The sequence below is a fragment of the Triticum urartu genome, chromosome 4A, assembly GCF_056163025.1.
Source record: "Triticum urartu cultivar PI428250 chromosome 4A, HENAU_Tu73, whole genome shotgun sequence".
In the NCBI taxonomy this organism is placed as follows: domain Eukaryota; kingdom Viridiplantae; phylum Streptophyta; class Magnoliopsida; order Poales; family Poaceae; genus Triticum; species Triticum urartu.
This window is the reverse complement of record NC_141876.1, coordinates 275,675,450-275,963,807: the sequence shown is the minus strand read 5'-3', so window position 1 is coordinate 275,963,807 and position 288,358 is coordinate 275,675,450.

The window sequence follows — 288,358 nt, the reverse complement described above, 5'->3', positions numbered from 1 at the left end:
TTATAAGCAAATTCAATATGAGGCAAGCATTCTTCCCACATTTTCTTGTTATTCTTCAAAACAGCCCTAAGCATAGTAGACAATGTTCTATTGACTACTTCAGTTTGTCCATCAGTTTGGGGGTGACAAGTAGTACTAAAAAGCAGCTTAGTCCCCAACTTAGCCCATAAACATCTCCAAAAGTGGCTAAGAAATTTAGTATCACGATCTGAAACAATAGTATTTGGCACACCATGTAAGCGAATAATTTCACGAAAGAACAAATCAGCAACATTAACAGCATCATCGCTTTTATGACATGGTATAAAGTGTGCCATTTTCGAGAACCTATCCACGACAACAAATATGCTATCCCTCCCCTTCTTTGTTCGAGGTAAACCTAAAAAAAAGTCCATAGATATATCCTCCCAAGGAACACTAGGTACAGGCAAAGGCATATATAAACCATGAGGATTGAGTCGTGACTTAGCTCTTTGACATGTAGTGCAGCGAGCAACAAAACGCTCAACATCCCGTCTCATCTTTGGCCAAAAGAAATGTGTAGCAAGCTCCGTCTTCTTGACGCCAAAGTGTCCCATTAATCCTCCTCCATGCGCCTCCTGCAATAACAAAAGACGAACGGAGCTAGCTGGAATGCATAGCTTGTTAGCACGAAACACAAATCCATCGTTAAGAACGAACTTGTTCCAAGTTCTCCCTTCCTTACAATTCTGCAATACATCTTTAAATTCAGCATCATTAACATATTGATCCTTGATGGTCTCCAAACCAAATATTTTAAAGTCAAGTTGTGAAAGCATAGTATAACGACGAGACAAGGCATCAGCAATAACATTTTCTTTACCCTTCTTGTGTTTAATGACATAAGGGAAAGTCTCAATGAATTCAACCCATTTAGCATGTCTACGGTTCAGTTTTGCTTGACTTTTAATGTGTTTCAAAGATTCATGATCAGAATGTATAAAAAATTCCTTGGGCCATAAATAATGTTGCCATGTTTCTAAGGTCCGAACAAGAGCATATAATTCTTTATCATAAGTAGAATAGTTCAGACTAGGCCCACTCAATTTTTCAGAAAAGTATGCAACAGGTTTTCCATCTTGTAATAACACACCTCCTAATCCAATTCCACTAGCATCACACTCAAGCTCAAAAGTCTTATTGAAATTAGGAAGTTGGAGTAAAGGAGCATGTGTTAACTTATCTTTCAATACCGTGAAGGCTTCTTCCTGTGCGGTACCCCAAACAAAAGGTACATCCTTCTTTGTAAGCTCGTTGAGAGGTGCAACAATGGTGCTGAAATCTCTCACAAAACGCCTATAGAAACCAGCGAGGCCAAGGAAACTCCTCACTTGTGTGACCGTTTTGGGCTGTGGCCAACTCTCAATAGCTTCAATCTTGGCTTTATCAACTTCAATTCCCTGTGGAGTAACAACATAGCCAAGAAAAGATACTCGGTCGGTGCAAAAGGTGCACTTTCCAAGGTTACCAAACAAACGTGCATCACGTAGAGCAATAAAAACAGCACGTAAATGTTCCAAATGGTCCTCCAAAGATTTGCTATAAATCAATATGTCATCAAAGTAAACTACCACAAATCGTCCAATGAAGGCACGTAAAACTTCGTTCATTAACCTCATGAAAGTACTAGGTGCATTAGTTAACCCAAAAGGCATGACTAACCACTCATATAATCCAAACTTAGTTTTAAATGCTGTTTTCCATTCATCTCCCAATTTCATACGAATTTGATGGTAACCACTACGCAAATCAACTTTGGAGAATATTGTAGAGCCACTCAATTCATCAAGCATATCATATAGCCTAGGAATAGGATGACGATAACGAATAGTAATATTATTAATGCCTCTACAATCAACGCACATACGCGACGTACCATCCTTTTTCGGCACTAAAATGATAGGAACAACACAAGGACTAAGGGATTCGCGTATATAACCTTTGTCGAGCAGTTCTTGTACTTGACGCATAATCTCCTTCGTCTCCTCTGGATTGGTACGGTATGGTGCAAGGTTGGGTAATGATGCACCGGGAATTAAGTCAATTTGATGCTCAATCCCGCGAATAGGTGGTAATCCCGGTGGCACGTCTTGTGGAAAGACGTCGGCGAACTCCTGCAAAATGTTAGTGACAGCAGGAGGCAAAGAGGAAGGCGCGTCCTCGAATGAAAATAATGCCTCTTTGCACACAAAAGCATAGCAAACAGATTTGCTAAAATCTAGATCATCAATATCAGATTTGGTGGCAAGTAAACATGCACTTTTCAATTTAATTTCAGAAGCAACACTAGATTGTTTATTATTATTAGGCTGCATTTGTTGCTCAAATTCTTTTGCCACAATCTGATTTTCACTCTTAGTTTTCTCCTGTTTTGCTTTATTAGCTCTATTAATATCATCTTTCAAAATGGAATCAGGAGTCATAGGAAGCAAAGTAATATTTTTATCCTTATGAACAAGAGTATACTGATTGTTTCTACCATGGTGAATAGAATTTTTATCAAATTGCCATGGTCTACCAAGTAATAAGGAACATGCTTGCATAGGTACCACATCACAATCAACATAATCAGCATATGTAGAGATACTAAAATGCACACGAACAGTACGTGTTACCTTAACCTTGCCGCTGTTGTTGAACCATTGGATGTAGTAAGGATGTGGATGTGGTCTTGTGGTGAGAGATAGCTTCTCCACCATCTCGATGCTAGCCAAGTTGTTGCAACTCCCTCCATCTATGATCACGCGAACAGAACGTTCCTTCACAACTCCCTTTGTATGGAACAAATTATGCCTCTGATTTTGCTCAGCTTGTGTAACCTGCACACTCAAAACACGTTGAGCAACTAAACATTCATACCTGTCAGCATCTTCAGGAGCCATGTATTGCGTCTCATGATCAGAATCGTCTCCACCGTGTTCGTCACGTGTAATAAGAGCCAAAGTCTCCTCATCATAGTCACTAGCGGACTCATACCCACCATCCTCAGTAACAATCATCACACGCTTAGATGGGCATTCTCTCGCATAATGACCTCCACCCTTGCAACGTCGACAAATAATATCATGTGTCTGCCCTGTTGATGCCATGGATGAAGAAGAGCTCTTTGCAGGCCCAGAAGGTGTGCTCTTGGAAGATAGTGGTGATTGTGCCTGCTTTATTGTATCACGGTTGGAGGTGGCAGCCGACGGAGGCGCCGGTGAAGCAGAACGTCTGGAAGTAGATGATGCACGTGGTGTCCATGAAGAAGGTCGACCTGCAGAAAAGTTAGTCCGCGCCAATGCCTGTCGATCCTGCACTTCATGTTCAGCTTTACAAGCAAGATGGAATAAACGAGTGATATTAGTATACTCCTTATACTCTAGAATCGTCTGAATCTCTCTATTTAATCCACCCATAAAACGTGCAAGCATAGCTTCATTCTCCTCAACAATACCACATCTAATCATGCCAGTTTGTAATTCCTGATAATATTCTTCTACAGAATTTTTTCCCTGTCTTAAGCGCTGCAATTTTTGAAGTAATTCACGTTGATAATATGGTGGAACCCAACGAGTACGCATAGCAGTTTTCAAAGCAGCCCAAGTAGCAGGACTGGGATATAATCTACAATGCTCAGACCACCAAACACATGCAAAACTAGTGAATGCACAAACAGCAGCAGGAACACGTCTCTCCTCGGGATATTGTAAACATGTAAATCGTTGTTCAGTTTCTAACTCCCAAGTAAGATATATATCAGGAACATATCTACCCTCAAATGGTGGAATATTCAATTTTAGTTTAGGGAGATGGTCATGATCTCGTACCTGAGGGTGAGCCCTACCATTGCCATTATTTGCATGTGGACGACCTGATGGTTGCTGTGCTGGTGGTGGCACGTAGTTCTGATTTTGATCAACCTCATCCTCGTAATCGCCAGCAAAATCATCCTCCTCCGCATCAGCAGCAGGAGCCACAGAAGTAGCAACAGCAGCACGAACAGTTTGGCCAGGTGCAAGAGGGAGACGGCTCGCTCGGCGGAGGGCTGTTTCACGATGTGTAGATAGTCGTCGTTGTTGTTGTTGTAGAGGTGCGTTAGGTGCAGCCGGTGGTGGTGGTGGAAGACGCGCGAGCAATTCATTAAACCTGTCATCGAGCTTTGTTTCGAACGTCTTCTCCATGTCATCTATCTTCTCCATGGCCTCTTCAAATCTGTTTAGCACATCCTGCACCTGTCCATTCATCATTTGCTGAAATTTATCATGCAACTCCTGATTCGTCATGTTCTCCCAGTCAGTCTCGTCGGCTTGTGATCCTGCCATGGTTAGCAACAATAGAAAACACACAAGAATATGATCCTACAGAATACTAACAAGAGGTGGTGGTGGCGGGTGTCACAAATCCGTCAAGCAAATCTCAAATTCTTACCAGTTCTTACCCAGCAGCAGGCGGTGATCGGCAACCGTTGTAGTCAAAACTCTCAAAAGCTTGGATAGAGCGATTGCCAGGGAGAGTCAAACGCACGACGTAGAGGTATGTGGAGCTGGGAAGGCTTATAGTATGGTAGCAAAAAGGGTCAGCAATAATCAATTCAGAGATGCAAAGTTGAATAAACGCTCAACGACGGTACTGTGCTGGTCCTAGGCTAGACCGTGCTAGAGACGTGAGCCTAGAACACTAACAAAATCACGGCGCTGCACGTAAATAAGGGAAAAGCACACTCTGGAACTTTTTTTTTTCGCTTTTTTTTGCGCTCCTCTTTTTTTTTGCGCTCCTCTTTTTTTTTTTGCGAAAAATTACTATAATGGCGAGTGTCTCAAAACTCTTCCCTCGTCAAACTGATAGGATGGGCACGAAAAAAAAATTTTCCACTTTTTTTTCGGAAATCAGGGCAGCGACGACGAAAAAGTGCGACAAAAAATCACTATGATGGCACGTGGCTCAAAAGACTCAGAAAAGCCTAAAAATAGGATAGGGAAAAAAAAATTTGCCCGAGAAAATTTTGGCCTAAAAACTGCCCGGGGGTCTCCTTGTAACTCCGTTCTTGATCCCCTTGCGCATGCCATCAACTCCATTCGTGTTCTTGCTCCAATGTTCATCCTTCTCCAAGCTAGGACCTTCATTTGTAAGCAAAACAAATGTATCCAATTTAGGCAGCATCATAATCTCATGAACATTAGAATCATTACCGTGAAACGAAAGTACCTGGTAATTTAATTGGCGTGCGCGAGCTCTAGTAATTGGTCCAGTATATGTAACAGTAGGGGCTGTGGGTGTAACAATGGTATTGATGTCCTCATCACAAAGTAAGATCCGCACCAGAGTGGTACGGTAATCCTGTTCTGGAAGTCATGTTACTTGACCATGACGAACCTAAGAACTATGAGGAAGCGGTGCTGAGCCTAGATTCCACAAAATGGCTTGAAGCCATGAAATCTGAGATGGCATCCATGTATGAGAACAAAGTATGGACTTTGGTTGACTTGCCCGATGATCGGCAGGCCATAGAGAATAAATGGATCTTCAAGAAGAAGATTGACGCTGACGGTAATGTTACTGTCTACAAAGGTCGACTTGTTGCGAAAGGTTTTCGACAAGTTCAAGGAGTTGACTACGATGAGACCTTCTCACCCGTAGTGATGCTTAAGTCCGTCCGAATCATGTTAGCAATTGCCGCATTTTATGATTATGAAATTTGGCAAATGGATGTCAAAACTGCATTCCTTAATGGATATCTTAAAGAAGGGTTGTATATGATGCAACCAGAAGGTTTTGTCGATCCATAAGGTGCTAACAAAGTGTGCAAGCTCCAGCGATCCATTTATGGACTGGTGCAAGCCTCTCAGAGTTGGAATATACGCTTTGATAGTGTGATCAAAGCATATGGTTTTATACAGACTTTTGGAGAAGCCTATATTTACAAGAAAGTGAGTGGGAGCTCTGTAGCATTTCTGATATTATATGTAGATGACATATTGTTAATCGGAAATGATACTGAATTTCTGAATAGCATAAAAGGATACTTGAATAAGAATTTTTCAATGAAAGACCTCGGTGAAGCTTCTTATATATTGGGCATCAAGATCTATAGGGATAGATCAAGACGCTTAATTGGACTTTCACAAAGCACATACCTTGATAACGTTTTGAAGAAGTTCAAAATGGATCAGGCAAAAAAAGGGTTCTTGCCTGTATTACAAGGTGTGAAGTTGAGTCAGATTCAATCCCCGACCACTGCAGAAGATAGAGAGAAAATGAAAGGTGTTCCCTATGCTTCAACCATATGCTCTATCATGTATGCAATGCTGTGTAACAGACCTGATGTGTGCCTTGCTATAAGTTTAGCAGGAGGTACCAAAGTAATCCAGGAGTGGATCACTGGACAGCGGTCAAGAACATCCTGAAATACCTGAAAAGGACTAAGCATATGTTTCTCGTATATGGAGGTGACAAAGAGCTCGTCGTAAACGATTACGTCAATGCAAGCTTTGACATTGATCCGGATGACTCTAAGTCACAGACTGGATATGTATTTTTATTAAATGGAGAGCTGTTAGTTGGTGCAATTTCAAGAAGAGCGTCGTGGCGGGATCTACGTGTGAAGCAGAATACATACCTGCTTCAGAAGTAGCAAATGAAGGAGTCTAGATGAAGGAGTTCATATCCGATCTAGGTGTCATACCTAGTGAATCGGGTCCAATGAAAATCTTTTGTGACAATACTAGAGCAATTGCCTTGGCAAAGGAATCCAGATTTCACAAGAGAACCAAACACATCAAGAGACACTTCAATTCCATCCGCGGTCAAGTCAAGGAGGGAGATATAGAGATTTGCAAGATACATACGGATTTGAATGTTGCAGACCTGTTGACTAAGCCTCTCTCACGAGCAAAACATGATCAACACCAAGACTCCATGGGTGTTAGAATCATTACAATGTAATCTAGATTATTGACTCTAGTGCAAATGGGAGACTGAAGGAAATATGCCCTAGAGGCAATAATAAAGTTGGTATTTATATTTCCTTATATCATGATAAATATTTATTATTCATGCTAGAATTGTATTAACCAGAAACTTAGTACATGTGTGAATACATAGACAAACAGAGTGTCACTCGTTTGCGTCTACTTGACTATCTTGTTGAATCTATGATGGTTATGTTTCCTAACCATAGACATGAGTTGTCATTTGATTAACGGGATCACATCATTAGAGAATGATGTGATTGACTTGACCCATCCGTTAGCTTAGCACGATGATCGTTTAGTTTGTTGCTATTGCTTTCTCCATAACTATACATGTTCCTGTGACTATGAGATCATGCAACTCCCGAATACCGGAGGAACACTTTGTGTGCTACCAAACGTCACAACGTAACTGGGTGATTATAAAGGTGCTCTACATGTGTCTCTGATGGTGTTTGTTGAGTTGGCATGGATCAAGATTAGGATTTGTCACTCCGATTGTCGGAGAGGTATCTCTGGGTCCTCTCGGTTATGTACATCACCATAAGCCTTGCAAGCAATGTAGCTCATGAGCTAGTTACGGGATGTAGCACTGCGGAACGAGTAAAGAGACTTGTCGGTAACGAGATTGAACTAGGTATTGAGATACCGACGATCGAATCTCGGGCAAGTAACATACCGATGACAAAGGGAACAACGTATACCGTTATGCGGTTTGACCGATAAAGATCTTCGTAGAATATGTAGGAGCCAATATGAGCAACCAGGTTCCGCTATTGGTTATTGATCGGAGACATGTCTCGGTCATGTCTACATAGTTCCCGAACCCGTAGGGTCCGCACGCTTAACGTTCGGTGACGATCGGTATTATGAGTTTATGCGTTTTGATGTACCGAAGATAGTTCGGAGTCCCGAATTTGATCACGGACATGACGAGGAGTCTCGAAATGGTCGAGACGTAAAGATCGATATATTGGATGCCTATATTTAGACAATGGAATGGTTCCGAGAGGTTCGGGCATTTTTCTGGAGTACCAGGAGGTTATCGGAACCCCACGGGGAGTATATGGGCCTTATTGGGCCTTAGTGGAATAGAGGAGAGGGAAGGGAAAAGAGGGAGGCACGCCCCGAAGCCCAATCCGAATTGGGAGGGGGGGCGGCCCCCCTTTCCTTCCTCCCTCTCTCCTCCTTCCTTCCTCTCCTACTCCTACTTGGAAGGGGGGAATCCTACTCCCGAAGAGAGTAGGACTCCCCTAGGGCGCGCCATAGAGAGGGTCGGCCCTACCCCTCCTCCACTCCTTTATATATGGGGGAGGGGGGCACCCCATAGACACACAAGTTGATCATTGATCTTTTAGCCGTGTGCGGTCGCCCCCTCCACCATAATCCACCTCGGTTATATCGTAGCGATGCTTAGGCGAAGCCCTATTCCGGTAGCAACACCATCATCGTCATCATGCAGTCATGCTGACGAATCTCTCCCTCGAAGCTCTTCTGGATCGTGAGTTCGCGGGACGTCACCGAGCCGAACGTGTGCAGATCATGGAGGTGACGTACCTTCAGTGCTAGATCGGTCGATCGTGAAGACGTATGACTACATCAACCGCGTTTTCATAACGCTTTCGCTTACGGTCTACGAGGGTACGTAGACGATACTCTCCCCTCTCGTTGCTATGCATCACCATGATCTTTCATGTGCGTAGGAAATTTTTTGAAATTACTTCGTTCCCCAACACTATGACTATGAGATTATGCAACTCCCGAATACCGGAGGAACACTTAGTGTGCTATCAAACGTCACAACGTAACTGGGTGACTATAAAGATGCTCTACAGGTGTCTCTAATGGTGTTTGTTGAGTTGGCATAGATCAAGATTAGGATAGGTGTCTCTGATGGTCTTTGTTGAGTTGGCATAGATCAAGATTAGGATTTGTCACTCCGAGTATCGGAGAGGTATCTCTGGGCCCTCTCGGTAATGTACATCACTATAAGCCTTGCAAGTAATATAACTAATGAGTTAGTTATGGGATGTAGCATTACAGAACGAGTAAAGAGACTTGTCGGTAATGATATATAACTAGGTATGATGATACTGACGATCGAATCTCGGGCAAGTAACATACCGATGACAAAGGGAACAACATATGTTGTTGTGCGGTTTGACCAATGAAGATCTTCGTAGATGTCACATCCACAATGCGGCTATATCTCCCACGTGTCGGAGCACGACTTAGAGGCATAACCGCATAGTAGGCATGTCGCAAGAGGGGTAATCTTTACACATCCCATGTACTGATTAAGAAAGGGATAAAGAGTTGGCTTACAATGCCACTTCACACAATATATAAATATAGCGTTACATCATCCTGAATACAATCAAGGTCCGACTACGGAAACAACATAAATAAAGACAACCCCAAATGCATAGATCCCCGATCGCCCCAACTGGGCTCCTCTACTGATCGTCCGGAAAAGACACATAGTAACATTCTGAATCCTCGTCGAACTCCCACTTGAGTTCGGTCGCGTCCCCTGCACTAGTATCATCGGCACTTGCATCTGGTTTTTGGAAGTAATCTATGAGTCACGGGGACTCAGCAATCTCACACCCTCGCGATCAAGACTATTTAAGCTTATGGGTAGGAAAAGGTAGTGAGGTGGATCTGCAACAATCACTAGCATATATGGTGGCTAACTTACGCAAATGAGAGCGAGAAGAGTAGCAAAGCACGGTCGAGAAACTATAATGATCAAGAAGTGATCCTGAAACTACTTACGTTCAAGCATAACACGAGACTGTGTTCTCTACCCGGACTCCGCCGAAAAGAGACCATCACGGCTACACACGCGGTTGATTCATTTTAATTAAATTAAGTGTCAAGTTTTCTACAACCAGATATTAACAAATTCCCATATGCCCATAACCGCGGGTACAGCTTTCGAAAGTTCAAAACCCTGCAGGGGTGTCGCAACTTAGCCCATCACAAGCTCTCATGGTCAACGAAGGATATTCCTTCTAGCGGGAAGATCCGATCAGTCTCAGAATCCCGGTTACAAGACATTTCGACAATGGTAAAATAAGACCAGCAAAGATGCCTGATGTGCCGACAAATCCCGATAGGAGTCGCACGTATCTCGTTCTCAGGGCACACCGGATAGGTCAAGCTACGAGTAAAACCAACCCTCAAGTTGCCCCGAGGTGGCCCCTCAGGTTGCCCGTTTCGGACCAACACTCAGAGGAGCACCGGCCCGAGGGGGTTTAAAATAAAGATGACCCTTGAGTCTACAGAACCCAAGGGAAGGTATATGGTGGTAGGTAGGCAAATGGTAAAACCAAGGTCGGGTCTTGCTGGAGGAGTTTTATTCAAAACGAACTGTCAAGGGGTTCCCATAACACCCAACCGCGTAAGGAACGCAAAATCAAGGAACATAACACCGGTATGATGGAAACTAGGGTGACAAGAGTGGAACAAAACACCAGGCATAAGGAAGAGCCTTCCACCCTTTCCCAAGTATATAGGTGCATTAAAGTAAACACGATATAATAATGATATCCCAACAATAAACATGTTCCAACATGGAATAAACTCCATCTTCACCTGCAACTAGCAACGCTATAAGAGGGGCTGAGCAAAGCGGTAACATAGCCAAGCAACGGTTTGCTAGGAAAAGGTGGGTTAGAGGCTTAACATGGAAATATGGAGGCATGATATAGCAAGTGGTAGCTATCACAGCATAGCAATAGAGCGAACACTAGCAAGCAAAGATACAAGTGATTTCGAGGGTATGGTCATCTTGCCTACAAAGTTCTTCGAGTAGACGAAAGCTTGATCCTCGCAAGCATACTCAACAGGTTCCTCGATCACGCACTCGTCTCCCGGCTCTACCCAAGGCAAGCACACAAGCAAAAGACCAACAATCAATCATGGTGCAATGCGCAAGCAACATGATGCAAAACATGGCATGATATGCGGGATGTTATATGCAATGCGTATGCATGCTCTGGAAGGAAAACATTGAACCAGGCCTCAACTTGGCAAACCAAGTGTGCCGCTGGAAAGATGAGTTGATTTCGATCGAAATCGATATAAAGATCACCGGAAACGGATGCACGGTTTGCAAATGGCAAGCAAAACAATAATGGCACAATTCTGCGATTAACAGCATGATGCCATCTAGAATGCAACAAGAAACTAAGCTATTGCACTCCAACGTAACAACAAAGCACATGGCAGTGATCTACTCAAGATGCTTGAAAAATGATGAACAGTGAGCTACGACTAAAACACATAAGAGTAGGTTCAAACAAGCATGGCAAAAGTGCAAAAGATATCAGCATCATAGACTTAGTGAAAATAATAACATGCCAGGAATTAACATCAGGTAACAATGTTTGGAGCAAGATAACAATATGCTAAAGGAACAGGACATAGCAACACAAGGCATGGCATGAATCTACTCAAAGCATAGAACAAAAGTCCCTTACTGACCATAAGCCAAAAGGGCACAGAAAATATGATGGCACTCATGTAAACATAGCGAGTTTCCTTAACAGATTCAGACTTAGCAGAAAACTGGACATGGTAAAAACAGAATTATGAAGGCCTCTTTGCGAGCTCGATTCACTCATCACAAGGCATTGCATGACAAGATAAGCATATAACCAGCAGGAAGACATGTTCAAGAAGCTAACCATGGCAAGAACAAGTTTATAGCATGCTTGGATCAACCACAACAACCATGGCAAAATTGATTAACATGTAAACAATCTGCCAGGAACATTTTATAGCGAAAGTAGAGCAAGATTGAGTCATGCTAGGGCACTCCATAAATGCAAACAGGGGCATGGACGGATAGAGCACAACCATATGTCCAAATCATCCTTACTGAACATACTCAAAAGAAGCATGGATCTCACTGTAGCAACATGAATACATGGCATAAAAATAGCAGCAGAGCAAAGACAGTGAAATTCTAAATCCCTGAAATCAACAATATTACGAGAGCTACTTTGCATGCTTGTGCTAGTCACCACATTGATCACAAAAATACATGGCATACACCCCTGTAAAGATGGAATGGCATAGCCCAAAACACCTGTAGAGCACATCTTCATATGCAGCACACAATAAATGTAGCAAAAATGACAAATGCCCATACTCTGCTAAGAAATAGGAACTAACATTTTATAGCACTCTTGCATCAACGATTTGGGCATCAAGATGGACTCAAACAAGCATGTCACAATTGAACAAAATGAAGAGCACATCCTGATGAACATTTTGATATATCATGCATGTAAAACGGAGCTACAGATGAGGAGTTATGGCATGTAGAACAGAGCTAGAAAATATAGAAGAAAAGGGACTTAGTGAAGAAAACGAAGTCAACCACAGATCTAGGGTTCGTCGGGTGCGCGGATCCCGAGGTTCGCCGGAGTAGCTGGCCGGAGATGCCGCGGTGGCCGGAGGTGATAGAGGCTAAGGTGTCCCGATGTTTCGATGAGATTGATAGAGGCTAAGGTGTCCCGATGTTTCGATGAGATGGTGGCTATCGTTTTCTGTGGGAGTCGACCTTGACGATCCGACTATGAACGTGCGAGACGTCGCGCCTTAGCAATCGCTAAACCAACTTCCGAGGGTTATTGACCACGCCGGAGCATGATCAACCTGACCACGAGGGTCTGTTTCCTGCGAGCAAACGAAGAACAAGCAAGAAACTGAGATTGCAATCGGGATATTGCGAATATAAGATGAAAGCTTTATTGATCAAGGTGGGGTTCTGTGACGTCTTGGTCTGGTCGTTGGACACAAACGAAGTACGCGAAGTTGCAGCTATGGCGAACTTTTAATCTAAACAAAACCCAAAGTCTAAACGACGCCCTAAGGGCTGTATATATGGAGGAAGAGGGGGGAATTTCGTGGCCCTTGAGGGTGGGGTCCGAAACCAACCCTAACTCTTATTTCCCCACACATACGGACTCTAAAAATAGCCTATACTTAAGTATTTCGAAATTACATGGGCCTGGCCCATTAATAAGGTGACGCAGCACCTAGAATAGCCTATGGACGAATATTATGAAGTGGCATCTTGTATATTTCGTCCAAGGCTTCATGCACTCCTTATGGCGGCTTCAAAGTCCTGAAATCATCACTTGTAACTCCGTTCTTGATCCCCTTGCGCATGCCATCAACTCCATGCGTGTTCTTGCTCCAATGTTCATCCTTCTCCAAGCTAGGCCCTTCATTTGTAAGCAAAACAAATGTATCCAATTTAGGCAGCATCATAATCTCATGAACATTAGAATCATACCAAGAAACGGAAGTACCTGGTAATTTAACAGGCGTGCGCGAGCTCTAGTAATTGGTTCAGTATATGTAACAGTAGGGGCTGTGGATGTAACAATGGTATTGATGTCCTCATCATCCTCCCCTTCTTGAAATGAAGTCGTCCTCGACGGAAGCGCATCTTCCTCACCCAAATAAGGCTTCAAATCTGCAATGTTAAAAGTGGGACTAACCCCAAAATCTACAGGTAGCTCAAGTTTATATGCATTATCATTTATTTTCTCTAACACCTTAAAAGGACCATCAGCACGTGGCATTAGCTTTGATTTGCGCAGATTAGGAAATCTATCTTTACGCAAATGTAACCAAACAAGATCTCCAGACGCAAACACAACATGTTTTCTACCCTTATCTCCAGCAAGTTTATATTTAGCATTCATACGCTCAATGTTTTCCTTAGTTAACTCATGCATTTTTAAAATCAATTCAGGACGTTCTTTAGCATCAAAATTAACCTTCTCTGAAGATGAAAGAGGCAACAAATCAATAGGTGCACGAGGTAGGAAACCATACACAATTTCAAAAGGGCACATCTTAGTAGTAGAATGCAATGAGCGATTATAAGAAAATTCAATATGAGGCAAGCATTCTTCCCACATTTTCTTGTTATTCTTCAAAACAGCCCTAAGCATAGTAGACAATGTTCTATTGACTACTTCAGTTTGTCCATCAGTTTGGGGGTGACAAGTAGTACTAAAAAGCAGCTTAGTCCCCAACTTAGCCCATAAACATCTCCAAAAGTGGCTAAGAAATTTAGTATCACGATCTGAAACAATAGTATTTGGCATACCATGTAAGCGAATAATTTCACGAAAGAACAAATCAGCAACATTAACAGCATCATCGCTTTTATGACATGGTATAAAGTGTGCCATTTTCGAGAACCTATCCACGACAACAAATATGCTATCCCTCCCCTTCTTTGTTCGAGGTAAACCTAAAACAAAGTCCATAGATATATCCTCCCAAGGAACACTAGGTATAGGCAAAGGCATATATAAACCATGAGGATTGAGTCGTGACTTAGCTCTTTGACATGTAGTGCAGCGAGCAACAAAACGCTCAACATCCCGTCTCATCATTGGCCAAAAGAAATGTGTAGCAAGTATATCCTCCGTCTTCTTGACGCCAAAGTGTCCCATTAATCCTCCTCCATGCGCCTCATGCGACTTTGACGACCCGACTACAAACGTGCACGACGATGCTGGAAGCACGGTCAGCCTGACCACGAAGGTCTATTCCTGCAAGCAATCGAAGAACGAGCAAGAATATGATAAAGCAATCTGAATATTGCAAATAAATATGAAGTATTGATAATGGTGGGGATCCGGAAGCGGTCTTGGTCTGGTCGTTGGACACAAACGAAGTACACGAAGTTGCAATGGCTAACTTTTAACTAAACAAATCCCAAGGAAAAAGCTACTAGATGGATCTACTTATATAGGAGCAAGGGGTGGCGGCCAAGGAGGTGGGAGGACGTCCCAAGGCAGCCTAAAACTAACCCTAGGTCGTACAAGGCTCATGGGCCCAAGTGGAGGTGATGCAACACCTTTGGGCTTGTAGTTTGACTCAGATTCTGCTGCAACGTCAGATTGTTTCGTCCGTAACTCAACGCTCCGGACGAATTTGAAGGTGAATCCAATTGGTTTGGAAAGAGCACGAAATCTAGTTTCCAACAAAAAAAGAATCACCCAATTCGGAGTCCGTATGAAAAAGTTGTTGGCGTTTTGAGTCAGGTATGTCTGTGCAGTCCGAATCTGAATCCAGAACGTGAGAGACTTGGACTCTATCTTCTCTTGGCCCAAAAGTGACGTGAGAGGACTTTTTGAACACAACCTAAACTTCTCCTTTTCCCTTATCTTCATATATGGATTGTACAAATGTCCCATACGCCTGCAATTAGACAAAACACAAAAGTGTGTGAAGTATTTTTGTTCTGGATAACATAAATAGATTATTGAATAGTTTGCATTAGAAATCACCTGACAAATATGCATGTATGCAATATTTTTGGTCGTATCCAAGGTATTCATGTCCTCATCAGGAAGATAAGAGGTAAAACTAAGTTGCTTCTTTGACAAAAGAGTGAAACCAAAGAATCTTGCGAGGTTGAGCAAATTGAAAGAAAGAATACAACGAAGATGAACGAAGTTGAAAGCACTCCGTTAGGAAAGAGGGACAAGGAAGAACAAATTCGGGCAGCACTCTGGTTGAAAAGTGATATGAAACTTGATAAGATGAAAAGAACTTGAGCAGATGGAACAACACTCCGGTTAAATGGATAAGCACGAAAAGAACACGATCCTCACCATTCGAGATGATGAGAGGAGAGAGCAACAACACAATGCCTCCGGAAGAAATGAAAGAATGGAATGGAATGAACGGAGGGAAACAAGATCTTGAGAGAGCACGCTTACAACATATTCTCGAATGGAGTTGTTGGATTATCAACAACGAAAGGATAAGCTTGATGTGGGCTTATGGAAGACAACTCAAAATTATGAGATGAAATTCTTCCACTAACGGAAACAATAGATTGGATTGATATGAACAAGGAGACGAGAAAACTTATTTCACCGGGAGGATAAATGAAGAACTTGGTTCATTTATACGCACCACAATAGCAACATTCCTTAGGGAAGGCTTTAGGTGAAATATAAACCAAGATAACTTCAAAGAAGAGATTGATGGATAGCAAAGGATCTCATGAACGAATTGAAAATGGTGGGTTTAAAATATGTCATTCCGGACAACTTGTGAATCATGAAACATGAAGGAAGCTGTCAAAATGACACAACACCCACTACAAAAAAATACACTTGCAAGATGATACGTGTTTGTCACAGTAGGTCGCTTTTTTTGTCATACCTGTGCTGTCGTAGAAGTGTTCCATGACATTACCAAAATTATCATCACGGAAGTGTCCACTTCCATGACGATAAATCACGCGTCACAGAAGTGCTTCCGTCAAGGGTGACCGACACGTGGCATCCACCGTAACGGAACGCTGTTGAGCTATCGGGTCGGGTTTTGGATCCGATAACCCGTTAACAGCCCTGACCAATGGGAAATTTCCACGTGTAAAATTCTTATTGGCCGGACGAAACACGTGTCAGCTCGTCAGTGGGTCAGATAGGCGCCTATGATATGTCGACACGTGGCACGGCCCAACAGTGGCCCATTTAGCTTACAAAGCCGACCCGTTTGACTTGGTCAAAAGTTAACGGGCTGGCCCATGAAAAGCCTGTTAACGGTCTCTTCGCAAATAGCCCATTTTACGGCCCGTTAACTCACGGCCCGTTAGGCCCTAAAGGAAATCGGCCCAACAACGTCATGTGGGCCGTCGAATATAATACCAGCCCATTTCACTTTCGGCCCATGTATGGCCCATGATGTCTTTCGGCCCATATGAGGCCTTCGTATCATTCGGCCCATTACAGGCCCACGGTGAGTCTAGCCCATAATGAACAGTAATTTTCTTTATACCCGTTAACGGCCCGTGATTTACATGGGCCGTTTCCAGCCCGTGTTAGCTTTCGGCCTATTGACGGCCCATACGCTCTTGGGCTCCTTTTCGGCCCTCGATTACTTCCGGCCCGTTACTGGCCTGTTCCACTAATGGGCCAAATTCGGCCCATGGCAAGAGTTGGCCCGTTACTGGCCTGTTACCCTAATGGGCCAAAATCGGCCCATGGCAAGAGTCGGCCCGTTTTTGGCCTGTTAACCCGTTGCCCCGTTTCCAGCCCGTCCTATATTCTGGCCCATTAACGACCCGTTATGCCTGTGACAGAATTAAGCCTTTGCTGTCCTACGGCCTGTTAACGGCATGTTACCGTGCTGGGCCGATACCAATTACGCCCGATTATGGCCCATGTAGACACATTTATCCGACGGCCCAAGGCCCACCGATTACAGGCCCATTTATCAATGGCCCGTAGGTGACCCATAGATCCTATGGCCCGTATATGGCCCATGGTAGTTGCGGCCACTAGCAAACCAGGGAAAAAGAAGACTAGGAAATAAATAAGGCCGAAACTAACGCTAGGCTATTAAGGCGATTGCATAGATTACATCCACTCGGCATCAAAGATCGCCACCAGTGCAAATATAGGGAACACCCTACACTATACAAAAATGGCTTGCTGTTTTCTTCAGGCGGTGGCTGCACGTTAAGAATACATTTTGTATCGCACCAAAACAAATTACAACTATATAACAAAAGGAAGGTTGGCATAAAACTTAACAGTCTAGCAGATAAATGCACCACCAGAAGTTCAAAAGCTCAGTTCATTTGACCTGACTGTTACGTTTTCATGCTGTATTGTCTGATGGAGCACCATAACCCTCGCCTTCATTTCCCCTAGGCTCTTGAACAACATAGCAAATGTCTGATAGTCTGGTTTCAAAACCATGCATATCTTGATGACATTGAGCAATGTTTCTCCTTATTTCACAAAGGGTCTCTGTTAGGGAATGGACTTGTGTCTGGAGCGCAGATACAACATTGCTTTGAGCTTGCATATCTTGATCATGAGGCAGTTTGGACGATATTGCCTTAACAACCATCCCAGTATTATGCAGGAACATGCTTTTGGCACTGTTAGTGGACAGGTACTGACCCACTGCAGCAAGAGCTGACATTGCGGTTATAGTTGCCTCGTCACCTTCAGAAGGTGGCGGTTCCACCATTTTTTCCATAGCTCGCTGAAAAGTTGAGGTTTTACATTAGTAGTACCAGAACAGAAGATATTAAGGAGGCAACAAAACCAAACAAAATAGCTTTGGTCTATATACAGAACTTATTCTCGTGAACCCATGTAAAATATTAGTTGTATTTTATTGCAAAGTACGTAATAAAACCAGGTTCCAAACATATGACCATGTACCATCGCTATTGTATTGTCTATTTCTTCACATTGTATTGAGGGCTAAGGATGAAGAGACGAAGTTTATAATACGGTAAGCATAGTATGACGTCATTCATATCACAAAACAACTGAGAACAGACAAACAGGCAATTGTAACATTGTGTGGGCAAGTCCAGCACGGAACTAGATTACGGGTCAAGATGAAAGGAGCATCACTCCTCTCTTTTAAACCTTGTAAGGTGCAATGATACGCTAAGACAATTGTCTATAAAATTGAAAAGAGTAATAGACATTGGCTGCAAACCATGCAGTTCAAGGCATAAGTCAGAGTAAGTAGTAGTTAAAAGGCATGAGGATTAAGGACTTACAACAGCGGCTTTGACTGGTGTAGTCATGCCCTTCTTCTTGCTGGTGTGACAGTCCTTGAAGATTTCCACAACATTTGGTTCAGGTACTTTTTGGTCCTTGCGGGCTTTCCTCTGCATTTGGAACAAGTCAATATAGTTCTGATAATATGGTACAACAAAAAGAGTGAAACAGCAGCTAATTACAAGAGCCTCGCAGTGTGCAATATAGCTACGAGATCCTGTCGTATGTTGGAATTTCACTTTCATACGGTTGGCCTTGTTCTTTGAACAGTTCACCTACAAGAAGATAGATTTGTATGGCACATGCGTAAATAGGACTTCAACATGTGATCTGATGACATATATATATAATGTACCTGATACTTCGGATCGGACCAGTGTTTAACGAGGCCTCTCCAGTCTTCATCGGATATATTTTCCACTGGAGATGTTTGGGCAAGTTCACTGTTAGCCTTGCCTTCAAAGTGAGTTTTCCTCAAGTTATACCGATACTGTCGCAGAGCAGACTTGAAAACATGGGTGCAAGCTTGTCTGGTTGCATCATCTTGGCTATCCAACTTGAACCTCATCTGTTGAAAATTATGGGAGTCTCATTATCAGCAACCTGGAAAGTATTGGACAGAGCAAGACGATATTACTAGTTTCCATACATAACCATACTTACAGATTGATAGAGGCAAAGGTGTCCCGATGTTTCGATGAGATGGTGGCTATCGTTTTCTGTGGGAGTCGACCTTGACGATCCGACTACGAACGTGCGAGACGTCGCGCCTTAGCAATCGCTAAACCAACTTCCGAGGGGTTATTGACCACGCCGGAGCACGATCAACCTGACCACGAGGGCCTGTTTCCTGCGAGCAAACGAAGAACAAGCAAGAAACTGAGATTGCAATCTGGATATTGCGAATATAAGATGAAAGCTTTATTGATCAAGGTGGGGTTCTGTGACGTCTTGGTCTGGTCGTTGGACACAAACGAAGTACGCGAAGTTGCAGCTATGGCGAACTTTTAATCTAAACAAAACCCCAGGAAAAAGCTACTAGATGGATCTACTTATATAGGAGCAAGGGGTGGCGGCCAAGGAGGTGGGAGGACGTCCCAAGGCAGCCTAAAACTAACCCTAGGTCGTACAAGGCTCATGGGCCCAAGTGGAGGTGATGCAACACCTTTGGGCTTGTTGTTTGACTCGGATTCTGCTGCAACGTCAGATTGTTTCGTCCGTAACTCAACGCTCCAGATGAATTTGAAGGTGAATCCAATTGGGTTGGAAAGAGCACGAAATCTAGTTTCCAGCAAAAAAAGAATCACCCAATTCGGAGTCCGTATGAAAAAGTTGTTGGCGTTTTGAGTCAGGTATGTCTGTGCAGTCCGAATCTGAATCCAGAACGTGAGAGACTTGGACTCTATCTTCTCTTGGCCCAAAAGTGACGTGAGAGGACTTTTTGAACACAACCTAAACTTCTCCTTTTCCCTTGTCTTCATATGTGGATTGTACAAATGTCCCATACACCTGCAATTAGACAAAACACAAAAGTGTGTGAAGTATTTTTGTTCTGGATAACATAAATAGATTATTGAATAGTTTGCATTAGAAATCACCTAACAAATATGCATGTATGCAATATTTTTGGTCGTATCCAAGGTAGTCATGTCCTCATCATCCTCCCCTTTTTGAAAATAAAGCCGTCCTCGGCATTGCTTAATCTGAAATGTGGCTAACAAAAGAGACAAGGTGTACATGTTGTATATGTATATGTCATCCATTTTAACTTCCCTTGATTTTTGCACATATGTCACATGTATACATGAGTAACTTTCATTGTTCATAAAATCTAAAGCCAAAAAATTATCACAGGAAGTAGAAGGCATGAAAATATTGAAACTCAGTTTGCACATATAAGTGAAGCTCTTATTCTCTTCAAAAGATTGGCAATGTTCATCATTAAACCATCCTAACTTCGATGAATAAACCTTACTTGCATCAAATTTACATGCTACAACATGCTTAAATAAGCAAACATGCAATAAGTCATTGGACACAGAATCATCATCAAGATTAGAGGTCATATCAAAATGATTAAACATTGGTTCTTTTGCATCAACAGTTAATTCAATGGGTGCACTCAAAATTGTTGATATTTCAGTTGTTTGATGACATGACGCATTCATGACAGTAACAAGAGTCTCTAAAATAGGTGGTGTGCTTAAATCAACAGGTAACTCAACACATGATGCATTCAAGTTAACTAGGCATGCTTCATTCTCATGTGAAGTTATATCATCAATACCTTTACTGTTACCTCGCAGAGATGTAGCTGATGTAGGTACGGACATTGACAATGTACCATACTCTTGAGATGATATTGCGCTCACAATCCGAGGTGGGGCTGCTCTATTAGGTGCAATAGTGGAGTAACCAACCGGCGATGGTGAGCATGAACTGGAATAGTAGTTGTTGTAGTCACCCAATGCATCCTCCTGTATCTGTCTCTCAAAGGTACAAGCACGGACATACATACCAGTAATGCAACGAGGAATATACCGAAATCTTGCCTGAATATCATGGTTCAAACCACCAAAAAATCTATTCATTGTATCATCCTCAGATTCTTCTATGTCACAATGATGCATATAAGATTTGAACTCTTGGTAGTAAGCATGAACATTGTTACTGCCTTGTTTTAATTGCTCCAATTTGCAACGCAATTCGCGACGATAGTAAGGAGGAAAAAATTGTTGTCTCATTACAACTTTCAAAACTTTCCAAGTTGTGGGTTGGTTATCAATGTTTTTCTTACAATGTACACTCCACCAAACAGAAGCAAAACCAGTAAATGCTCTAATGGTAGCTCGTACTCTCTCAAGTTCAGAAAAATCATGGTGACTAAAAACTTGTTCTACTTCAAGCTCCCAAGCTAGATAAATAGCAGGATTAAATCTACCCTCAAATGATGGTAAAGAGATAACCTGACCATATGCTTGTGTGTGTTGTCCCAACTCTCGTGATGGTGAAGATGTGTCCGTCGTCCAAGAACTTCTATCTCTGGAACCTGTCATGATTAGTAGACACAAGAACCAAAATTCGAGAATAATGTTGCTATGAACTACTAGGATGTGGTTGTAAAGTGCTCACAGTAAAGCAAATATCAATATCTTACAAGTTCTTACCATGCAGCAGGTGGTGAGAGGCAACTAGCGGTGTCAAATAACTCCGAAGATTGTGTAAAGCGATTGCCAGGGAAACATGCGTATACACGATGTAGAAATATGTGGAGCTGGGTTGGCCACTTATGACCAGAACTCGAAACTCTAAAAGACTAGACTCTAAGACCAGCAACTTGACACGACGATGCAACCGCAAATTCAACAAAGCAAAAACCCTAAAAAGATTATGCAAAGGCTCAGATTGGTTCGGATATGATGAACTAACCCTAATTTTTTTTGTGTGGCTTTTTCGTGGACTGTAGGTATGAAGAACAGACTCGATCTAATCTACGAAAAACTGTAAAATCTCACCGAGCAACCTGGAAATCTGATACCACTTGATAGAGGCAAAGGTGTCCCGATGTTTCGATGAGATGGTGGCTATCGTTTTCTGTGGGAGTCGACCGTGACGATCCGACTACGAACGTGCGAGACGTCGCGCCTTAGCAATCGCTAAACCAACTTCCGAGGGGTTATTGACCACGCCGGAGCACGATCAACCTGACCACGAGGGCCTGTTTCCTGCGAGCAAACGAAGAACAAGCAAGAAACTGAGATTGCAATCTGGATATTGCGAATATAAGATGAAAGCTTTATTGATCAAGGTGGGGTTCTGTGACGTCTTGGTCTGGTCGTTGGACACAAACGAAGTACGCGAAGTTGCAGCTATGGCGAACTTTTAATCTAAACAAAACCCCAGGAAAAAGCTACTAGATGGATCTACTTATATAGGAGCAAGGGGTGGCGGCCAAGGAGGTGGGAGGACGTCCCAAGGCAGCCTAAAACTAACCCTAGGTCGTACAAGGCTCATGGGCCCAAGTGGAGGTGATGCAACACCTTTGGGCTTGTTGTTTGACTCGGATTCTTCTGCAACGTCAGATTGTTTCGTCCGTAACTCAACGCTCCGGATGAATTTTAAGGTGAATCCAACTGGGTTGGAAAGAGCACGAAATCTAGTTTCCAGCAAAAAAAGAATCACCCAATTCGGAGTCCGTATGAAAAAGTTGTTGGCGTTTTGAGTCAGGTATGTCTGTGCAGTCCGAATCTGAATCCAGAACGTGAGAGACTTGGACTCTATCTTCTCTTGGCCCAAAAGTGATGTGAGAGGACTTTTTGAACACAACCTAAACTTCTCCTTTTCCCTTGTCTTCATATGTGGATTGTACAAATGTCCCATACACCTGCAATTAGACAAAACACAAAAGTGTGTGAAGTATTTTTGTTCTGGATAACATAAATAGATTATTGAATAGTTTGCATTAGAAATCACCTGACAAATATGCATGTATGCAATATTTTTGGTCGTATCCAAGGTAGTCATGTCCTCATCACAGATAAATGGTCGAGGAAGGTGTTGAACTGGGTTTCGTCTTTGTCATTCCTGTACTGAATCCATGTTGGGAGGATACGTATACGTACATGACACCTAACAGCAACCGCTGCCTCTGATACTAACTTGGCTGACTCTGTAGCATCACGTGGCCTTTTTAAACCTGCCTCAAAACGGATCTCCATTCTTCCTCCTCTAGATTTAGTTAACCTATCGAGCATTATCTCTGATGTTTGTTTCCTCTTGCGCCTAGGTGCTAGTCTAACAACAAACATAGGAAGTGTTAGTGTACATCAAACTGTGAGACTACATATAAAGAAGCATGCAACTGTAACTTGACTCCAGCAACTACATTCTTGCTGTTGAAGCTCACAAGGTTCATCTGATATTGCCAACTCGTCTTGTGTCAAGAGTGCTTGGGAAGTAATGTCAGGTGGCAAGGGAGCTTGGGAACGTGCTGCTAGCTCAGTTGACGCACTAGTACGTCGTGCAGCTGGTAGTATCGTGGTAGGTGTTGCAAGAACTAGGGCTGTCTCTGCTTGTTTGGTGGCAGCTATTTGTTTCTGTTTGTCTTTTTTTGCAACTCGTGTAGCATGGGATGCCGTGTTTGTAGAATTTTCTGCTGGTCTTTGACCTTCTATTGCACCATCAGTACCAGCAGAATCTGTAGGATTCATCTGCTTCTCATTCCCTACCATTCTGTGTTTCTTCCTCTTTCTCTGTGCCATGTTAAGTCAAGCCGATAAGAAAAACGAATAACAATTTAGTTCTTCAGAACAAATTGATGCGTGATGTAGACGAACTGAACTTTGATGTTAGACAACCACATGATAGGAGGATGTAATATGTATGAAAAACAGGACGGGAGAGATAACCAGAACTATGATGTGTAAACTAAGAAGAAGACATTTCACCAAATTAGAAGCAATGCAATGGAAGGTAGACACCATATGAAAGATGCTACAAATATCGCTCTGCCAAGTTAACAGTGTCTCATCATAAATGGCCTTTAAACAAATGTGAAGCAGTACAAGAAATAAATCATATGCAAGATGCAAACAACATCACACTACCATGTTAGAGGTCTCTCGTCATTAGTGCCATTGCATATTCACAGCATTGCATATTCACAGCTTATGATGTGTAAACTAAGGAGAAGGCATTTCAACAAATTAGAAGCAATGAAAGCTAGACACCATATGAAAGATGCAACGAATATCACTCTACCAAGTTAAAACTGTCTCGTCATAAGTGCCATTTCAACAAATTAGTAGTACAAGCTAGAAAAGAATGTGAGATGTAACCTATATCACACTGCAAAGTCAAACGTGTCTTATGATAAGTGATTGTTGCAGGTTACACAACAGTAGTAATATGATGTAAGAACATGGTGTGATAGACAGATATTGTATGTTCTAGAAACAGGAACATGTGTCTTACTCAAGTATAATGTGTAAAGTAAGCAGATGGAATTCAACAAAATTAGAAGCAATACAAGCTAGACATCACACATAACATGCAACCACATATAACAGTGCCAAGTTAGAGGGAGCACCGGTGATGCTGCACTAGGGGAGACGTGCTCATCATAAACACAGCTTTGTTGAGTGTCTATGCATGTGTTGTCTTGGAAATCATCTTGGGGGTGTGGAGGAGTAGAAACTGTAGAGGCCCTTCATTCGGAAGGAGCACCTTTATCCGCCGCCTTGCTAACTTCCTTCCGCTTTATTGATTTTGAATTGTCAAGTAAAACCGACAAGAAAAAGCAATAAAATTGTCTCTTCAGAACTCATTCATGCATGATACTGACAATCACTACTTTGATGTAAGGCAAACACATGATACCAGGATGGAATATGTACGAAAAATAGGACGGCATCGCATGTTCACAACTGTTTGTGTAAACTAAGCAGAAACCATTCCAGCAAATAAGAAGCAATGCAAGCTAGACACCACATGAGAGATGCAACCAATATGACTCTGCCAAGTTAAAAGCGTCCCATCATAAATGGAAGTTCAACAAATTAGAAGCAGCGCATGCTATAAATCATATGAAAGATGCAAGTAATATCGCACTGCATATACTAAAGGTGTCTCGTCATGTTGATTGATGCGGGATACAAAAAACAATAGTTTTATGTAAGGACATGCTTAATAGACAGATGTACTATGTACTAAATACAGGAAGGCATGTCACATTAACAGGTATAATGTATAAGCTAAGTAGACTAGCACATGCAGTTTAACCAGATTGGAAGAATTACAATCTAGACACCATATGCAACATGCAACCACATATCACGCTGCCAAGTTAGAGCAAGCACCTGCGATGCTAGTGTAGGGGAAATGCTGTAATCAACTACAGAGCTACGTTCACTATCTTCATGTAGCATTTCTGTTTCTTGAGAATCATGTCGAGAGGCTGACGCTGCGTTCTTTAAATGAGGAGTACTCCCCTTGCCTGCATGCCTCGTCATAAGTGATTGATGAGGGATACACAAGAACATTAGTTTGATGTAAGAACATGGTTAATACACAGATGCACTAGTATGTACCAAAAACAGAAAGGCATGTCATATACAAAGGTATAATGTGTAATCTAAGCAGATGCAATTTAACCAAATTGGAAGCAATACAAGCTAGACATCCAGCTGGAGTGGTGAGCATGATCATCTAGGACCTGAGAGCCTGGTGGGGGCGGGCTGCTTCGCCACCATCGCAGCTTTTTAGTTGGCTTCCAGGTGATGCCTATCTTTGTTGGGCTTGTCACTGGCTCGGCCAGTGCCCGGACTAGCTATTTGTCTTCTGGTGCTCACGGGATGGTGGTTCATGTAAAAAATATATTTCCTTATCTTATCGACTTCGGCCTTTCGAATACAAGTTAGACACCATATGGAACATGCAACCACATATGACACCGCGAAGTTAAAGCAAGCCCCTGAGATGGTGGTTCATTGCGAGCGAGGTCATCAACTCCAGAGCTACATTCCCGGTCTCCATCTGCTGACACTGCACCCATTAAAGCGTTGAAACGTGTCTTGCCTAGCCGCACAACAAGCTGGAGAGACTTATCTCTTTTCTTTTTGGCTTCTCTCATGGCAGCAGAGTCTGAAATACCCTTGCATAAAAACACAACAGTGAGAGTAAGGGTGAAGTGTGTGCAGAACTAGTGCACTATAAAAGTAGCAGATAGCAGGTGGCTGAAAAATAAATGACAGGAGACATATGATAGCTCTACAACATTGCATGGCAAACAAAATTAGATTCTACTCCGTATGATTTTGTAATATATGAGCACAGGAAATGCAGGTACTCCTCCAGCACACCACCACATGTGGTCATATCTAAGATAACAATCGACTGAAAATAAATAGGTTAGCCGATTTTTTTAATGAACCGTCCGATCTATAAGGAACGGGCAGATGGTCTTCGTCTACCTCCCGCCAATCACTGTTGATGATCTTTCTCGAACCGCCAGTGACCACCGGCCCAGACCCCTGCCTCTGCCGCCCCGCCCTCCCATCGACCTCACACCACCGCCGTGCTTGGCAGAGCCCCCAGGCCACCCGTTTAATCCCGACTGACCACCAAATCAGGCGCCAGTACCTCTAGGCCGCACACGCCCCTATGATAAACACCAAGGCGCTGCTTCCCCGGCGTAATAGGCGTACTAGTGCCTGTTACGCTGGGGAATGCTTCCGTTAATTGGGAATCAAGTGGCCAGAAATTGAAATTCAGGGGGGCGACGGACCTCTAGCTAAGGTGAAATAGTATATGAGGAGAAACCTTGTGCATCGCGAGTTACTAGGAACATCTAGTATCAAGAAGAAGTGGTCAACTAGTGTCTTCTTGATAGAGGCAAAGGTGTCCCGATGTTTCGATGAGATGGTGGCTATCGTTTTCTGTGGGAGTCGACCTTGATGATCCGACTACGAACGTGCGAGACGTCGCGCCTTAGCAATTGCTAAACCAACTTCCGAGGGGTTATTGACCACGCCGGAGCACGATAAACCTGACCACGAGGGCCTGTTTCCTGCGAGCAAACGAAGAACAAGCAAGAAACTGAGATTGCAATCTGGATATTGCGAATATAAGATGAAAGCTTTATTGATCAAGGTGGGGTTCTGTGACGTCTTGGTCTGGTCGTTGGACACAAACGAAGTACGCGAAGTTGCAGCTATGGCGAACTTTTAATCTAAACAAAACCCAAGGAAAAAGCTACTAGATGGATCTACTTATATAGGAGCAAGGGGTGGCGGCCAAGGAGGTGGGAGGACGTCCCAAGGCAGCCTAAAACTAACCCTAGGTCGTACAAGGCTCATGGGCCCAAGTGGAGGTGATGCAACACCTTTGGGCTTGTAGTTTGACTCGGATTCTGCTGCAACGTCAGATTGTTTCGTCTGTAACTCAACGCTCCGGATGAATTTGAAGGTGAATCCAATTGGGTTGGAAAGAGCACGAAATCTAGTTTCCAACAAAAAAAATCACCCAATTCGGAGTCCGTATGAAAAAGTTGTTGGCGTTTTGAGTCAGGTATGTCTGTGCAGTCCGAATCTGAATCCAAAACATGAGAGACTTGGACTCTATCTTCTCTTGGCCCAAAAGTGACGTGAGAGGACTTTTTGAACACAACCTAAACTTCTCCTTTTCCCTTGTCTTCATATGTGGATTGTACAAATGTCCCATACACCTGCAATTAGACAAAACACAAAAGTGTGTGAAGTATTTTTGTTCTGGATAACATAAATAGATTATTGAATAGTTTGCATTAGAAATCACCTGACAAATATGCATGTATGCAATATTTTTGGTCGTATCCAAGGTAGTCATGTCCTCATCATCCTCCCCTTTTTGAAAATAAAGCCGTCCTCGGCATTGCTTAATCTGAAATGTGGCTAACAAAAGAGACAAGGTGTACATGTTGTATATGTATATGTCATCCATTTTAACTTCCCTTGATTTTTGCACATATGTCACATGTATACATGAGTAACTTTCATTGTTCATAAAATCTAAAGCCAAAAAATTATCACAGGAAGTAGAAGGCATGAAAATACTGGAACTCAGTTTGCACATATAAGTGAAGCTCTTATTCTCTTCAAAAGATTGGCAATGTTCATCATTAAACCATCCTAACTTCGATGAATAAACCTTACTTGCATCAAATTTACATGCTACAACATGCTTAAATAAGCAAACATGCAATAAGTCATTGGACACAGAATCATCATCAAGATTAGTGGTCATATCAAAATGATTAAACATTGGTTCTTTTGCATCAACAGTTAATTCAATGGGTGCACTCAAAATTGTTGATATTTCAGTTGTTTGATGACATGACGCATTCATGACAGTAACAAGAGTCTCTAAAATAGGTGGTGTGCTCAAATCAACAGGTAACTCAACACATGATGCATTCAAGTTAACTAGGCATGCTTCATTCTCATGTGAAGTTATATCATCAATACCTTTACTGTTACCTCGCAAAGATGTAGCTGATGTAGGTACGGACGTTGACAATGTACCATATTCTTGAGATGATATTGCGCTCACAATCCGAGGTGGGGCTGCTCTAGTAGGTGCAATAGTGGAGTAACCAACCGCCGATGGTGAGCATGAACTGGAATAGTAGTTGTTGTAGTTACCCAATGCATCCTCCTGTATCTGTCTCTCAAAGGTACAAGCACGGACATACATACCAGTAATGCAACGAGGAATATACCGAAATCTTGCCTGAATATCATGGTTCAAACCACCAAAAAAAATATTCATTGTATCATCCTCAGATTCTTCTATGTCACAATGATGCATATAAGATTTGAACTCTTGGTAGTAAGCATGAACAGTGTTACTGCCTTGTTTTAATTGCTCCAATTTGCAACGCAATTCACGACGGTAGTAAGGAGGAAAAAATTGTTGTCTCATTACAGCTTTCAAAACTTTCCAAGTTGTGGGTTGGTTATCAATGTTTTTCTTACAATGTACACTCCACCAAACAGAAGCAAAACCAGTAAATGCTCTAATGGTAGCTCGTACTCTCTCAAGTTCAGAAAAATCATGGTGACTAAAAACTTGTTCTACTTCAAGCTCCCAAGCTAGATAAATAGCAGGATTAAATCTACCCTCAAATGATGGTAAAGAGATAACCTGACCATATGCTTGTGTGTGTTGTCCCAACTCTTGTGATGGTGAAGATGTGTCCGTCGTCCAAGAACTTCTATCTCTGGAACCTGTCATGATTAGTAGAAACAAGAACTAAAATTCGAGAATAATGTTGCTATGAACTACTAGGATGTGGTTGTAAAGTGCTCACAGTAAAGCAAATATCAATATCTTACAAGTTCTTACCATGCGGCAGGTGGTGACAGGCAACCAGCGGTGTCAAATAACTCCGAAGATTGTGTAAAGCGATTGCCAGGGGAACGTGCGTATACACGGTGTAGAAATATGTGGAGCTGGGTTGGCTATATATGGTAGCAAAAGATTAGCAATAATCAATTCAGAGATGCAATGTTGAATAAACGCTCAACGACGGTACTGTGCTGGTCCTAGGCTAGACCGAACTAGAGACGCGAGCCTAGAACACTAATGAGGTCACGTCGTAGCACAACCAGCATCAATGAAGGGTACTAAGTAGCTCTGGACAGCAAGATATAAGTGAAGATCACAACGGTAGTAAAGATAATGATGTGAAACAACAGCCAAGCAGGATATATCAACAACTTTGTCTCCAACTTTCCTCTGAAAAAGTTTGTGCCGATTTTTTTGTTTTTTTCTCTCTCTTGTTTTTCCTCACACTTTTTTTCTTTCTCTCCTTTTTTTTGACTTTTTTTTCTCTTTTTTTCTCTCGTTTTTTTTCTCTCTTTTTTTCTCCCTCTTTCCAAAACAAACTAGATAAGATGCAGATTGGATCAAGTGAAGATGTGAACGATCTCAACTATTATTATGACAATGAATGGTGGGTAGCACGTGGTGGAAATTGATGGATGGGTGGTGGACAGTGGAAGAGATAATGATGCAGCGGTGGCGTGACTAATGTGAACAGAACTCGAAACTCTAAACGAACTAGACACTAAGACCAGCAACTCGACACGACGATGCAACCGATAATTCAACTATGCAAGCAATGAAAAGAAAATTGCAAAGGCTCAGACTGGCTTGGACCAAGGATGAATAGATCTAACTCTTTTTTGTGGCTTTTTCTTGGACAATAGGTAAGAAAATAAATCTAATCTAGGAAAACTGGAAATTCTCACCGAGCAACCTGAAAACTGATACCACTTGATAGAGGCAAAGGTGTCCCGATGTTTCGATGAGATGGTGGTGATGAGGACATCAATACCATTGTTACACCCACAGCCCCTACTGTTACATATACTGGACCAATTACTAGAGCTCGCGCACGCCAATTAAATTACCAGGTACTTTCGTTTCTTGGTAATGATTCTAATGTTCATGAGATTATGATGCTGCCTAAATTGGATACATTTGTTTTGCTTTCAAATGAAGGGCCTAGCTTGGAGAAGGATGAACATTGGAGCAAGAACACGCATGGAGTTGATGGCATGCGCAAGGGGATCAAGAACGGAGTTACAAGTGATGATTTCAGGACTTTGAAGCCGCCATAAGGAGTGCATGAAGCCTTGGACGAAATATACAAGATGCCACTTCATAATATTCGTCCATAGGCTATTCTAGGTGCTGCGTCACCTTATTAATGGGCCAGGCCCATGTAATTTCGAAATACTTAAGTATAGGCTATTTTTAGAGTCCGTATGTGTGGGGAAACAAGAGTTAGGGTTGGTTTCGGACCCCACCCTCAAGGGCCACGAAATTCCCCTCTCTTCCTCCATATATACAGCCCTTAGGGCGTCGTTTAGACTTTGGGTTTTGTTTAGATTAAAAGTTCGCCATAGCTGCAACTTCTCGTACTTCGTTTGTGTCCAACGACCAGACCAAGATGTCACAGAACCCCACCTTGATCAATAAAGCTTTCATCTTATATTCGCAATATCCAGATTGCAATCTCAGTTTCTTGCTTGTTCTTCGTTTGCTCGCAGGAAACAGGCCCTTGTGGTCAGGTTGATCGTGCTCCGGCGTGGTCAATAACCCCTCGGAAGTTGGTTTAGCGATTGCTAAGGCGCGACGTCTCGCACGTTCGTAGTCGGATCGTCAAGGTCGACTCCCACAGAAAACGATAGCCACCATCTCATCGAAACATCGGGACACCTTTGCCTCTATCAAGTGGTATCAGATTTCCAGGTTGCTCGGTGAGATTTTTACAGTTTTTCGTAGATTAGATCGAGTCTGTTCTTCATACCTACAGTCCACGAAAAAGCCACAAAAAAAAATTAGGGTTAGTTCATCATATCCGAACCAATCTGAGCCTTTGCATAATCTTTTTAGGGTTTTTGCTTTGTTGAATTTGCGGTTGCATCGTCGTGTCAAGTTGCTGGTCTTAGAGTCTAGTCTTTTAGAGTTTCGAGTTCTGGACATCAGTTGTCACGCCGCCGCCGCACCATCATCATCGCCCATCTACCACTTTTGCTTATCCGCCACCGCTCTGAATCCTTATCCATATACCACTACCAATCCGTATCCATATACCACCATCAATCTCTATCCATATACCACCATCGCTACCATATACCACCACCGCTGCCATATACCACAACCATATATCCACCACCAATCCGAGTTCTTCTCATATTAGGTTTGTTCTTGAGATCAATCTCAATTCCGATTCGTGTTTCCTTGCCTGCGTAGGTCTCGGAAAAAAAAATAGTGATTGAGCCAAAATTTTAGGCCAAAATTTTCACGGGCAAAAAATTTTTTTCCCTATCCTATTTTTAGGCTTTTCTGAGTCTTTTGAGCCACGTGCCATCATAGTGATTTTTTGTCGCACTTTTTCGTCGTCGCTGCCCTGATTTCCGAAAAAAAAAGTGAAAAAAAAAATTTCGTGCCCATCCTATCAGTTTGACGAGGGAAGAGTTTTGAGACACTCGCCATTATAGTATTTTTTCGCAAAAAAAAAAGAGGAGCGCAAAAAAAAAACCCGAAAAAAAAAGTTCCAGAGTGTGCTTTTCCCTTATTTACGTGCAGCGCCGTGATTTTGTTAGTGTTCTAGGCTCGCGTCTCTAGCACGGTCTAGCCTAGGACCAGCACAGTACCGTCGTTGAGCGTTTATTCAACTTTGCATCTCTGAATTGATTATTGCTGACCCTTTTTGCTACCATACTATAAGCCTTCCCAGCTCCACATACCTCTACGTCGTGCGTTTGACTCTCCCTGGCAATCGCTCTATCCAAGCTTTTGAGAGTTTTGACTACAACGGTTGCCGATCACCGCGTGCTGCTGGGTAAGAACTGGTAAGAATTTGAGATTTGCTTGACGGATTTGTGACACCCGCCACCACCACCTCTTGTTAGTATTCTGTAGGATCATATTCTTGTGTGTTTTCTATTGTTGCTAACCATGGCAGGATCACAAGCCGACGAGACTGACTGGGAGAACATGACGAATCAGGAGTTGCATGATAAATTTCAGCAAATGATGAATGGACAGGTGCAGGATGTGCTAAACAGATTTGAAGAGGCCATGGAGAAGATTGATGACATGGAGAAGACGTTCGAAACAAAGCTCGATAACAGGTTTAATGAATTGCTCGCGCGTCTTCCACCACCACCACCGGCTGCACCTAACGCACCTCTACAACAACAACAACGACGACTACCTACACATCGTGAAACAGCCCTCCGCCGAGCGAGCCGTCTCCCTCTTGCACCTAGCCAAACTGTTGGTGCTGCTGTTGCTACTTCTGTGGCTCCTGCTGCTGATGCGGAGGAGGATGATTTTGCTGGCGATTACGAGGATGAGGTTGATCAAAATCAGAACTACTTGCCACCACCAGCACAGCAACCATCAGGTCGTCCACATGCAAATAATGGCAATGGTAGGGCTCACCCTCAGGTACGAGATCATGACCATCTCCCTAAACTAAAATTGAATATTCCACCATTTGAGGGTAGATATGTTCCTGATATATATCTTACTTGGGAGTTAGAAACTGAACAACGCTTTACATGTTTACAATATCCCGAGGAGAGACGTGTTCCTGCTGCTGTTTGTGCATTCACTAGTTTTGCATGTGTTTGGTGGTCTGAGCATTGTAGATTATATCCCATTCCTGCTACTTGGGCTGCTTTGAAAACTGCTATGCGTACTCGTTGGGTTCCACCATATTATCAACGTGAATTACTTCAAAAATTGCAGCGCTTAAGACAGGGAAAAAATTCTGTAGAAGAATATTATCAGGAATTACAAACTGGCATGATTAGATGTGGTATTGTTGAGGAGAATGAAGCTATGCTTGCACGTTTTATGGGTGGATTAAATAAAGAGATTCAGACGATTCTAGAGTATAAGGAGTATACTAATATCACTCGTTTATTCCATCTTGCTTGTAAAGCTGAACGTGAAGTGCAGGATCGACAGGCATTGGCGCGGACTAACTTTTCTGCAGGTCGACCTTCTTCATGGACACCACGTGCATCATCTACTTCCACACGTTCTGCTACACCGGCGCCTCCGTCGGCTGCCACCTCCAACCGTGATACAATAAAGCAGCCACAATCACCACTATCTGCCAAGAGCACACCTTCTGGGCCTGCAAAGAGCTCTTCTTCATCCATGGCATCAACAGGGCAAACACATGATATTATTTGTCGACGTTGCAAGGGTGGAGGTCATTATGCGAGAGAATGCCCATCTAAGCGTGTGATGATTGTTACTGAGGATGGTGGGTATGAGTCCGCTAGTGACTATGATGAGGAGACTTTGGCTCTTATTACACGTGACGAACTCGGTGGAGACGATTCTGATCATGAGACGCAATACATGGCTCCTGAAGATGCTGACAGGTATGACTGTTTAGTTGCTCAACGTGTTTTGAGTGTGCAGGTTACACAAGCTGAGCAAAATCAGAGGCATAATTTGTTCCATACAAAGGGAGTTGTGAAGGAACGTTCTGTCCGCGTGATCATAGATGGAGGGAGTTGCAACAACTTGGCTAGCATCGCGATGGTGGAGAAGCTATCTCTCACCACAAGACCACATCCACATCCTTACTACATCCAATGGTTCAACAACAGCGGCAAGGTTAAGGTAACACGTACTGTTCGTGTGCATTTTAGTATCTCTACATATGCTGATTATGTTGATTGTGATGTGGTACCGATGCAAGCATGTTCCTTATTACTTGGTAGACCATGGCAATTTGATAAAAATTCTATTCACCATGGTAGAAACAATCAGTATACTCTTGTTCATAAGGATAAAAATATTACTTTGCTTCCTATGACTCCTGATTCCATTTTGAAAGATGATATTAATAGAGCTAATAAAGCAAAACAGGAGAAAACTAAGAGTGAAAATCAGATTGTGGCAAAAGAATTTGAGCAACAAATGCAGCCTAATAATCATAAACAATCTAGTGTTGCTTCTGAAATTAAGTTGAAAAGTGCATGTTTACTTGCCACCAAATCTGATATTGACGATCTAGATTTTAGCAAATCTGTTTGCTATGCTTTTGTGTGCAAAGAGGCATTATTTTCATTCAAGGACGTGCCTTCCTCTTTGCCTCCTGCTGTCACTAACATTTTGCAGGAGTTCGCCGACGTCTTTCCACAAGACGTGCCACCGGGATTACCACCTATTCGCGGGATTGAGCATCAAATTGACTTAATTCCCGGTGCATCATTACCCAACCGTGCACCATACCGTACCAATCCAGAGGAGACGAAGGAGATTATGCGTCAAGTACAAGAACTGCTCGACAAAGGTTATATACGCGAATCCCTTAGTCCTTGTGCTGTTCCTATCATTTTAGTGCCGAAAAAGGATGGTACGTCGCGTATGTGCGTGGATTGTAGAGGCATTAATAATATTACTATTCGTTATCGTCATCCTATTCCTAGGCTAGATGATATGCTTGATGAATTGAGTGGCTCTACAATATTCTCCAAAGTTGATTTGCGTAGTGGTTACCATCAAATTCGTATGAAATTGGGAGATGAATGGAAAACAGCATTTAAAACTAAGTTTGGATTATATGAGTGGTTAGTCATGCCTTTTGGGTTAACTAATGCACCTAGTACTTTCATGAGGTTAATGAACGAAGTTTTACGTGCTTTCATTGGACGATTTGTGGTAGTTTACTTTGATGACATATTGATTTATAGCAAATCTTTGGAGGAACATTTGGAACATTTACGTGCTGTTTTTATTGCTCTACGTGATGCACGTTTGTTTGGTAACCTTGGAAAGTGCACCTTTTGCACCGACCGAGTATCTTTTCTTGGCTATGTTGTTACTCCACAGGGAATTGAAGTTGATAAAGCCAAGATTGAAGCTATTGAGAGTTGGCCGCAGCCCAAAACGGTCACACAAGTGAGGAGTTTCCTTGGCCTCGCTGGTTTCTATAGGCGTTTTGTGAGAGATTTCAGCACCATTGCTGCACCTCTCAACGAGCTTACAAAGAAGGATGTACCTTTTGTTTGGGGTACCGCACAGGAAGAAGCCTTCACGGTATTGAAAGGTAAGTTGACACATGCTCCTTTACTCCAACTTCCTAATTTCAATAAGACTTTTGAGCTTGAATGTGATGCTAGTGGAATTGGATTAGGAGGTGTGTTATTACAAGATGGGAAACCTGTTGCATACTTTTCTGAAAAATTGAGTGGGCCTAGTCTGAACTATTCTACTTATGATAAAGAATTATATGCTCTTGTTCGGACCTTAGAAACATGGCAACATTATTTATGGCCCAAGGAATTTGTTATACATTCTGATCATGAATCTTTGAAACACATTAAAAGTCAAGCAAAACTGAACCGTCGACATGCTAAATGGGTTGAATTCATTGAGACTTTCCCTTATGTGATTAAACACAAGAAGGGTAAAGAAAATGTTATTGCTGATGCCTTGTCTCGTCGTTATACTATGCTTTCACAACTTGACTTTAAAATATTTGGTTTGGAGACCATCAAGGATCAATATGTTAATGATGCTGAATTTAAAGATGTATTGCAGAATTGTAAGGAAGGGAGAACTTGGAACAAGTTCGTTCTTAATGATGGATTTGTGTTTCGTGCTAACAAGCTATGCATTCCAGCTAGCTCCGTTCGTCTTTTGTTGTTGCAGGAGGCGCATGGAGGAGGATTAATGGGACACTTTGGCGTCAAGAAGACGGAGGATATACTTGCTACACATTTCTTTTGGCCAAAGATGAGACGGGATGTTGAGCGTTTTGTTGCTCGCTGCACTACATGTCAAAGAGCTAAGTCACGACTCAATCCTCATGGTTTATATATGCCTTTGCCTGTACCTAGTGTTCCTTGGGAGGATATATCTATGGACTTTGTTTTAGGTTTACCTCGAACAAAGAAGGGGAGGGATAGCATATTTGTTGTCGTGGATAGGTTCTCGAAAATGGCACACTTTATACCATGTCATAAAAGCGATGATGCTGTTAATGTTGCTGATTTGTTCTTTCGTGAAATTATTCGCTTACATGGTGTGCCAAATACTATTGTTTCAGATCGTGATACTAAATTTCTTAGCCACTTTTGGAGATGTTTATGGGCTAAGTTGGGGACTAAGCTGCTTTTTAGTACTACTTGTCACCCCCAAACTGATGGACAAACTGAAGTAGTCAATAGAACATTGTCTACTATGCTTAGGGCTGTTTTGAAGAATAACAAGAAAATGTGGGAAGAATGCTTGCCTCATATTGAATTTGCTTATAATCGTTCATTGCATTCTACTACGAAGATGTGCCCTTTTGAAATTGTGTATGGTTTCCTACCTCGTGCACCTATTGATTTGTTGCCTCTTCCATCTTCGGAGAAGGTTAATTTTGATGCTAAAGAACGTTCTGAATTGATTTTAAAAATGCATGAGTTAACTAAGGAAAACATTGAGCGTATGAATGCTAAATATAAACTTGCTGGAGATAAGGGTAGAAAACATGTTGTGTTTGCACCTGGAGATCTTGTTTGGTTACATTTGCGTAAAGATAGATTTCCTAATCTGCGCAAATCAAAGCTAATGCCACGTGCTGATGGTCCTTTTAAGGTTTTAGAGAAAATAAATGATAATGCATATAAACTTGAGCTACCTGCAGATTTTGGGGTTAGTCCCACTTTTAATATTGCAGATTTGAAGCCTTATCTGGGTGAGGAAGATGAGCTTTCGTCGAGGACGACTTCATTTCAAGAAGGGGAGGATGATGAGGACATCAATACCATTGTTACACCCACAGCCCCTACTGTTACATATACTGGACCAATTACTAGAGCTCGCGCACGCCAATTAAATTACCAGGTACTTTCGTTTCTTGGTAATGATTCTAATGTTCATGAGATTATGATGCTGCCTAAATTGGATACATTTGTTTTGCTTTCAAATGAAGGGCCTAGCTTGGAGAAGGATGAACATTGGAGCAAGAACACGCATGAAGTTGATGGCATGCGCAAGGGGATCAAGAACGGAGTTACAAGTGATGATTTCAGGACTTTGAAGCCGCCATAAGGAGTGCATGAAGCCATGGACGAAATATACAAGATGCCACTTCATAATATTCGTCCATAGGCTATTCTAGGTGCTGCGTCACCTTATTAATGGGCCAGGCCCATGTAATTTCGAAATACTTAAGTATAGGCTATTTTTAGAGTCCGTATGTGTGGGGAAACAAGAGTTAGGGTTGGTTTCGGACCCCACCCTCAAGGGCCACGAAATTCCCCTCTCTTCCTCCATATATACAGCCCTTAGGGCGTCGTTTAGACTTTGGGTTTTGTTTAGATTAAAAGTTCGCCATAGCTGCAACTTCACGTACTTCGTTTGTGTCCAACGACCAGACCAAGACGTCACAGAACCCCACCTTGATCAATAAAGCTTTCATCTTATATTCGCAATATCCAGATTGCAATCTCAGTTACTTGCTTGTTCTTCGTTTGCTCGCAGGAAACAGGCCCTCGTGGTCAGGTTGATCGTGCTCCGGCGTGGTCAATAACCCCTCGGAAGTTGGTTTAGCGATTGCTAAGGCGCGACGTCTCGCACGATCGTAGTCGGATCGTCAAGGTCGACTCCCACAGAAAACGATAGCCACCATCTCATCAAAACATCGGGACACCTTTGCCTCTATCATGGACTTTTTTTTTAGGTTTACCTAGAACAAAGAAGGGGAGGGATAGCATATTTGTTGTCGTGGATAGGTTCTCGAAAATGGCACACTTTATACCATGTCATAAAAGCGATGATGCTGTTAATGTTGCTGATTTGTTCTTTCGTGAAATTATTCGCTTACATGGTGTGCCAAATACTATTGTTTCAGATCGTGATACTAAATTTCTTAGCCACTTTTGGAGATGTTTATGGGCTAAGTTGGGGACTAAGCTGCTTTTTAGTACTACTTGTCACCCCCAAACTGATGGACAAACTGAAGTAGTAAATAGAACATTGTCTACTATGCTTAGGGCTGTTTTGAAGAATAACAAGAAAATGTGGGAAGAATGCTTGCCTCATATTGAATTTGCTTATAATCGTTCATTGCATTCTACTACTAAGATGTGCCCTTTTGAAATTGTGTATGGTTTCCTACCTCGTGCACCTATTGATTTGTTGCCTCTTCCATCTTCGGAGAAGGTTAATTTTGATGCTAAAGAACGTTCTGAATTAATTTTAAAAATGCATGAGTTAACTAAGGAAAACATTGAGCGTGTGAATGCTAAATATAAACTTGCTGGAGATAAGGGTAGAAAACATGTTGTGTTTGCACCTGGAGATCTTGTTTGGTTACATTTGCGTAAAGATAGATTTCCTAATCTGCGCAAATCAAAGCTAATGCCACGTGCTGATGGTCCCTTTAAGGTTTTAGAGAAAATAAATGATAATGCATATAAACTTGAGCTACCTGCAGATTTTGGGGTTAGTCCCACTTTTAACATTGCAGATTTGAAGCCTTATTTGGGTGAGGAAGATGAGTTTCCGTCGAGGACGACTTCATTTCAAGAAGGGGAGGATGATGAGGACATCAATACCATTGTTACACCCACAGCCCCTACTGTTACATATACTGGACCAATTACTAGAGCTCGCGCACGCCAATTAAATTACCAGGTACTTTCGTTTCTTGGTAATGATTCTAATGTTCATGAGATTATGATGCTGTCTAAATTGGATACATTTGTTTTGCTTTCAAATGAAGGGCCTAGCTTGGAGAAGGATGAACATTGGAGCAAGAACACGCATGGAGTTGATGGCATGCGCAAGGGGATCAAGAATGGAGTTACAAGTGATGATTTCAGGACTTTGAAGCCGCCATAAGGAGTGCATGAAGCCATGGACGAAATATACAAGATGCCACTTCATAATATTCGTCCATAGGCTATTCTAGGTGCTGCGTCACCTTATTAATGGGCCAGGCCCATGTAATTTCGAAATACTTAAGTATAGGCTATTTTTAGAGTCCGTATGTGTGGGGAAACAAGAGTTAGGGTTGGTTTCGGACCCCACCCTCAAGGGCCACGAAATTCCCCTCTCTTCCTCCATATATACAGCCCATAGGGCGTCGTTTAGACTTTGGGTTTTGTTTAGATTAAAAGTTCGCCATAGCTGCAACTTCTCGTACTTCGTTTGTGTCCAACGACCAGACCAAGACGTCACAGAACCCCACCTTGATCAATAAAGCTTTCATCTTATATTCGCAATATCCAGATTGCAATCTCAGTTTCTTGCTTGTTCTTCGTTTGCTCGCAGGAAACAGGCCCTTGTGGTCAGGTTGATCGTGCTCCGGCGTGGTCAATAACCCCTCGGAAGTTGGTTTAGCGATTGCTAAGGCGCGACGTCTCGCACGTTCGTAGTCGGATCGTCAAGGTCGACTCCCACAGAAAACGATAGCCACCATCTCATCGAAACATCGGGACACCTTTGCCTCTATCAGGTGGCTATCGTTTTCTATGGGAGTCGACCTTGACGATCCGACTACGAACGTGCGAGACGTCGCGCCTTAGCAATTGCTAAACCAACTTCCGAGGGGTTATTGACCACGCCGGAGCACGATCAACCTGACCACGAGGGCCTGTTTCCTGCGAGCAAACGAAGAACAAGCAAGAAACTGAGATTGCAATCTGGATATTGCGAATATAAGATGAAAGCTTTATTGATAAAGGTGGGGTTCTGTGACGTCTTGGTCTGGTCATTGGACACAAACGAAGTACGCGAAGTTGCAGCTATGGCGAACTTTTAATCTAAACAAAACCAAGGAAAAAGCTACTAGATGGATCTACTTATATAGGAGCAAGGGGTGGCGGCCAAGGAGGTGGGAGGACGTCCCAAGGTAGCCTAAAACTAACCCTAGGTCGTACAAGGCTCATGGGCCCAAGTGGAGGTGATGCAACACCTTTGGGCTTGTAGTTTGACTCAGATTCTGCTACAACGTCAGATTGTTTCGTCCGTAACTCAACGCTCCGGATGAATGGTGAATCCAATTGGGTTGGAAAGAGCACGAAATCTAGTTTCCAACAAAAAAAAATCACCCAATTCGGAGTCCGTATGAAAAAGTTGTTGGCGTTTTGAGTCAGGTATGTCTGTGCAGTCCGAATCTGAATCCAAAACGTGAGAGACTTGGACTCTATCTTCTCTTGGCCCAAAAGTGACGTGAGAGGACTTTTTGAACACAACCTAAACTTCTCCTTTTCCCTTGTCTTCATATGTGGATTGTACAAATGTCCCATACACCTGCAATTAGACAAAACACAAAAGTGTGTGAAGTATTTTTGTTCTGGATAACATAAATAGATTATTGAATAGTTTGCATTAGAAATCACCTGACAAATATGCATGTATGCAATATTTTTGGTCGTATCCAAGGTAGTCATGTCCTCATCATCACATGCACGACGTTGCACCTTAGCAATCGCTAAACCAATCTCCTGAGGTTACTGACGATGCTGGAAGCACGGTCAGCCTGACCACGAAGGTCTATTCCTGCAAGCAATCGAAGAACGAGCAAGAATATGATAAAGCAATCTGAATATTGCAAATATATATGAAGTATTGATAATGGTGGGGATTCGGAAGCGGTCTTGGTCTGGTCGTTGGACACAAACGAAGTACACGAAGTTGCAATGGCTAACTTTTAACTAAACAAATCCCCAGGAAAAAGCTACTAGATGGATCTACTTATATAGGAGCAAGGGGTGGCGGCCAAGGAGGTGGGAGGACGTCCCAAGGCAGCCTAAAACTAACCCTAGGTCGTACAAGGCTCATGGGCCCAAGTGGAGGTGATGCAACACCTTTGGGCTTGTAGTTTGACTCGGATTCTGCTGCAACGTCAGATTGTTTCGTCCGTAACTCAACGCTCCGGATGAATTTGAAGGTGAATCCAATTGGGTTGGAAAGAGCACGAAATCTAGTTTCCAACAAAAAAAAATCACCCAATTCGGAGTCCGTATGAAAAAGTTGTTGGCGTTTTGAGTCAGGTATGTCTGTGCAGTCCGAATCTGAATCCAAAACGTGAGAGACTTGGACTCTATCTTCTCTTGGCCCAAAAGTGACGTGAGAGGACTTTTTGAACACAACCTAAACTTCTCCTTTTCCCTTGTCTTCATATGTGGATTGTACAAATGTCCCATACACCTGCAATTAGACAAAACACAAAAGTGTGTGAAGTATTTTTGTTCTGGATAACATAAATATATTATTGAATAGTTTGCATTAGAAATCACCTGACAAATATGCATGTATGCAATATTTTTGGTCGTATCCAAGGTAGTCATGTCCTCATCACTTCTGTGGGATGAATACCGTGCAAGCAAAGACGTAAGATTTGCACGAATAAAGGAAGAGGAGTACCTTTTTCGGTTGCCGGTGTGGTCACCCCCACATGTCGCGCCGATCTTCTTGTTTTTACCGGGGAAACCGATGTTCTGGAGGGTGCATGCTTGGACGAACTCATGGCCAAATTGTTGACTGTATTGCCGTGGCCGTATGTCGGCGGAGGGGAAGCACATCTGAGGCGGCGAAGGACGACGTAGCAGGAACAGCTCTGGTGCGGTGGAGGGTGGCGAAGTTGGAGCGGCAGCGGTGAGGCGCAGGACGTCGTGGTTGAACTGGCTCGGGTACGGATGGCTCGGCCTCGGCTTCAACTACTGGCCATGGAGGGCGTTGCGGTTGAGGTTGCGGTGGATGACGACGTCGAGGTATCACCTCCGGCGTGATGGAGGAGGGCGGCGGTTGATGGGTGGGATGGGGTGGCAGACGGAGGACGCCGGGGTTTCGCGGCTGGTGGAGAGGTAGTTTTGGCGCCCACGGAGTATGAATGGGGAATCAGACGGGTGGGGGGAACCATGTTTCGGTCTGGGACGCGCTTGTTTTTGGCTTTTTTGAACAGAAGATGGGACGCGCTTGTTTGAAATTTGGGGAAAGTACAAACTTTTCCCCCCTCTTAAATTTGGGACCTACTGCGGGTCGGGGGTAGGATGGTAATCCCAGGTGTCCCAAATAGTAGGCAGGAGCGATTTCGGCCGCGCGCATGTGTGCTTAGGCGCCATTGTGTATGAATGTTTTTCGGATGCGGTTGCGTGGCGTCTAGATGAAGCTACAAACCTACCCCTGTTTAGACCTTTGGACGTCGGGCCGGTAGGTTTCACGGGTTGGAGTTATTAGAAAAGTAATTTCCTTGTACTACCAAACATTGGTCTCACGTGGTTTCAGGCGAGTAGAGGCTCTTTTGGCGCTTCGTTCGAAATTTTGAAACACAAGCATTCACGTTTAGAGTACTCTTGAACTATGAGGATTGACCTAAATATACAACATTATATTTGACCTTGTATGTTTGAAAACCTCATTAAATTATCCGCTTCTTTTTGAAATTTTGACACTTGAAAATCCTATAACTATGATTATTTTGGAATGGAGGAGCTAAATTTGAACCTATTTTGTACACGACTACATATGCTATTATGTACAAAATTAGAGCAAAGATTGGTGCCCCCATAATTTAGGTATGGTTTACAAATGCCATGATATCAAATTCAAATAATTGAATGGACTTCATGTTGAATTCGATTTTTTAAACCACCTTAAGTTGAATTCAAATGTATGCTAGTTCATAGGTAGTAGCTATTTATAATGTCCATTGTGTAACTTTCGTATGTATAATGTGCTTTACACACACAACATGAACTATACTCACGTTTATATTCGATTGCTAAAGCGATGCATTGTCTGGAGTTCAAAATACTAACTATGTGGATCAATAGTGTCGAATAATAACATAGACATGCTCAAATTCGATAGAATCTAGATGTCTGATGGATCAATGACCTCTCCTTACGCGAATTGCAAATATCATGATCCCATCCTAATATTTGGATACAATTTATATCTTTAATCAATGTGTAGAGCAGTCTTTTACGTGTAGTTTCACTCTCCATCGGTGGTCTCTCACACATGCTCACACACTCTCTCCCGAGGTGTCTTTCCTGCACACATGCTCTAGATATAACCATCCCTCTCTCTCGTAACCATTTACAACTATTTTCACTAACTTTTATCACAAGCACTCTTCCTCTCGCAAACATACACACGCACAATCCTCATCGACCCTTTCTATATACATGGACCTGCCTACGTGTCTCATGTACACACATTATCTTTACGCCTGTCTCTCACGCATTGTCTCACACCTCTCTTCCTAATCGACGAGTATGATTCTAGCAGAGCATTCTGTAGGATGCCCCTTAAAGTTAGGTTGGATGAATAGTAATATCAGAGATAAAGGGGTTACCTTAGTCTGAGAACCTAGGGTTACAAATCCTAGCCGGCTTTGTCAGTGGACACAGAGTCCTTCATAATTCTGCTATCTTTGTCTTGTACGACTAGTCATCCATGTGTCTTCCTAAATGCGTCACGGGCCAACCAATGTGGCGCAGGACGGAACAGAACGAAGGGCCTCATCTTGACCCACCGGACCTCACGCGGTGACACACCCTCTGCCCCCACGTCTCATTATCTTCTCACACCCACAAATACCAACACAAACACCACACACATAGAAAATTTCTCCTGGTGCCTCTATTCCCTCCCCCCTTGCATATACACACTCAACGGAATGGAATCTCCTGTCGTGACGTCATATTCGTCTCTCTCTCTCTAGACCACTCTCATTTCTCGTGCTATCTCTCCCACGCCCCCCCGTCGGCCCCTCTATCCATGCCTCTCCCGAATACGTAATACACACACATACCTCTCTAGGCCCCGCCAAATGCATCAACTACACATTCACACATGTTACATCACGTACCCCATTGATCTAAAAAGCCCTCTCTTCACGTTTATTTCGCATACAACATTCCTTTTGAATAAAGTGTGGCCAAAAAAATATTTTAGAGTTTCTACATATATACAACATTACAAAGTTATGTGGAGGAGTACGAACGCTAATTTGCATTGCATGGTGCCCACAATGATATTTATTCCGAACTGTGAATTTGTATATTTTTATACTATATACAAAGTTAGTCATAATAAAGAGAAACGAAGAGCATCTCCCTCTCCATCGCGTACCCCCCCCTGTACGCCCCTTCACGTATGCATACAAAACTATCTCCAGGTCCTCTAAAAGTAAGCCCCCCCCCCCCAGAAAATTCAGGCATGTTTCATCTTTCTCTCGCGATATATGCAATGACGATCATTGTATTTGAAGCGAAAGCACGATACGTACATTGGACTTCAGAATCCACTCATTACGGTCACCATTTATGTTTAGTGGTTATTATGCAGTCTCGGGCTCACCGTACAACTCTGTATTTGCTCATGACATGACTAGTTGACCAGTTAAACGCTCCACGTGGCACCTCTAGTGTTTCATCACATTATCTCACTACCATTGTGCCCACCTGTCGACTTGTATCTACTCTACATCTACACTCTTATAAAATACATAAAATACACTCCTATAAAGAACAGAGTTGGTGATGATGGTGTGCCTACCATCCTGCAATATAGGCCGTCCGATTTATATCTGACGGATAGGAAAGAAACGATGGCAATTTTGCAAAAAGGTACCCACACACCTCTCCACATTTGCAAATAAGGCTTTCCCTCGTTCATCCTTTTCTCTCACAAGATAAACAAGTCATACAAATGCATCTTGATGTTACGTGTAACGCACGGGCATCTTGCTAGTAAGAATGAAAACAAACGACAAAAATATATTTGGACGGTGGTTCGAAGTCATGACCGCGGGCACAGCGGACAAGGTGGCCTTGTATTGGTATGCTGAGCCGTCTGTTTTAACACACATGAGCTGGTGTGGTGATTATACACACACACACGCATGCACACGAACTGCATCCACGGAACACTCACACAAACACATGCACCCACGCACGCACGCAACACTCACACGTACACACGCAGCCACGCACGCACGCAACTCTCACACGCACGCACGCAACACTCACATGCACACGCACACATGCATGCACACACCAGTACACCACACGACCAACACACTCTCATGCTCAAGTGCTCAACCTACACGTGCATGCGCACACATCAGGCCCTGACAGACACATACACAACCAGGTGATTCCCGCGCATGGGTTGGAGCCTTGTCGCGCCTGTGTAAATTTGTGTTTATCTGACCTTTTGCCTATGTGATCTGATAGGTGGGACCCACAACGAACGTGGTCAATTTAACTAGTCAACATGGCGCCACGCAGACTATTTGGCCAGTCAACAGAGTGCAATCCGATGCTGAGCTGTGAGCAAGTGACCGTATAATCACCGCAAAACGTATATAGTGACCGTAATCAGCTTATTCTGAAGTTCGGTGACCGTATTACGCTTTTCTCTCTGTAGGCCCTCCAAAACTACATCTCTACACGTTCTCGCATGTTACATCTAACAACTATGCAATACAGCACTACTACTACACTCTAACACAATAAATCATATGTGTTTTTAGTTTTACTAGATATCATATTGTTACTTATAATTATTCAGTTTGCATACATTAAAATTGCCTTTGAAATGTATGGCCAGTATCATCTACTGCGCGGGAAAAATCCCGCCCTTTCCTGTTTAATTGGGTTTGTATCGATGGATCGTGCGAAACAGCAAAACTATACTAGTACTATACAGTACAAGTGACAGTTCACTGGGCCGTCGTGTCGTCTACTCCTCCGTCGTAAGAGTGGAGCACTCGATTTCATAAATATTCTAGTCCCTTTTGCCGACATGTGGGACATCAAGCTACCGGGTCCACGTGCCATACCGGAATACAGTGCAGAGCAACCTGGGTGAAGCACCCTAGTCATGGTGCCGGCATAGTAATGAGCAATGAGGCGTCAAATCACAAAGCTGCACCTTTCGTGCAGTTAAATTGGAGGGACGAAGCAACTATCATTTCACTCGTTGCTGAATCCGCTTCTCCCTCATGTTCTTCAACTTAACCACGTGGTGCTTCTGCCGTTGTTCTACCTCATATGGGACGCGGATCGGCTTGGTAAAGCACTGACACGTGGGACCGCATGTTAGCAAACCGCCAGGACAACGTCCTCCGAAAATAAGAAGCCTAATCCTAGACTTACAAAGGGCTATCTAGCTGCTACGTATACTTTCCATCTAATCTATATATGCCCCCCTAATTTTCAGGTGGGGTGGGCCTAATCCTCTCCTTTAATCCAATCAAATAGTCCCACATTACATCAGTTCGTAACTTTACGTAAACCATTACGTAGATGTAGCATTGCTCAAATAAGAAATCTCCCCCGCCATCCGCGCGGCAAAATCACCTCCTTTTTACTAATCTCGATTCTATAGTTTTTTAGATCAATATAATTGAGATTTGTATAGATAGCACACAGGAGCAAAACCAAGTGGTACGGTTAAGGGCATCCACAATGTGTAGCCAAATGTGAAAATAGCTTTTGGCATCGTGGGAACCATTATGGACGGTGTTGCCAAAGAGAAAAATATGGAACCGAAGCTCCGTGATTGATTGATTGATTGAAGGAATAGAAAAATGCAAAGTCTCTCCTCTTTCTGCCATGCTTGGACGCATGTAGTACTACAGTATAGAGCACAGAGTCTACTCCCATGTCCCTTCTATCACAAATCACAAAGCAGTGAGGCATCAAATCACAAAAGCACGGATGAAGCAACCATCATTTCACTCTTCGCTGACTCCGCTTCTCCATCGTCTTCTTCGAGAAGCCATCTCACCGCATTACTAGTAGTACTAGTAAAGGACTTCCTCGATGCAAATGGTGTTCTCCGTCGAACGCACTTCGCCAAACCACCACAAAAAAAATATCGTCGACGTCACCGCAATGGGGAAGGAAGTCAAATATAGTTACTACCTCCATTTTTTTACACAAAGCTAGTATATCAAAATTACAATTTGGAAAGGACCACTAACACTAATCGAGGCAAAATTGATGCGGTTAGCAACCAAGGACATTAATATCCCCTGCATGCATGCGGAAGTGAGAAGGTTGGTTTGCATGGCGCTGCATTAATCAAGCGATGAGGAGTGAGATGGTTAGCTCTTTGGTCTTTGGAGAAGAAAATACGCATTAATTGACACGTGAAACGAGAATTTGTATCGATTAAATCCCGCGAAGGAAAACCCAGCCTTTCTTTTTTAACACTAGTACTCCTAATACGTACTAGAAAGAAACGGAGGGAGTACGTACTTATCCTGTTTGGGTCTAGGCCTTGCATTGCCAAACTTCGCCACACATTTTTGCCAAGCTTGCCTAAACTTTTCAAAATGAGAAGGAGGTACACTTGCGCATGGCTATCGCGGTCGCACCGCACCCTCACACGGTCGCTCCTGCACGCCGCGGTCGCACCGCACCCTCACACAGTCGCTCCTGCACGCCGCAAACCCAACCAAGGGAACACACCCTCACTAACATGTGATGTCGCATGTGAACACACCAAACTCAGCCATCCTATCACTGACACATAATTTTCGTTCATAGAGTATGTTTATCCAACCGCATGTTGGGGAGTATCCGTACGGCCCGTGCGGTGGTCTGTTGGGGAAGAAGAAGAGGTGAGGAAGAAGGAAAGAAGGGTTAGGAGACGTAGGATATTCATCCAACCGCCTGAAATGGTAGACTGGCCCAAGTCAGGCGACTTGCATAACAAATATATGTTTTTACATAGCAAAAGATCCATGAAAACAACAACATAAAGAAAAACTATCACTGCTCGCGGAAAGAGATGGCCTCGTCGTCTTTGGCTGCCGGCGCGAACCAGCCGTCGCTGCCGACGTGTGTCTCCGCACTGTGGTTGTCCTCAGCCTCCAGCTACTCGTTCAAGCGGAGCGTGCGGGCGCTCTGCACGGACGAGAGCACAGCCCGGTTCAAGTCGAGGATGTCTGGTTCCGCCTGCAGGAGGGCCTCGATGGCAGCGGCATCCGTGCGCTCTGCGTTGAGTCGAGCCACCCGGTTCAAGTCCAGGACGTCCGGTTCCGCCTGCAGGAGGGCGTCGATGAGAGCGGCATCCGTGCGCTCTGCGTCGAGTCGAGCCTCTGCCGCCCGGTTCAAGTCCAGGACGTCCGGTTCCGCCTGCAGGAGGGCCTTGATGGCAGCGGCATCCGCGCGCTCCACCTCAAGTTGAGCCTCCGCCGCCCGGTTCACATCCATGACATCCAGTTTCGCCTGCAGGAGAGCCTCGATGGCAGCGGCGTGCGCGCGCTCCGTGTCGAATTGAGCCTCTGCCTCCCGGTCCTCCTTTAGTATCGCCACGTTGAACCGCTGGTCCACCAGCACCATGCGGTACTCGGACGCCGGCACGAAGTCGATGTCCATCGTCTCATACCCATCGAGGGCCTTCTGCGCCGCAACCTCCACCATGAACATTGGATCGGCTTCCTCCTCCTCGTAGCTTGGCTCTAGAGAACTCGGGGATTGGCCCGCCGCAAAGCGAGCTTGGGAACGGAGGTCTGTGGCGCCGACCGCCACCGCGATTTCTGCGCGGCGCTCCGGCGTCACCATCTTGTAGTAAGTGATCTTGCGGCGCACCATGGCTTTCTGGTGAACTAGGGGACACTTGATGCGGGCTAGCGGATCGAAAGGTGGGGGAATGGCCTAGAGATTTGGTGTGGTTTTAGGGCAATGGCTGGCGTAGGCCGAGCAGCAAAGGTTCTGGTGTGAATAGTGGTTCCGGTGATGACCGGTCAATCGGTTTTGACTGTACATCGCTCTTGTCGCGTTCGCATTGCAGCCCGACACGCTAGAACCTCCACGTCGCCCACCAAATGGAACGTGCTTCGTCTTGCGTTTTCACTCGCTTGTGGGACCGCAGTTGAGAGCAAACCGACGTCCCTCCCCCTCCCCCGCCCGCGTCATTTATTATACCACCACTCCCTCCGTTTTATGCGGAGTAAATAAAAAAAGAGGGAGTATTACTACGGATGAGGATCCCCTGACGTGGCCGAACCCATTGAGTAACTGACATGCGGGGCCTAGCAAGCATGGGGTCCGCCAGTAAGTGACCGAAAGGGAGGGTAAGGTAGGGATACCTACGTCAGAGGATCCACTTCCACTATACTACTTTGACCAAATGTTAGAGTAATAATATACGACATGCAACTTACACAAATGTTAGAGTAATAATATATGACATGCAACTTACACAAAGCATACAGGGACTAATGCGTTTTTCAAGGCTAATTTTGACCAAATGTTAGAGTAATAATATATGACATGCAACTTACACAAAGCATACGGTCAAATTCGTATGTGAAAGGAGTTTCCAATGATATAATTTTCACATTATACATCTCATGTATTATTAATCTTGTCAATAGTCAAATTGCAAACCATCTCGAGTACAAATCTAGGAGTACGTACGAATCTAACAATATTGATTGGGCGTTGTTGAATGTTGATACCTTTTTTTATCAAAGTAGATATACTTTGACTACACATAAAACTTATATGTAAACTACTCCCTCCTTCCATCTGTATAGGGCCTAATGCGTTTTCGAGGCTAACTTTGACCAAAAGGTAGAGCAATAATATATGACATGCAACTTAAATAAAGCATACCATCAAATTTGTATGTGAAAGGGGCTTCCAATGATATAATTTTCGCATTATACATGTCATGTACTATTAATATTGTCAATAGTCAAAGGCGGTCTTGAAAAATGCGTTAGGCCCAATATAGATGGAAGGAGGGAGTAGAAAGGATAGGAGGGAGTATATTGTACGTTCAAAACGAAACGAACATTGAATACCCTTTATATATGATTTGCGGATGCTATGATCACCGGTTCAAAATTTTGAATCCGCCTTAGGTATCACGTGCCCCCACTCGTTCCCTCTCGATTTCATCTCGGGGTCCAGAGATCTATTGAAAGAGGACTAGGGTGGGTACATGCGAATGATACTCGGCGGAATGTTCAAATGAGGCATGCAGGAGGATGGACTCGACTGGAGGGCAACATGATCGATGGAGAAGAGCGTTGGAGAGGAATGAGAAATAAGCAAACGCCACATGATTATACTTGAACGGCTCAAATAAACAATAAGTTGTCTCGCTTGGCCTACATAGTGAAAGGCCTAATGCGCAACGCGGAGCACTAACGCTCGAATATGGCCGGGAAAACAGGGAAACAAACATGTGGGGCACACCTGTCGGGACGATGTAGCGTAGACTAGTTGATGAGGACATGACTACCTTGGATACGACCCAAAAATATTGCATACATGCATATTTGTCAGGTGATTTCTAATGCAAACTATTCAATAATCTATTTATGTTATCCAGAACAAAAATACTTCACACACTTTTGTGTTTTGTCTAATTGCAGGTGTATGGGACATTTGTACAATCCACATATGAAGACAAGGGAAAAGGAGAAGTTTAGGTTGTGTTCAAAAAGTCCTCTCACGTCACTTTTGGGCCAAGAGAAGATAGAGTCCAAGTCTCTCACGTTCTGGATTCAGATTCGGACTGCACAGACATACCTGACTCAAAACGCCAACAACTTTTTCATATGGACTCCGAATTGGGTGATTCTTTTTTTGTTGGAAACTAGATTTCGTGCTCTTTCCAACCCAATTGGATTCACCTTCAAATTCATCAGGAGCGTTGAGTTATGGACGAAACAACTGACGTTGCAGCAGAATCCGAGTCAAACTACAAGCCCAAAGGTGTTGCATCACCTCCACTTGGGCCCATGAGCCTTGTACGACCTAGGGTTAGTTTTAGGCTGCCTTGGGACGTCCTCCCACCTCCTTGGCCGCCACCCCTTGCTCCTATATAAGTAGATCCATCTAGTAGCTTTTTCCTGGGGATTTGTTTAGTTAAAAGTTAGCCATTGCAACTTCGTGTACTTTGTTTGTGTCCAACGACCAGACCAAGACCGCTTACGGATCCCCACCATTATCAATACTTCATATATATTTGCGATATTCAGATTGCTTTATCATATTCTTGCTCGTTCTTCGATTGCTTGCAGGAATAGACCTTCGTGGTCAGGCCGACCGTGCTTTCGGCATCGTCAGTAACCTCAGGAGATTGGTTTAGCGATTGCTAAGGCACAACGTCGTGCACGTTTGTAGTCGGATCGTAAAAGTCGTCTCCACCAAATCGATAGTTATCATCTCATCGAAAGATCGGGACACCCTCGCCTCTATCAAGTGGTATCAGTTTTCAGGTTGCTCGGTGAGAATTTCCAGTTTTTCTAGATTAGATTTATTTTCTTACCTATTGTCCAAGAAAAAGCCACAAAAAAGAGTTAGATCTATTCATCCTTGGTCCAAGCCAGTCTGAGCCTTTGCAATTTTCTTTTCATTGCTTGCATAGTTGAATTATCGGTTGCATCGTCCTGTCGAGTTGCTGGTCTTAGTGTCTAGTTCGTTTAGAGTTTCGAGTTCTGTTCACATTAGTCACGCCACCGCTGCATCATTATCTCTTCCGCTGTCCACCACCCATCCATCAATTTCCACCACGTGCTACCCACCATTCATTGTCATAATAATAGTTGAGATCGTTCACATCTTCACTTGATGAGGACATCAATACCATTGTTACACCCACAGCCCCTACTATTACATATACTGGACCAATTACTAGAGCTCGCGCACGCCAATTAAATTACCAGGTACTTTCGTTTCTTGGTAATGATTCTAATGTTCATGAGATTATGATGCTGCCTAAATTGGATACATTTGTTTTGCTTTCAAATGAAGGGCCTAGCTTGGAGAAGGATGAACATTGGAGCAAGAACACGCATGAAGTTGATGGCATGCGCAAGGGGATCAAGAACGGAGTTACAAGTGATGATTTCAGGACTTTGAAGCCGCCATAAGGAGTGCATGAAGCCATGGACGAAATATACAAGATGCCACTTCATAATATTCGTCCATAGGCTATTCTAGGTGCTGCGTCACCTTATTAATGGGCCAGGCCCATGTAATTTCGAAATACTTAAGTATAGGCTATTTTTAGAGTCCGTATGTGTGGGGAAACAAGAGTTAGGGTTGGTTTCGGACCCCACCCTCAAGGGCCACGAAATTCCCCTCTCTTCCTCCATATATACAGCCCTTAGGGCGTCGTTTAGACTTTGGGTTTTGTTTAGATTAAAAGTTCGCCATAGCTGCAACTTCACGTACTTCGTTTGTGTCCAACGACCAGACCAAGACGTCACAGAACCCCACCTTGATCAATAAAGCTTTCATCTTATATTCGCAATATCCAGATTGCAATCTCAGTTTCTTGCTTGTTCTTCGTTTGCTCGCAGGAAACAGGCCCTCGTGGTCAGGTTGATCGTGCTCCGGCGTGGTCAATAACCCCTCGGAAGTTGGTTTAGCGATTGCTAAGGCGCGACGTCTCGCACGATCGTAGTCGGATCGTCAAGGTCGACTCCCACAGAAAACGATAGCCACCATCTCATCGAAACATCGGGACACCTTTGCCTCTATCAAGTGGTATCAGATTTCCAGGTTGCTCGGTGAGATTTTACAGTTTTTCGTAGATTAGATCGAGTCTGTTCTTCATACCTACAGTCCACGAAAAAGCCACACAAAAAAAAATTAGGGTTAGTTCATCATATCCGAACCAATCTGAGCCTTTGCATAATCTTTTTAGGGTTTTTGCTTTGTTGAATTTGCGGTTGCATCGTCGTGTCAAGTTGCTGGTCTTAGAGTCTAGTCTTTTAGAGTTTCGAGTTCTGGTCACAAGTTGTCACGCCACCGCCGCACCATCATCATCGTCCATCTACCACTTTTGCTTATCCGCCACCGCTCTGAATCCACCATATATCCACCACCAATCCGAGTTCTTCTCATATTAGGTTTGTTCTTGAGATCAATCTCAATTCCGATTCGTGTTTCCTTGCCTGCGTAGGTCTCGGAAAAAAAAAACCATATGGCGATTACATTTCGTACAATAAAATTAAATGGCGATTACATTTCGTACAATAAAGCAACAACCATATGGCTCCTGCCAGTTGCTGATAACTGTGTTACAAAACATGATCATCTCATACAATAAAATTTAGCATCATGTCTTGACCATATCACATCACAACATGCCCTACAAAAAAAGTTAGACGTCCTCTTGATGAGGACATCAATACCATTGTTACACCCACAACCCCTACTGTTACATATACTGGACCAATTACTAGAGCTCGCGCACGCCAATTAAATTACCAGGTACTTTCGTTTCTTGGTAATGATTCTAATGTTCATGAGATTATGATGCTGCCTAAATTGGATACATTTGTTTTGCTTTCAAATGAAGGGCCTAGCTTGGAGAAGGATGAACATTGGAGCAAGAACACGCATGAAGTTGATGGCATGCGCAAGGGGATCAAGAACGGAGTTACAAGTGATGATTTCAGGACTTTGAAGCCGCCATAAGGAGTGCATGAAGCCATGGACGAAATATACAAGATGCCACTTCATAATATTCGTCCATAGGCTATTCTAGGTGCTGCGTCACCTTATTAATGGGCCAGGCCCATGTAATTTCGAAATACTTAAGTATAGGCTATTTTTAGAGTCCGTATGTGTGGGGAAACAAGAGTTAGGGTTGGTTTCGGACCCCACCCTCAAGGGCCACGAAATTCCCCTCTCTTCCTCCATATATACAGCCCTTAGGGTGTCGTTTAGACTTTGGGATTTGTTTAGTTAAAAGTTAGCCATTGCAACTTCGTGTACTTCGTTTGTGTCCAACGACCAGACCAAGACCGCTTACGGATCCCCACCATTATCAATACCTCATATATATTTGCAATATTCAGATTGCTTTATCATATTCTTGCTCGTTCTTCGATTGCTTGCAGGAATAGACCTTCGTGGTCAGGCTGACCGTGCTTCCGGCATCGTCAGTAACCTCGGGAGATTGGTTTAGCGATTGCTAAGGCGCAACGTCGTGCACGTTTGTAGTCGGATCGTCAAAGTCGTCTCCACCAAATCCATAGTTATCATCTCATCGAAAGATCGGGACCCTCGCCTCTATCAAGTGGTATCAGATTTCCAGGTTGCTCGGTGAGATTTTACAGTTTTTCGTAGATTAGATCGAGTCTGTTCTTCATACCTACAGTCCACGAAAAAGCCACAAAAAAAATTAGGGTTAGTTCATCATATCCGAACCAATCTGAGCCTTTGCATAATCTTTTTAGGGTTTTTGCTTTGTTGAATTTGCGGTTGCATCGTCGTGTCAAGTTGCTGGTCTTAGAGTCTAGTCTTTTAGAGTTTCGAGTTCTGGTCATAAGTTGTCACGCCGCCGCCGCACCATCATCATCGCCCATCTACCACTTTTGCTTATCCGCCACCGCTCTGAATCCTTATCCATATACCACTACCAATCCGTATCCATATAGCACCACCGCTACCATATACCACCACCGCTGCCATATACCACAACCATATATCCACCACCAATCCGAGTTCTTCTCATATTAGGTTTGTTCTTGAGATCAATCTCAATTCCGATTCGTGTTTCCTTGCCTGCGTAGGTCTCGGAAAAAAAAAGAGTCTGGAGACCCCCGGGCAGTTTTTAGGCCAAAATTTTCACGGGCAAAAATATTTTTTCCCTATCCTATTTTTAGGCTTTTCTGAGTCTTTTGAGCCACGTGCCATCATAGTCATTTTTTGTCGCACTTTTTCATCGTCGCTGCCCTGATTTCCGAAAAAAAAAGTGGAAAAAAAATTTTCGTTCCCATCCTATCAGTTTGACGAGGGAAGAGTTTTGAGACACTCGCCATTATAGTAATTTTTCGCAAAAAAAAAAGAGGAGCGCAAAAAAAAAGAGGAGCGCAAAAAAAAGCGAAAAAAAAGTTCCAGAGTGTGCTTTTCCCTTATTTACGTGCAGCGCCGTGATTTTGTTAGTGTTCTAGGCTCGCGTCTCTAGCACGGTCTAGCCTAGGACCAGCACAGTACCGTCGTTGAGCGTTTCTTCAACTTTGCATCTCTGAATTGATTATTGCTGACCCTTTTTGCTACCATACTATAAGCCTTCCCAGCTCCACATACATCTACGTCGTGCGTTTGACTCTCCCTGGCAATCGCTCTATCCAAGCTTTTGAGAGTTTTGACTACAACGGTTGCCGATCACCGCCTGCTGCTGGGTAAGAACTGGTAAGAATTTGAGATTTGCTTGACGGATTTGTGACACCCGCCACCACCACCTCTTGTTAGTATTCTGTAGGATCATATTCTTGTGTGTTTTCTATTGTTGCTAACCATGGCAGGATCACAAGCCGACGAGACTGACTAGGAGAACATGACGAATCAGGAGTTGCATGATAAATTTCAGCAAATGATGAATGGACAGGTGCAGGATGTGCTAAACAGATTTGAAGAGGCCATGGAGAAGATAGATGACATGGAGAAGACGTTCGAAACAAAGCTCGATAACAGGTTTAATGAATTGCTCGCGCGTCTTCCACCACCACCACCGGCTGCACCTAACGCACCTCTACAACAACAACGACGACGACTATCTACACATCGTGAAACAGCCCTCCGCCGAGCGAGCCGTCTCCCTCTTGCACCTGGCCAAACTGTTCGTGCTGCTGTTGCTACTTTTGTGGCTCCTGCTGCTGATGCGGAGGAGGATGATTTTGCTGGCGATTACGAGGATGAGGTTGATCAAAATCAGAACTACGTGCCACCACCAGCACAGCAACCATCAGGTCGTCCACATGCAAATAATGGCAATGGTAGGGCTCACCCTCAGGTACGAGATCATGACCATCTCCCTAAACTAAAATTGAATATTCCACCATTTGAGGGTAGATATGTTCCTGATATATATCTTACTTGGGAGTTAGAAACTGAACAACGATTTACATGTTTACAATATCCCGAGGAGAGACGTGTTCCTGCTGCTGTTTGTGCATTCACTAGTTTTGCATGTGTTTGGTGGTCTGAGCATTGTAGATTATATCCCAGTCCTGCTACTTGGGCTGCTTTGAAAACTGCTATGCGTACTCGTTGGGTTCCACCATATTATCAACGTGAATTACTTCAAAAATTGCAGCGCTTAAGACAGGGAAAAAATTCTGTAGAAGAATATTATCAGGAATTACAAACTGGCATGATTAGATGTGGTATTGTTGAGGAGAATGAAGCTATGCTTGCACGTTTTATGGGTGGATTAAATAGAGAGATTCAGACGATTCTAGAGTATAAGGAGTATACTAATATCACTCGTTTATTCCATCTTGCTTGTAAAGCTGAACGTGAAGTGCAGGATCGACAGGCATTGGCGCGGACTAACTTTTCTGCAGGTCGACCTTCTTCATGGACACCACGTGCATCATCTACTTCCACACGTTCTGCTTCACCGGCGCCTCCGTCGGCTGCCACCTCCAACCGTGATACAATGAAGCAGGCACAATCACCACTATCTGCCAAGAGCACACCTTCTGGGCCTGCAAAGAGCTCTTCTTCATCCATGGCATCAACAGGGCAAACACATGATATTATTTGTCGACGTTGCAAGGGTGGAGGTCATTATGCGAGAGAATGCCCATCTAAGCGTGTGATGATTGTTACTGAGGATGGTGGGTATGAGTCCGCTAGTGACTATGATGAGGAGACTTTGGCTCTTATTACACGTGACGAACACGGTGGAGACGATTCTGATCATGAGACGCAATACATGGCTCCTGAAGATGCTGACAGGTATGAATGTTTAGTTGCTCAACGTGTTTTGAGTGTGCAGGTTACACAAGCTGAGCAAAATCAGAGGCATAATTTGTTCCATACAAAGGGAGTTGTGAAGGAACGTTCTGTTCGCGTGATCATAGATGGAGGGAGTTGCAACAACTTGGCTAGCATCGAGATGGTGGAGAAGCTATCTCTCACCACAAGACCACATCCACATCCTTACTACATCCAATGGTTCAACAACAGCGGCAAGGTTAAGGTAACACGTACTGTTCGTGTGCATTTTAGTATCTCTACATATGCTGATTATGTTGATTGTGATGTGGTACCGATGCAAGCATGTTCCTTATTACTTGGTAGACCATGGCAATTTGATAAAAATTCTATTCACCATGGTAGAAACAATCAGTATACTCTTGTTCATAAGGATAAAAATATTACTTTGCTTCCTATGACTCCTGATTCCATTTTGAAAGATGATATTAATAGAGCTAATAAAGCAAAACAGGAGAAAACTAAGAGTGAAAATCAGATTGTGGCAAAAGAATTTGAGCAACAAATGCAGCCTAATAATAATAAACAATCTAGTGTTGCTTCTGAAATTAAATTGAAAAGTGCATGTTTACTTGCCACCAAATCTGATATTGATGATCTAGATTTTAGCAAATCTGTTTGCTATGCTTTTATGTGCAAAGAGGCATTATTTTCATACGAGGACGTGCCTTCCTCTTTGCCTCCTGCTGTCACTAACATTTTGCAGGAGTTCGCCGACGTCTTTCCACAAGACGTGCCACCGGGATTACCACCTATTCGCGGGATTGAGCATCAAATTGACTTAATTCCCGGTGCATCATTACCCAACCGTGCACCATACCGTACCAATCCAGAGGAGACGAAGGAGATTATGCGTCAAGTACAAGAACTGCTCGACAAAGGTTATATACGCGAATCCCTTAGTCCTTGTGCTGTTCCTATCATTTTAGTGCCGAAAAAGGATGGTACGTCGCGTATGTGCGTTGATTGTAGAGGCATTAATAATATTACTATTCGTTATCGTCATCCTATTCCTAGGCTAGATGATATGCTTGATGAATTGAGTGGCTCTACAATATTCTCCAAAGTTGATTTGCGTAGTGGTTACCATCAAATTCGTATGAAATTGGGAGATGAATGGAAAACAGCATTTAAAACTAAGTTTGGTTTATATGAGTGGTTAGTCATGCCTTTTGGGTTAACTAATGCACCTAGTACTTTCATGAGGTTAATGAACGAAGTTTTACGTGCTTTCATTGGACGATTTGTGGTAGTTTACTTTGATGACATATTGATTTATAGCAAATCTTTGGAGGAACATTTGGAACATTTACGTGCTGTTTTTATTGCTCTACGTGATGCACGTTTGTTTGGTAACCTTGGAAAGTGCACCTTTTGCACCGACCGAGTATCTTTTCTTGGCTATGTTGTTACTCCACAGGGAATTGAAGTTGATAAAGCCAAGATTGAAGCTACTGAGAGTTGGCCGCAGCCCAAAACGGTCACACAAGTGAGGAGTTTCCTTGGCCTCGCTGGTTTTTATAGGCGTTTTGTGAGAGATTTCAGCACCATTGCTGCACCTCTCAACGAGCTTACAAAGAAGGATGTACCTTTTGTTTGGGGTACCACACAGGAAGAAGCCTTCACGGTATTGAAAGATAAGTTGACACATGCTCCTTTACTCCAACTTCCTAATTTCAATAAGACTTTTGAGCTTGAATGTGATGCTAGTGGAATTGGATTAGGAGGTGTGTTATTACAAGATGGAAAACCTGTTGCATACTTTTCTGAAAAATTGAGTGGGCCTAGTCTGAACTATTCTACTTATGATAAAGAATTATATGCTCTTGTTCGGACCTTAGAAACATGGCAACATTATTTATGGCCCAAGGAATTTGTTATACATTCTGATCATGAATCTTTGAAACACATTAAAAGTCAAGCAAAACTGAACCGTCGACATGCTAAATGGGTTGAATTCATTGAGACTTTCCCTTATGTGATTAAACACAAGAAGGGTAAAGAAAATGTTATTGCTGATGCCTTGTCTCGTCGTTATACTATGCTTTCACAACTTGACTTTAAAATATTTGGTTTGGAGACCATCAAGGATCAATATGTTAATGATGCTGAATTTAAAGATGTATTGCAGAATTGTAAGGAAGGGAGAACTTGGAACAAGTTCGTTCTTAACGATGGATTTGTGTTTCGTGCTAACAAGCTATGCATTCCAGCTAGCTCCGTTCGTCTTTTGTTGTTGCAGGAGGCGCATGGAGGAGGATTAATGGGACACTTTGGCGTCAAGAAGACGGAGGATATACTTGCTACACATTTCTTTTGGCCAAAGATGAGACGGGATGTTGAGCGATTTGTTGCTCGCTGCACTACATGTCAAAGAGCTAAGTCACGACTCAATCCTCATGGTTTATATATGCCTTTGCCTGTACCTAGTGTTCCTTGGGAGGATATATCTATGGACTTTGTTTTAGGTTTACCTAGAACAAAGAAGGGGAGGGATAGCATATTTGTTGTCGTGGATAGGTTCTCGAAAATGGCACACTTTATACCATGTCATAAAAGCGATGATGCTGTTAATGTTGCTGATTTGTTCTTTCGTGAAATTATTCGCTTACATGGTGTGCCAAATACTATTGTTTCAGATCGTGATACTAAATTTCTTAGCCACTTTTGGAGATGTTTATGGGCTAAGTTGGGGACTAAGCTGCTTTTTAGTACTACTTGTCACCCCCAAACTGATGGACAAACTGAAGTAGTCAATAGAACATTGTCTACTATGCTTAGGGCTGTTTTGAAGAATAACAAGAAAATGTGGGAAGAATGCTTGCCTCATATTGAATTTGCTTATAATCGTTCATTGCATTCTACTACTAAGATGTGCCCTTTTGAAATTGTGTATGGTTTCCTACCTCGTGCACCTATTGATTTGTTGCCTCTTCCATCTTCGGAGAAGGTTAATTTTGATGCTAAAGAACATTCTGAATTGATTTTAAAAATGCATGAGTTAACTAAGGAAAACATTGAGCGTATGAATGCTAAATATAAACTTGCTGGAGATAAGGGTAGAAAACATGTTGTGTTTGCACCTGGAGATCTTGTTTGGTTACATTTGCGTAAAGATAGATTTCCTAATCTGCGCAAATCAAAGGTAATGCCACGTGCTGATGGTTCTTTTAAGGTTTTAGAGAAAATAAATGATAATGCATATAAACTTGAGCTACCTGCAGATTTTGGGGTTAGTCCCACTTTTAATATTACAGATTTGAAGCCTTATTTGGGTGAGGAAGATGAGCTTCCGTCGAGGACGACTTCATTTCAAGAAGGGGAGGATGATGAGGACATCAATACCATTGTTACACCCACAGCCCCTACTGTTACATATACTGGACCAATTACTAGAGCTCGCGCACGCCAATTAAATTACCAGGTACTTTCGTTTCTTGGTAATGATTCTAATGTTCATGAGATTATGATGCTGCCTAAATTGGATACATTTGTTTTGCTTTCAAATGAAGGGCCTAGCTTGGAGAAGGATGAACATTGGAGCAAGAACACGCATGAAGTTGATGGCATGCGCAAGGGGATCAAGAACGGAGTTACAAGTGATGATTTCAGGACTTTGAAGCCGCCATAAGGAGTGCATGAAGCCATGGACGAAATATACAAGATGCCACTTCATAATATTCGTCCATAGGCTATTCTAGGTGCTGCGTCACCTTATTAATGGGCCAGGCCCATGTAATTTCGAAATACTTAAGTATAGGCTATTTTTAGAGTCCGTATGTGTGGGGAAACAAGAGTTAGGGTTGGTTTCGGACCCCACCCTCAAGGGCCACGAAATTCCCCTCTCTTCCTCCATATATAGAGCCCTTAGGGCGTCGTTTAGACTTTGGGTTTTGTTTAGATTAAAAGTTCGCCATAGCTGCAACTTCACGTACTTCGTTTGTGTCCAACGACCAGACCAAGACGTCACAGAACCCCACCTTGATCAATAAAGCTTTCATCTTATATTCGCAATATCCAGATTGCAATCTCAGTTTCTTGCTTGTTCTTCGTTTGCTCGCAGGAAACAGGCCCTCGTGGTCAGGTTGATCGTGCTCCGGCGTGGTCAATAACCCCTCGGAAGTTGGTTTAGCGATTGCTAAGGCGCGACGTCTCGCACGATCGTAGTCGGATCGTCAAGGTCGACTCCCACAGAAAACGATAGCCACCATCTCATCGAAACATCGGGACACCTTTGCCTCTATCAAGTGGTATCAGATTTCCAGGTTGCTCGGTGAGATTTTACAGTTTTTCGTAGATTAGATCGAGTCTGTTCTTCATACCTACAGTCCACGAAAAAGCCACACAAAAAAAAATTAGGGTTAGTTCATCATATCCGAACCAATCTGAGCCTTTGCATAATCTTTTTAGGGTTTTTGCTTTGTTGAATTTGCGGTTGCATCATCGTGTCAAGTTGCTGGTCTTAGAGTCTAGTCTTTTAGAGTTTCGAGTTCTGGTCACAAGTTGTCACGCCACCGCCGCACCATCATCATCGTCCATCTACCACTTTTGCTTATCCGCCACCGCTCTGAATCCACCATATATCCACCACCAATCCGAGTTCTTCTCATATTAGGTTTGTTCTTGAGATCAATCTCAATTCCGATTCGTGTTTCCTTGCCTGCGTAGGTCTCGGAAAAAAAAAAGTCTGGAGACCCCCGGGCAGTTTTTAGGCCAAAATTTTCACGGGCAAAAATATTTTTTCCCTATCCTATTTTTAGGCTTTTCTGAGTCTTTTGAGCCACGTGCCATCATAGTGATTTTTTGTCGCACTTTTTCGTCGTCGCCGCCCTGATTTCCGAAAAAAAAAGTGAAAAAAAAATTTCGTGCCCATCCTATTATTTTGACGAGGGAAGAGTTTTGAGACACTCGCCATTATAGTAATTTTTCGCAAAAAAAAAAGAAAAAAAAGAGGAGCGCAAAAAAAAAAGAGGAGCGCAAAAAAAAAAAAAAGAGGAGCGAAAAAAAAAAGCAAAAAAAAAAAAAGTTCCAGAGTGTGCTTTTCCCTGATTTACGTGCAGCGCCGTGATTTTGTTAGTGTTCTAGGCTCGCGTCTCTAGCACGGTCTAGCCTAGGACCAGCACAGTACCGTTGTTGAGCGTTTATTCAACTTTGCATCTCTGAATTGATTATTGCTGACCCTTTTTGCTACCATACTATAAGCCTTCCCAGCTCCACATACCTCTACGTCGTGCGTTTGACTCTCCCTGGCAATCGCTCTATCCAAGCTTTTGAGAGTTTTGACTACAACGGTTGCCGATCACCGCCTGCTGCTGGGTAAGAACTGGTAAGAATTTGAGATTTGCTTGACGGATTTGTGACACCCGCCACCACCACCTCTTTGATCAAGGTGGGGTTCTGTGACGTCTTGGTCTGGTCGTTGGACACAAACGAAGTACGCGAAGTTGCAGCTATGGCGAACTTTTAATCTAAACAAAACCCAAGTCTAAACGACGCCCTAAGGGCTGTATATATGGAGGAAGAGAGGGGAATTTCGTGGCCCTTGAGGGTGGGGTCCGAAACCAACCCTAACTCTTGTTTCCCCACACATACGGACTCTAAAAATAGCCTATACTTAAGTATTTCGAAATTACATGGGCCTGGCCCATTAATAAGGTGACGCAGCACCTAGAATAGCCTATGGACGAATATTATGAAGTGGCATCTTGTATATTTCGTCCAAGGCTTCATGCACTCCTTATGGCGGCTTCAAAGTCCTGAAATCATCACTTGTAACTCCGTTCCTGATCCCCTTGCGCATGCCATCAACTTCATTCGTGTTCTTGCTCCAATGTTCATCCTTCTCCAAGCTAGGACCTTCATTTGTAAGCAAAACAAATGTATCCAATTTAGGCAGCATCATAATCTCATGAACATTAGAATCATTACCAAGAAACGAAAGTACCTGGTAATTTAATTGGCGTGCGCGAGCTCTAGTAATTGGTCCAGTATATGTAACAGTAGGGGCTGTGGGTGTAACAATGGTATTGATGTCCTCATCATCCTCCCCTTCTTGAAATGAAGTCGTCCTCGACGGAAGCTCATCTTCCTCACCCAAATAAGGCTTCAAATCTGCAATGTTAAAAGTGGGACTAACCCCAAAATCTGCAGGTAGCTCAAGTTTATATGCATTATCATTTATTTTCTCTAAAACCTTAAAAGGACCATCAGCACGTGGCATTAGCTTTGATTTGCGCAGATTAGGAAATCTATCTTTACGCAAATGTAACCAAACAAGATCTCCAGGTGCAAACACAACATGTTTTCTACCCTTATCTCCAGCAAGTTTATATTTAGCATTCATACGCTCAATGTTTTCCTTAGTTAACTCATGCATTTTTAAAATCAATTCAGAACGTTCTTTAGCATCAAAATTAACCTTCTCCAAAGATGGAAGAGGCAACAAATCAATAGGTGCACGAGGTAGGAAACCATACACAATTTCAAAAGGGCACATCTTAGTAGTAGAATGCAATGAACGATTATAAGCAAATTCAATATGAGGCAAGCATTCTTCCCACATTTTCTTGTTATTCTTCAAAACAGCCCTAAGCATAGTAGACAATGTTCTATTGACTACTTCAGTTTGTCCATCAGTTTGGGGGTGACAAGTAGTACTAAAAAGCAGCTTAGTCCCCAACTTAGCCCATAAACATCTCCAAAAGTGGCTAAGAAATTTAGTATCACGATCTGAAACAATAGTATTTGGCACACCATGTAAGCGAATAATTTCACGAAAGAACAAATCAGCAACATTAACAGCATCATCGCTTTTATGACATGGTATAAAGTGTGCCATTTTCGAGAACCTATCCACGACAACAAATATGCTATCCCTCCCCTTCTTTGTTCGAGGTAAACCTAAAACAAAGTCCATAGATATATCCTCCCAAGGAACACTAGGTACAGGCAAAGGCATATATAAACCATGAGGATTGAGTCGTGACTTAGCTCTTTGACATGTAGTGCAGCGAGCAACAAAACGCTCAACATCCCGTCTCATCTTTGGCCAAAAGAAATGTGTAGCAAGTATATCCTCCGTCTTCTTGACGCCAAAGTGTCCCATTAATCCTCCTCCATGCGCCTCCTGCAATAACAAAAGACGAACGGAGCTAGCTGGAATGCATAGCTTGTTAGCACGAAACACAAATCCATCGTTAAGAACGAACTTGTTCCAAGTTCTCCCTTCCTTACAATTCTGCAATACATCTTTAAATTCAGCATCATTAACATATTGATCCTTGATGGTCTCCAAACCAAATATTTTAAAGTCAAGTTGTGAAAGCATAGTATAACGACGAGACAAGGCATCAGCAATAACATTTTCTTTACCCTTCTTGTGTTTAATGACATAAGGGAAAGTCTCAATGAATTCAACCCATTTAGCATGTCTACGGTTCAGTTTGGCTTGACTTTTAATGTGTTTCAAAGATTCATGATCAGAATGTATAACAAATTCCTTGGGCCATAAATAATGTTGCCATGTTTCTAAGGTCCGAACAAGAGCATATAATTCTTTGTCATAAGTAGAATAGTTCAGACTAGGCCCACTCAATTTTTCAGAAAAGTATGCAACAGGTTTTCCATCTTGTAATAACACACCTCCTAATCCAATTCCACTAGCATCACATTCAAGCTCAAAAGTCTTATTGAAATTAGGAAGTTGGAGTAAAGGAGCATGTGTTAACTTATCTTTCAATACCGTGAAGGCTTCTTCCTGTGCGGTACCCCAAACAAAAGGTACATCCTTCTTTGTAAGCTCGTTGAGAGGTGCAGCAATGGTGCTGAAATCTCTCACAAAACGCCTATAGAAACCAGCGAGGCCAAGGAAACTCCTCACTTGTGTGACCGTTTTGGGCTGCGGCCAACTCTCAATAGCTTCAATCTTGGCTTTATCAACTTCAATTCCCTGTGGAGTAACAACATAGCCAAGAAAAGATACTCGGTCGGTGCAAAAGGTGCACTTTCCAAGGTTACCAAACAAACGTGCATCACGTAGAGCAATAAAAACAGCACGTAAATGTTCCAAATGGTCCTCCAAAGATTTGCTATAAATCAAAATGTCATCAAAGTAAACTACCACAAATCGTCCAATGAAGGCACGTAAAACTTCGTTCATTAACCTCATGAAAGTACTAGGTGCATTAGTTAACCCAAAAGGCATGACTAACCACTCATATAATCCAAACTTAGTTTTAAATGCTGTTTTCCATTCATCTCCCAATTTCATACGAATTTGATGGTAACCACTACGCAAATCAACTTTGGAGAATATTGTAGAGCCACTCAATTCATCAAGCATATCATCTAGCCTAGGAATAGGATGACGATAACGAATAGTAATATTATTAATGCCTCTACAATCAACGCACATACGCGACGTACCATCCTTTTTCGGCACTAAAATGATAGGAACAGCACAAGGACTAAGGGATTCGCGTATATAACCTTTGTCGAGCAGTTCTTGTACTTGACGCATAATCTCCTTCGTCTCCTCTGGATTGGTACGGTATGGTGCACGGTTGGGTAATGATGCACCGGGAATTAAGTCAATTTGATGCTCAATCCCGCGAATAGGTGGTAATCCCGGTGGCACGTCTTGTGGAAAGACGTCGGCGAACTCCTGCAAAATGTTAGTGACAGCAGGAGGCAAAGAGGAAGGCGCGTCCTCGAATGAAAATAATGCCTCTTTGCACACAAAAGCATAGCAAACAGATTTGCTAAAATCTAGATCATCAATATCAGATTTGGTGGCAAGTAAACATGCACTTTTTAATTTAATTTCAGAAGCAACACTAGATTGTTTATTATTATTAGGCTGCATTTGTTGCTCAAATTCTTTTGCCGCAATCTGATTTTCACTCTTAGTTTTCTCCTGTTTTGCTTTATTAGCTCTATTAATATCATCTTTCAAAATGGAATCAGGAGTCATAGGAAGCAAAGTAATATTTTTATCCTTATGAACAAGAGTATACTGATTGTTTCTACCATGGTGAATAGAATTTTTATCAAATTGCCATGGTCTACCAAGTAATAAGGAACATGCTTGCATAGGTACCACATCACAATCAACATAATCAGCATATGTAGAGATACTAAAATGCACACGAACAGTACGTGTTACCTTAACCTTGCCGCTGTTGTTGAACCATTGGATGTAGTAAGGATGTGGATGTGGTCTTGTGGTGAGAGATAGCTTCTCCACCATCTCGATGCTAGCCAAGTTGTTGCAACTCCCTCCATCTATGATCACGCGAACATAACGTTCCTTCACAACTCCCTTTGTATGGAACAAATTATGCCTCTGATTTTGCTCAGCTTGTGTAACCTGCACACTCAAAACACGTTGAGCAACTAAACATTCATACCTGTCAGCATCTTCAGGAGCCATGTATTGCGTCTCATGATCAGAATCGTCTCCACCGTGTTCGTCACGTGTAATAAGAGCCAAAGTCTCCTCATCATAGTCACTAGCGGACTCATACCCACCATCCTCAGTAACAATCATCACACGCTTAGATGGGCATTCTCTCGCATAATGACCTCCACCCTTGCAACGTCGACAAATAATATCATGTGTCTGCCCTGTTGATGCCATGGATGAAGAAGAGCTCTTTGCAGGCCCAGAAGGTGTGCTCTTGGCAGATAGTGGTGATTGTGCCTGCTTTATTGTATCACGGTTGGAGGTGGCAGCCGACGGAGGCGCCGGTGAAGCAGAACGTGTGGAAGTAGATGATGCACGTGGTGTCCATGAAGAAGGTCGACCTGCAGAAAAGTTAGTCCGCGCCAATGCCTGTCGATCCTGCACTTCACGTTCAGCTTTACAAGCAAGATGGAATAAACGAGTGATATTAGTATACTCCTTATACTCTAGAATCGTCTGAATCTCTCTATTTAATCCACCCATAAAACGTGCAAGCATAGCTTCATTCTCCTCAACAATACCACATCTAATCATGCCAGTTTGTAATTCCTGATAATATTCTTCTACAGAATTTTTTCCCTGTCTTAAGCGCTGCAATTTTTGAAGTAATTCACGTTGATAATATGGTGGAACCCAACGAGTACGCATAGCAGTTTTCAAAGCAGCCCAAGTAGCAGGAATGGGATATAATCTACAATGCTCAGACCACCAAACACATGCAAAACTAGTGAATGCACAAACAGCAGCAGGAACACGTCTCTCCTCGGGATATTGTAAACATGTAAATCGTTGTTCAGTTTCTAACTCCCAAGTAAGATATATATCAGGAACATATCTACCCTCAAATGGTGGAATATTCAATTTTAGTTTAGGGAGATGGTCATGATCTCGTACCTGAGGGTGAGCCCTACCATTGCCATTATTTGCATGTGGACGACCTGATGGTTGCTGTGCTGGTGGTGGCACGTAGTTCTGATTTTGATCAACCTCATCCTCGTAATCGCCAGCAAAATCACCCTCCTCCGCATCAGCAGCAGGAGCCACAGAAGTAGCAACAGCAGCACCAACAGTTTGGCCAGGTGCAAGAGGGAGACGGCTCGCTCGGCGGAGGGCTGTTTCACGATGTGTAGGTAGTCGTCGTTGTTGTTGTTGTAGAGGTGCGTTAGGTGCAGCCGGTGGTGGTGGTGGAAGACGCGCGAGCAATTCATTAAACCTGTCATCGAGCTTTGTTTCGAACGTCTTCTCCATGTCATCTATCTTCTCCATGGCCTCTTCAAATCTGTTTAGCACATCCTGCACCTGTCCATTCATCATTTGCTGAAATTTATCATGCAACTCCTGATTCGTCATGTTCTCCCAGTCAGTCTCGTCGGCTTGTGATCCTGCCATGGTTAGCAACAATAGAAAACACACAAGAATATGATCCTACAGAATACTAACAAGAGGTGGTGGTGGCGGGTGTCACAAATCCGTCAAGCAAATCTCAAATTCTTACCAGTTCTTACCCAGCAGCAGGCGGTGATCGGCAACCGTTGTAGTCAAAACTCTCAAAAGCTTGGATAGAGCGATTGCCAGGGAGAGTTAAACGCACGACGTAGAGGTATGTGGAGCTGGGAAGGCTTATAGTATGGTAGCAAAAAGGGTCAGCAATAATCAATTCAGAGATGCAAAGTTGAATAAACGCTCAACGACGGTACTGTGCTGGTCCTAAGCTAGACCGTGCTAGAGACGCGAGCCTAGAACACTAACAAAATCACGGCGCTGCACGTAAATAAGGGAAAAGCACACTCTGGAACTTTTTTTTTTCGCTTTTTTTTTTGCGCTCCTTTTTTTTTTGCGCTCCTCTTTTTTTTTTGCGCTCCTCTTTTTTTTTTTTTTTTTTTTTTGCGAAAAATTACTATAACGGCGAGTGTCTCAAAACTCTTCCCTCGTCAAACTGATAGTATGGGCACGAAAATTTTTTTTTCACTTTTTTTTTCGGAAATCAGGGCAGCGACGACGAAAAAGTGCGACAAAAAATCACTATGATGGCACGTGGCTCAAAAGACTCAGAAAAGCCTAAAAATAGGATAGGGAAAAAAAATTTTGCCCGAGAAAATTTTGGCCTAAAAACTGCCCGGGGGTCTCCAGACTCTTTTTTTTTTTCCGAGACCTACGCAGGCAAGGAAACACGAATCGGAATTGAGATTGACCTCAAGAACAAACCTAATATGAGAAGAACTCGGATTGGTGGTGGATATATGGTTGTGGTATATGGCAGCGGTGGTGGTATATGGTAGCGGTGGTGGTATATGAATACAGATTGGTGGTGGTATATGGATACGGATTGGTGGTGGTATATGGATATGGATTCAAAGCGGTGGCGGATAAGCAAAAGTGGTAGATGGGCGATGATGATGGTGCGGCGGCGGCGTGACAACTTATGACCAGAACTCGAAACTCTAAAAGACTAGACTCTAAGACCAGCAACTTGACACGACGATGCAACCGCAAATTCAACAAAGCAAAAACCCTAAAAAGATTATGCAAAGGCTCAGATTGGTTCGGATATGATGAACTAACCCTAATTTTTTTTGTGGCTTTTTCGTGGACTGTAGGTATGAAGAACAGACTCAATCTAATCTACGAAAAACTGTAAAATCTCACCGAGCAACCTGGAAATCTGATACCACTTGATAGAGGCAAAGGTGTCCCGATGTTTCGATGAGATGGTGGCTATCGTTTTCTGCGGGAGTCGACCTTGACGATCCGACTACGAACGTGCGAGACGTCGCGCCTTAGCAATCGCTAAACCAACTTCCGAGGGGTTATTGACCACGCCGGAGCACGATCAACCTGACCACGAGGGCCTGTTTCCTGCGAGCAAACGAAGAACAAGCAAGAAACTGAGATTGCAATCTGGATATTGCGAATATAAGATGAAAGCTTTATTGATCAAGGTGGGGTTCTGTGACGTCTTGGTCTGGTCGTTGGACACAAACGAAGTACGCGAAGTTGCAGCTATGGCGAACTTTTAATCTAAACAAAACCCAAGTCTAAACGACGCCCTAAGGGCTGTATATATGGAGGAAGAGAGGGGAATTTCGTGGCCCTTGAGGGTGGGGTCCGAAACCAACCCTAACTCTTGTTTCCCCACACATACGGACTCTAAAAATAGCCTATACTTAAGTATTTCGAAATTACATGGGCCTGGCCCATTAATAAGGTGACGCAGCACCTAGAATAGCCTATGGACGAATATTATGAAGTGGCATCTTGTATATTTCGTCCAAGGCTTCATGCACTCCTTATGGCGGCTTCAAAGTCCTGAAATCATCACTTGTAACTCCGTTCCTGATCCCCTTGCGCATGCCATCAACTTCATTCGTGTTCTTGCTCCAATGTTCATCCTTCTCCAAGCTAGGACCTTCATTTGTAAGCAAAACAAATGTATCCAATTTAGGCAGCATCATAATCTCATGAACATTAGAATCATTACCAAGAAACGAAAGTACCTGGTAATTTAATTGGCGTGCGCGAGCTCTAGTAATTGGTCCAGTATATGTAACAGTAGGGGCTGTGGGTGTAACAATGGTATTGATGTCCTCATCAAAAATCATCCTGCTCCGCATCAGCAGCAGGAGCCACAGAAGTAGAAACAGCAGCACCAACAGTTTGGCCAGGTGCAAGAGGGAGACGGCTCGCTCGGCGGAGGGCTGTTTCATGATGTGTAGGTAGTCGTCGTTATTGTTGTTGTAGAGGTGCGTTAGGTGCAGCCGGTGGTGGTGGTGGAAGACGCGCGAGCAATTCATTAAACCTGTCATCGAGCTTTGTTTCGAACGTCTTCTCCATGTCATTTATCTTCTCCATGGCCTCTTCAAATCTGTTTAGCACATCCTGCACCTGTCCATTCATCATTTGCTGAAATTTATCATGCAACTCCTGATTCGTCATGTTCTCCCAGTCAGTCTCGTCGGCTTGTGATCCTGCCATGGTTAGCAACAATAGAAAACACACAAGAATATGATCCTACAGAATACTAACAAGAGGTGGTGGTGGCGGGTGTCACAAATCCGTCAAGCAAATCTCAAATTCTTACCAGTTCTTACCCAGCAGCAGGCGGTGATCGGCAACCGTTGTAGTCAAAACTCTCAAAAGCTTGGATAGAGCGATTGCCAGGGAGAGTCAAACGCACGACGTAGAGGTTTGTGGAGCTGGGAAGGCTTATAGTATGGTAGCAAAAAGGGTCAGCAATAATCAATTCAGAGATGCAAAGTTGAATAAACGCTCAACGACGGTACTGTGCTGGTCCTAGGCTAGACCGTGCTAGAGACGCGAGCCTAGAACACTAACAAAATCACGGCGCTGCACGTAAATAAGGGAAAAGCACACTCTGGAACTTTTTTTTTCGCTTTTTTTTGCGCTCCTCTTTTTTTTTTGCGCTCCTCTTTTTTTTTGCGAAAAATTACTATAATGGCGAGTGTCTCAAAACTCTTCCCTCGTCAAACTGATAGGATGGGCACGAAAAAAAAATCACTTTTTTTTCGGAAATCAGGGCAGCGAGGACGAAAAAGTGCGACAAAAAATCACTATGATGGCACGTGGCTCAAAAGACTCAGAAAAGCCTAAAAATAGGATAGGGAAAAAAATATTTTTGCCCGTGAAAATTTTGGCCTAGAAACTGCCCGGGGGTCTATGGCAGCGGTGGTGGTATATGGTAGCGGTGGTGGTATATGGATAGAGATTAATGGTGGTATATGGATACGGATTGGTGGTGGTATATGGATATGGATTCAGAGCGGAGGCGGATAAGCAAAAGTGGTAGATGGGCGATGATGATGGTGCGGCGGCGGCGTGACAACTTATGACCAGAACTCGAAACTCTAAAAGACTAGACTCTAAGACCAGCAACTTGACACGACGATGCAGCCGCAAATTCAACAAAGCAAAAACCCTAAAAAGATTATGCAAAGGCTCAGATTGGTTCGGATATGATGAACTAACCCTAATTTTTTTGTGTGGCTTTTTCGTGGACTGTAGGTATGAAGAACAGACTCGATCTAATCTACGAAAAACTGTAAAATCTCACCGAGCAACCTGGAAATCTGATACCACTTGATAGAGGCAAAGGTGTCCCGATGTTTCGATGAGATGGTGGCTATCGTTTTCTGTGGGAGTCGACCTTGACGATCCGACTACGAACGTGCGAGACGTCGCGCCTTAGCAATCGCTAAACCAACTTCCGAGGGGTTATTGACCACGCCGGAGCACGATCAACCTGACCACGAGGGCCTGTTTCCTGCGAGCAAACGAAGAACCAGCAAGAAACTGAGATTGCAATCTGGATATTGCGAATATAAGATGAAAGCTTTATTGATCAAGGTGGGGTTCTGTGACGTCTTGGTCTGGTCGTTGGACACAAACGAAGTACGCGAAGTTGCAGCTATGGCGAACTTTTAATCTAAACAAAACCCAAAGTCTAAACGACGCCCTAAGGGCTGTATATATGGAGGAAGAGAGGGGAATTTCGTGGCCCTTGAGGGTGGGGTCCGAAACCAACCCTAACTCTTGTTTCCCCACACATACGGACTCTAAAAATAGCCTATACTTAAGTATTTCGAAATTACATGGGCCTGGCCCATTAATAAGGTGACGCAGCACCTAGAATAGCCTATGGACGAATATTATGATGTGGCATCTTGTATATTTCGTCCATGGCTTCATGCACTCCTTATGGCGGCTTCAAAGTCCTGAAATCATCACTTGTAACTCCGTTCTTGATCCCCTTACGCATGCCATCAACTTCATGCGTGTTCTTGCTCCAATGTTCATCCTTCTCCCAGCTAGGCCCTTCATTTGAAAGCAAAACAAATGTATCCAATTTAGGCAGCATCATAATCTCATGAACATTAGAATCATTACCAAGAAACGAAAGTACCTGGTAATTTAATTGGCGTGCGCGAGCTCTAGTAATTGGTCCAGTATATGTAACAGTAGGGGCTGTGGGTGTAACAATGGTATTGATGTCCTCATCACCACTGCCCACAGGGCACTGGACAACCACCTCATCATATGATATATACATGGTGGACACACCCAAAGAAGGCAATGGCGACAAGGTAGCGAAAGATGACCCCTCCAAGAAGCAACCCAAGCGACGACGTCAGCGGCGCCGCTCTAAATCCCGCCAAGGAAAAAGCGGTGATACCAGCACCAGAGATAATAGCACTCCGGACAGCGCCGAAGACAACAACAATCCCCTCCAGCAGGATTTAGAGCAGGAGGATGGAGAATCCAGCCCTCCTGAGAGAGGGGTAGATGGAGAGGCGGAGGACGATAATTACATGCCTCCCTCCAAAGACGAGGCAAGCCTCAACGATGACGAATTCATCGTGCCAGAGGATCCCGTCGAACAAGAGCGCTTTAAGCGCCGGCTTATAGCCACGACAAATAGCCTTAAGAAAAGCAGCAGCAGCAGCAGCTTCAAGCTGATCAAGATTTGCTAGCTGATAGATGGACTGAAGTCCTGGCGGCCGAGGAATATAAACTCGAACGCCCCTCCAAGAATTACCCAAAGTGCAGGTTGCTACCCCGACTGGAGGGGGAAGCACCGAAACCTACATCCCCGGCGTATGACGCGGCTGATCAGCCACCTCGTGGCCGCGACAGAGAGGCATTCCAACCAAAAGCTCAGCCCGCACCCCGACACCATTCAAATAAAAAGGCATGGGGAAATACGCCAGACCTACGAGACGTATTGGAGGACAAAGAAAAACATGCAAGATCGATCTACGGATCACTAGGGCGCGCCACTATGCGAGACGATAATCGTCACGCCGGATACAGTAAAAGTAAGTCCGGACGGGCCGAACACAGCGGGCAAGACTCATTTGAGCTGTGTCGCGATATAGCCCAGTATAGAGGCGCCGCACACCCCTTATGCTTCACAGACGAAGTAATGGATCATCAAATCCCAGAGGGTTTCAAACCCATAAATATAGAATCATACGACGGCACAACGGATCCTGCGGTATGGATCAAGGATTTCCTCTTGCACATCCACATGGCCCGCGGTGATGACCTACACGCCATCAAATACCTCCCACTCGAACTCAAAGGACCAGCTCGGCATTGCCTCAAGAGCTTGCCAGCAGAGTCCATTGGCTGTTGGGAAGATCTGGAAGCCGCATTCCTCGACAACTTTCAGGGCACTTATGTGCGACTACCAGATGCCGATGACTTGAGCCACATAATTCAGCAGCCTGAGGAATCGGCCAGGCAATTCTGGACACGGTTCCTAACAAAGAAAAATCAAATCGTCGACTGTCCGGATGCAGAGGCCCTAGCAGCTTTCAAGCACAACATCCGCGACGAATGGCTCGCCCGGCACCTTGGCCAGGAAAAGCCGAAATCTATGGCAGCCCTCATGACACTCATGACCAGCTTTTGTGCGGGAGAGGACAGCTGGTTGGCTCGCAGCAATAACATATCAAAGAACCATGGTACTTCGGATACCAAGGACGGCAACGGCAGGTCACGTCGCAACAAACATAAGCGCCGCATTAACAGCGACAATACCGAGGATACGACAATCAATGCCGGATTCAAAGGCTCTAAACCCGGTCAGCGGAAAAAGCCATTCAAAAGAAGCACTCCGGGCCCGTCCAGTTTGGACCGTATACTCGATCGCTCGTGTCAAATACACGGCACCCCCGACAAGCCAGCCAACCACACCAACAGGGATTGTTGGGTGTTCAAGCAGGCTGGCAAGTTAAATGCCGGAAACAAAGATAAGGGGTCACATAGCGATGACGAGGAGGAGCCCCGGCAGCCGATCACCGGAGGACAGAAGAGGTTCCCCCCACAAGTGCGGACGATGAACATGATATACGCAACCCACATCCCCAAGAGGGAGCGGAAGCGTGCGCTCAGGGACATATATGCGTTGGAGCCAGTCGCCCCAAAGCTCAACCCATGGTCCTCCTGTCCGATCACCTTCGATCGCGGGGACCACCCCACTAGTATTCGTCATGGCGGATTCGCCGCACCGGTCCTAGACCCAATCATCGACGGATTTCACCTCACTTGAGTCCTTATTGATGGCGGCAGCAGCCTGAACCTGCTTTATCAGGACACAATGCGCAAAATGGGTATAGACCCCTCAAGGATCAAACCCACAAAAACGACCTTTAAAGGCATCATACCAGGTGTAGAGGCCCATTGCACAGGCTCAGTCACACTGGAAGTGGTCTTCGGATCCCCGGTAACTTCCGAAGCAAAGAATTAATCTTCGATATAGTCCCGTTCCGCAATGGCTACCATGCACTGCTCGGGCGAATCGCATTTGCGAGATTCAATGCGGTACCGCACCATGCATATCTCAAGCTCAAGATGCCAGGACCTCGGGGGGTCATCACAGTCAATGGAAACACAGAGCGCTCTCTCCGCACGGAGGAGCAGACTGCGGCCCTCGCAGCAGAAGCGCAAAGCAGCCTGTGAAGGCAATCCACTAGTTCGGCGATTAAGGACCCGGACAACTTCAAGCGTGCCCGGAGTAATCGGCAACAGGACCGCCTGGCACGTTCCGAGCTCGCATAGCAATGCGGCCCCCACCCCGGTCCCAGCCAAACGGCGAAATCTGTGCCACGCGTACATAATTACGCATTAAAAATACGATGGGCACAGGTAGGGAGGGAGGCATGACTACGGCACGCTCCAAGATGCGGCTTAAACCGCACTAGGGGCTTCCCGCTTTGTTATTTTTCTCTTTCAGGACTTTAATCTCTGGAAACCCTGTCTGGCAGCATGATTGCCAAACACATGATGCAGCAACCAAGGAGGCAGAAAGCTACGTCACACCACGGAACTCCCGTGTGGATTACGATAACGAGTGAAATACTTGCTTTAATACTATTCCTCAGCTTGCCCTTGGAAGGGACATGTCAAATAGTCCTACTTTTTGCTTATCGCACTACTTGTATCATTCTGCTTTAATGCACCTTTTTGAATAAACAATGCATAGCATTAAGACTATTATTGCATTCTTCCTATATATATATGTGTTCATTCATGACATCTAGCACCCGTACACTCTGGTACGACCAATACGCTAGGGGCTTAAGCATACCCCATAATACGGCATGAGAAGTCCGAACACTTTCGACAGTGCGGCACCCCGAAGTTATAGCATTATATGCATCAGCTCCGAATCATGTCTTGGGTCAATAGTTGGGTTTGCCCGGCTCCCATGTTTTGGTACCTTACATTCCGCTATATCGGCTAAGGTAGCACTGGGAGAACTACTGCGATTGTGCCCCAGTTCTGCTGGGCTAAGCACCTCAGTAGAGAAAGCTAAAACTGACTGTCATGATAAGGCGAGAGACTGGTCGCTGTTCGAGAGGTTTCAAGTCCCTAAAGACTTATGCCGCTTAGAGCGAGGAGTCGGCCCTGTCCGGCTTAAGGCGTGTATAGTGCCCCGAATTCGTCCTTCCGAACACTAGGGGCTTCGCCGAAATTTAAAATTATAGAATTCTATTGCTAAGTGAGAGTGATAACGCATTATAGTCCGATTGCCTTGTTCGTTGTGCTGAGCACCTCCCTCGAAGGACCCAACAATGGGACAAACAGTGCTCAGGTATATCCCGAACACCCCAGCACTCGTGGCGTGGGGGCAGAAGCCGATGACTAGCCATCTCTCAGATTTGATAAACAGCCGAACAAAAGGTAATATTTTAAATTCAAACAAGCGTTGCGTAGCGCATATGAACAAGTTTTCATAATATAGGATTACTCGAGCAAGTTTATTCAAATATTACATCTTTCACACACTTGTCCGCTACAAGACGGGCACCCTTCAGGACACCCTCATAGTACATCTCAGGGTGGCGATGCTCCTTGCCCTGCGGCGGCCCTTCCTTCACCAGCTTCACGGCGTCCATCTTGGCCCAGTGCACCTTCCCACGGGCGAAAGCCCGGCGTGCACCTTCGATGCAGACGGACCGCTTGATGACTTCCAGCTGTGGGCAGGCATCCACAAGCCGCCTCACCAGGCCGAAGTAGCTGTTGGGAAGGGCGTCGCCAGGCCACATCCGGACTATAAAGCCCTTCATGGCTAGTTTGGCCGCCTTGTGCAGCTCGACCAGTTTCTTCAGCTAGTCGCTCAGAGGCATCGGGTGTTCGGTCCCAGTATACTGAGACCAGAACAGCTTCTGCATTGAGCTTCCCTGCTCGGCCTGGTAAAACTGTGCGGCATCCGACACGCTGCGGGGCAAATCTGCGAGTGCTCCTGGAGAGCTCCGGACACGGGTAAGTAACAAGTAATTTACTTTCACATGCTTGCTTTGCATATTGAATGCCTTACCCGCCGCTATCTTCTTCATCGCATCAATGTCCTGGAGGGCCTTTTGGGCTTCAGCCTAGGCACTCTTTGCACTCTCAAGGGCCGCGGAAAGCTCGGACTCTCGTGTCTTCAAGTCAAGCTCCAACGCCTCGTGCTTCATCACGAGAGCGTGGAGCTCTTGCTGCACCTCGCCCACATGTGCCTCTTGTTTTTCCCACTCAGTGCGCTCCTGGGCCACTTTGTTTTCGGCCTCGGATAGCGCTTGCTTCAGGGTTGCCACTTCGGTCGTGGCCCCTGGCAAATTAAAGATGATCCTGTCATTTTGCAATCACATCCTTTTTGTATATATACATATCTATAAACTAGGTATTACTTACCTTTGTTCTCCTCGAGCTGCCTCTTGGCAAGGCCGAGCTCTTTCTTGGACCCTTCGAGGTCCTGCTTCAGTACGGCGACCTCCGCAGTCAGTGCGGCAGAGGTCAGCAGCGAAGCCTGCATACGCATATAGACATACTTATATTAGACTCCTGCAGATATTAGTTGATCCTCTATTTTGATTTTCTTTTTGAACACCAAACAGAGCATCAGGGGCTACTATCTATACGGTAATATTTTTCCTATATTTCAAATACTTACCTCAAAGCTTGTTAGAAGGCTGGCACAGGCTTTAGTCAGTCCGCTCTTCGCGGACTGAACCTTCTGGATCACCGCACTCATAATAGTGCGGTGCTCTTCGTCGATGGAAGCACTGCTGAGCTGGCCGGGCGGGATCACTAGCTTCCGGTAATATGTGCTTGTCACTTCACTCGAGCCTTGAGAGAATCGTGCGAAGCGCTCCCAGCAGATTGCCCGGTGCCTCTGGATGGACAGAGGTCACCGGCACGGGCGACTTGCCCCTTTTGGAAGGAGGCCGCCTGCCCGAGTCCGGAACCACTAGAGGTTCCGGCGCAGTGTTTGGCTGAAGGCCGAACTCGGAGCCCTCGGAAGCCTTACTCCCTCTGCTCCCGGAGTCCGGAAGGTCGCCTTGAGGCACCTCCGGGACTGTCTCCCCTCGACCTAGTGCCTCTTGGGACAGTACCTCGGCATTGTCCGTAGGGCAAGGGGAGGTGGAGGTCGGAAGTGGATCGCTATCCATATCCGACGACTCCAAGGAGCCGTCTGACGAAGATACGTCGATACGGGCTTGGGGCGGTCTGCATAATCATATTCGGCGTTAGGAGAAGTAGTGCGACAAAGGTATGCTATGAGTTACTCTGGTATGCGAATACTTACGACTTTGCCAGGGGCTTGGCCCTGAGCAGCCACTCGTCTTCGTCTTCGGCGGCGGTGGTGGAGCAGTCCGGAAGGAGAGTCCTTCCCTTCTTGGACCCTTCGGCCCCCCTGGTTGGGGCGGCATTCCTTTTCTTGTCTCCCCCGGCTGGAGGGGGAGCCTCTTCATCTTCCTCCTCGTCTTCGTGGGAGGAGTGCGTTGCAGAGTCATCGGACGATGAGTCCGATACCACCTGGCGTCGGGAACTCTTTCGGGTTCCCTTGGCCTTATTCTTGGTCTTCTCCGGCACCTTGTAAGGAGTCGGAGTCAGCATCTCCGTCAGGAGAGCGTCCATAGTGTCTTCGGGCAGAGGGGCCGGACAGTTGATTTTCTCCGATGCCCCCACCCAGTCCTCTCAAAGTCATGGGAGCTCAGACCCCGCACGTGGTTAAGCTGTGGGAAGTAAAAATCCTACCAGATGTACAAAACTTACCGGATTCGTAGGGCGCTTCGCGCTTAGCCCGCGGTCCTCGGTGAGAGAGGGAGGGACCTCGGCACCCTTGAATAGCACCCTCCAGACGTCCTTGTGCGTTGTGTCGAAGAGCTCGCTCAGAGTCTGGTGCTGGGCCGGGTCGAACTCCCACAAGTTGAAATCTCGTTGTTGACACGGGAGGATCCGGCGGAAGAGCATGACCTGGACTATGTTGATAAGCTTGAGCTTCTTGCTTGCCATATTCCGGATACATTTCTGGAGTCCGTGCAGCTCCACCGATGAACCCCAGGATAGGCCCTTCTCTTTCCAAGAGGTGAGCCGCGTGGGGATTCCGGATCGAAACTCGGGGGCCACCACCCAGTTGGTGTCGCGCGGCTCGGTGATATAGAACCACGCCGATTGCCACCCCTTTATGGTCTCCACAAAGGAGCCTTCAAGCCATATAACATTGGGCATCTTGCCCACCATGGCTCCGCCGCATTCCGCTTGTTGGCCTCCCACCACCTTCGGCTTGATATTGAAGGTCTTCAGCCACAGGCCGAAGTGGGGCCGAATGCGGAGGAAAGCCTCACACACGACGATGAACGCTGAAATGTTGAGGATGAAGTTCAGGGCCAGATCATGAAATTCCAGCCCATAGTAGAACATAAGACCGCGGACGAATGGATGGAGGGGAATCCCCAGTCCGCAGAGGAAGTGGTGGAGGAAGACTACCCTCTCGTGAGGTTCTGGGGTAGGGACGATCTGCCCCGCAGCGGGCAGCCGATGAGCGATATTCGCGGCTAAGTATCCGGCTCCGCGCAGCTTTTTGATGTGTCCCTCCATGACGGAGGAAGCCATCCACTTGCTTCCCGCTCTGGACATGTTTGGAGAAGGTTGAGGGGAAGGATGTGGACTTGGGCGTTGGAGCTCGAGTGCGCAAGAATGGATGAGCAAGGAGGAAGAAGGCGTGGGTAGAAAAAGGATAAACCTTATCCCTTTATAAGGGCGGCCGAAACTATGCACCCCCACTAGCCTGGTAAAACTCGCTTATCCCCCAAGCGCCGTAATTGATGTCATGGTTGGGTAACCCATGCCCGTATTGATGAGAATCCCGTAATAAGGGGGACACGATCTCTGCTTTGACGAGACGTGTCAAGAGACTGCCTCACGTTATGTGCGGGGCTAGTTAAAGAAAAACAGTTCGAATAATCACCGAGCCATGGCATGATGTCATGTTGCCAAAACGTGTCAGCAGATCAGATTTGTGGAAATATTATTCTCTCTACGGTGGTATGTGGAACTTATTTTGCAAGGTCGGACACTATCCTTGTATTCAAACTCTTCTATGGTGTATCCAGAGGAGGAACCCGCCTTGCAATGCCGAAGACAACACTGCGCGCCGGACTCATCGTCATTGAAGCCTGGTTCAGGGGCTAATGAGGCAGTCCTAGCACTACAAGAAATATGTCAACTTATGACCTTCTATCAGTGACCCTCGAAGAATTGGTCATAAATTTATGACCATTTTAGACCAATTGGTCAAAAGCTGTCCAGGGGGCTCCAAACCCTAAACCATTGCGACCATTTTGGTCAGAAAGGTCGTAATTTCCATACACGAAATGGTCACAAAGCAAACAGTGCTAGTCCGCTGCCTTATTTCTAGTTGTTAATGACCAATATAGATGGTCATAGCCTTGTAGATTATGGTGGGTTGTGATGACTAGGTGCCATCTCATCAGTTTTGCCTATGTGTCATGTCCATGTGGCAGTTTTTGCCCTAGGTTGTGAAGCAACCTATATTTCTATCATTCCCAAAATTCCCAAAAAAATCTCATAAATTCTTTGGGGCATATCTTCATCAAATATGTAAAAATCCTTCCTTGCCTAGTTCAAAACTAATTCAACAATATTCATTTTCCTATTCTGTTCACAACAACACTTTATGAAGGAAGTGCTATTTATATATTCTTGATTGCCCTCTGAATTTTTGGGCACTCTTTCCTATCCAAATCATTACCGCATGACAAAATTCAGCTCCATTTGCCAAGCAAATCTTCTTCGACAAATTTCCATAGTTTTTGTCCACCTAGAAGCATTGTGAAGGAAGTACCTTTTTTGTATCTCTAAATGATATGAAATTTATACAGTTCCTTCATATGCCCAAATTATCACCCTCCTCCAAATTGTAGCTCAGTCAAATCATCTATGTGAGCCCAGGTTCAATTTATATTTTATGGCCAAATTGGCACGTTGCAAAGCAAGTGTTATATAGACCCCTCCTATTACCCTCAAACTTTTCGGGCACTCTTCCATACCCAAATCATTGCCACATGATAATATTCAGCTCAATTTTCCTAGTAAATCTTTCTCGGGAAATTTCCAAAGTTTCTACCTCGAGAGAAGCTTTGTGAAGTAAGTACTAGCTAGGCTTACCCAAATGATCTTAAAATTTACCAGCGCATGATCATACCTAAGTAACTTACCTACACCAATTTTGAGCTCATTTCATTCATCCAATCTCTCTCACTAGTTTTCCCAAGTTTCTGTCCATAGAAGAGCATTGTGAAGGAAGTACTACTTTGGCATGTCCAAATGGTATCAATTTTCTACAATGCTTTCCTATGCCCAAATAACCATCCTCCACACAATTTCATCTCACTCCATTCATTATTTTGAGCCCAGCTTCAACATTCATATTTTTGTCCAGCGTGGTACTTTGCAAAGCAAGTATCACCTAGGATCCTCCTTTTGATCTCAAAATTTGTGAAGACATTCTCCTTAGTAGATGATCATCCTCAGCCAAAACTCACACCCATTGGCCATGTTCATTTCCCGTACCGCTAATCAAACACTTGGCTGCTAATTCATGTTTGAGCATCGATCGGTCTCCTCGTGAGAATCTTATGTTGTAATTTTCTTCCTAGCACCAACCTGGGGAGTGCCCAACCCACTAGACATGCCTAGGCCGCCCAGAACACATGGCAACATTACGGTCACGCGGTGACCACGCGATGGGCATGCGAGTTTACGTGCTCTAGAGTTGGGGCCCTCGGCCACCGCCCAAATCTCGACGTATCGCGACCAAACCATGTATTTATGATTAAATAGGTCCTTATGTAACTAGAAATTATTTTTGGAAAAAATAAATAGCAAACTATGAGGCAGCTGCAGTTCAAATTTGACCCGCTTCCAACTAAATCGGCGGAAATTTGTCTTTTTCACGAGAGGTGGATCAAAAACTTTTACACCCAAACATTTTGTCAATTGTGCATTAAATATGGCCTAGTATTTTATAAAAATGATTTGGTCCAATTTTGCAACAATTATTTGGTAGTTCCTTCACAAAAAAACCACCTTTCGGGCACTCGAAAAATGGAAAATGGTTTTTTCATCCAACGAAAATGAAAACTTCCTTAGGCAACATTGTTTGCCATTCCAATATGCACCCTTGTGCACAATATGAGATCATTTGAACAAACTATGCCATGAATGTGGCCATGAGACTGATCATTTGGCTTGAAAGCCATTGATCTCCACACATGATAGCTCGTTTCTGAGAACACTTTTTTTAAAATAATTGCCGTATTACAAGTTTGTTATTTTTCCTAGGAACTTGGACACATATGATGACACAATGCGAAGGTTTCCCAATTTTTTGATTTTTTTTGAATTTTTTATGCCTGTTTCAAAATGCAGTCAAAACGGCGGGAATGACCGTTCCTAGCTAGTGGTTGAATCTTGGAATTTTTTTGGTGTTTCTCTGATTAAATAGGTCCTTATGTACCTAGAAATGATTTTTGGAAAAAATAAATAGCAAACTATGAGGCAGCTGCAGTTCAAATTTGACCCGCTTCCAACTAAATCGGCGGAAATTTGTCTTTTTCACGAGAGGTGGATCAAAAGCTTTTACACCCAACCATTTTGTCAATTGTGCATTAAATATGGCCTAGTATTTTATAAAAATGATTTGGTCCAATTTTGCAACAATTATTTGGTAGTCCTTCACAAAAAAACCTCCTTTCGGGCACTCGAAAAATGGAAAATGGTTTTTTCGTCCAACGAAAATGAAAACTTCCTTAGGCAACATTGTTTGCCATTACAATATGCACCCTTGTGCACAATATGAGATCATTTGAACAAACTATGCCATGAATGTGGCCATAAGACTGATCATTTGGCTTGAAAGCCATTGATCTCCACACATGATAGCTCGTTTCTGAGAACACTTTTTTAAAATAATTGCCGTATTACAAGTTTGTTATTTTTCCTAGGAACTTGGCCACATATGATGACACAATGCGAAGGTTTCCCAATTTTTTGATTTTTTTTGAATTTTTTATGCCTGTTTCAAAATGCAGTCAAAACGGCGGGAATGACCGTTCCTAGCTAGTGGTTGAATCTTGGATTTTTTTTGGTGTTTCTCTGATTAAATAGATACTTATGTACCTAGAAATGATTTTTGGAAAAAATAAATAGCAAACTATGAGGCAACTGCAGTTCAAATTTGACCCGCTTCCAACTGAATCGGCGGAAATTTGTCTTTTTCACGAGAGGTGGATCAAAAACTTTTACACCCAACCATTTTGTCAATTGTGCATTAAATATGGCATAGCATTTTAGAAAAATGATTTGGTCCAATTTCGCAACAATTATTTGGTAGGTTCTTCACAAAAAAACCCCTTTTGTACACTCGAAAAATGAAAAATGGGCACTTGAAAAACCTCCTCAATTATTGACGATAGGTGGATAGACAGCTATTGAGACACAAGCATTTGGTCAATTGTACCTAAAATATGATCTAATATTATTGAAAAATAGAGTGGTGCCATTTTGCAACAAATATTGGTAGGTGCTTCAAAAAATATATACCATTTTCGACACTCCAAAGGTTGAAAATGTTTTTTTGCAAATAAAACTCATTTTTGAGATCAATTTTTAAAGATATTTGTATTATTCCAGGTTTGTTATTTTTCTGAAAAACAAGTCTCACTTGTGACACGATGCTATTGTTCTTATTTTTTTTCTAATTCTATGAGGTTATAAAATAGGTGACATGATTTAGCATATTATTTAATTGATTACGACCAATTTAGATGGTTATAAAATCGTCAAAGTGTGTACTACATTGTGATTGGTGGAACCGTGTGTGGCACGGATCGATGAGATGGCAGACATCCTACCATCCATTGCTAGCAATCCAACGTCCATCCATCCGTCCATGCAAAGAAAGGAAAATACCCACCGCACCAAACCCTACCTCTCTCTCACCTCTCGTCCCTTCCTTCCGCCCGCCGCCTCCCTCTCTCTGTCCCCGATCCAGATCCAGATTCTCCCTCGTCGCCCTCCTCGCGTTCCTCCCCGCCTGGTGCTTCCTCTACCTCCTCCGCCCCACCGACGCCGCCCCGCTCAACGCCCTCTTCCGTGATGGTCTTGAGTTTACCCCACCCCCTCCGCTGGCGAGCCTCTCTGCTGCCCGCGCGCCCGCTCGCCGAAACCCTAGCCGCCGCCCCTCACCTTGGCCGACCCTCAGCCCGTCGATGGCGAGGAGCCCTCAGCCCGTCGCCTGCCTTTACCGACAAATCACGCGACCGCGTGCCCACCAAATCCCAAATCTCACCGTCTCCGCCCTCTCCCCGTCCCCTCCACCAAGATCACACCAACCACCTCGATGGCCGCCACCGCACCGCCGCACGCCGTGGCGCTCCTTGCCGCACTCGCCCTCGCCCTGCTCGCGCTCGCGCCCCCGGTGGTGGCCGAGATCCGGTCGATGGCAATCCGGGCCGACCCGCGCACTATGATCCCGTGCGGTGCGGGAGAGTGGCACGTCGGCGGAGAAACCTCGGCGACCAAACGACGGCGCAGGTAAGCTTTGCCCCGCTCGCATCTTCCCCCACTAGCCTGTGCTCCCTCCCGCCACCCCCACCCCATCCCCTCCCTCCTCCCTCTCCTCCATGTCGCCTCTCTCCTCTGAACCCCCTAGAACAGCAACGCCAAAAATCCTAACCCTTTCCCTCCCATTATCGCAGGTTCACTCCGGTCCGGCGTGGTGAATCTGCAGCGGCGGTCAGATCAAGGCAAGGTAACAGAAATACGTACCATCCATCTGTTGTGATTTTCTTTTGACTAGTAGATCCGCCCCTGCTCCGGGCGCACGCACACAAACTGTTCGACTACTAGATTCGTCTTAGCGTAAGTCAAGTTTCACCAAATGGTAGCGCAGGGATAGATGAGCACACGCCGCTGTTTCCGTCTGATGACGTGTTTGTTCCTTAGATGATGTGGTGCCCGCTGTTCTACTGCCGTGATGGCCAACAAATTTGGTGCATCTTTGCGTGGCATATATAATACCTACTCTGTTTCTTTGAAAGGGAAATTTCGCGGTTCACGGTTATTGAAGGAACTCGGTTGTTGGAGGAACGCTGTTAAATGAGCATTATTTTGTCTTATAATAGATTGATTTTCACTGTTTTGGTTAATCAAAGTCCCACAATCATATGTGATTTAATTGACTGAGATGTTGCAATAGACTTTGTTGCTAGCTATTTAAGATCACTTAAGATATTATATAAACATCATATTGTGATAGTGGTGGTCACTGTGTGCATGCAATTAACCAGGACGACGAGCGTGGCGACGAGTCCGACCAGGGCGTGCTGGCAGAGGAGGCCCAGGAGCTCACTGCCCCTGATGGCGAGGGCGTGCGTGACTTGGATGGTGGCCGCCAAGGCCAACGCCAGTGAGGATGTCGTCCCGGAGTTCATTGGGGGGCTCATCCCATTTGACAAGGCACGTGCCACTACAAGTGCGTCCCCATGGACGGCATGAGGTAATGTATCCTAGTTATAAAATCTCTTATGCCCTTGACTTAGCTTAACCCAGAATAGCAGCATCCTTGATGCGTACTGACCTTCACCTCATTCTTTCTCTCGCAGACTCGAAGGAGACCATATGCAAGGCACCTCCTCTTCGGCTGTGAGTGTGTCCAGGGGTCGTGGGTGCGGCTAATGCCTATGTCTGTGGCCGCACTTGACACCGCCCTCTCTTTAAGGGCACATATCATTTTTTATAACTCTGCTATCTTTTCCCAAGTCTTTATTATCTTGCCTAGCCTTGTACTGATATGTATTGTTTGATGTTAATTACCCAAGCTAGTGCATGATGTTAGGGATAACCTGAGAGCACTTGCCTAAGTTTATAAGATATGACATGTGTCAGTCCAAGCCTGCTGCTCTTTCAATGCTTTTGCTGCTGTACTGTGTTTCTCTAGTTGTTTGAATGTTTCTGCTTCTTTTGGACCTAATGATAAGGACCTTTCTTTTCTCCCGTGGGTTAAAACAATGGGAGTTTGCATGGAAGGTTCTCTCGCTGTATGTGAACAGCAGTATGATGTTACTTGGCAAATGTTTTTTCTATGACATGAGGGAAGAGCTACTATCATGTGCATGGAAGGTTTTCAAGTGAGCACTTGTTAGTTTGTTTAGTACTTATGTAGTATGGGAAATATGCATAGGTATGTCCATGTGATTTTTAAGCATGCTTACTGCCTACCTGATACAGAGTTCTATAACTGATGTTCTTTATTTGACAGTCTATAGTCTCTTATAGTTGAAAACTTGAATAGTTACATTATGTGTGCTGCTATGTCTCTTATAGTTTCAGAAAAACATTAATTTATCTGTCCTGTTCTATTAATCCTAAAGATGAATCTCATGCATATGTTGCTTAACCTGATTGGCTTGAGTATTGTTCCGAACGAATTATACTACAGATTCCCTTCACTGTTTTTCTTCTAGTTATCTCATAGGATTACTCATGAGGCACATCTATTCTCTCCATTTTTTAGAACAAAAATGTGATTAATTCAGCATGCTTATGAGTATCATGCTTCTGAATATCTCCAAGCTGGATATTTCCATTAAACATGTTTCTGAATACCTCCCATATATATTTCCGTTAGTCTGCTTAGTGCATCATTAAGATTATAAGCATCATTTTCATTGAATCCTGGTTACATATTTGTGTGTACTCAAGTTGAAAATGGGACTTGGAATAATATGCAAGTTTCATCTTTTCTATTGCAGCGAGTGGGTCGGTTATGCACTGGCAGCATCCTTGCTACTAGCGGTGGGTGCGATGGTCCGTGCCAAGCAGAGAAAGATAGGTGAGATATGCTCAGAGGTGATCATCGACAAGTCCTCGGACAAGATGACGATGGAGAGTATAGTGGAGGCACAACACATCATGAATAAGGTGCACGAGTACGTCAAGACGACGAACGTCGTGATCCTCAGGCTATGGTCCATTATTCTAGCCCGGTCACCAAAGGTATATATCATTGCACACTAGCCTTGATCATTGACCATCCTTTGTGTAATGTTGGGGTATCGTCCGTCACATATGGTTCTGGACTATAATGTTTTGTGTACTGTTCATTGTCCTGATCATTGTTTCAGTTAAATTCAGTCCAAATTCAGTCCAGGAGTACTCCAAATTTAGTCCAAACACAGTCCAGATATTGTTTTGGTTTCCTTGTACTCCAAATTCATTCCAAACACAGTCCAGGAGTATAAACAAGTTTACAGATTCAGTCCAATTTCACTTGTGCAGGAAATTCACCTGTGCGGCGGCGGCGGGGAAGGAGCAGCATCGGCAGCCCTGATAGAGGAAGCCATGTTGCCGTTTTGTTTGTTCCCAGCCTTGACTATGGTTGTCCAGCGAGTCCGGCATTTCGTCATTTTCTTGTAAAGCAGTATTGTATCACACTTGTAGAGCTCGTTACACATGTAGATCTTGTAAAGTACTGTATTACACATGGTCATATGTATTGGCAACGTGATCTGGTTGCTCTTATTTGAAGTATTATGTGTGCTTTTGTCTGCCAAGTTAAATACTAGTTCAAACATGAAGAATATGAGCCTGATAGATGGGACTCACTTACCAGACCCAAACCTGACAACTGGGACCCATCTGACTGGTGGACCCATTTAATAAAAAAAGGAAATTATAATTATTTAGACGAAAAGGCCAAGGCCCAATAATAAAAAAGGCTGCAATGTTGGGCCAGGCCCATGAAGTCGACCAAAAATTGATAGAAAAAAAATATAGAAAGGCTGAATTAATGGGCTAGGCCCATGTAGAAAACTGAATTGTACCGGGCTGAATCTTGTGCCACATCAGCTTGCCACGCTGGATGCCTACGTGGCCTGGGGAGGTTGCTAGTGACCAAAACGCCACAGTGGACTTATTTTGGTCATAAATGTTTGCGACCATTCCAGAAGAAAGGTCGCTATAGTCAGTTTACGACGCCCAGCTTTTGACCTTATGTTTTTGGTCACAAAAAGGTCATAAATGGAAATTTGTGACCTTTCAGTGACCAATAGTGGTGGTCATAAGTTGACATATTTCTTGTAGTGTAGATTAGGGGGTCTCCGGATAGCCGGACTATATCCTTTGGCCGGACTGTGGGACTATGAAGATACAAGATTGAAGACTTCGTCCCGTGTCCGGATAGGACTCTACTTGGCGTGGAAGGCAAGCTAGGCAGTACGGATATGGATATCTCCTCCTTTTTAATCGACCTTGTGTAACCCTAGCCCCCCCCCCCCCCCCCCCGTGTCTATATAAACCGGAGGGTTTTAGTCCGTAGGACAACAGAAAATCATACCATAGGCTAGCTTCTAGGGTTTAGCCTCTCCGATCTCGTGGTAGATCAACTCTTGTAATACTCATATCATCAAGAATAAATCAAGCAGGACGTAGGGTTTTACCTCCATCAAGAGGGCCCGAACCAGGGTAAAACATCATGTCCCCTGCCTCCTATTACCATTCGCCTTCGATGCACAGTTCGGGAACCCATACCCGAGATCCACTGGTTTTGACACCGACAGAAGCAATTTTACGCAATCTGGGATCATCATCGCTTCCTTATAGTTCGTAGGTTCGTGATGGTCTAGTAACATGACTTCCAGAACAGGATTACCGTAGCACTCTGGTGCGGAACATACTCTGGTTGACCTACGAGGTCCGGTAATAACTTGAATGAAGTTTCATGATCATCATCATTAACTTCCTCACTAATTGGTGTAGGCATCATTGGAGCTGACTTTTGCGATGAACTACTTTCCAATTCGAGAGAAGGTACAACTACCTCACTAAGTTCTACTATCCTCCCACTCACTTCTTTCGAGAGAAACTCCTTCTCTAGAAAGGATCCATTCTTAACAACAAATATCTTGCCTTCGGCTCTATGATAGAAGGTGTACCCAACAGTTTCTTTTGGGTAACCTATGAAGACGCACTTCTCCGATTTGGGTTGAGCTTATCAGACTGAAGCTTTTTCACATAAGCATCCACTACTGCAGGATGCTGCTCACGCGACACTACGATGAGAGACCCTTCGAGAAACTGTGTGCGATGCAATAGTCGCAAATGATGTTGTATGAAAACCGTCAGAAATGTGTAAAACGTTTGCGATGACGGATGCATCAAACATAGTTCAGGTTTTAGTTGCGTGTGCGATGATGGGCATACAGTTCAGTTCAATTAACTGTTTGCGATGAGGAGGAACAAAAGAAACGGGCAGCCAGATGAAGGTGTGTGCGATACACAGCATACGGTTCACTCGGATGAACTGTTTGTGAGTAGGAAACACAAAAGAAACGGTCAACCCGATCAAGGTGTGTGCAATGTACAGCATACGGTTCACTCAGATGAACTGTTTGTGATTAGGCAAGAGAACAGAAACGGTTCAATATAACAAGATGTGTGTGATACGCGGCAAACATGTCTGTAATCAGAAATGTGTGCGAAGACCGATAATAACGCACACGATTGCTTCTAATAAGACGTATGTGATATGCTCTGTCTACACAACATCTATTGGCCATGGTGGGACGGGCGGTCATCCAGATACTCCATAAGGATGTGAAGATGCATTCCTATCAGCAAGGACTAGCTGTTCCACCAGTAGCTCATGTAAGAAAACTATCAAGTTAAGTGTGCTCAGGCTGAAGCAGCCATTGGATGGGTGACTGGATGGGAAGTTGTGTCAATGACCAAAATGCCCCATTCCCTCAGCTAATTTAACCTCGAGGTCCTTGTTTTTTTTATTTTTTTATTTTTTAACACATGTTAAAGAAGGTCTACCGCATTACTTTTTGACAATGTGCGATACGTGGCATACAGTTGATCCATCCGACCTATGTCGGGACCCCGATTCTAAGTCACACTGATCTAGCCTGTAACACCTCATATCACTTTGCAGCCTCATGCATGGTATTCCCACGGGTGTCGCCTTACCATGGCCCGGGATCGTTTGCGCCTTTTGGCTCACGTATATGATAGTGTCGCTAGCATCCATATGACAGAGAGCCCGGGCCGACATGACTAGTCGTGAACCCAAAGTGGCACTAACTAACGGGGACATGCATACATGAATCAAAATCGAGCATGTCAGTGAGTAGCGTGCGAATCCGGGCTGTAGCACTGGGCTAACAAGACTCCGGGAACCCGGGATGTAGCAGGCAAGGCAGGACTCCGGATGTCACTGCGTGACATTTCCCCGAACGGACAGACACAGGAACGAAGTGAATCACATGCCGGCCAGTCAAGTGTTCCAGAGCAGTAGTGCTGGGCTAGCAGGACTACGGTGAACCAGGCTGTAGCAGACTACTATGGATCATGGAAGCACAAGACTACATTTCCCCATAAGAGAGGCTACCAAGGATAAAGAACTAGGTTGTCGGATCCCACACATACCAAGCATTTCAATCATACACACAATATGCTCGATATGTGTAAATACAACATGGCATCACAACAAGACTCTACGACTCAAAGTATTTATTCATTAGGCTCCGAGGAGTGAGATATTACAAACATGGGTCTCATGACCCATCATTCAGAGCATACAAATCAAAGCACATGCGGAAGCTTAACATGTCTGTGTACAGACTTCTACAAATGAAAAAGGCTGAGAAGCCTGACTATCTACCAGATCCTGCCGAGGGCACAAGATCGTAGCTGAGGTATCAAGCTAAACGTCGAAGTCCACACGGAACTACTAGCGAGACTAACGTCTCTCTGCAAAACATAAAATAGGCAAACGTGAGTACAAATGTACCCAGCAAGACTTACATCAGAACTAACTACATATGCATCGGTATCAACGAAGGGGGGTGGTGGAGTTTAACTGCAGCAAGCCAGCTTTGACTCGATGGCTATCTTAAACTACGGCTGCAAGTAACACTTTTGAGGTGGCGCACACGAGTCCACATATTCACCATATCAATACACCACTATGGATCCGCTCCCGTCTCCCTACGAGAAGGCCATCCATAGCACTCACGCTTATCTTGCGAGTTTTAGGGTATCCACTTTCACTTGTCTATGAACTGTATAGGCAACCAAGTAGTCCTTTACCGCGGACATGGCTATTCGAATAGATGATGTTAACCCTGCAGGGGTGTACTTCTTCACACACGCTCTCACCACTTACCACCGTTTACATGACATGTACTCGGCAACCTTCAACCGGAAGCCCAACGAGGGTGTTGGCCACGGCCTACCTAAACACTCAAGTCTCTAGTCCAGGTTTATCGCCTATCCAGGTTCCATCCGTGATGAGGACATCAATACCATTGTTACACCCACAGCCCCTACTGTTACATATACTGGACCAATTACTAGAGCTCGCGCACGCCAATTAAATTACCAGGTACTTTCGTTTCTTGGTAATGATTCTAATGTTCATGAGATTATGATGCTGCCTAAATTGGATACATTTGTTTTGCTTACAAATGAAGGGCCTAGCTTGGAGAAGGATGAACATTGGAGCAAGAACACGCATGGAGTTGATGGCATGCGCAAGGGGATCAAGAACGGAGTTACAAGTGATGATTTCAGGACTTTGAAGCCGCCATAAGGAGTGCATGAAGCCTTGGACGAAATATACAAGATGCCACTTCATAATATTCGTCCATAGGCTATTTTAGGTGCTGCGTCACCTTATTAATGGGCCAGGCCCATGTAATTTCGAAATACTTAAGTATAGGCTATTTTTAGAGTCCGTATGTGTGGGGAAACAAGAGTTAGGGTTGGTTTCGGACCCCACCCTCAAGGGCCACGAAATTCCCCCCTCTTCCTCCATATATACAGCCCTTAGGGCGTCGTTTAGATTTTGGGTTTTGTTTAGATTAAAAGTTCGCCATAGCTGCAACTTCGCGTACTTCGTTTGTGTCCAACGACCAGACCAAGACGTCACAGAACCCCACCTTGATCAATAAAGCTTTCGTCTTATATTCGCAATATCCAGATTGCAATCTCAGTTTCTTGCTTGTTCTTCATTTGCTCGCAGGAAACAGGCCCTCGTGGTCAGGTTGATCGTGCTTCGGCGTGGTCAATAACCCCTCGGAAGTTGGTTTAGCGATTGCTAAGGCGCGACGTCTCGCACGTTCGTAGTCGGATCGTCAAGGTCGACTCCCACAGAAAACGATAGCCTCCATCTCATCGAAACATCGGGACACCCTCGCCTCTATCAAGTGGTATCAGATTTCCAGGTTGCTCGGTGAGATTTTTACAGTTTTTCGTAGATTAGATCGAGTCTGTTCTTCATACCTACAGTCCACGAAAAAGCCACAAAAAAAGTAGGGTTAGTTCATCATATCCGAACCAATCTGAGCCTTTGCATAATCTTTTTAGGGTTTTTGCTTTGTTGAATTTGCGGTTGCATCGTCGTGTCAACTTGCTGGTCTTAGAGTCTAGTCTTTTAGAGTTTCGAGTTCTGGTCATAAGTTGTCACGCCGCCGCCGCACCATCATCATCGCCCATCAACCACCATTGCTTATCCGCCACCGTTCTGAATCCGTATCCATATACCACCACCAATCCGTATCCATATACCACCACCAATCTGTATCCATATACCACCACCAATCTGTAACCATATATCCACCACCAATCCGAGTTCTTCTCATATTAGGTTTGTTCTTGAGATCAATCTCAATTCCGATTCGTGTTTCCTTGCCTGCGTAGGTCTCAAAAAAAAAAAGAGTCTGGAGACCCCCGGGCAGTTTTTAGGCCAAAATTTTCACGGGCAAAAATATTTTTTTCCCTATCCTATTTTTAGGTTTTTCTGAGTCTTTTGAGCCACGTGCCATCATAGTGATTTTTTGTCGCACTTTTTCGTCGTCGCTGCCCTGATTTCCAAAAAAAAAGTGAAAAAAAAAATTTCGTGCCCATCCTATCAGTTTGACGAGGGAAGAGTTTTGAGACACTCGCCATTATAGTAATTTTTCGCAAAAAAAAAAGAGTGCAAAAAAAAAGAGGAGCGCAAAAAAAAGCGAAAAAAAAAGTTCCAGAGTGTGCTTTTCCCTTATTTACGTGCAGCGCCGTGATTTTGTTAGTGTTCTAGGCTCGCGTCTCTAGCACGGTCTAGCCTAGGACCAGCACAGTACCGTCGTTGAGCGTTTATTCAACTTTGCATCTCTGAATTGATTATTGCTGACCCTTTTTGCTACCATACTATAAGCCTTCCCAGCTCCACATACCTCTACCTCGTGCGTTTGACTCTCCCTGGCAATCGCTCTATTCAAGCTTTTGAGAGTTTTGACTACAACGGTTGCCGATCACCGCCTGCTGCTGGGTAAGAACTGGTAAGAATTTGAGATTGGCTTGACGGATTTGTGACACCCGCCACCACCACCTCTTGTTAGTATTCTGTAGGATCATATTCTTGTGTGTTTTCTATTGTTTCTAACCATGGCAGGATCACAAGCCGACGAGACTGACTGGGAGAACATGACGAATCAGGAGTTGCATGATAAATTTCAGCAAATGATGAATGGACAGGTGCAGGATGTGCTAAACAGATTTGAAGAGGCCATGGAGAAGATAGATGACATGGAGAAGACGTTCGAAACAAATCTCGATAACAGGTTTAATGAATTGCTCGCGTGTCTTCCACCACCACCACCGGCTGCACCTAACGCACCTCTACAACAACAACAACGACGACTACCTACACATCGTGAAACAGCCCTCCGCCGAGCAACCCGTCTCCCTCTTGCACCTGGCCAAACTGTTGGTGCTGCTGTTGCTACTTCTGTGGCTCCTGCTGCTGATGCGGAGGAGGATGATTTTGCTGGCGATTACGAGGATGAGGTTGATCAAAATCAGAACTACGTGCCACCACCAGCACAGCAACCATCAGGTCGTCCACATGCAAATAATGGCAATGGTAGGGCTCACCCTCAGGTACGAGATCATGACCATCTCCCTAAACTAAAATTGAATATTCCACCATTTGAGGGTAGATATGTTCCTGATATATATCTTACTTGGGAGTTAGAAACTGAACAACGATTTACATGTTTACAATATCCCGAGGAGAGACGTGTTCCTGCTGCTGTTTGTGCATTCACTAGTTTTGCATGTGTTTGGTGGTCTGAGCATTGTAGATTATATCCCATTCCTGCTACTTGGGCTGCTTTGAAAACTGCTATGCGTACTCGTTGGGTTCCACCATATTATCAACGTGAATTACTTCAAAAATTGCAGCGCTTAAGACAGGGAAAAAATTCTGTAGAAGAATATTATCAGGAATTACAAACTGGCATGATTAGATGTGGTATTGTTGAGGAGAATGAAGCTATGCTTGCACGTTTTATGGGTGGATTAAATAGAGAGATTCAGACGATTCTAGAGTATAAGGAGTATACTAATATCACTCGTTTATTCCATCTTGCTTGTAAAGCTGAACGTGAAGTGCAGGATCGACAGGCATTGGCGCGGACTAACTTTTCTGCAGGTCGACCTTCTTCATGGACACCACGTGCATCATCTACTTCCACACGTTCTGCTTCACCGGCGCCTCCGTCGGCTTCCACCTCCAACCGTGATACAGTAAAGCAGGCACAATCACCACTATCTGCCAAGAGCACACCTTCTGGGCCTGCAAAGAGCTCTTCTTCATCCATGGGATCAACAGGGGAAACACATGATATTATTTGTCGACGTTGCAAGGGTGGAGGTCATTATGCGAGAGCATGCCCATCTAAGCGTGTGATGATTGTTACTGAGGATGGTGGGTATGAGTCCGCTAGTGACTATGATGAGGAGACTTTGGCTCTTATTACACATGACGAACACGGTGGAGACGATTCTGATCATGAGACGCAATACATGGCTCCTGAAGATGCTGACAGGTATGAATGTTTAGTTGCTCAACGTGTTTTGAGTGTGCAGGTTACACAAGCTGAGCAAAATCAGAGGCATAATTTGTTCCATACAAAGGGAGTTGTGAAGGAACGTTCTGTTCGCGTGATCATAGATGGAGGGAGTTGCAACAACTTGGCTAGCATCGAGATGGTGGAGAAGCTATCTCTCACCACAAGACCACATCCACATCCTTACTACATCCAATGGTTCAACAACAGCGGCAAGGTTAAGGTAACACGTACTGTTCGTGTGCATTTTAGTATCTCTACATATGCTGATTATGTTGATTGTGATGTGGTACCTATGCAAGCATGTTCCTTATTACTTGGTAGACCATGGCAATTTGATAAAAATTCTATTCACCATGGTAGAAACAATCAGTATACTCTTGTTCATAAGGATAAAAATATTACTTTGCTTCCTATGACTCCTGATTCCATTTTGAAAGATGATATTAATAGAGCTAATAAAGCAAAACAGGAGAAAACTAAGAGTGAAAATCAGATTGTGGCAAAAGAATTTGAGCAACAAATGCAGCCTAATAATAATAAACAATCTAGTGTTGCTTCTGAAATTAAATTGAAAAGTGCATGTTTACTTGCCACCAAATCTGATATTGATGATCTAGATTTTAGCAAATCTATTTGCTATGCTTTTGTGTGCAAAGAGGCATTATTTTCATTCGAGGACGTGCCTTCCTCTTTGCCTCCTGCTGTCACTAACATTTTGCAGGAGTTCGCCGACGTCTTTCCACAAGACGTGCCACCGGGATTACCACCTATTCGCGGGATTGAGCATCAAATTGAGTTAATTCCCGGTGCATCATTACCCAACCGTGCACCATACCGTACCAATCCAGAGGAGACGAAGGAGATTATGCGTCAAGTACAAGAACTGCTCAACAAAGGGTATATACGCAAATCCCTTAGTCCTTGTGCTGTTCCTATCATTTTAGTGCCGAAAAAGGATGGTACGTCGCGTATGTGCGTTGATTGTAGAGGCATTAATAATATTACTATTCGTTATCGTCATCCTATTCCTAGGCTAGATGATATGCTTGATGAATTGAGTGGCTCTACAATATTCTCCAAAGTTGATTTGCGTAGTGGTTACCATCAAATTCGTATGAAATTGGGAGATGAATGGAAAACAGCATTTAAAACTAAGTTTGGATTATATGAGTGGTTAGTCATGCCTTTTGGGTTAACTAATGCACCTAGTACTTTCATGAGGTTAATGAACGAAGTTTTACGTGCCTTCATTGGACGATTTGTGGTAGTTTACTTTGATGACATATTGATTTATAGCAAATCTTTGGAGGAACATTTGGAACATTTACGTGCTGTTTTTATTGCTCTACGTGATGCACGTTTGTTTGGTAACCTTGGAAAGTGCACCTTTTGCACCGACCGAGTATCTTTTCTTGGCTACGTTGTTACTCCACAGGGAATTGAAGTTGATAAAGCCAAGATTGAAGCTATTGAGAGTTGGCCGCAGCCCAAAACGGTCACACAAGTGAGGAGTTTCCTTGGCCTCGTTGGTTTCTATAGGCGTTTTGTGAGAGATTTCAGCACCATTGCTGCACCTCTCAACGAGCTTACAAAGAAGGGTGTACCTTTTGTTTGGGGTACCGCACAGGAAGAAGCCTTCACGGTATTGAAAGATAAGTTGACACATGCTCCTTTACTCCAACTTCCTAATTTCAATAAGACTTTTGAGCTTGAATGTGATGCTAGTGGAATTGGATTAGGAGGTGTGTTATTACAAGATGGAAAACCTGTTGCATACTTTTCTGAAAAATTGAGTGGGCCTAGTCTGAACTATTCTACTTATGATAAAGAATTATATGCTCTTGTTCGGACCTTAGAAACATGGCAACATTATTTATGGCCCAAGGAATTTGTTATACATTCTGATCATGAATCTTTGAAACACATTAAAAGTCAAGCAAAACTGAACCGTAGACATGCTAAATGGGTTGAATTCATTGAGACTTTCCCTTATGTCATTAAACACAAGAAGGGTAAAGAAAATGTTATTGCTGATGCCTTGTCTCGTCGTTATACTATGCTTTCACAACTTGACTTTAAAATATTTGGTTTGGAGACCATCAAGGATCAATATGTTCATGATGCTGAATTTAAAGATGTATTGCAGAATTGTAAGGAAGGGAGAACTTGGAACAAGTTCGTTCTTAACGATGGATTTGTGTTTCGTGCTAACAAGCTATGCATTCCAGCTAGCTCCGTTCGTCTTTTGTTGTTGCAGGAGGCGCATGGAGGAGGATTAATGGGACACTTTGGCGTCAAGAAGACGGAGGATATACTTGCTACACATTTCTTTTGGCCAAAGATGAGACGGGATGTTGAGCGTTTTGTTGCTCGCTGCACTACATGTCAAAGAGCTAAGTCACGACTCAATCCTCATGGTTTATATATGCCTTTGCCTGTACCTAGTGTTCCTTGGGAGGATATATCTATGGACTTTGTTTTAGGTTTACCTCGAACAAAGAAGGGGAGGGATAGCATATTTGTTGTCGTGGATAGGTTCTCGAAAATGGCACACTTTATACCATGTCATAAAAGCGATGATGCTGTTAATGTTGCTGATTTGTTCTTTCGTGAAATTATTCGCTTACATGGTGTGCCAAATACTATTGTTTCAGATCGTGATACTAAATTTCTTAGCCACTTTTGGAGATGTTTATGGGCTAAGTTGGGGACTAAGCTGCTTTTTAGTACTACTTGTCACCCCCAAACTGATGGACAAACTGAAGTAGTCAATAGAACATTGTCTACTATGCTTAGGGCTGTTTTGAAGAATAACAAGAAAATGTGGGAAGAATGCTTGCCTCATATTGAATTTGCTTATAATCGTTCATTGCATTCTACTACTAAGATGTGCCCTTTTGAAATTGTGTATGGTTTCCTACCTCGTGCACCTATTGATTTGTTGCCTCTTCCATCTTCGGAGAAGGTTAATTTTGATGCTAAAGAACGTTCTGAATTGATTTTAAAAATGCATGAGTTAACTAAGGAAAACATTGAGCGTATGAATGCTAAATATAAACTTGCTGGAGATAAGGGTAGAAAACATGTTGTGTTTGCACCTGGAGATCTTGTTTGGTTACATTTGCGTAAAGATAGATTTCCTAATCTGCGCAAATCAAAGCTAATGCCACGTGCTGATGGTCCTTTTAAGGTTTTAGAGAAAATAAATGATAATGCATATAAACTTGAGCTACCTGCAGATTTTGGGGTTAGTCCCACTTTTAATATTGCAGATTTGAAGCCTTATTTGGGTGAGGAAGATGAGCTTCCGTCGAGGACGACTTCATTTCAAGAAGGGGAGGATGATGAGGACATCAATACCATTGTTACACCCACAGCCCCTACTGTTACATATACTGGACCAATTACTAGAGCTCGCGCACGCCAATTAAATTACCAGGTACTTTCGTTTCTTGGTAATGATTCTAATGTTCATGAGATTATGATGCTGCCTAAATTGGATACATTTGTTTTGCTTACAAATGAAGGGCCTAGCTTGGAGAAGGATGAACATTGGAGCAAGAACACGTATGGAGTTGATGGCATGCGCAAGGGGATCAAGAACGGAGTTACAAGTGATGATTTCAGGACTTTGAAGCCGCCATAAGGAGTGCATGAAGCCTTGGACGAAATATACAAGATGCCACTTCATAATATTCGTCCATAGGCTATTTTAGGTGCTGCGTCACCTTATTAATGGGCCAGGCCCATGTAATTTCGAAATACTTAAGTATAGGCTATTTTTAGAGTCCGTATGTGTGGGGAAACAAGAGTTAGGGTTGGTTTCGGACCCCACCCTCAAGGGCCACGAAATTCCCCTCTCTTCCTCCATATATACAGCCCTTAGGGCGTCGTTTAGATTTTGGGTTTTGTTTAGATTAAAAGTTCGCCATAGCTGCAACTTCGCATACTTCGTTTGTGTCCAACGACCAGACCAAGACGTCACAGAACCCCACCTTGATCAATAAAGCTTTCATCTTATATTCGCAATATCCAGATTGCAATCTCAGTTTCTTGCTTGTTCTTCGTTTGCTCGCAGGAAACAGGCCCTCGTGGTCAGGTTGATCGTGCTCCGGCGTGGTCAATAACCCCTCAGAAGTTGGTTTAGCGATTGCTAAGGCGCGACGTCTCGCACGTTCGTAGTCGGATCGTCAAGGTCGACTGCCACAGAAAACGATAGCCTCCATCTCATCGAAACATCGGGACACCCTCGCCTCTATCAATCCGTAGGGAGTCCGGCCGAGGTTTCCACATACGGCCCCGGACGATGTGTACAGGGTTCCGAGACACCAAACGGGCGACCGGCATGCCCGGCCACGGTGTATCTACCGCATCATAGCCCACCCCTAGGGTCAGCGCTACGCACGGCCGCCAACACATATCCTATAAACACCAGAAACTAGTTGCAACTCCTGGACAGAGAACTAGGGTGGTTAAGAAGCCGAGAGGGTCCATTGGTTTCAGGCCCAATGGGTGGTAGTAGCTGGGTCTTAAATCACACATACAGATCTCGGTGCTTAAGGACGGTTCCAATGAAACAACCCACCATGTACTCCTACATGGCCTCTCATCGATACCTTTACCAAATCGTGTTCAACACACTTAGCTCACACACAGTAGGACATGTACACAACTTTCCAATTCTTCCCCGATGAATCAGACCCGACTCAACTCTAAGCAGTAGCAGGCATGACAAACAAGCATGAATGAGTAGGCACATCAGGGCTCAAACAACTCCTACTCATGCTAGTGGGTATCATCTATTTACTGTGGCAATGACAAGTCATGCAGAGGAAAGGGGGTTCAACTACCGCAACATGTAACAGTTGAATCGTTGTTGTACTAATGCAGTAAAAGGGAGCAGGAGCGAGAGAGTGGGATTGTATCGGAATGAACAAGGGGGTTTTGCTTGCCTGGAACTTCTGAAGATAATATAATTCTTCATCGGTGTCATCGATCACGTCGTCGGAAACATCGTCGGCTGAGAGGGGACGGTTACCGGCAAACAGAGAAGGACACAATCAATGAAATGCAACAATATGATGCATGAATGTGACATGCCAATATGCTGTTGATTGGTCTAATGTAACTAGCAACAAGTTAAATGGAGTTGGTTTGAACACTAGGTTCAAATTCAAACTCCATATGTGCTTTCTTAAATGCCATTTAATTGAGTTGTACTAAACAGAGGATATAAGTGGCTCTAACATGCATGAGAATGCCATAAACAGATTCTTTGGATTTTTCTGATCATTTTTCATATATAATTTGTTTCATTTGGAGTTACGGTTGATTTTATATGATTTTTAGAAGTTTTGGGTATTTTCTGAAAATAATAAATCATTTCTGGTTTATTTCAAAATTCCAGAAAGTAATTACTGTGTCAGCCTGACGTCAGGGTGATGTCAGCAAGTCAACAGGCTGGTCCGTGTCAAACCTGACCAGTGGGGTCCACTAGTCAGTGACCCAGTGCATCCTAGGGTCAATGACAGGTGGGACCGGTCAACGTTGACTTGACCAAAGTCAAAGCTGACACGTGGGGTCCACCCAGATTAGCACTAACCTAAACAGGAAGTTAGACTAAACTAATTGGGCTCGGGGACCCACATGTCATGGACACATGCACTAACTAAACAAGATTAGCACCTAAGTTAATGGCGCCACGTCAGCTGCCGGCGTTTAACCGCCGACGACCACAGACCGCGGCGGTGCCCACGTCAGGTTTGCTCTACGGGCATCCATTTGATGCGCGGGAGGGCGCATTCGAAAGAGGGGAGCCAGCCGCCTCTGTTGGTGGCCATGGTTTGGGCGGGGGTGGACGCAGTCGGTGGCACCGAGCTTGGCTGCGGCGGCCGGAGCACGGGGTTGGTCGGGACGAGGCTGTAGGGCTTGGTAGGGGGTGCGGGTGGTGGCGTTGGCTTGCTGGGGAGCTGCTGAGCACGCTGGTGTGCTTTCGCGTGAGCTATAGCGTCTGAAACGACGACGACGACATGGTTGTGCGGCGGCAAGCTCTCGGGTCTGGCGGAAACAACGGCTAGAGCGGCCAAAAGGCATGGGAAGAAGAGGGGAACGGTTCAGCGGCTCACCGCGAGTCCAACGAGCGCGAGGGCGAGGCCGGAGACGCTCTGTGGGTGGCGAATCAAGCAACGGCGGCCGTCGATGCAGAGGCCGAAGATGGCGTTGAGGACGGCGTTGCAGGGCTTCCAACGTTGCGTAGCTCAGCGAGGAGGTCGAGGGCGACGCGGCGGAGCTTCTGGACTCATCGGCAGGGTGAGGTGTGGTCGGTGGCCGTGGTGGCAGCGAACAGCGGTGACGGGCGCGCTCGGGTGTGGCGCGGGAGAGAGCACAGGAGGGGGAGAAGCACGGGAGAGAGTAAGGGAGATCTAGGGGTGCGTGGCATCGCGAGGGAGGTCCAGTGATAGAGGCAAAGGTGTCCCGATGTTTCGATGAGATGGTGGCTATCGTTTTCTGTGGGAGTCGACCTTGACGATCCGACTACGAACGTGCGAGACGTCGCGCCTTAGCAATCGCTAAACCAACTTCCGAGGGGTTATTGACCACGCCGGAGCACGATCAACCTGACCACGAGGGCCTGTTTCCTGCGAGCAAACGAAGAACAAGCAAGAAACTGAGATTGCAATCTGGATATTGCGAATATAAGATGAAAGCTTTATTGATCAAGGTGGGGTTCTGTGACGTCATGGTCTGGTCGTTGGACACAAACGAAGTATGCGAAGTTGCAGCTATGGCGAACTTTTAATCTAAACAAAACCCAAAGTCTAAACGACGCCCTAAGGGCTGTATATATGGAGGAAGAGAGGGGAATTTCGTGGCCCTTGAGGGTGGGGTCCGAAACCAACCCTAACTCTTGTTTCCCCACACATACGGACTCTAAAAATAGCCTATACTTAAGTATTTCGAAATTACATGGGCCTGGCCCATTAATAAGGTGACGCAGCACCTAGAATAGCCTATGGACGAATATTATGAAGTGGCATCTTGTATATTTCGTCCATGGCTTCATGCACTCCTTATGGCGGCTTCAAAGTCCTGAAATCATGATAGAGGCAAAGGTGTCCCGATGTTTCGATGAGATGGTGGCTATCGTTTTCTGTGGGAGTCGGCCTTGACGATCCGACTACGAACGTGCGAGACGTCGCGCCTTAGCAATCGCTAAACCAACTTCCGAGGGGTTATTGACCACGCCGGAGCACGATCAACCTGACCACGAGGGCCTGTTTCCTGCGAGCAAACGAAGAACAAGCAAGAAGCTGAGATTGCAATCTGGATATTGCGAATATAAGATGAAAGCTTTATTGATCAAGGTGGGGTTCTGTGACGTCTTGGTCTGGTCGTTGGACACAAACGAAGTACGCGAAGTTGCAGCTATGGCGAACTTTTAATCTAAGCAAAACCCAAGTCTAAACGACGCCCTAAGGGCTGTATATATGGAGGAAGAGAGGGGAATTTCGTGGCCCTTGAGGGTGGGGTCCGAAACCAACCCTAACTCTTGTTTCCCCACACATACGGACTCTAAAAATAGCCTATACTTAAGTATTTCGAAATTACATGGGCCTGGCCCATTAATAAGGTGACGCAGCACCTAGAATAGACTATGGACGAATATTATGAAGTGGCATCTTGAATATTTCGTCCAAGGCTTCATGCACTCCTTATGGCGGCTTCAAAGTCCTGAAATCATCACTTGTAACTCCGTTCTTGATCCCCTTGCGCATGCCATCAACTCCATTCGTGTTCTTGCTCCAATGTTCATCCTTCTCCAAGCTAGGACCTTCATTTGTAAGCAAAACAAATGTATCCAATTTAGGCAGCATCATAATCTCATGAACATTAGAATCATTACCAAGAAACGAAAGTACCTGGTAATTTAATTGGCGTGCGCGAGCTCTAGTAATTGGTCCAGTATATGTAACAGTAGGGGCTGTGGGTGTAACAATGGTATTGATGTCCTCATCATCCTCCCCTTCTTGAAATGAAGTCGTCCTCGACGGAAGCTCATCTTCCTCACCCAAATAAGGCTTCAAATCTGCAATGTTAAAAGTGGGACTAACCCCAAAATCTGCAGGTAGCTCAAGTTTATATGCATTATCATTTATTTTCTCTAAAACCTTAAAAGGACCATCAGCACGTGGCATTAGCTTTGATTTGCGCAGATTAGGAAATCTATCTTTACGCAAATGTAACCAAACAAGATCTCCAGGTGCAAACACAACATGTTTTCTACCCTTATCTCCAGCAAGTTTATATTTAGCATTCATACGCTCAATGTTTTCCTTAGTTAACTCATGCATTTTTAAAATCAATTCAGAACGTTCTTTAGCATCAAAATTAACCTTCTCCGAAGATGGAAGAGGCAACAAATCAATAGGTGCACGAGGTAGGAAACCATACACAATTTCAAAAGGGCACATCTTAGTAGTAGAATGCAATGAACGATTATAAGCAAATTCAATATGAGGCAAGCATTCTTCCCACATTTTCTTGTTATTCTTCAAAACAGCCCTAAGCATAGTAGACAATGTTCTATTGACTACTTCAGTTTGTCCATCAGTTTGGGGGTGACAAGTAGTACTAAAAAGCAGCTTAGTCCCCAACTTAGCCCATAAACATCTCCAAAAGTGGCTAAGAAATTTAGTATCACGATCTGAAACAATAGTATTTGGCACACCATGTAAGCGAATAATTTCACGAAAGAACAAATCAGCAACATTAACAGCATCATCGCTTTTATGACATGGTATAAAGTGTGCCATTTTCGAGAACCTATCCACGACAACAAATATGCTATCCCTCCCCTTCTTTGTTCTAGGTAAACCTAAAACAAAGTCCATAGATATATCCTCCCAAGGAACACTAGGTACAGGCAAAGGCATATATAAACCATGAGGATTGAGTCGTGACTTAGCTCTTTGACATGTAGTGCAGCGAGCAACAAAACGCTCAACATCCCGTCTCATCTTTGGCCAAAAGAAATGTGTAGCAAGTATATCCTCCGTCTTCTTGACGCCAAAGTGTCCCATTAATCCTCCTCCATGCGCCTCCTGCAACAACAAAAGACGAACGGAGCTAGCTGGAATGCATAGCTTGTTAGCACGAAACACAAATCCATCGTTAAGAACGAACTTGTTCCAAGTTCTCCCTTCCTTACAATTCTGCAATACATCTTAAAATTCAGCATCATTAACATATTGATCCTTGGTGGTCTCCAAACCAAATATTTTAAAGTCAAGTTGTGAAAGCATAGTATAACGACGAGACAAGGCATCAGCAATAACATTTTCTTTACCCTTCTTGTGTTTAATCACATAAGGGAAAGTCTCAATGAATTCAACCCATTTAGCATGTCGACGGTTCAGTTTTGCTTGACTTTTAATGTGTTTCAAAGATTCATGATCAGAATGTATAACAAATTCCTTGGGCCATAAATAATGTTGCCATGTTTCTAAGGTCCGAACAAGAGCATATAATTCTTTATCATAAGTAGAATAGTTCAGACTAGGCCCACTCAATTTTTCAGAAAAGTATGCAACAGGTTTTCCATCTTGTAATAACACACCTCCTAATCCAATTCCACTAGCATCACATTCAAGCTCAAAAGTCTTATTGAAATTAGGAAGTTGGAGTAAAGGAGCATGTGTCAACTTATCTTTCAATACCGTGAAGGCTTCTTCCTGTGCGGTACCCCAAACAAAAGGTACATCCTTCTTTGTAAGCTCGTTGAGAGGTGCAGCAATGGTGCTGAAATCTCTCACAAAACGCCTATAAAAACCAGCGAGGCCAAGGAAACTCCTCACTTGTGTGACCGTTTTGGGCTGCGGCCAACTCTCAATAGCTTCAATCTTGGCTTTATCAACTTCAATTCCCTATGGAGTAACAACATAGCCAAGAAAAGATACTCGGCCAGTGCAAAAGGTGCACTTTCCAAGGTTACCAAACAAACGTGCATCACGTAGAGCAATAAAAATAGCACGTAAATGTTCCAAATGTTCCTCCAAAGATTTGCTATAAATCAATATGTCATCAAAGTAAACTACCACAAATCGTCCAATGAAAGCACGTAAAACTTCGTTCATTAACCTCATGAAAGTACTAGGTGCATTAGTTAACCCAAAAGGCATGACTAACCACTCATATAATCCAAACTTAGTTTTAAATGCTATTTTCCATTCATCTCCCAATTTCATACGAATTTGATGGTAACCACTACGCAAATCAACTTTGGAGAATATTGTAGAGCCACTCAATTCATCAAGCATATCATCTAGCCTAGGAATAGGATGACGATAACGAATAGTAATATTATTAATGCCTCTACAATCAACGCACATACGCGACGTACCATCCTTTTTCGGCACTAAAATGATAGGAACAGCACAAGGACTAAGGGATTCGCGTATATAACCTTTGTCGAGCAGTTCTTGTACTTGACGCATAATCTCCTTCGTCTCCTCTGGATTGGTACGGTATGGTGCACGGTTGGGTAATGATGCACCGGGAATTAAGTCAATTTGATGCTCAATCCCGCGAATAGGTGGTAATCCCAGTGGCACGTCTTGTGGAAAGACGTCGGCGAACTCCTGCAAAATGTTAGTGACAGCAGGAGGCAAAGAGGAAGGCACGTCCTCGAATGAAAATAATGCCTCTTTGCACACAAAAGCATAGCAAACAGATTTGCTAAAATCTAGATCATCAATATCAGATTTGGTGGCAAGTAAACATGCACTTTTCAATTTAATTTCAGAAGCAACACTAGATTGTTTATTATTATTAGGCTGCATTTGTTGCTCAAATTCTTTTGCCACAATCTGATTTTCACTCTTAGTTTTCTCCTGTTTTGCTTTATTAGCTCTATTAATATCATCTTTCAAAATGGAATCAGGAGTCATAGGAAGCAAAGTAATATTTTTATCCTTATGAACAAGAGTATACTGATTGTTTCTACCATGGTGAATAGAATTTTTATCAAATTGCCATGGTCTACCAAGTAATAAGGAACATGCTTGCATAGGTACCACATCACAATCAACATAATCAGCATATGTAGAGATACTAAAATGCACACGAACAGTACGTGTTACCTTAACCTTGCCGCTGTTGTTGAACCATTGGATGTAGTAAGGATGTGGATGTGGTCTTGTGGTGAGAGATAGCTTCTCCACCATCTCGATGCTAGCCAAGTTGTTGCAACTCCCTCCATCTATGATCACGCGAACAGAACGTTCCTTCACAACTCCCTTTGTATGGAACAAATTATGCCTCTGATTTTGCTCAGCTTGTGTAACCTGCACACTCAAAACACGTTGAGCAACTAAACATTCATACCTGTCAGCATCTTCAGGAGCCATGTATTGCGTCTCATGATCAGAATCGTCTCCACCGTGTTCGTCACGTGTAATAAGAGCCAAAGTCTCCTCATCATAGTCACTAGCGGACTCATACCCACCATCATCAGTAACAATCATCACACGCTTAGATGGGCATTCTCTCGCATAATGACCTCCACCCTTGCAACGTCGACAAATAATATCATGTGTCTGCCCTGTTGATGCCATGGATGAAGAAGAGCTCTTTGCAGGCCCAGAAGGTGTGCTCTTGGCAGATAGTGGTGATTGTGCCTGCTTTACTGTATCACGGTTGGAGGTGGCAGCCGACGGAGGCGCCGGTGAAGCAGAACGTGTGGAAGTAGATGATGCACGTGGTGTCCATGAAGAAGGTCGACCTGCAGAAAAGTTAGTCCGCGCCAATGCCTGTCGATCCTGCACTTCACGTTCAGCTTTACAAGCAAGATGGAATAAACGAGTGATATTAGTATACTCCTTATACTCTAGAATCGTCTGAATCTCTCTATTTAATCCACCCATAAAACGTGCAAGCATAGCTTCATTCTCCTCAACAATACCACATCTAATCATGCCAGTTTGTAATTCCTGATAATATTCTTCTACAGAATTTTTTCCCTGTCTTAAGCGCTGCAATTTTTGAAGTAATTCACGTTGATAATATGGTGGAACCCAACGAGTACGCATAGCAGTTTTCAAAGCAGCCCAAGTAGCAGGAATGGGATATAATCTACAATGCTCAGACCACCAAACACATGCAAAACTAGTGAATGCACAAACAGCAGCAGGAACACGTCTCTCCTCGGGATATTGTAAACATGTAAATCGTTGTTCAGTTTCTAACTCCCAAGTAAGATATATATCAGGAACATATCTACCCTCAAATGGTGGAATATTCAATTTTAGTTTAGGGAGATGGTCATGATCTCGTACCTGAGCGTGAGCCCTACCATTGCCATTATTTGCATGTGGACGACCTGATGGTTGCTGTGCTGGTGGTGGCACGTAGTTCTGATTTTGATCAACCTCATCCTCGTAATCGCCAGCAAAATCATCCTCCTCCGCATCAGCAGCAGGAGCCACAGAAGTAGCAACAGCAGCACCAACAGTTTGGCCAGGTGCAAGAGGGAGACGGGTTGCTCGGCGGAGGGCTGTTTCACGATGTGTAGGTAGTCATCGTTGTTGTTGTTGTAGAGGTGCGTTAGGTGCAGCCGGTGGTGGTGGTGGAAGACGCGCGAGCAATTCATTAAACCTGTCATCGAGCTTTGTTTCGAACGTCTTCTCCATGTCATCTATCTTCTCCATGGCCTCTTCAAATCTGTTTAGCACATCCTGCACCTGTCCATTCATCATTTGCTGAAATTTATCATGCAACTCCTGATTCGTCATGTTCTCCCAGTCAGTCTCGTCGGCTTGTGATCCTGCCATGGTTAGCAACAATAGAAAACACACAAGAATATGATCCTACAGAATACTAACAAGAGGTGGTGGTGGCGGGTGTCACAAATCCGTCAAGCAAATCTCAAATTCTTACCAGTTCTTACCCAGCAGCAGGCGGTGATCGGCAATCGTTGTAGTCAAAACTCTCAAAAGCTTGGATAGAGCGATTGCCAGGGAGAGTCAAACGCACGACGTAGAGGTATGTGGAGCTGGGAAGGCTTATAGTATGGTAGCAAAAAGGGTCAGCAATAATCAATTCAGAGATGCAAAGTTGAATAAACGCTCAACGACGGTACTGTGCTGGTCCTAGGCTAGACCGTGCTAGAGACGCGAGCCTAGAACACTAACAAAATCACGGCGCTGCACGTAAATAAGGGAAAAGCACACTCTGGAACTTTTTTTTTTGCTTTTTATTTTTTGCGCTCCTCTTTTTTTTTGCGCTCCTCTTTTTTTTTGCGAAAATTTACTATAATGGCGAGTGTCTCAAAACTCTTCCCTCGTCAAACTGATAGCATGGGCACGAAAAAAAAATTCACTTTTTTTTCGGAAATCAGGGCAGCGACGACGAAAAAGTGCGACAAAAAATCACTATGATGGCACGTGGCTCAAAAGACTCAGAAAAGCCTAAAAATAGGATAGGGAAAAAATATTTTTGCCCGTGAAAATTTTGGCCTAAAAACTGCCCGGGGGTCTCCAGACTTTTTTTTTCCGAGACCTACGCAGGCAAGGAAACACGAATTGGAATTGAGATTGATCTCAAGAACAAACCTAATATGAGAAGAACTCGGATTGGTGGTGGATATATGGTTGTGGTATATGGCAGCGGTGGTGGTATATGGTAGCGGTGGTGGTATATGGATAGAGATTGATGGTGGTATATGGATACGGATTGGTAGTGGTATATGGATAAGGATTCAGAGCGGTGGCGGATAAGCAAAAGTGGTAGATGGGCGATGATGATGGTGCGGCGGCGGCGTGACAACTTATGACCAGAACTCGAAACTCTAAAAGACTAGACTCTAAGACCAGCAACTTGACACGACGATGCAACCGCAAATTCAACAAAGCAAAAACCCTAAAAAGATTATGCAAAGGCTCAGATTGGTTCGGATATGATGAACTAACCCTAATTTTTTTTGTGTGGCTTTTTCGTGGACTGTAGGTATGAAGAACAGACTCGATCTAATCTACGAAAAACTGTAAAATCTCTCCGAGCAACCTGGAAATCTGATACCACTTGATAGAGGCAAAGGTGTCCCGATGTTTCGATGAGATGGTGGCTATCGTTTTCTGTGGGAGTCGACCTTGACGATCCGACTACGAACGTGCGAGACGTCGCGCCTTAGCAATCGCTAAACCAACTTCCGAGGGGTTATTGACCACGCCGGAGCACGATCAACCTGACCACGAGGGCCTGTTTCCTGCGAGCAAACGAAGAACAAGCAAGAAACTGAGATTGCAATCTGGATATTGCGAATATAAGATGAAAGCTTTATTGATCAAGGTGGGGTTCTGTGACGTCTTGGTCTGGTCGTTGGACACAAACGAAGTACGCGAAGTTGCAGCTATGGCGAACTTTTAATCTAAACAAAACCCAAAGTCTAAACGACGCCCTAAGGGCTGTATATATGGAGGAAGAGAGGGGAATTTCGTGGCCCTTGAGGGTGGGGTCCGAAACCAACCCTAACTCTTGTTTCCCCACACATACGGACTCTAAAAATAGCCTATACTTAAGTATTTCGAAATTACATGGGCCTGGCCCATTAATAAGGTGACGCAGCACCTAGAATAGCCTATGGACGAATATTATGAAGTGGCATCTTGTATATTTCGTCCATGGCTTCATGCACTCCTTATGGCGGCTTCAAAGTCCTGAAATCATCACTTGTAACTCCGTTCTTGATCCCCTTGCGCATGCCATCAACTTCATGCGTGTTCTTGCTCCAATGTTCATCCTTCTCCAAGCTAGGCCCTTCATTTGAAAGCAAAACAAATGTATCCAATTTAGGCAGCATCATAATCTCATGAACATTAGAATCATTACCAAGAAACAAAAGTACCTGGTAATTTAATTGGCGTGCGCGAGCTCTAGTAATTGGTCCAGTATATGTAACAGTAGGGGCTGTGGGTGTAACAATGGTATTGATGTCCTCATCATCCAAGGCGACGAGGGGGGGGGGGGGGGCGGCAAGCAGTAGGTGGCCGGGGCGCGTGTGCACGCACGGCAGCCACACGCCCTCCTGCCTACTGGCAGGAGGTGGAAGATGATAGGGAGGAGCCCCTGGTGGGCTGGGCTGGCTTTGCCCAGCTGGCTACTACAGTACCCGGCCAGGTGGGCTTTGCTAGGTAAGTTCCTTTCTTTTCTTAGCCAGGTGGGCTTAGCCAGGTGCCGCAGAGCAAGCTAGGCGCATCCGCGTCGATAGGCTGTGGCTCGCCGCACGACGAGACCGTTGAAGCACCACAAAGCGAGAGGCGCGGCGCGCCGCAGAGCAAGAGCGGATCAAGCGGCGCTTGCCTGCTGTCGACACGGTGTCGCAGCTGGGTACACGTGCTGTCAGTACCCCCATTCCTCGCCAGGAGTGGGCAGAGTCCCTTATGTCGTACTTGCACCAGAGGTCGGCCATGCCGTACTTGCACCGGACGCCCACCGCGCCGTTCGCATGGGTGCCGTCGTTCGCCTTGTCCGCGCCCATTGGATGCTAACACGCTGGTCCATAGGCTCGACCGCCTCCTTGGCCCAGGTGTCCACCTGGGCGTAGTAGGGGAACATGGCCGTCACATCCTCGAGCTGGTGATCTCTGATGAAATAGCCAACTTGGAGCTCCAAATCATGCTCCAGATGTACCGCGAGCGTGTTGACTGCTTGGACGAATGCCTGCACGAGTTCAGGCAGAGCCAAGAGCTACCCTAGGCAAGGGCTACTGGTCATGGTCTCATGGACGCATTTTATTTTGAAAAGTCATTTCGAGGGGGATAGGTATGTATTCACAACAGTCATAGTATTGCTCTGTTTATTTCTCTGTTTCAATGTGTGTACTCTGTTTTCCATTCTTATATGTTCGGTTTCAATGTGTGTATATACGCTTTCCATTCTGTATATGTGGATTATAACAGCTAGATTCAAATTAGTATACAAAAATACATAGAAAATGGAATTCGTAGTATATATATTAATTGTTCATTAGATCATCATAGAATATATATATATACATATATATATATATAAATATTAGCACATATACGTGATGATACTTAACTACTAGGTACAATGCATAAAATTGAAAACGATCAATACTAAAACTAATAATCTTTCCTGTGGCGGTATTCTGGCAGCCCCTCGCCAGAAGCTCCCTCGCGCGACGTCTTCCCAGTGCAGAGGCAGTACTCTTACTCATCCGCCTCGCAGCGCTTGACATACCGATCTGCCTCTTGCTGGCGGAAGCGCGCGGCCGATCTTGCCATTTTGTTGGGCGCCCGCCGGAGCTCCTCGTCGGTGGCACGCTAGAGCTTATCGTCCCACCTCCACGCAGCGATGAGGCGCCTAGCGCGTATGACCTTCCTCGCGAAGTACCCGTATTTGTACACCTCCTCGGCACGACGACGTGCTCGCCCCCAAAGCTCCGCCGCCTCCTTTTTCCAGGCGGCATCACGGGCTTCACAGGCCGCCTGTTACTTGGCTTCCTCCTCCGCCATCTCCTTCTTGAACACCACTTGCCTGGCTTTCTCAGCCGGCGGTAGCGACTTCCACGGACAAAGATTGTACTGGCCCCAAAACCAATCCAAAGTTGGGGGGTCCAACGCAACCTCGTCAGGCGGCGCATAGGGGTCCTCGTCGCTGCTACTCAAGTGAGTGTCCTCGGGGGGCGGCAACTCCTCGTCGGCGCCATGGCAGAGATTTGAGAGGGAGAGGGAGAGAGAAAGAGAGAGAGAGAGAGAGAGGGCGAGCTAGGGGAGGATGTAGATGAGAATGCAGGTGGGACGAAGTGAGCAAGGTAGTATTTATCAGCGGCCGGAATATAGATCGACGGGGACAGTACAAACGCCGGTCGCTGGAAATTATGACTACCGTAGTTTGAATTACACACGATTCCCGCATCAAAATCCGTGTGTGAACATAATAGCCAAAATTCATGTGTGAACATAATAGCTGACGGTTTCCAATGCAGAATTGTGACTGATTAATGATCCCTCCCATTCATATACCAAACCTCGAGCCGTGAGATAGATTGCCAGTCGTGTGGGGGCCGGTTGTCTTACCAGGTCTTTACATTTTCTTTTTTGAACACCAGATATTTACATCGTCTGATGATTTTTTAACTCAGACACAATTAAACAAAAATATGATTTTTTTAAACCGTTTTGGTTAGACATTGCATGTAGATGTAGTTCAAATTTGAATTACAGTCATTAAATAGTTAGAGAATCACTTAAATGTCTTTTAAATGTCAAATGACTCCCGAAAATTTCCAAATTTTCACATGACAGTTGTATTAGTGCACGTTAAACATAGGAAAAAATTTGAAGGCCGTAAGAGGAAGCTATCTCCCCTCCGTCAGCAAACATGCATTGTTCCCTCTCGGAACCACAAACCTTCTAGTGAGTTTCTTCGGTTTGTGACGAGCGTGTGTCCAAACTTTCGTCAAATAGGCCAATTTTTTTTACCACATCATCTTAGTGGCATGACATTACATCAAGCAAGGTTTCATGTTTTTCTGATAATTTTTTAATTTTTTGGAATTAAAATGCCATGGCATGCACTCCATCCATGTGCCCATGCCTTAACACCAATATGTTTGGAAATTCCTTCTAATTTACTGCACATGGAATTAACTCGCACACAAGTACACAAAAATATGATTTTTCAAACCGTTATGGTTAGGCGTTAAATGTAGATGTAGTTCAAATTTGAATTACGATCATTAAATGGTTAGAAAATCACTTAAATGTCTTTAAAAGGTCAAATGACCCCTGAAATTTACCAAATTTTCACATGACGGTTGCACGTTAAACGTAGGAAAAAATTTGAAGGCCTTAAGAGGAAGCTATCTCTCGTTTCGTCATCAAACATGCATTGTTCCCTCTTGGAACCACGAACCTTCTACCAAGTTGCTCCGGTTTGTGAGGGGCGTGTGTCCAAACGTTCGTCAAACATGCCAATTTCTTTACCAGATCATCTTGGTGGCATGACATTACATCAACCCAGGTTTCATGTGTTTCTGATCATTTTTCTATTTTTAATAAAAATGCCATGTCACTCCATGCATATGTATGGATGTGCCCATGTCGTGAGACCAATATATTTAAAAATTCCTTCTAATTTACTGCACATGGAATTATCTCGCACACAAGTACACATATATGATTTTTCAAATCATTTTGGTTAGGCGTTGCATGTAGATGTAGTTCAAATTTGAATTACGGTCATTAAATGGTTAGAAAATCATTTAATGTCTTTAAAAGGTCAAATGACCCCTGAAATTTACCAAATTTTCACATGACAGTTGTATTAGTGCACGTTAAACGTAGGAAAAAAATTGAAGGCCGTAAGAGCAAGCTATCTCCCGTTCGTCATCAAACATGCATTGTTCCCTCTCGGAACCATGAACCTTCTAGCGAGTTGCTCCGGTTTGTAAGGGGTGTGTGTCCAAACTTTCTTCACACATGCCAATTTCTTTACCACATCATCTTGGTGGGTGACATTAAATCAAGCAAGGTTTCATGTTTTTCTGATCATTTTTTAATTTTTTGGAATTAAAATCCCATGGCATGCACTCCATCCATGTGCCCATGCCTTGACACCAATATGTTTGGAAATTCCTTCTAATTTACTGCACATGGAATTAACTCGCACACAAGTACAAAAAATATGATTTTTCAAACCTTTATTGTTAGGCGTTGTATGTAGATGTAGTTCAAATTTGAATTACGGTCATTAAATGGTTAGAAAATCACTTAAAATGTCTTTAAAAGGTCAAATGACCCCTGAAATTTACCAAATTTTCACATGACAGTTGTATTAGTGCACGTTAAACGTAGGAAAAAAATGTGAAGGCCATAAGAGGAAGCTATCTCCCGTTCGTCCTCAAACATGCATTGTTCCCTCTCGGAACCATGAACCTTCTAGCGAGTTGCTCCGGTTTGTGAGGGGTGTGTGTACAAACGTTCGTCAAACATGCCAATTTCTTTACCACATCATCTTGGTGGCATGACATTGCATCAACCAAGGTTTCATGTGTTTCTGATCATTTTTCTATTTCTGAATTAAAATGTCATGTCACTCCATGCATACGTATGCATGTGTCCATGTCGTGAAACCAATATGTTTGAAAATTCTTTTCTAACTTACTGCACATGGAATTAACTCGCACAAGTACACATATATGATTTTTCAAACCGTTTTGGTTAGGCGTTGCATGTAGATGTAGTTCAAATTTGAATTACGGTCATTAAATGGCTAGAAAATCATTTAAATGTCTTAGAAGGTCAAATGACCCCTAAAATTTTCCAAAATTTGACATGATAGTTGTATTAGTACTACAAAATTTCTCGTTCATTTAAAACACCATCCGTTGGCACTTTATTCCAAATTATTCTTTCATAGCTAATAAAAATATCTACAACATAACACACAGTTGTTTTCTAGGAACCGTTTGCGATGAAAATATCTCGGTCTATTTAAGTCTCCCTCCTTAAGCTTCGTCGGCTCGTCTGCTCTTGTGTCGGCAACCCCCGAATCCACGAATCCCGATCCCCATTCCCGCACCCCCTTCTAGCAAAGATGACGACGTGGAAACACTTCGTGAAGGCCCGTACGATGGCCGCATCCCCCCCCCCCCCCCGAGCGCCGCCGCCTACGCCAAGAGCGTGGCCGCCTACTCCGAGAGTGCCACCGCATCCACATTGAGCGCGGCCGCTTCCACCGAGAGGGTGTCTGTGGCAGCCGACAGGGCAGCTGCAGCAGCTGAGATGGCTGCAGCTGCTGCTACGATGGCGGCTGCAAACGCCGAGAGCGCTTGAGCTGCCGTCCGTGCCGCTGATGTCGCCCTGGCCATCCACGGCAAGATCGAGGATGCACACGCCAAGATAATCCAGGCCACCTCGGACTCCAGCATGCAACCCATGCCTGAAAAGGCGGTGGCGGCCATGGAGCACCTGCTTCCTCATGAGGTCGCCGAGCGGGAGCTGGAGATGCAGGAGGCGGCGGAGATCGAGGAGCGCCGGGAGGAGGGGTTGCGCGTGGCCGAGGTCGAGATAGAGAAGAGTCTGTCCGTCAAGGAATCAGCGGTGGAGTACCAACGCGAGCTCTGGCACAGCCACTACTATGAGTACTACAACCTTGAGGGCAGCGCCGAGAATGAGGACGAGGACAAGGACGAGGACGCGGTCGACTTCAGCAGGGGTGACGCGGAGTCCACCAATGGCGGCATGTCGCCAAGACAAGTCATCGATGTCTCATCTCACACCGGCGATGCATAAGTCGGCGCGGCGGAGGATTTTCAATTATGCATACTTATGCTTTATTTTTAATGCTGGTCTTTTGTTAGAGCAATGTTTAGGTCAACTGGCTCTGTGTAATTACTAAAATTGCTCGATTCAGTAAGTGTGGTCTGTCTGCTGTATGCTCTTTTGTGTGCCCAAATTAGCAAGCGATGTTAAATTATGCAATGACGTACCCGGGGAAATTTCCACCAAAATTTGAATTATCAAACTCATCCCATGCACGTAAAGAAGAAGAATCCTCTGCTATGCACACAATTGTTCAAAGTGAATGGTCCCGCGGCACTGCGTGCGCTCAAAGTGAATGTGCCCATGCCTTGGGACCAAAATTTGAATTATCGAACTCATCCCATGCACGTAAAGCAGAAGAATCGTTTGCGATGCACACAATCGTTCAAAGTGAATGGTCCGGCGGCACCACGCGCAAAGTTTCCCTCCACATTTCCAAAATTTTGGCCTACCGCCAAAATATCTACCCCGCCCCCTTCCCCACCCCCTTTTCTCCCTGACCAGAACTCACATTTCTCCTGTTTCCTCCTTCCTTCCTTCCTTGCTAAGCTATAGCCGCTTCATCGCTCTCGCCGTCTCGCATCCTGCCGTTGGGGTCGCCATGGTCTTCTTCAAAGACATCTCCAGCGGTTCCTCCTTCGGCAACTACTCCTTCACCACCCGGGTATGCCTATCTTCTCTCTCTCGGGCTATGACTTGGAATGAAGGATTTTTACCCGGAGGTCAATTTGAGTCGTTTCTTCCTCTTGTAGCTCCCTAAGACCATCAGTGCCAACGAATGGAGCGGGGTGGCTGAAGATCTATCTGCTCGTTGTCACCATCAATCTCCATGAGTGAAGCTAGTTGCGTTTGTTTATGTGGACAGTGGGAGGAAGTTTCTGGCATGTGCAGAGAAGGTTAGACCATCTTTCGTTGTTACAAATCATTTGTTAGATGTGATTCAGACACTGTCACGGTCCCAACCCATTCATACCACACCTACAACCAAATGCATCCTAAGACAGTGTCACAGTTTGTACCTACTATCTTAAATTTTGCCATCTCATCAGCGGTGCCATTAGAAAATTATTTGGCACCGCTTCAGCAGTTTGTGCATCCAACTTTGGTCCACACATCCGAGCAGCCAAGCACTAAAATACTAAATATTTAAGGCACGAAGGAACTGGGCATCGGAGCAACTACGTGCTCCGGAGTCCGGGTCCCTGATTTTTTTCCGCTGCATCGGCTCGCCAGTGCAGGGCACCGGTGCGAGATGTAGGAATAGTTGTCTTTACCCCAGTTTTGGCATACATAGTGGACGGCCTTAGTGCTATTAGTTCAGTGTTACTAAATTTGTGCATGTACACACCTGTTAGTATCAATTTGCTGATGATGAGGACATGGCTACCACAGTTACACCCGTATCCCCTGTTGTTTTACCTCTTGGAACAGTTGCTAGAGCTCAGATACGCCAATTAAATTATCAGGTACTTTCGTTTCTTGGTAATGTTTCTAATGTTCATGAGAATATGATGCTGCCTAACTTAGATACATTTGTGCTACATGCAATTGAAGTGTCTAGCATGAACAAGAAGGTTGGACATTGGAGACATTGGAGCATGGTCAAGCACGGAGATGAAGGTGCGTGCGAACAGAACAAGAACGGAGGTTCAAGTGGAGATTTCCGGTCTTTGAAGCCGCCATAAGGAGTGCATGAAGCCTTGGACGAAATATACAAGATGCCACTTCATAATATTCGTCCATAGGCTATTCTAGGTGCCGCGTCACCTTATTAATGGGCCAGGCCCATGTAATTTCGAAATACTTAAGTATAGGCTATTTTTAGAGTCCATATGTGTGGGGAAACAAGAGTTAGGGTTGGTTTCGGACCCCACCCTCAAGGGCCACGAAATTCCCCCCTCTTCCTCCATATATACAGCCCTTAGGGCGTCGTTTAGACTTTGGGATTTGTTTAGTTAAAAGTTAGCCATTGCAACTTCGTGTACTTCGTTTGTGTCCAACGACCAGTCCAAGACCGCTTCCAGATCCCCACCATTATCAATACTTCATATTTATTTGCAATATTCAGATTGCTTTATCATATTCTTGCTCGTTCTTCGATTGCTTGCAGGAATAGACCTTCGTGGTCAGGCTGACCGTGCTTCCAGCATCGTCAGTAACCTCAGGAGATTGGTTTAGCGATTGCTAAGGCGCAACGTCGTGCACGTTTGTAGTCGGATCATGAAAGTCGTCTCTACCAAATCGATAGTTATCATCTCATCGAAAGATCGGGACCCTTGCCTCTATCAAGTGGTATCAGTTTTCAGGTTGCTCGGTGAGATTTACCAGTTTTTCATAGTTAGGTTGCATCTGTTCTTCATACCTAGAGTCCAAGAAAAAGCGACAAAAAAAAGAGAGTTAGATTAGTTCATCCGTATCCCAGACAGTCTGAGCCTTTCGCTATTATCACTTAGTTTTTGCATGGTTGAATTTTCGATTGCATCGTGTGTCGAGTGGCTGGTTTTAGTGTTAGTATTTTAGAGTTTCGAGTTCTAGTCACGTCTTATTCATACCGCATCCACGCACAACATCATACACTTCTTTGTCATCTTCCGCTGCCACCTGTAATTTTTCTCCGCATCATCATCGTGAGTTCATTGCCGCTGCCATCGTTTTGTCGTTGCATCCTTTCAAGTTAGAAGACGAAGAGAAAACTTTGAAGAAGGCAAGTGCTGATTGTTTCTGTTGGTTTGTTGAGCTGCTTTGCGTTGGTAAAAGAAAAAGGAGATTTCGTTGACAGATTTGCCAGAAGAATCAGCGCAACTTTGGTTGTTCAGCAAGAGTACTAGTTGGTCACGTTGGAGTTTGAAAAAAAAGGATAGAAAATTAAAAGAGAGGATATTGACCACTAGTACTAGTTCGTTGGAAAGTGCTCATCAGGAGGTTGAGACCCATACGAGATTGGCAAGTTTAAAAAAATGGTCTAGAAAAAAAAAACGAAGGATTTTCTTGGGACGTTGCCAAAAGAGAATAACGAAAATGGAGGTTGTTGGTGCAGCAGGAAAATAGGACAGAATAAAACGATTTCTCTTTTTCCAAGGTACTTCTATGTGTTGCCCACGGGGTTGTTTGGAGGTTTAAAAAATTATTATCTGATTCGAGAGAGAGCAGTCGTTCCTTGAACGTGGCGCTGGTCCGAAGAAAAAAAAACCCAGAGAGAATCTTTGCATGTCACGTGACCAGGTTGGATCCAGTGAAAGAAAAGGATAAAGAAGGAAACGAATTAGAGGCATTACCAACGTGATTTGGTGTCCTACAAGTTTGCAAGTTTATATTTGGGCGGAAGGGAAAGTTCCGTTCTGTTTTGTTTCGTTTGGCAAGTTGACTTGAGAATTAATGAGAAAAGGAAATAGTCCTACATACTAGTGCGTGGCTACTCTTACTAGTTTATTTGGAAAGAGAGAGAGAAAAACAAAAAAAGAGAGAGAGAAGCTCAGCGCAGCACATCTGGTCGGTTGGAGAAGCAAAGAAAAAGGCAGGTTTGGATCTCCAACGAAATTGAAAACAGTCATTTCTTTTGGAAGGAAGTGCAGATTAGATTTGATGGGCTGTTGCCTTTGAAAAAGAAAAGGATACAAGGAAGGACGTGTGGATTGTGTGCTACCACTTGGAAAGTAATACAAAAAAAAACAGATTTAGCACGTTTGGATATGGGTGTCCTAGTGTGGCACGCTTGATTTTTTTTAAGGAGGAGTTTCCTTACGGGAGTATTGAAGATCGCAGCAAAAAAAAGGGGGGGGGGGGCAATTCCGTGGAGATTTAAAAGGAAATAAGGAAAATCTGATTTGCCTTGCTCGTTTTGTGGAAGAAAAAAAAGGGAGAATTTAAAGAGTACGATTCTTGCCTTGTTTGGATTGTTTTCTTTGGAATACGTGAGCGTACAACTACCAATTTCGTTTTGGCTATTCTGGTGTGCCAAAAAAAAGTGGGGCATTTCCTTGTGGAGCCGCGTGACTAGTACTTGTACCTCTTCAAAAAAAAGACCAAGCGTTTGACTTCGTTCGGAAAATAACAACGCATAAGTTTTATGGGCTGCCTCATTGGTCTTTGTGTCACACACATTTTTGATTGCTGAATCTACAGTGCTTTTGGAGAGAGAATTTTTTTTTGGGTCGTTTGCTTTGGAGCGCATCATACTATTTGAATGCGATTTCCCTCACTTCATTATATTCTCCTCCGTCGCGGTGTGAATTTTCATCTGTGTCTTAGGCTCGCGTCTCTAGTACAGTCTAGCCTAGGACCAGCACTCGACCACTTTGAACGAATTTTCAGCTTGCATTAATTAACGTGGTTGTAGCATTTTTTTCCCACATATATAAAGCCAACCCAGCTCCACATATTTCTACACCATCTATCCATACGTTCACCTGGCAATCGCTTTACCCAACTTTTGGAGTTACTTGACATCGCTGGTTGCCGATCACCGCCTGCTGCATGGTAAGACATTGTAAGACATTGATATTTGCTTTACTGTGAGCGTTTTACTACCACATCCTAGTAGTTATAGGACATTATTTTTGGATTTTGTTTCTTGTTTCTACTAATCATGACAGGATCTAGAGTCAATCCATGGGCTTTGTCGATCGCGGGAGACGTGCCACCACCTATGCAAATTCCACAACGATCACGAGAGGTGCATAAACATCCAAATGCACATGATCAGGTTAATGTTTCTATACCATCATTTAATGGCCGTTTTAGACCTGCTTTATATATTGAATGGGAGTTCGACATAAATATTATATTTGCTTCCCATAATTTTGATGAATGTAAAAAAGTTAAGGTTGCGGTTGGTTCTTTCATTGGTTATGCTTTAGTTTGGTGGAGTGAATATTGTCGGTTACACCCTGATTATATACCTATTACTTGGGATGATTTGAAACTTGCCATGCGACATACATTCGTCCCCGCTTATTATACTCGTGACATGATTAAAAAGTTGCAACATTTAAAACAAGGTAGTGACACTGTAACAAAATATTATGATACTTTACAAACTACCTTGTTGCATTCCTCTTTAGAAGAAAGTGAAGAAGATTTTATGGATAGATTTTGGGGAGGATTAAACCGTGACATTCAGGAGATACTAATTCATGAAACATGTTATCCTATGGACCGTTTGTTTCGTCTTGCTTGCAAAGCTGAACAGGAGATAACAAGACGTGTTGCCCACAAGATAAACAAGCGGAAGGTGCAAATCCCACGAGTTGCGACGGTTGTTCCTTCCACCACTGCGTCTCCTATGGCAACAACATCCATTGTTGAGAGCACTACATCAGCTCCACCATGTGACGTGTCGCCACCTAGAGTGCCTACATCATCTTTGTTGATCATCAGAGGTAATGACAAAGGTACCGATCTTCCACCTCCACATGAGTATGATGAATTCCTTGTCAATTTAAATGAACCATGCGATGAGCTACCCACTACTTTGATCACACCAGCTATTTTAGAGGACTATGTTCATGATTTGACTTTGCCATGTGATCAAACAATTTTGAGTGAACCCATTGAATTAACTATTGATGCAAAGGAACCATGTGAATCAGTGAAACGATCAGATTTGGATCAAATACGTTTGAAAATAGTTGTGCCAATGTTTAATTATTTTGATATGACCTCTAATCTTGGTGATGGTTCATCAAGGTTGGGATGGTTTAATGATGAGCATTGCCAATCTTTTATTATGAATAAGAGCTTCACTTATATGTGCAAACTGAGTTGCAATATTTTCATGCCTTTGACTTCTTGTGATAATATATTGGCTTTATTTTTCACGACTTTTGAAGGGTGCTCTTGTATAACCGTGTCACATGTGCCACAACTGAGATCAGTTAAAATGGATGACATATACATATACAACGTGTACACCTTGTCTCTATTGTTAGCCATATTTCAGATTAAGCAACGCCGAGGACGGCTTTGTTTTCAAGAAGGGGAGGATGATGCGGACATGGCTACCACAGTTACACCCGTATCCCCTGTTGTTTTACCTCTTGGAACAGTTGCTAGAGCTCAGATACGCCAATTAAATTATCAGGTACTTTCATTTCTTGGTAATGTTTCTAATGTTCATGAGAATATGATGCTGCCTAACTTAGATACATTTGTGCTGCTTGCAATTGAAGTGTCTAGCATGAACAAGAAGGTTGGACATTGGAGACATTGGAGCATGGTCAAGCACGGAGATGAAGGTGCGTGCGAACAGAACAAGAACGGAGGTTCAAGTGGAGATCTCCGGTCTTTGAAGCCGCCATAAGGAGTGCATGAAGCCTTGGACGAAATATACAAGATGCCACTTCATAATATTCGTCCATAGGCTATTCTAGGTGCCGGTCACCTTATTAATGGGCCAGACCCATGTAATTTCGAAATACTTAAGTATAGGCTATTTTTAGAGTCCGTATGTGTGGGGAAACAAGAGTTAGGGTTGGTTTCGGACCCCACCCTCAAGGGCCACGAAATTCCCCCCTCTTCCTCCATATATACAGCCCTTAGGGCGTCGTTTAGACTTTGGGATTTGTTTAGTTAAAAGTTAGCCATTGCAACTTCGTGTACTTCGTTTGTGTCCAACGACCAGACCAAGACCGCTTCCGGATCCCCACCATTATCAATACTTCATATTTATTTGCAATATTCAGATTGCTTTATCATATTCTTGCTCGTTCTTCGATTGCTTGCAGGAATAGACCTTCATGGTCAGGCTGACCGTGCTTCCAGCATCGTCAGTAACCTCAGGAGATTGGTTTAGCGATTGCTAAGGCGCAACGTCGTGCACGTTTGTAGTCGGATCATCAAAGTCGTCTCCACCAAATCGATAGTTATCATCTCATTGAAAGATCGGGACCCTTGCCTCTATCAGCTGTCATCCAAACATTGTCGCTATGTTGTTGCAGTTATATTTACCTTCCTCATAAAATGTTCAATTTGTTATTTATTGTACATGAGTAAGAACTTGTAGCGTCGTGGTAGTTAATTATAGCTTCTGATGTTCCAGAATTTGGTTCTTGTCTCAGTACCAATTATTTCATTTGCACATTGATCTTTTTGAGAAGATATGTCATAATTAACATGTTTCTTCAGTTTTTCAAAATAAGAATTGGTGATTTTCTATGTTGCTATAAACCCATTTCCCCTACAATTGCTACTGATCTAGTTTTAAATATTATAGGATGAATGGAAGTGTTCTTACTTGGAGTGGGTTGATCAAGAGTGGCTACAATCTTTGAAGGTGTGCCTAACGAATCTCTGGAGCGTGTATGAGGAAGAGAACACACATAGGCTTAGAGAAAGTCTTTTCAACACTGAAGCATATTTCAAGATGCGGGATAAAAAGTTGAAGGTGGAGAATGAGCTCATATTTTTAAATCAGACTTTGCTAAGATGGTATTGGCAAAGGAGGAGGCACTTCTCCAGTTGGCCCGTGCAAAACGGGTTCTTACTGAACTGAAAGCAGAGGTGGATAAGACGAGCCTTGATGATCTCGATTAGGGAAATGATTATATTGTTCTTATGAAGTTGAACTAGCTATATGTTGTACTGTGCCATTTCATGTAACTACCGTACTATGATGTTATAATATATTTATGTGCCTGATATGAAATTGGCAAACAGTTGTTCGATATGAAATGTGAATTTGTGTAATACTGGAATTACTAATTGTAAACTAATAAACCTGCTAAATGTGTCATGGATCTTTGCAAACGGTTCTAGCAGTAAAAGCGCTTGCGATGGATAGCCCAATGTCACATAGTTTTCTTCATCAAATCATGTGTGATATAGTTGATAAAAGCAAATAGTTAACCAAGGAAGACCGTGTGTGATAGTTACACCTTTCAGACACGAACATACACATAAAATTGTGTGGGATGTACATCTGACTAGAAACGTTTTCCCTGGATTGACTATGTGGGATGTACATAAGAACGGAAACGTATTCCTTGGATTGACTGTGTGTGATATACATACGAATGGAAATGTTTTTTCTGGGATTCACCATGTGGGATGTACATACCTACAGAAATGATTTTCTAGGATTACCCTATGGTATGTACATACCTATGGAAATGATTTTCTCGGATTACCGTGTGGGATGTACATACCTACGGAAATGATTGGGTTTCGATGCCACGCCCGATCGCACACGGCCCCAGCCTGGGTCCCAGGAGGGCCTATCCCAGACGATTTCTGGGTTGTGTAGGAAGGACACCCTATCGCACACACTCACTAGGCGATGGTTCCAAATTCCATCGCGGAAAGCGGTTAGAAACCGTTTGTTTAGGACCGACGTGCACCAGTGATCGCAACCCCAAACTTTAAGAAATGACAACTTAGGTTTTTTGCCAAACCACAATTCATACGGTGTCGTCTCAATGGATTTATATGGTGCCCTATTTAACGTGAATGCAGCTGTCCCTAATGCATAACCCCAAAACAATAGTGGTAAATCGGTAAGAGACATCATAGATCGGACCATATCTAATGAAGTATGGTTACGACGTTCGGACACACCATTATGTTGTGGTGTTCTAGGTGGCATGAGTTGCGAAACTATTCCACATTGTTTTAAATGAAGACCAAACTCGTAACTCAAATATTCGCCTCCGCGATTAGATCGTAGAAACTTTATTTTCTTGTTATGATGATTTTGTACTTCACTCTGAAATTCTTTGAACTTTTCAAATGTTTCAGACTTATGTTTCATTAAGTAGATATACCCATATCTGCTCAAATCATCTGTGAAGGTCAGAAAATGACGATACCTGCTGCGAGCCTCAACACTCATCGTCCTGCATACATCAGTATGTATTATTTCCAATAAGTCAGTGGCTCACTCCATTTTTCCACAGAATGGAGTTTTAGTCATCTTGCCCATGAGGCATGGTTCGCAAGCATCAAGTGATTCTAAAAGCCCATTAGCATGGAGTTTCTTCATGCGCTTTACACCAATATGACCTAAATGGTGATGAGGACATCAATACCATTGTTACACCCACAGCCCCTACTGTTACATATACTAGACCAATTACTAGAGCTCGCGCACGCCAATTAAATTACCAGGTACTTTCGTTTCTTGGTAATGATTCTAATGTTCATGAGATTATGATGCTGCCTAAATTGGATACATTTGTTTTGCTTTCAAATGAAGGGCCTAGCTTGGAGAAGGATGAACATTGGAGTAAGAACACGCATGAAGTTGATGGCATGCGCAAGGGGATCAAGAACGGAGTTACAAGTGATGATTTCAGGACTTTGAAGCTGCCATAAGGAGTGCATGAAGCCATGGACGAAATATATAAGATGCCACTTCATAATATTCGTCCATAGGCTACTCTAGGTGCTGCGTCACCTTATTAATGGGCCAGGCCCATGTAATTTCGAAATACTTAAGTATAGGCTATTTTTAGAGTCCGTATGTGTGGGAAAACAAGAGTTAGAGTTGGTTTCGGACCCCACCCTCAAGGGCCACGAAATTCCCCTCTCTTCCTCCATATATACAGCCCTTAGGACGTCGTTTAGACTTTGGGTTTTGTTTAGATTAAAAGTTCGCCATAGCTGCAACTTCGCGTACTTCGTTTGTGTCCAACGACCAGACTAAGACGTCACAGAACCCCACCTTGATCAATAAAGCTTTCATCTTATATTCGCAATATCCAGATTGCAATCTCAGTTTCTTGCTTGTTCTTCGTTTGCTCGCAGGAAACAGGCCCTCGTGGTCAGGTTGATCGTGCTCCGGCGTGGTCAATAACCCCTCGGAAGTTGGTTTAGCGATTGCTAAGGCGCGACGTCTCGCACGTTCGTAGTCGGATCGCCAAGGTCGACTCCCACAGAAAACGATAGCCACCATCTCATCGAAACATCGGGACACCTTTGCCTCTATCAAGTGGTATCAGATTTCCAGGTTGCTCGGTGAGATTTTACAATTTTTCGTAGATTAGATCGAGTCTGTTCTTCATACCTACAGTCCACGAAAAAGCCACACAAAAAAAAATTAGGGTTAGTTCATCATATCCGAACCAATCTGAGCCTTTGCATAATCTTTTTAGGGTTTTTGCTTTGTTGAATTTGCGGTTGCATCGTCGTGTCAAGTTGCTGGTCTTAGAGTCTAGTCTTTTAGAGTTTCGAGTTCTGGTCATAAGTTGTCACGCCGCCGCCGCACCATCATCATCGCCCATCTACTACTTTTGCTTATCCGCCATCGCTCTGAATCCATATCGATATACCACCACCAATCCGTATCCATATACCACCACCAATCTGTATCCATATACCACCACCGCTACCATATACCACCACCGCTGCCATATACCACAACCATATATCCACCACCAATCCGAGTTCTTCTCATATTAGGTTTGTTCTTGAGATCAATCTCAATTCCGATGTGCTTTTCCCTTATTTACGTGCAGCGCCGTGATTTTGTTAGTGTTCTAGGCTCGCGTCTCTAGCACGGTCTAGCCTAGGACCAGCACAGTACCGTCGTTGAGCGTTTATTCAACTTTGCATCTCTGAATTGATTATTGCTGACCCTTTTTGCTACCATACTATAAGCCTTCCCAGCTCCACATACCTCTACGTCGTGCGTTTGACTCTCCCTGGCAATCGCTCTATCCAAGCTTTTGAGAGTTTTGACTACACCGGTTGCCGATCACCGCCTGCTGCTGGGTAAGAACTGGTAAGAATTTGAGATTTGCTTGACGGATTTGTGACACCCGCCACCACCACCTCTTGTTAGTATTCTGTAGGATCATATTCTTGTGTGTTTTCTATTGTTGCTAACCATGGAAGGATCACAAGCCGACGAGACTGACTGGGAGAACATGACGAATCAGGAGTTGCATGATAAATTTCAGCAAATGATGAATGGACAGGTGCAGGATGTGCTAAACAGATTTGAAGAGGCCATGGAGAAGATAGATGACATGGAGAAGACGTTCGAAACAAAGCTCGATAACAGGTTTAATGAATTGCTCGCGCGTCTTCCACCACCACCACCGGCTGCACCTAACGCACCTCTACAACAACAACAACGACGACTACCTACACATCGTGAAACAGCCCTCCGCCGAGCGAGCCGTCTCCCTCTTGCACCTGGCCAAACTGTTGGTGCTGCTGTTGCTACTTCTGTGGCTCCTGCTGCTGATGCGGAGGAGGATGATTTTGCTGGCGATTACGAGGATGAGGTTGATCAAAATCAGAACTACGTGCCACCACCAGCACAGCAACCATCAGGTCGTCCACATGCAAATAATGGCAATGGTAGGGCTCACCCTCAGGTACGAGATCATGACCATCTCCCTAAACTAAAATTGAATATTCCACCATTTGAGGGTAGATATGTTCCTGATATATATCTTACTTGGGAGTTAGAAACTGAACAACGATTTACATGTTTACAATATCCCGAGGAGAGACGTGTTCCTGCTGCTGTTTGTGCATTCACTAGTTTTGCATGTGTTTGGTGGTCTGAGCATTGTAGATTATATCCCATTCCTGCTACTTGGGCTGCTTTGAAAACTGCTATGCGTACTCGTTGGGTTCCACCATATTATCAACGTGAATTACTTCAAAAATTGCAGCGCTTAAGACAGGGAAAAAATTCTGTAGAAGAATATTATCAGGAATTACAAACTGGCATGATTAGATGTGGTATTGTTGAGGAGAATGAAGCTATGCTTGCACGTTTTATGGGTGGATTAAATAGAGAGATTCAGACGATTCTAGAGTATAAGGAGTATACTAATATCACTCGTTTATTCCATCTTGCTTGTAAAGCTGAACGTGAAGTGCAGGATCGACAGGCATTGGCGCGGACTAACTTTTCTGCAGGTCGACCTTCTTCATGGACACCACGTGCATCATCTACTTCCACACGTTCTGCTTCACCAGTGCTTCCGTCGGCTGCCACCTCCAACCGTGATACAATAAAGCAGGCACAATCACCACTATCTGCCAAGAGCACACCTTCTGGGCCTGCAAAGAGCTCTTCTTCATCCATGGCATCAACAGGGCAAACACATGATATTATTTGTCGACGTTGCAAGGGTGGAGGTCATTATGCGAGAGAATGCCCATCTAAGCGTGTGATGATTGTTACTGAGGATGGTGGGTATGAGTCCGCTAGTGACTACGATGAGGAGACTTTGGCTCTTCTTACACGTGACGAACACGGTGGAGACGATTCTGATCATGAGACGCAATACATGGCTCCTGAAGATGCTGACAGGTATGAATGTTTAGTTGCTCAACGTGTTTTGAGTGTGCAGGTTACACAAGCTGAGCAAAATCAGAGGCATAATTTGTTCCATACAAAGGGAGTTGTGAAGGAACGTTCTGTTCGCGTGATCATAGATGGAGGGAGTTGCAACAACTTGGCTAGCATCGAGATGGTGGAGAAGCTATCTCTCACCACAAGACCACATCCACATCCTTACTACATCCAATGGTTCAACAACAGCGGCAAGGTTAAGGTAACACGTACTGTTCGTGTGCATTTTAGTATCTCTACATATGCTGATTATGTTGATTGTGATGTGGTACCGATGCAAGCATGTTCCTTATTACTTGGTAGACCATGGCAATTTGATAAAAATTCTATTCACCATGGTAGAAACAATCAGTATACTCTTGTTCATAAGGATAAAAATATTACTTTGCTTCCTATGACTCCTAATTCCATTTTGAAAGATGATATTAATAGAGCTAATAAAGCAAAACAGGAGAAAACTAAGAGTGAAAATCAGATTGTGGCAAAAGAATTTGAGCAACAAATGCAGCCTAATAATAATAAACAATCTAGTGTTGCTTCTGAAATTAAATTGAAAAGTGCATGTTTACTTGCCACCAAATCTGATATTGATGATCTAGATTTTAGCAAATCTGTTTGCTATGCTTTTGTGTGCAAAGAGGCATTATTTTCATTCGAGGACGTGCCTTCCTCTTTGCCTCCTGCTGTCACTAACATTTTGCAGGAGTTCGCCGACGTCTTTCCACAAGACGTGCCACCGGGATTACCACCTATTCGCGGGATTGAGCATCAAATTGACTTAATTCCCGGTGCATCATTACCCAACCGGGCACCATACCGTACCAATCCAGAGGAGACGAAGGAGATTATGCGTCAAGTACAAGAACTGCTCGACAAAGGTTATATACGCGAATCCCTTAGTCCTTGTGTTGTTCCTATCATTTTAGTGCCGAAAAAGGATGGTACGTCGCGTATGTGCGTTGATTGTAGAGGCATTAATAATATTACTATTCGTTATCGTCATCCTATTCCTAGGCTAGATGATATGCTTGATGAATTGAGTGGCTCTACAATATTCTCCAAAGTTGATTTGCGTAGTGGTTACCATCAAATTCGTATGAAATTGGGAGATGAATGGAAAACAGCATTTAAAACTAAGTTTGGATTATATGAGTGGTTAGTCATGCCTTTTGGGTTAACTAATGCACCTAGTACTTTCATGAGGTTAATGAACGAAGTTTTACGTGCTTTCATTGGACGATTTGTGGTAGTTTACTTTGATGACATATTGATTTATAGCAAATCTTTGGAGGAACATTTGGAACATTTACGTGCTGTTTTTATTGCTCTACGTGATGCACGTTTGTTTGGTAACCTTGGAAAGTGCACCTTTTGCACCGACCGAGTATCTTTTCTTGGCTATGTTGTTACTCCACAGGGAATTGAAGTTGATAAAGCCAAGATTGAAGCTATTGAGAGTTGGCCGCAGCCCAAAACGGTCACACAAGTGAGGAGTTTCCTTGGCCTCGCTGGTTTCTATAGGCGTTTTGTGAGAGATTTCAGCACCATTGCTGCACCTCTCAACGAGCTTACAAAGAAGGATGTACCTTTTGTTTGGGGTACCGCACAGGAAGAAGCCTTCACGGTATTGAAAGATAAGTTGACACATGCTCCTTTACTCCAACTTCCTAATTTCAATAAGACTTTTGAGCTTGAATGTGATGCTAGTGGAATTGGATTAGGAGGCGTGTTATTACAAGATGGAAAACCTGTTGCATACTTTTCTGAAAAATTGAGTGGGCCTAGTCTGAACTATTCTACTTATGATAAAGAATTATATGCTCTTGTTCGGACCTTAGAAACATGGCAACATTATTTATGGCCCAAGGAATTTGTTATATATTCTGATCGTGAATCTTTGAAACACATTAAAAGTCAAGCAAAACTGAACCGTCGACATGCTAAATGGGTTGAATTCATTGAGACTTTCCCTTATGTGATTAAACACAAGAAGGGTAAAGAAAATGTTATTGCTGATGCCTTGTCTCGTCGTTATACTATGCTTTCACAACTTGACTTTAAAATATTTGGTTTGGAGACCATCAAGGATCAATATGTTAATGATGCTGAATTTAAAGATGTATTGCAGAATTGTAAGGAAGGGAGAACTTGGAACAAGTTCGTTCTTAACGATGGATTTGTGTTTCGTGCTAACAAGCTATGCATTCCAGCTAGCTCCGTTCGTCTTTTGTTGTTGCAGGAGGCGCATGGAGGAGGATTAATGGGACACTTTGGCGTCAAGAAGACGGAGGATATACTTGCTACACATTTCTTTTGGCCAAAGATGAGACGGGATGTTGAGCGTTTTGTTGCTCGCTGCACTACATGTCAAAGAGCTAAGTCACGACTCAATCCTCATGGTTTATATATGCCTTTGCCTGTACCTAGTGTTCCTTGGGAGGATATATCTATGGACTTTGTTTTAGGTTTACCTAGAACAAAGAAGGGGAGGGATAGCATATTTGTTGTCGTGGATAGGTTCTCAAAAATGGCACACTTTATACCATGTCATAAAAGCGATGATGCTGTTAATGTTGCTGATTTGTTCTTTCGTGAAATTATTCGCTTACATGGTGTGCCAAATACTATTGTTTCAGATCGTGATACTAAATTTCTTAGCCACTTTTGGAGATGTTTATGGGCTAAGTTGGGGACTAAGCTGCTTTTTAGTACTACTTGTCACCCCCAAACTGATGGACAAACTGAAGTAGTCAATAGAACATTGTCTACTATGCTTAGGGCTGTTTTGAAGAATAACAAGAAAATGTGGGAAGAATGCTTGCCTCATATTGAATTTGCTTATAATCGTTCATTGCATTCTACTACTAAGATGTGCCCTTTTGAAATTGTGTATGGTTTCCTACCTCGTGCACCTATTGATTTGTTGCCTCTTCCATCTTCAGAGAAGGTTAATTTTGATGCTAAAGAACGTTCTGAATTGATTTTAAAAATGCATGAGTTAACTAAGGAAAACATTGAGCGTATGAATGCTAAATATAAACTTGCTGGAGATAAGGGTAGAAAACATGTTGTGTTTGCACCTGGAGATCTTGTTTGGTTACATTTGCGTAAAGATAGATTTCCTAATCTGCGCAAATCAAAGCTAATGCCACGTGCTGATGGTCCTTTTAAGGTTTTAGAGAAAATAAATGATAATGCATATAAACTTGAGCTACCTGCAGATTTTGGGGTTAGTCCCACTTTTAATATTGCAGATTTGAAGCCTTATTTGGGTGAGGAAGATGAGCTTCCGTCGAGGACGACTTCATTTCAAGAAGGGGAGGATGATGAGGACATCAATACCATTGTTACACCCACAGCCCCTACTGTTACATATACTGGACCAATTACTAGAGCTCGCGCATGCCAATTAAATTACCAGGTACTTTCGTTTCTTGGTAATGATTCTAATGTTCATGAGATTATGATGCTGCCTAAATTGGATACATTTGTTTTGCTTTCAAATGAAGGGCCTAGCTTGGAGAAGGATGAACATTGGAGCAAGAACACGCATGAAGTTGATGGCATGCGCAAGGGGATCAAGAACGGAGTTACAAGTGATGATTTCAGGACTTTGAAGCCGCCATACGGAGTGCATGAAGCCATGGACGAAATATATAAGATGCCACTTCATAATATTCGTCCATAGGCTACTCTAGGTGCTGCGTCACCTTATTAATGGGCCAGGCCCATGTAATTTCGAAATACTTAAGTATAGGCTATTTTTAGAGTCCGTATGTGTGGGGAAACAAGAGTTAGAGTTGGTTTCGGACCCCACCCTCAAGGGCCACGAAATTCCCCTCTCTTCCTCCATATATACAGCCCTTAGGGCGTCGTTTAGACTTTGGGTTTTGTTTAGATTAAAAGTTCGCCATAGCTGCAACTTCGCGTACTTCGTTTGTGTCCAACGACCAGACTAAGACGTCACAGAACCCCACCTTGATCAATAAAGCTTTCATCTTATATTCGCAATATCCAGATTGCAATCTCAGTTTCTTGCTTGTTCTTCGTTTGCTCGCAGGAAACAGGCCCTCGTGGTCAGGTTGATCGTGCTCCGGCGTGGTCAATAACCCCTCGGAAGTTGGTTTAGCGATTGCTAAGGCGCGACGTCTCGCACGTTCGTAGTCGGATCGCCAAGGTCGACTCCCACAGAAAACGATAGCCACCATCTCATCGAAACATCGGGACACCTTTGCCTCTATCAAATGGCAGTGCCACAAATAAGTTGCCCTATCACTATTAACTTTGCATCTTTTGGCATCAATATTATGAATATGTGTATTACCACGATCGAGATTCAACAAGAATAGACCACTCATCAAGGGTGCGTGACCATAAAAGATATTACTCATATAAATAAAACAACAATTATTCTCTGATTTAAATGAATAACCGTCTCGGATCAAACAAGATCCAGATATAATGTTCATGCTCAACGCTAGCACCAAATAACAATTATTCAGCTCTAAAACTAATCCCGAAGGTAGATGTAGAGGTAGCGTGCCGACGGCGATTACATCAACCTTGGAACCATTTCCGACGTGCATCGTCACCTCGTCCTTAGCCAATCTTCGTTTAATCCGTAGCCCTTTTTTCGAGTTGCAAATATGAGCAACATAACCTGTGTCAAATACTCAGGCGCTATTACGAGCATTCGTAAGGTACACATCAATAACATGTATATCAAATATACCTTTCACTTTGCCATCCTTCTTATCCGCCAAATACTTGGGGCAGTTTCGCTTCCAGTAACCAGTCCCTTTGCAGTAGAAGCACTCAGTTTCAGGCTTAGGTCCAGACTTGGGCTTCTTCCCGGGAGCAACAAATTGCTTGCTATTCTTCTTGAACTTCCCCTTCTTTCCTTTGGCCTTTTTCTTGAAACCGGTGGTCTTGATAACCATCAACACTTGATGCTCCTTCTTGATTTCTACCTCTGCGGCCTTAAGCATTGCGAAGAGCTCAGGAATTGTCTTTTCCATCCCTTGCATATTATAGTTCATCATGAAGCCTTTGTAGCTTGGTGTCTGTGATTGAAGAACTCTATGAATGACACTATCATTCGGAAGATTAACTCCCAGCTGAGTCAACTGTTTATGGTACCCAAACATTCTGAGTATGTGTTCATTGACAGAACTGTTCTCCTCCATCTTGCAGTTATAGAACTTGTTGGACACTTCATATCTCTTAACTCGGGCATTTGCTTGAAATATTAACTTCAACTCCTGGAACATCTCATATGCTCCATGACGTTCAAAATGTCTTTGAAGTCTTGATTCTAAGCCTTAAATCATGGCACACTGAACTATCGAGCAGTCATCAGATTTAGCTTGCCAAACGTTCATAATGAGGATAATCCTCAAGTTACGGACCCAGTCCATGTAGTTGCTACAATCATCTTTCAACTTAGCTTTCAACTTAGCTTTCTCTAGGGACGCATTAAATTTCAAGGGAACGGTAGCACGGGTCATTAAAATTCAACATAGCTATGCAAAAATTATCAGGACTAAGTTCACGATAAATTTAAGTTCAATTAATCATATTACTTAAGAACTCCCACTTAGATAGACATCCCTCGAGTCACCCAAATGATCATGTGATCCATATCAACTAAACCATGTTCGATCATCACGTGAAATGGAGTAGTTTTCAATGGTGAACATCTCTATGTTGATCATATCTACTATATGATTCATGTTCGACCTTTCAGTCTCAGTGTTCCGAAGCCATGTCTGTACATGCTAGGTTCATCAAGTTTAACCTGACTATTCTGCACGTGCAAAACTGTCTTGCACCCATTGTATGTGAACGTAGAGCTTATCACAGCCGATCATCACGTGGTGTCTCGGCACGATGAACTGTCACAATGGTGCATACTCAGGGAGAACACTTATACCTTGAAATTTAGTGAGGGATCATCTTATAATGCTACCGCCGTACTAAGCAAAATAAGATGCATAAAAGATGAACATCACATGGAATCAAAATATGTGACATGATATGGCCATCATCATCGTGTGCCTTTGATCTTCATCTCCAAAGCGCCGTCATGATCTCCATTATCACCAACTTGACACCTTGATCTCCATCATAGTGTCGTTGTCGTTTCACCAACTATTGCTCCTATGACTATCGCTAACGCATAATGATAAAGTAAAGCAATTACATGGCGATTGCATTTCATACAATAAAGCGACAACCATAAAGCTCCTTCCAGTTGCCGTTAACTTATACAAAACATGATCATCTCATACAATAATGTATATCACATCATGTATTGACCATATCACATCACAACATGCCCTGCAAAAACAAGTTAGACATCCTCTACTTTGTTGTTGCAAGTTTTACGTGGTTGCTACGGGCTTCTAGTAAGAACTGTTCTTACCTACGCATCAAAACCACAACGATTTTTCATCAAGTGTGCTATTTTAACCTTCAACAAGCACCGGTCATAGTCAAATTCGATTCAACTAAAGCTGGAGAAACAGACACCCACCAGCCACCTTTATGCAAAACAAGTTGCATGTCTGTCGGTGGAACTGGTCTCATGAACATGGTCATGTAAGGTTGGTCCGGGCCGCTTCATCCAACAATACCACCAAATCAAAATAAGACATCGGTGGTAAGCAGTATGACTATGATCGCCCACAACTCTTTGTCTTCTACTCATGCATATCATCTATGCATAGACCTGGCTCGGATGCCACTGTTGGGGAACGTACCATGCAATTTCAAAAAAATTCCTACGATCACGCAAGATCTGTCTAGGAGATGCATAGCAACGAGAAGCGAAGAGTGTGTCCACATACCCTCGTAGACCGAAAGAGGAAGCGTTAGCTTAATGCGGTTGATGTAGTCGAACGTCTTCGTGATCCAACCGATCAAGCACCGAACGTACGTCACCTCTGAGTTCTGCACACGTTCAGCTCGATGATGTCCCTCGAACTCTTATCTAGCAAAGTTTCGAGGGAGAGTTTCATCGGCACGACGGCATGCTGATAGTGATGGTGATGTGATCCACGTAGGGCTTCACCTAAGCACTACGACAATATGACGGGAGGAGTAAACTGTGGAGGGGGCACCGCACACGGTTAAGAAACAACTATTGTGCTTTGGGTTGCCCCTTGCCCCCGTATATAAAGGAGGAGAGGGAGGAGGCCGGCCACAGGGGGCGCATCATGGGGGGGGGGACTGACTAGGACTCCTAGTCCTAGTCACCCCCTTCCTTTCTTTCGCAGGGGGAAAAGGGAAGGAGAGGGAGAGGAGGAAGGAAAGGGGGTGCGCCCCCTTCCCCCTGTCCAATTCGTACAGCCCATGGGGAGGCGCACGCCACCCTTTGTGGGCTCCCCTCTCCCTCCCCTATGGACCATGTTGGCGCATTACTTCCCCGGGGGGTTCCGGCAACCTCCCGGTACTCCGAAAAATACCCGAACCACTTCGAAACCATTCTGGCGTCCAAATACTATTGTCCAATATAATAATATTTACCTATCAACCATTTTGAGACTCCTCGTCATGTCCGTGAACTCATCCGGGACTCCGGGCAATCTTCGGTCACCAAAACACACAACTCATAATATCATCGAACGTTAGGCGTGCGGACCCTATCGGTTCAAGAACTATGTAGACAAGACCGAGACACATCTCCGGTCAATAACCAACAGTGGAACCTAGATGCTCATATTGATTCCTACATATTCTATGAAGATCTTTATCGGTCAAACCGCAATGACAACATACGTCATTCCCTTTGTCATCGGTATGTTACTTGCCCGAGATTCGATCGTCGGTATCATCATACCTAGTTCAATCTCGTTACAGGTAAGTCTCTTTACTCGTTCCGTAATGCATCATCATGCAACTAACTCATTAGTTACATTGCTTGCAAGGCTTATCATGATGTGCATTACCGAGAGGGCCTAGAGATACCTCTCTGATACTCGGAGTGACAAATCCTAATCTCGATCTATGCCAACCCAACAAACACCTTCGGAGACACCTGTAGAGCATCTTTATAATCACCCAGTTATGTTGTGATGTTTGATATCACACAAGGTGTTCCTCCGGTATTCGGGAGTTGCATAATCTCATAGTCAAAGGAATATGTATAAGTCATGAAGAAAGCAATAGCAATAAAACTTAACGATCATTATGCTAAGCTAATGGATGGGTCTTGTCCATCACATCATTCTCCTAATGATGTGATCCCGTTCACCAAATGACAACACATGTCTATGGTCAGGAAACTTAACCATCTTTGATTAACGAGCTAGTCAAGTAGAGGCATACTAGGGACACTTTGTTTTGTCTATGTATTCGCACATGTATCATGTTTCCGGTTAATACAATTCTAGCATGAAAAATAAACATTTATCATGATATAAGGAAATATAAATAACAACTTTATTATTGCCTCTAGGGCATGTTTCCTTCAATTGGAACTACGCCAAAAATCTCCGTGTCTACATTGCGTTTGCCTTTACAAACCTCTCCCTTTACCTTCATATGCAATGTTTTACATTCCACTGCTATACTCTTATAATTGCATGTGTAGGTTGATTGCTTGACTTGTGTTAAGTTGTTAAAATCTGCCAAGACTTAAAATTGGGAAAAGGCTAGCTATTATTTGGTCAAGTCGTCTAATCACCCCCCCTTCTAGACCTACATTCGATCCTACAAGTGGTATTAGAGCTTTGGTCTCGTTTTACCTTGATTTCCATAGCTTTGGTGATTATAGCCTTGGTTCCACAACCTAGGAGAGTATGGCGTCTAGTGATGGAAATTACCACCGTAGAGGTCCTTACTTTGATGGTACTAATTTTGCTAGTTGGAAGCATAAGATGAAAATGCATATTCTTGGACATAACCCATCGTTTAGGCTATTGTGTGTATTGGCTTGCAAGGTGGATTCTTCCATGGAAGGGAACCAAATCGTGAAGCAACCGCGGAAGAATTGAAGATGTTGCAATACAATGCTCAAGCTTGCGATATCCTCTACAACGGATTACGCCCTGAAGAAATCAACAAAATCAGTCGTCTTGCGAATGCAAAGGAAATTTGGGATACTTTGATTGATATGCACGAAGGTACCGAGTCCGCCAAGGAATCCAAATTGGATGTGCTTCAAAGTCAACTTGATAAGTTCAAAATGAAGGATGGTGAAGGTGTCGCTGAAATGTACTCTAGGCTTGCTCTCATCACAAATGAGATTACCGGCTTAGGAAGTGAAGAGATGACCGACAGATTCATCATCAAGAACATCCTAAGAGCCTTGGATGGAAAATATGATACCGTGTGCACATTGATCCAAATGATGCACAATTACAAAGATCTCAAGCCAACGGAAGTTATTGGTAGAATTGTTGCTCATGAGATGTCGCTCAAGGATAAAGAAGAACTTCACAACAAGTATAGTGGTGCTTACAAAGCTTCATGTGATGCTCCTACATCATCAAGTGAGAAACAAGTCTTCAATGAAGAATTGAGCCTAATGGTGAAGAACTTCAACAAGTTCTATAAGAGTAGAAGCAAAGAAAGAAGTTCCAAGTCAAGGTCCTACAGGGACAAAAGATCTTCTAGTCGTGATCGCAATTGCTACAATTGTGGAAGACCCGGACACTACTCAAGTGAGTGTACGACTCCCTACAAAAGAAGAGAAGACACACAAAAAAGGAGAAGCAAAAGAGAAGAATCACCACCAAGATAAAGAAGGAGTAGAGATAATCATTATGAACGAAGATCCTCTCGCAGAAGCAAGGATTCAGAAAGGAAGTGCAAGTCATCAAGGAGCTACACAAGAAGAAGACATTAAGCTCATGTTGGTGAATGGGTATCCGGTTCCGACTCCGACAACCACTCTAAGAGAATCTATCACTCCAACTCTGAATATACTCAAGATGAAGGTGTTGCCGGTCTCGCACTTCTGTCATCCAACTCCTAAGACATATTTGATTCACCAAATGAAGGGATTGGAAGATGCTTCATGGCTAAAGGCCCAAAGGTATCACACCCCGAGTATGTTGATTTCAATAGTAATGAAGATGATTTGCTAGGTGATGATGATTTACTTGTTGAAAACTCTAGTTATGAAAACAATGATAAACTTGCTATTAATCATGCTAATCAAGATAAAACGAATGACGATGATAAGAAGGAGATTGAGCGTCTAACTAAAGAATTAAACACTCTTAAGTTAGCTCATGAAACTACCTTAGAGGATCATCAAGAGCTTTTAAAGACTCATGAGAAGCTACGCTTTGAAAAGCTCAATCTAGAGCAAGAGCATGGGTTCTTAAAAGCAATCAATGATAATCTTCATAAGAGAAGTTCTTCTTATGTTGCCAAGCGTTTACTCTTGTCTACTTACATGCCACAAGTAAAATCTAGCAACAAGAGTAAGAAAGATTCTTCTTCTAGTGGTAACAACAATCATGCTAAATCCAATATTGTTGCTTCTAGTAGTTCTCTTGATTCCACTAATGATTCTCTTAGCCAAGTTATACTTGAGCAAGAAAATAGCTTATTGAAGGGAATTATAGAGAAAGGTATTTACAAGAGCCTTGCTGGAAGTAAGCAATTTGAGGAAATTGTATGCAAGCAAGGAAGGCACCGGAAGAATCAAGGTGTTGGTTGCGAACGCAAGTTCAATGCCAATGGATTTGAGTGGGAAGAAGATAAATACCCCAAGACAAAGTTTGTTCCTCAACAAGAGAAGTATGATCCCACTTCTTGCAAAGGAACACAAGCTTAAGATGATCTTCCATCACAAGACCACAAGCTAAAAGGCAAGGACAAGCTTCAAGAGGAGGTTGATGCATTTGAAGAAGCTCCTAAGGTGATGTGGAGCATCCCAAGATCATCCCCATGGACGCACCTACACCTCCAACGACACCACTTGGACCAATGACATGAGCCCGAGCCAAGGCTATCGAAGATAAGGTGAACTCACTCCTCTCCGAACTTCCACTTTCTATGCATGAGACATGGCTACTACCTAAGTCCGTGGTGTTGTGCATGATTAGGCACCAAGAGGACCCTCCCAAAGATGCGCATGAAGATGTACAAGTCCCCAAGTCCACGGATGAGGAGAGCAACTAGAAGGAGCCAAGAACATCTCCCAGGCCCCGGACATCCGGCCAAGACCCCGGACATCCGCCCCCTGGAGCATCATCCACTACAACAGCACAGCCGGCAGAAGCTACAGGCCTCGGACATCCGACCTCGACAGCCTGGACATCCGGCATCTCCCGAGCCCCCAGACATCTGGCCACCAGCCCAGAAATCCGGCCCCTCCGAAGCCGAGAGCAACAAATGCCACAACTTCAGCCCGGACATCCGGCCTCCCCAGCCCGGACATCCGGCCCGACCATCTCGGACATCCGGCCTCCCCTGTCTACACACAGTGAAGGGCCGAGGCCCATGTATGCCTTCTCCCCCTAGACTATATATACTCCACCTCGCCCGACTTTCTAGGGTTAGCAAAGGATTAGCTCATGTTTGTGTGAGAGCTTTGCTCATCCACTTGGTTACATTCTCCCCGGAGATTTGAGCCACCTACGGAGAAGATCCCCCAAGTGGATTCAAGACCCCTCTTTAGGGAAGAACATCAAGACCTCCTCACGGAGAAGACCGGTTGTCATGTATCGTCCCTAGTTGACCGTGGACCGTGTATCGTTCTATGTATCCAAGGATCTAGCACTTTTGTGACTTGTTCTTGTTAGTTCGAGTGTTCCTCCTGTGTTTCCCCTTTATGTTCTTCGTGTTCTTCATGGGATTCCGCTCCTTTCGTGAGAGATCGGGTGATTAGGGTTCTACCCTACATCATCTTGGTATCATGAGCCACATTGATCAAGATTTCGGAGCCTCCCCATTGTTTTTTCTAGCCTAATTTTGTAGATTCCGTCCTAAATTCGAAAATTGCCCCACAAAAATAGCCCCAAATTTTTTTGTCATTTGTTGGTGTGTTGAGATTTTGTTGGTTTGGATCCGTGGATTTGCTTTGTTTTGAGTGGAGCAAGCTTCCCATCCATTTCGCCCCAATTTCCATCCACAAATTCCTCCGAATTTCGCCCGGATTTGACCTCTCCACGCGGTGTTCATCCCGTTCGTCCCCGGATCCAGAGCCCGGACATCCGGCCCGACAAGCCCAGAATCCGGCCCCCGGACATCCGGCCTTCCACCCGGACATCCGACCCCTGGCAGCAACATCTCCATCCACCGCCCCGTTTTCCATCCATTTTTCACCAAATTTTGTTCCGGTGCCCACCATATACCACATATACTTCCGCATTCCTCCACCACTTCCACATAGCCCAACCATTTTGGACTTTTTCGCTCTCCGACACATTTTCTACTTTGAGGTTTGAGAATTTGAGTTGCGGTATCGTATCCTTTTGTGTTTCGGCTATCTAGGTACGGTTCAACATCAAGATCACCGCCGCTCATCTTCGCCACGGACGCATCCTACATCATCACCGCCGTCCTACATCGTCATCAACAACGACCACCTCGACTACACCTTGGTATTCGTGCCACCATTTTGACACCATACCGGAAGCAAGACCGGTAGCTCATCTTGGTATTGGACATATCACTCTTGCCATTACATTGATAGCCATCATAGCCTTACTCCTTTGCGTTGCTTACCCTTTGAGACTAGCCATTGAGTATTGTTGGCAACGAGACTTGTGCACATTAGTGATCATACTTCCCATAGCATACATACATCATTGTTGCATATATTAGTATCATCTCTTGTGTCACAAAGTTGTCATCGCATACACAATTGCTATCTTGGTTCGTCAAGCATCGCATACGAAAAGAGCTCCAACATCATAGAGCCAAACAAGCTTTTAAGCAAAGAGGAAATATAAGCAAAGAGCTTTTAAGCAAGAACCATAGCATCATACAACATTAAGATTGTCATACTCGATCATCGTGGATCACATCATAGCAACACCTTGCATAGAGCATACTTGGGATAGAAGTCATTGCATTTTTGCTAAGTAGGTTGTGCACAAGTTCTTGTATCCGCCTATTGTGCAATCGTGCTAGTGTCTCTCTAGTGTTGTGAAACAAGAGCATTTTTGTGGATTCCGCATTTTGGCTCACCCTTGGTTGCATGACCCCACTTATCTTTTTGCATGTTTTTCCGTGTACCTTATACTTGGTCTACTTGTTACATTGCATCTTGCGAATCTTTTCCAACATTATTGAAGCTCACTTACAATTGCATCAAATTTTGTGGTGTGAGAAACCGACAAGAGCTTTTACTTGTGTAGGTGTGAGAAACCGACAAGAGCTAGTACCAATTGTGCTATTTCCTTGCCCTACATTGGAGTGATCCTCGATCCACTTTCAACTTCGGTCAAGGTATATTTGGTATTCGTTCTTCTCTTTCTAACACTCACATTTTCTTGGAATGATGGATAGGCCAAGTACTTCTACCAACCCACTCTTCATGGAGCAAGACGACGACATGAACTCCTTCGTCACCAAGAGTCGCCACCTTGGTGCACAACATGCTTTGCATCAAGAGCAACAAACCATGAGTGAACGCATCGACAACCTTGCTGCCGACTTGCGACTTCCCGATCAACGTACACGGGACTACTTCGACAACAAGCTCGACGATCACAAGCAAGAGAATGACGCAAGGATGGACGAGATTCGCGCTTTGTTGCTCAAACGCTCTTCTTCCACTTCAAGAAGGAGACGTTCAAGCCGCCACTCCGACTTCACCCTCTTCGGCTGATAGAGGCAAAGGTGTCCCGATGTTTCGATGAGATGGTGGCTATCGTTTTCTGTGGGAGTCGACCTTGACAATCCGACTACGAACGTACGAGACGTCGCGCCTTAGCAATCGCTAAACCAACTTCCGAGGGGTTATTGACCACGCCGGAGCACGATCAACCTGACCACGAGGGCCTGTTTCCTGCGAGCAAACGAAGAACAAGCAAGAAACTGAGATTGCAATCTGGATATTGCGAATATAAGATGAAAGCTTTATTGATCAAGGTGGGGTTCTGTGACGTCTTGGTCTAGTCGTTGGACACAAACGAAGTACGCGAAGTTGCAGCTATGGCGAACTTTTAATCTAAACAAAACCCAAAGTCTAAACGACGCCCTAAGGGCTGTATATATGGAGGAAGAGAGGGGAATTTCGTGGCCCTTGAGGGTGGGGTCCGAAACCAACCCTAACTCTTGTTTCCCCACACATACGGACTCTAAAAATAGCCTATACTTAAGTATTTCGAAATTACATGGGCCTGGCCCATTAATAAGGTGACGCAGCACCTAGAATAGCCTATGGACGAATATTATGAAGTGGCATCTTGTATATTTCGTCCATGGCTTCATGCACTCCTTATGGCGGCTTCAAAGTCCTGAAATCATCACTTGTAACTCCGTTCTTGATCCCCTTGCGCATGCCATCAACTTCATGCGTGTTCTTGCTCCAATGTTCATCCTTCTCCAAGCTAGGCCCTTCATTTGAAAGCAAAACAAATGTATCCAATTTAGGCAGCATCATAATCTCATGAACATTAGAATCATTACCAAGAAACGAAAGTACCTGGTAATTTAATTGCCGTGCGCGAGCTCTAGTAATTGGTCCAGTATATGTAACAGTAGGGGCTGTGGGTGTAACAATGGTATTGATGTCCTCATCATCCTCCCCTTCTTGAAATGAAGTCGTCCTCGACGGAAGCTCATCTTCCTCACCCAAATAAGGCTTCAAATCTGCAATATTAAAAGTGGGACTAACCCCAAAATCTGCAGGTAGCTCAAGTTTATATGCATTATCATTTATTTTCTCTAAAACCTTAAAAGGACCATCAGCACGTGGCATTAGCTTTGATTTGCGTAGATTAGGAAATCTATCTTTACGCAAATGTAACCAAACAAGATCTCCAGGTGCAAACACAACATGTTTTCTACCCTTATCTCCAGCAAGTTTATATTTAGCATTCATACGCTCAATGTTTTCCTTAGTTAACTCATGCATTTTTAAAATCAATTCAGAACGTTCTTTAGCATCAAAATTAACCTTCTCCGAAGATGGAAGAGGCAACAAATCAATAGGTGCACGAGGTAGGAAACCATACACAATTTCAAAAGGGCACATCTTAGTAGTAGAATGCAAAGAACGATTATAAGCAAATTCAATATGAGGCAAGCATTCTTCCCACATTTTCTTGTTATTCTTCAAAACAGCCCTAAGCATAGTAGACAATGTTCTATTGACTACTTCAGTTTGTCCATCAGTTTGGGGGTGACAAGTAGTACTAAAAAGCAGCTTAGTCCCCAACTTAGCCCATAAACATCTCCAAAAGTGGCTAAGAAATTTAGTATCACGATCTGAAACAATAGTATTTGGCACACCATGTAAGCGAATAATTTCACGAAAGAACAAATCAGCAACATTAACAGCATCATCGCTTTTATGACATGGTATAAAGTGTGCCATTTTCGAGAACCTATCCACGACAACAAATATGCTATCCCTCCCCTTCTTTGTTCTAGGTAAACCTAAAACAAAGTCCATAGATATATCCTCCCAAGGAACACTAGGTACAGGCAAAGGCATATATAAACCATGAGGATTGAGTCGTGACTTAGCTCTTTGACATGTAGTGCAGCGAGCAACAAAACGCTCAACATCCCGTCTCATCTTTGGCCAAAAGAAATGTGTAGCAAGTATATCCTCCGTCTTCTTGACGCCAAAGTGTCCCATTAATCCTCCTCCATGCGCCTCCTGCAACAACAAAAGACGAACGGAGCTAGCTGGAATGCATAGCTTGTTAGCACGAAACACAAATCCATCGTTAAGAACGAACTTGTTCCAAGTTCTCCCTTCCTTACAATTCTGCAATACATCTTTAAATTCAGCATCATTAACATATTGATCCTTGATGGTCTCCAAACCAAATATTTTAAAGTCAAGTTGTGAAAGCATAGTATAACGACGAGACAAGGCATCAGCAATAACTTTTTCTTTACCCTTCTTGTGTTTAATGACATAAGGGAAAGTCTCAATGAATTCAACCCATTTAGCATGTCTACGGTTCAGTTTTGCTTGACTTTTAATGTGTTTCAAAGATTCATGATCAGAATGTATAACAAATTCCTTGGGCCATAAATAATGTTGCCATGTTTCTAAGGTCCGAACAAGAGCATATAATTCTTTATCATAAGTAGAATAGTTCAGACTAGGCCCACTCAATTTTTCAGAAAAGTATGCAACAGGTTTTCCATCTTGTAATAACACACCTCCTAATCCAATTCCACTAGCATCACATTCAAGCTCAAAAGTCTTATTGAAATTAGGAAGTTGGAGTAAAGGAGCATGTGTTAACTTATCTTTCAATACCGTGAAGGCTTCTTCCTGTGCGGTACCCCAAACAAAAGGTACATCCTTCTTTGTAAGCTCGTTGAGAGGTGCAGCAATGGTGCTGAAATCTCTCACAAAACGCCTATAGAAACCAGCGAGGCCAAGGAAACTCCTCACTTGTGTGACCGTTTTGGGCTGCGGCCAACTCTCAATAGCTTCAATCTTGGCTTTATCAACTTCAATTCCCTGTGGAGTAACAACATAGCCAAGAAAAGATACTCGGTCGGTGCAAAAGGTGCACTTTCCAAGGTTACCAAACAAACGTGCATCACGTAGAGCAATAAAAACAGCACGTAAATGTTCCAAATGGTCCTCCAAAGATTTGCTATAAATCAATATGTCATCAAAGTAAACTACCACAAATCGTCCAATGTAGGCACGTAAAACTTCGTTCATTAACCTCATGAAAGTACTAGGTGCATTAGTTAACCCAAAAGGCATGACTAACCACTCATATAATCCAAACTTAGTTTTAAATGCTGTTTTCCATTCATCTCCCAATTTCATACGAATTTGATGGTAACCACTACGCAAATCAACTTTGGAGAATATTGTAGAGCCACTCAATTCATCAAGCATATCATCTAGCCTAGGAATAGGATGACGATAACGAATAGTAATATTATTAATGCCTCTACAATCAACGCACATACGCGACGTACCATCCTTTTTCGGCACTAAAATGATAGGAACAGCACAAGGACTAAGGGATTCGCGTATATAACCTTTGTCGAGCAGTTCTTGTACTTGACGCATAATCTCCTTCGTCTCCTCTGGATTGGTACGGTATGGTGCACGGTTGGGTAATGATGCACCGGGAATTAAGTCAATTTGATGCTCAATCCCGCGAATAGGTGGTAATCCCGGTGGCACGTCTTGTGGAAAGACGTCGGCGAACTCCTGCAAAATGTTAGTGACAGCAGGAGGCAAAGAGGAAGGCGCGTCCTCGAATGAAAATAATGCCTCTTTGCACACAAAAGCATAGCAAACAGATTTGCTAAAATCTAGATCATCAATATCAGATTTGGTGGCAAGTAAACATGCACTTTTCAATTTAATTTCAGAAGCAACACTAGATTGTTTATTATTATTAGGCTGCATTTGTTGCTCAAATTCTTTTGCCACAATCTGATTTTCACTCTTAGTTTTCTCCTGTTTTGCTTTATTAGCTCTATTAATATCATCTTTCAAAATGGAATCAGGAGTCATAGGAAGCAAAGTAATATTTTTATCCTTATGAACAAGAGTATACTGATTGTTTCTACCATGGTGAATAGAATTTTTATCAAATTGCCATGGTCTACCAAGTAATAAGGAACATGCTTGCATAGGTACCACATCACAATCAACATAATCAGCATATGTAGAGATACTAAAATGCACACGAACAGTACGTGTTACCTTAACCTTGCCGCTGTTGTTGAACCATTGGATGTAGTAAGGATGTGGATGTGGTCTTGTGGTGAGAGATAGCTTCTCCACCATCTCGATGCTAGCCAAGTTGTTGCAACTCCCTCCATCTATGATCACGCGAACATAACGTTCCTTCACAACTCCCTTTGTATGGAACAAATTATGCCTCTGATTTTGCTCAGCTTGTGTAACCTGCACACTCAAAACACGTTGAGCAACTAAACATTCATACCTGTCAGCATCTTCAGGAGCCATGTATTGCGTCTCATGATCAGAATCGTCTCCACCGTGTTCGTCACGTGTAATAAGAGCCAAAGTCTCCTCATCATAGTCACTAGCGGACTCATACCCACCATCCTCAGTAACAATCATCACACGCTTAGATGGGCATTCTCTCGCATAATGACCTCCACCCTTGCAACGTCGACAAATAATATCATGTGTCTGCCCTGTTGATGCCATGGATGAAGAAGAGCTCTTTGCAGGCCCAGAAGGTGTGCTCTTGGCAGATAGTGGTGATTGTGCCTGCTTTATTGTATCACGGTTGGAGGTGGCAGCCGACGGAGGCGCCGGTGAAGCAGAACGTGTGGAAGTAGATGATGCACGTGGTGTCCATGAAGAAGGTCGACCTGCAGAAAAGTTAGTCCGCGCCAATGCCTGTCGATCCTGCACTTCACGTTCAGCTTTACAAGCAAGATGGAATAAACGAGTGATATTAGTATACTCCTTATACTCTAGAATCGTCTGAATCTCTCTATTTAATCCACCCATAAAACGTGCAAGCTTCATTCTCCTCAACAATACCACATCTAATCATGCCAGTTTGTAATTCCTGATAATATTCTTCTACAGAATTTTTTCCCTGTCTTAAGCGCTGCAATTTTTGAAGTAATTCACGTTGATAATATGGTGGAACCCAACGAGTACGCATAGCAGTTTTCAAAGCAGCCCAAGTAGCAGGAATGGGATATAATCTACAATGCTCAGACCACCAAACACATGCAAAACTAGTGAATGCACAAACAGCAGCAGGAACACGTCTCTCCTCGGGATATTGTAAACATGTAAATCGTTGTTCAGTTTCTAACTCCCAAGTAAGATATATATCAGGAACATATCTACCCTCAAATGGTGGAATATTCAATTTTAGTTTAGGGAGATGGTCATGATCTCGTACCTGAGGGTGAGCCCTACCATTGCCATTATTTGCATGTGGACGACCTGATGGTTGCTGTGCTGGTGGTGGCACGTAGTTCTGATTTTGATCAACCTCATCCTCGTAATCGCCAGCAAAATCATCCTCCTCCGCATCAGCAGCAGGAGCCACAGAAGTAGCAACAGCAGCACCAACAGTTTGGCCAGGTGCAAGAGGGAGACGGCTCGCTCGGCGGAGGGCTGTTTCACGATGTGTAGGTAGTCGTCGTTGTTGTTGTTGTAGAGGTGCGTTAGGTGCAGCCGGTGGTGGTGGTGGAAGACGCGCGAGCAATTCATTAAACCTGTCATCGAGCTTTGTTTCGAACGTCTTCTCCATGTCATCTATCTTCTCCATGGCCTCTTCAAATCTGTTTAGCACATCCTGCACCTGTCCATTCATCATTTGCTGAAATTTATCATGCAACTCCTGATTCGTCATGTTCTCCCAGTCAGTCTCGTCGGCTTGTGATCCTGCCATGGTTAGCAACAATAGAAAACATACAAGAATATGATCCTACAGAATACTAACAAGAGGTGGTGGTGGCGGGTGTCACAAATCCGTCAAGCAAATCTCAAATTCTTACCAGTTCTTACCCAGCAGCAGGCGGTGATCGGCAACCGTTGTAGTCAAAACTCTCAAAAGCTTGGATAGAGCGATTGCCAGGGAGAGTCAAACGCACGACGTAGAGGTATGTGGAGCTGGGAAGGCTTATAGTATGGTAGCAAAAAGGGTCAGCAATAATCAATTCAGAGATGCAAAGTTGAATAAACGCTTAACGACGGTACTGTGCTGGTCCTAGGCTAGACCGTGCTAGAGACGCGAGCCTAGAACACTAACAAAATCACGGCGCTGCACGTAAATAAGGGAAAAGCACACTCTGGAACTTTTTTTTTTCGCTTGTTTTTTTTTTGCGCTCCTCTTTTTTTTTGTGAAAAATTACTATAATGGCGAGTGTCTCAAAACTCTTCCCTCGTCAAACTGATAGGATGGGCACGAAAAAAAAAATTTCACTTTTTTTTCGGAAATCAGGGCAGCGACGACGAAAAAGTGCGACAAAAAATCACTATGATGGCACGTGGCTCAAAAGACTCAGAAAAGCCTAAAAATAGGATAGGGAAAAAAAATTTTGCCCGTGAAAATTTTGGCCTAAAAACTGCCCGGGGGTCTCCAGACTCTTTTTTTTTTCGAGACCTACGCAGGCAAGGAAACACGAATCGGAATTGAGATTCATCTCAAGAACAAACCTAATATGAGAAGAACTCAGATTGGTGGTGGATATATGGTTGTGGTATATGGCAGCGGTGGTGGTATATGGTAGCGGTGTTGGTATGTGGTATATGGATAAGGATTCAGAGCGGTGGCGGATAAGCAAAAGTGGTAGATGGGCGATGATGATGGTGCGGCGGCGGCGTGACAACTTATGACCAGAACTCGAAACTCTAAAAGACTAGACTCTAAGACCAGCAACTTGACACGACGATGCAACCGCAAATTCAACAAAGCAAAAACCCTAAAAAGATTATGCAAAGGCTCAGATTGGTTCGGATATGATGAACTAACCCTAATTTTTTTTGTGGCTTTTTCGTGGACTGTAGGTATGAAGAACAGACTCGATCTAATCTACGAAAAACTGTAAAATCTCACCGAGCAACCTGGAAATCTGATACCACTTGATAGAGGCAAAGGTGTCCCGATGTTTCGATGAGATGGTGGCTATCGTTTTCTGTGGGAGTCGACCTTGACGATCCGACTACGAACGTGCGAGACGTCGCGCCTTAGCAATCGCTAAACAACTTCCGAGGGGTTATTGACCACGCCGGAGCACGATCAACCTGACCACGAGGGCCTGTTTCCTGCGAGCAAACGAAGAACAAGCAAGAAGCTGAGATTGCAATCTGGATATTGCGAATATAAGATGAAAGCTTTATTGATCAAGGTGGGGTTCTGTGACGTCTTGGTCTGGTCGTTGGACACAAACGAAGTACGCGAAGTTGCAGCTATGGCGAACTTTTAATCTAAACAAAACCCAAGTCTAAACAACGCCCTAAGGGCTGTATATATGGAGGAAGAGAGGGGAATTTCGTGGCCCTTGAGGGTGGGGTCTGAAACCAACCCTAACTCTTGTTTCCCCACACATACGGACTCTAAAAATAGCCTATACTTAAGTATTTCGAAATTACATGGGCCTGGCCCATTAATAAGGTGACGCAGCACCTAGAATAGCCTATGGACGAATATTATGAAGTGGCATCTTGTATATTTCGTCCAAGGCTTCATGCACTCCTTATGGCGGCTTCAAAGTCCTGAAATCATCACTTGTAACTCCGTTCTTGATCCCCTTGCGCATGCCATCAACTCCATTCGTGTTCTTGCTCCAATGTTCATCCTTCTCCAAGCTAGGACCTTCATTTGTAAGCAAAACAAATGTATCCAATTTAGGCAGCATCATAATCTCATGAACATTAGAATCATTACCAAGAAACGAAAGTACCTGGTAATTTAATTGGCGTGCGCGAGCTCTAGTAATTGGTCCAGTATATGTAACAGTAGGGGCTGTGGGTGTAACAATGGTATTGATGTCCTCATCACTAACCCTAATTTTTTTTGTGTGGCTTTTTCGTGGACTGTAGGTATGAAGAACAGACTCGATCTAATCTACGAAAAACTGTAAAATCTCACCGAGCAACCTGCAAATCTGATACCACTTGATAGAGGCAAAGGTGTCCCGATGTTTCGATGAGATGGTGGCTATCGTTTTCTGCGGGAGTCGACCTTGACTTTCCGACTACGAACGTGCGAGACGTCGCGCCTTAGCAATTGCTAAACCAACTTCCGAGGGGTTATTGACCACGCCGGAGCACGATCAACCTGACAACGAGGGCCTGTTTCCTGCGAGCAAACGAAGAACAAGCAAGAAACTGAGATTGCAATCTGGATATTGCCAATATAAGATGAAAGCTTTATTGATCAAGGTGGGGTTCTGTGACGTCTTGGTCTGGTCGTTGGACACAAACGAAGTACGCGAAGTTGCAGCTATGGCGAACTTTTAATCTAAACAAAACCCAAAGTCTAAACGACGCCCTAAGGGCTGTATATATGGAGGAAGAGAGGGGAATTTCGTGGCCCTTGAGGGTGGGGTCCGAAACCAACCCTAACTCTTGTTTCCCCACACATACGGACTCTAAAAATAGCCTATACTTAAGTATTTCGAAATTACATGGGCCTGGCCCATTAATAAGGTGACGCAGCACCTAGAATAGCATATGGACGAATATTATGAAGTGGCATCTTGTATATTTCGTCCATGGCTTCATGCACTCCTTATGGCGGCTTCAAAGTCCTGAAATCATCACTTGTAACTCCGTTCTTGATCCCCTTGCGCATGCCATCAACTTCATGCGTGTTCTTGCTCCAATGTTCATCCTTCTCCAAGCTAGGCCCTTCATTTGAAAGCAAAACAAATGTATCCAATTTAGGCAGCATCATAATCTCATGAACATTAGAATCATTACCAAGAAACGAAAGTACCTGGTAATTTAACTGGCGTGCGCGAGCTCTAGTAATTGGTCCAGTATATGTAACAGTAGGGGCTGTGGGTGTAACAATGGTATTGATGTCCTCATCATCCTCCCCTTCTTGAAATGAAGTCGTCCTCGACGGAAGCTCATCTTCCTCACCCAAATAAGGCTTCAAATCTGCAATATTAAAAGTGGGACTAACCCCAAAATCTGCAGGTAGCTCAAGTTTATATGCATTATCATTTATTTTCTCTAAAACCTTAAAAGGACCATCAGCACGTGGCATTAGCTTTGATTTGCGCAGATTAGGAAATCTATCTTTACACAAATGTAACCAAACAAGATCTCCAGGTGCAAACACAACATGTTTTCTACCCTTATCTCCAGCAAGTTTATATTTAGCATTCATACGCTCAATGTTTTCCTTAGTTAACTCATGCATTTTTAAAATCAATTCAGAACGTTCTTTAGCATCAAAATTAACCTTCTCCGAAGATGGAAGAGGCAACAAATCAATAGGTGCACGAGGTAGGAAACCATACACAATTTCAAAAGGGCACATCTTAGTAGTAGAATGCAAAGAACGATTATAAGCAAATTCAATATGAGGCAAGCATTCTTCCCACATTTTCTTGTTATTCTTCAAAACAGCCCTAAGCATAGTAGACAATGTTCTATTGACTACTTCAGTTTGTCCATCAGTTTGGGGGTGACAAGTAGTACTAAAAAGCAGCTTAGTCCCCAACTTAGCCCATAAACATCTCCAAAAGTGGCTAAGAAATTTAGTATCACGATCTGAAACAATAGTATTTGGTACACCATGTAAGCGAATAATTTCACGAAAGAACAAATCAGCAACATTAACAGCATCATCGCTTTTATGACATGGTATAAAGTGTGCCATTTTCGAGAACCTATCCACGACAACAAATATGCTATCCCTCCCCTTCTTTGTTCTAGGTAAACCTAAAACAAAGTCCATAGATATATCCTCCCAAGGAACACTAGGTACAGGCAAAGGCATATATAAACCATGAGGATTGAGTCGTGACTTAGCTCTTTGACATGTAGTGCAGCGAGCAACAAAACGCTCAACATCCCGTCTCATCTTTGGCCAAAAGAAATGTGTAGCAAGTATATCCTCCGTCTTCTTGACGCCAAAGTGTCCCATTAATCCTCCTCCATGCGCCTCCTGCAACAACAAAAGACGAACGGAGCTAGCTGGAATGCATAGCTTGTTAGCACGAAACACAAATCCATCGTTAAGAACGAACTTGTTCCAAGTTCTCCCTTCCTTACAATTCTGCAATACATCTTTAAATTCAGCATCATTAACATATTGATCCTTGATGGTCTCCAAACCAAATATTTTAAAGTCAAGTTGTGAAAGCATAGTATAACGACGAGACAAGGCATCAGCAATAACATTTTCTTTACCCTTCTTGTGTTTAATCACATAAGGGAAAGTCTCAATGAATTCAACCCATTTAGCATGTCGACGGTTCAGTTTTGCTTGACTTTTAATGTGTTTCAAAGATTCACGATCAGAATGTATAACAAATTCCTTGGGCCATAAATAATGTTGCCATGTTTCTAAGGTCCGAACAAGAGCATATAATTCTTTATCATAAGTAGAATAGTTCAGACTAGGCCCACTCAATTTTTCAGAAAAGTATGCAACAGGTTTTCCATCTTGTAATAACACGCCTCCTAATCCAATTCCAGTAGCATCACATTCAAGCTCAAAAGTCTTATTGAAATTAGGAAGTTGGAGTAAAGGAGCATGTGTCAACTTATCTTTCAATACCGTGAAGGCTTCTTCCTGTGCGGTACCCCAAACAAAAGGTACATCCTTCTTTGTAAGCTCGTTGAGAGGTGCAGCAATGGTGCTGAAATCTCTCACAAAACGCCTATAGAAACCAGCGAGGCCAAGGAAACTCCTCACTTGTGTGACCGTTTTGGGCTGCGGCCAACTCTCAATAGCTTCAATCTTGGCTTTATCAACTTCAATTCCCTGTGGAGTAACAACATAGCCAAGAAAAGATACTCGGTCGGTGCAAAAGGTGCACTTTCCAAGGTTACCAAACAAACGTGCATCACGTAGAGCAATAAAAACAGCACGTAAATGTTCCAAATGTTCCTCCAAAGATTTGCTATAAATCAATATGTCATCAAAGTAAACTACCACAAATCGTCCAATGAAAGCACGTAAAACTTCGTTCATTAACCTCATGAAAGTACTAGGTGCATTAGTTAACCCAAAAGGCATGACTAACCACTCATATAATCCAAACTTAGTTTTAAATGCTGTTTTCGATTCATCTCCCAATTTCATACGAATTTGATGGTAACCACTACGCAAATCAACTTTGGAGAATATTGTAGAGCCACTCAATTCATCAAGCATATCATCTAGCCTAGGAATAGGATGACGATAACGAATAGTAATATTATTAATGCCTCTACAATCAACGCACATACGCGACGTACCATCCTTTTTCGGCACTAAAATGATAGGAACAGCACAAGGACTAAGGGATTCGCGTATATAACATTTGTCGAGCAGTTCTTGTACTTGACGCATAATCTCCTTCGTCTCCTCTTGATTGGTACGGTATGGTGCCCGGTTGGGTAATGATGCACCGGGAATTAAGTCAATTTGATGCTCAATCCCGCGAATAGGTGGTAATCCCGGTGGCACGTCTTGTGGAAAGACGTCGGCGAACTCCTGCAAAATGTTAGTGACAGCAGGAGGCAAAGAGGAAGGCACGTCCTCGAATGAAAATAATGCCTCTTTGCACACAAAAGCATAGCAAACAGATTTGCTAAAATCTAGATCATCAATATCAGATTTGGTGGCAAGTAAACATGCACTTTTCAATTTAATTTCAGAAGCAACACTAGATTGTTTATTATTATTAGGCTGCATTTGTTGCTCAAATTCTTTTGCCACAATCTGATTTTCACTCTTAGTTTTCTCCTGTTTTGCTTTATTAGCTCTATTAATATCATCTTTCAAAATGGAATCAGGAGTCATAGGAAGCAAAGTAATATTTTTATCCTTATGAACAAGAGTATACTGATTGTTTCTACCATGGTGAATAGAATTTTTATCAAATTGCCATGGTCTACCAAGTAATAAGGAACATGCTTGCATCGGTACCACATCACAATCAACATAATCAGCATATGTAGAGATACTAAAATGCACACGAACAGTACGTGTTACCTTAACCTTGCCGCTGTTGTTGAACCATTGGATGTAGTAAGGATGTGGATGTGGTCTTGTGGTGAGAGATAGCTTCTCCACCATCTCGATGCTAGCCAAGTTGTTGCAACTCCCTCCATCTATGATCACGCGAACAGAACGTTCCTTCACAACTCCCTTTGTATGGAACAAATTATGCCTCTGATTTTGCTCAGCTTGTGTAACCTGCACACTCAAAACACGTTGAGCAACTAAACATTCATACCTGTCAGCATCTTCAGGAGCCATGTATTGCGTCTCATGATCAGAATCGTCTCCACCGTGTTCGTCACGTGTAATAAGAGCCAAAGTCTCCTCATCATAGTCACTAGCGGACTCATACCCACCATCCTCAGTAACAATCATCACACGCTTAGATGGGCATTCTCTCGCATAATGACCTCCACCCTTGCAACGTCGACAAATAATATCATGTGTTTGCCCTGTTGATGCCATGGATGAAGAAGAGCTCTTTGCAGGCCCAGAAGGTGTGCTCTTGGCAGATAGTGGTGATTGTGCCTGCTTCATTGTATCACGGTTGGAGGTGGCAGCCGACGGAGGCGCCGGTGAAGCAGAACGTGTGGAAGTAGATGATGCACGTGGTGTCCATGAAGAAGGTCGACCTGCAGAAAAGTTAGTCCGCGCCAATGCCTGTCGATCCTGCACTTCACGTTCAGCTTTACAAGCAAGATGGAATAAACGAGTGATATTAGTATACTCCTTATACTCTAGAATCGTCTGAATCTCTCTATTTAATCCACCCATAAAACGTGCAAGCATAGCTTCATTCTCCTCAACAATACCACATCTAATCATGCCAGTTTGTAATTCCTGATAATATTCTTCTACAGAATTTTTTCCCTGTCTTAAGCGCTGCAATTTTTGAAGTAATTCACGTTGATAATATGGTGGAACCCAACGAGTACGCATAGCAGTTTTCAAAGCAGCCCAAGTAGCAGGAATGGGATATAATCTACAATGCTCAGACCACCAAACACATGCAAAACTAGTGAATGCACAAACAGCAGCAGGAACACGTCTCTCCTCGGGATATTGTAAACATGTAAATCGTTGTTCAGTTTCTAACTCCCAAGTAAGATATATATCAGGAACATATCTACCCTCAAATGGTGGAATATTCAATTTTAGTTTAGGGAGATGGTCATGATCTCGTACCTGAGGGTGAGCCCTACCATTGCCATTATTTGCATGTGGACGACCTGATGGTTGCTGTGCTGGTGGTGGCACGTAGTTCTGATTTTGATCAACCTCATCCTCGTAATCGCCAGCAAAATCATCCTCCTCCGCATCAGCAGCAGGAGCCACAGAAGTAGCAACAGCAGCACCAACAGTTTGGCCAGGTGCAAGAGGGAGACGGCTCGCTCGGCGGAGGGCTGTTTCACGATGTGTAGGTAGTCGTCGTTGTTGTTGTTGTAGAGGTGCGTTAGGTGCAGCCGGTGGTGGTGGTGGAAGACGCGCGAGCAATTCATTAAACCTGTCATCGAGCTTTGTTTCGAACGTCTTCTCCATGTCATCTATCTTCTCCATGGCCTCTTCAAATCTGTTTAGCACATCCTGCACCTGTCCATTCATCATTTGCTGAAATTTATCATGCAACTCCTGATTCGTCATGTTCTCCCAGTCAGTCTCGTCGGCTTGTGATCCTGCCATGGTTAGCAACAATAGAAAACACACAAGAATATGATCCTACAGAATACTAACAAGAGGTGGTGGTGGCGGGTGTCACAAATCCGTCAAGCAAATCTCAAATTCTTACCAGTTCTTACCCAGCAGCAGGCGGTGATCGGCAACCGTTGTAGTCAAAACTCTCAAAAGCTTGGATAGAGCGATTGCCAGGGAGAGTCAAACGCACGACGTAGAGGTATGTGGAGCTGGGAAGGCTTATAGTATGGTAGCAAAAAGGGTCAGCAATAATCAATTCAGAGATGCAAAGTTGAATAAACGCTCAACGACGTTACTGTGCTGGTCCTAGGCTAGACCGTGCTAGAGACGCGAGCCTAGAACACTAACAAAATCACGGCGCTGCACGTAAATAAGGGAAAAGCACACTCTAGAACTTTTTTTTTTCGCTTTTTTTTTGCGCTCCTCTTTTTTTTTGCGCTCCTTTTTTTTGCGAAAAATTAGTATAATGGCGAGTGTCTCAAAACTCTTCCCTCGTCAAACTGATAGGATGGGCACGAAAATTTTTTTTTCACTTTTTTTTTCCGGAAATCAGGGCAGCGACGACGAAAAAGTGCGACAAAAAATCACTATGATGGCACGTGGCTCAAAAGACTCAGAAAAGCCTAAAAATAGGATAGGGAAAAAATATTTTTGCCCGTGAAAATTTTGGCCTAAAAACTGCCCGGGGGTCTCCAGACTTTTTTTTTCCGAGACCTACGCAGGCAAGGAAACACGAATCGGAATTGAGATTGATCTCAAGAACAAACCTAATATGAGAAGAACTCGGATTGGTGGTGGATATATGGTTGTGGTATATGGCAGCGGTGGTGGTATATGGTAGCGGTGGTGGTATATGGATACAGATTGATGGTGGTATATGGATACGGATTGGTAGTGATATATGGATAAGGATTCAGAGCGGTGGCGGATAAGCAAAAGTGGTAGATGGGCGATGATGATGGTGCGGCGGCGGCGTGACAACTTATGACCAGAACTCGAAACTCTAAAAGACTAGACTCTAAGACCAGCAACTTGACACGACGGTGCAACCGCAAATTCAACAAAGCAAAAACCCTAAAAAGATTATGCAAAGGCTCAGATTGGTTCGGATATGATGAACTAACCCTAATTTTTTTTGTGTGGCTTTTTCGTGGACTGTAGGTATGAAGAACAGACTCGATCTAATCTACGAAAAATTGTAAAATCTCACCGAGCAACCTGCAAATCTGATACCACTTGATAGAGGCAAAGGTGTCCCGATGTTTCGATGAGATGGTGGCTATCGTTTTCTGTGGGAGTCGACCTTGACGATCCGACTACGAACGTGCGAGACGTCGCGCCTTAGCAATCGCTAAACCAACTTCCGAGGGGTTATTGACCACGCCGGAGCACGATCAACCTGACAACGAGGGCCTGTTTCCTGCGAGCAAACGAAGAACAAGCAAGAAACTGAGATTGCAATCTGGATATTGCCAATATAAGATGAAAGCTTTATTGATCAAGGTGGGGTTCTGTGACGTCTTGGTCTGGTCGTTGGACACAAACGAAGTACGCGAAGTTGCAGCTATGGCGAACTTTTAATCTAAACAAAACCCAAAGTCTAAACGACGCCCTAAGGGCTGTATATATGGAGGAAGAGAGGGGAATTTCGTGGCCCTTGAGGGTGGGGTCCGAAACCAACCCTAACTCTTGTTTCCCCACACATACGGACTCTAAAAATAGCCTATACTTAAGTATTTCGAAATTACATGGGCCTGGCCCATTAATAAGGTGACGCAGCACCTAGAATAGCATATGGACGAATATTATGAAGTGGCATCTTGTATATTTCGTCCATGGCTTCATGCACTCCTTATGGCGGCTTCAAAGTCCTGAAATCATCACTTGTAACTCCGTTCTTGATCCCCTTGCGCATGCCATCAACTTCATGCGTGTTCTTGCTCCAATGTTCATCCTTCTCCAAGCTAGGCCCTTCATTTGAAAGCAAAACAAATGTATCCAATTTAGGCAGCATCATAATCTCATGAACATTAGAATCATTACCAAGAAACGAAAGTACCTGGTAATTTAACTGGCGTGCGCGAGCTCTAGTAATTGGTCCAGTATATGTAACAGTAGGGGCTGTGGGTGTAACAATGGTATTGATGTCCTCATCATCCTCCCCTTCTTGAAATGAAGTCGTCCTCGACGGAAGCTCATCTTCCTCACCCAAATAAGGCTTCAATCTGCAATATTAAAAGTGGGACTAACCCCAAAATCTGTAGGTAGCTCAAGTTTATATGCATTATCATTTATTTTCTCTAAAACCTTAAAAGGACCATCAGCACGTGGCATTAGCTTTGATTTGCGCAGATTAGGAAATCTATCTTTACGCAAATGTAACCAAACAAGATCTCCAGGTGCAAACACAACATGTTTTCTACCCTTATCTCCAGCAAGTTTATATTTAGCATTCATACGCTCAATGTTTTCCTTAGTTAACTCATGCATTTTTAAAATCAATTCAGAACGTTCTTTAGCATCAAAATTAACCTTCTCCGAAGATGGAAGAGGCAACAAATCAATAGGTGCACGAGGTAGGAAACCATACACAATTTCAAAAGGGCACATCTTAGTAGTAGAATGCAAAGAACGATTATAAGCAAATTCAATATGAGGCAAGCATTCTTCCCACATTTTCTTGTTATTCTTCAAAACAGCCCTAAGCATAGTAGACAATGTTCTATTGACTACTTCAGTTTGTCCATCAGTTTGGGGGTGACAAGTAGTACTAAAAAGCAGCTTAGTCCCCAACTTAGCCCATAAACATCTCCAAAAGTGGCTAAGAAATTTAGTATCACGATCTGAAACAATAGTATTTGGTACACCATGTAAGCGAATAATTTCACGAAAGAACAAATCAGCAACATTAACAGCATCATCGCTTTTATGACATGGTATAAAGTGTGCCATTTTCGAGAACCTATCCACGACAACAAATATGCTATCCCTCCCCTTCTTTGTTCTAGGTAAACCTAAAACAAAGTCCATAGATATATCCTCCCAAGGAACACTAGGTACAGGCAAAGGCATATATAAACCATGAGGATTGAGTCGTGACTTAGCTCTTTGACATGTAGTGCAGCGAGCAACAAAACGCTCAACATCCCGTCTCATCTTTGGCCAAAAGAAATGTGTAGCAAGTATATCCTCCGTCTTCTTGACGCCAAAGTGTCCCATTAATCCTCCTCCATGCGCCTCCTGCAACAACAAAAGACGAACGGAGCTAGCTGGAATGCATAGCTTGTTAGCACGAAACACAAATCCATCGTTAAGAACGAACTTGTTCCAAGTTCTCCCTTCCTTACAATTCTGCAATACATCTTTAAATTCAGCATCATTAACATATTGATCCTTGATGGTCTCCAAACCAAATATTTTAAAGTCAAGTTGTGAAAGCATAGTATAACGACGAGACAAGGCATCAGCAATAACATTTTCTTTACCCTTCTTGTGTTTAATCACATAAGGGAAAGTCTCAATGAATTCAACCCATTTAGCATGTCGACGGTTCAGTTTTGCTTGACTTTTAATGTGTTTCAAAGATTCACGATCAGAATGTATAACAAATTCCTTGGGCCATAAACAATGTTGCCATGTTTCTAAGGTCCGAACAAGAGCATATAATTCTTTATCATAAGTAGAATAGTTCAGACTAGGCCCACTCAATTTTTCAGAAAAGTATGCAACAGGTTTTCCATCTTGTAATAACACGCCTCCTAATCCAATTCCAGTAGCATCACATTCAAGCTCAAAAGTCTTATTGAAATTAGGAAGTTGGAGTAAAGGAGCATGTGTCAACTTATCTTTCAATACCGTGAAGGCTTCTTCCTGTGCGGTACCCCAAACAAAAGGTACATCCTTCTTTGTAAGCTCGTTGAGAGGTGCAGCAATGGTGCTGAAATCTCTCACAAAACGCCTATAGAAACCAGCGAGGCCAAGGAAACTCCTCACTTGTGTGACCGTTTTGGGCTGCGGCCAACTCTCAATAGCTTCAATCTTGGCTTTATCAACTTCAATTCCCTGTGGAGTAACAACATAGCCAAGAAAAGATACTCGGTCGGTGCAAAAGGTGCACTTTCCAAGGTTACCAAACAAACGTGCATCACGTAGAGCAATAAAAACAGCACGTAAATGTTCCAAATGTTCCTCCAAAGATTTGCTATAAATCAATATGTCATCAAAGTAAACTACCACAAATCGTCCAATGAAAGCACGTAAAACTTCGTTCATTAACCTCATGAAAGTACTAGGTGCATTAGTTAACCCAAAAGGCATGACTAACCACTCATATAATCCAAACTTAGTTTTAAATGCTGTTTTCCATTCATCTCCCAATTTCATACGAATTTGATGGTAACCACTACGCAAATCAACTTTGGAGAATATTGTAGAGCCACTCAATTCATCAAGCATATCATCTAGCCTAGGAATAGGATGACGATAACGAATAGTAATATTATTAATGCCTCTACAATCAACGCACATACGCGACGTACCATCCTTTTTCGGCACTAAAATGATAGGAACAGCACAAGGACTAAGGGATTCGCGTATATAACATTTGTCGAGCAGTTCTTGTACTTGACGCATAATCTCCTTCGTCTCTTGATTGGTACGGTATGGTGCCCGGTTGGGTAATGATGCACCGGGAATTAAGTCAATTTGATGCTCAATCCCGCGAATAGGTGGTAATCCCGGTGGCACGTCTTGTGGAAAGACGTCGGCGAACTCCTGCAAAATGTTAGTGACAGCAGGAGGCAAAGAGGAAGGCACGTCCTCGAATGAAAATAATGCCTCTTTGCACACAAAAGCATAGCAAACAGATTTGCTAAAATCTAGATCATCAATATCAGATTTGGTGGCAAGTAAACATGCACTTTTCAATTTAATTTCAGAAGCAACACTAGATTGTTTATTATTATTAGGCTGCATTTGTTGCTCAAATTCTTTTGCCACAATCTGATTTTCACTCTTAGTTTTCTCCTGTTTTGCTTTATTAGCTCTATTAATATCATCTTTCAAAATGGAATCAGGAGTCATAGGAAGCAAAGTAATATTTTTATCCTTATGAACAAGAGTATACTGATTGTTTCTACCATGGTGAATAGAATTTTTATCAAATTGCCATGGTCTACCAAGTAATAAGGAACATGCTTGCATCGGTACCACATCACAATCAACATAATCAGCATATGTAGAGATACTAAAATGCACACGAACAGTACGTGTTACCTTAACCTTGCCGCTGTTGTTGAACCATTGGATGTAGTAAGGATGTGGATGTGGTCTTGTGGTGAGAGATAGCTTCTCCACCATCTCGATGCTAGCCAAGTTGTTGCAACTCCCTCCATCTATGATCACGCGAACAGAACGTTCCTTCACAACTCCCTTTGTATGGAACAAATTATGCCTCTGATTTTGCTCAGCTTGTGTAACCTGCACACTCAAAACACGTTGAGCAACTAAACATTCATACCTGTCAGCATCTTCAGGAGCCATGTATTGCGTCTCATGATCAGAATCGTCTCCACCGTGTTCGTCACGTGTAATAAGAGCCAAAGTCTCCTCATCATAGTCACTAGCGGACTCATACCCACCATCCCCAGTAACAATCATCACACGCTTAGATGGGCATTCTCTCGCATAATGACCTCCACCCTTGCAACGTCGACAAATAATATCATGTGTTTGCCCTGCTGATGCCATGGATGAAGAAGAGCTCTTTGCAGGCCCAGAAGGTGTGCTCTTGGCAGATAGTGGTGATTGTGCCTGCTTCATTGTATCACGGTTGGAGGTGGCAGCCGACGGAGGCGCCGGTGAAGCAGAACGTGTGGAAGTAGATGATGCACGTGGTGTCCATGAAGAAGGTCGACCTGCAGAAAAGTTAGTCCGCGCCAATGCCTGTCGATCCTGCACTTCACGTTCAGCTTTACAAGCAAGATGGAATAAACGAGTGATATTAGTATACTCCTTATACTCTAGAATCGTCTGAATCTCTCTATTTAATCCACCCATAAAACGTGCAAGCATAGCTTCATTCTCCTCAACAATACCACATCTAATCATGCCAGTTTGTAATTCCTGATAATATTCTTCTACAGAATTTTTTCCCTGTCTTAAGCGCTGCAATTTTTGAAGTAATTCACGTTGATAATATGGTGGAACCCAACGAGTACGCATAGCAGTTTTCAAAGCAGCCCAAGTAGCAGGAATGGGATATAATCTACAATGCTCAGACCACCAAACACATGCAAAACTAGTGAATGCACAAACAGCAGCAGGAACACGTCTCTCCTCGGGATATTGTAAACATGTAAATCGTTGTTCAGTTTCTAACTCCCAAGTAAGATATATATCAGGAACATATCTACCCTCAAATGGTGGAATATTCAATTTTAGTTTAGGGAGATGGTCATGATCTCGTACCTGAGGGTGAGCCCTACCATTGCCATTATTTGCATGTGGACGACCTGATGGTTGCTGTGCTGGTGGTGGCACGTAGTTCTGATTTTGATCAACCTCATCCTCGTAATCGCCAGCAAAATCATCCTCCTCCGCATCAGCAGCAGGAGCCACAGAAGTAGCAACAGCAGCACCAACAGTTTGGCCAGGTGCAAGAGGGAGACGGCTCGCTCGGCGGAGGGCTGTTTCACGATGTGTAGGTAGTCGTCGTTGTTGTTGTTGTAGAGGTGCGTTAGGTGCAGCCGGTGGTGGTGGTGGAAGACGCGCGAGCAATTCATTAAACCTGTTATCGAGCTTTGTTTCGAACGTCTTCTCCATGTCATCTATCTTCTCCATGGCCTCTTCAAATCTGTTTAGCACATCCTGCACCTGTCCATTCATCATTTGCTGAAATTTATCATGCAACTCCTGATTCGTCATGTTCTCCCAGTCAGTCTCGTCGGCTTGTGATCCTGCCATGGTTAGCAACAATAGAAAACACACAAGAATATGATCCTACAGAATACTAACAAGAGGTGGTGGTGGCGGGTGTCACAAATCCGTCAAGCAAATCTCAAATTCTTACCAGTTCTTACCCAGCAGCAGGCGGTGATCGGCAACCGTTGTAGTCAAAACTCTCAAAAGCTTGGATAGAGCGATTGCCAGGGAGAGTCAAACGCACGACGTAGAGGTATGTGGAGCTGGGAAGGCTTATAGTATGGTAGCAAAAAGGGTCAGCAATAATCAATTCAGAGATGCAAAGTTGAATAAACGCTCAACGACGTTACTGTGCTGGTCCTAGGCTAGACCGTGCTAGAGACGCGAGCCTAGAACACTAACAAAATCACGGCGCTGCACGTAAATAAGGGAAAAGCACACTCTAGAACTTTTTTTTTTCGCTTTTTTTTTGCGCTCCTCTTTTTTTTTGCGCTCCTTTTTTTGCGAAAAATTAGTATAATGGCGAGTGTCTCAAAACTCTTCCCTCGTCAAACTGATAGGATGGGCACGAAATTTTTTTTTTCACTTTTTTTTCCGGAAATCAGGGCAGCGACGACGAAAAAGTGCGACAAAAAATCACTATGATGGCACGTGGCTCAAAAGACTCAGAAAAGCCTAAAAATAGGATAGGGAAAAAATATTTTTGCCCGTGAAAATTTTGGCCTAAAAACTGCCCGGGGGTCTCCAGACTTTTTTTTTCCAAGACCTACGCAGGCAAGGAAACACGAATCGGAATTGAGATTGATCTCAAGAACAAACCTAATATGAGAAGAACTCGGATTGGTGGTGGATATATGGTTGTGGTATATGGCAGCGGTGGTGGTATATGGTAGCGGTGGTGGTATATGGATACAGATTGATGGTGGTATATGGATACGGATTGGTAGTGATATATGGATAAGGATTCAGAGCGGTGGCGGATAAGCAAAAGTGGTAGATGGGCGATGATGATGGTGCGGCGGCGGCGTGACAACTTATGACCAGAACTCGAAACTCTAAAAGACTAGACTCTAAGACCAGCAACTTGACACGACGGTGCAACCGCAAATTCAACAAAGCAAAAACCCTAAAAAGATTATGCAAAGGCTCAGATTGGTTCGGATATGATGAACTAACCCTAATTTTTTTTGTGTGGCTTTTTCGTGGACTGTAGGTATGAAGAACAGACTCGATCTAATCTACGAAAAATTGTAAAATCTCACCGAGCAACCTGCAAATGTGATACCACTTGATAGAGGCAAAGGTGTCCCGATGTTTCGATGAGATGGTGGCTATCGTTTTCTGTGGGAGTCGACCTTGACGATCCGACTACGAACGTGCGAGACGTCGCGCCTTAGCAATCGCTAAACCAACTTCCGAGGGGTTATTGACCACGCCGGAGCACGATCAACCTGACCACGAGGGCCTGTTTCCTGCGAGCAAACGAAGAACAAGCAAGAAACTGAGATTGCAATCTGGATATTGCGAATATAAGATGAAAGCTTTATTGATCAAGGTGGGGTTCTGTGACGTCTTGGTCTGGTCGTTGGACACAAACGAAGTACGCGAAGTTGCAGCTATGGCGAACTTTTAATCTAAACAAAACCCAAAGTCTAAACGACGCCCTAAGGGCTGTATATATGGAGGAAGAGAGGGGAATTTCGTGGCCCTTGAGGGTGGGGTCCGAAACCAACCCTAACTCTTGTTTCCCCACACATACGGACTCTAAAAATAGCCTATACTTAAGTATTTCGAAATTACATGGGCCTGGCCCATTAATAAGGTGACGCAGCACCTAGAATAGCCTATGGACGAATATTATGAAGTGGCATCTTGTATATTTCGTCCATGGCTTCATGCACTCCTTATGGCGGCTTCAAAGTCCTGAAATCATCACTTGTAACTCCGTTCTTGATCCCCTTGCGCATGCCATCAACTTCATGCGTGTTCTTGCTCCAATGTTCATCCTTCTCCAAGCTAGGCCCTTCATTTGAAAGCAAAACAAATGTATCCAATTTAGGCAGCATCATAATCTCATGAACATTAGAATCATTACCAAGAAACGAAAGTACCTGGTAATTTAATTGCCGTGCGCGAGCTCTAGTAATTGGTCCAGTATATGTAACAGTAGGGGCTGTGGGTGTAACAATGGTATTGATGTCCTCATCACCGGCTCAAGTACACCGACATCGAACACTCTTCGTCGTGCCGCACGCAACAAGCATCAAGCAAGCCTCAATCCTCTACGCGACACCGACTCGCAAGAGCACCGACAACATAAAATCCAAGAGGCCTTTTTGCTAGCATGAGAACAACAATGACAATGCCAACATGAAGAGGAAGAGCGAGTGCGTCTACACCAAAATGCTCAAGATGTCGAGGCACAACGTCAAGAACAACAACTCTGTGACGCTCAAGCACTTGCGGTGCAACAAGCTCTACGCGATTCAAGTCGAGCCGTAGCCGACCGAGACCTACAAGCCCGTGAAACAAGAGGAAGCACTTTGTGAAGAAATTCAAGAACGAAGATTTCAAGCTCGCGTGCATCGTCAAGTTCCTCCTTGAGCTCGACAAGCTCATCCACAAGCTTGCCAAGAACAACAAGTCAATCAGAGCATGAAGACAATGGAGATCCTCCACGACAAGAGCAACATGAGGATGACAACCCTCCATGCCAAGAGCACCATGAGTTCAACAATCATCAACATGGGCGTCTGATGAGGACATGAATACCTTGGATACGACCAAAAATATTGCATACATGCATATTTGTCAGGTGATTTCTAATGCAAACTATTCAATAATCTATTTATGTTATCCAGAACAAAAATACTTCACACACTTTTGTGTTTTGTCTAATTGCAGGTGTATGGGACATTTGTACAATCCACATATGAAGATAAGGGAAAAGGAGAAGTTTAGGTTGTGTTCAAAAAGTCCTCTCACGTCACTTTTGCACCAAGAGAAGATAGAGTCCAAGTCTCTCACGTTCTGGATTCAGATTCGGACTGCACAGACATACCTGACTCAAAACGCCAACAACTTTTTCATACGGACTCCGAATTGGGTGATTCTTTTTTTGTTGGAAACTAGATTTCGTGCTCCTTCCAACCCAATTGGATTCACCTTCAAATTCGTCCGGAGCGTTGAGTTACGGACGAAACAATCTGACGTTGCAGCAGAATCCGAGTCAAACTACAAGCCCAAAGGTGTTGCATCACCTCCACTTGGGCCCATGAGCCTTGTACGACCTAGGGTTAGTTTTAGGCTGCCTTGGGACGTCCTCCCACCTCCTTGGCCGCCACCCCTTGCTCCTATATAAGTAGATCCATCTAGTAGCTTTTTTCTTGGGTTTTATTTAGTTAAAAGTTAGCCATCGCTGCAACTTCGTGTACTTCGTTTGTGTCCAACGACCAGACCAAGACCGCTTATGAAACCCCACTTTTATCAATACTTCATCCATACTCGCAATATTCAGATTGCTTAATCATATTCTTGCTTGTTCTTCGATTGCTTGCAGGAATAGACCTTCGTGGTCAGGTTGATCGTGCTCCAGCGTGGTCAATAACCTCCTGGAGTTGGTTTAGCGATTGCTAAGGCGCAACGTCGTGCACGTTTGTAGTCGGATCGTCAAAGTCGTCTCCACAAAATCGATAGTTATCATCTCATCGAAAGATCGGGACCCTCGCCTCTATCAGCGTCATAATCCTCGGCCCCAACACAATGAAGAGCAACGCTATGGCAAACTCAAGTTCACCCTGCCCAAGTTCAACAGAAGCAACGATACCGAAGAGTACCTTTCATGGGCATTGAAAGTTGACAAGATCTCCCCTTTTCACAATTATGAAGAAGAGAAGCAGATCGCAATGACATCCCTTGAGTTCCAAGACTATGTCCTCATTTGGTGGGAACAAGTCATCGAGCGCCGTGAGGCAAGAGGTGAACCACCCATCACCACTTGGGCACAAATGAAGGATGTCATGAGAGCACGCTTCATACCTACGTACTACAACCGCGACCTCTTCAAGAAACGCCAACAACTCAAGCAAGGAACCAAGAGCGTTGAAGAGTACTACAAGGAGATGGAGATTGCAATGATAAGAGCCAATGTCACGAAAGATGATGAGCAAACAATGGCACGTTTCTTGAATGGACTCAATCATCCCATCAAGAAGATCGCCGAATTCCAACCATACTCAAATCTCATCGAGCTAGTGCACCAAGCTACCAAAGCGGAATGCCAAGTGCAAGATGATTTCAAGTATGCCAAGTTCTCATCCAAGTCCTATGGTTTCTCCAACAACCAAGCTTCAACGACTCCAACACCAACTACAAAGCCTTCTACTACCAACATCGACAAGTCGAGTTCAAAGAAAGCTTCGTCAACTACAAGTCATCCTACTACGAGCAACTTCAAGCCGAGAGCTTCATCATCATCAACTCCAACCGATGAGACCGTCAAGATGAGTTCCTTCAAGTGTTTCACTTGCGGAGGCCGAGGCCACAAGTCTTATGAGTGCACCAACAAGTGGACCATGATCCTCAACGACGACGGCACATACGACTCAATGAGTGAAGAAGAAATGGACGCCATCGAGCAAGTCGCCATGCACCGGCAAGTGAACGATGAAGAGGAACAAGTATTTTGCGACGAAGACTCAAGTCCCCCACTTGTTGTCTCCAAAGTCTTGACCCTCCAACATCACCAAGAAGAAGACCAAAGATGCCACATATTCCACACCAAGGCCGGCATCAATGACGATCCGTCAAGGTCATCATCGATGGAGGGTGTTGTCATAATCTCGCAAGTCAAGAACTTTGCTCCAAGCTCCAATTGCCCAAGACGAAGCATCCATATCCATACAAAGTGCAATGGCTTGGCGACTCCGGCACCATCCAAGTCGAGCACCGAGTACAAGTCTCCTTCAAAATTGGCGCCTACGAAGACACCTTGGAGTGCGGCGTCATTGCAATGACCGTTTGCCATCTCCTCCTTGGACCCCCATGGAAATTTGATAGAGGAGTTATCCACAATGGCCGCACAAACCACTGCATCTTCAAGATGAAGGGCAAGGAGTACGTCCTCCATACAATGTCGCCAAGTCAAGTGATCGCTGACAAGCAAGCCACCCATCATGGAGATCATAGTGAGAGAGCGAGCCACCAAAAGAGAGTGAGCGCCACAAGCCCAAATCAAGTGCCTCCACGATGAGCGAACAGAAGAACCTAGTTCTATTTGCCACCAAACGTGAGATAAGAGAAGTGTGTGAGAACCCATCTAGTGTGATACACTATGTCTTCTTGTGCAAGGACAACGCACCAAAAGCTAACACCTCTCACACTCTACCTTTAGTCTTGCCTTCTCTTTTGCAGGAATTTCAAGATGTTTTCCCCCGATGAGCTACCTTCGGGTCTACCTCCTCTATGAGGCATTGAGCACCGAATCGACCTCATCCCCAGAGCACCTCTTCCGAACAAAGCTCCATACCGCGTCAACCCCGAAGAAACCAAAGAAATACAAAGGAAAGTAAAGCATCTCATAGACCATGGACATGTGCGTGAAAGTTTGAGCCCTTATGCCGTTTCGGTCATCCTTGTGCCAAAACGAGACAGTAGTTTCGCATGTGCTCCGATTGTAGACCTATCAATGCTATCACCGTTCGATATAGGTATCCCATTCCATGCCTAGATGATATGCTTGATGAGCTTAGCGGTGCCACTATCTTTTCCAAAATTGATCTTAAGAGTGGTTACTATCAAATCCGCATACATGAGGGTGATGAATGGAAAACCGCTTTCAAAACCAAATTTGGCTTGTATGAGTGGTTAGTCATGCCTGTGGGTCTTTCGGAAGCACCGGGTACTTTTATGCGCCTTATGAATCATGTCTTTCACCCTTACATTGGTATATTTGTTGTGGTTTAGTTCGATGACATTCTTGTGTTTAGCAAATCTCTTGAAGAGCATGTCACCCATGTACGCACCATTTTGAAAAATCTTAGAAAAGAGCTCCTCTATGCTAATATGGAAAAATGCCTTTTTGGTGTTGATAAGCTCGTTTTCTTGGGTTTTGTTGTTTCCTCTAAGGGTTTTCATGTTGATGAGTCCAAGATCAATGCTATTAAGACTTGGCCACAACCAACCAACTTGCAACAAGTGCGTAGTTTTCTTGGCCTTGCGGGTTTCTATCGTCGCTTGGTGAAGGATTTTAGCACCATTGCTTCGCCTTTACATGCTTTGAGCAAGAATAATGCGCGTTTTGTTTGGGGACCATCCCAAGATACCACATTCAATGAGCTTAAGAATTTGCTTACTCATGCTCCCGTGCTTGCTTTACCCAACTTCGACAAGCCTTTTGAGATTCATTGTGATGCTAGTGGTAATGGCATAGGAGGTGTGTTGACGCAAGAGAAGCGCCCCATAGCTTATTTTAGTGAGAAACTTTCCGGAGCGCAACTCAATTATCCCATCTATGACACAAAGTTATATGCTTTAGTGCGAGTCTTGCATGAATGGGAATACTACTTTTGTCCCCGTGAGTTTATCATTCATACCGATCATGAAATTCTCAAGTATCTTAAGGTACAAACCAAGTTGAACAAGCGGCATGCTAAATGGACTGAATTTATTGAGTCTTTTCCTTATGTCATCAAGTACATCAAGGGTAAAGAAAATGTTGTAGCGGATGCTCTTTCCCGCATATGCATGCTTGTGACTCAACTTGAATTGGACGTCATTGGTTTTGAGTATATCAAAGACTTGTATCAGCATGACCCTACTTTTGCTACTCCTTATACCAAGTGTTTGATGCATACTTCTTGAAACGCTATTACATCAAGGATGGATATCTAATGAGAGCTAACAAACTTTGCATCCTCGAGTCTTCTCTTCGTTTGTTGCTTTTGCAGGAATATCATGGAGGAGGCTTAATGGGACACTTTAGACGAGACAAGACTTTCGCTACGCTCTTGAAGAACTACTTTTGGCCCAAGATGTTTCGTGATGTCAATCGCTTCACCAACCGATGCTCTACATGTCGCAAAGCTAAGTCCAAAGCTGAATCTCATGGCCTTTATATGCCTCTACCAATTCCATACCAACCATGGGAAGATATTAGCATGGACTTTGTGCTTGGTTTGCCTAGGACTCGAAATGGGAAAGATTCAATATTTGTCGTTGTGGACCGTTTCTCTAAAATGGCACATTTCATTCCTTGCAACAAGATAGACGATGCTTCACATGTTGCTAATCTCTTTTGTAGGGAAATATTGCGTCTACATGGAGTGCCAAAGGCAATTGTCTCGGACCGTGACGTCAAGTTCCTAAGCTTCTTTTGGAAGACCCTATGCACCAAGCTTGGAATCAAGCTACTCTTCTCCATGGCATACCATCCTCAAACCAACAGGAAAATGGAGGTGACCAACCGCACACTCTCTGCTCTACTGTCCTCATCAAGTACTCATCAAGAAGAACATCAAGGAGTGGGAGGAGTGCCTACCTATCGCCGAGTTCGCCTACAACCATGCAAGACACTCAACAACCGGCAAGTCCCCCTTCGAGGTCGTCTACGGATTCAACCCATTGTCACCATTGGACATTCTTCCTCTACCACTCCAAGAGCGCATCAATTTGGACGCAAGTGCATGAGCGACCCATCTCAAGAAGGTGCATGAAGATACAAGAAACACCATCGAGCGCCAAGTACAACGCCTTGCGACCAAGCTCAACGTCAACAAGCACCCTATGATATTCAACATTGGAGACCTCGTGTGGCTACACCTTCCCACGGACCGCTTTCCCCAAGAACGCAAGTCCAAACTTCGACCACGCGCGGATGGACCTTCAAGGTGCTTGCACGCTACAACAACAACGCATACAAGATCGACATCCCTCGCGACAAGTACTCCGTGAGCGACATCTTCAATATCAAAGATCTCTCGCCCTACCATGGTGATGAGGATTTCGATCCGAGGACGGATCTTCCCCAAGGAAGGGGAGATGATGCGGAGCATCCCAAGATCATCCCCATGGACGCACCTACACCTCCAACGACACCACTTGGACGAATGACACAAGCCCGAGCCAAGGCTATCGAAGATAAGGTGAACTCACTCCTCTCCGAACTTCCACTTTCTATGCATGAGACATGGCTACTACCTAAGTCAGTGGTGTTGTGCATGATTAGGCACCAAGAGGACCCTCCCAAAGATGCGCATGAAGATGTACAAGTCCCCAAGTCCATGGATGAGGAGAACCACTGGAAGGAGCCAAGAACATCTCCCAGGCCCCGGACCTCCGGCCAAGACCCCGGACATCCAGCCCCTGGAGCGTCATCCACTACAGCAGCACAGCCGGCAGAAGCTACAGGCCCCGGACATCCGGCCTCGACAGCCCGGACATCCGGCCTCTCCCGAGCCCCGGACATCCAGCCACCAACCCGAAAATCCGGCCCCTCCGAACCCAAGAGCAACAAATGCCACCACTTCAGCCCGAACATCCGGCCTCCCGATCCCGGACATCCTGCATCGCCTAAAAGCCCGGACATCCGGCCTCCCCTATCTGCGCAAAGTGAAGGGCCAAGGCCCCTGTATCCCTTCTCCCCCCTAGACTATATATACTCCACCTCGCCCGACTTTCTAGGGTTAGCAAAGGATTAGCTCATGTTTGTGTGAGAGCTTTGCTCATCCACTTGGTTACCTTCTCCCCGGAGATTCGAGCCTCCTACAGAGAAGATCCCCCAAGCGGATTCAAGACCCCTCTTTAGGGAAGAACATCAAGACCTCCTCACGGAGAAGACTGGTTACCGTGTATCGTCCCTAGTTGACCGTGGACCGTGTATCGTTCTATGTAGCCAAGGATCTATCACTTTTGTGACTTGTTCTTGTTAGTTTGAGTGTTCCTCCTGTGTTTCCCCTTTATGTTCTTCGTGTTCTTCGCGGGATTCCGCTCCTTTCGTGAAAGATCGGGCGATTAGGGTTCTACCCTACATCATCAGGCCTTGTTCAAGTGGGTTCCCAAGACTACATCAAGCTCTAGTTCATCAAGTATGACTATAACTCCAAGGATTCACATTAAGATGATGTGGATCCCGAAGAAGAAGAACTAGAAAGTTCTTGAGGGTGACTCCGCCAACATACTTCACTCATATTTATTTGGCAAGGACAAGTGCAATCAACTTTCACATCTTGCACAAGTTTAAGGAGTCACAAACCCTCTTGTTAGTAAGACAAGGGACAAGGTAACCTAATGCTATCATGGACAACTTCATGTGTGAATTTTACTCTTTGTCTATGGACATCCTTGTATGTTCCTTGTGGCACTAACCCATGTAGGTATTGAAATTGCAACTCACTCCAATGGATTGCTCCAAATGATCTACATCAACATTGAGCATCTACATCTTCAACACCTAGTAAAGTCATCATCGACAAAACCCAAGGTTAGTTCATCCCTCTTAGGGGGGATATCACATCTAGGGGGAGTTTTACTCTAAGAATTGAGCTAAAGCAGCTCTAATGGTGTGAACACAACAATGATTTATGTAAAAGTGGTAACCCCACTTGTGATTAAATGATGAGTATGACCTACGATCAAATGTTCTCATTTGACTCCTCAGTCAATATACTCATATATAGATGACCTAGTCATTGCCAATTGCTTAATAGATACTAGAATGTTTGTGCATGCATTGTCACATATTTTATTTGCTATCTTATTGTGTGAGCATGTTGATTGCATATTTTCTCATTCGAGGACATCCACTTGTTGCTTTGGTTGTTTGGCTTTATCTCTTTGCCAAATGGATGGACAAGAATGCATAAGAACTCCCTCTAGCTATCTATCCTTTTCTCATCTCAAACTCTATTCATGCTACACCCCAAAGTTTGAACAAGTCGAATTCGGACCCTCCGGGTGAGGAGCACTCGGAGTCACCGATCCCTCAAGGGCTTAACTTCCAAAACCTCTTAGTGCATTTCGGTCTGACCGATCCATTCCATTCGTTCATACCCAGTTCATTAAGTTGATATAGGTTTTAATCTCGGTGCAACCTATTTGAACCCTTCGATCACACCGAGTTGCGGCAACCGCTTGCGATTCTGCATCTCGGTGCCATCGAGTAGCTCCACTCGGTCAAACCAACAGTGTCTGGATATATATACCGGGGCTGAAAATTTGGAAATTTCTCCAAACCCTTCGCCCGCGCCTATCTAGCTCTGCCGACTCATGGTCTCTGAATCGTCTCCTCGTCACCTGTGACCTCCTACCGCTGGTGTCCTTCGCCGTCAATGGAAATCTTCCCCGCCATTGTCGCCATAGCGGGTTCATCACCAAGCTAGGGTATGAACTCGATCTTTGTGCTTTCTACACTCTGATTCCTAGCACAAAGACATACCATGATTCTTGCCACAATTGAAACCATCTTATCCAATTAAAACTTCCTTTAGATTAGATTTGATCCAAAAACTTAGGGTTAGGTTTCCGCCAAACTCATCTCAGACCGACCAATTTGAAAGATTTGGTCTCACCAATTTGGCCCAGGCCATTGCAGATGTACTAGTTGGTCTGACCGAAGTGTACGAATCGGTGTGACCATGTTTACTTTCTTACTGAAACCCTAGCATCTCAGAGTCACTGGAATGTGTCTCAGTCTAACCAATTTCACATGTTTAGACTCTAAAGCTGCTTCGGTGTCACCGAGTTTGTCTAATCGGTAGCGCCGAAATGATTTCTGCAGAAAACTAAAATTAAATTTTTGAGTCATTCTTTTTGCCAAAATAGTTGTACTTTGTGATGCTCATCTACTCTACCTATACCCATCTGTTCACAGGGTCAGTTTCTGCAATGTCAGACCAGAGTGACAACCAGAACAAGGAGCACCAAAACCTCAGTGAGGGCACTAGTCCCTCAAGCATCTCAGATGATGGAAGAAGAAGCACACCCAGCAATCTGCCTAAGGCTACTACTAGGCACGGGAAGAAGAGAACCTCATAATCTAAAGATCAAGATTATATTGCGGATGTGGAGGTCACTTCCAAGAAGAAGTTGATCAAGAAAGAGCAAGTTGTTGCTGCTACTGGCATTAAGCCAGGCATAAAGAAGAAGGCTCCTGCTTAGAGGAAGCCCATGTCCAAAGCCAGAGCCTCCACTCTTGAAACCACAAAGTCAACAGAAGAAGAGGCTGCTGGGGGCAAGAAGAGGAAGGGAAGGGTCAAGAAGACCATGGCTAGTGATTGGAAAACCTTCTATGATGGAGTCTGATGAGGATGAAGATGAGGATGAGGAAGAAGATGCTGCACCAGCTCCCAAAGCACAGAAGTTGATGGGAGGTGCAATCAAGTTTGGGGCTGCAACATCCAAGCCCAAGACTGCTCCAAAGTAATTTGCACCTAAGAGAAGTACTAGGATCATCTCTGCTGCAGTGAAGAACAAGGCCCCGGTGCCTGAGGTTTAGGAGGATGAAGAGGCTCAAGTGCTCAGAAAACTCAAGCCCAAGATATCTGATCATGATGACAACCATCCTATTTTTTGAAGGTTAGGACAATAGTAAAGGCTCCTACTGCATATATATTGAAGCAATAACAGTTACATGGTGGTATTTACAGGGGGTGGGTGTCGGTGTCAAAACCGGCGGATCTCAGGTAGGGGGTCCCGAACTGTGTGTCTAAGGTCGATGGTAACAGGAGACAGGGGACACGATGTTTACCCAGGTTCGGGCCCTCTCTATGGAGGTAATACCCTACGTCCTACTTGATTGATCTTGATGAATATGAGTATTACAAGAGTTGATCTACCACGAGATCGAGATGGCTAAACCCTAAAAGCCTAGCCCATATGACTATGGTAATGATTATCCGGGTATCTACAGACCTAGCCCTCCGGTTTATATAAGCACAAGAGGGATCTAGGGTTACACAAGGTCGGTTACAGAGAACGGAATATTCATATTTGGTCACCAAGCTTGCCTCCCACGCCAAGGAGAGTCCCATCCGGACACGGGTAGAGTCTTCGGTCTTCGTATCTTCACAGCCCATCAGTCCGGCCCATATCCAATAGGTCGGATGCCCGAGGACCCCTTAGTCCAGGACTCCCTTAGTAGCCCTCGAACCAGGCTTCAATGATGAGGTGTTCGGCATACAGATAGTCTTCGTCATTACAAGGCAGGTTCTTCCTCTTATGACTTTAAAGTGATGTATTCGGCTGTCCATTTAATGCCGCACCCCTCGGCTTCCGCGCCTTCCTGACTCCAGCTTCCATGTGTTGAATGAATACAAGAGGTCGGGGTATTTTTACATATAGCACCCTGACCATACCAGAAAGGTGCCTATTTAAAGAGAATAGATCTCAGATCCCCTCCAAATCCATGGAAGAGATCCTCAGAGCTTGCGGAGTAGAACCACCCCATCATGGCTAGCACTCCCAGCTCTTCCTCTCGTCCCCACAAATCCGAAAAGGGGAATTGGGAGAGATGCTCAGTTTCTCACACTCAGCTGGTGAAGCTGCAAACACAGGGCTTTCTTCCCCCCACGGATTTGGTCCCCGTACGAGCAGGGATAACGTCCTTCAATGGCGGGGCCCAAGCGGAGAACTTCCCCAATCCATCTAGGGGGAACGAGTATGCTTCATCCCCTTCCTGTTACGGGGTGTCGGATTTCTGATCCATCCCTTCCTCCGAGGTCTGCTGGAGTATTACGGCCTCCAACTGCATAGTCTCACCCCCGCCTCTATCCTTCATATTGTGGGTTATGTCGCTCTATGCGAGCTATTCCCGGGCTGCGAGGCCCATTTCGATTTATGGAGAAGACTGTTCTTCGTCATCCCTCGTAATCAAGGACGGTCAATGTTTGAAGCGGAGGAGCCGAGGTGTGGCGTATCGCCGGCACTGGATACCTGTCTGGCAGGCCGAACAAGGCTTCTGAAGAATGGCCTTCCGAATGGTTCTATATTGATGACGTCGCTCTCCCCAACCATGTCCGTATGGACCTTCCCAAGTTTTCAAGTGCTCTATTGAAGAAACGCCATAGCTGGCGTACTCGGAGCCTCGAGGAAGAGGATAGTGCAGAGATCAGTTTACTGCTGGGCAAGATTAAGATGCTTGCCCAGTCCGGATTGTCAATAGTCGAGGTAATGGTGATCTCCAGAGCGCGGGGGTCCAACCACTCCAATATAGAGGGCTACCCATGTGGCACTACAATGGGGAATACGACACCTCATCCTGCGGTCATAAGGCCCCGAAGACCCCCGCTGCTTTGGCCAAAATATTGGCCGAACTATATAAAGGGGAGAAAGAGGAGTTCGCCCTTCTCCAATATCGAGATTCCATGTATAATCCTCCTAGCTGGGTAAGCTTTTAACTCCACTATTTTACTGCTCTCCTTGAATTATTTTTGAAGGGCAGTATCCTATCCGCTTATAATAGGAATGGCGAAAAGCTGTCGAGGGGATCCATGAGCATGCCCCTCAGCCGGAGAATCGCAACTGGGATCTTGACCCCAGATATGAAGAAGACCCGGACATATTTGTGGAGCTCGAGGATGGAATATTCTATCAGATGAGCTATGACGGTACGGATGTACCCATCATCGCCGATTACCCCGGTCTGCTCCCCGCTTCACACGTAAGTAATCTGGAGATACCTTGTCGAAGAGAGTTTTCTCATTCTTCCTCACCCACCGCACTGTCCTGTGCTCAAAATGGGAGGCGTTCGACGCATCGTGTTGCCCAGGGGCATCTCCAAAGAGAGCGGGCCCCATGCCGGGCAGGCCTTCAAAGAGGAAGGCAAACAAAGATACGATCGAACCTTCATCGAAGAGGTATGGGTTCACAACTATGTTCTTTAGCAGTCGCGTCCAACTGTGACTCCTATGTTCATCTTGTATCAGAAAAAAGGCTGATGGACTGTGTCCGGAGACCCGGTCATTCGTACTCCCAATAGCCAGGATTTGGTCCCAGCCTAGGAGACGGGGCCTGATATGGGAGGGCCGCCGGACTGTCCTTCTGCTAAGGGCTCGGAAGATATGTCCGTCACCAACTCGGAAGTGGAGAGCGCCATGAATCATCGGCGCTGGAGGGCCGTTTTACGAAATCCCCGCTTCTCAAAAGAGGCGTTCGGCGCCTTCAGCTCGGCTGATGCATACATCCGGGCTGCTCGAGATGGGCTTAACAGAGCCACAGAGCAGCATTTAAAAGATGTGCAGGTAAGTTTACCTTGTCCGAATTTGCTAACCATGTGCCAGCAGCCCTCGAGACATGAAGAAGTTGGGACAAATGATTTATATATCGTTGTATAACCAGGTTCTTATGGAGAAGAACGACCTGCTAGCCCAAGAGCTAGAAAAGTGCCGGACACAGCTAACTGCTGCTACCACCGAACTGGAAAAGTTCAAGAAGGCGTCCTCTGGTAATATTTCCCTCCATCAAGAAACAATGATTATATGCCAGCTATGCAGATACTATTGCTTGTATCATAACAAGGTCGTTGGACCAATTGGAAGAGAGACTGAAGGCCGCTCAAACGGGCGAGAAAGATGCGAAAAGACTACATGTCGCAGGCGAGCGCGTTCTGACCCGAGTCAGAGAGGAGAAAAACAAACTCCAGGATTCCAACATCCAGCTGGGTGAGGAACTGAAAGATGTGCGGGCCCAACTGGCCGACTCCGTGAAGGAGAATAAAAGGCTTCGAAGTGGCATATTCAGTATGTGACCAAACTTACCTTATAATAGTTCGGAGATGAAAGGTACTAAAAAAGTTATGTTTGCAGGTGTGCTGATAGGCCGTACCGAAGAGGAGATGTCTGGATTGTCGGATGATCTGATGCGGGGGTTGTCGCAAATGCATGAGCAAGCTCGACAGGCAATGCAGAGTGTTGCTAAGGCCTTATGGCCATCCGCCTCCCCTCTAGGAAGTATGGAGGATCTTGTAGAGCTATTCAAGGGAGCGCGACGACGTATCCGATTATGGAAAATATTGGCCTGCCAGGAGGGTGCGCGAGAGGCTTGGGCCATGATGAAAACACGGTATACCAAGCTTGATCCGAATCACATGGCCCGGGTCGGACCTGTAGGGTCAGATGGGAAAGAAGTGCCCGTTAATTTGGTATATGACCAAGTACCAGTAGCTGCCAAATATTCCCAATAGGACTGTAAGTTAGATAGCCTGTTGGATGGTATAGAGGAGGAAATATATGAGTATAAGTGACTATGTACTTTCCTTGACATACATAAATTCTAGCTGAATTGTAAAACGATTGTCATGGCAGACCTTTTTGCTTCAACCTAGGGACCCGAAGGTGCGGAGTGTTTCTGAATACCCGTGCGGCCGAATAGACCATGGTATGCATGGAAACCAGGCGTAGGGGTCATAGTTGCGTGAATACAAAAGTTCTATCCGGCTAGTTATGTTATATTACATTAAAGTTGTAAGAAACATCTTCCAGAGAGAATAGTTTTGTTAGGGGTTCCTTTCCTTGGGTGTGCATGCGTTAATGTGCATGTCCGGACTGTGATTGAAAAATCGCAGTATGCGTGACTTCTGGGGGTTCACAATGGAGTGAATGCAAAAAAACATATTTAATCCACTGACCGAATATTCCCTTAAGAACGCTAGCTTTCGGCTTCACCCAGTCTGAGGTACACATCCGGATGACCCGGCAGTAACAATCGCAGAGGTGCTCCCTTTATGCGCTAGCCGAACTAACGGGAATGTAGGGCATAAGCAGAGGAGCCAGGCAACCCAGCTTGGCCAAAACATAAGTCATATCAATGCATATAATGGCGAAGAATAGGTACATATGGGAAAACGCATATTTAATGAGCTTGATGCTTGGAGAATAATAGCAAGCTTCTATACAAGAAGCTCCCAGGTATATAGACGTACATATTTGAAGATGTGTGCATCAGGGGTGCGCGGTCTAACCGCACGAAAGTTTTAAGGCTAAAGGAAAAAATGAAAAGAGAGAAAAGGTGAAGGAGGCAACAGGGGGAAGGGGACGAACAAAGAGTTCGGCTCTAGGCGTAGAACCTTCGGAGTCTGGCCGCGTTCCAGGGGTTCGGCTCCAGGCGATTGTCTGACGCATTACGCAGGCGGTACGCTCCTCCGGTGAGAACTTCGTCGATGATGAAGGGACCCTCCCACTTGGGCTTGAGTTTGTCCTTTTTCTTCTCCGGCAGGCGTAGAACAAGTTCGCCAACATTATAAGTCTTGGCCCGCACTTCTCTGCTTTGATACCTATGAGCCTGTTGTTGATAAAATGCGGGGCTTTTGCAACATCACGCTCTTCCTCCAGGACATCTAAGCTGTCCTGCCGATCCAGCTTGGCCTCTCTCTCTTCATACATGTGCACTCGAGGTGAGTCATGAATACTGTCGCAGGGTAACACTGCCTCTGCTCCGTACACCATGAAGAATGGCGTGTATCCGGTAGGGCGATTGGGCGTGGTCCACAGCCCCTAGAGTACGGAGTCGAGCTCCTCAACCCAGTGCTTGTCTGATTCTTTCAAAGACCGCACTAGTCTAGGCTTGATGCTGCTCATAATAAGACCATTGGCTCGTTCGACTTGACCGTTTGTCTGTGGATGATAGACAGAGGCGTAATCGAGCTTGATGCCCAGATTAGGGCACCAGGTTTTCACTTCATCGGCTGTGAAGTTGGAGCCATTATCAGTGATGATGCTGTGTGGAGTACCATAATGGTGTACGACGCCGGATATGAATTCTATCACCGGCCCGGACTCGGCCGTTTTAACTGGTTTGACCTCTATCCACTTAGTGAATTTATCCACCATCACCAGCAGATATTTTTTCTTATGGCTTCCTCATTTAAGGGGTCTGACCATATCTAGTCCCCAGACCGCAAAAGACCAAGTGATGGGGATTGTTTGTACGGCGGTGGGGGCATATGGCTTTAATTAGCGAAGGGTTGGCATCCGATGCAACGTTGGACAAGGTCATGTGCATCTGCTCGGGCCGCCGACCAATAAAACCCTGTACGGAAGGCCTTGCTAACAAGGGCCCGAGTTGCGACGTGGTGCCCGCCGAGGCCGGCGTGAATCTCAGCCAAGAGCTGCCGCCCCTCCTCCTCGAAGATACATCTTTGAAGGAATCCGGTAGCGCTTTTCTTATAGAGCCCTCCATCATGAACCTTGCAGGCCTTCGAATGCTGGACAATGCGGCGGGCCTCTTTCTGGTCCATGGGGCAATGACTGCCATAATGAGATGGGCCGACGGTGTTATTTCGGTGGCTGAGCCTCCGATGATATCGGTGTGTTCAGAATCTGGGGTTGTGTTCGGATCCGAACTGGCGTTGCCGCTTTCCCCTTGCCACACCACGGATGGCTTAAAAAGCCTTTCCAGAAAGATATTAGGTGGGACGGGGTCGCGCTTGGCGCCGATACGAGCAAGAATGCCTGCCGCTTGATTACTTACTCAGGCCACGTGATGGAACTCGAGCCCCTCGAACCGAGCCGACATTTTTAGAACGGGCATTACGATAAGCTGGCTTCTTCGGATCTTTGGCATCAAAAGTCTCCATTTATTTGAGATATTGCAAGGTTTGAGTCCCTGCGCACTTCCAGGCATTGTATGCCCATGAAGACAGCCATCCGGAGACCATGCAATAAGGCCTCGTATTCGGCTGCATTGTTGGACTCTGTGTATAGTATTTGGTGTATGTATTGAACGACGTCTCTAGTGGGGGACGTTAAAACGACGCCCGCTCCTAGCCCTACCAGCATTTTGGAGCCATCGAAGTACATAACCCAATTGGAATATGTGCCGTAGTCTTTAGGGAGTTCGGCCTTTGTCCATTCGGCGATGAAGTCAGCCAGTACTTGGGATTTAATAGCTTGACGTGGTTTGTATGTAATATCAAATGAAAGGAGCTCAATGGCCCTTTTGGCAATTCGGCCCGTGGCATCGCAGTTGTTTATTATGTCGTTGAGTGGTACTTCGGTAGCCACCGTGATCGAACACTCCTGGAAGTAGTGTCGTAGCTTTCGGGATGCCATGAAGACCGCGTATGCTATCTTTTAATAATGGGGGTACTGAGATTTGCATGGTGTGAGGACGTGGATACGTAGTATACTGGCTTCTGAAGTGGGAATTTGTGTCCGTCCTGTTCTCGTTCAACGACAAGCACGGCGCTCACCACTTGATGTGTTGCCGATATGTGCAGCAACATGGGTTCGCCGACGTTTGGCGCGGCCAGGATTGGGTTGCTCGCTCGAAGGGCTTTTATTTCTTCTAGTCCGGCTGTTGCCGCGTCCGTCCACTCGAAGTGATCGGTTCACTGTAGAAGGCAATAGAGTGGCAGTGCCTTTTCTACAAATCTGGAGATAAAACGGCTTAAAGCTGCCACGCAACCCGCGAGTTTTTGGACTTGCTTAAGGTCTGTTGGCATAGCCAATTGTGACAGAGCTCGGATTTTGGCTGGATTTGCTTCAATTCCTCTATTGGAAACGATGAAGCCCAACAGCTTTCCTGCGGGGACGCCAAAACACACTTTTCCGGATTGAGCTTAATGTCATGATAGAGGCTAAGGTGTCCCGATGTTTCGATGAGATGGTGGCTATCGTTTTCTGTGGGAGTCGACCTTGACGATCCGACTACGAACGTGCGAGACGTCGCGCCTTAGCAATCGCTAAACCAACTTCCGAGGGTTATTGACCACGCCGGAGCACGATCAACCTGACCACGAGGGTCTGTTTCCTGCGAGCAAACGAAGAACAAGCAAGAAACTGAGATTGCAATCGGGATATTGCGAATATAAGATGAAAGCTTTATTGATCAAGGTGGGGTTCTGTGACGTCTTGGTCTGGTCGTTGGACACAAACGAAGTACGCGAAGTTGCAGCTATGGCGAACTTTTAATCTAAACAAAACCCAAAGTCTAAACGACGCCCTAAGGGCTGTATATATGGAGGAAGAGGGGGGAATTTCGTGGCCCTTGAGGGTGGGGTCCGAAACCAACCCTAACTCTTGTTTCCCCACACATACGGACTCTAAAAATAGCCTATACTTAAGTATTTTGAAATTACATGGGCCTGGCCCATTAATAAGGTGACGCAGCACCTAGAATAGCCTATGGACGAATATTATGAAGTGGCATCTTGTATATTTCGTCCAAGGCTTCATGCACTCCTTATGGCGGCTTCAAAGTCCTGAAATCATCACTTGTAACTCCGTTCTTGATCCCCTTGCGCATGCCATCAACTCCATTCGTGTTCTTGCTCCAATGTTCATCCTTCTCCAAGCTAGGACCTTCATTTGTAAGCAAAACAAATGTATCCAATTTAGGCAGCATCATAATCTCATGAACATTAGAATCATTACCAAGAAACGAAGTACCTGGTAATTTAATTGGCGTGCGCGAGCTCTAGTAATTGGTCCAGTAGATGTAACAGTAGGGGCTGTGGGTGTAACAATGGTATTGATGTCCTCATCATCCTCCCCTTCTTGAAATGAAGTCGTCCTCGACGGAAGCTCATCATCCTCACCCAAATAAGGCTTCAAATCTGCAATATTAAAAGTGGGACTAACCCCAAAATCTGCAGGTAGCTCAAGTTTATATGCATTATCATTTATTTTCTCTAAAACCTTAAAAGGACCATCAGCACGTGGCATTAGCTTTGATTTGCGCAGATTAGGAAATCTATCTTTACGCAAATGTAACCAAACAAGATCTCCAGGTGCAAACACAACATGTTTTCTACCCTTATCTCCAGCAAGTTTATATTTAGCATTCATACGCTCAATGTTTTCCTTAGTTAACTCATGCATTTTTAAAATCAATTCAGAACATTCTTTAGCATCAAAATTAACCTTCTCTGAAGATGGAAGAGGCAACAAATCAACAGGTGCACGAGGTAGGAAACCATACACAATTTCGAAAGGGCACATCTTAGTAGTAGAATGCAATGAACGATTATAAGCAAATTCAATATGAGGCAAGCATTCTTCCCACATTTTCTTGTTATTCTTCAAAACAGCCCTAAGCATAGTAGACAATGTTCTATTGACTACTTCAGTTTGTCCATCAGTTTGGGGGTGACAAGTAGTACTAAAAAGCAGCTTAGTCCCCAACTTAGCCCATAAACATCTCCAAAAGTGGCTAAGAAATTTAGTATCACGATCTGAAACAATAGTATTTGGCACACCATGTAAGCGAATAATTTCACGAAAGAACAAATCAGCAACATTAACAGCATCATCGCTTTTATGACATGGTATAAAGTGTGCCATTTTCGAGAACCTATCCACGACAACAAATATGCTATCCCTCCCCTTCTTTGTTCAAGGTAAACCTAAAACAAAGTCCATAGATATATCCTCCCAAGGAACACTAGGTACAGGCAAAGGCATATATAAACCATGAGGATTGAGTCGTGACTTAGCTCTTTGACATGTAGTGCAGCGAGCAACAAAACGCTCAACATCCCGTCTCATCTTTGGCCAAAAGAAATGTGTAGCAAGTATATCCTCCGTCTTCTTGACGCCAAAGTGTCCCATTAATCCTCCTCCATGCGCCTCCTGCAACAACAAAAGACGAACGGAGCTAGCTGGAATGCATAGCTTGTTAGCACGAAACACAAATCCATCGTTAAGAACGAACTTGTTCCAAGTTCTCCCTTCCTTACAATTCTGCAATACATCTTTAAATTCAGCATCATGAACATATTGATCTTTGATGGTCTCCAAACCAAATATTTTAAAGTCAAGTTGTGAAAGCATAGTATAACGACGAGACAAGGCATCAGCAATAACATTTTCTTTACCCTTCTTGTGTTTAATGACATAAGGGAAAGTCTCAATGAATTCAACCCATTTAGCATGTCTACGGTTCAGTTTTGCTTGACTTTTAATGTGTTTCAAAGATTCATGATCAGAATGTATAACAAATTCCTTGGGCCATAAATAATGTTGCCATGTTTCTAAGGTCCGAACAAGAGCATATAATTCTTTATCATAAGTAGAATAGTTCAGACTAGGCCCACTCAATTTTTCAGAAAAGTATGCAACAGGTTTTCCATCTTGTAATAACACACCTCCTAATCTAATTCCACTAGCATCACATTCAAGCTTAAAAGTCTTATTTAAAATAGGAAGTTGGAGTAAAGGAGCATGTGTCAACTTATCCTTCAATACCGTTAAGGCTTCTTCCTGTGCGGTACCCCAAACAAAAGGCACATCCTTCTTTGTAAGCTCGTTGAGAGGTGCAGCAATGGTGCTGAAATCTCTCACAAAACGCCTATAGAAACCAGCGAGGCCAAGGAAACTCCTCACTTGTGTGACCGTTTTGGGCTGCGGCCAACTCTCAATAGCTTCAATCTTGGCTTTATCAACTTCAATTCCCTGTGGAGTAACAACATAGCCAAGAAAAGATACTCGGTCGGTGCAAAAGGTGCACTTTCCAAGGTTTCCAAACAAACGTGCATCACGTAGAGCAGTAAAAACAGCACGTAAATGTTCCAAATGTTCCTCCAAAGATTTGCTATAAATCAATATGTCATCAAAGTAAACTACCACAAATCGTCTAATGAAAGCACGTAAAACTTCGTTCATTAACCTCATGAAAGTACTAGGTGCATTAGTTAACCCAAAAGGCATGACTAACCACTCATATAATCCAAACTTAGTTTTAAATGCTGTTTTCCATTCATCACCCAATTTCATACGAATTTGATGGTATCCACTACGCAAATCAACTTTGGAGAATATTGTAGAGCCACTCAATTCATCAAGCATATCATCTAGCCTAGGAATAGGATGACGATAACGAATAGTAATATTATTAATGCCTCTACAATCAACGCACATACGCGACGTACCATCCTTTTTCGGCACTAAAATGATAGGAACAACACAAGGACTAAGGGATTCGCGTATATAACCTTTGTCGAGCAGTTCTTGTACTTGACGCATAATCTCCTTCGTCTCCTCTGGATTGGTACGGTATGGTGCACGGTTGGGTAGCGAAGCACCGGGAATTAAGTCAATTTGATGCTCAATCCCTCGAATAGGTGGTAATCCCGGTGGCACGTCTTGTGGAAAGACGTCAGCGAACTCCTGCAAAATGTTAGTGACAGTAGGGGGCAAAGAGGAAGGCACGTCCTCGAATGAAAATAATGCCTCTTTGCACACAAAAGCATAGCAAACAGATTTGCTGAAATCTAGCTCATCAATATCAGATTTGGTGGCAAGTAAACATGCACTTTTCAATTTAATTTGAGAAACAACAGTAGATGGTTTATTATTAGGCTTCATTTGGTGCTCAAATTCTTTTGCCACAATCTGATTTTCACTCTTATTTGTCTCCTGTTTTGCTTTATTAGCTCTATTAATATCATCTTTCAAAATGGAATCAGGAGTCATAGGAAGCAAAGTAATATTTTTATCGTTATGAACAAGAGTATACTGATTGTTTCTACCATGGTGTACAGAATTTTTATCAAATTGCCATGGTCTACCAAGTAATAAGGAACATGCTTGCATAGGTACCACATCCCAATCAACATAATCAGCATATGTAGAGATACTAAAATGCACACGAACAGTACGTGTTACCTTAACCTTGCCGCTGTTGTTTAACCTTAACGGCGCTGGACGTAAATAAGGGAAAAGCACACTCTGGAACTCTCTCTTTTTTTTTCGCTCTCTTTTTTTTGCGCTCCTTTTTTTTCTGCGCTCCTCTTTTTTTTTGCGCTCCTTTTTTTTCTGCGCTCCTCTTTTTTTGGCGAAAAATCACTATAATGGCGAGTGTCTCAAAACTCTTCCCTCGTCAAACTGATAGGATGGGCACGGAATTTTTTTTTCACTTTTTTTTCGGAAATCAGGGGAGCGACGACGAAAAAGTGCGACAAAAAATCACTATGATGGCACGTGGCTCAAAAGACTCAGAAAAGTCTAAAAATAGGATAGGGAAAAAAAATTGCCCGTGAAAATTTTGGCCTAAAAACAGCCCGGGGGTCTCCAGACTTTTTTTTTCCGAGACCTACGCAGGCAAGGAAACACGAATCGGAATTTAGATTGATCTCAAGAACAAACCTAATATGAGAAGAACTCGGATTGGTGGTGGATATATGGTTGTGGTATATGGCAGCGGTGGTGGTATATGGTAGCGGTGGTGGTATATGGATAGAGATTGATGGTGGTATATGGATACGGATTGGTAGTGGTATATGGATATGGATTCAGAGCGGTGGCGGATAAGCACAAGTGGTAGATGGGCGATGATGATGGTGCGGCGGCGGCGTGACAACTTATGACCAGAACTCGAAACTCTAAAAGACTAGACTCTAAGACCAGCAACTTGACACGACGATGCAACCGCAAATTCAACAAAGCAAAAACCCTAAAAAGATTATGCAAAGGCTCAGATTGGTTCGGATATGATGAACTAACCCTAATTTTTTTGTGTGGCTTTTTCGTGGACTGTAGGTATGAAGAACAGACTCGATCTAATCTACGAAAAACTGTAAAATCTCACCGAGCAACCTGGAAATCTGATACCACTTGATAGAGGCTAAGGTGTCCCGATGTTTTGATGAGATGGTGGCTATCGTTTTCTGTGGGAGTCGACCTTGACGATCCGACTACGAACGTGCGAGACGTCGCGCCTTAGCAATCGCTAAACCAACTTCCGAGGGTTATTGACCACGCCGGAGCACGATCAACCTGACCACGAGGGTCTGTTTCCTGCGAGCAAACGAAGAACAAGCAAGAAACTGAGATTGCAATCGGGATATTGCGAATATAAGATGAAAGCTTTATTGATCAAGGTGGGGTTCTGTGACGTCTTGGTATGGTCGTTGGAGACAAACGAAGTACGCGAAGTTGCAGCTATGGCGAACTTTTAATCTAAACAAAACCCAAAGTCTAAACGACGCCCTAAGGGCTGTATATATGGAGGAAGAGGGGGGAATTTCGTGGCCCTTGAGGGTGGGGTCCGAAACCAACCCTAACTCTTGTTTCCCCACACATACGGACTCTAAAAATAGCCTATACTTAAGTATTTCGAAATTACATGGGCCTGGCCCATTAATAAGGTGACGCAGCACCTAGAATAGCCTATGGACGAATATTATGAAGTGGCATCTTGTATATTTCGTCCAAGGCTTCATGCACTCCTTATGGCGGCTTCAAAGTCCTGAAATCATCACTTGTAACTCCGTTCTTGATCCCCTTGCGTATGCCATCAACTCCAGGCGTGTTCTTGCTCCAATGTTCATCCTTCTCCAAGCTAGGCCCTTCATTTGTAAGCAAAACAAATGTATCCAATTTAGGCAGCATCATAATCTCATGAACATTAGAATCATTACCAAGAAACGAAAGTACCTGGTAATTTAATTGGCGTGCGCGAGCTCTAGTAATTGGTCCAGTATATGTAACAGTAGGGGCTGTGGGTGTAACAATGGTATTGATGTCCTCATCATGTCATATGCGCAGAGGTTGTCAAATGTGAAACGTAGGTCGTCTATTAGTGTTTCGACGTGCCTTGTCTTGATTACGACGTCGTGCACATAGGCTTCAACTGTCCTTCCGATCTGTTTCTCCAGGTATGTTTGGATCATGCGTTGGTAGGTGGCGCCGGCGTTCTTAAGCCGGAAGGGCATGGTGTTGAAGCAGAATGGCCCATATGGGGTGATGAATGCTGTTGCAGCTTGAACGGACTCCTTCATTTTAATTTGATGGTATCTGGAATATGCGTCGAGGAAACACAGTGAGTCGTGTCCTGCGGTAGCGTCAATGATTTGATCGATGCGGGGGGAGGGGGAAGGGATCCTTAGGGCAAGCCTTATTGAGGTCTTTAAAATCGACGCACAAGCGCCAGGATTTATCCTTCTTTGGTACCATCACCAGGTTTGCCAGTCAGTCTGTATGTTTTATTTCTCTAATGAATCCGACCTCGATTACGTTGGCTAGCCCCTCTCCCATGGCTTGGCATTTGGGTTCGGAAAAGCGCCGCAATGTTTGTTTGACCGTTTTTTATCCCTTCAATATGCTGAGGCTATGTTCGGCCAGCTCATGTGGGATTCCTGGCATGTCAAAGGGGTGCCAGGTGAATATATCCCAATTTTCGCGAAGAAAATCCTGTTGCACGACGTCGATCGTTGGATCTAGCTGTGCCCTAATAGATGTTGTCTTCTTGGGGTCCGTTGTATGGACCTGGAATTTGACTATTTCTTCCGCTGGCTTGAAGGAGGTGGATTTGGGGCATTTGTCTAAGATTACATCGTCTCTGTCCACCGTGGAGCGCAGTGCGGTTAATTCTTTGGCCGCGAGGGCTTCAGATAATGCCTCAAGGGCCAGGGATGCGGTTTTATTCTCGGCGCGGAGTGCTATGTCTGGATCACTGGCGAGAGTGATTATGCTGTTGGGCCCGTGCATCATAAGCTTCATGTACCCGTAATTAGGTACAGCTTGGAAGCGTGTAAATGCCTCTCGCCCCAAGAGGGTGTGATATCCGCTGTTGAAAGGGGCCACTTGGAAGGTTATTTCTTTTGACCGGTAATTCTCCAGCGTGCCGAATACCACGTCGAGCACTATTTTTCCTGTACACCGTGCCTCCCGACTGGATATGATTCCTCGGAAGGTCGTGCTGCTTTGCTCGATGCGGCTCCTGTCTATTTCCATTTTGTGGAGTGTATCTTCATATGATAGAGGCTAAGGTGTCCCGATGTTTCGATGAGATGGTGGCTATCGTTTTCTGTGGGAGTCGACCTTGACGATCCGACTACGAACGTGCGAGACGTCGCGCCTTAGCAATCGCTAAACCAACTTCCGAGGGTTATTGACCACGCCGGAGCACGATCAACCTGACCACGAGGGTCTGTTTCCTGCGAGCAAACGAAGAACAAGCAAGAAACTGAGATTGCAATCGGGATATTGCGAATATAAGATGAAAGCGTTATTGATCAAGGTGGGGTTCTGTGACGTCTTGGTCTGGTCGTTGGACACAAACGAAGTACGCGAAGTTGCAGCTATGGCGAACTTTTAATCTAAACAAAACCCAAAGTCTAAACGACGCCCTAAGGGCTGTATATATGGAGGAAGAGGGGGGAATTTCGTGGCCCTTGAGGGTGGGGTCCGAAACCAACCCTAACTCTTGTTTCCCCACACATACGGACTCTAAAAATAGCCTATACTTAAGTATTTCGAAATTACATGGGCCTGGCCCATTAATAAGGTGACGCAGCACCTAGAATAGCCTATGGACGAATATTATGAAGTGGCATCTTGTATATTTCGTCCAAGGCTTCATGCACTCCTTATGGCGGCTTCAAAGTCCTGAAATCATCACTTGTAACTCCGTTCTTGATCCCCTTGCGTATGCCATCAACTCCAGGCGTGTTCTTGCTCCAATGTTCATCCTTCTCCAAGCTAGGCCCTTCATTTGTAAGCAAAACAAATGTATCCAATTTAGGCAGCATCATAATCTCATGAACATTAGAATCATTACCAAGAAACGAAAGTACCTGGTAATTTAATTGGCGTGCGCGAGCTCTAGTAATTGGTCCAGTATATGTAACAGTAGGGGCTGTGGGTGTAACAATGGTATTGATGTCCTCATCATGTCATATGCGCAGAGGTTGTCAAATGTGAGACGTAGGTCGTCTATTAGTGTTTCGACGTGCCTTGTCTTGATTACGACGTCGTCCACATAGGCTTCAACTGTCCTTCCGATCTGTTTCTCCAGGTATGTTTGGATCATGCGTTGGTAGGTGGCGCCGGCGTTCTTAAGCCGGAAGGGCATGGTGTTGAAGCAGAATGGCCCATATGGGGTGATGAATGCTGTTGCAGCTTGAACGGACTCCTTCATTTTAATTTGATGGTATCTGGAATATGCGTCGAGGAAACACAGTGAGTCGTGTCCTGCGGTAGCGTCAATGATTTGATCGATGCGGGGGGAGGGGGAAGGGATCCTTAGGGCAAGCCTTATTGAGGTCTTTAAAATCGACGCACAAGCGCCAGGATTTATCCTTCTTTGGTACCATCACCAGGTTTGCCAGTCAGTCTGTATGTTTTATTTCTCTAATGAATCCGACCTCGATTACGTTGGCTAGCCCCTCTCCCATGGCTTGGCATTTGGGTTCGGAAAAGCGCCGCAATGTTTGTTTGACCGTTTTTTATCCCTTCAATATGCTGAGGCTATGTTCGGCCAGCTCATGTGGGATTCCTGGCATGTCAAAGGGGTGCCAGGTGAATATATCCCAATTTTCACGAAGAAAATCCTGTTGCACGACGTCGATCGTTGGATCTAGCTGTGCCCTAATAGATGTTGTCTTCTTGGGGTCCGTTGTATGGACCTGGAATTTGACTATTTCTTCCGCTGGCTTGAAGGAGGTGGATTTGGGGCATTTGTCTAAGATTACATCGTCTCTGTCCACCGTGGAGCGCAGTGCGGTTAATTCTTTGGCCGCGAGGGCTTCAGATAATGCCTCAAGGGCCAGGGATGCGGTTTTATTCTCGGCGCGGAGTGCTATGTCTGGATCACTGGCGAGAGTGATTATGCTGTTGGGCCCGTGCATCATAAGCTTCATGTACCCGTAATTAGGTACAGCTTGGAAGCGTGTAAATGCCTCTCGCCCCAAGAGGGTGTGATATCCGCTGTTGAAAGGGGCCACTCGGAAGGTTATTTCTTTTGACCGGTAATTCTCCAGCGTGCCGAATACCACGTCGAGCACTATTTTTCCTGTACACCGTGCCTCCCGACTGGATATGATTCCTCGGAAGGTCGTGCTGCTTTGCTCGATGCGGCTCCTGTCTATTTCCATTTTGTGGAGTGTATCTTCATATGATAGAGGCTAAGGTGTCCCGATGTTTCGATGAGATGGTGGCTATCGTTTTCTGTGGGAGTCGACCTTGACGATCCGACTACGAACGTGCGAGACGTCGCGCCTTAGCAATCGCTAAACCAACTTCCGAGGGTTATTGACCACGCCGGAGCACGATCAACCTGACCACGAGGGTCTGTTTCCTGCGAGCAAACGAAGAACAAGCAAGAAACTGAGATTGCAATCGGGATATTGCGAATATAAGATGAAAGCGTTATTGATCAAGGTGGGGTTCTGTGACGTCTTGGTCTGGTCGTTGGACACAAACGAAGTACGCGAAGTTGCAGCTATGGCGAACTTTTAATCTAAACAAAACCCAAAGTCTAAACGACGCCCTAAGGGCTGTATATATGGAGGAAGAGGGGGGAATTTCGTGGCCCTTGAGGGTGGGGTCCGAAACCAACCCTAACTCTTGTTTCCCCACACATACGGACTCTAAAAATAGCCTATACTTAAGTATTTCGAAATTACATGGGCCTGGCCCATTAATAAGGTGACGCAGCACCTAGAATAGCCTATGGACGAATATTATGAAGTGGCATCTTGTATATTTCGTCCAAGGCTTCATGCACTCCTTATGGCGGCTTCAAAGTTTTGAAATCATCACTTGTAACTCCGTTCTTGATCCCCTTGCGTATGCAATCAACTCCAGGCGTGTTTTTGCTCCAATGTTCATCCTTCTCCAAGCTAGGCCCTTCATTTGTAAGCAAAACAAATGTATCCAATTTAGGCAGCATCATAATCTCATGAACATTAGAATCATTACCAAGAAACGAAAGTACCTGGTAATTTAATTGGCGTGCGCGAGCTCTAGTAATTGGTCCAGTATATGTAACAGTAGGGGCTGTGGGTGTAACAATGGTATTGATGTCCTCATCATCCTCCCCTTCTTGAAATGAAGTCGTCCTCGACGGAAGCTCATCTTCCTCACCCAAATAAGGCTTCAAATCTGCAATATTAAAAGTGGGACTAACCCCAAAATCTGCAGGTAGCTCAAGTTTATATGCATTATCATTTATTTTCTCTAAAACCTTAAAAGGACCATCAGCACGTGGCATTAGCTTTGATTTGCGCAGATTAGGAAATCTATCTTTACGCAAATGTAACCAAACAAGATCTCCAGGTGCAAACACAACATGTTTTCTACCCTTATCTCCAGCAAGTTTATATTTAGCATTCATACGCTCAATGTTTTCCTTAGTTAACTCATGCATTTTTAAAATCAATTCAGAACGTTCTTTAGCATCAAAATTAACCTTCTCCGAAGATGGAAGAGGCAACAAATCAATAGGTGCACGAGGTAGGAAACCATACACAATTTCAAAAGGGCACATCTTAGTAGTAGAATGCAATGAACGATTATAAGCAAATTCAATATGAGGCAAGCATTCTTCCCACATTTTCTTGTTATTCTTCAAAACAGCCCTAAGCATAGTAGACAATGTTCTATTGACTACTTCAGTTTGTCCATCAGTTTGGGGGTGACAAGTAGTACTAAAAAGCAGCTTAGTCCCCAACTTAGCCCATAAACATCTCCAAAAGTGGCTAAGAAATTTAGTATCACGATCTGAAACAATAGTATTTGGCACACCATGTAAGCGAATAATTTCACGAAAGAACAAATCAGCAACATTAACAGCATCATCGCTTTTATGACATGGTATAAAGTGTGCCATTTTCGAGAACCTATCCACGACAACAAATATGCTATCCCTCCCCTTCTTTGTTCTAGGTAAACCTAAAACAAAGTCCATAGATATATCCTCCCAAGGAACACTAGGTACAGGCAAAGGCATATATAAACCATGAGGATTGAGTCGTGACTTAGCTCTTTGACATGTAGTGCAGCGAGCAACAAAACGCTCAACATCCCGTCTCATCTTTGGCCAAAAGAAATGTGTAGCAAGTATATCCTCCGTCTTCTTGACGCCAAAGTGTCCCATTAATCCTCCTCCATGCGCCTCCTGCAACAACAAAAGACGAACGGAGCTAGCTGGAATGCATAGCTTGTTAGCACGAAACACAAATCCATCGTTAAGAACGAACTTGTTCCAAGTTCTCCCTTCCTTACAATTCTGCAATACATCTTTAAATTCAGCATCATGAACATATTGATCTTTGATGGTCTCCAAACCAAATATTTTAAAGTCAAGTTGTGAAAGCATAGTATAACGACGAGACAAGGCATCAGCAATAACATTTTCTTTACCCTTCTTGTGTTTAATGACATGAGGGAAAGTCTCAATGAATTCAACCCATTTAGCATGTCTACGGTTCAGTTTTGCTTGACTTTTAATGTGTTTCAAAGATTCATGATCAGAATGTATAACAAATTCCTTGGGCCATAAATAATGTTGCCATGTTTCTAAGGTCCGAACAAGAGCATATAATTCTTTATCATAAGTAGAATAGTTCAGACTAGGCCCACTCAAATTTTCAGAAAAGTATGCAACAGGTTTTCCATCTTGTAATAACACACCTCCTAATCCAATTCCACTAGCATCACATTCAAGCTCAAAAGTCTTATTGAAATTAGGAAGTTGGAGTAAAGGAGCATGTGTCAACTTATCTTTCAATACCGTGAAGGCTTCTTCCTGTGCGGTACCCCAAACAAAAGGCACATCCTTCTTTGTAAGCTCGTTGAGAGGTGCAGCAATGGTGCTGAAATCTCTCACAAAACGCCTATAGAAACCAGCGAGGCCAAGGAAACTCCTCACTTGTGTGACCGTTTTGGGCTGCGGCCAACTCTCAATAGCTTCAATCTTGGCTTTATCAACTTCAATTCCTTGTGGAGTAACAACATAGCCAAGAAAAGATACTCGGTCGGTGCAAAAGGTGCACTTTCCAAGGTTTCCAAACAAACGTGCATCACGTAGAGCAATAAAAACAGCACGTAAATGTTCCAAATGTTCCTCCAAAGATTTGCTATAAATCAATATGTCATCAAAGTAAACTACCACAAATCATCCAATGAAAGCACGTAAAACTTCGTTCATTAACCTCATGAAAGTACTAGGTGCATTAGTTAACCCAAAAGGCATGACTAACCACACATATAATCCAAACTTAGTTTTAAATGCTGTTTTCCATTCATCCCCCAATTTCATACGAATTTGATGGTATCCAGTACGCAAATCAACTTTGGAGAATATTGTAGAGACACTCAATTCATCAAGCATATCATCTAGCCTAGGAATAGGATGACGATAACGAATAGTAATATTATTAATGCCTCTACAATCAACGCACATACGCGACGTACCATCCTTTTTCGGCACTAAAATGATAGGAACAGCACAAGGACTAAGGGATTCGCGTATATAACCTTTGTCGAGCAGTTCTTGTACTTGACGCATAATCTCCTTCGTCTCCTCTGGAGTGGTACGGTATGGTGCACGGTTGGGTAGCGAAGCACCGGGAATTAAGTCAATTTGATGCTCAATCCCTCGAATAGGTGGTAATCCTAGTGGCACGTCTTGTGGAAAGACGTTAGCGAACTCCTGCAAAATGTTAGTGACAACAGGGGGCAAAGATAAAAACAGTCAGCCAAAATAATTAATTGGAATTCCAATTAATCATTGAAGAAATTAAAAAGGGATTAAATAAAAAAAATCCAAGTCTTAAATGAAAGGATCTGGTTGGAAGGCACGTCCTCGAATGAAAATAATGCCTCTTTGCACACAAAAGCATAGCAAACAGATTTGCTGAAATCTAGCTCATCAATATCAGATTTGGTGGCAAGTAAACATGCACTTTTCAATTTAATTTAAGAAACAACAGTAGATGGTTTATTATTAGGCTTCATTTGGTGCTCAAATTCTTTTGCCACAATCTGATTTTCACTCTTATTTGTCTCCTGTTTTGCTTTATTAGCTCTATTAATATCATCTTTCAAAATGGAATCAGGAGTCATAGGAAGCAAAGTAATATTTTTATCGTTATGAACAAGAGTATACTGATTGTTTCTACCATGGTGTACAGAATTTTTATCAAATTGCCATGGTCTACCAAGTAATAAGGAACATGCTTGCATAGGTACCACATCACAATCAACATAATCAGCATATGTAGAGATACTAAAATGCACACGAACAGTACGTGTTACCTTAACCTTGCCGCTGTTGTTGAACCATTGGATGTAGTAAGGATGTGGATGTGGTCTTGTGGTTAGAGATAGCTTCTCCACCATCTCCATGCTAGCCAAGTTATTGCAGCTCCGTCCATCTATGATCACGCGAACAGAACGTTCCTTCACAACTCCCTTTGTATGGAACAAATTATTTCTCTGATTTTGCTCAGCTTGTGTAACCTGCACACTCAAAACACGTTGAGCAACTAAACATTCATACCTGTCAGCATCTTCAGGAGCCATGTATTGCGTCTCATGATCAGAATCGTCTCCACCGTGTTCGTCACGTGTAATAAGAGCCAAAGTCTCCTCATCATAGTCACTAGCGGACTCACACCCACCATCCTCAGTAACAATCATCACACGCTTAGATGGGCATTCTCTCACATAATGACCTCCACCCTTGCAACGTCGACAAATAATATCATGTGTTTACCCTGTTGATGCCATGGATGAAGAAGAGCTCTTTGCAGGCCCAGAAGGTGTGCTCTTGGCAGATAGTGGTGATTGTGCCTGCTTTATTGTATCACGGTTGGAGGTGGCAGCCGACGGAGGCGCCGGTGTAGCAGAACGTGTGGAAGTAGATGATGCACGTGGTGTCCATGATGAAGGTCGACCTGCAGAAAAGTTAGTACGCGCCAATGCCTGTCGATCCTGCACTTCACGTTCAGCTTTACAAGCAAGATGGAATAAACGAGTGATATTAGTATACTCCTTATACTCTAGAATCGTCTGAATCTCTCTATTTAATCCACCCATAAAACGTGCAAGCATAGCTTCATTCTCCTCAACAATACCACATCTAATCATGCCAGTTTGTAATTCCTGATAATATTCTTCTACAGAATTTTTTCCCTGTCTTAAGCGCTGCAATTTTTGAAGTAATTCACGTTGATAATATGGTGGAACCCAACGAGTACGCATAGCAGTTTTCAAAGCAGCCCAAGTAGCAGGAATGGGATATAATCTACAATGCTCAGACCACCAAACACATGCAAAACTAGTGAATGCACAAACAGCAGCAGGAACACGTCTCTCCTCGGGATATTGTAAACATGTAAATCGTTGTTCAGTTTCTAACTACCAAGTAAGATATATATCAGGAACATATCTACCCTCAAATGGTGGAATATTCAATTTTAGTTTAGGGAGATGGTCATGATCTCGTACCTGAGGGTGAGCCCTACCATTGCCATTATTTGCATGTGGACGACCTGGTGGTTGCTGTGCTGTTGGTGGCACGTAGTTCTGATTTTGATCAACCTCATCCTCATAATCTCCCACATAAGCATCCTCCTCCACATCAGTAGTAGGAGCCACAGAAGTATCAACAGCAGCACCAGCAGTTTGGCCCGACTGAAGAGGGACACGGCTCGCTCGGCGGAGGGCTGTTTCCCGACGTGGAGGTAGTCGGTGTTGTTGCTGTTGTTGCAGAGGTGCGGCAGGAGCAGCCGGTGGTGGTGGTGGAAAACGCGACAGCAATTCAGCAAACTTGTTATCGAGCTTTGTTTCAAACGTCTTCTCCATGCCATCTATCTTCTCCATGGCCTCTTCAAATCTGTTTATCACATCTTGCACCTGTCCATTCATCATTTGCTGAAACGTATCATGAAGCTCCTTGTTCGTCAAGTTCTCCCAGTCAGTCTCGTCGGCTTGTGATCCTGGCATGGTTAGCAGCAATAGAAACACACAAGAATATGATCCTACAGACTACTAACAAGTGGTGGTGGTGGCGGGTGTCACAAATCCGTCAAGCAAATCTCAAATTCTTACCAGTTCTTACCCAGCAGCAGGCGGTGATCGGCAACCGTTGTAGTCAAAAACTCTCAAAAGCTTGGATAGAGCGATTGCCAGGGAGAGTCAAACGCACGACATAGATGTATGTGGAGCTGGGAAGGCTTATAGTATGGTAGCAAAAATGATAGAGGCAAAGGTGTCCCGATGTTTCGATGAGATGGTGGCTATCGTTTTCTATGGGAGTCGACCTTGACGATCCGACTACGAACGTGTGAGACGTCGCGCCTTAGCAATCGCTAAACCAACTTCCGAGGGGTTATTGACCACGCCGGAGCACGATCAACCTGACCACGAGGGCCTGTTTCCTGCGAGCAAACGAAGAACAAGCAAGAAACTGAGATTGCAACCTGGATATTGCGAATATAAGATGAAAGCTTTATTGATCAAGGTGGGGTTCTGTGACGTCTTGGTCTGGTCGTTGGACACAAACGAAGTACGCGAAGTTGCAGCTATGGCGAACTTTTAATCTAAACAAAACCCAAAATCTAAACGATGCCCTAAGGGTTGTATATATGGAGGAAGAGAGGGGAATTTCGTGGCCCTTGAGGGTGGGGTCCGAATCCAACCCTAACTCTTGTTTCCCCACACATACGGACTCTAAAAATAGCCTATACTTAAGTATTTCGAAATTACATGGGCCTGGCCCATTAATAAGGTGACGCAGCACCTAGAATAGCCTATGGACGAATATTATGAAGTGGCATCTTGTATATTTCGTCCATGGCTTCATGCATTCCTTATGGTGGCTTCAAAGTCCTGAAATCATCAGTTGTAACTCCGTTCTTGATCCCCTTGCGCATGCCATCAACTTCATGCGTGTTCTTGCTCCAATGTTCATCCTTCTCCAAGCTAGGCCCTTCATTTGAAAGCAAAACAAATGTATCCAATTTAGGCAGCATCATAATCTCATGAACATTAGAATCATTACCAAGAAACGAAAGTACCTGGTAATTTAATTGGCGTGCGCGAGCTCTAGTAATTGGTCCAGTATATGTAACAGTAGGGGCTGTGGGTGTAACAATGGTATTGATGTCCTCATCAAAAAAGGGTCAGCAATAATCAATTCAGAGATGCAAAGTTGAATAAACGCTCAACGACGATACTGTGCTGGTCCTAGGCTAGACCGTGCTAGAGACGCGAGCCTAGAACACTAACAAAATCACGGCGCTGCACGTAAATAAGGGAAAAGCACACTCTGGAACTCTCTCTTTTTTTTCGCTCTCTTTTTTTTGCGCTCCTTTTTTTGCGCTCCTTTTTTTTTCTGCGCTCCTCTTTTTTTTGCGCTCCTTTTTTTTTCTGCGCTCCTCTTTTTTTTTGGCGAAAAATCACTATAATGGCGAGTGTCTCAAAACTCTTCCCTCGTCAAACTGATAGGATGGGCACGGAATTTTTTTTTCACTTTTTTTTTCGGAAATCAGGGGAGCGACGACGAAAAAGTGCGACAAAAAATCACTATGATGGCACGTGGCTCAAAAGACTCAGAAAAGTCTAAAAATAGGATAGGGAAAAAAAATTTTGCCCGTGAAAATTTTGGCCTAAAAACTGCCCGGGGGTCTCCAGAAAATTTTGGCCTAAAAACTGCCCGTGAAATTTTTTTTTTCCGAGACCTACGCAGGCAAGGAAACACGAATCGGAATTTAGATTGATCTCAAGAACAAACCTAATATGAGAAGAACCCGGATTGGTGGTGGATATATGGTTGTGGTATATGGCAGCGGTGGTGGTATATGGTAGCGGTGGTGGTATATGGATAGAGATTGATGCTGGTATATGGATACGGATTGGTAGTGGTATATGGATATGGATTCAGAGCGGTAGCGGATAAGCACAAGTGCTAGATGGGCGATGATGATGGTGCGGCGGCGGCGTGACAACTTATGACCAGAACTCGAAACTCTAAAAGACTAGACTCTAAGACCAGCAACTTGACACGACGATGCAACCGCAAATTCAACAAAGCAAAAACCCTAAAAAGATTATGCAAAGGCTCAGATTGGTTCCGATATGATGAACTAACCCTAATTTTTTTTGTGTGGCTTTTTCGTGGACTGTAGGTATGAAGAACAGACTCGATCTAATCTACGAAAAACTGTAAAATCTCACCGAGCAACCTGGAAATCTGATACCACTTGATAGAGGCTAAGGTGTCCCGATGTTTCGATGAGATGGTGGCTATCGTTTTCTGTGGGAGTCGACCTTGACGATCCGACTACGAACGTGCGAGACGTCGCGCCTTAGCAATCGCTAAACCAACTTCCGAGGGTTATTGACCACGCCGGAGCACGATCAACCTGACCACGAGGGTCTGTTTCCTGCGAGCAAACGAAGAACAAGCAAGAAACTGAGATTGCAATCGGGATATTTCGAATATAAGATGAAAGCTTTATTGATCAAGGTGGGGTTCTGTGACGTCTTGGTCTGGTCATTGGACACAAACGAAGTACGCGAAGTTGCAGCTATGGCGAACTTTTAATCTAAACAAAACCCAAAGTCTAAACGACGCCCTAAGGGCTGTATATATGGAGGAAGAGGGGGGAATTTCGTAACCCTTGAGGGTGGGGTCCGAAACCAACCCTAACTCTTGTTTCCCCACACATACGGACTCTAAAAATAGCCAATACTTAAGTATTTCGAAATTACATGGGCCTGGCCCATTAATAAGGTGACGCAGCACCTAGAATAGCCTATGGACGAATATTATGAAGTGGCATCTTGTATATTTCGTCCAAGGCTTCATGCACTCCTTATGGCGGCTTCAAAGTCTTGAAATCATCACTTGTAACTCCGTTCTTGATCCCCTTGCGTATGCCATCAACTCCAGGCGTGTTCTTGCTCGAATGTTCATCCTTCTCCAAGCTAGGCCCTTCATTTGTAAGCAAAACAAATGTATCCAATTTAGGCAGCATCATAATCTCATGAACATTAGAATCATTACCAAGAAACGAAAGTACCTGGTAATTTAATTGGCGTGCGCGAGCTCTAGTAATTGGTCCAGTATATGTAACAGTAGGGGCTGTGGGTGTAACAATGGTATTATTGTCCTCATCATCATAGATGAGGTTTAGTCCGCTGTCGTCGTCCATAAGAACCTTGGTGAGCCGAAAGCCATCCAAGATTGGACTGAGGACCAAGGCGGCTAGTGCTCGGACTGTCCTGTATTTTGGTTCGTCACCGGCATTGAAAGTTATAGCCGTGTCATTCCAAGGGTTTATTGCAACTATTTGACAGACTTCGGCGAGTCCGCGGAGTGCCCTTTTGCGCCTATTGTTTGAGGAGAATGTCTCGAACACCGTCAGCACTTTGGGGCCGTCGTCTTCTGGGGTGTGTTGTTCTGGGGTATTCTTGGTGAGAATATCCTCGCCGCTCTTGGCCACTTGCCGGAGTATCCAACATGCTCTAAGACTATGTGTTGGTATGTTATACGGTGTTGCATGTATTTTGCATGGCCCACCGAGCCATCCTTCCAGAACGGTTCCACGCCTCGTACTGGACTTATATTTCTTTACTATTGGACTGGGCGTGTTACAAGGGCACGCCCTTTTCGCCTGAATGAGGGATTGAGTGGGGACCTCCCAACGGGCTGCTTGAGTTTTCCAGGCGCTTTCCATTGCGCTGTACTTTTGTACGATAGTTGCCAAGTCAGCGAACTGTAGTATGCGACGGCAGTTGATGGCGTTGAGGATTCCTTCGTCCATGCAATTGTTGCGGAATGCCGAGATCGCTTCCTCGTCGCGGCAATCTTTAATCTTGTCTTTGACAAGAAGGAATCTGGCCCAGAAGTGGTGGATAGTTTCCTGAGACTGCTGTTGTATGCTCATGATAGAGCTTATATTTGGGTGGGTGGGTGGATTTAAATCTGAACCCTGACCCAATTTTGGATCCGGAGTCTGAAGGACTTCCGGACATAACAGATCGGGCTCGGGGATATCCACTGATTTCTTAGGCCCGTTATCTGATTCTATGTACGGAGGGCAGGATGCATCTTCTCGCAGATGGGTGTTCGGCTCTTCGAAGCCGGAGATCCAAACGTAGTCCGTCCTTAGTATGGATGAAGAGCTGTCGTCTCACTCCTCGACTATCGCTATCTAGTGGGTGATCGGTGGAGATTTTATTTCTCTCTGATCTGGTTTAAGCCCAATTCGATCGTAGTCTGTGGCGACCCCTAGGGCGGCGATGCGATCTAGGAGCTCGTTTAAAGACGAAAGATCCGCTGGATCCATCTGCTTGGAGTGTTCGGAGTCAATACGAAGGGAATTTTCGATGACCCGAGAGGTCATCGTGGGCTCAACAACCGAACGGGCGGTCGTGGTAAAGCCGTCCAGCCGGAGGGTTTGACCTGGGGCCAGTGCTCCTCCGGTGGTGATATTGTCCTTGAGAACAAGGAGAGCCAACGATCCTGTCGTCGATGTCATAGTGGAACTCTCAATGAAAGCACCAATGTCGGTGTCAAAATCGGCGGATCTCGGGTAGGGGGGCCCGAACTGTGCGTCTAAGGTCGATGGTAACACGAGACAAGGGACACAATGTTTACCCAGGTTCGGGCCCTCTCTATGTAGGTAATAACCTACGTCCTACTTGATTGATCTTGATGAATATGAGTATTACAAGAGTTGACCTACCACGAGTCGAGATGGCTAAACCCTAAAAGCCTAGCCCATATGACTATGGTAATGATTATCCGGGTATCTACGGACCAAGCCCTCCGGTTTATATAAGCACATGAGGGATCTAGTGATAGAGGCAAAGGTGTCCCGATGTTTCGACGAGATGGTGGCTATCGTTTTCTGTGGGAGTCGACCTTGACGATCCGACTACGATCGTGCGAGACGTCGCGCCTTAGCAATCGCTAAACCAACTTCCGATGGGTTATTGACCACGCCGGAGCACGATCAACCTGACCACGAGGGCCTGTTTCCTGCGAGCAAACGAAGAACAAGCAAGAAACTGAGATTGCAATCTGGATATTGCGAATATAAGATGAAAGCTTTATTGATCAAGGTGGGGTTCTGTGACATCTTGGTCTGGTCGTTGGACACAAACGAAGTACGCGAAGTTGCAGCTATGGCGAACTTTTAATCTAAACAAAACCCAAAGTCTAAACGACGCCCTAAGGGCTGTATACATGGAGGAAGAGAGGGGAATTTCGTGGCCCTTGAGGGTGGGGTCCGAAACCAACCCTAACTCTTGTTTCCCCACACATACGGACTCTAAAAATAGCCTATACTTAAGTATTTCGAAATTACATGGGCCTGGCCCATTAATAAGGTGACGCAGCACCTAGAATAGCCTATGGACGAATATTATGAAGTGGCATCTTGTATATTTCGTCCATGGCTTCATGCACTCCTTATGGCGGCTTCAAAGTCCTGAAATCATCACTTGTAACTCCGTTCTTGATCCCCTTGCGCATGCCATCAACTTCATGCGTGTTCTTGCTCCAATGTTCATCCTTCTCCAAGCTAGGCCCTTCATTTGAAAGCAAAACAAATGTATCCAATTTAGGCAGCATCATAATCTCATGAACATTAGAATCATTACCAAGAAACGAAAGTACCTGGTAATTTAATTGGCGTGCGCGAGCTCTAGTAATTGGTCCAGTATATGTAACAGTAGGGGCTGTGGGTGTAACAATGGTATTGATGTCCTCATCATCCTCCCCTTCTTGAAATGAAGTCGTCCTCGACGGAAGCTCATCTTCCTCACCCAAATAAGGCTTCAAATCTGCAATATTAAAAGTGGGACTAACCCCAAAATCTGCAGGTAGCTCAAGTTTATATGCATTATCATTTATTTTCTCTAAAACCTTAAAAGGACCATCAGCACGTGGCATTAGCTTTGATTTGCGCAGATTAGGAAATCTATCTTTATGCAAATGTAACCAAACAAGATCTCCAGGTGCAAACACAACATGTTTTCTACCCTTATCTCCAGCAAGTTTATATTTAGCATTCATACGCTCAATGTTTTCCTTAGTTAACTCATGCATTTTTAAAATCAATTCAGAACGTTCTTTAGCATCAAAATTAACCTTCTCCGAAGATGGAAGAGGCAACAAATCAATAGGTGCACGAGGTAGGAAACCATACACAATTTCAAAAGGGCACATCTTAGTAGTAGAATGCAATGAACGATTATAAGCAAATTCAATATGAGGCAAGCATTCTTCCCACATTTTCTTGTTATTCTTCAAAACAGCCCTAAGCATAGTAGACAATGTTCTATTGACTACTTCAGTTTGTCCATCAGTTTGGGGGTGACAAGTAGTACTAAAAAGCAGCTTAGTCCCCAACTTAGCCCATAAACATCTCCAAAAGTGGCTAAGAAATTTAGTATCACGATCTGAAACAATAGTATTTGGCACACCATGTAAGCGAATAATTTCACGAAAGAACACATCAGCAACATTAACAGCATCATCGCTTTTATGACATGGTATAAAGTGTGCCATTTTCGAGAACCTATCCACGACAACAAATATGCTATCCCTCCCCTTCTTTGTTCTAGGTAAACCTAAAACAAAGTCCATAGATATATCCTCCCAAGGAACACTAGGTACAGGCAAAGGCATATATAAACCATGAGGATTGAGTCGTGACTTAGCTCTTTGACATGTAGTGCAGCGAGCAACAAAACGCTCAACATCCCGTCTCATCTTTGGCCAAAAGAAATGTGTAGCAAGTATATCCTCCGTCTTCTTGACGCCAAAGTGTCCCATTAATCCTCCTCCATGCGCCTCCTGCAATAACAAAAGACGAACGGAGCTAGCTGGAATGCATAGCTTGTTAGCACGAAACACAAATCCATCGTTAAGAACGAACTTGTTCCAAGTTCTCCCTTCCTTACAATTCTGCAATACATCTTTAAATTCAGCATCATTAACATATTGATCCTTGATGGTCTCCAAACCAAATATTTTAAAGTCAAGTTGTGAAAGCATAGTATAACGACGAGACAAGGCATCAGCAATAACATTTTCTTTACCCTTCTTGTGTTTAATCACATAAGGGAAAGTCTCAATGAATTCAACCCATTTAGCATGTCGACGGTTCAGTTTTGCTTGACTTTTAATGTGTTTCAAAGATTCATGATCAGAATGTATAACAAATTCCTTGGGCCATAAATAATGTTGCCATGTTTCTAAGGTCCGAACAAGAGCATATAATTCTTTATCATAAGTAGAATAGTTCAGACTAGGCCCACTCAATTTTTCAGAAAAGTATGCAACAGGTTTTCCATCTTGTAATAACACACCTCCTAATCCAATTCCACTAGCATCACATTCAAGCTCAAAAGTCTTATTGAAATTAGGAAGTTGGAGTAAAGGAGCATGTGTCAACTTATCTTTCAATACTGTGAAGGCTTCTTCCTGTGCGGTACCCCAAACAAAAGGTACATCCTTCTTTGTAAGCTCGTTGAGAGGTGCAGCAATGGTGCTGAAATCTCTCACAAAACGCCTATAGAAACCAGCGAGGCCAAGGAAACTCCTCACTTGTGTGACCGTTTTGGGCCGCGGCCAACTCTCAATAGCTTCAATCTTGGCTTTATCAACTTCAATTCCCTGTGGAGTAACAACATAGCCAAGAAAAGATACTCGGTCGGTGCAAAAGGTGCACTTTCCAAGGTTACCAAACAAACGTGCATCACGTAGAGCAATAAAAACAGCACGTAAATGTTCCAAATGTTCCTCGCTATAAATCAATATGTCATCAAAGTAAACTACCACAAATCGTCCAATGAAAGCACGTAAAACTTCGTTCATTAACCTCATGAAAGTACTAGGTGCATTAGTTAGCCCAAAAGGCATGACTAACCACTCATATAATCCAAACTTAGTTTTAAATGCTGTTTTCCATTCATCTCCCAATTTCATATGAATTTGATGGTAACCACTACGCAAATCAACTTTGGAGAATATTGTAGAGCCACTCAATTCATCAATCATATCATCTAGCCTAGGAATAGGATGACGATAACGAATAGTAATATTATTAATGCCTCTACAATCAACGCACATACGCGACGTACCATCCTTTTTCGGCACTAAAATGATAGGAACAGCACAAGGACTAAGGGATTCGCGTATATAACCTTTGTCGAGCAGTTCTTGTACTTGACGCATAATCTCCTTCGTCTCCTCTGGATTGGTACGGTATGGTGCCCGGTTGGGTAATGATGCACCGGGAATTAAGTCAATTTGATGCTCAATCCCGCGAATAGGTGGTAATCCCGGTGGCACATCTTGTGGAAAGACGTCGGCGAACTCCTGCAAAATGTTAGTGACAGCAGGAGGCAAAGAGGAAGGCACGTCCTCGAATGAAAATAATGCCTCTTTGCACACAAAAGCATAGCAAACAGATTTGCTAAAATCTAGATCATCAATATCAGATTTGGTGGCAAGTAAACATGCACTTTTCAATTTAATTTCAGAAGCAACACTAGATTGTTTATTATTATTAGGCTGCATTTGTTGCTCAAATTCTTTTGCCACAATCTGATTTTCACTCTTAGTTTTCTCCTGTTTTGCTTTATTAGCTCTATTAATATCATCTTTCAAAATGGAATCAGGAGTCATAGGAAGCAAAGTAATATTTTTTGATAGAGGCAAAGGTGTCCCGATGTTTCGATGAGATGGTGGCTATCGTTTTCTGCGGGAGTCGACCTTGACGATCCGACTACGAACGTGCGAGACGTCGCGCCTTAGCAATCGCTAAACCAACTTCCGAGGGGTTATTGACCACGCCGGAGCACGATCAACCTGACCACGAGGGCCTGTTTCCTGCGAGCAAACGAAGAACAAGCAAGAAACTGAGATTGCAATCTGGATATTGCGAATATAAGATGAAAGCTTTATTGATCAAGGTGGGGTTCTGTGACGTCTTGGTCTGGTCGTTGGACACAAACGAAGTACGCGAAGTTGCAGCTATGGCGAACTTTTAATCTAAACAAAACCCAAGTCTAAACGACGCCCTAAGGGTTGTATATATGGAGGAAGAGAGGGGAATTTCGTGGCCCTTGAGGGTGGGGTCCGAAACCAACCCTAACTCTTGTTTCCCCACACATACGGACTCTAAAAATAGCCTATACTTAAGTATTTCGAAATTACATGGGCCTGGCCCATTAATAAGGTGACGCAGCACCTAGAATAGCCTATGGACGAATATTATGAAGTGGCATCTTGTATAATTCGTCCATGGCTTCATGCACTCCTTATGGCGGCTTCAAAGTCCTGAAATCATCACTTGTAACTCCGTTCTTGATCCCCTTGCGCATGCCATCAACTTCATGCGTGTTCTTGCTCCAATGTTCATCCTTCTCCAAGCTAGGCCCTTCATTTGAAAGCAAAACAAATGTATCCAATTTAGGCAGCATCATAATCTCATGAACATTAGAATCATTACCAAGAAACGAAAGTACCTGGTAATTTAATTGGCGTGCGCGAGCTCTAGTAATTGGTCCAGTATATGTAACAGTAGGGGCTGTGGGTGTAACAATGGTATTGATGTCCTCATCATCCTCCCCTTCTTGAAATGAAGTCGTCCTCGACGGAAGCTCATCTTCCTCACCCAAATAAGGCTTCAAATCTGCAATATTAAAAGTGGAACTAACCCCAAAATTTGCAGGTAGCTCAAGTTTATATGCATTATCATTTATTTTCTCTAAAACCTTAAAAGGACCATCAGCACGTGGCATTAGCTTTGATTTGCGCAGATTAGGAAATCTATCTTTACGCAAATGTAACCAAACAAGATCTCCAGGTGCAAACACAACATGTTTTCTACCCTTATCTCCAGCAAGTTTATATTTAGCATTCATACGCTCAATGTTTTCCTTAGTTAACTCATGCATTTTTAAAATCAATTCAGAACGTTCTTTAGCATCAAAATTAACCTTCTCCGAAGATGGAAGAGGCAACAAATCAATAGGTGCACGAGGTAGGAAACCATACACAATTTCAAAAGGGCACATCTTAGTAGTAGAATGCAATGAACGATTATAAGCAAATTCAATATGAGGCAAGCATTCTTCCCACATTTTCTTGTTATTCTTCAAAACAGCCCTAAGCATAGTAGACAATGTTATATTGACTACTTCAGTTTGTCCATCAGTTTGGGGGTGACAAGTAGTACTAAAAAGCAGCTTAGTCCCCAACTTAGCCCATAAACATCTCCAAAAGTGGCTAAGAAATTTAGTATCACGATCTGAAACAATAGTATTTGGCACACCATGTAAGAGGATAATTTCACGAAAGAACAAATCAGCAACATTAACAGCATCATCGCTTTTATGACATGGTATAAAGTGTGCCATTTTCGAGAACCTATCCACGACAACAAATATGCTATCCCTCCCCTTCTTTGTTCTAGGTAAACCTAAAACAAAGTCCATAGATATATCCTCCCAAGGAACACTAGGTACAGGCAAAGGCATATATAAACCATGAGGATTGAGTCGTGACTTAGCTCTTTGACATGTAGTGCAGCGAGCAACAAAACGCTCAACATCCCGTCTCATCTTTGGCCAAAAGAAATGTGTAGCAAGTATATCCTCCGTCTTCTTGACGCCAAAGTGTCCCATTAATCCTCCTCCATGCGCCTCCTGCAACAACAAAAGACGAACGGAGCTAGCTGGAATGCATAGCTTGTTAGCACGAAACACAAATCCATCGTTAAGAACGAACTTGTTCCAAGTTCTCCCTTCCTTACAATTCTGCAATACATCTTTAAATTCAGCATCATTAACATATTGATCCTTGATGGTCTCCAAACCAAATATTTTAAAGTCAAGTTGTGAAAGCATAGTATAACGACGAGACAAGGCATCAGCAATAACATTTTCTTTACCCTTCTTGTGTTTAATGACATAAGGGAAAATCTCAATGAATTCAACCCATTTAGCATGTCTACGGTTCAGTTTGGCTTGACTTTTAATGTGTTTCAAAGATTCATGATCAGAATGTATAACAAATTCCTTGGGCCATAAATAATGTTGCCATGTTTCTAAGGTCCGAACAAGAGCATATAATTCTTTGTCATAAGTAGAATAGTTCAGACTAGGCCCACTCAATTTTTCAGAAAAGTATGCAACAGGTTTTCCATCTTGTAATAACACACCTCCTAATCCAATTCCACTAGCATCACATTCAAGCTCAAAAGTCTTATTGAAATTAGGAAGTTGGAGTAAAGGAGCATGTGTTAACTTATCTTTCAATACCGTGAAGGCTTCTTCCTGTGCGGTACCCCAAACAAAAGGTACATCCTTCTTTGTAAGCTCGTTGAGAGGTGCAGCAATGGTGCTGAAATCTCTCACAAAACGCCTATAGAAACCAGCGAGGCCAAGGAAACTCCTCACTTGTGTGACCGTTTTGGGCTGCGGCCAACTCTCAATAGCTTCAATCTTGGCTTTATCAACTTCAATTCCCTGTGGAGTAACAACATAGCCAAGAAAAGATACTCGGTCGGTGCAAAAGGTGCACTTTCCAAGGTTACCAAACAAACGTGCATCACGTAGAGCAATAAAAACAGCACGTAAATGTTCCAAATGGTCCTCCAAAGATTTGCTATAAATCAAAATGTCATCAAAGTAAACTACCACAAATCGTCCAATGAAGGCACGTAAAACTTCGTTCATTAACCTCATGAAAGTACTAGGTGCATTAGTTAACCCAAAAGGCATGACTAACCACTCATATAATCCAAACTTAGTTTTAAATGCTGTTTTCCATTCATCTCCCAATTTCATACGAATTTGATGGTAACCACTACGCAAATCAACTTTGGAGAATATTGTAGAGCCACTCAATTCATCAAGCATATCATCTAGCCTAGGAATAGGATGACGATAACGAATAGTAATATTATTAATGCCTCTACAATCAACGCACATACGCGACGTACCATCCTTTTTCGGCACTAAAATGATAGGAACAGCACAAGGACTAAGGGATTCGCGTATATAACCTTTGTCGAGCAGTTCTTGTACTTGACGCATAATCTCCTTCGTCTCCTCTGGATTGGTACGGTATGGTGCACGGTTGGGTAATGATGCACCGGGAATTAAGTCAATTTGATGCTCAATCCCGCGAATAGGTGGTAATCCCGGTGGCACGTCTTGTGGAAAGACGTCGGCGAACTCCTGCAAAATGTTAGTGACAGCAGGAGGCAAAGAGGAAGGCGCGTCCTCGAATGAAAATAATGCCTCTTTGCACACAAAAGCATAGCAAACAGATTTGCTAAAATCTAGATCATCAATATCAGATTTGGTGGCAAGTAAACATGCACTTTTTAATTTAATTTCAGAAGCAACACTAGATTGTTTATTATTATTAGGCTGCATTTGTTGCTCAAATTCTTTTGCCGCAATCTGATTTTCACTCTTAGTTTTCTCCTGTTTTGCTTTATTAGCTCTATTAATATCATCTTTCAAAATGGAATCAGGAGTCATAGGAAGCAAAGTAATATTTTTATCCTTATGAACAAGAGTATACTGATTGTTTCTACCATGGTGAATAGAATTTTTATCAAATTGCCATGGTCTACAAAGTAATAAGGAACATGCTTGCATAGGTACCACATCACAATCAACATAATCAGCATATGTAGAGATACTAAAATGCACACGAACAGTACGTGTTACCTTAACCTTGCCGCTGTTGTTGAACCATTGGATGTAGTAAGGATGTGGATGTGGTCTTGTGGTGAGAGATAGCTTCTCCACCATCTCGATGCTAGCCAAGTTGTTGCAACTCCCTCCATCTATGATCACGCGAACAGAACGTTCCTTCACAACTCCCTTTGTATGGAACAAATTATGCCTCTGATTTTGCTCAGCTTGTGTAACCTGCACACTCAAAACACGTTGAGCAACTAAACATTCATACCTGTCAGCATCTTCAGGAGCCATGTATTGCGTCTCATGATCAGAATCGTCTCCACCGTGTTCGTCACGTGTAATAAGAGCCAAAGTCTCCTCATCATAGTCACTAGCGGACTCATACCCACCATCCTCAGTAACAATCATCACACGCTTAGATGGGCATTCTCTCGCATAATGACCTCCACCCTTGCAACGTCGACAAATAATATCATGTGTCTGCCCTGTTGATGCCATGGATGAAGAAGAGCTCTTTGCAGGCCCAGAAGGTGTGCTCTTGGCAGATAGTGGTGATTGTGCCTGCTTTATTGTATCACGGTTGGAGGTGGCAGCCGACGGAGGCGCCGGTGAAGCAGAACGTGTGGAAGTAGATGATGCACGTGGTGTCCATGAAGAAGGTCGACCTGCAGAAAAGTTAGTCCGCGCCAATGCCTGTCGATCCTGCACTTCACGTTCAGCTTTACAAGCAAGATGGAATAAACGAGTGATATTAGTATACTCCTTATACTCTAGAATCGTCTGAATCTCTCTATTTAATCCACCCATAAAACGTGCAAGCATAGCTTCATTCTCCTCAACAATACCACATCTAATCATGCCAGTTTGTAATTCCTGATAATATTCTTCTACAGAATTTTTTCCCTGTCTTAAGCGCTGCAATTTTTGAAGTAATTCACGTCGATAATATGGTGGAACCCAACGAGTACGCATAGCAGTTTTCAAAGCAGCCCAAGTAGCAGGAATGGGATATAATCTACAATGCTCAGACCACCAAACACATGCAAAACTAGTGAATGCACAAACAGCAGTAGGAACACGTCTCTCCTCGGGATATTGTAAACATGTAAATCGTTGTTCAGTTTCTAACTCCCAAGTAAGATATGTAGATCGTGATCCTGCCATGGTTAGCAACAATAGAAAACACACAAGAATATGATCCTACAGAATACTAACAAGAGGTGGTGGTGGCGGGTGTCACAAATCCGTCAAGCAAATCTCAAATTCTTACCAGTTCTTACCCAGCAGCAGGCGGTGATCGGCAACCGTTGTAGTCAAAACTCTCAAAAGCTTGGGTAGAGCGATTGCCAGGGAGAGTCAAACGCACGACGTAGAGGTATGTGGAGCTGGGAAGGCTTATAGTATGGTAGCAAAAAGGGTCAGCAATAATCAATTCAGAGATGCAAAGTTGAATAAACGCTCAACGACGGTACTGTGCTGGTCCTAGGCTAGACCGTGCTAGAGACGCGAGCCTAGAACACTAACAAAATCATGGCGCTGCACGTAAATAAGGGAAAAGCACACTCTGGAACTTTTTTTTTCGCTCCTCTTTTTTTTTGCGCTCCTCTTTTTTTTTGCGAAAAATTACTATAATGGCGAGTGTCTCAAAACTCTTCCCTCGTCAAACTGATAGGATGGGCACGAAAATTTTATTTTTCACTTTTTTTTCGGAAATCAGGGCAGCGACGATGAAAAAGTGCGACGAAAAATCACTATGATGGCACGTGGCTCAAAAGACTCAGAAAAGCCTAAAAATAGGATAGGGAAAAAAATATTTTTGCCCGTGAAAATTTTGGCCTAAAAACGGATTGGTAGTGGTATATGGATAAGGATTCAGAGCGGTGGCGGATAAGCAAAAGTGGTAGATGGGCGATGATGATGGTGCGGCGGCGGCGTGACAACTTATGACCAGAACTCGAAACTCTAAAAGACTAGACTCTAAGACTAGCAACTTGACACGACGATGCAACCGCAAATTCAACAAAGCAAAAAACCTAAAAATATTATGCAAAGGCTCAGATTGGTTCGGATATGATGAACTAACCCTAACTTTTTTTGTGTGGCTTGTTCGTGGACTGTAGGTATGAAGAACAGACTCGATCTAATCTACGAAAAACTGTAAAATCTCACCGAGCAACCTGGAAATCTGATACCACTTGATAGAGGCAAAGGTGTCCCGATGTTTCGATGAGATGGTGGCTATCGTTTTCTGTGGGAGTCGACCTTGACGATTCGACTACGATCGTGCGAGACGTCGCGCCTTAGCAATCGCTAAACCAACTTCCGATGGGTTATTGACCACGCCGGAGCACGATCAAGGGACACAATGTTTACCCAGGTTCGGGCCCTCTCTATGTAGGTAATAACCTACGTCCTACTTGATTGATCTTGATGAATATGAGTATTACAAGAGTTGACCTACCACGAGTCGAGATGGCTAAACCCTAAAAGCCTAGCCCATATGACTATGGTAATGATTATCCGGGTATCTACGGACCAAGCCCTCCGGTTTATATAAGCACATGAGGGATCTAGTGATAGAGGCAAAGGTGTCCCGATGTTTCGACGAGATGGTGGCTATCGTTTTCTGTGGGAGTCGACCTTGACGATCCGACTACGATCGTGCGAGACGTCGCGCCTTAGCAATCGCTAAACCAACTTCCGATGGGTTATTGACCACGCCAGAGCACGATCAACCTGACCACGAGGGCCTGTTTCCTGCGAGCAAACGAAGAACAAGCAAGAAACTGAGATTGCAATCTGGATATTGCGAATATAAGATGAAAGCTTTATTGATCAAGGTGGGGTTCTGTGACGTCTTGGTCTGGTCGTTGGACACAAACAAAGTACGCGAAGTTGCAGCTATGGCGAACTTTTAATCTAAACAAAACCCAAAGTCTAAACGACGCCCTAAGGGCTGTATATATGGAGGAAGAGGGGGGAATTTCGTGGCCCTTGAGGGTGGGGTCCGAAACCAACCCTAACTCTTGTTTCCCCACACATACGGACTCTAAAAATAGCCTATACTTAAGTATTTCGAAATTACATGGGCCTGGCCCATTAATAAGGTGACGCAGCACCTAGAATAGCCTATGGACGAATATTATGAAGTGGCATCTTGTATATTTCGTCCATGGCTTCATGCACTCCTTATGGCGGCTTCAAAGTCCTGAAATCATCACTTGTAACTCCGTTCTTGATCCCCTTGCGCATGCCATCAACTTCATGCGTGTTCTTGCTCCAATGTTCATCCTTCTCCAAGCTAGGCCCTTCATTTGAAAGCAAAACAAATGTATCCAATTTAGGCAGCATCATAATCTCATGAACATTAGAATCATTACCAAGAAACGAAAGTACCTGGTAATTTAATTGGTGTGCGCGAGCTCTAGTAATTGGTCCAGTATATGTAACAGTAGGGGCTGTGGGTGTAACAATGGTATTGATGTCCTCATCATCTAGGGTTACACAAGTGTCGGGACCTCGATTCTAAGTCACACAGATCTAGCATGTAACACCTCATATCACTTTGCGGCTTCACGCACGGTATTCCCACAGGTGTCGCCTTACCATTGCCCGGGACCGTTTGCGCCTTTTAGCTCACGTATATAATAGTGTCGCTAGCATCCATATGACAGAGAACCCGGGCCGACATGACTAGTCGTGAACCCAAAGTAGCACTAACTTATGGGGACATGCACACATGAATCAACTTCGAGCATGTCGGTCAGCATCGTGCGAATCCGGGCTATAGCACTGGGCTAACAGGACTCCGGTGAACTGGGCTATAGCAGGCTAGACAGGACTTCGGATGTCACCACGTGACATTTCCCTGAAGGGACAGACACAGGAACGAAGTGAATCACATGCCGGCCAGTCTAAGTGTTCCGGAGCAGTAGTGCTGGGCTAGCAGGACTCCGGGTAAACCAGGCTGTAGCGGACTACCATGGCTCGGTGGAAGGACTAGACTACATTTCCCCATAAGAGAGGCTACCAAGGATAGACAACTAGGTTGTCGGATACCACACATAGCAATACACGTTACATGTACGCATAACATGCAAGTATGTGTTGTACAACATTGCATCACAACATAATGCAAACTCATATAGATAAAGGCCCAGAAGAGCCACATAGCATTAAATACAAACAGGGGTCACATGACCCATCATTCAGAGCATACAAGCAACGGAAGCATTACATGTTTGAGTACAGACAACTACAAAAGAAAAAGGCTGAGAAGCCTGACTATCTACAAGTCCCTCCCAAGGGTACAAGATCGTAGCTGAGGTAACAAGCTACTCGTCGAAGTCCAAGTGGTACTATAAGTGAGACAGATGTCTCACCTACAAAACATAAATAAAGCAAACGTGAGTACAACGGTACTCAGCAAGACTTACATCAGATCCTACCATACATGCATTTGTATCAAGAAGGTAATGTGGGGTTTAGTTGCAGCAAGCCATCTTTGACTCAGTGGCTATCCTGTTCTACGACAACGAGAAACTTCTTTTTGGTGAGGCAGCGCACACGAGTCCACTAATCACCACATCAATACACTACTATGGATTCATCCTCGTCTCCTTATGAGAAGGCCATCCATACCACTCACACTTGTCTTGAGCATTTTAGAGTATCCACTTTAAGTTGTCTTTGTACCACGTAAGCATCCAAGAAGTCCATAACCGAGGACACGGCTATTCGAATAGATCATGATAACCCTGCAGGGGTGTACTTCTTCACACACGCTCTCACCACTTATCACCATGTACACGTCATGTATCTCGGCAACCTTCAAGCGGAAGCCTGGTGAGGGTGTCGGCCACGACCAGACTAACCACACAAGACTCTAGTCCAGGTTTATCGCCTATTCGGGTTCCATCCGCAAGGAGATCCGGTCGGGGTTTCGTTCACGGCCCCAAACGATGTGTACAGGGTTCCCGAGCCCACCATCTGGGTGCCACACGTTACACCGGGCCACGTTTGCCTAGTCTGTCCCAAGTTCACCCTATCAGGTGCCACTCGGTAGAAAAATAGCACTACCTACAAACTCCAAAAACTATTTGCAACTCCTGGACAGAGATCAAGGCGGTTAATAAGTCGAGAGAGCTTAGAGTGCTCGGAGCCCAATGTGTGGTAGTAGCTAGTCATTGGACAACTTACATAGAACTCAGTTCTTAAGGACGGTCCCAATGAGACAACCCACCATGTACTCCTACATGGCCTCTCACCGCTACCTTTACCAAATCGTGTTCACACGCTTAACTCTCAACACCGGAACATATTGTAACACTCCAATTCATTCCCGATGAATCAGACCTGACATACTCTAAGCAATAGCAGGCAAACACATGGTAGGAACACAACATGGCTCAATCAACTCTTACACATGCTAGTGGGTTTTAACTATTTACTGTGGCAATGACAGGTCATGCAGAGGAATGGGTTCAACTACCGCAGCATAAAGTAGCAGTTGAATCGTTGTTGTCCTAATGCAATAAATGAGAGCAGGAGCGGGAGAGTAGGATTGTATCGGAATGAACAAGGGGGTTTGCTTGCCTGGTAGATCAACAGGGGGGCACTGCTCCTCTAACAGGTACTCTGGATCGGCCTTCGGAGAAGGACCTATCGAGAAGGAAAGGTGTCGGCAATCAATATACAATCATATGCAACATTATGTTGCATGAATATGGCATGAGTATGTGATGTGTTTGAGTTAATTCATCTAGCATTTATTTGGTTGAAGTCCATTTGAACCAAGGGTTCAAATACAACTCCAAATTAAGCTCTTAAATATGCCATAAGTGTGTTTTCATATATACAGCATGTATAGGTTGGTTTGTCATGCATGAAAATGGTACAGATGGATAGATTGCATTTTTCTGATAATTTTTCATATATAAATTATTTCAATCTGAGCTACGATTGAATTTCTATGAATTTTTGAAGTTTATATCATTTTCTGGAATTTCCTGATTTATTTTAAATCCAAAAAACCATTACTGCGTCAGCAAGTCAAAGGCGGCTAACCAGGTCAAACCTGACATGTGGGGTCCACATGTCAGTGTCACAGGTTAAACAAGGGGGGGGGGGGTTATTTATAATTTAACTAAAAGATTAGGGCGCCAGGGCCCACGGTCAATGTCAGGCGGGTCGGGACCGCACGTCAGGCCGGCGAGGTCGTCGCCGGCGACCTCTGGACGCGGCAGTGTCCGTGATTCAGGCCACGGGGGCGGCGGCTAAGGGCACCGGGGCGTAGCCCGGGCTCTCGCGCATCCAGGGGAGGCGACGGGAGGACGCGGGGTGGACGGAGCTCGCAGCGGTGGCCGGAGCACGGGTTCAGGTGGAATCGAGCTACGGGCACGGCAGGGGCTGCGGAGTGCCTCGACGGCCTCCTGGCCTGAGCACGGTGGTGTGCTCGGTCGCGGCCGTAGGTGACAGTGGCCACGGCGACGACATGAACGGCGGATCCGAGCTCTCGGCCGTGACAGCAACGGTGTTAGCGGGAGGAAAGGAGCCATGAGAGAGGGGGGATCGACGTAGAAGCTCACAGTGGATCGAACGGAAGGGGTTGGCGAGCTTGGGGACGCGCTGAGGTCGACGGTGCGGCGATGGGGATCCACGGCGGCCGGAGATGAAAACGACGGCGATGGAGGCACTCTAGGGCCTCCCGAGGCGCGTGGCTCAATGGAAAGGTAGGCGGGGACGTGGCGGAGCTTGTGGACTGGACGGAGGGGCGAGGGGGAGGCGGTGGCGGTGGCTGCGGCTACGGTGAACGGTGGCGACGGCAGTGCTAGGCCGTTCGCGCGAGAGAATGAGGGAGAGGGAGAGAGAGCGAAAGAGAGGGAGGGATCCATCCAGACGGCGGCGGAGGTCAACCACGGCATTGCGCTGGCGGGGGGAGGCACGCAGGCAAGCTGGTGGCGTGGCGCCCATGCGCGCGGCGGCGAGCGCGTGCCCCTGTCCTCCTGGCGCGAGGAAGGGGACGACTGGCAGTGCCAGTCGGCTGGGCCGTCCTGCTGGGCCGCTGGGCCAGGCCAGCTGCACAGCGCCAGGCCGCAGGTAACCCAGGTAAGCTTTTTCCCTTTTGTTTCTTTTTTCTATTTTTTGTCATTTGTTTTGACTTTGTAATAATACTAAATCATTATTTAATTCTGTCAAATTTTGCAGGGACCTAAGGGATTAATCCAAAGCCCCTCACCAAAATTCAGATTTTTTGGACATATATTATATAGATAGCAAATATATATCCAAAGTAAATAATTACTGGTTTAATTCCAAATGCCCAAATGTCAGGATCCCGATTCTAAGTCACACCGATCTAGCCTATAACACCTCATATCACTTTGCAGCCTCATGCACGGTATTCCCACGGGTGTCGCCTTACCATGGCCTGGGATTGTTTGCGCCTTTTGGCTCACGTATATGATAGTGTCGCTAGCATCCATATGACAGAGAACCTGGGCCGACATGACTAACCGTGAACCCAAAGTGGCACTAACTTACGAGAACAGGCATACATGAATCAACATCGAGCATCTCGGTCAGCAGCGTGTGAATCCGGGCTATAGCACTGAGCTAACAGCACTCCGAGAACCCAGGCTGTAGCAGGCTAGGAAGGACTCCGGATGTCACTGCGTGACATTTCCCCGAAGGGATAGACATAGGAACGAAGTGAATCACATGCCGGCCAGTCAAGTGCTCCGGAGCAGTAGTGCTGGGCTAGCAGGACTCTGGTGAACCGGGCTGTAGCGGACTACTATGGCTCATGGAAGCACAAGACTACATTTCCCCATAAGAGAGGCATGACCACATAGTAGTCTTATAATAAAACACTACCGAGTTCAGGTGGGGAACCATCATTAAAGATATCGAAGTCTTGTGCATTACCATGGATTAGCACTTAACTCCTTTTCCTAGAACAAATCAGTCAGTGGCTTGGTGTGCTACGGAATTCATATGGAATGAAGATGATCAGTCAACAGACCACAGAATACTTTGCACATGCATGGCTGACTTGGGATGATTCTAGAGGAAGCAAAAACAAGCGTTCTCGATTTCATGGTGGCAACTTGCATCAAATGCACATGAGTTAGAGGAAGTTACTTCTTTCATCTGAACATATGCTTCATGAGCTAGCATGAAGAAATGCCTTCAAAAGTTTCCAACACTAACTTAGATGTTCAACATGAATCATGGACAAGATGAAAATGTTGTCAATGGGCTCAACAACAATCCATCCCGACTTCCATATAGGTGGAATTCCACAACTATGTGAATAAGGTGATAGTATTGGTCAGACCCAAAGAATATAATGGTGTATGCTCGAGGAAACAACCACGAGTAAGACAACATTATGAATATCGTTGGTTCTGATTTGATTTGATGATAGCCCATACTCAAATCAAGGATTGGACAAGACAATAGATCCAACAACTGATCACGAGGACCAATTGATGGAGACATCATCTTTCTTCAACACACACACACAAAAAGATATCCCTTAACATGAGCTAAGTCAGACAAGCTTTTACCTTCCAACTCTCCAAGTTGTTGTTTAGCTTAACCAACTAGCTCAGGGGTATCCAACACGGATTCTTGGAGAAAGAGTGGTTTATTGGTAAACCAACTTGATCACGAACTCACCATATCGGTCAGGGGATGACCTGGTGATACTTTCGTGAAGATATCCGGAAAATCACGAACCACCGATATGACTCTAAGCTCAAGAACAATCTTGCTTTTCAGGGCAAGACGATATGATCGAAAGAGTGAGGGATTGACACTATCCTAACTCATTAATCGAGGAGTGCACCAGGAAAAATGGACTAGGTGGCACGATCAACCTTAGGGTGATGGTTCAACAACCAACACGCTAAGAGTGAGAGTATTGTCCATTAACTACCAAGCAACGAGATTGCTAGGAGTATTGATTTCACACATCACAGTTCACTTGTCGGTATTCCGGTTACAAAAACACGGAGACCGAAGAATGAACGATAATGGTGAGAGGTATCACTGCACCAAGAATTCATAGGATGGTGTGCAATTCCTATGACTTTCTTGATATAAAGAGGGTAATACTCCAGGGTAGAACAGAATAAAAGCTGGATTGGCATTTTGATCTGCGGAATACAACTGCTTTGACCCAATCCTAGAAATGGACAAGGTACTGGAGTTTGTTTCTCCTAGTCATTCCGGAATAGAATGGCTTGACGGACCACAAGAATAATAGGCATTGATAACATGAATGCACAACTATTCTTGACTATCAAATGGTAGAATTGGGTCAGAATACAACTAAAGAGAACAACTCAAGGAACATATAACTTTCCGAGTTGTGGATTCATGGGTTAGTATGTCAAACGAGTTCAACATATTTCTTACGGATAACCCATGTAGAATGATAGAACTGGCAGAGTGACCATATGAATGGAGTACTCCTCAAGAGCACACTGGTTGTGATCTTTGGTCCAAGAGAAATTCTTCCATGATGGTTCATGGTATTGGAAGAACGATATACCACAAACCTCGAGGACTATCACAAGGTTACTAATATCTTAAGGGAACTAGCAAATACTGACAACATGAAGTAAGGTGAATCTCGGTTTCAAACCCAGGAGTAGAATACGTACCTCAACACACCGATTAGTGTGCTTAATCTGGCCCAAAAATACAACGGGAACATGGAGGAAACATTTGCAAGTGCATCAGACTATTTAGAAACCTGGGATGACTCGGACAGCATAAGGGCTGTAAATGCTCAAAATGATTTGAGACATCCTGCAAAAATGGTGGCATAACCACTCAACATCACTAACTCAAGGTTCTGAGGCCAGCTATGAATATATGGAAGTAGTAGGAACTGAACTGAGGCTTAAACCCAACAATCCTAGGCAACTACGGTTTAGTAACATGTCATCCTGAGAGATAGAAGAGAAGCCTAGTTCTTAACCCACGTAGAAAATAAGAGGTTGACTCAGAGCAGAAGGGCATAAGGTAAAGGAGTAAAAAGAGCCTTACATTCCCATCCACAATCAATTCCCTTATATAACTAAAGCATTTCTAGACACGACTTCGACCAGCTTGGCTTGGTAATCCTACAGGCAGTCAGACTCTGATACCAAAGCTGTCAGGACCCCAATTCTAAGTCACACCGATCTAGCCTGTAACACCGCATATCACTTTGCGGCCTCACGCACGGTATTCCCACAGGTGTTGCCTTACCATGGCCCGGGACCGTTTGCGCCTTTTGGCTCACGTATATGATAGTGTCGCTAGCATCCATATGACAGAGAACCCGGGCCGACATGACTAGTCGTGAACCCAAAGTGGCACTAACTTACGGGAACAGGCATACATGAATCAACATCGAGCATGTCGGTTAGCAGTGTGTGAATCCGGGCTGTAGCACTGAGCTAACAGGACTCCGGGAACCCGGGCTGTAGCAGGCTAGGCAGGACTCCGGATGTCACCGCGTGACATTTCCCCGAAAGGGACAGACACAGGAACGAAGTGAATCACATGCCTTCCAGTCAAGTGCTTCGGAGCAGTAGTGCTGGGCTAGCAGGACTCCGGTGAACCGGGCTGTAGCAGGCTACTATGGCTCATGGAAGCATAAGACTACATTTCCCCATAAGAGAGGCTACCAAGGATAAACAACTAGGTTGTCGGATCCCACACATACCAAGCATTTCAATCATACACACAATATGCTCGATATGTGTAAATACAACATGGCATCAGAACATAACTCTAAGACTCAAGTATTTATTCATTAGGCTCCGAGGAGCGAGATATTACAAACATGGGTCTCATGACCCAACATTCAGAGCATACAAGTCAAAGCACATGCGGAAGCTTAACTTGTCTGAGTACAGACAACTAAAAATGAAGAAGGCTGAGGAGCCTGACTATCTACAAGACCCTCCCAAGGGTACAAGATCGTAGCTAAGGTAACAAGCTAAACGTTGAAGTCCAAGCGGAACTACTAGTGATACTGACGTCTCTCTGCAAAACATAAATTAAGCAAACGTGAGTACAAATGTACCCAGCAAGACTTACATCAGAACTAACTACATATGCATCATTATCAACAAAGGGATGGTGGGGTTTAACTGCAGCAAGCCAGCTTTGACTCGGTGGCTATCCTGAACTACGACTGCAAGTAACTCTTTTGCGGTGGCGCACACGAGTCCACATATTCACCATATCAATACTCCACTATGGATCCGCTCCCGTCTCCCTACGAGAACGCCATCCATAGCACTCACGCTTATCTTGCGCATTTTAGAGTATCCACTTCCACTTGTCCATGAACTATGCAAGGGGTCCAAGTTTCCATATCTGAGGAATCCGACTATTCGAATAGATAATGATAACTCTGCAGGGGTGTACTTCTTCACACACGCTCTCGCCGGTTACCACCATGTACACGTCGTGTATCTCGGCAACCTTCAAGGGAGAGCCTGGCAAGGGAGTCGGCCACGACCTGACTAACCAACAAGTCTCTAGTCCAGGTTTATCGCCTATTCGGGTTCCATCCGCAAGGAGATCCGGTCGGGGTGTCGCTCACGGCCCCAAAAATATTGGTTTGAATTTCCCTCTTGCCAATATTTTTATAGCTTAACAGGAACATTTTCTTGGGTTATTTGAAGCAATTTTTAATGTTGATCATTTTTTTTGAAATGATTTCTGAGGCTTTCCACTTTCCCCAATTCAACTTTCATGAATTTAAACATGATGCAAGATGATTGATGCAAGGACAAGCAATGACTAGCTAGGGATGTGACACCAAAATAAATACTTATGAGCTCCTGAAAATGTTGGTTTGATTTTTATCTCTGTCCAATATTTTCAGAGAGCAACATGAGCATTTTCTTGGACCCTTTTGGAGCAATTTTTTACTTGGGTCATTTCCAGAAATGATTCTGAGGGTTTCACAAATCCCCATTTCAAATTTCAATGAAATTTAAACATGATGCAAACATGAAGGCTAGCCTAGGTCATACCAGAACTAGGGATGTGGCAACTCGCCCCCAGTCGAAAGAATCTCGTCCCGAGATTCAGGGGTTGGCGGAAAGAAAGCAGGGTACTCAAGTCGAACACGATCTTCGCGCTCCCAGATAGCTTCTCTCTCGGAATGATGAGACCACTGAACCTTGAGAAACTTGATGTTATGACGTCGAATGACACGCTCTGCTTGATCCAGAATGCGGACGGGGTACTCTCGATAAGTGAGGTTATCTTGGAGATCAAGTGTTTCGTGGTCCACTCCGCAGATGGGATCCGAGAAGCAATGCCTGAGTTAAGAGACGTGGAAGACATCATGAACTCGAGAAAGATGTGGGGGTAGTTCCAACTGGTAGGCAACCTCTCCTCGTTTAGCGAGAATGAGGAAGGGACCAATGTAACGAGGAGCCAACTTTCCCTTGATACCGAATCGATGGGTACCCTTCAAAGGGGTAACCCAAAGGTAAGCTTTGTCGCCAACTTCATAAGCCACTTCCTTATGACTACGGTCATACTGGCTCTTTTGACGAGATTGAGCTGTTTTCAAATTCTCACGAATGATGCGAACTTGCTCTTCTACCTCCTGGATCATATCCAGTCCAAAGAATTGTCTTTCACTGGTTTCTGACGAGTTCAAAGGTGTTCGATATCTTCGTCCATACAGAACCTCAAAAGGAGCTTTCTTGAGGCTGGATTGGTAGCTATTGTTATAAGCAAACTCGGCGAAGGGAAGACACTTCTCCCAATCCATACCGAATGAGATAACACAAGCTCTAAGCATGTCTTCGAGAATTTGGTTGACCCTTTCCACCTGACCACTTGATTGAGGGTGGAAAGCGGTACTGAAGGAAAGATGGGTGCCCATGGCAGTTTGGAAACTCTCCCAGAAATGAGAAGTGAAAAGACTACCACGGTCTGAGTTGATCTCTAGTGGAACACCATGAAGTGACACTATTCGAGAAATATATAAGTCAGCAAGCTGACTAGCAGTGATACTCTCTCGAACAGGTAGGAAGTGAGCCACTTTGGAAAGACGATCAATGACTACGAAGATAGCATTATTCCCTCTCTTGGTCCTGGGAAAGCCGGTGATGAAGTCCATACCAACTTTGTCCCATTTCCACTCAGGAATAGCCAAAGGCTGAAGGGTGCCAGCAGGCCTTTGATGTTCTGCCTTAACGCGACGACAAACATCACAGTTAGAAATGAACTCAGCAATTTCTCTTTTCATCCTAGTCCACCAGAACCTCTGGCGTAGGTCCTGATACATTTTAGTACTACCGGGATGAATCGTGAGAGGAGATTCATGCGCCTCCTTAAGTATTAATTGTCGAAGATGTTGATTCTTGGGAACCACCAAGCGACTCTCAAAGAAAACAACACCACGATCATCCATAGAGAAACTACCACCAACTCCCTTGTTAATGTTTCTCTTTGTAACGCCCCGAGACTGATGTGCCAGGTGTCTTCCAGTTATTCGTTGTCGTTGCCGTGTCATCCGCTTGCGTGTTGCATCTTGCCATGTCATCATGTGCATTGCATCATCATGTTTTCAAAACTTGCATTAGCCCGGGTTCTCCCAGTTCCGTCCGTTGTCCGTTCTGAGCCCAGACACACTTGCACGCGCCCGCGGCATGTCCAAAATATTATTGTATAAGTGGCTGGAAAATGTTCTCGGAATGGGTTGAAAGTTGGCATGCGGTGTTGTTATGTTGTTAGTAGGTCGCCCGCCAAGTTTCATCGCATTCGGAGCTCGTTTGATAGCCCAACCGTTAAACTATAGCGGCAATATAGCAGGTCTAATGTCAGACGTTTTCGGTCTCCGGAAACAGTCGCTGGGCCTCTCTCTCTTCTCTTCTCTCAGCTCGAGACTGTCTACACAGTCAACTCACCGCTAGCCCCCAACCTATCCTCTCTTGTCAGCCCGCGGCCCTCCTCGCGCGCGCGTCCGAAAATTGTCCCGGACCCGACCCGGACAGTCGTTACGTTGTGTCCGGATCATCCCCAAACATCTACAAAACGTCTCCGTTTTCTTAATTGAGCTCCCTAACCTATTTATCCGAGACCGTCTGATTTTGATCAGAGGGTCCAAAACTAATGCTTTTGTCCCTATATATAGACGAACCCCTACCCAGATCAGATCAAACCCTAAGATCCAGGAGGTTTGTCCCATCCATTCCGTGTCCGCCGCCGCCACCAACTCACAAGCTACCTCGGGATCCTCTCATTCTCCCCTACCCAATCCATAGATCCCCACCAACCAGAGCCTCCCATGGCTTCCTTCGAATCCATCCCCTCCTCGATCCACCTCGCGAGCAGCACTCATCCGTCGCGCCTCTGGCTCCTCCTGAGCAAGGGCCTCGCGCTCCTGGGGCCTGCACCCTCTCGCTCCAGAAGAAGAGGAGCTTACCGAGCTTCTCCTCAACCCCACCGGCCGACGTGGCCATGACCGAGGACACCAGAGCAAGCCGTCGACAGGCCAGCCCCTCGCGCCCCTCTCCTTCTTCCTTCTCCCTGTCGTCATCTCCTCCCTTTCTCTCTCTAATTCCCGCCGTGGCCGTCCTCGCAGGTAACTGAGCTCCGAACAGCGCCGCCCGATCATGGATGCTGAGCTCCTCAAGCCCGGTGCCGTCCAGGCCCGTTTCCAGCCAGATCCGAACGCCATGTACCTCACCGCCCCTTCGCCCACACGCCGGAGCTATGCTCCTCACCGTTCCCGCCGCCAATTCTGTCGCTCGGTACCTATCGCTGTCGTCTTTCTTCAGAGACGAGCAGAGGAGCTCGCCCGGTCCAGCCGCATGCGTTGACCGCGACCAACTGCTCGATCCGCCAGTGCCTCGCCTCGATCTGGAGAGGCCCAGTCTCCTCCGTGCCCTGCCTCCTCTCGCCTGGGCCAGCGCACTGACTCAAGCCGGCCCAGCTTCCTTGCTGCGGCTTGCTGCTTCATCAACTAGGCCTTGGCCCATGGTGGGTTGCCCTGCGCCCCTTCCTTCCCCCCCTCCATTTGGGCTAGGCTAGCTGTTTTGGCCCGTATCACCTTTTTTTCTTTTTTTCCACAGGATGATTTTCCTATTTATTCCAGAGTTTGCAGATTTACAGAAAAACCCCCTAGCCTTCATGCATTTAATATCTCACAAACTAAGCATCACATGTAACAACTTTGTATATGAAACTTGCTTAGTTTTTCATCTGATGAGGACATGACTACCTTGGATACGACCAAAAATATTGCATACATGCATATTTGTCAGGTGATTTCTAATGCAAACTATTCAATAATCTATTTATGTTATCCAGAACAAAAATACTTCACACACTTTTGTGTTTTGTCTAATTGCAGGTGTATGGGACATTTGTACAATCCACATATGAAGATAAGGGAAAAGGAGAAGTTTAGGTTGTGTTCAAAAAGTCCTCTCACGTCACTTTTGGGCCAAGAGAAGATAGAGTCCAAGTCTCTCACGTTCTGGATTCAGATTCGGACTGGACAGACATACCTGACTCAAAACGCCAACAACTTTTTCATACGGACTCCGAATTGGGTGATTCTTTTTTTGTTGGAAACTAGATTTCGTGCTCTTTCCAACCCAATTGGATTCACCTTCAAATTCATCCGGAGCGTTGAGTTACGGACGAAACAATCTGACGCTGTAGCAGAATCCGAGTCAAACTACAAGCCCAAAGGTGTTGCATCACCTCCACTTGGGCCCATGAGCCTTGTACGACCTAGGGTTAGTTTTAGGCTGCCTTGGGACGTCCTCCCACCTCCTTGGCCGCCACCCCTTGCTCCTATATAAGTAGATCCATCTAGTAGCTTTTTCCTTGGGATTTGTTTAGTTAAAAGTTAGCCATTGCAACTTCGTGTACTTCGTTTGTGTCCAACGACCAGACCAAGACCGCTTCCGAATCCCCACCATTATCAATACTTCATATATATTTGCAATATTCAGATTGCTTTATCATATTCTTGCTCGTTCTTCGATTGCTTGCAGGAATAGACCTTCGTGGTCAGGCTGACCGTGCTTCCAGCATCGTCAGTAACCTCAGGAGATTGGTTTAGCGATTGCTAAGGCGCAACGTCGTGCACGTTTGTAGTCGGATCGTCAAAGTCGTCTCCACAAAATCGATAGTTATCATCTCATCGAAAGATCGGGACCCTCGCCTCTATCAAGTGGTATCAGTTTTCAGGTTGCTCGGTGAGAATTTCCAGTTTTCCTAGATTAGATTTATTTTCTTACCTATTGTCCAAGAAAAAGCCACAAAAAAGAGTTAGATCTATTCATCCTTGGTCCAAGCCAGTCTGAGCCTTTGCAATTTTCTTTTCATTGCTTGCATAGTTGAATTATCGGTTGCATCGTCGTGTCGAGTTGCCGGTCTTAGTGTCTAGTTCGTTTAGAGTTTCGAGTTCTGTTCACATTAGTCACGCCACCGCTGCATCATTATCTCTTCCGCTGTCCACCACCCATCCATCAATTTCCACCACGTGCTACCCACCATTCATTGTCATAATAATAGTTGATATCGTTCACATCTTCACTTGATCCAATCTGCATCTTATCTAGTTTGTTTTGGAAAGAGGGAGAAAAAAAGAGAGAAAAAAAACGAGAGAAAAAAAAAGTCAGAGAAAAAAAGGAGAGAAAGAAAAAAAAAGTGTGAGGAAAAAAAAAGAGAAAAAAAAACAAAATTCGGATCTTTTTAGACTCAATCTCGTAGTTGAATTCGGATTGGAATCTGTTTTGTGCACTGTTCAGTAAAACAGCTTGGCTGTTGTTTCACATCATTATCTTTACTGCCGTTGTGATCTTCACTTATATCTTGCTGTCCAGAGCTACTTAGTATCCTTCATTGATGCTGGTTGTGCTACGACGTGACCTCATTAGTGTTCTAGGCTCGCGTCTCTAGTTCGGTCTAGCCTAGGACCAGCACAGTACCGTCGTTGAGCGTTTATTCAACATTGCATCTCTGAATTGATTATTGCTAATCTTTTGCTACCATATATAGCCAACCCAGCTCCGCATATTTCTATACCGTGTATACGCACGTTCCCCTGGCAATCGCTTTACACAATCTTCGGAGTTATTTGACACCGCTGGTTGCCTGTCACCACCTGCCGCATGGTAAGAACTTGTAAGATATTGATATTTGCTTTACTGTGAGCACTTTACAACCACATCCTAGTAGTTCATAGGAACATTATTCTCGAATTTTGGTTCTTGTTTCTACTAATCATGACAGGTTCCAGAGATAGAAGTTCTTGGACGACGGACACATCTTCACCATCACGAGAGTTGGGACAACACACACAAGCATATGGTCAGGTTATCTCTTTACCATCATTTGAGGGTAGATTTAATCCTGCTATTTATCTAGCTTGGGAGCTTGAAGTAGAACAAGTTTTTAGTCACCATGATTTTTCTGAACTTGAGAGAGTACGAGCTACCATTAGAGCATTTACTGGTTTTGCTTCTGTGATGAGGACATCAATACCATTGTTACACCCACAGCCCCTACTGTTACATATACTGGACCAATTACTAGAGCTCGCGCACGCCAATTAAATTACCAGGTACTTTCGTTTCTTGGTAATGATTCTAATGTTCATGAGATTATGATGCTGCCTAAATTGGATACATTTGTTTTGCTTTCAAATGAAGGGCCTAGCTTGGAGAAGGATGAACATTGGAGCAAGAACACGCATGAAGTTGATGGCATGCGCAAGGGGATCAAGAACGGAGTTACAAGTGATGATTTCAGGACTTTGAAGCCGCCATAAGGAGTGCATGAAGCCATGGACGAATTATACAAGATGCCACTTCATAATATTCGTCCATAGGCTATTCTAGGTGCTGCGTCACCTTATTAATGGGCCAGGCCCATGTAATTTCGAAATACTTAAGTATAGGCTATTTTTAGAGTCCGTATGTGTGGGGAAACAAGAGTTAGGGTTGGTTTCGGACCCCACCCTCAAGGGCCACGAAATTCCCCTCTCTTCCTCCATATATACAGCCCTTAGGGCGTCGTTTAGACTTTGGGTTTTGTTTAGATTAAAAGTTCGCCATAGCTGCAACTTCGCGTACTTCGTTTGTGTCCAACGACCAGACCAAGACGTCACAGAACCCCACCTTGATCAATAAAGCTTTCATCTTATGTTCGCAATATCCAGATTGCAATCTCAGTTTCTTGCTTGTTCTTCGTTTGCTCGCAGGAAACAGGCCCTCGTGGTCAGGTTGATCGTGCTCCGGCGTGGTCAATAACCCCTCGGAAGTTGGTTTAGCGATTGCTAAGGCGCGACGTCTCGCACGTTCGTAGTCGGATCGTCAAGGTCGACTCCCACAGAAAACGATAGCCACCATCTCATCGAAACATCGGGACACCTTTGCCTCTATCAAGTGGTATCAGATTTCCAGGTTGCTCGGTGAGATTTTACAGTTTTTCGTAGATTAGATCGAGTCTGTTCTTCATACCTACAGTCCACGAAAAAGCCACACACAAAAAAAAATTAGGGTTAGTTCATCATATCCGAACCAATCTGAGCCTTTGCATAATCTTTTTAGGGTTTTTGCTTTGTTGAATTTGCGGTTGCATCGTCGTGTCAAGTTGCTGGTCTTAGAGTCTAGTCTTTTAGAGTTTCGAGTTCTGGTCACAAGTTGTCACGCCGCCGCCGCACCATCATCATCGCCCATCTACCACTTTTGCTTATCCGCCACCGCTCTGAATCCATATCCATATACCACCACCAATCCGTATCCATATACCACCATCAATCTCTATCCATATACCACCACCGCTACCATATACCACCACCGCTGCCATATACCACCACCATATATCCACCACCAATCCGAGTTCTTCTCATATTAGGTTTGTTTTTGAGATCAATCTCAATTCCGATTCGTGTTTCCTTGCCTGCGTAGGTCTCGGAAAAAAAAAAAAAGAGGAGCGCTAAAAAAAAAAGAGGAGCGCAAAAAAAAAGGAGCGCAAAAAAAAAAAGAGGAGCGCAAAAAAAAAAGAGGAGCGCAAAAAAAAAACAAAAAAGCGAAAAAAAAAGTTCCAGAGTGTGCTTTTCCCTTATTTACGTCCAGCGCCGTGATTTTGTTAGTGTTCTAGGCTCGCGTCTCTAGCACGGTCTAGCCTAGGACCAGCACAGTACCGTCGTTGAGCGTTTATTCAACTTTGCATCTCTGAATTGATTATTGCTGACCCTTTTTGCTACCATACTATAAGCCTTCCCAGCTCCACATACCTCTACGTCGTGCGTTTGACTCTCCCTGGCAATCGCTCTATCCAAGCTTTTGAGAGTTTTGACTACAACGGTTGTCGATCACCGCCTGCTGCTGGGTAAGAACTGGTAAGAATTTGAGATTTGCTTGACGGATTTGTGACACCCGCCACCACCACCTCTTGTTAGTATTCTGTAGGATCATATTCTTGTGTGTTTTCTATTGTTGCTAACCATGGCAGGATCACAAGCCGACGAGACTGACTGGGAGAACATGACGAATCAGGAGTTGCATGATAAATTTCAGCAAATGATGAATGGACAGGTGCAGGATGTGCTAAACAGATTTGAAGAGGCCATGGAGAAGATAGATGACATGGAGAAGACGTTCGAAACAAAGCTCGATGACAGGTTTAATGAATTGCTCGCGCGTCTTCCACCACCACCACCGGCTGCACCTAACGCACCTCTACAACAACAACAACGACGACTACCTACACATCGTGAAACAGCCCTCCGCCGAGCGAGCCGTCTCCCTCTTGCACCTGGCCAAACTGTTGGTGCTGCTGTTGCTACTTCTGTGGCTCCTGCTGCTGATGCGGAGGAGGATGATTTTGCTGGCGATTACGAGGATGAGGTTGAGCAAAATCAGAACTACGTGCCACCACCAGCACAGCAACCATCAGGTCGTCCACATGCAAATATTGGCAATGGTAGGGCTCACCCTCAGGTACGAGATCATGACCATCTCCCTAAACTAAAATTGAATATTCCACCATTTGAGGGTAGATATGTTCCTGATATATATCTTACTTGGGAGTTAGAAACTGAACAACGATTTACATGTTTACAATATCCCGAGGAGAGACGTGTTCCTGCTGCTGTTTGTGCATTCACTAGTTTTGCATGTGTTTGGTGGTCTGAGCATTGTAGATTATATCCCATTCCTGCTACTTGGGCTGCTTTGAAAACTGCTATGCGTACTCGTTGGGTTCCACCATATTATCAACGTGAATTACTTCAAAAATTGCAGCGCTTAAGACAGGGAAAAAATTCTGTAGAAGAATATTATCAGGAATTACAAACTGGCATGATTAGATGTGGTATTGTTGAGGAGAATGAAGCTATGCTTGCACGTTTTATGGGTGGATTAAATAGAGAGATTTAGACGATTCTAGAGTATAAGGAGTATACTAATATCACTCGTTTATTCCATCTTGCTTGTAAAGCTGAACGTGAAGTGCAGGATCGACAGGCATTGGCGCGGACTAACTTTTCTGCAGGTCGACCTTCTTCATGGACACCACGTGCATCATCTACTTCCACACGTTCTGCTTCACCGGCGCCTCCGTCGGCTGCCACCTCCAACCGTGATACAATAAAGCAGGCACAATCACCACTATCTGCCAAGAGCACACCTTCTGGGCCTGCAAAGAGCTCTTCTTCATCCATGGCATCAACAGGGCAAACACATGATATTATTTGTCGACGTTGCAAGGGTGGAGGTCATTATGCGAGAGAATGCCCATCTAAGCGTGTGATGATTGTTACTGAGGATGGTGGGTATGAGTCCGCTAGTGACTATGATGAGGAGACTTTGGCTCTTATTACACGTGACGAACACGGTGGAGACGATTTTGATCATGAGACGCAATACATGGCTCCTGAAGATGCTGACAGGTATGAATGTTTAGTTGCTCAACGTGTTTTGAGTGTGCAGGTTACACAAGCTGAGCAAAATCAGAGGCATAATTTGTTCCATACAAAGGGAGTTGTGAAGGAACGTTCTGTTCGCGTGATCATAGATGGAGGGAGTTGCAACAACTTGGCTAGCATCGAGATGGTGGAGAAGCTATCTCTCACCACAAGACCACATCCACATCCTTACTACATCCAATGGTTCAACAACAGCGGCAAGGTTAAGGTAACACGTACTATTCGTGTGCATTTTAGTATCTCTACATATGCTGATTATGTTGATTGTGATGTGGTACCGATGCAAGCATGTTCCTTATTACTTGGTAGACCATGGCAATTTGATAAAAATTCTATTCACCATGGTAGAAACAATCAGTATACTCTTGTTCATAAGGATAAAAATATTACTTTGCTTCCTATGACTCCTGATTCCATTTTGAAAGATGATATTAATAGAGCTAATAAAGCAAAACAGGAGAAAACTAAGAGTGAAAATCAGATTGTGGCAAAAGAATTTGAGCAACAAATGCAGCCTAATAATAATAAACAATCTAGTGTTGCTTCTGAAATTAAATTGAAAAGTGCATGTTTACTTGCCACCAAATCTGATATTGATGATCTAGATTTTAGCAAATCTGTTTGCTATGCTTTTGTGTGCAAAGAGGCATTATTTTCATTCGAGGACGTGCCTTCCTCTTTGCCTCCTGTTGTCACTGACATTTTGCAGGAGTTCGCCGACGTCTTTCCACAAGACGTGCCACCGGGATTACCACCTATTCGCGGGATTGAGCATCAAATTGACTTAATTCCCGGTGCATCATTACCCAACCGGGCACCATACCGTACCAATCCAGAGGAGACGAAGGAGATTATGCGTCAAGTACAAAAACTGCTCGACAAAGGTTATATACGCGAATCCCTTAGTCCTTGTGCTGTTCCTATCATTTTAGTGCCGAAAAAGGATGGTACGTCGCGTATGTGCGTTGATTGTAGAGGCATTAATAATATTACTATTCGTTATCGTCATCCTATTCCTAGGCTAGATGATATGCTTGATGAATTGAGTGGCTCTACAATATTCTCCAAAGTTGATTTGCGTAGTGGTTACCATCAAATTCGTATGAAATTGGGAGATGAATGGAAAACAGCATTTAAAACTAAGTTTGGATTATATGAGTGGTTAGTCATGCCTTTTGGGTTAACTAATGCACCTAGTACTTTCATGAGGTTAATGAACGAAGTTTTACGTGCTTTCATTGGACGATTTGTGGTAGTTTACTTTGATGACATATTGATTTATAGCAAATCTTTGGAGGAACATTTGGAACATTTACGTGCTGTTTTTATTGCTCTACGTGATGCACGTTTGTTTGGTAACCTTGGAAAGTGCACCTTTTGCACCGACCGAGTATCTTTTCTTGGCTATGTTGTTACTCCACAGGGAATTGAAGTTGATAAAGCCAAGATTGAAGCTATTGAGAGTTGGCCGCAGCCCAAAACGGTCACACAAGTGAGGAGTTTCCTTGGCCTCGCTGGTTTCTATAGGCGTTTTGTGAGAGATTTCAGCACCATTGCTGCACCTCTCAACGAGCTTACAAAGAAGGATGTACCTTTTGTTTGGGGTACCGCACAGGAAGAAGCCTTCACGGTATTGAAAGATAAGTTGACACATGCTCCTTTACTCCAACTTCCTAATTTCAATAAGACTTTTGAGCTTGAATGTGATGCTAGTGGAATTGGATTAGGAGGTGTGTTATTACAAGATGGAAAACCTGTTGCATACTTTTCTGAAAAATTGAGTGGGCCTAGTCTGAACTATTCTACTTATGATAAAGAATTATATGCTCTTGTTCGGACCTTAGAAACATGGCAACATTATTTATGGCCCAAGGAATTTGTTATACATTCTGATCATGAATCTTTGAAACACATTAAAAGTCAAGCAAAACTGAACCGTCGACATGCTAAATGGGTTGAATTCATTGAGACTTTCCCTTATGTGATTAAACACAAGAAGGGTAAAGAAAATGTTATTGCTGATGCCTTGTCTCGTCGTTATACTATGCTTTCACAACTTGACTTTAAAATATTTGGTTTGGAGACCATCAAGGATCAATATGTTAATGATGCTGAATTTAAAGATGTATTGCAGAATTGTAAGGAAGGGAGAACTTGGAACAAGTTCGTTCTTAACGATGGATTTGTGTTTCGTGCTAACAAGCTATGCATTCCAGCTAGCTCCGTTCGTCTTTTGTTGTTGCAGGAGGCGCATGGAGGAGGATTAATGGGACACTTTGGCGTCAAGAAGACGGAGGATATACTTGCTACACATTTCTTTTGGCCAAAGATGAGACGGGATGTTGAGCGTTTTGTTGCTCGCTGCACTACATGTCAAAGAGCTAAGTCACGACTCAATCCTCATGGTTTATATATGCCTTTGCCTGTACCTAGTGTTCCTTGGGAGGATATATCTATGGACTTTGTTTTAGGTTTACCTAGAACAAAGAAGGGGAGGGATAGCATATTTGTTGTCGTGGATAGGTTCTCGAAAATGGCACACTTTATACCATGTCATAAAAGCGATGATGCTGTTAATGTTGCTGATTTGTTCTTTCGTGAAATTATCCTCTTACATGGTGTGCCAAATACTATTGTTTCAGATCGTGATACTAAATTTCTTAGCCACTTTTGGAGATGTTTATGGGCTAAGTTGGGGACTAAGCTGCTTTTTAGTACTACTTGTCACCCCCAAACTGATGGACAAACTGAAGTAGTCAATAGAACATTGTCTACTATGCTTAGGGCTGTTTTGAAGAATAACAAGAAAATGTGGGAAGAATGCTTGCCTCATATTGAATTTGCTTATAATCGTTCATTGCATTCTACTACTAAGATGTGCCCTTTTGAAATTGTGTATGGTTTCCTACCTCGTGCACCTATTGATTTGTTGCCTCTTCCATCTTCGGAGAAGGTTAATTTTGATGCTAAAGAACGTTCTGAATTGATTTTAAAAATGCATGAGTTAACTAAGGAAAACATTGAGCGTATGAATGCTAAATATAAACTTGCTGGAGATAAGGGTAGAAAACATGTTGTGTTTGCACCTGGAGATCTTGTTTGGTTACATTTGCGTAAAGATAGATTTCCTAATCTGCGCAAATCAAAGCTAATGCCACGTGCTGATGGTCCTTTTAAGGTTTTAGAGAAAATAAATGATAATGCATATAAACTTGAGCTACCTGCAAATTTTGGGGTTAGTTCCACTTTTAATATTGCAGATTTGAAGCCTTATTTGGGTGAGGAAGATGAGCTTCCGTCGAGGACGACTTCATTTCAAGAAGGGGAGGATGATGAGGACATCAATACCATTGTTACACCCACAGCCCCTACTGTTACATATACTGGACCAATTACTAGAGCTCGCGCACGCCAATTAAATTACCAGGTACTTTCGTTTCTTGGTAATGATTCTAATGTTCATGAGATTATGATGCTGCCTAAATTGGATACATTTGTTTTGCTTTCAAATGAAGGGCCTAGCTTGGAGAAGGATGAACATTGGAGCAAGAACACGCATGAAGTTGATGGCATGCGCAAGGGGATCAAGAACGGAGTTACAAGTGATGATTTCAGGACTTTGAAGCCGCCATAAGGAGTGCATGAAGCCATGGACGAATTATACAAGATGCCACTTCATAATATTCGTCCATAGGCTATTCTAGGTGCTGCGTCACCTTATTAATGGGCCAGGCCCATGTAATTTCGAAATACTTAAGTATAGGCTATTTTTAGAGTCCGTATGTGTGGGGAAACAAGAGTTAGGGTTGGTTTCGGACCCCACCCTCAAGGGCCACGAAATTCCCCTCTCTTCCTCCATATATACAGCCCTTAGGGCGTCGTTTAGACTTTGGGTTTTGTTTAGATTAAAAGTTCGCCATAGCTGCAACTTCGCGTACTTCGTTTGTGTCCAACGACCAGACCAAGACGTCACAGAACCCCACCTTGATCAATAAAGCTTTCATCTTATGTTCGCAATATCCAGATTGCAATCTCAGTTTCTTGCTTGTTCTTCGTTTGCTCGCAGGAAACAGGCCCTCGTGGTCAGGTTGATCGTGCTCCGGCGTGGTCAATAACCCCTCGGAAGTTGGTTTAGCGATTGCTAAGGCGCGACGTCTCGCACGTTCGTAGTCGGATCGTCAAGGTCGACTCCCACAGAAAACGATAGCCACCATCTCATCGAAACATCGGGACACCTTTGCCTCTATCATTCTGTTTGGTGGAGTGTACATTGTAAGAAAAACATTGATAACCAACCCACAACTTGGAAAGTTTTGAAAGCTGTAATGAGACAACAATTTTTTCCTCCTTACTATCGTCGTGAATTGCGTTGCAAATTGGAGCAATTAAAACAAGGCAGTAACAATGTTCATGCTTACCACCAAGAGTTCAAATCTTATATGCATCATTGTGACATAGAAGAATCTGAGGATGATACAATGAATAGATTTTTTGGTGGTTTGAACCATGATATTCAGGCAAGATTTCGGTATATTCCTCGTTGCATTACTGGTATGTATGTCCGTGCTTGTACCTTTGAGAGACAGATACAGGAGGATGCATTGGGTGACTACAACAACTACTATTCCAGTTCATGCTCACCATCGCCGGTTGGTTACTCCACTATTGCACCTACTAGAGCAGCCCCACCTCGGATTGTGAGCGCAATATCATCTCAAGAGTATGGTACATTGTCAACGTCCGTACCTACATCAGCTACATCTTTGCGAGGTAACAGTAAAGGTATTGATGATATAACTTCACATGAGAATGAAGCATGCCTAGTTAACTTGAATGCATCATGTGTTGAGTTACCTGTTGATTTGAGCACACCACCTATTTTAGAGACTCTTGTTACTGTCATGAATGCGTCATGTGATCAAACAACTAAAATATCAACAATTTTGAGTGCACCCATTGAATTAACTGTTGATGCAAAAGAACCAATGTTTAATCATTTTGATATGACCTCTAATCTTGATGATGATTCTGTGTCCAATGACTTATTGCATGTTTGCTTATTTAAGCATGTTATAGCATGTAAATGTGATGCAAGTAAGGTTTATTCATCGAAGTTAGGATGGTTTAATGATGAACATTGCCAATCTTTTGAAGAGAATAAGAGCTTCACTTATATGTGCAAACTGAGTTCCAATATTTTCATGCCTTCTACTTCCTGTGATAATTTTTTGGCTTTAGATCTTATGAACAATGAAAGTTACTCATGTATACATGTGACATATGTGCAAAAATCAAGGGAAGTTAAAATGGATGACATATACATATACAACATGTACACCTTGTCTCTTTTGTTAGCCACATTTCAGATTAAGCAATGCCGAGGACGGCTTTATTTTCAAAAAGGGGAGGATGATGAGGACATGACTACCTTGGATACGACCAAAAATATTGCATACATGCATATTTGTCAGGTGATTTCTAATGCAAACTATTCAATAATCTATTTATGTTATCCAGAACAAAAATACTTCACACACTTTTGTGTTTTGTCTAATTGCAGGTGTATGGGACATTTGTACAATCCACATATGAAGATAAGGGAAAAGGAGAAGTTTAGGTTGTGTTCAAAAAGTCCTCTCACGTCACTTTTGGGCCAAGAGAAGATAGAGTCCAAGTCTCTCACGTTCTGGATTCAGATTCGGACTGGACAGACATACCTGACTCAAAACGCCAACAACTTTTTCATACGGACTCCGAATTGGGTGATTCTTTTTTTGTTGGAAACTAGATTTCGTGCTCTTTCCAACCCAATTGGATTCACCTTCAAATTCATCCGGAGCGTTGAGTTACGGACGAAACAATCTGACGTTGTAGCAGAATCCGAGTCAAACTACAAGCCCAAAGGTGTTGCATCACCTCCACTTGGGCCCATGAGCCTTGTACGACCTAGGGTTAGTTTTAGGCTGCCTTGGGACGTCCTCCCACCTCCTTGGCCGCCACTCCTTGCTCCTATATAAGTAGATCCATCTAGTAGCTTTTTCCTTGGGATTTGTTTAGTTAAAAGTTAGCCATTGCAACTTCGTGTACTTCGTTTGTGTCCAACGACCAGACCATGACCGCTTCCGGATCCCCACCATTATCAACACTTCATATTTATTTGCAATATTCAGATTGCTTTATCATATTCTTGCTCATTCTTCGATTGCTTGCAGGAATAGACCTTCGTGGTCAGGCTGACCGTGCTTCCAGCATCGTCAGTAACCTCAGGAGATTGGTTTAGCGATTGCTAAGGCGCAACGTCGTGCACATTTGTAGTCGGATTGTCAAAGTCGTCTCCACCAAATCGATAGTTATCATCTCACCGAAAGATCGGGACCCTCGCCTCTATCATCATCTAGTTTCATAATATGTCTTTTTCATCCATGCTGTTTGTTTAATATGCTGTTTAATATGCTGTTTGTTTAAATTTGTTTAAATAACTTGCTAAAATGTTTTAATTCATAACTAATTAACCATAGCTCCAAATTTAATAAACTTTATATGTAAATGGGGTAGAATTTTGCCTAGTTTAACATGGTGGCATCATCTTGCATGTTTAACAACTTTAAAATATGGCTTAGGGCAGAACAGTACCAAATCTATAATATGCTCATGGGGTTTTACCGGAATTGTTGTTCGTTGCTTCCGGCCTCATTTAAACTTGACTAGATAGGTAGTTTTACTTTGCTTCACCCTCTTGCCATGCTAACAACATTTAATCTTGTTGGGTACATAAACGAGATCGAACTAAATAACTTGAATGTGGTGTTTCGCCAATATGCAACTCGTTGCATATTGAGCTCCACTTAATTTGTAGGATTGCTTGTGCACTTTGCCATGCCATGCTTCATTAAACCGGACCTGCATCATACATGGTTGTGCATCATGCCATGGTCATATGTTGGTTGTTTACTATGTTGTTTGCTCCTTTCCGGTGTTGTTTCTTCGGGTTGGTTCCGATAACGTCGCGTTGTGAGGAACCATTCGACTACGACCGTTTGACTTCTTCATGGACTCGTTCTTCTTCCTTGCGGGATCTCAGGCAAGATGATCATACCCCCGAAATCACTACTATCTTTGCTTTGCTAGATGCTCACTCTTTTGCTATGCCTATGCTGCGATACCTACCACTTGCTTACCATGCCTCCCATATTGTTGAACCAAGCCGCTAACCCACCTTGTCCTAGCAAACCATTGTTTGGCTATGTTACTGCTTTGCTCAGCCCCTCTTATAGCGTTGTTAGTTGCAGGTGAAGATTGAAGTTTGTTCCTTGTTGGAACATAGAGTTGTTGTTCCTTGTTGGACCACGTTTACTTGTTGGGATATCACTATATATCTTATTAACTTAATGCATCTATATACTTGGTAAAGGGTGGAAGGCTCGGCCTTATGCCTGGTGTTTTGTTCCACTCTTGCCGCCCTAGTTTCCGTCATATCGGTGTTATGTTCCCAGATTTTGTGTCCCTTACGCGGTTGGGCTATAATGGGAACCCCTTGACAGTTCGCCTTGAGTGAAACTCTTCCAACAATGCCCAACATTGGTTTTACCATTCGCCACCTAGCCTTTTCTTTCCCCTTGGGGGTCGCGCGCCCAAGGGTCATCATTATTTTAAACCCCCGGGCCAGTGCTCCTCTGAGTGTTGGTCCAAACTGTCAGCCGCCGGTGGCCACCAGGGGCAACTCTGGGCTGGCCTACCGGAAGTTTGGACAATCCGGTGTGCCCTGAGAAAGAGATATGTGCAGCTCCTATCGGGATTTGTCGGCACATTCGGGCGGTGTTGCTGGTTTAGTTTTAACTTGTCGAAGTGTCTTGTTGTACCGGGATACCGAGTCTGATCGGAACGTCTCGGGAGGAGGTCTATTCCTTCGTTGACCGTGAGAGCTTGTCATGGGCTAAGTTGGGACACCCCTGCAGGGATTTGAACTTTCGAAAGCCGTGCCCGCGGTTATGGTCAGATGGGAATTTGTTAATGTCCGGTTGTAGAAAACCTGAACTTGACCTTAATTAAAATGAATCAACAGCGTGTGTTACCGTGATGGTCTCTTTCCGGCGGAGTCCGGGAAGTGAACACGGTGTTGGAGTTATGCTTGACGTAGGTTGTTTAGGATCACTTCTTGATCATACTTTCTCGAACGTGCTTTGCCTTCTCTTCTCGCTCTCATTTGCGTATGCTAGTCGCTTGCTGCAGCTCCAGCTCATACCTTTACCTTACCCATAAGCTTAAATAGTCTTGATCGCAAGGGTGTGAGATTGCTGAGTCCCCGTGGCTCACAGAGACTTCCAAAACCAGCTTGCAGGTGCCGATGAGACCGTGCAGATGATGCAACCAAGCTCAGGAGGAGCTCGATGAAGATCTTTTCCTTTGTGTTGCTTCGTTCTAGTTGATCAATAGTGGAGCCCAGTTGGGGTCGATCGGGGACCGTGTCGCATCTGGGGTTTTTCTTTTATTTTGGTTCCGTAGTCGGACCTTGATTGTATTTGGATGTTGTAATGCTTTATTCATGTAATTGTGTGAAGTGGCGATTGTAAGCCAACTATGTATCTCTTTCCCTTATGTATTACATGGGTTGTGTGAAGATTACCTCACTTGCGACATTGCTTTCAATGCGGTTATGCCTCTAAGTCGTGCTTCGACACGTGGGAGATATAGCTGCATCGAGGGCGTTACAAGTTGGTATCAGAGCCTTCCCCGACCTTAGGAGCCCCCATTGCTTGATCGTTTTTAGCAGCCATTGTTGAGTCTAGAAAAATGTTTTGAGTCATTCAGGAATTATATATCGGAGAGTTTAGGAATTCTTTTTACTTCCCAGTCTCCTCATCGCTCTGGTAAGGCATCCTGACATAGAGTTTTGACTCTTCTCTTCTCAAATTTCACTAAAAAAAAATTTTAGGATCACGCGGGTATCTTGGAATCGTTCCGATGGTTTTATGATGAGAACATTGTCTTGGTGCCTCCTGTCAGGGGTTTTGTGGAAGTGTCCCGGGGAGTTGAGCTCTGAGGTATTGTCATCATAATTTTATCGTTGCAGTTCTGGAATACCTGAGTTTAGTACGCCGACATCGAAAATCTCTTTTATGCAGTTCGTTGGTGAGATAACCTCGACGCCACCCAGTACTGGGGCGGGAGTTCGGGAGTATCGCCATAACTTGTATAACGGATGCTTTTCTAAGGTTGAGGTAGACGATTTCCGAAAGTTTCTTGGTTATGTGTTGAAGGATGGATACAACTGGATGTAGGATTTGCTAGATTTGGGTGAGATATTATGCTTCCCCTATATCCCCAACACCTGATTGCATAACCGGAAAGGTTCGGGAGTTTCATAGGTGGGAATTCAAGTAGCTCTTAGGATATCTTTCTGACAGATGTACGATATGAAATTGGGGTTCGACGTCTAGTGGTCCGCCTATTCACGGTCGGTTTTACAGTGGTCTCGTTGTGTCTTAAAGAGTCCTTGGCTATGTCTTAAAGAGTCATGTGCACTGCCTTGTACATGATTGTGCTGTACGATCGAGCCCGTGTAGGCCCCACCACGAAAACTTCGGACGAAATCTCTATCATATGTTTGTTCCGGCTTATCTTGCAAGCCAATCCTTTCTTTTGTTTTGAGTTGTGGTATTCGAGTTGCTTCAATGTCAAGTGTTGATTCCATACCTTCCCCAAATGGTGTTCTCATACTCCTATGTGAATACTAAACCTTCATGATAATCGAGACTGTCATGTCAATCCTTTTCAACTGGTGTGCTTCTCTTCAAGTGGATTCGATCATTTCAACTTCCGCTAGATCAAGTATCAGTTCTTCTCAACGTTGTTTGTGTCATCCATCTCCAAGTTGCCTTTGTTTTTCCCACCCTCCCTCCCTTTGTTTCTTCAAGGACTCAGATTTCTTCATCAGGTATCCATTTTATTCTTGTGAAGTGTCTCCATTCTTTTCCTTCATGTTCTTACCCGGTGATTCTCATGAAGATTCTAACGGAGCCTCAAGTCTGGCACTCTTCACCCGTTTTCTTCTCCGGTGGATTCAAATCTAGCTTTGGTGTTGATCACATCCTTTCCTCATTTCAATGCTTTCTCATGCCGGTGCACCTCTTAATCTTCCACTTCTCACAATTCAATTGTTCCGAAGTGCTCAAGATATCTCAGAGGATGTCAGTGTTTATTCTCATTCTTTCAAGATCTTTCGAGAATGTTATCTTATTCAAACCATTTAATTCAACCGGTGCTTTCTCTCTTAAATCGTTCAACGGTGTTTCTTTTCAGTGGGCCCTAACCCACAGGTCTTTTTCCAGGATCTTACCTGACTCTTCTTATTTTTCCGGAGTTATTCTCAATTTTCTTTTCGAAGTTTGATGTAAGAATGATTTATCATCAGTCAAATGTCTTCTCCAAGATCTTCCAAATTATTTTCATCATTGGCTCAACTTTTCCATTCTTCATTCCGGAGTGTCTCAATAATTCATGATGGTGTTTCTCGTCGTAATTCTCAGATTTTAAAGACCGAAGAAGAGTTTTTCCTCCATATCTTGCTTCATTCTCTTCAAGATTCATGGCTCTAGTTTGTTGCCATCCTCTCATAATTATTTTCGATTGTGAAAATTCTTTTCACCTATCCGGAGCAATTCAGGAGCCTTTTCAGTTTGATCATCCGGAGGCCATGATAGAGGCTAAGGTGTCCCGATGTTTCGATGAGATGGTGGCTATCGTTTACTGTGGGAGTCGACCTTGACGATCCGACTACGAACGTGCGAGACGTCGCACCTTAGCAATCGCTAAACCAACTTCCGAGGGTTATTGACCACGCCGGAGCACGATCAACCTGACCACGAGGGTCTGTTTCCTGCGAGCAAACGAAGAACAAGTAAGAAACTGAGATTGCAATCTGGATATTGCGAATATAAGATGAAAGCTTTATTGATCAAGGTGGGGTTCTGTGACGTCTTGGTCTGGTCGTTGGACACAAACAAAGTACGCGAAGTTGCAGCTATGGCGAACTTTTAATCTAAACAAAACCCAAAGTCTAAACGACGCCCTAAGGGCTGTATATATATGGAGGAAGAGGGGGGGAATTTCGTGGCCCTTGAGGGTGGGGTCCGAAACCAACCGTAACTCTTGTTTCCCCACACATACGGACTCTAAAAATAGCCTATACTTAAGTATTTCGAAATTACATGGGCCTGGCCCATTAATAAGGTGACGCAGCACCTAGAATAGCCTATGGACGAATATTATGAAGTGGAATCTTGTATATTTCGTCCAAGGCTTCATGCACTCCTTATGGCGGCTTCAAAGTCCTGAAATCATCACTTGTAACTCCGTTCTTGATCCCCTTGCGCATGCCATCAACTCCATGCGTGTTCTTGCTCCAATGTTCATCCTTCTCCAAGCTAGGCCCTTCATTTGTAAGCAAAACAAATGTATCCAATTTAGGCAGCATCATAATCTCATGAACATTAGAATCATTACCAAGAAACGAAAGTACCTGGTAATTTAATTGGCGTGCGCGAGCTCTAGTAATTGGTCCAGTATATTTAACAGTAGGGGCTGTGGGTGTAACAATGGTATTGATGTCCTCATCATCCTCCCCTTCTTAAAATGAAGTCGTCCTCGACGGAAGCGCATCTTCCTCACCCAAATAAGGCTTCAAATCTGCAATGTTAAAAGTGGGACTAACCCCAAAATCTACAGGTAGCTCAAGTTTATATGCATTATCATTTATTTTCTCTAACACCTTAAAAGGACCATCAACACGTGGCATTAGCTTTGATTTGCGCAGATTAGGAAATCTATCTTTACGCAAATGTAACCAAACAAGATCTCCAAGCGCAAAGACAACATGTTTTCTACCCTTATCTCCAGCAAGTTTATATTTAGCATTCATACGCTCAATGTTTTCCTTAGTTAACTCATGCATTTTTAAAATCAATTCAGAACGTTCTTTAGCATCAAAATTAACCTTCTCTGAAGATGGAAGAGGCAACAAATCAATAGGTGCACGAGGTAGGAAACCATACACAATTTCAAAAGGGCACATCTTAGTAGTAGAATGCAATGAACGATTATAAGCAAATTCAATATGAGGCAAGCATTCTTCCCACATTTTCTTGTTATTCTTCAAAACAGCCCTAAGCATAGTAGACAATGTTCTTTTGACTACTTCAGTTTGTCCATCAGTTTGGGGGTGACAAGTAGTACTAAAAAGCAGCTTAGTCCCCAACTTAGCCCATAAACATCTCCAAAAGTGGCTAAGAAATTTAGTATCACAATCTGAAACAATAGTATTTGGCACACCATGTAAGCGAATAATTTCACGAAAGAACAAATCAGCAACATTAACAGCATCATCGCTTTTATGACATGGTATAAAGTGTGCCATTTTCGAGAACCTATCCACGACAACAAATATGCTATCCCTCTCCTTCTTTGTTCGAGGTAAACCTAAAACAAAGTCCATAGATATATCCTCCTAAGGAACACTAGGTACAGGCAAAGGCATATATAAACCATGAGGATTGAGTCGTGACTTAGCTCTTTGACATGTAGTGCAGCGAGCAACAAAACGCTCAACATCCCGTCTCATCTTTGGCCAAAAGAAATGTGTAGCAAGTATATCCTCCGTCTTCTTGACGCCAAAGTGTCCCATTAATCCTCCTCCATGCGCCTCCTGCAACAACAAAAGACGAACGGAACTAGCTGGAATGCATAGCTTGTTAGCACGAAACACAAATTCATCGTTAAGAACGAACTTGTTCCAAGTTCTCCCTTCCTTACAATTCTGCAATACATCTTTATATTCAGCATCATGAACATATTGATCTTTGATGGTCTCCAAACCAAATATTTTAAAGTCAAGTTGTGAAAGCATAGTATAACGACGAGACAAGGCATCAGCAATAACATTTTCTTTACCCTTCTTGTGTTTAATGACATAAGGGAAAGTCTCAATGAATTCAACCCATTTAGCATGTCTACGGTTCAGTTTTGCTTGACTTGTATAACGACGAGACAAGGCATCAGCAATAACATTTTCTTTACCCTTCTTGTGTTTAATGACATAAGGGAAAGTCTCAATGAATTCAACCCATTTAGCATGTCTACGGTTCAGTTTTGCTTGACTTTTAATGTGTTTCAAAGATTCATGATCAGAATGTATAACAAATTCCTTGGGCCATAAATAATGTTGCCATGTTTCTAAGGTCCGAACAAGAGCATATAATTCTTTATCATAAGTAGAATAGTTCAGAGTAGGCCCACTCAATTTTTCAGAAAAGTATGCAACAGGTTTTCCATCTTGTAATAACACACCTCCTAATCCAATTCCACTAGCATCACATTCAAGCTCAAAAGTCTTATTGAAATTAGGAAGTTGGAGTAAAGGAGCATGTGTCAACTTATCTTTCAATACCGTGAAGGCTTCTTCCTGTGCGATACCCCAAACAAAAGGCACATCCTTCTTTGTAAGCTCGTTGAGAGGTGCAGCAATGGTGCTGAAATCTCTCACAAAACGCCTATAGAAACCAGCGAGGCCAAGGAAACTCCTCACTTGTGTGACCGTTTTGGGCTGCGGCCAACTCTCAATAGCTTCAATCTTGGCTTTATCAACTTCAATTCCCTGTGGAGTAACAACATAGCCAAGAAAAGATACTCGGTCGGTGCAAAAGGTGCACTTTCCAAGGTTTCCAAACAAACGTGCATCACGTAGAGCAATAAGAACAGCACGTAAATGTTCCAAATGTTCCTCCAAAGATTTGCTATAAATCAATATGTCATCAAAGTAAACTACCACAAATCGTCCAATGAAAGCACGTAAAACTTCGTTCATTAACCTCATGAAAGTACTAGGTGCATTAGTTAACCCAAAAGGCATGACTAACCACTCATATAATCCAAACTTAGTTTTAAATGTTGTTTTCCATTCATCTCCCAATTTCATACGAATTTGATGGTATCCACTATGCAAATCAACTTTGGAGAATATTGTAGAGCCACTCAATTCATCAAGCATATCATCTAGCCTAGGAATAGGATGACGATAACGAATAGTAATATTATTTATGCCTCTACAATCAACGCACATACGCGACGTACCATCCTTTTTCGGCACTAAAATGATAGGAACAGCACAAGGACTAAGGGATTCGCGTATATAACCTTTGTCGATCAGTTCTTGTACTTGACGCATAATCTCCTTCGTCTCCTCTGGATTGGTACGGTATGGTGCATGGTTGGGTAGCGAAGCACCGGGAATTAAGTCAATTTGATGCTCAATCCCTCGAATAGGTGGTAATCCCGGTGGCACGTCTTGTGGAAAGACGTCAGCGAACTCCTGCAAAATGTTAGTGACAGCAGGGGGCAAAGAGGAAGGCACGTCCTCGAATGAAAATAATGCCTCTTTGCACACAAAAGCATAGCAAACAGATTTGCTGAAATCTAGCTCATCAATATCAGATTTGGTGGCAAGTAAACATGCACTTTTCAATTTAATTTCAGAAACAACAGTAGATGGTTTATTATTAGGCTTCATTTGGTGCTCAAATTCTTTTGCCACAATCTGATTTTCACTCTTATTTGTCTCCTGTTTTGCTTTATTAGCTCTATTAATATCATCTTTCAAAATGGAATCAGGAGTCATAGGAAGCAAAGTAATATTTTTATCATTATGAACAAGAGTATACTGATTGTTTCTACCATGGTGTACAGAATTTTTATCAAATTGCCATGGTCTACCAAGTAATAAGGAACATGCTTGCATAGGTACCACATCACAATCAACATAATCAGCATATGTAGAGATACTAAAATGCACACGAACAGTACGTGTTACCTTAACCTTGCCGCTGTTGTTGAACCATTGGATGTAGTAAGGATGTGGATGTGGTCTTGTGGTTAGAGATAGCTTCTCCACCATCTCCATGCTAGCCAAGTTATTGCAGCTCCGTCCATCTATGATCACGCGAACAGAACGTTCCTTCACAACTCCCTTTGTATGGAACAAATTATGCCTCTGATTTTGCTCAGCTTGTGTAACCTGCACACTCAAAACACGTTGAGCAACTAAACATTCATACCTGTCAGCATCTTCAGGAGCCATGTATTGCGTCTCATGATCAGAATCGTCTCCACCGTGTTCGTCACGTGTAATAAGAGCCAAAGTCTCCTCATCATAGTCACTAGCGGACTCACACCCACCATCCTCAGTAACAATCATCACACGCTTAGATGGGCATTCTCTCGCATAATGACCTCCACCCTTGCAACGTCGACAAATAATATCATGTGTTTACCCTGTTGATGCCATGGATGAAGAAGAGCTCTTTGCAGGCCCAGAAGGTGTGCTCTTGGCAGATAGTGGTGATTGTGCTTGCTTTATTGTATCACGGTTGGAGGTGGCAGCCGACGGAGGTGCCGGTGTAGCAGAACGTGTGGAAGTAGATGATGCACGTGGTGTCCATGATGAAGGTCGACCTGCAGAAAAGTTAGTCCGCGCTAATGCCTGTCATCCTGCACTTCACGTTCAGCTTTACAAGCAAGATGGAATAAACGAGTGATATTAGTATACTCCTTATACTCTAGAATCGTCTGAATCTCTCTATTTAATCCACTCATAAAACGTGCAAGCATAACTTCATTCTCCTCAACAATACCACATCTAATCATGCCAGTTTGTAATACCTGATAATATTCTTCTACAGAATTTTTTCCCTGTCTTAAGCGCTGCAATTTTTGAAGTAATTCACGTTGATAATATGGTGGAACCCAACGAGTACGCATAGCAGTTTTCAAAGCAGCCCAAGTAGCCGGAATAGGATATAATCTACAATGCTCAGACCACCAAACGCATGCAAAACTAGTGAATGCACAAACAGCAGCAGGAACACGTCTCTCCTCAGGATATTGTAAACATGTAAATCATTGTTCAGTTTCTAACTCTCAAGTAAGATATATATCAGGAACATATCTACCCTCAAATGGTGGAATATTCAATTTTAGTTTAGGGAGATGGTCATGATCTCGTACCTGAGGGTGAGCCCTACCATTGCCATTATTTGCATGTGGACGACCTGGTGGTTTCTGTGCTGGTGGTGGCACGTAGTTCTGATTTTGATCAACCTCATCCTCATAATCTCCCACATAATCATCCTCCTCCACATCAGCAGTAGGAGCCACAGAAGTATCAACAACAGCACCAGCAGTTTGGCCCGACTGAAGAGGGACACGGCTCGCTCGGCGGAGGGCTGTTTCCCGATGTGGAGGTAGTCGGTGTTGTTGCTGTTGTTGCAGAGGTGCGGCAGGAGCAGCCGGTGGTGGTGGTGGAAAACGCGAAAGCAATTCAGCAAACTTGTTATCGAGCTTTGTTTCAAACGTCTTCTCCATGCCATCTATCTTCTCCATGGCCTCTTCAAATCTGTTTATCACATCTTGCACATGTACACTCATCATTTGCTGAAACGTATCATGAAGCTCCTTGTTCGTCAAGTTCTCCTAGTCAGTCTCGTCGGATTGTGATCCTGGCATGGTTAGGAGAAATAGAAACACACAAGAAAATGATCCTACAGACTACTAACAAGTGGTGGTGGTGGCGGGTGTCACAAATCCGTCAAGAAAATCTCAAATTCTTACCAGTTCTTACCCAGCAGCAGGCGGTGATCGGCAACCGTTGTAGTCAAAACTCTCAAAAGCTTGGATAGAGCGATTGCCAGGGAGAGTCAAACGCACGACGTAGATGTATGTGGAGCTGGGAAGGCTTATAGTATGGTAGCAAAAAGGGTCAGCAATAATCAATTCAGAGATGCAAAGTTGAATAAACGCTCAACGAAGGTACTGTGCTGGTCCTAGGCTAGACCGTGCTAGAGACGCGAGCCTAGAACACTAACAAAATCACGGCGCTGCACGTAAATAAGGGAAAAGCACACTCTGGAACTCTTTTTTTCGCTCTTTTTTTTGCGCTCCTCTTTTTTTTTTTGCGAAAAATCACTATAATGGCGAGTGTCTCAAAACTCTTCCCTCGTCAAACTGATAGGATGGGCACGAAATTATTTTTTTCACTTTTTTTCGGAAATCAGGGCAGCGAAGATGAAAAAGTGCGACAAAAAATCACTATGATGGCACGTGGCTCAAAATACTCAGAAAAGCCTAAAAATAGGATAGGGAAAAAAATTTGCCCGTGAAAATTTGGCCTAAAAACTGCCCGGGGGTCTCCAGACTTGTTTCTTTCCGAGACCTACACAGGCAAGGAAACACGAATCGGAATTTAGATTGATCTCAAGAACAAACCTAATATGAGAAGAACTCGGATTGGTGGTGGATATATGGTTGTGGTATATGGCAGCGGTGGTGGTATATGGCAGCGGTGGTGGTATATGGATACAGATGGGTGGTGGTATATGGATACGGATTGGTGGTGGTATATGGATATGGATTTAGAGCGGTGGCGGAGAAGTAAAAGTGGTAGATGGGCGATGATGATGGTGCGGCGGCGGCGTGACAACTTATGACCAGAACTCGAAACTCTAAAAGACTAGACTCTAAGACCAGCAACTTGACACGACGATGCAACCGCAAATTCAACAAAGGAAAAACCCTAAAAAGATTATGCAAAGGCTCAGATTGGTTCGGATATGATGAACTAACCCTAATTTTTTTTGTGGCTTTTTCGTGGACTGTAGGTATGAAGAACAGACTCGATCTAATCTACGAAAAACTGTAAAATCTCACCGAGCAACCTGGAAATCTGATACCACTTGATAGAGGCTAAGGTGTCCCGATGTTTCGATGAGATGGTGGCTATCGTTTACTGTGGGAGTCGACCTTGACGATCCGACTACGAACGTGTGAGACGTCGCGCCTTAGCAATCGCTAAACCAACTTCCGAGGGTTATTGACCACGCCGGAGCACGATCAACCTGACCACGAGGGTCTGTTTCCTACGAGCAAACGAAGAACAAGCAAGAAACTGAGATTGCAATCTGGATATTGCGAATATAAGATGAAAGCTTTATTGATCAAGGTGGGGTTCTGTGACGTCTTGGTCTGGTCGTTGGACACAAACGAAGTACGCGAAGTTGCAGCTATGGCGAACTCTTAATCTAAACAAAACCCAAAGTCTAAACGACGCCCTAAGGGCTGTATATATGGAGGAAGAGGGGGGGAATTTCGTGGCCCTTGAGGGTGGGGTCCGAAACCAACCCTAACTCTTGTTTCCCCACACATACGGACTCTAAAAATAGCCTATACTTAAGTATTTCGAAATTACATGGGCCTGGCCCATTAATAAGGTGACGCAGCACCTAGAATAGCCTATGGACGAATATTATGAAGTGGCATCTTGTATATTTCGTCCAAGGCTTCATGCACTCCTTATGGCGGCTTCAAAGTCCTGAAATCATCACTTGTAACTCCGTTCTTGATCCCCTTGCGCATGCCATCAACTCCATGCGTGTTCTTGCTCCAATGTTCATCCTTCTCCAAGCTAGGCCCTTCATTTGTAAGCAAAACAAATGTATCCAATTTAGGCAGCATCATAATCTCATGAACATTAGAATCATTACCAAGAAACGAAAGTACCTGGTAATTTAATTGGCGTGCGCGAGCTCTAGTAATTGGTCCAGTATATGTAATAGTAGGGGCTGTGGGTGTAACAATGGTATTGATGTCCTCATCAGGCCATCATCTCAGAAATATTCATCTCAGCTTTCAGCTATCATTCTCCAAATTTTACCGGAGCTTCGTTCAAATGATCCTTAATCAGGTCGTCATCTCTTTGTTCTCATGGATCTAAATTCTCTCAAGCATCTTTCTTTAATTGCTAATTCTTCCCAGTGTTTCTTCATGTTTTATTCGTTCTTTTTCAATTCTTACGGTGGTTCGTTCAAGAGTTTTTCTTCCTTTGTGTATCATATCAATTCATTCATGTTTTCAAATTCTACCGGGGTTTTTCGTTGAAGGCATTCTCAAGTTGACGCTATATCTATCTTAATCCTTTCTACGAGAATAAGTAGTATGCCAATTCCATTGCTTGTCATCAATTTTAAATTGGTGAAGGATACGCATAATGTAATTCTTATTCTTGTTTCATCGAGTTTATTTAATTCCCGTTTTCTGGAGTGGTTCATCATACTTATTCTTGGTTTCAAGTGCTCATCTTTCTTCCCCGGAGTTCCAAGCTCTCGCAATTATGTAATCACGGAGATCTATCAAAAAACTTTACAAGGATTCACCTTGTGTTTTTCAACTTCTCTCTCCTTTCGTTTGATCATTCCTTTGTTTACCGGAGTTCTTCATGGAGGCTCTACATGGTGGTTCATCAAGGATTTATTTCCTTCTCGAAGTGTTCATCGAGATTCTTTTCTAAGGAGCTCAAGAATTCTTCATCTTGCTTCCGGTGTGCAATTCTTTCTACCGTATCTTTGGAGGTGGTATTATGTCATTCTTGATAATTTCTTTCGTGTTTCATGATTCGCAAGTTGTCAGGAATGAGATATTTTAAATCCATCAATCTCGTCATTTGAGTTATCTTGGGTTATATTTCAACTAAAGCTTTCTCTAAGGATTGTTGCTATTTATGGTGCTTATAAATGACCCGAGTTCTTCATCTATCCTCCCGATGAATTAAGCTTCTCATCTCCTTGTTGTTATCAATCTGATATATTGTTCCTGTTAGTGGCAGAATTTCACCTCATAGTTTTGAGATGTTCTCCATAAGCCCACTACAACCCTGTTCTTTTCGTTGTTGGTTTCCCAACAACTCCGTTCGACCCTTCTCCTAAGGATGCCTTCTCAAGCTCTTTTGGCAGAAGTTGGCATTTTCTCCTCATTTCTCCTATTTCAATTATCTATCTTCTATTCTTTTGTTCTGGAGCCATTGTGATGTTGCTTTCTTCAACCATCATCTCGCTTCATCAAAAGTTATGTTCTTTTCATGATTGTCCATTTAACCGGAGTGTTGTGCCCTTTTGCTCAAGTTCCTTTCGCCTTATCAAGTCTTGCATCCCTTCTAAACCGGAGTGCTGTCCGAATTTGTTCTTCCTTGTTCCTCTTTCCTAACGGATTGTTTTCAGCTTTGATCATCTCCGTTGTTTCCTTTACTCAAAATGGCTTAACCTCACAAGGTTCTTTGGTTTCACTCATTGGTCATAGAAGCAACTTAGTTTTACCTCTCCTCTCTTCTCTTCTGTTTTCCCTCCGGTGCCATTCTAGATCTCGGGACGAGATCCTCTCGTAGTGGTGGAGTGTTGTAACGCCCCGAGACCGATGTGCCAGGTGTCTTCCAGTTATTCGTTGTCGTTGCCGTGTCATTCGCTTGCGTGTTGCATCTTGCCATGTCATCATGTGCATTGCATCATCATGTTTTCGAAACTTGCATTAGCCCGGGTTCTCCCAGTTCCGTCTGTTGTCAGTTGATGAGGACATGAATACCTTGGATACGACCAAAAATATTGCATACATGCATATTTGTCAGGTGATTTCTAATGCAAACTATTCAATAATCTATTTATGTTATCCAGAACAAAAATACTTCACACACTTTTGTGTTTTGTCTAATTGCAGGTGTATGGGACATTTGTACAATCCACATATGAAGATAAGGGAAAAGGAGAAGTTTAGGTTGTGTTCAAAAAGTCCTCTCACGTCACTTTTGGGCCAAGAGAAGATAGAATCCAAGTCTCTCACGTTCTGGATTCAGATTCGGACTGCACAGACATACCTGACTCAAAACGCCAACAACTTTTTCATACGGACTCCGAATTGGGTGATTCTTTTTTTGTTGGAAACCAGATTTCGTGCTCTTTCCAACCCAATTGGATTCACCTTCAAATTCGTCCGGAGCGTTGAGTTATGGACGAAACAATCTGACGTTGCAGCAGAATCCGAGTCAAACTACAAGCCCAAAGGTGTTGCATCACCTCCACTTGGGCCCATGAGCCTTGTACGACCTAGGGTTAGTTTTAGGCTGCCTTGGGACGTCCTCCCACCTCCTTGGCCGCCAGCCCTTGCTCCTATATAAGTAGATCCATCTAGTAGCTTTTTCCTTGGGATTTGTTTAGTTAAAAGTTAGCCATTGCAACTTCGTGTACTTCGTTTGTGTCCAACGACCAGACCATGACCGCTTCCGGATCCCCACCATTATCAACACTTCATATTTATTTGCAATATTCAGATTGCTTTATCATATTCTTGCTCATTCTTCGATTGCTTGCAGGAATAGACCTTCGTGGTCAGGCTGACCGTGCTTCCAGCATCGTCAGTAACCTCAGGAGATTGGTTTAGCGATTGCTAAGGCGCAACGTCGTGCACGTTTGTAGTCGGATCATCAAAGTCGTCTCCACCAAATCGATAGTTATCATCTCATCAAAACATCGGGACACCTTAGCCTCTATCAAGTGGTATTAGTTTTCAGGTTGCTCGGTGAGAATTTCCAGTTTTCCTAGATTAGATTTATTTTCTTACCTATTGTCCAAGAAAAAGCCACAAAAAAGAGTTAGATCTATTCATCCTTGGTCCAAGCCAGTCTGAGCCTTTGCAATTTTCTTTTCATTGCTTGCATAGTTGAATTATCGGTTGCATCATCGTGTCGAGTTGCTGGCCTTAGTGTCTAGTTCGTTTAGAGTTTCGAGTTCTGTTCACATTAGTCACGCCACCGCTGCATCATTATCTCTTCCGCTGTCCACCACCCATCCATCAATTTCCACCACGTGTTACCCACCATTCATTGTCATAATAATAGTTGAGATTGTTCACATCTTCACTTGATCCAATCTGCATCTTATCTAGTTTGTTTTGGAAAGAGGGAGAAAAAAAGAGAGAGAAAAAACGAGAGAAAAAAAGGAGAAAAAAAAAGTCAGAGAAAAAAAAGGAGAGAAAGAAAAAAAAGTGTGAGGAAAAAAAAAGAGAGAAGAAAAAAAAACAAAAAAATCGGCACAAACTTTTTCAGAGGAAAGTTGGAGACAAAGTTGTTGATATATCCTGCTTGGCTGTTGTTTCACCTCATTATCTTTACTGCCGTTGTGATCTTCACTTATATCTTGCTGTCCAGAGCTACTTAGTATCCTTCATTGATGCTAGTTGTGCTACGACGTGACCTCATTAGTGTTCTAGGCTCGCGTCTCTAGTTTGGTCTAGCTTAGGACCAGCACAGTACCGTCGTTGAGCGTTTATTCAACATCGCATCTCTGAATTGATTATTGCTAATCTTTTGCTACCATATATAGCCAACCCAGCTCCACATATTTCTACACCGTGTATACGTACGTTCCCCTGGCAATCGCTTTACACAATCTTCAGAGTTATTTGACACCGCTGGTTGCCTGTCACCACCTGCTGCTTGGTAAGAACATGTAAGATATTGATATTTGCTTTACTGTGAGCGCTTTACCACCACACCCTAGTAGTTCATAGGAACATTATTCTTGAATTTTGTTTCTTGTTTCTACTAATCATGACAGGTTCCAGGACGACGGACACATCTTGACCATCACGAGAGTTGGGACAACACACACAAGCACATGGTCAAGTTATCTTTTTACCGTAATTTGAGGGTAGATTTAATCCTACTACTTATCTAGCTTGGGAGCTTGAAGTAGAACAAGTTTTTAGTCACCATGACTTTTCTGAACTTGAGCGAGTGCGAGCAGCCACTAGAGCATTTACTGATTTTGCTTCTGTTTGGTGGAGTGTACATTGTAAGAAAAACATTGATAACCAACCCACAACTTGGAAAGTTTTGAAAGCTGTAATGAGACAACAATTTTTCCCTCCTTATTATCGTCGTGAATTGCTTCACAAATCTGAACAATTTAAACAAGGCAACAACACTGTTCATGCTTACTACCAAGAGTTCAAATCTTATATGCATCATTGTGACATAGAAGAATCTGAGAATGATACAATGAATAGATTTTTTGGTGGTTTGAACCATGATATTCAGGCAAGATTTTAGTATATTCCTCGTTGCATTACTGGTATGTATGTCCGTGCTTGTACCTTTGAGAGACAGATACAGGAGGATGCATTAGGTGACTACAACAAGTACTATTCCAGTTCATGCTCACCACCGCCGGTGGGTTCCTCCATCATTGCACCTCGGATTATGAGCGCGGCATCATCTCAAGGGTATGGTACATTGTCAACGTCCGTACCTACATCAGCTACATCTTTGCCATAAGGTAACAGTAAAGATATTGATGATATAACTTCACATGAGAAAGATGCATGCCTAGTTAACTTGAATGCGTCATGTATTGAGTTACCTGTTGATCTGAGCACACCACCTATTTTAGAGAGTGATCAAACAACTGAAATATCAACAATTTTGAGTGCACCCATTGAATTAACTATTGATGCAAAAGAACTAATGTTTAATCATTTTGATATGGCCTCCAATCTTGGTGATGATTCTGTGTCCAATGACTTATTGCATGTTTGCTTATTTAAGCATGTTGTAGCATGTAAATTTGATGCAAGTAAGGTTTATTCACCAAAGTTGGGATGGTTTAAGGATGAACATTGCGAATCTTTTGAAATGAATAAGAGCTTCACTTATATGTGCAAACTGAGTTCTAATATTTTCATGCCTTCTACTTCTTGTGATAATTTTTTGGCTTTAGTTTTTATGAACTATGAAAGTTACTCATGTATACATGTGTCATACGTGCAAAAATCAAGGGAAGTTAAACTGGATGACATATACATATACAACATGTACACCTTGTCTCTTTTGTTAGCCACATTTCAGATTAAGCAACGCCGAAGACGGCTTTGTTTTCAAAAAGGGGAGGATGATGAGGACATGAATACCTTGGATACGACCAAAAATATTGCATACATGCATATTTGTCAGGTGATTTCTAATGCAAACTATTCAATAATCTATTTATGTTATCCAGAACAAAAATACTTCACACACTTTTGTGTTTTGTCTAATTGCAGGTGTATGGGACATTTGTACAATCCACATATGAAGATAAGGGAAAAGGAGAAGTTTAGGTTGTGTTCAAAAAGTCCTCTCACGTCACGTTTGGGCCAAGAGAAGATAGAGTCCAAGTCTCTCACGTTCTGGATTCAGATTCGGACTACACAGACATACCTGACTCAAAACGCCAACAACTTTTTCATACGGACTCCGAATTGGGTGATTCTTTTTTTGTTGGAAACCAGATTTCGTGCTCTTTCCAGCCCAATTGGATTCACCTTCAAATTCGTCCGGAGCGTTGAGTTACGGACGAAACAATCTGACGTTGCAGCAGAATCCGAGTCAAACTACAAGCCCAAAGGTGTTGCATCACCTCCACTTGGGCCCATGAGCCTTGTACGACCTAGGGTTAGTTTTAGGCTGCCTTGGGACGTCCTCCCACCTCCTTGGCCGCCAGCCCTTGCTCCTATATAAGTAGATCCATCTAGTAGCTTTTTCCTTGGGATTTGTTTAGTTAAAAGTTAGCCATTGCAACTTCGTGTACTTCGTTTGTGTCCAACGACCAGACCATGACCGCTTCCGGATCCCCACCATTATCAACACTTCATATTTATTTGCAATATTCAGATTGCTTTATCATATTCTTGCTCATTCTTCGATTGCTTGCAGGAATAGACCTTCGTGGTCAGGCTGACCGTGCTTCCAGCATCGTCAGTAACCTCAGGAGATTGGTTTAGCGATTGCTAAGGCGCAACGTCGTGCACGTTTGTAGTCGGATCATCAAAGTCGTCTCCACCAAATCGATAGTTATCATCTCATCGAAAGATCGGGACCCTCGCCTCTATCATCAGTTCTAAGCCCAGACACACTTGCACGCGTCCGCGGCATGTCCAAAATATTATTGTATAAGTGGCCGGAAAATGTTCTCAGAATGGGTTGAAAGTTGGCGTGCGGTGTCGTTATGTTGTTAGTAGGTCGCCCGCCAAGTTTCATCGCATTCGGAGCTCGTTTGATAGCCCAACCGTTAAACTATAGCGGCAATATAGCCGGTCTAACGTCAGACGTTTTCGGTCTCCGGAAACAGTCGCTGGGCCTCTCTCTCTTCTCTTCTCTCAGCTCGAGACCGTCTACACAGTCCACTCACCGCTAGCCCCCAACCTATCCTCTCTCGTCAGCCCGCGGCCCTCCTCGCGCGCGCGTCCGAAAATTGTCCCGGACCCGACCCGGACAGTCGTTACCGTTGTGTCCGGATCATCCCCAAACATCTACAAAACGTCTCCGTTTTCTTAATTGAGCTCCCTAACCTATTTATCCGAGACCGTCTGATTTTGATTGGAGGGTCCAAAACTAATGCTTTTGTCCCTATATATAGACGAACCCCTACCCAGATCAGATCAAACCCTAAGATCCAGGAGGTTTGTCCCATCCATTCCGTGTCCGCCGCCGCCACCAACTCACAAGCTACCTCGGGATCCTCTCATTCTCCCCTGCCCAATCCATAGATCCCCACCAACCAGAGCCTCCCATGGCTTCCACTACAAGAAATCTGTTAATCCATGACAGAATTCTGGTGACGTTCCTGAAAACCATCACAGATACAGCACCGGTCCCTCCGGGTCGTCACAGAAATTGTCACGGATCAACAAGATGCGAATGGACACTGAAATGATGCCCAATTATGACGGACAATAAAAGACTGTCATGGAAAACGTCATGGACAGACCATGTGGACCTAAGCAGGACCGTCACCGATGGCTCGTGCTGATGTGGCATGTATCCGGTGTGATGCGTATGCTGAATCTTGATTGGTCAATCCACCCTTCTCGCGGATCACGCATCACAACCGTCCACTCCCTCAGATCACACGGTAGGCACATGGCCCAACGGTGGTTGACCGCCTCCACCACCGCTGCTCCCCATCTTCTTCTCCATCCTCCATCCCCCAATTCAACCCTATCCATCTCCCTCTCCCTCGTCCGCCGCCACCACCGGCAACCTCGGTGCCCCCCTCCCCAACCGCCACCGCCACCGACCCCACCCTCTCCCCCATCCCCTGCTCTCACCTTCTCTCCTTAAACTAGGCGGCCACCAGAACGAGCAGGCCAAGGCGCTTCCCGATTTGCGGCGCTGCTTCCAGATCCACCCGAGCAGAGCCAAAGGTCGGCTCCTTCTCCGTGTTGTTCTGTGCCAAGGTTGGCCTCCTCTTCCTTCTCCGCGTGGTCCATGGCGCTAATCCCGGACGGTACCGCCTCTCCGGTTCCCAATCCCACCCCTAAATTGATAGATGGATCTCCATGGTTGATGTGTTTTCCTACTGCTCTGGTTGGTCGCAGGTGAGGCACTCAATACCATGGCCGGACGGAGGTTGGGTGATTTCCTTCCCTGACCTCGCCGCCTAGCTACTCCACCGCAAGCTTCTTGTCCCCAGGTTATTCTTCCCTTGCTCGCTCCCTCCCTCTTCCTCTCTATCGATTGGTTGCTGCTGTATGCTTGCTGGTCAAGTACCAATCATCTCTTGCATTGGTGCTGCTGCTGTGTGGATTTGTTTATATTGTTGATATTGCTTAGCTAGTGTGGATGACTGGATGTAGGTGCATGACCGTGCTCAACCTATTAATGGCCATGGCGCTAGGTAAGGTTGTGCTGCTATGCCTATATTGCCCGGAGTAAACATTTGATGTGACAAATTGCTTGTCCTGGATATGGTCAGCCTGTAGCTTGGTAATCTTGTTTTTAATTTTGGGGAAAAATTGTTGCTTGTGCTATCAACTATGTACTTTAATCTGTTATTGGGCATGCCAAATATTATCAAGATCGGTTTCTGTATTTGTTTCTACACATGGACAAAATACTCTTTTAACAAATAGTACAATTGATTGCTGATTCACTTGGAGCCACAAATTCGTACTGCCAGCATACTTGATTGAGGATGCAATTCTTCCTGACCCCAAGATTTGCTACAGTGCTAGTGCACAACACCAAGATTTTACATTACATTTTTATTATGATACCGTTGCAAATGAAATGGCTCCGATAACAGTCAAGTGCTTGCTAGTTGTACTTGTACAAACAAATGATCTCCAGATCCACGAGGCTGGCCAACCGACTGGCACCAAATTCACACCCTCATAGGTATCTAGTACTTGTGCTACTTTTTATTTGCCGATGTTAGTTGCTATAAAGTAGCTAATTGTAGCCAACGTTGGATGCTTAGCCTCTAGTTATAAGGATTGCCTGTTGCTGCTTTTGCTACCTGTTATGTTCCATGAATGAATGGTTATGCTGCTATCTAGCATCTGGCCTCTGTTTCTCGATTTCTTGGACAATGTTTTTCTCTCTCTTGAGAATCATCGTATTTTGGAAAGGTTGCTTGTGGTGTCAAATACAACTATTTATTAGTGTCAATTTTTGTGCTACTAATGCCCACAGCCTTCCCCACCCATCCAGAGTGTACAGGACGTCCTCCTCATCGAAGCGTCCATCCCTAACGAGCTCTCTTTGCTGGAGGAGGTGGAACAGCAAGTCTAGCACCTGCTTGGCCCCTGTGTCCTATCGCGCGTGGACAAGCTCACCAATGGCTGTGTCTTCCTTCCCTCCTACAGTAGTAGTGAGCTTCTCCCCTCGCCCCACTTTCCCCCCAAATCTGAATGACAGTTGCAATCTGCATACAAATCATGTTTTGCTTCAGTTTAGAGGTGGATTCACTTTCTGAGATGAACGTATGAGCTTGATTAGGTGCTGATGGTTTTGTGGGTCTGATTCTCTTGCACTATTACACATAATTTAATTAGGGCAAGCTAATGCTAATCCACATAATATGATGTAGCTACTTTTTTTCTAACCATTGGTCTTCATGATACATCAATTATCACTTCTTTTCATACCAAGGGCTTGGGTAATCCGTTTTGATGGTTGAAATGAAGATTTTAATCATGGTAGTCTGCTTTCTCCATCTTAGGTTCACACTGTGGATGCATCACAATATCATTGATTGTTGTACGAGAAGCTAGTATTATTTTTGTTGTTGTTGGAAGGTACTTGTGATATTATTATTCTCCTGCAGCATAATAATGTTATTAAGAGGAAAAAGGGTTTGTTTCCTTTCTGTTTTGATGTTTGCCTTTGTTACCAAAATAAAAGTATTGCTTATGTTATTTATTTCTTACAGTGGGTACGAAAGTGCCTTCCCTTGCCTTACTTTTTATACTTTTATATTTCACAACTCATTAGAGACTGATTGATAGAGGCAAAGGTGTCCCGATGTTTCGATGAGATGGTGGCTATCGTTTTCTGTGGGAGTCGACCTTGACGATCCGACTACGAACGTGCGAGACGTCGCGCCTTAGCAATCGCTAAACCAACTTCCGAGGGGTTATTGACCACGCCGGAGCACGATCAACCTGACCACGAGGGCCTGTTTCCTGCGAGCAAACGAAGAACAAGCAAGAAGCTGAGATTGCAATCTAGATATTGCGAATATAAGATGAAAGCTTTATTGATCAAGGTGGGGTTCTGTGACGTCTTGGTCTGGTCGTTGGACACAAACGAAGTACGCGAAGTTGCAGCTATGGCGAACTTTTAATCTAAACAAAACCCAAGTCTAAACGACGCCCTAAGGGCTGTATATATGGAGGAAGAGAGGGGAATTTCGTGGCCCTTGAGGGTGGGGTCCGAAACCAACCCTAACTCTTGTTTCCCCACACATACGGACTCTAAAAATAGCCTATACTTAAGTATTTCGAAATTACATGGGCCTGGCCCATTAATAAGGTGACGCAGCACCTAGAATAGCCTATGGACGAATATTATGAAGTGGCATCTTGTATATTTCGTCCAAGGCTTCATGCACTCCTTATGGCGGCTTCAAAGTCCTGAAATCATCGCTTGTAACTCCGTTCTTGATCCCCTTGCGCATGCCATCAACTCCATTCGTGTTCTTGCTCCAATGTTCATCCTTCTCCAAGCTAGGACCTTCATTTGTAAGCAAAAAAAATGTATCCAATTTAGGCAGCATCATAATCTCATGAACATTAGAATCATTACCAAGAAACGAAAGTACCTGGTAATTTAATTGGCGTGCGCGAGCTCTAGTAATTGGTCCAGTATATGTAACAGTAGGGGCTGTGGGTGTAACAATGGTATTGATGTCCTCATCATCCTCCCCTTCTTGAAATGAAGTCGTCCTCGACGGAAGCTCATCTTCCTCACCCAAATAAGGCTTCAAATCTGCAATGTTAAAAGTGGGACTAACCCCAAAATCTGCAGGTAGCTCAAGTTTATATGCATTATCATTTATTTTCTCTAAAACCTTAAAAGGACCATCAGCACGTGGCATTAGCTTTGATTTGCGCAGATTAGGAAATCTATCTTTACGCAAATGTAACCAAACAAGATCTCCAGGTGCAAACACAACATGTTTTCTACCCTTATCTCCAGCAAGTTTATATTTAGCATTCATACGCTCAATGTTTTCCTTAGTTAACTCATGCATTTTTAAAATCAATTCAGAACGTTCTTTAGCATCAAAATTAACCTTCTCCGAAGATGGAAGAGGCAACAAATCAATAGGTGCACGAGGTAGGAAACCATACACAATTTCAAAAGGGCACATCTTAGTAGTAGAATGCAATGAACGATTATAAGCAAATTCAATATGAGGCAAGCATTCTTCCCACATTTTCTTGTTATTCTTCAAAACAGCCCTAAGCATAGTAGACAATGTTCTATTGACTACTTCAGTTTGTCCATCAGTTTGGGGGTGACAAGTAGTACTAAAAAGCAGCTTAGTCCCCAACTTAGCCCATAAACATCTCAAAAAGTGGCTAAGAAATTTAGTATCACGATCTGAAACAATAGTATTTGGCACACCATGTAAGCGAATAATTTCACGAAAGAACAAATCAGCAACATTAACAGCATCATCGCTTTTATGACATGGTATAAAGTGTGCCATTTTCGAGAACCTATCCACGACAACAAATATGCTATCCCTCCCCTTCTTTGTTCGAGGTAAACCTAAAACAAAGTCCATAGATATATCCTCCCAAGGAACACTAGGTACAGGCAAAGGCATATATAAACCATGAGGATTGAGTCGTGACTTAGCTCTTTGACATGTAGTGCAGCGAGCAACAAAACGCTCAACATCCCGTCTCATCTTTGGCCAAAAGAAATGTGTAGCAAGTATATCCTCCGTCTTCTTGACGCCAAAGTGTCCCATTAATCCTCCTCCATGCGCCTCCTGCAATAACAAAAGACGAACGGAGTTAGCTGGAATGCATAGCTTGTTAGCACGAAACACAAATCCATCGTTAAGAACGAACTTGTTCCAAGTTCTCCCTTCCTTACAATTCTGCAATACATCTTTAAATTCAGCATCATTAACATATTGATCCTTGATGGTCTCCAAACCAAATATTTTAAAGTCAAGTTGTGAAAGCATAGTATAACGACGAGACAAGGCATCAGCAATAACATTTTCTTTACCCTTCTTGTGTTTAATGACATAAGGGAAAGTCTCAATGAATTCAACCCATTTAGCATGTCTACGGTTCAGTTTTGCTTGACTTTTAATGTGTTTCAAAGATTCATGATCAGAATGTATAACAAATTCCTTGGGCCATAAATAATGTTGCCATGTTTCTAAGGTCCGAACAAGAGCATATAATTCTTTATCATAAGTAGAATAGTTCAGACTAGGCCCACTCAATTTTTCAGAAAAGTATGCAACAGGTTTTCCATCTTGTAATAACACACCTCCTAATCCAATTCCACTAGCATCACATTCAAGCTCAAAAGTCTTATTGAAATTAGGAAGTTGGAGTAAAGGAGCATGTGTTAACTTATCTTTCAATACCGTGAAGGCTTCTTCCTGTGCGGTACCCCAAACAAAAGGTACATCCTTCTTTGTAAGCTCGTTGAGAGGTGCAGCAATGGTGCTGAAATCTCTCACAAAACGCCTATAGAAACCAGCGAGGCCAAGGAAACTCCTCACTTGTGTGACCGATTTGGGCTGCGGCCAACTCTCAATAGCTTCAATCTTGGCTTTATCAACTTCAATTCCCTGTGGAGTAACAACATAGCCAAGAAAAGATACTCGGTCGGTGCAAAAGGTGCACTTTCCAAGGTTACCAAACAAACGTGCATCACGTAGAGCAATAAAAACAGCACGTAAATGTTCCAAATGGTCCTCCAAAGATTTGCTATAAATCAATATGTCATCAAAGTAAACTACCACAAATCGTCCAATGAAGGCACGTAAAACTTCGTTCATTAACCTCATGAAAGTACTAGGTGCATTAGTTAACCCAAAAGGCATGACTAACCACTCATATAATCCAAACTTAGTTTTAAATGCTGTTTTCCATTCATCTCCCAATTTCATACGAATTTGATGGTAACCACTACGCAAATCAACTTTGGAGAATATTGTAGAGCCACTCAATTCATCAAGCATATCATCTAGCCTAGGAATAGGATGACGATAACGAATAGTAATATTATTAATGCCTCTACAATCAACGCACATACGCGACGTACCATCCTTTTTCGGCACTAAAATGATAGGAACAGCACAAGGACTAAGGGATTCGCGTATATAACCTTTGTCGAGCAGTTCTTGTACTTGACGCATAATCTCCTTCGTCTCCTCTGGGTTGGTACGGTATGGTGCACGGTTGGGTAATGATGCACCGGGAATTAAGTCAATTTGATGCTCAATCCCGCGAATAGGTGGTAATCCCGGTGGCACGTCTGTGGAAAGACGTCGGCGAACTCCTGCAAAATGTTAGTGACAGCAGGAGGCAAAGAGGAAGGCGCGTCCTCGAATGAAAATAATGCCTCTTTGCACACAAAAGCATAGCAAACAGATTTGCTAAAATCTAGATCATCAATATCAGATTTGGTGGCAAGTAAACATGCACTTTTCAATTTAATTTCAGAAGCAACACTAGATTGTTTATTATTATTAGGCTGCATTTGTTGCTCAAATTCTTTTGCCACAATCTGATTTTCACTCTTAGTTTTCTCCTGTTTTGCTTTATTAGCTCTATTAATATCATCTTTCAAAATGGAATCAGGAGTCATAGGAAGCAATGTAATATTTTTATCCTTATGAACAAGAGTATACTGATTGTTTCTACCATGGTGAATAGAATTTTTATCAAATTGCCATGGTCTACCAAGTAATAAGGAACATGCTTGCATCGGAACCACATCACAATCAACATAATCAGCATATGTAGAGATACTAAAATGCACACGAACAGTACGTGTTACCTTAACCTTGCCGCTGTTGTTGAACCATTGGATGTAGTAAGGATGTGGATGTGGTCTTGTGGTGAGAGATAGCTTCTCCACCATCTCGATGCTAGCCAAGTTGTTGCAACTCCCTCCATCTATGATCACGCGAACAGAACGTTCCTTCACAACTCCCTTTGTATGGAACAAATTATGCCTCTGATTTTGCTCAGCTTGTGTAACCTGCACACTCAAAACACGTTGAGCAACTAAACATTCATACCTGTCAGCATCTTCAGGAGCCATGTATTGCGTCTCATGATCAGAATCGTCTCCACCGTGTTCGTCACGTGTAATAAGAGCCAAAGTCTCCTCATCATAGTCACTAGCGGACTCATACCCACCATCCTCAGTAACAATCATCACACGCTTAGATGGGCATTCTCTCGCATAATGACCTCCACCCTTGCAACGTCGACAAATAATATCATGTGTCTGCCCTGTTGATGCCATGGATGAAGAAGAGCTCTTTGCAGGCCCAGAAGGTGTGCTCTTGGCAGATAGTGGTGATTGTGCCTGCTTTATTGTATCACGGTTGGAGGTGGCAGCCGACGGAGGCGCCGGTGAAGCAGAACGTGTGGAAGTAGATGATGCACGTGGTGTCCATGAAGAAGGTCGACCTGCAGAAAAGTTAGTCCGCGCCAATGCCTGTCGATCGTGCACTTCACGTTCAGCTTTACAAGCAAGATGGAATAAACGAGTGATATTAGTATACTCCTTATACTCTAGAATCGTCTGAATCTCTCTATTTAATCCACCCATAAAACGTGCAAGCATAGCTTCATTCTCCTCAACAATACCACATCTAATCATGCCAGTTTGTAATTCCTGATAATATTCTTCTACAGAATTTTTTCCCTGTCTTAAGCGCTGCAATTTTTGAAGTAATTCACGTTGATAATATGGTGGAACCCAACGAGTACGCATAGCAGTTTTCAAAGCAGCCCAAGTAGCAGGAATGGGATATAATCTACAATGCTCAGACCACCAAACACATGCAAAACTAGTGAATGCACAAACAGCAGCAGGAACACGTCTCTCCTCGGGATATTGTAAACATGTAAATCGTTGTTCAGTTTCTAACTCCCAAGTAAGGTATATATCAGGAACATATCTACCCTCAAATGGTGGAATATTCAATTTTAGTTTAGGGAGATGGTCATGATCTCGTACCTGAGGGTGAGCCCTACCATTGCCATTATTTGCATGTGGACGACCTGATGGTTGCTGTGCTGGTGGTGGCACGTAGTTCTGATTTTGATCAACCTCATCCTCGTAATCGCTAGCAAAATCATCCTCCTCCGCATCAGCAGCAGGAGCCACAGAAGTAGCAACAGGAGCACCAACAGTTTGGCCAGGTGCAAGAGGGAGACGGCTCGCTCGGCGGAGGGCTGTTTCACGATGTGTAGGTAGTCGTCGTTGTTGTTGTTGTAGAGGTGCGTTAGGTGCAGCCGGTGGTGGTGGTGGAAGACGCGCGAGCAATTCATTAAACCTGTTATCGAGCTTTGTTTCGAACGTCTTCTCCATGTCATCTATCTTCTCCATGGCCTCTTCAAATCTGTTTAGCACATCCTGCACCTGTCCATTCATCATTTGCTGAAATTTATCATGCAACTCCTGATTCGTCATGTTCTCCCAGTCAGTCTCGTCGGCTTGTGATCCTGCCATGGTTAGCAACAATAGAAAACACACAAGAATATGATCCTACAGAATACTAACAAGAGGTGGTGGTGGCGGGTGTCACAAATCCGTCAAGCAAATCTCAAATTCTTACCAGTTCTTACCCAGCAGCAGGCGGTGATCGGCAACCGTTGTAGTCAAAACTCTCAAAAGCTTGGATAGAGCGATTGCCAGGGAGAGTCAAACGCACGACGTAGAGGTATGTGGAGCTGGGAAGGCTTATAGTATGGTAGCAAAAAGGGTCAGCAATAATCAATTCAGAGATGCAAAGTTGAATAAACGCTCAACGACGGTACTGTGCTGGTCCTACGCTAGACCGTGCTAGAGACGCGAGCCTAGAACACTAACAAAATCACGATGCTGCACGTAAATCAGGGAAAAGCACACTCTGGAACTTTTTTTTTTTGCGCTACTCTTTTTTTTTTGCGCTCCTCTTTTTTTTTTTTTTTTTGCGAAAAATTACTATAATGGCGAGTGTCTCAAAACTCTTCCCTCGTCAAACTAATAGGATGGGCACGAAATTTTTTTTTTCACTTTTTTTTTTCGGAAATCAGGGCAGCGACGACGAAAAAGTGCGACAAAAAATCACTATGATGGCACGTGGCTCAAAAGACTCAGAAAAGCCTAAAAATAGGATAGGGAAAAAATATTTTTGCCCGTGAAAATTTTGGCCTAAAAACTGCCCGGGGGTCTCCAGACTCTTTTTTTTTTTTTTTCCGACACCTACGCAGGCAAGGAAACACGAATCGGAATTGAGATTGATCTCAAGAACAAACCTAATATGAGAAGAACTCGGATTGGTGGTGGATATATGGTGGATTCAGAGCGGTGGCGGATAAGCAAAAGTGGTAGATGGGCGATGATGATGGTGCGGCGGTGGCGTGACAACTTGTGACCAGAACTCGAAACTCTAAAAGACTAGACTCTAAGACCAGCAACTTGACACGACGATGCAACCGCAAATTCAACAAAGCAAAAACCCTAAAAAGATTATGCAAAGGCTCAGATTGGTTCGGATATGATGAACTAACCCTAATTTTTTTTTGTGTGGCTTTTTCGTGGACTGTAGGTATGAAGAACAGACTCGATCTAATCTACGAAAAACTGTAAAATCTCACCGAGCAACCTGGAAATCTGATACCACTTGATAGGGGCAAAGGTGTCCCGATGTTTCGATGAGATGGTGGCTATCGTTTTCTGTGGGAGTCGACCTTGACGATCCGACTACGAACGTGCGAGACGTCGCGCCTTAGCAATCGCTAAACCAACTTCCGAGGGGTTATTGACCACGCCGGAGCACGATCAACCTGACCACGAGGGCCTGTTTCCTGCGAGCAAACGAAGAACAAGCAAGAAGCTGAGATTGCAATCTAGATATTGCGAATATAAGATGAAAGCTTTATTGATCAAGGTGGGGTTCTGTGACGTCTTGGTCTGGTCGTTGGACACAAACGAAGTACGCGAAGTTGCAGCTATGGCGAACTTTTAATCTAAACAAAACCCAAGTCTAAATGACGCCCTAAGGGCTGTATATATGGAGGAAGAGAGGGGAATTTCGTGGCCCTTGAGGGTGGGGTCCGAAACCAACCCTAACTCTTGTTTCCCCACACATACGGACTCTAAAAATAGCCTATACTTAAGTATTTCGAAATTACATGGGCCTGGCCCATTAATAAGGTGACGCAGCACCTAGAATAGCCTATGGACGAATATTATGAAGTGGCATCTTGTATATTTCGTCCAAGGCTTCATGCACTCCTTATGGCGGCTTCAAAGTCCTCAAAATCATCGCTTGTAACTCCGTTCTTGATCCCCTTGCGCATGCCATCAACTCCATTCGTGTTCTTGCTCCAATGTTCATCCTTCTCCAAGCTAGGACCTTCATTTGTAAGCAAAACAAATGTATCCAATTTAGGCAGCATCATAATCTCATGAACATTAGAATCATTACCAAGAAACGAAAGTACCTGGTAATTTAATTGGCGTGCGCGAGCTCTAGTAATTGGTCCAGTATATGTAACAGTAGGGGCCGTGGGTGTAACAATGGTATTGATGTCCTCATCACTGATAGTAGGAATTTAAGAATTTCTCATAGCATGATTCAAATTTAGTGTAGTGATAGTCTGGAACTTCATGTCAAATAAGCACAGTGAAGGTTACCGCCAACTCTATTGATCTATATATGCTCATCATTCCTTTTTGTTGCCGTCGGTTGTTTCTTTTGCACTACTTTGCATTGCGGGAGTGAAAAAATATAGGACTTGATAATGTGTACTCCCTCCCTTGCTAAATATAAGTCTTTTCATGAATTTTAACATGGACTACATACGGAGCAAAATGAGTGAATCTACACTTTAAAATAAGGCTATATTTATTTGTATATAGTACATATTCAAATCTCTAAGAAAACTTATATTTAGGAATGAAGGGAGTAGTAAGTTACTTCTAGTTTAACCTACTGGCTATAATATTATATATTGTGACATATTTTTTATCATGTGGCAGATATTGGTTTATGGGAGCATTTTCAACAATGAAGACATGTGTTCTCACGACTTTGGTGTGGAGGGGTGGATCAAATGGCTAGGAATGTGGGACGACCCGTGATTGATGTTTGACGAGCGTTGGGCCTTGCTTGATGGGGGCGGCGCTGGTTGTAGAGTAGCATAGTGTTCTTTGAGATATGCTTGTAAAATTAATAATTTTGGCTCTTTTTTTTCTCATGTGCTGGTATTTTCTAGTGTGTTTACGTAATCTTCTTTTTTTAATGACATGAGCATATATTTTTTGTCAAATTATTATTGGCTTAAATTTCCATGGACCAAGTGAAAAGAGACATGGGCTAATGTCCTGAATTGAAATTAGTGGGCCGTGCCATAATGGATTGAAATTCTAATGTTTGGGTTGATTACTATATGGGCCGACAATCTTGGACTGAGCTAAAATTTAGTGGGCCAAAAAGTTTGATGGGCTGACTACTACATGGGCTGCCACATCAGATCCATGTCAGATGATGACGTGGTACACACGTTAACGCCGTTATGAGCATGTCAGTTAACTACCATCCATGACGGCTAGGAACCGTCATGATCCGTGACGGTTTTGGATGGTCCGTCAAGGAGCGTGCAGTGGTCAAATTGTGACACGATATACATGACAGATTTCAAATCTGTCACGTATGCCCCTGCATGACAGTTTTGTGCATGTCGGTGACGGATTGGATCCGTCATGTATTAACAGATTTCTTGTAGTGTTCCTTCGAATCCATCCCCTCCTCGATCCACCTCGCGAGAAGCACTCATCCGCCGCGCCTCTGGCTCCTCCTGAGCAAGGGCCTCGCGCTCCTGGGGCCTGCACCCTCTCGCTCCAGAAGAAGAGGAGCTTACCGAGCTTCTCCTCAACCCCACCGGCCGACGTGGCCATGACCGAAGCCACCAGAGCAAGCCGTCGACAGGCCAGCCCCTCGCGCCCCTCTCCTTCTTCCTTCTCCCTGTCGTCATCTCCTCCCTCTCTCTCTCTAATTCCCGCCGTGGCCGTCCTCGCAGGTAACTGAGCTCCAAACAGCGCCGCCCGGTCATGGATGCCGCCATGGATGCTGAGCTCCTCAAGCCCGGTGCCGTCCAGGCCCGTTTCCAGCCAGATCCGAACGCCATGTACCTCGCCGCCCCTTCGCCCGCTCGCCGGAGCTCTGCTCCCCGCCGATCCCGCCGCCAATTCTGTCGCTCGGTACCTGTCGCTGTCGTCTTTCTTCAGAGACGAGCAGAGGAGCTCGCCCGGTCCAGCCGCATGCATTGACCGCGACCAACTACTCGATCTGCCAGTGCCTCACCTCGATCTGGAGAGGCCCAGTCTCCTCCGTGCCCTGCCTCCTCTCGCCTGGGCTAGCGCACTGACTCAAGCCGGCCCAGCTTCCTTGCTGCGGCTTGCTGCTTCATCAACTGGGCCTTGGCCCATGGTGGGTTGCCCTGCGCCCCTTCTTTCCCCCCCTCCATTTGGGCTAGGCTAGCTGTTTTGGCCCGTATCACCTTTTTTTTCCACAGGACGATTTTCCTATTTATTCCAGAGTTTGCAGATTTACAGAAAAACCCCCTAGCCTTCATGCATTTAATATCTCACAAACTAAGCATCACATGTAAAAACTTTGTATATGAAACTTGCTTAGTTTTTCATCTAGTTTCATAATATGTCTTTTTCATCCATGTTTAAAATGTTCAATATGCTGTTTGTTTAAATTTGTTTAAATAACTTGCTAAAATGTTTTAATTCATAACTAATTAATCGTAGCTCCAAATTTAATAAACTTTATATGTAAATGGGGTAGAATTTTGCCTAGTTTAACATGGTGACATCATCTTGCATGTTTAACAACTTTAAAATATGGCTTAGGGAAGAACAGTACCAAATCTATAATATGCTCATGGGGTTTTACCGGAATTGTTGTTCGTTGTTTCTGGCCTCATTTAAACTTGACTAGATAGGTAGTTTTACTTTGCTTCACCCTCTTGCCATGCTAACAACATTTAATCTTGTTGGGTACATAAACGAGATCGAACTAAATAACTTGAATGTGGTGTTTCGCCAATATGCAACTCGTTGCATATTGAGCTCCACTTAATTTGTAGGATTGCTTGTGCACTTTGCCATGCCATGCTTCATTAAACCGGACATGCATCATACTTGGTTGTGCATCATGCCATGGTCATGTGTTGGTTGTCTACTATGTTGTTTGCTCCTTTCCGGTGTTGTTTCTTCGGGTTGGTTCCGATAACGTCACGTTGTGAGGAACCGTTCGACTACGACCGTTTGACTTCTTCATGGACTCGCTCTTCCTCCTTGCGGGATCTCAGGCAAGATGATCATACCCCCGAAATCACTACTATCTTTGCTTTGCTAGATGCTCGCTCTTTTGCTATGCCTATGCTGCGATACCTACCACTTGCTTACCATGCCTCCCATATTGTTGAACCAAGCCGCTAACCCATCTTGTCCTAGCAAACCGTTGTTTGGCTATGTTACTGCTTTGCTCAGCCCCTCTTATAGCGTTGTTAGTTGCAGGTGAAGATTGAAGTTTATTCCTTGATGGAACATAGAGTTGTTGTTCCTTGTTGGACCATGTTTACTTGTTGGGATATCACTATATATCTTATTAACTTAATGCATCTATATACTTGGTAAAGGGTGGAAGGCTCGGCCTTATGCCTGGTGTTTTGTTCCACTCTTGCCGCCCTAGTTTCCGTCATATCGGTGTTATGTTCCCGGATTTTGCGTCCCTTACGCGGTTGGGCTATAATGGGAACCCCTTGACAGTTCGCCTTGAGTAAAACTCTTCCAACAATGCCCAACATTGGTTTTACCATTCGCCACCTAGCCTTTTCTTTCCCCTTGGGGGTCGCGCGCCCAAGGGTCATCATTATTTTAAACCCCCGGGCCAGTGCTCCTCTGAGTGTTGGTCCAAACTGTCAGCCGCCGGTGGCCACTAGGGGCAACTCTGGGCTGGCCTACCGGAAGTTTGGACAATCCGGTGTGCCCTGAGAAAGAGATATGTGCAGCTCCTATCGGGATTTGTCGGCACATTCGGGCGGTGTTGCTGGTTTAGTTTTAACTTGTCGAAGTGTCTTGTTGTACTGGGATACCGAGTCTGATCGGAACGTCTCGGGAGGAGGTCTATTCCTTCGTTGACCGTGAGAGCTTGTCATGGGCTAAGTTGGGACACCCCTGTAGGGATTTGAACTTTTGAAAGCCGTGCCCGCGGTTATGGGCAGATGGAAATTTGTTAATGTTCGGTTGTAGAAAACCTGAACTTGACCTTAATTAAAATGAATCAACAGCGTGTGTTACCGTAAAAAGTATTGTTAGTAAGGTGAACCAGAGAAATACCGGGAAGTATATAGTTCCTGCCAGACGCAATGAGAAAAAGAAACAAGCTACTATTGTACATTGCAACAATCAAGGAGTTGAACTGAGAGACAACTTTCTACACTGCGGGAAGACAACAGCACATATTTTCATTGGACATGTTCCTGTTCAGCTTGTTGCACCAGACGACTTGGAGCCACGATTCAGAACGCCATGCATGCAAAATCATCTACGTGAGGACACAAAGTAGTACTAGTTTGTTTTGTCTTTTGTGATCAGTGTGCCCTATTTTAAAATTACTTAATTAGTGATGAAATAAGATAGGAGAGAGAGGGTTGGATCAGTAGTAGTATGTGGTTGTGGTCAGGTCGAGTCCAACTAGTATTAGGAAGGAGTCTAGGTCGTTTGTACCTAGTGCCTGCATGCACTATTAATAGGGCCAACCGGCCGTGTATCGAGGGGAGTTAGTTTTTTTGGTGTTAATTGCAAACAGAGGATAATCCGCCAGGTTCCGGCGGCACGCTTCAATCAAGAATCCCATCTAGGGCTTGTGTTTCTTGGCTAGGAGATTAGACGGCGCGCCCTCTAATTTACTACCGATTCTAGTAGAATCGCCATGTGCTTCTTCTACCTGAAGACGTACGTGTAGTTCTCACCGGTTTGCATCTACTTGATCATAAGCCTGTGTTTCTTTCGTCTGTTATTTGGTGTAGACTGGATATTGGAATGGGAGTTCCTGAGTTTGTACTGTGAAAGATTGGGAAATTTATTCACGCCATCGATTTTCTGTCGACGTTCGCATCAGAACGTCCACTTCTACACGGAAAAGCCATCTCTTTCCCATGGTGATTTGGTTTTCGATCCGCAGTCGGATCTTTCCCAAGGGAGGGGAGATGATGCGGAGCATCCTGTGGACATCACCATGTCAAGAGTCCGTTTGGTCAGTGACACGTGCGACATCTACTTCACATACATAAAGGTGAATCATCTCCTTTATACGTGCTCACTTGACCCTCTCGAGGATGGTATACTACTTGACACTTCTCCCGTGTGCATGCATAGGTATTGTCGGAGCTTCACGGATGTTGAGGAGGAGTGCAAGCGCCAAGGAACAACTACACCATCCGCGAGGGAAGCCTGGCAGCGACGACGGAAGAAGACGGAGCTGCTGAAGCTACAGCGGCCGGACATCCGGGCCAGAGGCCGGACATCCGGCGCCTGTGAAGCCTCCAAGGAGCTGCACCTATAGACGGCCAAAGCATCAGTGGCCGGACATCCGGCCCGTGTGCCCGGACATCCGGCGCCTCAGCAACGCTCGGACATCCGGCATCCCTCCCAGAAATCCGGCATCCCCTATCCAGAGAAGGACTCGAACTGCCACTTCAGCCCGGACATCCGGCCCGTGCCCCGGACATCCGGCCTCCCGCGAACGGCCGGACATCCGGCCCCCAGCCCGGACATCCGGCGCCTGCCTGGGCGCAGAGTCGGGCCAGAGGCCCATGTATCCCTTTCCCAGTTACCCCTTCGTGGCTTAGACTATATATACTCCTTACCCTCCTCCTAGTTAGGGTTATAAAAGGTTTATCTCATGTTTGAGTGAGAGTTTTGCTCATCCACTTGGTTACCTTCTCCACGGAGATTCGAGCCTCCACCAGAGAAGACCCCCCAAGCGGATTCAAGACCCCTTTTAGGGAAGAACTCAAGACCTCCTCACAGAGAAGACCGGCTACAATAGTATCGTCCTTAGTTGTCCGTGGATCGTGTATCTTTCCTTATGTACTCGAGGATGTAGCACTTGTGTGACTTATTCGTGTTGGTTTAGTGTTTCCTCTTTGTGTTTCCCCTTGCGTTTTCCCTCTTTTCCCCCTCGTGTTCCTCGTGTTCTTCACGGGATCGGCTCCTTTCATGAAAGATCGGCCGATTAGGCTTCTACCCTACATCAAGTAATATTATTAATGCCTCTACAATCAACGCACATACGCGACATACCATCCTTTTTCGGCACTAAAATGATAGGAACAACACAAGGACTAAGGTATTCGCGTATATAACCTTTGTCGAGCAGTTCTTGTACTTGACGCATAATCTCCTTCGTCTCCTCTGGATTGGTACGGTATGGTGCACAGTTGGGTAATGATGCACCAGGAATTAAGTGGAAAATAATGGTGGCACGTCTTGTGGAAAGACGTCAGCGAACTCCTGCAAAATGTTAGTGACAACAGGAGGCAAAGAGGAAGGCACGTCCTCGAATGAAAATAATGCCTCTTTGCACACAAAAGCATAGCAAACAGATTTGCTAAAATCTAGATCATCAATATCAAATTTGGTGGCAAGTAAACATGCACTTTTCAATTTAATTTCAGAAGCAACACTAGATGGTTTATTATTAGGCTTCATCTGTTGCTGAAATTCTTTTGCCACAATCTGATTTTCACTCTTATTTTTCTCCTGTTTTGCTTTATTAGCTCTATTAATATCATCTTTCAAAATGGAATCAGGAGTCATAGGAAGCAAAGTAATATATTTTTATCCTTATTAACCTTGCCGCTGTTGTTGAACCATTGGCTGTAGTAAGGATGTGGATGTGGTCTTGTGGTGAGAGATACCTTCTTCACCATCTCCATGCTAGCCAAGATGTTGCAGCTCCCTCCATCTATGATGACGCGAACAGAATGTTCCTTCACAACTCCCTTTGTATGGAACAAATTATGCCTGTGATTTTGCTCAGCTTGTGTGACCTGCACGCTCAAAACACATTGAGTAACTAAACATTCATACCTATCAGCATCTTCAGGAGCCATGTATTGCGTCTCATGATCAGAATCATCTCCACCGTGTTCTTCACGTGTAATAAGAGCCAAAGTCTCCTCATCATAGTCACTAGCAGACTCATACCCACCATCCTCAGTAGCAATCATCACATGCTGAGATTTGCATTCTCTCGCAAAATGTCCTCTTCCCTTACAACGACGAAAAATAATATGACTTGTGTGCCCAGTTGATGCCATGGAAGAAGAAGAGCTCTGCGCAGGCCCGACAGGTGTGCTCTTGGCAAATAGTGGTCGTTGTGCCTGCTTTCTTGTATCACGGCTGGAGGTGGCACCTGATGGAGATGCTGGTGCAGTGGAAGCAGAGGATGCACGTGGTGTCCATGATGAAGATCGACCTGCAGAAAAGTTAGTTCACGCCAATGCCTGTCGATCCTGCACTTCACGTACAACTTTACAAGCAAGATGGAATAAACGAGTGATATTAGTATACTCCTTATACTCTAGAATGGTCTGAACCTCTCTATTTAATCCACCCATAAAACGTGCAAGCATAGCTTCATTCTCCTCCACAATACCACATCTAATCATGCCAGTTTGTAATTCCTGATAATATTCTTCTACAGAATTTTTCCTTGTCTTAAACGCTGTAATTTTTGAAGTAATTCACGTTGATAATATGGTGGAGCCCAACGAGTACGCATAGCAGTTTTCAAAGTAGCCCTAGTAGCTGAAATAGGATATAATCTACAATGCTCAGACCACCAAACACATGCAAAACTAGTGAAAGCACAAACAGCAGCAGGAACACGTCTCTCCCCGGGATATTGTAAACATGTAAATTGTTGTTCAGTTTCTAACTCCCAAGTAAGATATATATCAGGAACATATCTACCCTCAAATGGTGGAATATTCAGTTTCAGTTTAGGGAGATGGTCACGATCTCGTACCTGAGGGGGAGCCCTACCATTGCCATTATTTGCACTAGTTCGGTGAAGAGATGGTGATACAAATGCAATATGGATGGTAGATATAGGTTTTTGTGAAAATATAAAAATAGCAAGGTAACTAATGATAAAAGTGAGCGTAAACGGTATTGCAATGCTAGGAAACAAGGCTTAGGGTTCATACTTTCACTAGTGCAAGTTCTCTCAACAATAATAACATAATTGGATCATATAACAATCCCTCAACATGCAACAAAGAGTCACTCCAAAGTCACTAATAGCAGAGAACAAACGAAGAGATTATTGTAGGGTATGAAACCACCTCAAAGTTATTCTTTCTGATCAATCTATTCAAGAGTCCGTAGTAAAATAACACGAAGCTATTTTTTCCATACAATCTATCATAGAGTTCGTACTAGAATAACACCTTAAGACACAATCAACCATAACCCTAATGTCACCTAGATACTCCAATGTCACCTCAAGTATCCGTGGGTATGATTATACGATATGCATCACACAATCTCAGATTCATCTATTCAATCAACACAAAGAACTTCAAAGAGTGCCCCAAATTTTCTACCAGAGAGTCAAGACAAAAACGTGTGCCAACCCCTATGCATAAGTTCATGAGGTCACGGAACTCGCAAGTTGATCACCAAAACATACATCAAGTGGATCACGTGATATCCCATTGTCACCACAGATAAGCACATGCAAGACATACATCAAGTGTTCTCAAATCCTTAAAGATTCAATCCGATAAGATAACTTCAAAGGGAAAACTCAATCCATTACAAGAAAGTAGAGGGGGAGAAACATCATAAGATCCAACTATAATAGCAAAGCTCGCAATACATCAAGACCGTGCCGAATCAAGAACACAAGAGAGAGAGAGAGAGAGAGAGAGAGATCAAACACATAGCTACTTGTACATACCCTCAGCCCCGAGGGTGAACTACTCCCTCCTCGTCATGGAGAGTGCCGGGATGATGAAGATGGCCACCAGAGAGGGATTCCTCCCTCCGGCAGGGTGCCAAAACAGGTCTAGATTTGGTTTTCGGTGGCTACAAAGGCTTGCGGCGGCGGAACTCCCGATCTAGGTTATGTTCTGGAAGTTTGGGTATATATAAGAGGTTTTGGCATCGGGAACAAGTCAGGGGGGTCCCCGAGGCGGCCACGAGATAGGGGGGCGCACCTAGGGGGGTAGGGCGCGCCCTCACCCTCGTGGTGGCCTCAGGACTCCTCTGGTCCATCTTCGGTACTCCGTGGGCTTCTTCTGGTCCAAAAACAATCTCCGTGAATTTTCAGGTCAATTGAACTTCGTTTGGTTTTCCTTTTCTGCGATACTCAAAAACAAGGAAAAAAACAAAAACTGACACTGGGCTCTAGTTTAATAGGTTAGTCCCAAAAATCATATAAAATAGCATATAAATGCATATAAAACATCCTAGATGGATAATATAATAGCATGGAACAATCAAAAATTATAGATACGTTGGAGACGTATCAGGCCCCCTTTTTTCCTTTTACCGGAGGGGGTAAAACGGGAAGGAGAGGGAGTAGGAGAAGGAAAGGGGGGTGGCACCCCCTTCCCAAGTCTAATTCGGCCTCCGCCCTTGTGGGGGCACACCATCCCCTTGTGGGCTGGTTAGCCTCCCTCCTATGGCCCATATCTTTCCCCGGGGGGTTCCGGTAACCTCTCCAGTACTTCGATATGTACACGATACACTCCGGAACCCTTCCAGTGTCTGAATACTACCTTCCAATATATCAATCTTTACCTCTTGACTATTTCAAGACTACTCGTCCTGTCCGTGATCTCATCCGGGACTCTGAACAAACTTCGGTTACCAAAACACATAACTCACAAATACAAATAGTCATCGAACGTTAAGCGTGCGGACCCTGTCGGCGTTCTGGGAATGGGGGTCCCTAGACTTGCCTGCCTACGGCCCTGAGCGTGGCTCCTCCAACGGACCCGTACGGCCCATCTTCACCAGCAAACACCCAAGACCCTCGTGAGGCGGACGACACAAGACCTCCTCAGGGGCAGCCTCACCAGGCTGGCTCGCGAGGGGCAGAGAGAAAAAGGCGAGGCCACCTCGCGAGGTTCCTATGACGCAAGCCGTGACGACCAGAACCAGGCGGGCGCCAGCGAGCATAGTGTCCTCGTTTCCCCTTTGGTGCTAAAGGGGCAAGCGCAGGCGAGGAGTCCCGAGGCATCACACAAAGGTTTCCATATCGGTGCGACAAGACCAAGACCAGCAGGACGGCAAGATGGAGGTCACTGTGGAGCCCAAGACAGCGTCACCACCAGAGCCTTTGGCAGACGAAGATCACTTTTGTCAGGATAGCTTGTACTAGTATTGCCCCTTCAAATTGGCCGTTGTGGGATCCTTTCCTACTCAATATTTGGGAAGAGCACCAGGGCCTCTATAAATAGGACTAGCCACCACCGTAGCTAGGGATCGAATCTTGGGTCGGGGCATCTCATCTTGGATTGGAGCCATTCCATTCTAAGCCTCACACAAGTTCACCAAGCACAAGAACACCTCTCCTCAGGAGGCTGTTCTTCCCTTGTAACAGTTCATCCTCAGCCCAAGAGGCAATCCACCACACCACACTGGAGTAGGGTATTACACCACAACGGTGGCCCGAACCAGTATAAATTTTGTGTCTAATGTTCTTTGGGTCCATCAAGCTAGGCCGTGAGATTGTTGAGTGTGCGAGCTAGAGAGGGGAGAGATCTTCGTGCGCACCCTAGTGTTCGAACCTCAAGGGTTTTGCCGGAACCCGAAATCCAACATTTGGCACGCCAGGTAGGGGTGCGCCGAAGCTTCGCCTCTCCGACCGACTCTCATGGACGCCGCCTCTTCCCCGACTAGATTGACAGGCGCCCTCCGCGGCACCGCGGGGCTTCGGGCCTTCACCCCCGCCTTGCGGCAGGTGCAGTGGCCGCACAAGTTCAAGCCGGAGATGCCGCCCCGTTATGATGGTGCGACGGATCTGCCGGTCTTTCTGCTGGCATACGAGGAGGCTGTCCTGGAGGCCGGGGGCAACGACAAGATCATGGCCAACTGGTTCCCGATGGCCCTCGCCGGCGTGCCGCTCGCCTGGCTCCTCCATCTGCCAGAATCTTTTGTGGCCTCTTGGGAGGAGCTGTGCGACTTCTTCATCGCGCGCTTCGGGGGACCAGCACCCCCGGTCGTCGTGGCTCTCCTCGGTGGCTCGCAGGCGCCACCCACGTACCGTCACATCAAGCCGTTCTTTCGCCAGATCGGCGCCGCCTCCACACGGCAGGGGGCTCCCCCGAGGTGGGCGGCGCCCAAGGCAGACCTGATCTTCGACTTAGGAGATCACCTAGTCAACACCATCGCTTCGGGGTGTGCTTCCGATGCTTTGCACGCCGACCATATGCAGTGCATCCGTCACCAAGACCCTCATCGACGGCGGCGCCGACCTTAATGTGCTCTCTGTGGAGGCCTCTAGTCTCCTTCACGTACCGCTCGAGCGGCTCCGCCCCAGCCGGTCCTTCTCCGGAATCGGCGGCGGCTCCTCCAACCCCTGGGGCAAATCCATATCCCCATGACTTTCGGCACGCGCAACAACTACCGCACCGAGCTAATCGACTTCGACATCACCCGCATCGGTTGATAGAGGCAAAGGTGTCCCGATGTTTCGATGAGATGGTGGCTATCGTTTTCTGTGGGAGTCGACCTTGACGATCCGACTGCGAACGTGCGAGACGTCGCGCCTTAGCAATCGCTAAACCAACTTCCGAGGGGTTATTGACCACGCCGGAGCACGATCAACCTGACCACGAGGGCCTGTTTCCTGCGAGCAAACGAAGAACAAGCAAGAAACTGAGATTGCAATCTGGATATTGCGAATATAAGATGAAAGATTTATTGATCAAGGTGGGGTTCCGTGACGTGTTGGTCTGGTCGTTGGACACAAACGAAGTACGCGAAGTTGCAGCTATGGCGAACTTTTAATCTAAACAAAACCCAAAGTCTAAACGACGCCCTAAGGGCTGTATATATGGAGGAAGAGAGGGGAATTTCGTGGCCCTTGAGGGTGGGGTCCGAAACCAACCCTAACTCTTGTTTCCCCACACATACGGACTCTAAGAATAGCCTATACTTAAGTATTTCGAAATTACATGGGCCTGGCCCATTAATAAGGTGACGCAGCACCTAGAATAGCCTATGGACGAATATTATGAAGTGGCATCTTGTATATTTCGTCCATGGCTTCATGCACTCCTTATGGCGGCTTCAAAGTCCTGAAATCATCACTTGTAACTCCGTTCTTGATCCCCTTGCGCATGCCATCAACTTCATGCGTGTTCTTGCTCCAATGTTCATCCTTCTCCAAGCTAGGCCCTTCATTTGAAAGCAAAACAAATGTATCCAATTTAGCCAGCATCATAATTACATGAACATTAGAATCATTACCAAGAAACGAAAGTACCTGGTAATTTAATTGGCGTGCGCGAGCTCTAGTAATTGGTCCGGTATATGTAACAGTAGGGGCTGTGGGTGTAACAATGGTATTGATGTCCTCATCATCCTCCCCTTCTTGAAATGAAGTCGTCCTCGACGGAAGCTCATCTTCCTCACCCAAATAAGGCTTCAAATCTGCAATATTAAAAGTGGGACTAACCCCAAAATCTGCAGGTAGCTCAAGTTTATATGCATTATCATTTATTTTCTCTAAAACCTTAAAAGGACCATCAGCACGTGGCATTAGCTTTGATTTGCGCAGATTAGGAAATCTATCTTTACGCAAATGTAACCAAACAAGATCTCCAGGTGCAAACACAACATGTTTTCTACCCTTATCTCCAGCAAGTTTATATTTAGCATTCATACGCTCAATGTTTTCCTTAGTTAACTCATGCATTTTTAAAATCAATTCAGAACGTTCTTTAGCATCAAAATTAACCTTCTCCGAAGATGGAACAGGCAACAAATCAATAGGTGCACGAGGTAGGAAAGCATACACAATTTCAAAAGGGCACATCTTAGTAGTAGAATGCAATGAACGATTATAAGCAAATTCAATATGAGGCAAGCATTCTTCCCACATTTTTTTGTTATTCTTCAAAACAGCCCTAAGCATAGTAGACAATGTTCTATTGACTACTTCAGTTTGTCCATCAGTTTGGGGGTGACAAGTAGTACTAAAAAGCAGCTTAGTCCCCAACTTAGCCCATAAACATCTCCAAAAGTGGCTAAGAAATTTAGTATCACGATCTGAAACAATAGTATTTGGCACACCATGTAAACGAATAATTTCACGAAAGAACAAATCAGCAACATTAACAGCATCATCGCTTTTATGACATGGTATAAAGTGTGCCATTTTCGAGAACCTATCCACGACAACAAATATGCTATCCCTCCCCTTCTTTGTTCTAGGTAAACCTAAAACAAAGTCCATAGATATATCCTCCCAAGGAACACTAGGTACAGGCAAAGGCATATATAAACCATGAGGATTGAGTCGTGACTTAGCTCTTTGACATGTAGTGCAGCGAGCAACAAAACGCTCAACATCCCGTCTCATCTTTGGCCAAAAGAAATGTGAAGCAAGTATATCCTCTGTCTTCTTGATGCCAAAGTGTCCCATTAATCCTCCTCCATGCGCCTCCTGCAACAACAAAAGACGAACGGAGCTAGCTGGAATGCATAGCTTGTTAGCACGAAACACAAATCCATCGTTAAGAATGAACTTGTTCCAAGTTCTCCCTTCCTTACAATTCTGCAATACATCTTTAAATTCAGCATCATTAACATATTGATCCTTGATGGTCTCCAAACCAAATATTTTAAAGTCAAGTTGTGAAAGCATAGTATAACGACGAGACAAGGCATCAGCAATAACATTTTCTTTACCCTTCTTGTGTTTAATCACATAAGGGAAAGTCTCAATGAATTCAACCCATTTAGCATGTCGACGGTTCAGTTTTGCTTGACTTTTAATGTGTTTCAAAGATTCATGATCAGAATGTATAACAAATTCCTTGGGCCATAAATAATGTTGCCATGTTTCTAAGGTCCGAACAAGAGCATATAATTCTTTATCATAAGTAGAATAGTTCAGACTAGGCCCGCTCAATTTTTCAGAAAAGTATGCAACAGGTTTTCCATCTTGTAATAACACACCTCCTAATCCAATTCCACTAGCATCACATTCAAGCTCAAAAGTCTTATTGAAATTAGGAAGTTGGAGTAAAGGAGCATGTGTCAACTTATCTTTCAATACCGTGAAGGCTTCTTCCTGTGCGGTACCCCAAACAAAAGGTACATCCTTCTTTGTAAGCTCGTTGAGAGGTGCAGCAATGGTGCTGAAATCTCTCACAAAACGCCTATAGAAACCAGCGAGGCCAAGGAAACTCCTCACTTGTGTGACCGTTTTGGGCTGCGGCCAACTCTCAATAGCTTCAATCTTGGCTTTATCAACTTCAATTCCCTGTGGAGTAACAACATAGCCAAGAAAAGATACTCGGTCGGTGCAAAAGGTGCACTTTCCAAGGTTACCAAACAAACGTGCATCACGTAGAGCAATAAAAACAGCACGTAAATGTTCCAAATGTTCCTCCAAAGATTTGCTATAAATCAATATGTCATCAAAGTAAACTACCACAAATCGTCCAATGAAAGCACGTAAAACTTCGTTCATTAACCTCATGAAAGTACTAGGTGCATTAGTTAACCCAAAAGGCATGACTAACCACTCATATAATCCAAACTTAGTTTTAAATGCTGTTTTCCATTCATCTCCCAATTTCATACGAATTTGATGGTAACCACTACGCAAATCAACTTTGGAGAATATTGTAGAGCCACTCAATTCATCAAGCATATCATCTAGCCTAGGAATAGGATGACGATAACGAATAGTAATATTATTAATGCCTCTACAATCAACGCACATACGCGACGTACCATCCTTTTTCGGCACTAAAATGATAGGAACAGCACAAGGACTAAGGGATTCGCGTATATAACCTTTGTCGAGCAGTTCTTGTACTTGACGCATAATCTCCTTCGTCTCCTCTGGATTGGTACGGTATGGTGCCCGGTTGGGTAATGATGCACCGGGAATTAAGTCAATTTGATGCTCAATCCCGCGAATAGGTGGTAATCCCGGTGGCACGTCTTGTGGAAAGACGTCGGCGAACTCCTGCAAAATGTTAGTGATAGCAGGAGGCAAAGAGGAAGGCACGTCCTCGTATGAAAATAATGCCTCTTTGCACACAAAAGCATAGCAAACAGATTTGCTAAAATCTAGATCATCAATATCAGATTTGGTGGCAAGTAAACATGCACTTTTCAATTTAATTTCAGAAGCAACACTAGATTGTTTATTATTATTAGGCTGCATTTGTTGCTCAAATTCTTTTGCCACAATCTGATTTTCACTCTTAGTTTTCTCCTGTTTTGCTTTATTAGCTCTATTAATATCATCTTTCAAAATGAAATCAGGAGTCATAGGAAGCAAAGTAATATTTTTATCCTTATGAACAAGAGTATACTGATTGTTTCTACCATGGTGAATAGAATTTTTATCAAATTGCCATGGTCTACCAAGTAATAAGGAACATGCTTGCATCGGTAGCACATCACAATCAACATAATCAGCATATGTAGAGATACTAAAATGCACACGAACAGTACGTGTTACCTTAACCTTGCCGCTGTTGTTGAACCATTGGATGTAGTAAGGATGTGGATGTGGTCTTGTGGTGAGAGATAGCTTCTCCACCATCTCGATGCTAGCCAAGTTGTTGCAACTCCCTCCATCTATGATCACGCGAACAGAACGTTCCTTCACAACTCCCTTTGTATGGAACAAATTATGCCTCTGATTTTGCTCAGCTTGTGTAACCTGCACACTCAAAACACGTTGAGCAACTAAACATTCATACCTGTCAGCATCTTCAGGAGCCATGTATTGCGTCTCATGATCAGAATCGTCTCCACCGTGTTCGTCACGTGTAATAAGAGCCAAAGTCTCCTCATCATAGTCACTAGCGGACTCAGACCCACCATCCTCAGTAACAATCATCACACGCTTAGATGGGCATTCTCTCGCATAATGACCTCCACCCTTGCAACGTCGACAAATAATATCATGTGTTTGCCCTGTTGATGCCATGGATGAAGAAGAGCTCTTTGCAGGCCCAGAAGGTGTGCTCTTGGCAGATAGTGGTGATTGTGCCTGCTTTATTGTATCACGGTTGGAGGTGGCAGCCGACGGAGGCGCCGGTGTAGCAGAACGTGTGGAAGTAGATGATGCACGTGGTGTCCATGATGAAGGTCGACCTGCAGAAAAGTTAGTACGCGCCAATGCCTGTCGATCCTGCACTTCACGTTCAGCTTTACAAGCAAGATGGAATAAACGAGTGATATTAGTATACTCCTTATACTCTAGAATCGTCTGAATCTCTCTATTTAATCCACCCATAAAACGTGCAAGCATAGCTTCATTCTCCTCAACAATACCACATCTAATCATGCCAGTTTGTAATTCCTGATAATATTCTTCTACAGAATTTTTTCCCTGTCTTAAGCGCTGCAATTTTTGAAGTAATTCACGTTGATAATATGGTGGAACCCAACGAGTACGCATAGCAGTTTTCAAAGCAGCCCAAGTAGCCGGAATAGGATATAATCTACAATGCTCAGACCACCAAACACATGCAAAACTAGTGAAAGCACAAACAGCAGCAGGAACACGTCTCTCCTCGGGATATTGTAAACATGTAAATCGTTGTTCAGTTTCTAACTCCCAAGTAAGATATATATCAGGAACATATCTACCCTCAAATGGTGGAATATTCAATTTTAGTTTAGGGAGATGGTCATGATCTCGTACCTGAGGGTGAGCCCTACCATTGCCATTATTTGCATGTGGACGACCTGGTGGTTGCTGTGCTGGTGGCGGCACGTAGTTCTGATTTTGATCAACCTCATCCTCATAATCTCCCACATAAGCATCCTCCTCCACATCAGCAGCAGGAGCCACAGAAGTATCAACAGCAGCACCAGCAGTTTGGCCAGGTGCAAGAGGGACACGGCTCGCTCGGCGGAGGGCTGTTTCCCGACGTGGAGGTAGTCGGTGTTGTTGCTGTTGTTGTAGAGGTGCGGCAGGAGCAGCCGGTGGTGGTGGTGGAAAACGCGACAGCAATTCAGCAAACTTGTTATCGAGCTTTGTTTCAAACGTCTTCTCCATGCCATCTATCTTCTCCATGGCCTCTTCAAATCTGTTTATCACATCCTGCACCTGTCCATTCATCATTTGCTGAAACGTATCATGAAGCTCCTTGTTCGTCAAGTTCTCCCAGTCAGTCTCGTCGGCTTGTGATCCTGGCATGGTTAGCAGCAATAGAAACACACAAGAATATGATCCTACAGACTACTAACAAGTGGTGGTGGTGGCGGGTGTCACAAATCCGTCAAGCAAATCTCAAATTCGTACCAGTTCTTACCCAGCAGCAGGCGGTGATCGGCAACCGTTGTAGTCAAAAACTCTCAAAAGCTTGGATAGAGCGATTGCCAGGGAGAGTCAAACGCACGACATAGATGTATGTGGAGCTGGGAAGGCTTATAGTATGGTAGCAAAAAGGGTCAGCAATAATCAATTCAGAGATGCAAAGTTGAATAAACGCTCAACGACGGTACTGTGCTGGTCCTAGGCTAGACCGTGCTAGAGACGCGAGCCTAGAACACTAACAAAATCACAGCGCTGCACGTAAATAAGGGAAAAGCACACTCTGGAACTTTTTTTTTCGCTCCTCTTTTTTTTTTGCGCTCCTCTTTTTTTTTGCGAAAAATTACTATAATGGCGAGTGTCTCAAAACTCTTCCCTCGTCAAACTGATAGGATGGGCACGAAAAAAAAAATTCCACTTTTTTTTCGGAAATCAGGGCAGCGACGACGAAAAAAGTGCGACAAAAAATCACTATGATGGCACGTGGCTCAAAAGACTCAGAAAAGCCTAAAAATAGGATAGGGAAAAAATATTTTTGCCCGTGAAAATTTTGGCCTAAAACTGCCCGGGGGTCTCCAGACTTTTTTTTTTCCGAGACCTACGCAGGCAAGGAAACACGAATCGGAATTGAGATTGATCTCAAGGACAAACCTAATATGAGAAGAACTCGGATTGGTGGTGGATATATGGTTGTGGTATATGGCAGCGGTGGTGGTATATGGATAGAGATTGATGGTGGTATATGGATACGGATTGGTGGTGGTATATGGATACGGATTGGTAGTGGTATATGGATAAGGATTCAGAGCGGTGGCGGATAAGCAAAAGTGGTAGATGGGCGATGATGATGGTGCGGCGGCGGCGTGACAACTTATGACCAGAACTCGAAACTCTAAAAGACTAGACTCTAAGACCAGCAACTTGACACGACGATGCAACCGCAAATTCAACAAAGCAAAAACCCTAAAAAGATTATGCAAAGGCTCAGATTGTGATAGAGGCAAAGGTGTCCCGATGTTTCGATGAGATGGTGGCTATCGTTTTCTGTGGGAGTCGACCTTGACGATCCGACTACGAACGTGCGAGACGTCGCGCCTTAGCAATCGCTAAACCAACTTCCGAGGGGTTATTGACCACGCCGGAGCACGATCAACCTGACCACGAGGGCCTGTTTCCTGCGAGCAAACGAAGAACAAGCAAGAAACTGAGATTGCAATCTGGATATTGCGAATATAAGATGAAAGCTTTATTGATCAAGGTGGGGTTCTGTGACGTCTTGGTCTGGTCGTTGGACACAAACGAAGTACGCGAAGTTGCAGCTATGGCGAACTTTTAATCTAAACAAAACCCAAAGTCTAAACGACGCCCTAAGGGCTGTATATATGGAGGAAGAGAGGGGAATTTCGTGGCCCTTGAGGGTGGGGTCCGAAACCAACCCTAACTCTTGTTTCCCCACACATACGGACTCTAAAAATAGCCTATACTTAAGTATTTCGAAATTACATGGGCCTGGCCCATTAATAAGGTGACGCAGCACCTAGAATAGCCTATGGACGAATATTATGAAGTGGCATCTTGTATATTTCGTCCATGGCTTCATGCACTCCTTATGGCGGCTTCAAAGTCCTGAAATCATCACTTGTAACTCCGTTCTTGATCCCCTTGCGCATGCCATCAACTTCATGCGTGTTCTTGCTCCAATGTTCATCCTTCTCCAAGCTAGGCCCTTCATTTGAAAGCAAAACAAATGTATCCAATTTAGGCAGCATCATAATCTCATGAACATTAGAATCATTACCAAGAAACGAAAGTACCTGGTAATTTAATTGGCGTGCGCGAGCTCTAGTAATTGGTCCAGTATATGTAACAGTAGGGGCTGTGGGTGTAACAATGGTATTGATGTCCTCATCATCCCCCCCTTCTTGAAATGAAGTCGTCCTCGACGGAAGCTCATCTTCCTCACCTAAATAAGGCTTCAAATCTGCAATATTAAAAGTGGGACTAACCCCAAAATCTGCAGGTAGCTCAAGTTTATATGCATTATCATTTATTTTCTCTAAAACCTTAAAAGGACCATCAGCACGTGGCATTAGCTTTGATTTGCGCAGATTAGGAAATCTATCTTTACGCAAATGTAACCAAACAAGATCTCCAGGTGCAAACACAACATGTTTTCTACCCTTATCTCCAGCAAGTTTATATTTAGCATTCATACGCTCAATGTTTTCCTTAGTTAACTCATGCATTTTTAAAATCAATTCAGAACGTTCTTTAGCATCAAAATTAACCTTCTCCGAAGATGGAAGAGGCAACAAATCAATAGGTGCACGAGGTAGGAAACCATACACAATTTCAAAAGGGCACATCTTAGTAGTAGAATGCAATGAACGATTATAAGCAAATTCAATATGAGGCAAGCATTCTTCCCACATTTTCTTGTTATTCTTCAAAACAGCCCTAAGCATAGTAGACAATGTTCTATTGACTACTTCAGTTTGTCCATCAGTTTGGGGGTGACAAGTAGTACTAAAAAGCAGCTTAGTCCCCAACTTAGCCCATAAACATCTCCAAAAGTGGCTAAGAAATTTAGTATCACGATCTGAAACAATAGTATTTGGCACACCATGTAAGCGAATAATTTCACGAAAGAACAAATCAGCAACATTAACAGCATCATCGCTTTTATGACATGGTATAAAGTGTGCCATTTTCGAGAACCTATCCACGACAACAAATATGCTATCCCTCCCCTTCTTTGTTCTAGGTAAACCTAAAACAAAGTCCATAGATATATCCTCCCAAGGAACACTAGGTACAGGCAAAGGCATATAGAAACCATGAGGATTGAGTCGTGACTTAGCTCTTTGACATGTAGTGCAGCGAGCAACAAAACGCTCAACATCCCGTCTCATCTTTGGCCAAAAGAAATGTGTAGCAAGTATATCCTCCGTCTTCTTGACGCCAAAGTGTCCCATTAATCCTCCTCCATGCGCCTCCTGCAACAACAAAAGACGAACGGAGCTAGCTGGAATGCATAGCTTGTTAGCACGAAACACAAATCCATCGTTAAGAATGAACTTGTTCCAAGTTCTCCCTTCCTTACAATTCTGCAATACATCTTTAAATTCAGCATCATTAACATATTGATCCTTGATGGTCTCCAAACCAAATATTTTAAAGTCAAGTTGTGAAAGCATAGTATAACGACGAGACAAGGCATCAGCAATAACATTTTCTTTACCCTTCTTGTGTTTAATCACATAAGGGAAAGTCTCAATGAATTCAACCCATTTAGCATGTCGACGGTTCAGTTTTGCTTGACTTTTAATGTGTTTCAAAGACTCATGATCAGAATGTATAACAAATTCCTTGGGCCATAAATAATGTTGCCATGTTTCTAAGGTCCGAACAAGAGCATATAATTCTTTATCATAAGTAGAATAGTTCAGACTAGGCCCGCTCAATTTTTCAGAAAAGTATGCAACAGGTTTTCCATCTTGTAATAACACACCTCCTAATCCAATTCCACTAGCATCACATTCAAGCTCAAAAGTCTTATTGAAATTAGGAAGTTGGAGTAAAGGAGCATGTGTCAACTTATCTTTCAATACCGTGAAGGCTTCTTCCTGTGCGGTACCCCAAACAAAAGGTACATCCTTCTTTGTAAGCTCGTTGAGAGGTGCAGCAATGGTGCTGAAATCTCTCACAAAACGCCTATAGAAACCAGCGAGGCCAAGGAAACTCCTCACTTGTGTGACCGTTTTGGGCTGCGGCCAACTCTCAATAGCTTCAGTCTTGGCTTTATCAACTTCAATTCCCTGTGGAGTAACAACATAGCCAAGAAAAGATACTCGGTCGGTGCAAAAGGTGCACTTTCCAAGGTTACCAAACAAACGTGCATCACGTAGAGCAATAAAAACAGCACGTAAATGTGCCAAATGTTCCTCCAAAGATTTGCTATAAATCAATATGTCATCAAAGTAAACTACCACAAATCGTCCAATGAAAGCACGTAAAACTTCGTTCATTAACCTCATGAAAGTACTAGGTGCATTAGTTAACCCAAAAGGCATGACTAACCACTCATATAATCCAAACTTAGTTTTAAATGCTGTTTTCCATTCATCTCCCAATTTCATACGAATTTGATGGTAACCACTACGCAAATCAACTTTGGAGAATATTGTAGAGCCACTCAATTCATCAAGCATATCATCTAGCCTAGGAATAGGATGACGATAACGAATAGTAATATTATTAATGCCTCTACAATCAACGCACATACGTGACGTACCATCCTTTTTCGGCACTAAAATGATAGGAACAGCACAAGGACTAAGGGATTCGCGTATATAACCTTTGTCGAGCAGTTCTTGTACTTGACGCATAATCTCCTTCGTCTCCTCTGGATTGGTACGGTATGGTGCCCGGTTGGGCAATGATGCACCGGGAATTAAGTCAATTTGATGCTCAATCCCGCGAATAGGTGGTAATCCCGGTGGCACGTCTTGTGGAAAGACGTCCGCGAACTCCTGCAAAATGTTAGTGACAGTAGGAGGCAAAGAGGAAGGCACGTCCTCGAATGAAAATAATGCCTCTTTGCACACAAAAGCATAGCAAACAGATTTGCTAAAATCTAGATCATCAATATCAGATTTGGTGGCAAGTAAACATGCACTTTTCAATTTAATTTCAGAAGCAACACTAGACTGTTTATTATTATTAGGCTGCATTTGTTGCTCAAATTCTTTTGCCACAATCTGATTTTCACTCTTAGTTTTCTCCTGTTTTGCTTTATTAGCTCTATTAATATCATCTTTCAAAATGGAATCAGGAGTCATAGGAAGCAAAGTAATATTTTTATCCTTATGAACAAGAGTATACTGATTGTTTCTACCATGGTGAATAGAATTTTTATCAAATTGCCATGGTCTACCAAGTAATAAGGAACATGCTTGCATCGGTAGCACATCACAATCAACATAATCAGCATATGTAGAGATACTAAAATGCACACGAACAGTACGTGTTACCTTAACCTTGCCGCTGTTGTTGAACCATTGGATGTAGTAAGGATGTGGATGTGGTCTTGTGGTGAGAGATAGCTTCTCCACCATCTCGATGCTAGCCAAGTTGTTGCAACTCCCTCCATCTATGATCACGCGAACAGAACGTTCCTTCACAACTCCCTTTGTATGGAACAAATTATGCCTCTGATTTTGCTCAGCTTGTGTAACCTGCACACTCAAAACACGTTGAGCAACTAAACATTCATACCTGTCAGCATCTTCAGGAGCCATGTATTGCGTCTCATGATCAGAATCGTCTCCACCGTGTTCGTCACGTGTAATAAGAGCCAAAGTCTCCTCATCATAGTCACTAGCGGACTCAGACCCACCATCCTCAGTAACAATCATCACACGCTTAGATGGGCATTCTCTCGCATAATGACCTCCACCCTTGCAACGTCGACAAATAATATCATGTGTTTGCCCTGTTGATGCCATGGATGAAGAAGAGCTCTTTGCAGGCCCAGAAGGTGTGCTCTTGGCAGATAGTGGTGATTGTGCCTGCTTTATTGTATCACGGTTGGAGGTGGCAGCCGACGGAGGCGCCGGTGAAGCAGAACGTGTGGAAGTAGATGATGCACGTGGTGTCCATGAAGAAGGTCGACCTGCAGAAAAGTTAGTCCGCGCCAATGCCTTCGATCCTGCACTTCACGTTCAGCTTTACAAGCAAGATGGAATAAACGAGTGATATTAGTATACTCCTTATACTCTAGAATCGTCTGAATCTCTCTATTTAATCCACCCATAAAACGTGCAAGCATAG